General features: G+C 44.8%; 1 protein-coding gene across 1 annotated transcript; it reads left to right on the top strand.

Annotated features, from left to right (window-relative positions):
* The first annotated feature begins 154,048 nt into the window (after positions 1–154,048).
* VDR (vitamin D receptor) lies at positions 154,049–287,066 on the top strand. The gene is made up of 10 exons (XM_066584329.1): positions 154,049–154,137; positions 178,962–179,069; positions 214,579–214,729; positions 230,004–230,134; positions 256,140–256,324; positions 269,884–269,983; positions 278,827–278,992; positions 281,038–281,189; positions 282,475–282,591; positions 283,734–287,066. Exons 2-10 carry the CDS (start codon positions 179,057–179,059, stop codon positions 283,991–283,993), a joined length of 1,275 nt encoding a protein of 424 aa, XP_066440426.1. The 5' UTR covers positions 154,049–154,137; positions 178,962–179,056; the 3' UTR covers positions 283,994–287,066.
* The last annotated feature ends 1,292 nt before the right edge of the window (positions 287,067–288,358 follow it).

The following is a 288,358-nucleotide window of genomic DNA, read 5'->3' as shown; positions in this document are numbered from 1 at the left end:
TCCATTATAGGCCTAGCCATGTGTCCTTTAAGTAGATTAGGGCCACAAGGGGTATGGTTTAGAGATGAGCGAACGTACTCGGATAGGCACTACTCGTCCGAGTAATGTGCCTTATCCGAGTACCGCTCTACTCGTGCTGAAAGATTCGGGGCGCTCCGCTGCTGACAGGTGAGTTGCGGCGGGGAGCGGGGCAGAGCAAGCGGGAGAGAAGGAGAGAAAGATCTCCCCTCCGTTCCTCCCCGCTCTCCCCTGCAGCTCCCCGCTCCGCAGCGCGTCCCGAATCTTTCAGCACGAGCGGGGAGGTACTCGGATAAGGCACATTACTCGGACGAGTAGTGCCTATCCGAGTACGTTCGCTCATCTCTAGTATGGTTCTGAACACGGGACAAACAGGGGTATACATTTTGGGGTGAAAGTCTTTATTCCTATGTGTGCTGTACAAAAAAACAGTTTTTAAATTGATACAACTGCCAAAAAAATGAAAATTGTAATTTTTTTCCTACTGCTTTGCTTAGATTTATTCAAAAATTGTAGGGTAATAATACACAGCACACCCCTAGATAGTTTTCAAAATGGGATCATTTATGGGGGTTCTCTGTCGTTTTGGCCGCTCAAGGGCTCTACAAGAGGGCAATTGGGCCTAAATCACCTTCATGCTAAATTTCTGTTCTGAAAGCCACCGACTACTCCTTTCATTTTGGACCCCGTTGTGCATCCAGACAAAAGATTAGGGCCACAATGGGTATGTCTCTGAACACGGGAGAAACAGGGGTATCCACTTTGGGGTGCAAGTCTTCATTCATGTGTGTGCTGTACCAAAAAAGCAGTTTTTAAAACGACAGAATTGCCAAAAAAACGAAAATCACAATTTTTTCCTTTTGCTTTGCTTCAATTCATTAAAAAACTGTGGGGTCAAAATGGTCAGTACACCCCTACATAAATTCGTTAAGGGGTCTAGTTTTCAAAATGGGGTCACTTATGGGGGCTCTCTTTGATTTTGGCCGCTGAAGAGCTCTACAAATGTGCTATGGGGCCTAAAACGCCTTCAAGGAAAATCTATGTTCTTAAAGCCACCGACTACTCCTTTCGTTTTGGGCCCCATTGTGCATCCAGACATGAGATTAGGGCCACAATGGGTATGTTTCTGAACACGGGAGAAACGGGGGTATCCATTTTGGTGTGTAAATCCTCATTTTCATGGGCTCTATAGGAAAAAAATATGTCTTTAAAATGACATATTTGCAAAAATATGAAATTTTATTTTTTCTCCCCTAAATTGAACTAATTCCTGAAAAAAACTGGTGGGGTCAAAATACTCATGACCCCCCTCAGTGAATACACTAAGGGGTTTAGTTTTTAAAATGGGGTCATTTGTGGGTGTATCTATTATTCTGACACTTATGAGCCTTTGCAAACTTGGCTTGGTGCAGGAAAACAAAGTGCTCCTCAAAATGCTGAAGAGTAATGTTAAATTTGTACATCCTCTAAATGGTTAAAAAAAACACAAGTTTTTCAAGTGTGCATTCAGAATAAAGTAAACAGATGGAAATATATATCTTATCAAAAAAATTTACAGTATGTTTGGACATATTTGAGATATTACGGTTGAAAATGTGAAAAAATGACAATTTTTTTCAACATTTTTCCAATATTGGTACTTTTAATAAATATACACAAATTATATCGGTCTCTTTTTACAATCTAAATGAAGTACAACATGTGGCGAAAAAACAATGTCAGAATCACTGGGATATGTAAAGCCTTTACGGAGTTATGCCACGTTGAACGACGCATGTCAGATTTCCAAAATTTGGCTCCGTCACTAAGGCGCAAACAGGCTTCGTCACTAAGGGGTTAAAGAAAAGATTTCAGAACCTTGTCAACAAAAGTGAATGTATCATCAGAAAATGATCTATTATTTAAATGAAGGTTAGACTGGAGGGGCTCACTGACTCTTATGGGACAGTGTTTTGGGCATTATTGTGAATGGTGGATCCTGTGTTATATATCATATCTAGGGATGAGCAAGTATACTCGCTAAGGCACTACTCGCTCGAGTAATGTGCCTTAGCCGAGTATCTCCCTGCTCGTCCCTAAAGATTCGGGGGCCGCCGCAGCTGACAGGTGAGTTGCGGCGGGGAGCAGGGGAGAGCGGGCGGGAGAGAGGGAGAGAGAGATCTCCCCTCCGTTCCTGCCTGCTCTCCCCCGCAGCTCCCCGCCCCGCGCCAGCCCCCGAATCTTTAGGGACAAGCCGGGAGATACTCAGCTAAGGCACATTACTCGAGCGAGTAGTGCCTTAGCGAGTATATTCGCTCATCCCTAATCATATCCTATTGTCTCTCTCGTGTGTGTGTGTGTGTGTATGTATATGTGTGTGTATATATATATATATATATATATATATATATAATATATATATATATATATATATATACTGTATATATATATATAATCTCTTACCTTTCATTGTAATCCTGCCTATAGTCATAATGACATGGCTAATGACATGTTTTCTCTATGAAACAGGAAGTCTCAGCCTATTATTAGAGTTAGTGGCCAGAATGAAAACTGTAAGATTTTAGGATTTTTCTCTAAATATACATACCGTGTTTTCCCGAAAATAAGACAATGTCTTATATTAATTTTTGTTCAAAAAGGTTTGACTTTTTTACATGTATAGCTGCCTAGACACTGTTTAAATTGACTTTTTAAATTAACTGTTAGCAGGGCTTAATTTTGGAGTAGGGTTTATATTTCAAGCATCCTCAAAAAGCCTGAGAAATCATTTTGCATCCTCAAAGATTCTGGAAAATCATGATGTGTCTTATTTTCAGGGTATGTCTTATTTTTAGAGAAACAGGGTAGTGACATGGAAAATGTAAAAAATCATCAGATATTAAAATATGTTTAACATAAAAACTTGATTTAAACAATACAGAATTTTCTGAAGACATGTGCAACGTCAGAGGAGCAGGCCCACAGCCGAGGAGACAGTGGGGTAGAGAAAGGCCTTGTCATGGGGCCTTACCATCTCCTCCCCTGGGGTAGCTCTCCCTGACCTGACCTGTTGGGGGAGATCACAGGATTAGTAACCTGGGGTTACTTTAACTCAGATTGTCACTCGCGACGCCACTGTTCCGTCCTCTGTGGCGGATCTTCCACATGAAATAAAGTAGTCCACACACAGAGTAACTTTCTGAACAAGAACTAGGAACAGTCGGTTCCATCCGTTTACTGCAAACTCTTGAACATAAACTCCAGCAAACAGTCCTGGTTCAGTTACAACAAGCTAAAGTGGTGTCAGAGGGAGGATTCTCGGGGCATTAGAATATTCCACAGTCCAGGCAATCTGTGAAGCCCTTCTCCTGGCAAACTCTCTCTCTACCGGTCAACATTCACTCTCTCGTTCTCTTCTTCTCACTAAGGATTCCTAGGTTGATTAGGCCCAGGCTTAGCACAAAGAAGACGCTTGGCTTCCTCCCTTACTCTATACACCGACCAACTTCTCCGCTGTGTGTGTGTGTCAGGCTCTCCCAACTTCAACTCTCTTCCTTGCATTCTTGCAAACACACATATATACTACGATCACATGACTACACACCACACATACAAAACGTTACATTTTTCAGACCAGACAGAACATACCAGACATTAAAGGGGTTCTGACATCAAAAAAAAAAATTTGTACTCACCTTGCCTGGCCTGGCCCGATCGCCAGGCATGTCCCCTCCAGCCGGCATCTTCTTCTGTGCCTTTAAAGCAGAGCAGGAGAGGTCAAAAAGACCGCTTCCTGCTCTGGTCCGTCCGTCAGGCACTTCCGAGGTGAACGGACGGACCGCACAGTGCTTGCTGTGGGCGGCCCGTCCGTCCTGCTGAACTCCGGAGTGCTGCGCATGCGCAGTGGAGACGCAGCCCGTCCTGACTCCTGTCAGAGGGCACCTCTCCACTGCGCATGCGCGCGATCCCGGAGCGGCGTGGCTCGTGCAGACAGAAGAGGAGGAACAGCGCCTGCTGGGAGATGACCCCCCGATGTCAACAACAACAGAAGAACAGGTAAGTATTATCTTTTTATGCTTTAGCAGCCATTAAACCATGGGTTCCCTGGGTCCATTAGGCAGACCAGGGAACAATGGCTGCTAAAGCATAAAAACATTATTTGTGTCAGAACCCCTTTAACCCTCGCAATCCTGCAACCATGCAATCCACATAAATGAAATGCACTCCACAAACCAGACACTGACAAGAAAATGTCACGAGAAGCCTATAACATTATGGAGTGGCCATATTAACTCTGGGCCACTACACGTTTCCTTTCATTTGAGTCTATAATGCACCATATTGGCTTTGAAAAGTATATATTTTAGGTCTTAAAGTAGAGATTTGCACTGGGCTAGTCATAAATAACTTGTAGTTAAAGCGGTTGTCCTGCGCCGAAACGGTTTTTTTTTTTTTTTTTCAATAGCCCCCCCGTTCGGCGCGAGACAAACCCGATGCAGGGGTTTAAAAAAAACAAAACGGATAGTACTTACCCGAATCCCCGCGCTCCGGTGACTTCTTACTTACCTTGCGAAGATGGCCGCCGGGATCTTCACCCTCGGTGGACCGCAGGTCTTCTGTGCGGTCCATTGCCGATTCCAGCCTCCTGATTGGCTGGAATCGGCACACGTGACGGGGCGGAGCTACGAGGAGCAGCTCTCTGGCACGAGCGGCCCCATTCAGAAGGGAGAAGACCGGACTGCGCAAGCGCGTCTAATCGGGCGATTAGACGCTGAAAATTAGACGGCACCATGGAGACGAGGACGCTAGCAACGGAACAGGTAAGTGAATAACTTCTGTATGGCTCATAATTAATGCACAATGTACATTACAAAGTGCATTAATATGGCCATACAGAAGTGTATACCTCAACTTTGTTTCGCGGGACAACCCCTTTAAAGTAATGCCTTTTAGTGGCTAACTAGGTTGACAGATTTTAAAATATGCCCCGTTTCTTAGGCACGTATGGTATCACGCCTGATGTAAACTTGCATTTTCAATCTGGTCAGCCAATAAAGGTTTCTTCGCAAGTGACAGATTGAGGGTAGAAATTTTTGGGACTGAAAAATCTAATCCACCGATCTTAATGGATTGGTTTTTGCAACGTGGATTTCTGCCAACTGTATTTAAATGATTGGGACAGTCATAGAAATTTCTATAACAAATCTGCCGCAGTGGTAGCATATCTTAAAATGTATCACTTTAAATGAATTGTACCAGATTTACAAGTAATCCTCTATCCATAGGATAAGAGATAACTTGCTGATCGTCAATTGTTTCCCTGTTCTCCTCACCTGCAGTGATATTATATTGAATGGAACACTGGACAACCCTTTATGCTGCCTAATAGAGATGAGCGAGCACCCAAATGTTCGAGTCCGCATAATTCGAGTCGAGCTTTTTGTAAAATTCGAGAGCTCTACTCGAGTAACGAACCCCGTTGACTACAATGGGAGACTCGAGTATTGTTGTCTGTGGGACGCCGGGGCCGAGCTTTTTTTTTATCTCTATCTCTATCTCTCCCCCAAAAATTTGCAAAAGTCACGGCGGGGAGGAGCCAAAAACTGGGGCGGGGGCGAACACGGCTTGATGCTCGTCCGAGTAACGAGTACGCTAATACTTGAATGAGCATCAAGCTCGGCAGAGTATGTTCGCTCAACTCTACTGCCTAAGGCAAAGTGTGAAAAGGTGCTCCCCCCCCCCCCCCGGGGCAAAAAAGGAAAGAGAAAGGATTTTACAGGCATTAACCCCTTAACGACCAGCCCATAGCCTTTTTACGTCCTCCCGAAGTGGGCTTTATTCTCTGAGGACGTAAAAACATGTGTCCTGCAGAGAATAATGCCCCTCGGGCTGTGGACGTGACAGCTCCATGCTGTCGGTGTCCGCAGGTAGCTGACAGCATGGAGCTGTCATCCCGGGCTGTTCGGAGCCCCCCCCCCCGGCATTGCGATTGGCGCTATGCAATGGATAGCGCCGATCGCAAAAAAGTAAATAAAAGTGCAATAAAAGTTAAAGATTCAGCTGCTCTGATGGATCGGATCCATTGGAGCAGCTGAAATTACTCACCGAGGTCTGCCGCACGACTCCCCGCTGTCCCGATGCTCCGGGCGCCGTAGCCGTCCTTCTGCGCATGCGCGCCAGGCGGCATTACGTCAGCCGCATGCGCAGAAGGCTCGGTGGCGCGGGAGACTTAAAATCTCCTGGCTCCCGTAGGTAGCCAGGAGGCAGGAGATGTCAGCGGGGACCACGTTGAGCGGTCCCCGGTACCGCGATCGCCGTTATACAATGGATAACGACGATCGCGGAAAAGTGAAAAAAAGTGTAAAAGAAGAAAAGTTTCACCTACCCTCATGGATCGGATCCATGAGGGGAGGTGAAAATACTCAACTCAGGTCCGCCGATGTCCTCCGGCCGGTGTCGGGACCCCCCGCTGGCTTCTGCGATGTGCCGATGCGGCGCGCATGCGCAGAAGCCGGCGAGCCCGGCAAATTCAAAATCTCCCTGCACCCGGCTGTCACAGATAGCCGAGTGCAGGGAGATATGACTGGGGACCGCTGTATGTGGCTTCCAGTCATATGATCACCGTTATCCATCGGAAAACGGTGATCATATAAAGTTAAAAAGTAAAAAAAAAAAAAAAGTTAAAAGTAAAAAAAAGTTTAAAAAGTTAAAGTTTCATCTCCCCTTATGGATCGTATCCGTAAGGGGGGATGAAATTACGTACCCAAGGTCCCAGATTTGTTCCCTGGTGGGATGTTGATCCGCGGATCTTACCCCAGCTTCGGCGCATGCGCCCGTCAGCATGATGGCGGACGCATGCGCAAAAGTGAAATATTGCCCAGGAAATATAAAATCTCCCTGCTGCTGGCTACCAAAGGTAGCCAAGAAACCTGGAGATGTCACGGGGCGGTTACTGGTCACGTGATCGCCGTTATCCAATGCATAATGGCGATCACATAAAAGTTCTTTAAAAAGTGGCAGTTTCATTTCCCCTCACCGATGCGATCAGTTGGGGGAGATGAAACATCTTCTCGGAGGCTTCCGCATTTGAATCCAGATGCGATTATCCTCCATGGACCCTTCCGGCTGCTGCGCATGCGCCTGCCGGCAAAATGCCGGACACATTCGCAGGAGCCGGGAAGCCCAGGAAATTTTAAATCTCCTTGCTCCCAGCGACCAACGGTCGCTGAGTGCTTGGAGCAGTGACCGGCAGCCTCGCTGAGCGGTCCCCGGTCACGTGATAAAGTAGCGATCTAACATTAGGCCGGTCACACATGACCGGAGAGGAATTACGGGTTCTGCATGCGCTTGATCAGCAGTAATCCACAGATCAATCGCATGCATTGGATTACACAATTCCCCCCAATTAGCGGGTCGGAATTACGGAATCTACCCGCAGAAACAGAACACGGCATGCTATATTTTACCACGAATATCTGCGACCTAGAGCCCATTGTGCTCTATGACCGCGGATATACCCGCAGCCCATATGCAAACACATTGTGTACGGGCTGCGGGTACCCGGGTCATCTCTAAGCGACGGCGCGGGAAATGCAAACAAAAAACCGCCTGTGTGAGTAGGCAGTTATGCGCAGTACATTACGCGGCCGTACGCAGGGTCACAGCCGGGCTCACAGCTGGAATCCGCTGCTGGCCTTCGCAAGCAGATTCCGCCTACGGCTACGTGAGCACGGCGTTATTCAGACCGCTACCAGTAATCCGTAATTTACAAGAAGCCCCGGGAACGTTCGTCTTCCTGCAGTTCCAGGAGCAGCTTGTTGAGCGCCTTCTCTGTGAGAACGCTGCACCGCAGCAAGATTACAAAGCCTCACAGCGCCACTTTCTACACCCCATCCCCGCCGCTGAGGTTACGAAATACCCCCCAAAATACATGAGAGGAGGGGGGGGGATACCCGGTTTTCTTGCCCCATGTGCCCAACCCAACCAGCCTCCGTAATTACCCCTGTCTTCGGACATAAAACGCAGTTTATATTATTACCTTTATCTAATATTTAGGGAATGCCAAAAAATGGGGATGGCGGGTGGGGGGGGGGGGGTTATTTTTAGGAAGTCAAATTTTTTTTCCGTATAAGTGGGCAATGGGGCCTGGAATTTATACAGTTCTGCCCTGAAATCCAGCAGGCATTCCCTCCATTATGGGCCTAGCCATGTGTCCTGTAAGTAGATTAGGGCCACAATGGGTATGTTTCTGAACACGGGACAAACGGGGGTATCCATTTTGGGGTGAACGTCTTCATTCCTATGTACACTTTCCAAAAAAAACAGTTTTTAAATTGACACAATTGCCAAAAAAATGAAAATCATAATTTTTTCCTTCTGCTTGGCTTAGATTCATTCAAAAACTGTGAAGTCAAAAAAGTCATCATACCCCTAGATAAATTCGTTAGGGGGTCTACTTTTCAAAATAGGGTCACTTGTGGGGGTTCTCCATCGTTTTGGTCACTCAATGGCTCTACAAGTGGGCAATGGGGACTAAATCTCCTTCAAGCAAAATTTCTGTTCCGAAAGCCACCGGTTGCTCCTTTCATTTTGGGCCCCATTGTGCATATAGACGTAATACTAGGGCCACAATGGGTATGTTTCTGAGCACAGGACAAACAGGGGTATCCATTTTGGGGTGCAAGTCTTCATTCATATATGTGCTGTACAAAAAAACTGCTTTTAAAATGACAGAATTACCAAAAAAATGAAAATCGTAATTTTTTTCCTTCGGCTTGGCTTAGATTCATTCAAAAACTGTGAAGTCAAAAAAGTCATCGTACCCCTAGATAAATTCGTTAGGGGGTCTACTTTTCAAAATGGGGTCACTTGTGGGCGTTCTCCATAGTTTTGGTCACTCAATAGCTCTACAAGTGGGCAATGGGGCCTAAATCTCCTTCAAGCAAAATTTCTGTTCCGAAAGCCACTGGTGTCTCCTTTCATTTTGGGCCCCATTGTGCATCCAACGTAAGATTAGGGCCACAATGGGTAAGTTTCTGAGCAGGGGACAAACAGGGGTATCCATTCTGGGGTGCAAATCCTAATTTTCATGTGTACTATAGAAAAAAGTCCTGTCTTTAAAATGACATATTTGCAAAAATATGAATTTTTTTTTTTTCTCTTCTAAATTGCATTGACTCCTGAAAAAAAACTGTGGGGTTAAAATACTCATGACACCCCTCAGTGAATACGTTAAAGGGTGTAGTTTTTAAAATGGGGTCACTTGTGGGGGTATCTATCATTTTGACTCCTATGAGCCTTTCCAATCTTGAATTGGTGTAGGAAAACAAAGTGTTCCTCAAAATGCTGAAAAGTAATGTTACATTTGTACATCTCCTAAATGGTTAAAAAAAAACGAAAGTTTTTCCAATGTGCACCCAAAATAAAGTAAACGGATGGAAATATAAATCTTAGCAAAAATTTCTATATTATGTTTGCACATATTTGAGATATTGCAGTTGGAAATGTGAAAAAATGACGATTTTTTCAAAATTTTCCCAATTTTGGCGCTTTTAATAAATAAACACAAATTCTATCGGTCTTTTTTTTCCACCTAAATGAAGTACAATATGTGGCGAAAAAACAATGTCAGAATCGCTTGGATATGCAAAACCTTTCTGGTCTTTTTCCATGCTAAAGTGACACGTGTCAGATTTGCAAAATTTGGCCTGGTCATTAAGGCGCAAACAGGCTTGGTCACTAAGGGGTTAAAAGTGCCGATAAATAAGATTCCTAACACATAATTGAGAAATTGAGAGTTGTCTGGAATGACAGAGTAATAGTGCCCCTAGTGGTGGCCCCAATAGTAAGTGTCCCTCTTAGTGTCCACTGTAGTAATAGTTCCCACATTAGTGGCCCCAGTAGCAACAGTGGTCCCCATAGTGGTCCCAGTAGTATTAGTGATTCACATAATGACCCCCAGTAAGAATAGTGTCCCCCATAGTGGTCCAAATAGTAATCACCCCCATAGTGGTTCCAGTGGTAATAGTGACCCCAATAGAAATAGTGACTCCCGTTATGGACCTCCAGCTGGGCAGGAACCCAACAAGCATTCCACTGAAAAAGTTCTAGTAGAAATTCTTTCCAAAGGATGTAGACAAAAGTCAGATGTTAATGGGGTATTATGGCATATACTGTACCATACATAATTAATAGATGCGAGTTCCACCTCTGGGAACTACACCTGTCCCCTGACCCGCATGCTACCTGCCGGGACATTCAGCCATCGAGAAAATTCAGCGCTGACCTTGCATGTCCATTCTGTTGTATGGGAGTTATAGAAACAGCCAAAAGAAACATGTTCAGCTTCTTCCAAGACTTCCATAAAAGTGAGGCTGAACAGGGGTCTATCAGATCCAAGAGGTGGGACCCACACCTTTCACACCCTTATGGCAGAACCTGTGCGTATTCTATAAATGTCTAAAATGTGAATATCTCTTTAAATGAAATGTAAAGGTAGAGGATATAATCATGTAATTAGTTTTTTTCCTAAAGGACGTTGGGTAAGCTATCTCTATTTCTAAATCATGTAATTTGTGTTGGCAGCAAAATGTATAATTTACTAAGTTTAGGGTTTAGTATTTGTTCCAGAGGCTTCAGAAGAGCTAGTCATAAGATTTGTGGACATGATGTCCAAGATGAAGAACTGATGTTTAGAGATTAGTTTATTTAGTATCAGCCCACACTGTCAAGTCAATACACTGTAAATATGCCGTTATGTGAAGAAGTAAGGACACCTCGTAAACTTTTTTCGCATGTGAACAAATCAATACTTAGTCTTCATTCCAATAGTAAGTAAAGATAAAATTGATTTAAGTCAAAAAAAGCTGGAAAAACAAACTCTACAATAATAAGCACCAAAACAATTACCCTTGTGTCATTTCCTTAGAGAAACATGGCTACTTTCTTCCAGGAACAGCACCACATCTGTCCAGGTACTTGTATCTGGTATTGCACAGTAGATCAGCTCCATTAAAGCTAATGGGGCTGAGCTGCAATACCACAAACAAGCTTTGAACAGGTGTGGCGCTGTTTCTTTGAAAAAGACAGCCATGCTTTTTAATCCCATGCAAAACTTTTTAACTCCTTACTAACCAACCTAATTTGGTTCCTAATAACCAAGCATTTTTTTATTTTCATTTTTTATTGTCCTATTCTAAGTCCATAATTTTATTTAACTTTCCATTGACATAGCTGTATGAGGGCTTGTTTTTATGCATGATGAGTTGTGTGTTTCGTGCTACCACTTTTAGGGTACATACTAGTATAATGTCTTGTATAACTTGTACTAGTAATTATCAGGACATTATAGTAGCAGTGTTTCTGATGGCACACACACTCACAGTAGCTTGATTGCCACAAAAGACAAACAAAGCCTGGCTCCTCCCACAGCAGTGACATCACCGCAGATCCTTCAGGCCACTGGATCTCTGTGGTGGTGGTAGGTCAGTGTGTTCTGTCAGGACTGCTGAGTTGTGTAGGAAATTATAGTACCAGTGTTTCTGGTGGTGCAATGTGCCACACAGCTCTGCTACATGGTACATGCACACACATAGCTCTACTACACCTCACACATCACACACACAGCCTTGCTACGTGGTACATGCACACACATAGCTCTACTACACCCCACACATCACACACACAGCTTGACTTCTCCCACAGCAGTGACATCAACACAGGTGCTTTAGCCCACCGGATCTCTGTGGTGGTGGTAGGTTGTTGTCTTCTGTCAGGACTGCTGAGTTGCGTCTCCTGAGATAATAACGGCTTAGTTGTATTCTCAGTGTGTTATTTTTGTCCTCCCCTGTCAAAGAGCCCTAACTCTGTCGTTCTTCTGTCGGTCAGACTCTGTGTTTTTATATATATTGTAGGACCTTCAATGGCATCACCAGGGGTGGGGTGATGACGTTACCAGGGGCGGAGCATCGGAAGCACTCACTCACATACTATAGACAGGTGGTTGTTAGTAGTTTGATTAATTTTATATGATAGTGATGGGAATAATTCTAACAGTTCTGCTGACTACCTGCTGATATGTCGCGTTCTCACACTTATGGTGGTTTGTGCGAATTAGTAGAAGCCGGGCAAATATTTACATCAGTGTTTTCGAAAATCTGTAAAAATAAGTGTTTAATTATTTGTTCAATAGATTATTTTTGCCAAGTTTCAAGTTCATTGGTGCATTAGATATTGTTTTCTCATAAACTTTGACCCCTCTGCCTTTTCCCACCCTTAGGGGCTGCTTTGCAAAAAGTCATTTCTTGGTGGATCGCTATGTTCTACAAAGAAGCTACTGTCAAAATTTCATGTTTCTAACTTCAGTAGTTTCGGCTCTACGTTGATGAATCAGTCAGTCAGGACATTTTATTTTATATGTATCGATGTGTAATAAATCCAGGGTTCTAAATTGGTACGTAATGTTGGTGCAGTCTGAACAAAACATCGGATGTTTCACTCTGTACAACCTTGTGTCAACGGATAAGGCTGTTCATGTATGGTCATAGAAAGCAATGCTCAGACTGGCAGTAGCAATCGATTTGGAACACAAACATCATTTTTATGGTAGGAGTAATTATGTTGTTAATCTAACCAGTCTGTTCTTATTTTTGGCTTTTCCGTTTTGCTCAGAATATTTTAAGCCATTAACATCCACCAGTACAGTGTATAAAGCTCTCTTTTTTTCTATTCTGATTAGCAACATAATACACTCTTTGTCACAAAAATATCAAGCACATCAAAAAGGAGTTGTCGTTTTGCTGCAAAACTCAGCATGCAGTTACATCTCAGGCAGATATGCAAATGATTAGAGTTGTGATTAGATGAATGGTCTTGTCACCTGAGGTCCTAAAAGTGGTTCTACCCTTAGCCTATAAAAAGGCTCTGAGGCTCCTTGTGTGTAGTGGACCCCTTTTTCTGAATTTGTAGACCTTGTTGACCACTAGACATGACTATAATGCAATCAAAGAGATTTTGCACAGTTAACAGAGTTTGAGAGGGGCGCATTATTAGAATGAGAAAAGCTGGATGGTTGTATCAATAAATTGCCCACCATCTAAGTTGTTCTGAACTGACTGTTGGGACCAGTGGATGTGTGAGGGCACACACGGTGACTGGGTTCAGGACGCCCTCAACAGACCACCAGTAGAGAGGATTGTCTGATCATCCAACAAGCACAAGCCGCTCCAACTGTTTTGTTGTCAGCCATCCAGTGACAGGTGGCGCCATCGTTACAGACCCCTGTGTCTGTCCGAACCATTTCCAGGTGCTTGGCTGAAGGACATTTTGTTTCACAGCACCCATTACATGTACTGCCTTTGACATTCTCTCACTGTATCCTCTATTTACACTGGTGTCATGAATGATGAAATTGGACTGCTGCAAAGTGAAATTAGGTTGTCTTCAGCAACAAATCCAGGTTTAGTTTGGGCACTTTAATAATGGTCGTTGTAATGTCTTACCAGTGCTGGATAGGAGCCGCGAGTGTAGTAGCCGTGCGGGACCAGAGAATAGTCAGAAGGAAGCTGGAAGTCGTCAGCAGGTAGTCTAGTTTGAAGTACAAATGGAAGTGGAGGAAACCCTAGTCAGATGGAAGCCAGAAGTCATTATCAGGAAGTCTCATTTGCAGTACACATAGATGAGGCAGAAAGCATAGTAAGATGGAAGCCAGGAGTCATTATTGGGAAGTCTTGTGTGTAGTACAAATGAATGAGACAGAAAGCATAGTCGGGAGGTGAGCCAGGAGTCATCAGCAAGTAGTGACAGTTTGCAGGACAGTCCTATTCGTGTCTGGAGACCTAGGGGTGAGCACCTCAACCCTACCTTTGCTTTGGAGAGGCACACTGCACCCATTGCTGGTAAGATGATCTGGGGGCCATCGCATACAACAGTTGGACACCCCTAGTGGTAGGAGGGACAATGACAGCTCAGCAATATGTTCAGGACATCCTTCAGCCATGGCAGGGCTTCAAAGAGGCATTTTCCATCAGGATCATGCTCAGCTGTACACAGCAAGGATGTCACAGAAATGCCTCCACAACATTGTCACACTTCCATAGCCTGCCTGGTCATCAAATTGATCACCAATAGACTACGAATTTGCACAATCTAGAGGCTCAGTTACAGCAAATATGGACCGACATGCCATATGATACCATACAGAACCAGCATACCGCCATACCCATCTGTATTACGTCTTACATCCAAGCTAGAGGCGGCACAACAGGGTACTAGAGCCTCTATGCGCGCCCATATCACATATTGTATTCAAGCTAGAGGTGGCACAACAGGGTACTAGAGCCTCCCTTCAAGTCTTTAGTTTTCCGCTATAAATTATCCTTTTGCTCTGATATTGTAATCACTTACTTATATCAGTGTTACAATCACACTTATAACGTTTCTTTCATTTCCGATAACTTCTTCTAGGGGAGGGATTTTGTTTTTGACAAGGAGTGTAGTTCAAGAAACTTTACATGAAGCAGACAGAATGTACTAAAACTAATTCTGAATATCCAAATGATTTGATTGTATTGATCATAATAAACAATTTTGTCATAAAACACACAATTTATTATGTATATAATTGACTCACTGCTTTATTAACTGAGCCAGGTAAGATAAGCAGCACAACTCCCAAAGTTCAAAGATAATCTCTCTCCAATCCAAAGTCCCCCAATACTTTGAAAGGAAATAGTAGCAGCAGTAGTCACGGATGAAAAATGCAATGACTCTTTTCCCAACTATTTTCCAACATTCTGGCTTCAATCGAGGCCCATTCCCAGCACCCCATATCGGGGCTAAATCTGCTCAAAATGTTTCCTGTCTTCCTGTAAGTAGTTGAATTACTATATAATGGAAAGTTTAGTTATATACTCATCTAAGCACATTGTGTTTCAGTTTTTCACCATTTAACCGGTCATTGACCTTTCAACTTGTGCTTATGTGATAGCCAGTGTGATAACTAGCAAAAGTGTAAATCACTTTATTTACCTGATGTTTTTGTGTTGAAATACTACTCTAAAGCATAAGGTTACTAGGAATCTCTGTTGCTTCTAATTTCCTGTCCGCTGCTCTTGTCAAGAGCAATTTGTCTCATGCTGCCCATAAGTCAATAGAGAGGAGATGGAAGGAAACAACTGTTACAAAGTGATAGAGAAGCAGAGCGAATCGAAGATGTGCTGCTGCAGCTTCTAGTAAGTGATTACTGCTGCTCCATTTGTTTTAATGGGACTGCCAGAGATAGCTGACCACTTGAAGTTGCTTTCTCCGGTGCTCCAATCGAAATAAATGAAGCAGTATTGTGCATGTGTGACTGCGGCTCCATTCATGCAAGGACCATTGGGACCCCCTTTATCCGCTTGATGGAGTCTGAGCAGTCAGACCCTCTCAGATTAGGAATTTAGCACCTATCCCGTGCATAGGGGATAATTTTCTATCTTGGCAGAACTCCTTTAAGCTTTTTTTTATAGAAAACAGCAAAACTCCTTTGATGTCAAGTTGGGGAAGTTAACCTTGTAGATATTTTGGATTTTTTTGGCAACGGTTAGGGTGGTGGGTGATCATATAGCCCAAAGGGGCTATTCAGTAGTGAAGCATTAGCATTATATACATACCTAAAATTTGAAGCTGGCCATAAACATTAGATGATGGGCTGACAATCTAATGTGTATGGAGGCTTTTGATTATACCCTGATGAAAGATGTTTGGGGAAAGAAGAACATCAATTTCAACATCTGTTTCTGCTGAAGACAAGCCATACATTTAATTTAATTGTATCGCAGCACTGAAATTACGCAAAGCACAAACTTGGCGCAATCTTTGTCTCCATTTATTTATAAGAAGGTTTAATGTGGCAAATTCGCATTATAATAAACAGAGAAGACAAAGTTTAGTTCATAGCTATTCCTAGTCATAATCCATATATGGACCATCGCTCTGCATTTGCTTTTCATACAGTCTCTGACCATGCAGATACTATTTACACCCATCAGCTCTGTTGACTTTTACTTTACTCGCGTCCCAGCTGCATATCCAACAAGCAACTCTGTTGTATGCTTGGAAAGTGTTTATGATCACAAATCATTGTGCTTGGAGATAAGCCACAGCCAGATGGTTCTGGCAGCGGTTATTCCTCTCTCCCATTCAAATAAACATGCACTGTTTGCTGAGGTGAGTATGTATGTTTTAGGCTTGATTCATACATAGACGCTGCTGTGATTACGGCATCAACCAATAAATGTGAGTACAGCAGCACTGTGCATTTCCCTTTTGAAGAGAACTGGAGGTGATATGATAGTACATTTCTTTTTTAACCCCTTACTGCAGATGTGTGCTGGGTTTGTATGGAGTGGGCTCTAAGATAAATCCGATGTCAACTGTTAACCATTTAGATGCCAGTGTTAATATTGATATTAGCATTTAAATGGCCAAATAGAGGAAGATGGAAGCCTTCATCTCATTAACGGAGCTCCTGCAACAGGATCAGAAGCTGCCCTTCTTTTGTCATGGCAACCTAAAGCCAGTACTGTATGAGGTGACACGTTAGATAGGCTCCGACAGCAGAGGGGCTGGCAATATACAATAAGAGAACCCCGACGGATGTCTTCCAACATTGAAGCTGTACAGCCCTAAAGCATAATGTCTTCAGAGGTCAGACAGTGGATTGGAAAGGGTTAATACATTTTTTGCATCCAGCAGCACCACTGTGCGCCAACCAAAAGCTACGCCAGCTCTGAGCTGGCATAGATTTCAGCTACGATTTGCATCGGCTTCTACCATGAATTAAAGTAAATCTGAAGGGCCAGCAAAGCTACACCCATTTTGTATAGCCCTACCCACTTTTAGAAAAGTTTCAGAGGCTAGCTTAGAAAGGCAAAAAGTTACAAATTATGGCATGCTCCACATGATAGGGGCACAAATAAAATGTATAAAAAAGGATGGCGCCCTCGGATATAAGAAGAAAATAAATGTATAGGAATAGACTTACCTGGTGTAGTGGGGTCACCCCTGTGTGTGTGGGGTGCACCACAACACTTGACAGCCTTGGTAGTCTTTTGTATAAAGCTCAATGGGTGGCAGATGATCCTGGTCCAATGTGGACATCCACTAGTTGTAGCCATCTGATCCAATTCAGTCATCTGGAATAGCAGGTAAAATAGAAAAACAACAAGAGAAGGAAACCACGCTCAAGGACAGACCTCCATGGAATAAACTGATTAGTAGGTGAGAAGACTGAAAGCTAGACTTCTTACTTTACCAGGGAGGTGTGTAGGACTAGGAGGACCTCTGTCAACTCCCTGTGCTCGGAAGGGCAGTTTTCCAAGTAAGGTCGTTCAAAGAAGCAGCAACTGACAATTTCAAAGGCAAAATGCTTATAGTGTTTTTTTGGAGGTCGACCCAATAAAAACACAATCAATTAATAAAATAATGACAAAAAAAATCTAGAATAAAAAATACATAAATAAAAGATAGTTAAAGATAAACCCTCCCCCCTTTTTCAAGCAGTAACCATGAAGGTCCATGTAACAGGTGTGTATATATAGCAGATGCAGTATGGCCTTCATTGAAACATTTGGTGGGAAAAAAGACGCTAAATCTTACTGCTCACTCATACAAGGATAGAAGCATACATATACCACTGTCTCAGTACTGTTTACAGAGAATGGCCACTTTATTAGAAAGTCCTGTCCTTTCAGAATTGGAGCTTCCCTGCATGAAAATTAGACACGTAACCCTGGAGTGCAGCATAAAATCAAGTTTTCTGTGTATCAGTTTCAGTGTGAAATAATGGGAAAATCAAGCAATCTGGGTGAGACAGCAATCACGCTTTAAAAAAAAAAAAAAAATTTAACTGGAGATAAGCGAGCATACTCGCTAAGGAGGACAAATACTCGAGTGAGTATTGTCCTTTTCGAGTACCTGCCTGCTCGTGAGAAAAGATTCGGGTGCTGGCGGGGGTGAGCGGTGGGTTGCGGGAGTGAACAGGAGGGAGCGTGTGTGTGTGTGTGTGTGTGTGTGTGTGTGTGTGTGTGTGTGTGTGTGTGTGTGTGTGTGTGTGTGTGTGTGTGTATAGAAATACGCGCGCGGGGGGGGGGGGGGGGCGGGGCGTACAGGGGGCTTTAAATGCCGCATGTAAAGGGTTAATAGCGGCTATTCAGCCGATCGCGGCTATTGCCCGCGGGTCTCAGCTGTAGTAAACAGCTGATGCCCGCACTGTAAGCAGAGAGATCGCCCCGCGACCTCTCTGCATACATACCCCGACTCTCTAGGACGTAAATGTACGTCGTGGAGCGGGATGGGGTTAAAAGCATGAAAATGTATACTTTGACATTGTGATGGCCCAGAGTTTGGGGTCCCCCCCAGCAGTTTAGAATGCTTGTTTTATGTATATCTTTTGTCATTGTCATGAGTGTTGTATGAGTCAGTGTTATGTGTATTAAAACTTTCAGGGCATTACTGTTGTGGCTGCTGGTAGCAGTTTTGCACATCTTTTTTTTTTTAATATCGGGCGTGCAGGCTATAGCGTTCTCAGGCTGCAGTCTGTACTACATAGTATAGGGGCAGTATTGGTCAGGCAGACACAGTGCTAGTGTGGAATCCTGTCTACAAGAACCCCAACAGTCCTTCTAAGGGCTACCTGTGACCGTGTGCATTTAACTCCGTGGCTGCTGGAAGTTGTAGTACCTCACTATTGCACAGCTAGGCCTGCTTGCAGGCTTCTGTATAATTTTTTTTCTGGCTGCAGATTGCTTAACAAGACGCTAGTGGCTCTGCCTATACTGCTGCAACTGAAATGTTACTGGGCTCTGCCTATACTGCTGCTACGGAAATGTAACTTAGGGACTGTCTATACTGTTACTACTGAAATGTTACTGGGCTTTGCCTATACTGCTGCAACTGAAATGTTACTGGGGTCTGTCTATACTGTTACTACTGAAATGTTACGAATACTGGGCAATGCCTATACTGCTGCTACGGAAATGTAACTGGGGTCTGTCTATACTGTTACTACTGAAATGTTACTGGGCTTTGCCTATACTGCTGCAACTGAAATGTTACTGGGGTCTGTCTATACTGTTACTACTGAAATGTTACTAATACTGGGCAATGCCTATACTGCTGCTACGGAAATGTAACTGGGGTCTGTCTATACTGTTGCTACTGAAATGTTACTGGGCTCTGCCTATACTGCTGCAACTGAAATGTTACTGGGGTCTGTCAATACTGTTACTACTGAAATGCTGCTAATACTGGGCAATGCCTATACTGCTGCTACGGAAATGTTACTGGGGTCTGTCTATACTGTTACTACTGAAATGTTACTGGGCTCTGCCTATACTGCTGCAACTGAAATGTTACTGGGGTCTGTCTATACTGTTACTACTGAAATGTTACTAATACTGGGCAATGCCTATACTGCTGCTACAGAAATGTTACTGGGGTCTGTCTATACTGTTTCTACTGAAATGTTACTGGGCTCTGCCTATACTGCTGCAACTGAGATGTTACTGGGGTCTGTCTATACTGTTACTACTGAAATGTTACTAATACTGGTCTATGCCTATAGTGATGCAACTGAAATGTTACTGGGGTCTGCCTATACTGCTGCAACTGAAATGTTATTGGGGTCTGTCTATACTGTTACTACTGAAATGTTACTAATACTGGGCTATGCCTATACTGCTGCTACTGAAATGTTACTGGGGTCTGCCTATATTTCTGCAACTGAAATGTTACTGGGGTCTGTCAATACTGTTACTACTGAAAGGTTACGAATAATGGCCAATGCCTATACTCCTTCTACGGAAATGTTACTGGGGTCTGTCTATACTGTAACTACAGAAATGTTACTGGGGTCTCCCTAGACTTCTGCAACATAACTGTTAGTGGGGTCAGCTTATACCTTTACTACAGGAATATTACAGGGGTCTGTGCATAGTATGGGTGCACTAAGTTTTCCCATCGCGGTGTTCTACGTATCTGGCCCTAAAAAAAAACAAAAAACAGACTGACTAGGGCATGCAGTGTGGGCCGAAGCCAACCTGTATTTTATCTCACGTTACCTCAGCTATCCGGGGCACTGCGATAGGATTTATTTATGTACCGTCGGTGGCTTCCTGTGACCCATTCATGCTGTGGGTCCACACAGACTTCCTATAGCGGAGTTGTACCTGCCTGGCACTATGAAAAAAACCCAGACTGACTAGGGCATGCAGTGTGGGCCGAAGCCAACCTGTACTTTATCTCACGTTAGCTCAGCTATCCAGGGCACTGCAATGGGATTTATTTATGTACAGTCGGTGGGTTCTAGGGAGCCACTCATGCTGTGGGTACACACAGACTTCCCATAGCGGAGTTGTACCTGCCTGTGACTATGAAAAAAACCCAGACTGACTAGGGCATGCAGTGTGGGCCGAAGCCAACCTGTACTTTATCTCACGTTAGCTCAGCTATCCAGGGCACTGCAATGGGATTTATTTATGTACAGTCGGTGGGTTCTAGGGAGCCACTCATGCTGTGGGTACACACAGACTTCCCATAGCGGAGTTGTACCTGCCTGTGACTATGAAAAAACCCCAGCCTGACTAGGGCATGCAGTGTGAGCCGAAGCCAACCTGTATTTTATCTCACGTTACCTCAGCTATTCGGGGCACTGCATTGGGACAAACAAGAGGAGACGTTCACAGCTATGCTAGCATTGGAGTCCGCTCTAGGCTCGCGATTGCTGAGGGTTTGTGCTGAGGCCTATGTCCTGGGTGCAGTGAAAGTCCACTTCCTGCCTACGATTGCTGAAGCTGTTGTCCGAGGCCTATGTCCCGGGGGAAGTGCAAGTACACCAGGTTGGGGCTGTGGAGCTTTTTCCTGCTAATCCAGTCATTGGAGCGGTGAAAGGAAAGGTAACTAATTTATTGAGCCTGTCGCAGATGAACTAGCATCAAAGTCCGCTTCATGCCCGCGTTTGCAGAGGGTGTGGGCTGAGGCCTATGTCCCGGGGGAAGTGCAAGTACGCCAGGTTGGGGCTGTTGAGCTTTTTCCTGCTAATCCAGTCATTGGAGCGGTAAAAGGAAAGCTAACTGATTTAATGAGCCCGTCGCAGATGAACTAGCATCGAAGTCTGCTTCATGCCCGCGTTTGCTGAGGGTGTGGGCTGAGGCCTATGTCCCGGGGGAAGTGCAAGTACGCCAGGTTGGGGCTGTGGAACTTTTTCCTGCTAATCCAGTAATTGGAGCGGTGAAAGGAAAGGTAACTGATTTAATGAGCCCGTCGCAGATGAACTAGCATCGAAGTCCGCTTCATGCCTACAATTGCTGAAGCTGTGGGCTGAGGCCTATGTCATTGGCGCGGTGCAAATCTGCCATGTTTGGCCATTCTGATTTATGTATTGTTCATGTCTTGGGTTGCCAAGCACCCACCTATGCTGTTGGTGCACACTTAGTTCCCATTGCGGTGTTTGACCTGTCTGGCACAAAGACACTGACTGACTTGGGTAGGGGGCAGAGTGCAGATGGCTTTCCCCTTGCAGTGTCGATTGAGCTATGGGACACCTAGACAGAATGAATATTGTGTGGGTACATGGATTCCCCATAGCTATGTAACTCATGCCCACGTTTGCAGCTCTTGACGGAGGTGGCACAGGATTGGAATGAAGATCGAACGTCAATTTCTCATTGATTCTCTACATTGTGGGCTATCGCCTTCCCCCCTTTTAAAGAGGGTCGCTACCTGGCGCTGCCAACCCACTGTAGTGTGTGCCTCTGGTTCCTCCTCATGGCAGACGCACTTATAAATAGACATGAGGGTGGTGTGGCTTGAGGGCAGCTGAAGGCTGCGCAGGGACACTTTTGTGTGCGCTGCGGACGCAGGGTCGTGTGTGTGGGGGGGGGGGTTGGGCAGCATTTAACCCAGGAGAAAAGGCAGCAGTGTGTCCCGCAGGCAGTGCTTGTGCTTGGTTGGAGGTAGTGTGGTGCTTAGCTAAGGTGTGCCTTGCTAATGAGGGTTTGCCCGAAGTAAAAATTGTTAAGGGGGGTTACTCTTGCCGCTATTGTGGCTTAACAGTGGGACCTGGGAGCCTGAGATGCAGCCCAGCATGTTGCCCCTCGCCTGCCCTATCCGTTTCTGTGTCATTTCCATCCCTTTCTTGGGTTTTCCAGATTTTCACAAATGAAAACCTTAGCGGAGCATCGGTCATATACAAAAATGCTTGAGTCGCCAATTGACTTCAATGGGGTTCGTTACTCGAAAAGAACTCTCGAGCATTGCGGAAAGCTCGACTCGAGCAATGAGCACCTGAGCATTTTGGTGCTCGCTCATCTCTAATTTTAGAGCATCTTCAAAATGGCAGATCTTGTGGTATGTTACCAGTATGCATTGATTGGACTACTTTTTGATAGGAACTAAATGACCTGGCTCTAGAATTATAGGTACACGTCTCATTAATTCATGGTCTCAACAAACTGCACACCTTTTTTTTCTAGTTCTCTGTTAATTGTTAAAACTAATAAAAACTTATAGAAAAAAATAAATGTTGAGTAGCTGTTGGCTGCACAACTATTTCTCCCGACTTCCATATGCAGCAAAAATTTTACTGTTGCCTTGCATCTTGATTACTGAAATCCATTACCTACTGTACCATTGACCTTCTTCAGATTAGGTTATGTAATACTTGATCAGTTGGGATTTGCTGCTATGGACCCCGACCAATCAGCTGTTCAGGTGCTCGCTGTCAGGGCCATCGCGCACAGTGTGTAGAGCGGAAGTACATTGCTCCAACCTCTGCGTAATGGCCATGGTGAGTGCACCTGCAAATACCAGCACCAGCCACTAAACAGGGTCGGAGCTATGTGTTTCCGCTCCGTATACTATGTGTTTTTGCAGGGGCAGCTGATCGGTCGGGGTCCCGAATGATGGACCCCAGTCGATGACCTACCTGGGACAGATCATCAATAACACTGGACTGGAAAACCCCTTTAAATAGTAAGTGGGTCGTACTCAAATCAGTAGGTTTGGTTGACTTAATCTGTTTAGAGAGAACAGAAGTTAGTTTGTATGACTTAAATAAACTGAATTTACAAAAAACATTAAAGATGATTCACAGCGTTACTTTGCAACTTACCATGTTTTCTTGCATGGAGCTCTACTTTACTAATTTGAGTCTAAATGCTGAAGTGCCTCAAGAGGTTTCATGTATTCTGACTCCCATGCTGGCCCTCTCTAGGCTGTAGTACAAGTACAATAGATGAGCTCACTGATCCTACTTCATTTTTTTTCAATTCATTTAATAAAAATTAAAGGTGAGCATCTGATTAGGATCTCCAGAATCTCAGACGCTGATTAATGATGCAGCAGCTGCTTCACTGCTATGAGATGAGGAAAAATGAAGAAAAACGGAAATGTTTTTAAACCCAGAAGCAGCTTCTCATTAAGAAACAACAGTAGGTAGCAGATGTTCCCAGAGCTCACGCCAAAAATGCTGCAATCCTGTATTAAAATTAATAGCGCGTCTGAACGGCGTAAATTAGAATTCCTATTAGAATGCTTCCACACACCAGTTTGGGAGACAAAACACTGATTTTGTGGCAGTTCTTCATGCAGTTTTCCCAACCAAAGGCAAAAGTGGATTCATAAGGAATGGAAAATATAAAGGAAGGACTTGGGGCTTATTGAGATGACCGTATGCACAAAAACGCTCACAAATTTGTGCATGAACGAGGTTTTTAGCGATAGATTAGAGCGTATGTCTACGCATGTTACTGTGCCTTTTGAGCACGCATGTGTGTGCCACACACACTTTCTGTGGATTAAATGGCTAATTAGACTAATTAATTAAGACTTCCCCTTGCGTATTTGCGCACCTCCCGTAGACTTCTATGGGGGCCTTTGCTGCGTAAAACATAGAGCAGGTCCTACTTTTTTCCAAATTGTAATCATGGGAACGAACCGATTTGAAACAATGGGTTCTATTTTCTGTGTTTAGCGCATACAGACTTTTCGTGCAGAAATACCTGCACAAACACAGTTGTGGGAAGAAGCCTTTAGGCCTCATGTCCACGGGCAAAAGAAGAATTAAAATCCGCAGCGGATTTTAACTCTTCTCCCGCGTGCGGATCGGCACCCCATAGGGATGCATTGACCACCCGCGGGTAGATAAATACCCGCGGATGGTCAATAAAAGGGATTTAAAAAAAAATGGAGCATGAAAAAATCTGGACCATGCTCCATTTTCATGCGGTTCTCCCGCGGGGACGGCTCCCGTGGGCTTCTATTGAAGCCTATGGAAGCCGTCTGGATCAGCGGGAGACCTAAAATAGGAATTTAAAAGAATTTACCCATCCGGAGCGGACCGGGAAGGTCTTCTCTTCCTCACGGCCGGATCTTTCTTGCTTCGGCTTGACGAGTTCATCCGCCGGCCGAAAAAGAAGATCCGGCCGTGAGGAAGAGAAGACCTTCCCGGTCCGCTCCGGATGGGTAAATTCTTTTAAATTCCTATTTTCAGCGCTCATGTCCGCGGGGCAGGAGGGACCCGCTGCAGATTCTCCATGTAGAATCCGTAGCGGGCCTCATTTTCCCCGTGGACATGAGGCCTTAGGATGTATTTACGCGAATGAGTTTCACACTTCAGTTCCATCCGATTACAATATAGACAGAACTTGTGCATCTTAATAACACATTGATTTCAATTTGTTTATCCATATGAGTAAATTCTCTCTCACAGCAGTGCTGCGAGATTGAAAAATCGCTGTATGGGGATGTGGCCAGTGGCGCATGGAGGAAGAGGTGTAGTCCTTCACTGCCAGATCACGCTGCTCAAAATTGACACATACCGACATGTAACGAGTTTCACCAAAAATAAGCCCTACCCTAATTTTCAATGGGTGAGGGCTTGAAATATAAGCCCTCTCCAGAAAATTAGCCCTGGCTACACTAAATGAAAAAAAACAGCAATACTCACCTAGCCAGCGGTGTCTGAGTCCCTCGCGCTGGTCTCCAGCAGGCTGCTGTGTCCTCAGCTTTGACACAGCACTCTCTTTCTGGTGATGGGGCTCTGAATACCTTGCCTCCAGCAAGCGAACGCTTTGATTGGATTGAGCGCCAGTCAATCAGAGCCAGCTTTTGATCATTTACGGCCATTCAGTTCGAGTGCCGGCTCTGATTGGCTGAGCCAGCGGTGCTCGTGATCCAATCACAGCACTCGCTTGCTGGAGGCAGGGTATTCAAAGCACCATCACCAGAAAGAGACTGCTGTGTCAACGCTGAGGATATGACAGTGCCGGAGACCAGCTTGGGAGACACAGACGCCGTGGGCCAGGTGAGTATAAGACTCCCCCGAAAATAGGACACTGTGCCTCTTTTGGGTTGATATAAAAGACAGTGGAAGTTTATCTCAGCCAGTGAATCATCTCAAGATGGCACCGAGCAGCAGCAGGATCGGGCAGCCTCCTCCCCTGACGATTCCCATCAGAAGGGCTCGCAAAATGGCTAGCTGAAAAGTTCGCTAAAAGGCTCGCGTTCACTAAGAATGAGCGATGTGGCGCCGTTGCCCGCTGATATTGTGGTAAATATTTTGCAAGTATTATATGAATAACATTTAATTTAAATTTTCTAAGGTTCTTTTTAGCCTATGCTTTAAAGTTCAATGTTTTATCATTTCCTCGCTATTGTCCCCTATTGAGCCACAGTTAACCCCTTCCCGCTCCACGGCGTACATTTATGTCCTGCAGCGTTAAGATATGTATGAAGAGAGATCGCGGCGCGACCTCTCTTCATACAGCATGGGCGTCAGCTGTTTATTACAGCTGACATCTGTGGGCAATAGCTGCAATTGGCCGCGCGGCCGATTGCGGCTTTTAATCCCTTTAATTCTGATAGCGGCATTTCAGTCCCCTGAACGATGTTCTGGGGTCCCATATGGCCCCCCTACGATGAGATCACAGGAAGACGTGTGGGTGGCATGGCAGCCAGAGGTCTTCTGAAAGACCCCAGGGCTGCCTTAGCAAACTGCCTGTCAAGACCTCCTGTCAGATTGCAGTATGATATAATGCTATAGCATTACATCATACTGCAGGAGCGATCAAAGCATCGCTAGTTGTGGTCCCCTGGGGGAGGCTAAAAAATAAAGTAAAAGAAGATCAATGAAGTTGTACTAATTGTGAAAAAAATGTATTAAAAGTTTAGATAACTTTTGCCATATCTAGAATTTAAAAAAGGCAACTCCTAAAACAAAAATACATATTCGGTATCACCACATCCGTAAAAGTTCAGTCTATCAAAGTAGCGCATTATTTGCCCCGTACGCCAGAAATGCACTTTTTCAGTCACCATGTCTCTCAGAAAAAATGCAATAAAAAGTGATCAAAAAGTTGTACGTATTCCAAAAGGGTACCAACGCAAACTACAGGACGTCCCACAAAAAATGAGCCCTTCCACAACTATGTTGATGGAAAAATTGAAAAAAAGTTATTGCGCACAGAAGATGGCGGCAGAAAATAATTGTAAAAAATTAAATATAAAAGTAGTATAGCAAGAAAGAAACCTATACAACTTTGGTATTGTAGTAATCATACTGACCCATAGAATAAAGTTATCATGTCATTTTTGCTGCAGTTTGTACGCCACAGAAACAAGATGCACTGAAAGATGGCTGAATGTCATTTTTTAAAATTTTCTTTTTACTAAACTTAGAATTTTTGAAACGTTTTTCAGTACATTATATGGTACATTAAATAGCACCACTGAAAAATACAACTTGTCCTGCAAAAAACAAGCCTTCATACAGCGAGGTCGATGGATAAATAAAGGAGTTACGATTTTTTAAAAGCGGAAGGAAAAACTGAAAATTAAAAAAAAAGGGCCGCGTCATTAAGGGGTTAATTCAGGTCCCTTTTCTTGGCTGTGTTGGTGGGGGGAGCCTGTGTGGGTTTTGGGGTAAAGCAATTCTCCCCCAAGTTTCTCTCTAATGAACCTGGGGGAGAATTGTCCCACCATGGTATTTAGCATAGTATCGATTAATGCTAAGGACCTAAACTCGTCCTTTAACCCTTTGCAATCCAATTTTGGATTCAGGGTTTCCTAGGGGGGTTTCTCTTTCTGCCATTATACAATGGTGCAATCTGCTGGCTAGAGCCAATACTGTGATATGGGACATGCTGGAGAGGCCCCCAACAACAGAGCAGCCAGTAATATACAGTAAGAATACCCTCCCGGACGTCTTCCGACATCGGAGTTGTACAGCCTTCAATCAGAATGCCTTTAGACATCAGACAGTGGATTGGAAAGGGTTAAATGGTCAAGGATGTGAAAGGAGGCCTGCACAACAGATGTGGACACTGTAGGGATTCAAGAGACGCATTAAGGCCTCCTTCCCACGAGCGTGACGGGCTCCGCCGCGTAATATTACGCAGTGAAGCCCGTCACGGCGCCCCCCAGAGCCCCTATACTTACCTGCGGGAGATAGCGTGAAAACGCTTCCCCGCCCACCGCCGCCGCGTCACCGCCCACCGCCGCCGCGTCACCGGCCGTGTCACGTGCGCGGCCGGCCGTGTCACGTGACGCGGCCGGCCGCGTCATATGGCGTCATATGACGCGCGGCGGTGGGCGGGAAAGCGTTTTTTCACGCTATCTCCCGCTGGTTACAGCGGGAGATAGCGTGAACGGACGGCTTCCATTGACTGCAATGGAAGCCGTCAGCGCGTACAGCCCGTCCTCACCCGCAGAAAATAGAGCATGCTGCGGGTGAGGACGGGAGAAATCGCGGTGCGTAATTCCGCGGTGGAATTACGCATCGTGAGCATTGTGCTATTAGGTTCAATAGAACCTAATAGCAGGGTGCAACGCAGCTGATTTTTGCCGCGAATTTACGCGGCGTAAATCCGTTCGTGGGAAGGAGGCCTTAGGCAGGAAAAATACCTTTTTAGATTAGCACACAAGCAATCCCCCCATATTTTCTGCTCTCCTACAACGCACCAAAAATGTGGAGTTTCATATAGTTATGGAAGATTCTGTTTAGAGATGAGCGAACGTACTCGGTAAGGGCGATTTCGCAATCGAGCACCGCGATTTTCGAGTACTTCACTACTCGGGTGAAAAGTACTCGGGTGTGCTGTGGAGCGGGGGGTTGCAGAGTGGAGTGGGGGGTAGCAGCGGGGAACAGGGGGGAGCCCTCTCTCTCTCTCCCTCTCCCCCCCACTCCCCGCTGCAACCCCCCGCTCACCCACAGCGCACCCGAGTACTTTTCACCCAAGTAGTGAAGTACTCGAAAATCGCGGTGCTCGATTGCGAAATCGCCCTTACCGAGTACGTTCGCTCATCTCTAATTCTGTTTCCTTCTCTTTAGAGAAGGACATCATTGATGAAAATGGGTGATATGTCATTGTGATTTGCTTAATCAATAATGCCAAATTCACTATAGCTTCAGTGTATGCTCCCAATTCCAGACAGCACACATTTATCAAAAAGATTTTCAGAATTAGGACTCACACAGGCGTCTTGTCACCGTAGATTACGTAGGTGTATATCCTATGTGTAACATGCGGTGAATGGAGGCAATGAAAGTCAATGGACTTTCATTCTTCCATGCACACCTGCGTGCGCCCACTATGAAGGAGAAATAAATCGCAGCATTCTCTATTTCTCTGTGTATGGGCACGTAGGGTGGTTGCACGGTATATGGGGAAATTTCTTGCGATATCTTTTGGGGACCCTCCTAAAAGTTGGCAATTGGTAAGAAAATTAGGTTCCCAAAGTTTCAGATTAGTTGGATAACATTAACCCGTGCCTCATCAACCTTGGAGTTATGATTTTAGAGCATTTTTGTTAATTTCGTTTTCTTCTATTAAATGAAAAGTATTTGTCCTAGAAATCTGATCATGGTCTCATTTTATTGATAATGTTCTTGCTTACAAATATTACCACTTTTTGGGTGTGACTCATAGATTTGAAGATATTAGGCAATTTTCAGGGCCTTGCGTATTCCAGGTCTCCCAATGAATGATATGTTGAATGTGAGTTGAGGCCTTACTTTCCTTGTCACAGACTACTTGTTGTTCATAGGGAAGGGACCATTTCTAAAAGGACAAAGGGAACAACCCTACCAGATATCTTTGTTCTGCTCTTGGGGTGGGGACTTGTGTGGCGAATGGCAGAAAGCGCAGTCAATATTTGAATTTCAAGTGGTAAACTTTGTATTGTTTTTCAATTGTGAACCTTTATCTTCCAAATCAGCAGCTAGCATGAGTTTAAGGCATAAAGACAAGATTTTTCTGATCGGGTACGCATCTCATCAAATTACTGGTAGTAAGTTACCATCAAATTTTCAAGTTTTGCAAAGTTTGTTTTATCAAGCGCTTTATCAGCGCTAAGTCAAACTGAGCATCAAAGAAGCTTCAAGACTTAGTATCCAAGAAGTATTAATTTTCTCGGAGAAATCTAAGAATCCAACAAGACACTTAAAAGATTGTGTTGCAAAGCTTGAAAAACTTTATGATCAGTGGAGAAAACAATGCTGGCAGAACTTGAAGTGCAGCTCAAAATGAAAAGGTGGAAGCCTTCAAGTCAACCCTTGATGACCTTTTTGATATTGCTCATCAGGATGCACTCATCAAGACTACTGAATAGAGATGAGCGAGCATACTCGCTAAGGACAATTACTCGATCGAGCATTGTCCTTAGCGAGTACCTTCCTGCTTGGAAGAAAAGGTTCGGCTGCCGGCGCAGGTGACAGGTGAGTTGCGGCAGTGAGCAGGGGGGAACGGGGGGGGGGGGGGGAGAGAGGGAGATCTCCCCTCCGTTCCTCTCCACTCTCCCCCGCCGCTTCCCGCCCGCCGACGGCAGACGAATCTTTTCTTCCGAGCGGGCAGGTACTCGCTAAGGAGAATGCTTGATCGCGTAATTGCCCTTAGCAAGTATGCTCGCTCATCTCTACTACTGAAGTAGACAGGCCATTTTTGTTACTTCAGAGACAAAAGGGACATCCTGGCTGCATGAGACGAGTTGACTTGAAATTGTGCTAGCAGAAGAACGAAGAGAAGAGAGAAAATCAGGTCAGATCGCAAGATTGGAAAAATCACAACAAGTAGGTGTGTTTGCTCTCTTTTTAATATTTCCTTTCCACTTTTTTAATCTCTACTTTAAGTAGACTTAGACTTTCTTCTAAGCAGCTCATTAGAAGACGAGTCCATGATCAGGTTTCTAGAACAAGTAGTTTTCGTTTTATGGATGAAGAACTTTTTTTTTTTTTTAAACTCTCTAAAATGGTAAAAGTTGATGGGGCACGGGTTAACATTATCCAACTGACCTGAAATATTCAGAAACTAATTTTCTTACCATATGGCAACTTTTGCAAAGGTTGCCCATAAAAAAATTGAACATTGATTTTTTTTTGTGTGACCACGCTGTTCCTACGCATGAATTGTATATGGGTAGCATTTCAATACATGAGAAATAAAATTAAAAAAATCACACTGCGCATCTTGAGGACTGGAGTTGTAACCATCCTGTACTGTGATAACCGTGTCAATAAGAACTGTTTTTGGATTGCTTTTATCCATGACTTGTGTGTTTATTAAAAGGTATTCATAAATTCAGTTTTTTAATACATTTTTGGCCCAATTATGATTGATGTGTTAGTTTCCCCTCTTTTGTTTATTTAAAATGTGCACCACAGGTTCATTTACAGTGTGGAATTCTTTCGCAGTGTGTCGATGCGATTTCTCTAAATCTCTTATTTGTATTGTATTCTACGTATTTTATGCGTGCAAATCAGCAGCAGAAATGATGTAGTATACAGCGGGTCTGCAAAGTCTTCAGACAATTTCACTTTTTTTACATTTTATGTTGTGGCCTTTTACGAATTCAGGGAAAAAAATGTTTCCCCCCCAATATTTGTACTCTATGTCCTGTAATGATTAGGGATGAGCGAGTATACTTGCTAAGGCACTACTCGTCCGAGTAATGTGCCTTAGCCGGGTATCTCCCTGCTCGTCCCTAAAGATTCGGGGGCCGCCGCAGCTGACAGGTGAGTTGCGACGGGGAGCAGGGGAGAGCGGGCGGGAGAGAGGGAGAGAGAGATCTCCCCTCCGTTCCCTCCCGCCGGCCCCCGAATCTTTAGGGACGAGCAGGGAGATACTCGGCTAAGGCACATTACTCGAGCGAGTAGTGCCTTAGCGAGTATACTCGCTCATCCCTAGTAATGATTATTGCAAAATGTTAGTTTCATTATTTGTAAAGGAAAGGATTTCTAACATTCTGTTTTCACTTTGCCATTATGGGGTATTGAGTGTAGAATGATTGGGGAAAAATTTGATATCTTGATTCATAACAAAATGTAAAAAAGTGAAGGGGTCCGAAGACTTTCCAAACCCACTGTATATGCTCTATAAAAATCGCCAATTTGGAAACATTAGTCTACAGACTCTAACCTTTGACAATGATAAAGCTAACCCAGTATAGATACATGGCACTCTATGACATCATTCATATGTACGGACGTTATACTCCCAAAATGATTGGAGCAAGTCACACATCTAATGATATCTCATTATTTGTATTGTATATGGTCTCTGCTATGTGAATAAAATCACTGTTTCATTCAGAGAATACAGAGTGCTATTATTTATACAAGACTAGAGATTCACAATGTAGCTAGACCATTTAGACTGATATGTGCAAGGTCATATGGTTGTTGTTTACAAGAATACAATACGCAATAGTGCAAACATACAAGGACTGGAAAACATTACTTTCATTGTCATTTACTATTCTTGTCTCTAGACAGAGCTTCCTCTATCCAAAGACACTATATATGTGTGTGTGTGTGTATATATATGTGTGTATATATATATATATATATATATATATATATATATATATATATATATTTTCACACCAGAAAGTTAGAGAATTAGTGGTGAGTCAGTCAAGAGTTGAGCGAGGGCTTTTACCTTTTATATTATATGTGTATGTTTGTATATATATGTGTGTGTGTGTGTGTGTACATGTATGTGTGTGTGTATGTATGTATGTGTGTGTGTGTATGTATGTATGTATATATATATATATATATATATATATATATATATATAAATAAAGGTAAAAGCCCTCGCTCGACTGACTCGCCACTAATTCTCTAACTTTCTGGTGTCCTACAAGCATGAAATTTGGCACGACCATTCTTTAGGTCCTAAATAGGAAGAGTAAATGGGTCTCAACTCATTATTCAATGCTAAGTACGAAAGTAAGTGACCCCCTATGTAATGTATCAAATCTAATTCTCTAATTTCCCGGTTTTGTACAAACTTGAAATTTGGTATGACCATTCTTTAGGTCCTAAATAGGACAAGTAAAGGGATCGAAACTTGATTATTCAATACTAATTGCAAAAGTAAGTGACCCCCTATGTGATGTAACTAGTAACATACATCTGTACCGCACAAACGTGAAATTTGGCACGGCCAAAAGTACGTTGCCCCTTACGTAATTTAACTAATAACACACATCTGCATCACAACGTGGAATTTGGCACGGCCGTTCTTTAGGTCCTAAATAGAAAAAGTAAAAGGGTCACAACTTGATTGTTCAATTTTAAGCGCAAAAGTGAGCGCAACTTGATTATTTAATTCTAAAAGTGAAAGTACGTGACCCTCCTATGTAATGTAACTAATAATACACATTGCGGATTTTTACTAAGTTTTTCACACTTAGAATTGAATATTGAGATTGCGATCCCTTTACTTTTGCTATTTAAGATGTTAGAATGGAAAATTTCAAATTTGTGCTGTACAGATGTGCGTTATTAGTTACATTACATAAGGGGTCACGTACTTTCACTTTTAGAATTAAATAATCAAGTTGCGACCTCTTTACTTTTTCTGTTTACTACCTAATGAATGGTCATACCAAATTTCATGTATGTCCGCTACAGCTGTGTGTTATTAGTACACATATGTGTTTATACTGAGAAGAATCTAAATTACCTATCTGTCTATATACTGATTACTAGAGATGAGCGAACGTACTCGTCCGAGCTTGATACTCGTTCGAGTATTAGCGTGTTCGAGATGCTCGTTACTCGTGACGAGTACCACGCGATGTTCGAGTTACTTTCACTTGCATCTCTGAGACGTTACCGCGCTTTTTTGGCCAATTGAAAGACAGGGAAGGCATTACAACTTCCCCCTGCGACGTTCAAGCCCTATACCACCCCCCTGCAGTGAGTGGCTGGCGAGATCAGGTGTCACCCGAGTATAAAAATCGGCCCCTCCCGCGGCTCGCCTCAGATGCGTTGTGAGATAGCTGAGGGACAGTGCTATTGGTGCCGGAGCTGCTATAGGGAGAGTGTTAGAAGTTAGTGTAGGCTTCAAGAACCCCAATGGTCCTTCTTAGGGCCACATCTAACCGTGTGCAGTAGTGTGGAGGCTGCTTTTAGCAGTGTTGCACATTTTTTTTTTTTTTGGTATATCGGCCGTGCAGAGCATTGCGCCCTGCAGTAATACTACAGGGACAGAAGTGGTGGTTAGGCAGGGAGAGTGTTAGGAGTGATTGTAGGCTTCAAGAACCCCAACGGTCCTTCTTAGGGCCACATCTAACCGTGTGCAGTAGTGTGGAGGCTGCTTTTTGCAGTGTTGCAATTTTTTTTTTTTTTGGTATATCGGCCGTGCAGAGCATTGCGCCCTGCAGTAATACTCCAGGGATAGAATTGTGTAGGCAGGGCCAGAAGACATATATTATAGCTTGAATATACGCAGTGGTCCTTTAGAAAAAAATATTTGAAGAAAATCTATTTGGCCTGCCTGTCACTCTGCTCAGTGTTCTGGGTCTGTGTCTGCTGGGGGTAGTAGTTCTCCAAATAAATACGCAGCCAGCTAAGTGTTACAGCAGGCTTGCGCCAAATTATTTCCTGGCTCTGAAATCACCGGTCTGTTGCAGTTAATAACAGTGCAACACCGCAGTTCCGTGACACACACATCAGGGACAGAATTGTGTAGGCAGGGCCAGAAGACATATATAGATTGAATATACGCAGTGGTCCTTTGGAAAAAAATCTTGAAAAAAAATCTATTTGGCCTGCCTGTCACTGTGCTCAGTGTTCTGGGTCCGTGTGTGCTGGGGGTAGTAGTTCCCCAAATAAATACGCAGCCAGCTAAGTGTTACAGCAGGCTTGCGCAAAATTATTTCCTGGCGTTCCGTAAGCGAACTCGGCCTCCAACCACAGGCCAATAAGCGGCACATTTAATTACAGTGTTGTGTTTCTGCATTCCTGGTAATACAGCATGCTGAGGGGTAAGGGTAGGCCTAGAGGACGTGGGCGCGGCCGAGGACGCGGAGGCCCTAGTCCGGGTGTGGGCACAGGCCGAGCTCCTGATCCAGGTGTATCGCAGCCGACTGCTGCGGGATTAGGAGAGAGGCACGTTTCTGGCGTCCCCACATTCATAGCACATTTAATGGGTCCACGCGGTAGACCCTTATTAGAAAATGAGCAGTGTGAGCAGGTCCTGTCGTGGATGGCAGAAAGTGCTTCCAGCAACCTATCGTCCACCCAGAGTTCTGCGCCGTCCACTGCTGCAACTCAGAATCCTCTGGCTGCTGCTCCTCCTTCCTCCCAGCCTCCTCACTCCATGAAAATGAGACATTCTGAGGAGCGGGCAGACTCCCAGGAACTGTTCTCGGGCCCCTGCTCAGATTGGGCAGCAGTGGTTCCTCTCCCACCAGAGGTGTTTATCGTGACTGATGCCCAACCATTCGAAAGTTCCCGGGGTCCGGGGGATGAGGCTGGGGACTTCCGGCAACTGTCTCAAGACCTTTCAGTGGGTGAGGAGGCAGATGACGATGAGACACAGTTGTCTATCAGTGAGGTAGTAGTAAGGGCATTAAGTCCGAGGGAGGAGCGCACCGAGGATTCTGAGGAAGAGCAGCAGGACAATGAGGTGACTGACCCCACCTGGTTTGCTACTAAGGACAGGTCTTCAGAGGGGGAGGCAAGGGCAGCAGCAGGGCAGGTTGCAAGAGGCAGTGCGGTGTCCAGGGGTAGAGGCAGGGCCAGACCGAATAATCCACCAACTGTTTCCCAAAGCGCCCCCTCGCGCCATGCCACCCTGCAGAGGCCGAGGTGCTCAAAGGTCTGGAGGTTTTTCACTGAGAGTGCAGACGACCGACGAACAGTGGTGTGCAACCTTTGTCGCGCCAAGATCAGCCGGGGAGCCACCACCAGCAGCCTCACCACCACCAGCATGCGCGGACATATGATGGCCAAGCACCCCACAAGGTGGGACGAAGGCCGTTCACCGCCTCCGGTTTGCACCGCTGCCTCTCCCCCTGTGCCCCAACCTGCCACTGAGATCCAACCCCGCTCTGAGGACACAGGCACTACCGTCTCCTGGCCTGCACCCATACCCTCACCTCCGCTGTCCTCGGCCCCATCCAGCAATGTCTGTCAGCGCAGCGTCCAGCCGTCGCTAGCGCAAGTGTTTGAGCGCAAGCGCAAGTACGCCGCCACGCACCGGCACGCTCAAGCGTTAAACGTGCACATAGCCAAATTTATCAGCCTGGAGATGCTGCCGTATAGGGTTGTGGAAACGGAGTCCTTCAAAAGTATGATGGCGGCGGCGGCCCCGCGCTACTCAGTTCCAAGTCGCCACTACTTTTCCCAATGTGCCGTCCCAGCCCTGCACGGCCACGTCTCCTGCAACATTGTACGCGCCCTCACCAACGCGGTTACTGCCAAGGTCCACTTAACAACGGACACGTGGACAAGCACAGGCGGGCAGGGCCACTATATCTCCCTGACGGCACATTGGGTGAATTTAGTGGAGGCTGGGACAGAGTCAGAGCCTGGGACCGCTCACGTCCTACCAACCCCCAGAATTGCGGGCCACAGCTCGGTGGTGGTATCTGCGGCGGTGTATGCTTCCTCCACTAAACCACCCTCCTCCTCGAACGCAACCTCTGTCTCGCAATCAAGATGTGTCAGCAGCAGCACGTCGCCAGCAGTCGGTGTCGCGCGTCGTGGCAGGCGTCAGCAGGCCGTGCTGAAACTACTCAGCTTAGGAGATAGGAGGCACACGGCCCACGAACTGCTGCAGGGTCTGACAGAGCAGACCGACCGCTGGCTTGCGCCGCTGAGCCTCCAACCGGGCATGGTCGTGTGTGACAACGACCGTAACCTGGTGGCGGCTCTGCAGCTCGGCAGCCTCACGCACGTGCCATGCCTGGCCCACGTCTTTAATTTGGTGGTTCAGCGCTTTCTGAAAAGCTACCCACGCTTGTCAGACCTGCTCTGAAAGGTGCGCCGGCTCTGCGCACATTTCCGCAAGTCCCACACGGACGCTGCCACCCTGTGCACCCTGCAACATCGGTTTCATCTGCCAGTGCACCGACTGCTGTGCGACGTGCCCACACGGTGGAACTCTACGCTCCACATGTTGGCCAGGCTCTATGAGCAGCGTAGAGCTATAGTGGAATACCAACTCCAACATGGGCGGCGCAGTGGGAGTCAGCCTCCTCAATTCTTTTCAGAAGAGTGGGCCTGGTTGGCAGACATCTGCCAGGTCCTTCGAAACTTTGAGGAGTCTACCCAGGTGGTGAGCGGCGATGCTGCAATCATTAGCGTCACCATTCCTCTTTTATGCCTCTTGAGAAGTTCCCTGCAAAGCATAAAGGCAGACGCTTTGCACTCGGAAACAGAGCCGGGGGAAGACAGTATGTCGCTGGATAGTCAGAGCACCCTCCTGTCTATATCTCAGCGCAGTGAGGAGGAGGAGGAGGAGGAGGAAGATGAGGAGGAGGGGGAAGACACAGCTTGGCCCACTGGTGAGGGTACACATGCTGCTGGCCTGTCATCCTTTCAGCGTGTATGGCCTGAGGAGGAGGAGGAGGAGGAGGATCCTGAAAGTGATCTTCCTAGTGAGGACAGCCATGTGTTGCGTACAGGTACCCTGGCACACATGGCTGACTTCATGTTAGGATGCCTTTCTCGTGACCCTCGCGTTACACGCATTCTGGCCACTACGGATTACTGGGTGTACACACTGCTCGACCCACGGTTTAAGGAGAACCTTTCCACTCTCATACCCGAAGAGGAAAGGGGTTCGAGATTGGTGCTATACCACAGGACCCTGGCTGACAAACTGATGGTAAAATTCCCATACGACAGCGCTAGTGGCCGAAGGCGCAGTTCCGAGGGCCAGGTAGCAGGGGAGGCGCGGAGATCAGGCAGCATGTACAGCACAGGCAGGCCAACACTCTTTAAGGCCCTTGACAGCTTTATGGATCCCCAGCAAGACTGTGTCACCGCTCCCCAGTCACGGCTGAATCGGCGGGAGCACTGTAAAAGGATGGTGAGGGAGTACGTAGCCGATCGCACGACCGTTTTCCGTGACGCCTCTGCCCCCTACAACTACTGGGTGTCGAAGCTGGACACGTGGCCTGAACTCGCGCTGTATGCCCTGGAGGTGCTTGCTTGTCCTGCGGCTAGTGTCTTGTCAGAGAGGGTGTTTAGTGCAGCTGGGGGAATCATCACAGATAAGCGTACCCGCCTGTCAACCAACAGTGCCGACAGGCTAACACTCATCAAGATGAACAAAGCCTGGATTTCCCCAGACTTCTCTTCTCCACCAGCGGACAGCAGCGATACCTAAGCAATAGGTAGGCTGCACCCGCGGATGGAAGCATCGTTCTGTATCCCCATCAAAAACGGGGACCTTTTCGCTTCATCAATCTGTGTATAATATTCCTCCTCCTCCTCCTGCTCCTCCTCCTGAAACCTCACATAATCACGCCGAACGGGCAATTTTTCTTAGGCCCACAAGGCTCAGTCATATAATTTTTCTAAACAATTTTTATACGTTTCAATGCTCATTAAAGCGTTGAAACTTTCACCTCCACCAATTTTTATTTTAACTGGGCTGCCTCCTGGCCTAGTTAGCAATTAAGCCACATTAACCAAAGCGATTAATGGGTTTCACCTGCCCTCTTGGTTGGCCATGGCCAATTTTTCTGATGTACATTAGTACTGTTGATACAGCAATTTTTGTGGGCCCTCGCCTACAGTGTAATCAAATGAATTTTTAGCCCACCTGCATTACAGCTGACGTTACATCCGCTGTGTTGGGCAATGCAATGGGATATATTTATGTACCGCCGGTGGGTTCCAGGGAGCCACCCATGCTGTGGGTCCACAGGGAGTTGTAAATGCATCTGTTTCCACTTCTAAAGAACCCCAGTCTGACTGGGGCATGCAGTGTGGGCCGAAGCCCACCTGCATTTAACATGACATTACTACCTCAGCTGTGATGGGCACTGCAATGGGATATATTTATGTACCGCCGGTGGGTTCCAGGGAGCCACCCATGCTGTGGGTCCACAGGGAGTTGTAAATGCATCTGTTTCCACTTCTAAAGAACCCCAGTCTGACTGGGGCATGCAGTGTGGGCCGAAGCCCACCTGCATTAAACATGACATTACTACCTCAGCTGTGTTGGGCAATGCAATGGGATATATTTATGTACCGCCGGTGGCTTCCTGGCACCCACCCATGCTGTGGGTCCACAGGGAGTAGTAAATGCATCTGTTTCCACTTCTAAAGAACCCCAGTCTGACTGGGGCATGCAGTGTGGGCCGAAGCCCACCTGCATTAAACATGACATTACTACCTCAGCTGTGTTGGGCAATGCAATGGGATATATTTATGTACCGCCGGTGGCTTCCTGGCACCCACCCATGCTGTGGGTCCACAGGGAGTTGTAAATGCATCTGTTTCCACTTCTAAAGAACCCCAGTCTGACTGGGGCATGCAGTGTGGGCCGAAGCCCACCTGCATTAAGCACGACATTACCTCAGCTGTGATGGGCACTGCAATGGGATATATTTATGTACCGCCGGTGGCTTCCTGGCACCCACCCATGCTGTCGGTCCACACGGAGTTGTAACTGCATGTGTCCACTTCTAAAGAACCCCAGTCTGACTGGGGCATGCAGTGTGGGCCGAAGCCCACCTGCATTTAACATGACATTACTACCTCAGCTGTGATGGGCACTGCAATGGGATATTTTTATGCACCACCGGTGAGTTCCAGGGAGCCACCCATGCTGTGGGTGCACACGGAATTCCCATTGCGGAGTTGTACCTGCCTGTGACTATTTATAAAAAACCGCGGTCTGACTGGGGCCTGCAGAACCTTGACAGAATGAATAGTGTGTGGCACATAGGTTCCCCATTGCTATGCCCACGTGTGCAGCTCCAGATGGAGATGGCACAGGATTGGATTTCTCATTGCTTCTGTACAGCATTGTGGGCTATCGCCCTGCCCCTTTTAAAGAGGGTCGCTGCCTAGCCGTGCCAACCCTCTGCAGTGTGTGCCTGCGGTTCCTCCTCATGGCAGATGCACTTATAAATAGACATGAGTGTGGCGTGGCATGAGGGCAGCTGAAGGCTGGGCAGGGACAGTTTGGTGTGCGCTGTGGACACTGGGTCGTGGGGGGGGGGGGAATTGGCAGCATGTAACCCAGGAGAAGTGGCAGCGGAGTGTCATGCAGGCAGTGATTGTGCTTTGTTGGAGGTAGTGTGGTGCTTAGCTAAGGTATGCATTGCTAATGAGGGCTTTTCAGAAGTAAAAATTGTTGGGAGGGGGGCCCACTCTTGCCGCTATTGTGGCTTAATAGTGGGACCTGGGAACTTGAGATGCAGCCCAACATGTAGCCCCTCGCCTGCCCTATCCGTTGCTGTGTCGTTTCCATCACTTTCTTGAATTGCCCTGATTTTCACAAATGAAAACCTTAGCGAGCATCGGCGATATACAAAAATGCTCGAGTCGCCCATTGACTTCAATGGGGTTCGTTACTCGAAACGAACCCTCGAGCATCGCGAAGAATTCGTCTCGAGTAACGAGCACCCGAGCATTTTGGTGCTCGCTCATCTCTACTGATTACGTAAGGAATTGGTCATTGATTGCAGGGATGGTGCATGCCTTTAAGGCTGAAAAGGGGCTACGACCTCCACTCTGGGGTTAGTTTCAATAAAAAGGGACTTTACCTTTATGGGTAAAAAGTAAGGAGAGTAGAAGGGGTGGCAAATTCTGCAGAGGGACATCGCTACATGCAATCTGAGGAGAATCTAACGCTCCTCTATGTGTATACATATTTCATTCCTTGTTTCCTCGAAGTAACCACGACTTGATAAAATTTTCTTTGCGAACAACAGGTAAACACCTGTAACAAATTAACTCAGGCGAAGTCGGGTGTCAGGACTTGAACCGGGAACCTCTTGTAATGCGAGCACTGACCCTTCTTATTGAGCTACCCAGATTGTCTATCTCCTGCCTCCCATTCCTGAGCCCATCTCTTGCCTTGATTGCATCTCCTAAAAAAGCCTGGTTTTGCCACTGCCTCAGTGGGTGATTATTGTCTTCTACCACTTTAATCAAGCTCTTGTTCCTCCGCCTCCTCTCAAAGCATACCGATACCTCTTGCTGCTGACCTTTGGCTTCCATTGACTACGCTTCCGTCTCATCCATTTGTACCTCATACCGTGACTTCCCGATAACGACTCCCGGCTATTCTGTCTACTCTCCAGTGACCGGCTATTACACCTGCAGCACCAATCCAGCATCGGTAAGACGTGACACCGGGTATATCAGCTAGTTTTCTATGAATGAATCGTGGTGTCTCTTATTATAATTAGATCCACAGAAAGTCTGAACTATTCCAGTCTGGTGAGTGAGAAGATAATTCCAAATTTGTAATATCTTGTTTTGTTTTTTAAGTGTTTTTTTTAATTTCTGCATTGACGGTAAAGCACTGACTACCAAGATCTGACCATATTAAATATAACCCATGCTTCCTTATTTTCTGGGCAGATTGAGCAGGCTGTTTTCTTGGACACCATTAAAGGGACACACACAGAGAACACAACCATACATACAGATGAACTGTACACTTATTTCCAACGGTGGTAAATGTGCATGTCATTGGGGTAGGCAAGGCTAAAAACTTGTGATTAAATGGCTGTCCATTCAACAATTCTCATGCTAAACTTCAGAGACTGAGAGCAAAAGTGGGTGCCTAGTCTGTACCCCCTGTTTTGGATACCAAGAATGCTTGCCCTAACTCTGCCTCTTTCAACACAATATTCTCAATGCCAATGGTCAGTTGTCAGGGAAAATTTTGCGTACAGCACCAATCAGGCCCACCCCAATGCCCCGCTGCCGGCGGTAAAGAAGAGACACCACACACGGAGGTCTGGTATAGTTCCTCACACGGGGACATGACTGCGCACTTTATTACAGATTACATGGGATCTTATACCCTTTGGTCTCATCACTAGGAATGGGTGATGGGCTCATTGGCTCAAATTCACCGCATAACCATATATGTAAAGTGCGGATGTCCGGCCTGAGACAGTGAAAGTTATATACGTAGTTGAACAGTCGTTATCTTGATACGGCGCCTCTGGGAAAACAGCCAAGCACGCGGCCTTCGTGTTCGGCTCTGTATTATCTCTGAATTTCTGGACACATCTCTCTCTCAGCCTTGCAAACTTTTGGAATATCTGATGTAAGGCGACATATAAGTTTTTCTCATTTTAACTTTGAATAAAACTTGCATACAGGTATAAAAGCATAAAAAACATTTGGCAATATATATATACCCTCACACAGTGACTTTTCAAACAACTCGTGTTTATGTGATATCCAATGTGATAACAAGCAAAAGTGCACTTTATTTATCTAAAATTACATTTTTTGTGCTGGAAAGTCTCTCTAAGGTGCTGGCCACTAGAGGTCTCTCTTCATTCTAACTTGCTGCCCACTGCTTGCTTTTAGGTGAAGTCCATCTTTAGTAATAGAGCTAAAAAAAATAAAGTGTAGAAAGGTGATGACTCCTGCTGCCCATAGAAGCTTATGGAGAGAAGAGGGGAGCAAAAAAAAGGAGAGAGAGAGAGAGAGATTTACACATATACTACAGCAGATAACTAGTGCTAACTGTATCTGACAGCCACTTAAATCAAATTTACACTGTTCAGTAGTACTGTGTAGAGTACTGCATGATGGCATTTATTATGAGAATATGCTACAATGATAGAAAAGATCTTCTCTGTGCACAGTGACTGGAGATATCATAGTGGTAGTCTCCACCCCTTAGCTCAGGGACAAGTGTAATTAGACGGGAAGCCTGCAGAAGAGAAAAATGGTGGAGGCTCAATGAATGTAGATCAGCGGTTATCACTTTGCCTTGCATGAGTTGAATCTCGCTGAGGACATTATTTCCATTAACTTTGTAAAACTCCATGCAGAGGTTGCAGTCAGTCAGATTTGAACTTAGAACTCCAGTTATGGAAGGCAACAGTGCTAACCTGTGAGCCACCAAGCTTCTACTTTGCTCTTCCTCCTCGTCTGGAGGAGGAGAAAAAAAGAGACCTCTTCCTTCAACTCCTCCCCCTTCTTCCCCCTCTTTCTCTTCCTCCGGAGAAGGAAGAAGCATGGTGGCTCATTGGTTAGCACTGTTGCCTTGCAGTGCTGGGGTCCTAGATTCAAAATCTGACCAATATCTGCATGGGGTTTGTGTTTTTTCTCCTTCCACTTTTTTTTCCTACTCTGGAGGAAAAAAGTGAGGTGTGGATGCTCACAGATTAGCATGGTTGTCTTGCAGCAATGGAGTCCTACATTGAAAAACTGTTGTCCTCAGTCAGATTTCGAAGTGCATGCAGATGTTGCCCTTGGTGAGATTTGAATGAGGCAGCAGTGTTAACCACTGAGCCACATCCATTGACCTACCATCACCACCACCGTTTCAGGGCTATTAGAAAGTATTCTGTACTTTTGTTCTGTTTTTATAAACTTCCATCTCATTGGAAACGAACTGACTTATTTAGGTTCTTATTAGAGATGAGCGAACGTACTCGTCCAAGCTTGATACTCGTTCGAGTATTAGCGTGTTCGAGATGCTCGTTACTAGAGGCGAGCACCACGCGATGTTCGGGTTACTTTCACTTTCATCTCTGAGACGTTAGCGCGCTTTTCTGGCCAATTGAAAGACAGGCAAGGCATTACAACTTCCCCCTGCGACGTTCAAGCCCTATACCACCCCCCTGCAGTGAGTGGCTGGGGAGATCAGGTGTCACCCGAGTATAAAAATCGGCCCCTCCCGCGGCTCTCCACAGATGCATTCTGACACAGCTGAGGGAAAGTGCTATCGTGTTGGAGCTGCTATAGGGTGAGTGTTAGGAGTTATTGTAGGCTTCAAGAACCCCAACGGTCCTTCTTAGGGCCACATCTAACTGTGTGCAGTACTGTGGAGGCTGCTTTTTGCAGTGTTGCACTTTTTTTTTTTTGGTATATCGGCCGTGCAGAGCATTGCGCCCTGCAGTAATACTCCAGGGACAGAAGTGTGGAGGCAGGGACAGAAGACATATTATTGATTGAATATAGGCAGTGGGCCTTTTCTAAAAAATATTGGGCAAAAAATCTATTTGGCCTGCCTGTCACTGTCCTCAGTGTTCTGGGTCTGTGTGTGCTGGGGGTAGTAGTTCTACAAAATCATACGCAGCCAGCTAAGTGTTACAGCAGGCTTGCGCCAAATTATTTCCTAGCGTTCCGTAAGCGAAGTCAGCCTCCAACCACAGGCCAATAAGCGGCACATTTAATTACAGCGTTCTGTTTCTGCATTACTGGTAATACAGCATGCTGAGGGGTAGAGGTAGGCTTAGAGGACGTGGACGCGGCCGGAGGGACGCGGAGGCCCAAGTCAGGGTGTGGGCACAGGCCGAGCCAGTGCGGTGGCCAGGGGTAGAGGCAGGGCCAGACCGAATAATCCACCAACTGTTTCCCAAAGCGCCCCCTCGCGCCATGCCACCCTGCAGAGGTCAAGGTGCTCTACAGTGTGGCAGTTTTTCACAGAGACGCCTGACGACCGACGAACAGTGGTGTGCAACCTTTGTCGCGCCAAGATCAGCTGGGGAGGCACCACCACCAGCATGCGCAGGCATATGATGGCCAAGCACCCCACAAGGTGGGACGAAGGCCGGTTCACCGCCTCCGGTTTGCACCACTGCCTCTCCCCCTGTGCCCCAACCTGCCACTGACATCCAACCCCCCTCTCAGGGCACAGGCACTACCGTCTCCTGGCCTGCACCTACACCCTCACCTCCGCTGTCCTCGGCCCCATCCAGCAATGTCTCTCAGCGCAGCGTCCAGACGTCGCTAGCGCCACTGTTTGAGCGCGAGCGCAAGTACGCCGCCACGCACCCGCACGCTCAAGCGTTAAACGTGCACATTGCCAAATTGATCAGCCTGGAGATGCTGCCGTATAGGCTTGTGGAAATGGAAGCTTTTCAAAAGCATGATGGCGGCGGCGGCCCCGCGCTACTCGGTTCCCAGTTGCCACTACTTTTCCCGATGTGCCGTCCCAGGCCTGCACGACCACGTCTCCCGCAACATTGTACGTGCCCTCACCAACGCGGTTACTGCCAAGGTCCACTTAACAACCGACACGTGGACAAGCACAGGCGGGCAAGGCCACTATATCTCCCTGACGGCACATTGGGTGAATTTAGTGGAGGCTGGGACAGAGTCAGAGCCTGGGACCGCTCACGTCCTACCCACCCCCCGAATTGCGTGCCCCAGCTCGGTGGTGGTATCTGCGGCGGTGTATGCTTCCTCCACTAAACCACCACCCTCCTCCTCCTACGCAACCTCTGTCTCGCAATCAAGATGTGTCAGCAGCAGCACGTCGCCAGCAGTCGGTGTCACGCGGTGTGGCAGCACAGCGGTGGGCAAGCGTCAGCAGGCCGTGCTGAAACTACTCAGCTTAGGAGAGAAGAGTCAGACGGCCCCACGAACTGCTGCAGGGTCTGACAGAGCAGACCGACCGCTGGCTTGCGCCGCTGAGGGAGGAGGAGGAGGAGGAGGAGGAGGAGGAGGAGGAGGAGGAGGAGGAGGAGGGAGGAGGAGGAGGAGGAGGAGGAGGAGGAGGAGGAGGAGGAGGAGGAGGAGGAGGAGGAGGAGGAGGAGGAGGAGGAGGAGGAGGAGGAGGAGGAGGAGGAGGAGGAGGAGGAGAGGAGGAGGAGGAGGAGGAGGAGGAGGAGGAGGAGGAGGAGGAGGAGGAGGAGGAGGAGTGAGGAGGAGGAGGAGGAGGAGGAGGAGGAGGAGGAGGAGGAGGAGGAGGAGGAGGAGGAGGAGGAGGAGGAGGAGGAGGAGGAGGAGGAGGAGGAGGAGGAGGAGGAGGAGGAGGAGGAGGAGGAGGAGGAGGAGGAGGAGGAGGAGGAGGAGGAGGAGGAGGAGGAGGAGGAGGAGGAGGAGGAGGAGGAGGAGGAGGAGGAGGAGGAGGAGGAGGAGGAGGAGGAGGAGGAGGAGGAGGAGGAGGAGGAGGAGGAGGAGGAGGAGGAGGAGGAGGAGGAGGAGGAGGAGGAGGAGGAGGAGGAGGAGGAGGAGGAGGAGGAGGAGGAGGAGGAGGAGGAGGAGGAGGAGGAGGAGGAGGAGGAGGAGGAGGAGGAGGAGGAGGAGAGGAGGAGGAGGAGGAGGAGGAGGAGGAGGAGGAGGAGGAGGAGGGAGGAGGAGGAGGAGGAGGAGGAGGAGGGAGGAGGAGGAGGGAGGAGGAGGAGGAGGAGGAGGAGGAGGAGGAGGAGGAGGAGGAGGAGGAGGAGGAGGAGGAGGAGGAAGAGGAGGGTGGAGGAGGAGGAGGAGGAGGAGGAGGAGAGGAGGAGGAGGAGGAGGAGGAGGAGAGGGAGGAGGAGAGGAGGAGGAGGAGGAGGAGGAGGGAGGAGGAGGAGGAGGAGGAGGAGGAGGAGGAGGAGGAGGAGGGGTGGAGGAGGAGGAGGAGGAGGAGGAGGAGGAGGAGGAGGAGGAGGAGGAGGAGGAGGAGGAGGAGGAGGGAGGAGGAGGAGGTGGAGGAGGTGGAGGGAGGAGGAGGAGGAGGAGGAGGAGGAGGAGGAGGAGGTGGAGGAGGAGGAGGAGGAGGAGGAGGAGGAGGAGGAGGAGGAGGAGGAGGAGGAGGAGGAGGAGGTCCTCCGTGACGCCTCTGCCCCCTACAACTACTGGGTGTCGAAGCTGGACACGTGGCCTGAACTCGCGCTGTATGCCCTGGAGGTGCTTGCTTGTCCTGCGGCTAGCGTCTTGTCAGAGAGGGTGTTTAGTGTGGCTGGGGGAATCATCAAGGATAAGCGTACCCACCTGTCAACCGACAGTGCCGACAGGCTTACACTCATCAAGATGAACAAAGCCTGGATTTCCCCAGACTTCTCTTCTGCACCCGCGGATGGAAGCATCGTTCTCTATCACCATCCAAAACGGGGACCTTTTTGCTTCCTCTATCTGTGTATAATATTCCTCCTCCTCCTCCTGCTCCTCCTCCTGAAACCTGACATAATCACGCCGAACGGGCAATTTTTCTTAGGCCCACAAGGCTCAGTCATATATTATTTTTTCTAAACAATTTTTTATACGTTTCAATGCTCATTAAAGCGTTGAAACTTTCACCTCAACAATTTTTTATTTTTACTGGGCTGCCTCCTGGCCTAGTTACCAATTAAGCCACATTAACCAAAAGCGATTAATGGGTTTCACCTGCCCTCTTGGTTGGGCATGGGCAATTTTTCTCAGGTACATTAGTACTGTTGGTACACCCACTTTTTGGGGGCCCTCGCCTACAGTGTAATCCAATTAATTTTTTGCCCAGCCTGCATTACAGCTGACGTAACATCCGCTGTGTTGGGCACTGCAATGGGATATATTTATGTACCGCCGGTGGGTTCCAGGGAGCCACCCATGCTGTGGGTCCACAGGGAGTTGTAAATGCATCTGTCCACTTCTAAAGAACCCCGGTCTGACTGGGGCATGCAGTGTGGGCCGAAGCCCACCTGCATTAAACATGACATTATTACCTCAGCTGTGATGGGCAATGCAATGGGATATATTAATGTACCGCCGGTGGCTTCCTGGCACCCAATCATGCTGTCGGTCCACACGGAGTTGTAACTGCATGTGTCCACTTCTAAAGAACCCCAGTCTGACTGGGGCATGCAGTGTGGGCCGAAGCCCACCTGCATTTAATCGGACGTTACCTTAGCTGTGATGGGCACTGCAATGGGATACATTTATGTACAGCCGGTGGGTTCCAGGGAGCCACCCATGCTGTGGATGCACACGGAATTCCCATTGCGGAGTTGTACCTGCCTGTGACCATTTATAAAAAACCGCGGTCTGACTGGGGCATGCAGACACCTTGACAGAATGAATAGTGTGTGGCACATAGGTTCCCCATTGCTATGCCCACGTGTGCAGCTCCAGATGGAGGTGGCACAGGATTGGATTTCTCATTGCTTCTGTACAGCATTGTGGGCTATCGCCCCGCCCCTTTTAAAGAGGGTCGCTGCCTAGCCGTGCCAACCCTCTGCAGTGTGTGCCTGCGGTTCCTCCTCATGGCAGACGCACTTATAAATAGACATGAGTGTGGCGTGGCATGAGGGCAGCTGAAGGCTGGGCAGGGACAGTTTGGTGTGCGCTGTGGACACTGGGTCGTGGGGGGGGGTGGTTGGTCAGCATGTAACCCAGGAGAAGTGGCAGCGGAGTGTCATGCAGGCAGTGATTGTGCTTTGTTGGAGGTAGTGTGGTGCTTAGCAAAGTTATGCATTGCTAATGAGGGCTTTTCAGAAGTAAAAGTTGTTGGGAGGGGGGGGCCCACTCTTGCCGCTATTGTGGCTTAATAGTGGGACCTGGGAACTTGAGATGCAGCCCAACATGTAGCCCCTCGCCTGCCCTATCCGTTGCTGTGTCGTTCCCATCACTTTCTTGAATTGCCCAGATTTTCAGAAACAAAAACCTTAGCGAGCATCGGCGATATACAAAAATGCTCGGGTCGCCCATTGACTTCAATGGGGTTCTTTATTCGAAACGAACCCTCGAGCATCGCGAAAAGTTCGTCTCGAGTAACGAGCACCCGAGCATTTTGGTGCTCGCTCATCTCTAGTTCTTATCGAACCAATTTTTTGGGCAAAGTTCGACCCCAATTCGAGTTCTACAGATTTGGTTTGGTCATCTATAGTTGTAAACTACAGTTTCCTCATAATTTAGCTTCCATCTTTTAGTTTGAAGAGATACTAAAATAAGAACTTCAAAAATACAGATGGATTGATAGGTGACATTTAACCCTTTCCAATCCAATTTGTATCCTGCTTTTCGTAGGGGGCTTACTCTTTTTTTGCCATTATACAACGGCGCTATATGCTGGCTAAAGCCAGTACTGCATGAGGTGACACGTTGGATAGGCTCCAACAGCAGAGAGGCTGGCAATATACAGTAAGAGTACTCCGACGGATGTCTTCCAACATCGGAACTGTACAGCCCTTAATCATAATGTCTTTAGAGGTCAGATAGTGGATTGAAAGGGTTAAATATGCCCATGATTTAGCAGCATCAGCAATCTGCCAGCTATGAATCCCTAGAAGTTTGTGTACTATGTGAAGAAGAAAAATGCTTTATTTTAACGAGCTGACATTGTCTAAAAATGTCCACATATTTTTTTTTAGCCTGCAGGGTATTTAACACTTGACATAATAACAGCATGTACATCTCTCAATACCATCATAATGACACGTCCTACAAGCATACAGCTTTCAAAGAAAAAGTAGCACTGTATTGCTTTATAGAACACGAGCGTACGGCATGTAACATTCCATTCTTCGTACTGTACTGTAAATGCGTCAATGAAATGTAACAAGACAAATAATTGACTTCCCTTTGCAGCCCCTCCCTCGCTGATTTAGCACATCTATAACAGGGTGAACAGGTTTTGTATTGTCCAACCACGAAGTCTCTACACCTATGTTATTGCATCATATAAACTGATTACTTCATAGAATAAAGAAGACTGATGAATAAAATGCCGTCAGTCCTAGTATTTAATGCAATGGATTCCAACATGAATTTATCTGACTCAGATAAAAACTGAATAATATCTAACTGTCTCAGTTTCCTAGAATATGTAAAATATGTCAATGTGACAGATGACCCAATGAGGCAGATTTACTAAAGCTATTTTTACACGAACCAATAGTCGATCGAATAAACGCTCAAAGGAGCGATTATGGGCAACTGCCGGCCCATGTACTCATGGCCCCCAACTGGGCATTGAGCGAGAAGCCATCAAATAGTCTAAAACACATCATAAATGTGGTGAAAAGCAGGTAAGAGGTTTTTGGTGCAATTTATGCCAGAAAACTGGTGATTTTTTTTTATAGTAAATTTGCCCCAGTATGTGTATAGTGCTGTAAATGTTTGTACCAATTCAATTTTTTTAACCTAGAATCCTGACTCTTTAGCTTAGATGTTTGCCTCTTCTCTTTATTTTTAAGTGGCCGCAGAGCTCTTCTCCATTATTGGATCATGAAATACATTTTTGACTCTTTAACTCTACAAAAACAGTTATTTTTGTTAAGATTATTAGAATTCCAATGTCTTCAATGGGTAGGTTCTGACAAACATCTACCATATCTCATCTTCCTGCAGCATTGTAAGAGTTAGGGCTTATGCCCACGAGTGTTGATGTAAAACGCTGCATGTACTTCGTAGAAAATTACTACTCGATGAGCCGGCTATCGCTGCGTAGGGCAGTGATTGTGTTGTGCACATGATAGCGTATCTCACGCACAGTGTGACCAGTTTCCTTTTTTTTTATTTCCTGCTCTATCTCATAGCGGCATTATGTATGAAATGCCGTACATAGGCAATGCATTGCTTGTCTATAGCATTTAATAAGCTACCCATAGAGAACAATAGGGCTACAGCATGTAATACACGGTAAAATAGAGCATGCTGCGTTCCTTTTTACATGCATATTATATGCGATAAAAAACGCTAGTGTGGGGTGTGGCCTGGCTGCAGACCAAGACGGAAGCATCACATTGAGCTCCGCTCGGCATTAACCTTCAAAGCAATATTTTAGCAAGCCAGCATTAATTTACAAGCAGCTCTTGAGATGTAGAGGTCCCTCTTCCCCCTGGGTACATACCATGACAAAGAGAAGGAATTCCAGAGCTCCGCCGCAACCAGTGACAGAGTTCTTTGCAGTCTGCGATGCCTGCCGAGATCGGGCCGCAACTAACAGCAGGCCTTTTTCCCCTGCTGGCACATCAGCTAGTGAAGGATCAACAGCAGCTTCCCCGCGCTGCACTCCAATTATCACCAACACCCCTACTATTGTCACCGCAGGGACTAATTTTAGAAATTCAACTACAGGAATGGATGAGTGAAACTAGTGTGGGAACACACAGCAGCCCAAGTACAGCAGGCAAGATGGTGCCTGAGTACATATGCGAGAGACGCACAATTGCATCACCCTCTGCAAGGCCTGAGAAGCAGAAACCCAGGCTGTCCACTGCCCTCTCCTTGCAGACTGACACTGGTATAGCAGAAGACCCCATAGCAAGTATCCCCTCCACCAACCAGCCAGCATTGGAGGATCTTATCAAGAATATGGTGATGGGGCTCAATCCAAATCTAAAGTAACATCAACCATATGTCCTCAACATTTAATTCCAACTTGCAAGAGCTAGGAGACCGTACAGATCATGGAGAATAAGATGGAGGAATTAACCACCTCCCACACCAACCTAATTGATGCTCACTACGCCCTTGAAGAAGAAGTGAACTCCATTAGTAGTAAATTAGCAGACCTGGAGGACAGAAATAGGTGCAATAATATAAAATTCTGGGGAGACCCATAGGTCAAGCTAATTTAAAAGACTTCCTATCCAAGCATAATATCAATACTTCCAAATATCCTGAATCGTGACTGCCCAAATCTAAATTTCTCCCAGAAAAGACTCTTCGGGATGTAATGGAGAGGATTTACTTCCTTCATGTAAAGGAAGCTCTGATGTTCACAGCATGCAAAGCCTAGCCCTTATGCAGATATTCAGATGTTTGCAGATCTATTCCAGGCCACTATCCAGGCAAGAAGAGCCTTCTGATTGGTAATGATGGCACTTCGCTTGGCCAAAACCCAATATAAGTGGGGTTTCCCCACGAAATTGCTCATTTATAAAGAAAGCATCCTCCACACAATTTCATCCCCATGAGAAGGGGAAAAGCTCCTCTTATCCTGGGGTATACCAATCTTAGAAAAATTACAACCCTCAGATGCGGCAAGTTTGAAGAAAGCATCCAAGAACTGGTCCGGATCCTCACCATCATGAAAGCAGGCTTCCAGCTAACAATCACCGATTGAGCATTTGCCCCTTTGTCTGCTGGATCTCTCCATGTTGCTTTTATTAGAGAAGGTTAGTTACCATCAGGCAAATTCTTAATGGCTCTTTTTCCCCAAAATATGCAGGTAATAATTTCTGCTCCATTTCATGTTTATTCTATCTTTCCTCTTCCCAGATCCATATCTGCAGCTGCCAAGAGCTGTGTATCAGAAAGCTGAGTGGCAAAAGATCTGGATCATCCATTTTTATATATATGTTAATGTAAATTTGATGTTTTCCGTTTGCACAGCCATCCATCAAGTTCCAAAATTTACAGCATTGGCCCTAGACAACATGTCACTTAAATTCCTTTCTTAAAATGCTAGGGGATTAAACACATCCGCTTAACAGGGCATTGGTCTAGAGAGATATTGGCTTAGCTAAGTCTGATGTGATATGCCTGCAGGAGACATTTTTCGTCTGTCGCATGCCCAAAATTTTTCAACAAAAATTTTTCCCAGCCTGCACCCTAAGAAAACAAGTGGGAGTCTTGATAGAATTTAAGGCAGATCTTAATTTTGCGTTGAATGAACCGGAGGTAGATACTAGAGATGAGCGAGCACACTCGGTTAAGACAGATACTCTAGCAGATTTGGGGGAGAGGGGGGGGGGGGGGGGGAGTGAGACTAACCCCCGCCGCCCCCCCCAAATCTGCTCAGAAGAGTATGCAGTTACTCGAGAAGAGCGATGCTCACCTGAGTAACTGCCTTAACCGAGCGCGCTTGCTCATCTCTAGTAGATACCTCATCTTCACATGCACTTTAAGGATGGTAGAATTTGGCTGGCAGACTGACAGATCATCTTTCAAATTATAGAATTTATATTTAGAGAATTGATATATAATGTATAAAATCTACTCAAAAATCCTTGCCCTGAGACTACTCCAGGTCTTACCGAACATAATTCACAACCACCAAGTGGGATTTACTAGAAAAAAGGCAGGCTGTAGATGGTACTAGGAAGGTACTCAATCTGATGGCAGGTATGGGGTTGAATCAGGCGACTTCTCTCCTCCTTGCACTGGATGCAGAGAAGGGATTCGATGACTCCACTGTGGATTGGCCTTCGCTACCCTGCAAAAATTTGGGATTAGCGGTAACCTACTTAAGGGCAATCCGAGCTCTATATACTAATCCCTCTGCCAGAGTCCTATAAAATGGTGCGATATCTAAGTCTGTCCAAATAACTAATGGCACATGTCAGGGGTGCCTCCTTTCCCCGCTACTATTTATAATGGTCATGGAACCTATGGCGGAGTTAGTAAGAGCATCACAGGTGGTTAGAGGCCTCTCAATGGGGTTTAGACAGCAAAAAAATTGGGCTATTTGCTGATGATGTCCTCCTGACTTTAACAGACCCCTTGAGATCCCTGAGAGCAATGGCAGATATCTCAATATTCAGCAAGGCCTCATATTACAACTTAAATATTAATAAATCCCAAATCCTGGGCATAAATGTGAAGCCCCTCCCTGAGAAATGCGATCCTGGAGGAATTCTTCTAGTGGAAAGCCCCCATTCCCTATTTAAGTATAACGTTATGCTTTCCTCTATTTGATATCATCTCAACCAATCTAGATTCCCTGCCTATTTCTATCCAAAAAGATTTGGGATCTCTGGAAAAAAATGGAACTCTCCTGCTCTGGTAGGATGGTGTTATACAAGATGTTGGTACTATTCTATATTACTTCCGTACTCGATCCCTTCCAACAAATAAAGATGAAGCACTTTTAATCTATCAGATGTTGTGCTATTGGTACCCTAATGCGGCTCTTTCCTGGAACATTTTTTCAGGAGATATGGGAATAATAAAAGGAGTTCATTTGCTAAATTAGGAGCGCGATTTGGGGGAGAGCTTTTCCCCAACTCAATGGTTATCATTGTTTAAAAGGGCTAACAAATCCACCCTATGCGCAGACCTCCTTCAGACACACTTCAAATTATTAACTAGGTGGTACTACACACCCTTCAAGTTGGCGAGAAGTTTCCCTAAACTAGTGATAAATGTTGGAGAGAGTGTGAGCTAGAAGGAAATCTCTATCATCTATTTTGGAAGTGCCCACAGATATACGCCCTTTGGGAGTGTTAGGGAATTCAATGTTCCGTCAATATGCTGTGAGGCTCCAAATCAGAGGTGGTTATGGCGGCCGCCGTGAGAAAGCAATGAAACACAGAGATCAGGCCTGTGTCTAGAAGCAATCTGTGTTTATTCTGTACATTGTCATTTCTTATACAAAAAATAGAAGGCGTATCAGTAGGCATATCAGTGCAAAGGCTAGTGTTACAAAGTTCAATCTGTTATACTGAGGTCAAAGTACTAAGGTGGTGAATAATTGCGTTTTCTCAATAAACATGGCTTCTTTTGTTGGAATGTAGACTGTCTGTCTAGTACCTTGATTCTTTATCACAATCTAACTTTTAATCACATGCCCTAGACAGCAGTTAATGATCGAAGCATTCCATTATCCTTTGATCATTGTAACGAGATTAACAAGATCTTGGAGACATGATGGACATTTAAGATTACACCTCTACTTAATGTAATTAAGTACTAACCTAAATGTACAAGCATTTATCAGAGCTTTTCATAGGACACAGAATAGAGTGTACAATTTAGGCCTAAAGCCTCCGGAAACGTATATCAAAGATACATACATATATAAATTAATATGTTCATAACCCTCACAATCCCCCATTTGAAACAGTCCATCTTGAAAAGAGCCTTTGTTGTGGTACTATCAAGGGTGCTAAGCCACCCCTGCCGGTCTTTCTATCCTCTTCGCCGGATCCCCACTGTTGTTGCTCTTTTACTCTTTTGACTGTTTCAACGATATCGTAGAGGGAGCGATTCCAGATAATTTGCTTGTCTCCGTATCCCACAGAATGTCCATAAGTTGCAAACACTCAAAAGAATGAACAAAAGAAACAGTATTAGTAATGGGTGAAATATAAAATCCATCATCTTTCCTGCTGTAGGTGACCATCCAGTAAAAATACCATACCAGTTATATTCTGTGTCTATCTGGATCTTATTACCTATGCTGACCAACTTATCTCCTACCCATATAGTTTGTTTTTCTAATTTCATAAGGGAGAGGTTAGTAACATCCAAATGCTTTTGAAGGTGTTCAGTGTCTTTCATTAGTCTTACAATTCTACCCAAGGATATAGTCAGATTTGACATAGGGATAGCATCTGGGTGCCAGTAATACTTTATTGCAGCTTCAGCATCTGGCAAAAAGGTGTAAGTTTCTGTAAACCAATGCATCACCGATATGTTCTGTAAACATCCAGAAAATGGAGTGGTGAGATTATACATACTGGTGGTTTTAGTTTGGTTGGTAACAAAGCATATATATTGGGGGCCAACTTCTATCAGCATATGGAAAGACGCAGGTAGCACCGTCCAATCACATATGCTGACTGAAGGCTGCAGGAAACATGGCTCATATGCGGCTGTACTCCGTCCGCATACTAGGCCATCCAGTGTTTCTTCACAGTTCTCTATGCCATGGGTTTTATTTTCACTATCAATCATAGTACCTGTAAAATGTGTACCCCTGTCTGACTCGATTACCTCTGGTACCCCATACCTGCAGACTACCTCATTCATGAGCTTCTTTGCTGTTGCCTGAGCAGTTGCCTTGGTGATGGTGTAGGCCTCAACCCAACCTGAGAAGATATCAACAACAACAAGCACATATTCATATTTCCCCACACGTGGGAGCTGAATATAGTCAATTTGCAATCTCTGAAATGGGTAGAGTGGCCTAGGCAAGTGTTTTTGCGGGACCTTTACTTTCTGTCCTGGGTTGCTCACGGCACAGATCATACAAGATTGGACAAATGATGCAGCAGTTACAGAGAACCCAGGGGCCACCCATTCTCTCTCAAACGTCAGTAGCATAGCTGCCTTCGATAGGTGAGTCTTTCCATGGATCAGCTGGGCCATCATGGGGTACAGGGATCGTGGTAGGCAAGTTCTACTGACTGTTTGCCATACGCCACCCTGTTCTACTGCTCCCATATTAGTCCATTTATCTTTTTCTTCTTTGCTGGCTTGTGACTGTAATGTCTTTAGTACATCAATGTCCATATTTTTATCAAAGTCCAAATCATAGTCTCTGACTTGTGCGGTCAGTATCTTCTTTTCTTCTTTCTTCCATGGTTTGAGGGCCGCTGCCTTTGCTGTAAAGTCTGCGAGGGCGTTGCCTTTTGCTTCTGCAGTGTCGGCTTTAGTATGAGCTTTCACCTTTAGGATTGCTACTTTATCTGGTAGGAGTAGGGCTTTCATAAGGTTCTGTACTGCTGCACCATTCTTAATGGGTTGTCCTACAGAAGTTAAAAATTGTCTGGCCTTCCATATTGGGCCGTAATCATGAGCTATGCCAAATGCATACCTGGAATCAGTGTAAACGTTTGCTGTTTTACCTTCTGCCACTCTACACGCCTCAGTGAGGGCCTTCAATTCCGCTTCTTGTGCTGAGACATGCGGAGGCAGAGCTTCTGCTTTTAGGACATCATGTTGTGTGACTACTGCATACCCGGTATGGAATCGGCCATCCTCACCTTGGTACCGTGAACCATCTACAAAAAGCTCAAAATGTGCATTGTCAATAGGCGTTTCAGTAACTGATTCAAAACCTGCAGTTTCTTGCTGCATCAATTCTAGACAATCATGCTGGTGTTTTGAATCAAATAAATCAGAATCATGCTGTACAGAATTTAAAAATAACTGATCTGCAGTACCCAAATCCCCCACCCCCCTATTTGTATCGGGATACTCGATTGGAAGAAGAGTAGCCGGGTTCAAGGTAGTGCACCGTTGGAAGGAGATGTTAGGAGGCATGAGCAAGGCACATTGTAACCTTATTTGACGAGCTAGAGACAGGTGTTTAGGTTGTACTTGAGTGAGTATACTCTGGATGTCATGAGGGGTGAGAACCACTAGGGGATAGTCCAGGACCAACTCAGAAGATTTGTCAACCATTGCTTGTACTGCTGCTACCGCACGGACACAGGAGGGGGCTCCTCGGGCCACCGGATCCAATCTCATGGAGTAATACCCAAGTGGCCGTGGACGTCCTCCATGTTTTTGTGTCAACACTGCCGTCGCATGACCAGAAAGTTCAGTGCAGAAGAGAGTGAAAGGTAGAGTGTAATTAGGAATTCCCAGTGCTGGAGAACTGAGAATAGAGAGTTTTAGTGTATGGAAATCGTCAGTTGCTTCAGGAGTGAGAGAGAAAGGAACACTTGGAAGACAATCATAGAGTGGTTGCATCAGGGATGAGGCAGAACGGATCCAAGGACGGCAGTATGAGACAAGCCCCAAAAAGGTGCGGAGTTTGGCAGCAGAAGAAGGTACAGAAATGGCTTGAACTGCAGCTTTTCGTTCTTCTGTGAGATGTTTGGTTCCTTGAGCTAGGCAATGGCCTAGAAACACAACCTTTTGTTTACAAAGCTGTAATTTTTCCTTTGAAGCCTTGCAGCCATTTTCTGCTAAAAATTTTAGAAGAGAAATGGATGCAGATTGACATGTTTTCAGATCCTCAGCACAAAGCAGAAGGTCATCAACATATTGCAACAGCACAGTTATTAGTTTATCATATATGTTATTAAATACTGCAGACCAAAATAATCACATTTTATAACACGATATTCCCAGATTTGTCATGATCATCTTCATCAGTAGTTACGTATTTACCACGTCCCATTCCTAGATTTGTCACAACACTTTTTCACAAGTACATTATGCAATATATTCACATAATTTTAATAGTTTTCCCACAAAACAGAACCCAAATAGATATTGTATTAGTCCAACTCATGTAAATGAATTTGTACATTGTAATATCCCAGCACACAGTCATCAATTATGTGCATCTCACACTCACACTATCCCTGCCTTCAATCCATTCATTCAATATGCAGAGAAGTCTCCTACCTACATACAAGGAACCATCCATTTGCACCTTTGTATTACACACTGCATTTTCTCAGAAACCTGTTACCAGGATCCACAAACGTTTAACATATACAAACAATTAACATGTAGACAGACCACAGGCAAACATTAGACATTGAACAAGGGTTTTGCTGCAGCTAATGTGCACAATAAAGACAATTTGTTTTTCCAACACGTATGAGTTCTTCTGAACTCCATATGCAGTGGAGCTCCCAAAAATAAACAAAAAAAAACCTCCTCTGAATTTAGGCCTTTTTTGTTGTTTTTTACAAAAGCAAAAACTAGCACTATCTATTGTAAGGCGATATCAGATGTCAATGAATGACCAAGGTTATTCCTACAAACAAACAAATGGGTTGTTAGCATCCCATCCCCCAAACAGTCTTGAAGTCTACCCTGTAAAACAAAACATATTAGAAAAAGGAAAAACATTTTTTTTTTTTAAAGCCAAAGATCTCAGCCTGTAAGTCCTTGCAGGAATATCTCTCATCACCTGTTATCTTGAAGAAAAGGAAAAATAAAAGTATAGTGAGACAAAAAGCACATTAAACAAAAGATTATAATCATTATAATTCCACATTGGAGCATTTGGGGTTCTATCAGGTACGTTTTTCCCCAATTCTCCCCCGGGGTCATATAATCCCCTTTTCTTATACAGTTTCCACATCTCACCTGTATGGATCCCATCTATTTTCTCCCATGGGACCCCAGCTTTCAATAAAGCTATGAACATATCTCTCCTGTGCTGTATTGTGCTATCCATAACAGAGCTATGTCCTTTTTTGATTTTTAAATTTAGTTCAATGCCCTTGGCTGCTTGCACCAGGCCTGCTGCTTCATATTGTCTCCACTCAGGCTTGTTATCCATGAGTTTAGACCTCAAGGGTTCTCGCAACCCCTCTACAAAGGCCATGCTAAGTACATGGTCACCCAATTCTTGTATGCCCCTATACCCCAGATCTGACCAACGTTGTTGAAGGCGGGCATAAAATTGCTCTACACTTTCATCCTTCTCTTGTGTGACATTAGAAAGAGACAGGGAGGATTCTTTTAATTTTTCTTTTGCCCAACGTTCTAGACCAATTAAAAATATCTTACCACTTTTTAATTCTCTATGTTTAATTTTATCCCAATCTGTGCCACAATAGTCTTTCACATAATTTAAAATTATAGTTCCCACTGCCTCCCCTGTTTTTAACATAATCAAAGGACCCAGATCAGCTGATGTTGCAGAGTATGTGTCTTGTATTTGTGCTATCTGTCTAAAGAAAGGCATAGGTCTGGTCATGGGGTCTGGTAATTGCTGTATAAGTGACATATGCTCTTGAGGTGTCCATGGTCTATATTTAACTTTTTGTGAGGTCATATCATATTGGCTCCTTCTGCCTTCCCCCTGTGTTACATCAGCTCCTATACCACTCTCCGCTCCCTGCATCTCCTCCTTGTCCTCTTCTCCATGCTTCCACTCACTAGCCTTGGATCTAGTGAGCATAGGCATAACCGGTTTGTGCCGAGGAGCTCCGCAAGCAGGGCAGCTCTCTCTCCAATCCGGGTTTTGTTGTCCACAATGCCAGCAGGTCCATCCCTCCTGTCCAGTGTTTGACCTTGGAGTGGATGGCTTGGCATAGGGTGGGGGAGACTGTTGGAATTGAGATGAAGGAGGGGGTGGAGGTGGAAGAGGGAACTGACCTGGCAATGGGGGAGCATAATATATCTGTCCTTTGAATTCTTTTCTCTGGTATCCTGCATCTTCTATATCTCTACTTGCCTTTTTCCAACTATTCAACATTTCCTGTAATCCATTATCTTTTGCCCACCCAGCATGACTGTCTGAAAACCTTTCCCACGGCTGGAGATCTAATACTCCTGTCCCTTTATATCCTATGTGCTTAAACAATTTATCACATCCTCTACCAACTGCCGTTCTGCCTTCTCTTTCTTGTACAATTTCTTTAGCTGTCTTCCATACCTTATCCTCTTTACCAGCAGTATTGCCCATGGCTGGCGGCTTATGTACACCAAGAGGCTTATTATTTTATCCTTTCACACACACAAAACAATCCCCTGACCGTTGAAATATACAAACGGAACTGCAGGGGGCCCTGTCCAGAATCGTGGCCTTGTTAGGGACTCCTTTCAGCGTCACTGATCAGGTTCCTGTTAACACGGGACACAGAGATTTATATTTGCACCCCGGAGGTCAGGTTCCGTCGATCAGGTCCACTCATCAATCACTCACTCGTGCATAAACAGGCACACATAAAGACAAAAACATTTGAATGTCAGTTACTAGAGATGAGCGAACACCAAAATGCTCGGATGCTCGTTACTCGGCACGAAATTTTCGCAATGCTCGAGGGTTCGTTTCGAGTAACGAACCCCATTGAAGTCAATGGGCGACCGGAGCATTTTTGTATTTCGCCGATGCTCGCTAAGGTTTTCATGTGTGAAAATCTGGGCAATTCAAGAAAGTGATGGGAACGACACAGCAATGGACAGGGCAGGCGAGGGGCTACATGTTGGGCTGCATCTCAAGTTCACAGGTCCCACTATTAAGCCACAATAGCGGCAAGAGTGGCCCCCCCCCCCCCCCCGCACTGTCAGCGTAAAGATCGTTCTCCTCTGGCACAGCTGTAACAGCTGTAGCAGAGAAGAACGATGTTAGCCCATTGAATTCAATGGAACCAGCAATACAGCAGGTTCCACTGAATGCAATGGGCTGCCGGCGATCGCAGGATGAATGGTCGGGAAGGGGTTAAATATATAACCCCTTCCCTGCAATTCATCCAGAAATGTGATACACTAAAAATATATACCGGCGTATAAGGCGATGGGGAGTATAAGACAACCCCCCAACTGTCACCTTATACGCCGGCAATACAGTGGAGCAAAGAATAAAAAGCATTACTTACTTCTTCAGACGATCTGCGCCGCTCCTGCAGACTGTCACTCCTTCCTGGTCCACGGACTAAAGCTTTCTCTATGAAAGGCTTGAAATCCCCGCCTCCAGAAACACAGCCAATCACAGCAATTCAATGACATCACTGTCATTGGCTGTGATTGGCTGAAGGCACGTGTGTTTCTGGAGGCGTGGATTTAAAGCCTTTCGTAGAGAAAGCAATGCTCTGCCGGGAACCAGGAGGGAGCAAGAGCCTGCAGGAGCACCGCAGAACACCAGGAAGGAGTGACAGTCTGCAGGAGCGGCGCAGATCGTCTGAAGAAGTGAGTAATGCTTTTTATTCTTTGCTCCACTGTATTGCCGGCGTATAAGGTGACAGTTGGGGGGTCGTCTTATACGCCCCGTCGCCTTATACGCCGGTATATATTTTTAGTGTATCACATTTCTGGATGAATTGCAGGGAAGGGGTTATATATTTAACCCCTTCCCGACCATTCATCCTGCGATCGCCGGCAGCCCATTGCATTCAGTGGAACCTGCTGTATTGCTGGTTCCATTGAATTCAATGGGCAAACATCGTTCTTCTCTGCTACAGCTGTTACAGCTGTGGCAGAAAAGAAGGATTTGTCTTCTATATGTTCTCAATGGGGTCGGCGCTGCTGCCGCCGGCCCCACTGAGCGCATATAGAGACGATTTATGGCCTTTAGAAGGACCGTTGGGGTTCTTGAAGCCTACAATACACCTAACACTCTCCCTATAGCAGCTCCAACACGATACCACTTTCCCTGAACTAATGTCAGAATACATCCGTAGCGAGCCGCGGGAAGGGCAGATTTCAATACTCGGGTGACACCTTATCTCCCCAGCCACTCACAGCAGGGGGGTGGTATAGGGCTTAAACGTTGCAGGGGGAAGTTGTAATGCCTTCCCTGTCTTTCAATTGGCCAGAAAAGCGCGCTAACGTCTCAGAGAGGAAAGTGAAAGTAACCCGAACACCGCGTGGTGCTCGTTAAGAGTAACGAGCATCCCGAACACCCTAATATTCGCACGAATATCAAGCTCGGACGAGTACGTTCGCTCATCTCTATCAGTTACTACTTTTTTAAGTGTCAGTACTTCCTCACTTGTCTGTAAGTGTCGGTACCTCCCAACCCTGCTTATTTTTCCCCCGTCTCAACTACTTCTCTTATACCTATAAGAGGCTCCCATCAGGGATTTTATCCCCTGAAAATTTTAGGCTTCCCTGGTACAATTTATACCATGCCTTCCAGAGATCGGCAAGAGGGTTTCATATTCTGTACACTGACCATGCAAAGTAACAAATAAAGACAATAACAGTTAAAGAACACCTGCACAGCATATTCAGCCCACCATATGAATTCTTGAAAAACTTGAAGATTTATAAGAGGCATGCACTTCTTACCCCTCGGACAGGAAAGGAGCAGCCAAGAAGCACGGATAGATTGTGGCAAGATAAAGCCTTACCTTACTGCGCAGTTTTTGTAAATCCGTGGTTCCGAGTGGCTCCTTATCCCATCTGGGTCCGGGGGGGTTTGAGGTGCAGGTGGTCCTTTTGTTCCTTCAAGCCCCACGTTGGGCGCCAATTTCTGTTAGGGAATTCAATGTTCCGTCAATATGCTGTGAGGCTCCAAATCAGAGGTGGTTATGGCGGCCGCCGTGAGAAAGCAATGAAACACAGAGATCAGGCCTGTGTCTAGAAGCAATCTGTGTTTATTCTGTACATTGTCATTTCTTATACAAAAAATAGAAGGCGTATCAGTAGGCGTATCAGTAGGCGTATCAGTGCAAAGGCTAGTGTTACAAAGTTCAATCTGTTATACTGAGGTCAAAGTACTAAGGTGGTGAATAATTGCGTTTTCTCAATAAACATGGCTTCTTTTGTTGGAATGTAGACTGTCTGTCTAGTACCTTGATTCTTTATCACAATCTAACTTTTAATCACATGCCCTAGACAGCAGTTAATGATCGAAGCATTCCATTATCCTTTGATCATTGTAACGAGATTAACAAGATCTTGGAGACATGATGGACATTTAAGATTACACCTCTACTTAATGTAATTAAGTACTAACCTAAATGTACAAGCATTTATCAGAGCTTTTCATAGGACACAGAATAGAGTGTACAATTTAGGCCTAAAGCCTCCGGAAACGTATATCAAAGATACATACATATATAAATTAATATGTTCATAACCCTCACAGGAGAAAGTTTTTCAGGTCCTGTAAAGTGTAACCGGTATCATAATTCCTAAAAGCCCAAAACTAGCTCTACTGATGTTGGATTGCAATTGTAAACCCCTTCAATTTCAGAAATGGGTATGTCACTTCCTACTGGCTGCTAAATTAGTCCTGACTAGGAAGTGGAGATCTGTAATTCTCCCTAATGGCAAAGAATTACACAATATGATAGCAGAACACTGCATCTTTGAGAAAATATTTGCTCGAACCAATGATAACTTACCGAAGTTCAACTCAATATGGAGCCCTTGGATATGCTACACCTCAAAATATGGCAATTCTCTGATATATTGTCCTATGACTAGGTATAAAGAGCTACGGTTTGCTCTGTTTTCGGCACTTGCTGACCGCAAGAGGATTCCCTATAATCTTGGGTCCCAGTTTGAGGGGGGTCCTGGTGGGTGGGTAGCGCCGTCAGTGCTGTGATTGGATTAAGCACTGGCCAATCACAGCCAGCGCTCGATAAACCAATCACAGCCATTCAGTGATGTCATTCTGAATGACCGCGATTGGTTTATCAAGGTCCTGCTGTAATTGGCCAGTGCTCGATCCAATCACAGCACTTCCTCACACGGCACTGGCGGCGGGGATTTCAAAACCAAGCCGGGAAATGACAGCGGCAAGAAGACTGAAGCAGCTTGCCGCACTGCCGGGGATAGCATCGCGCTGGAGACACAGACACCGGCTGAGAGGTGAGTATTGCTTTTTTTTTACCCAGCATATACTCGAGCGTAGCTAGGTTTATACTCAAGTCAAAGGGTTTTACCAATTTTTTTGTGGTAAAACTTATTGACTCGGCTTATACTCGGGTCTGCTAATACTCGAGTATATACGCTATGTTAAACTAAGAAAAGATCCAACTAAAGAAATAACACTTAACCTGCATAAATTAATTGATGAAGGGATATACCACAATGGAAAAACCAAAACAGAAGGAAATATAGAAGTCTTATAGAACCTGAAATACCCTATCTGTATCATTTGCCAAAGATCCATAAAGACCAAGAAAACCCACTGGGAAGACCCATCCTTGCTGAAATAAACTCTATCGAAAGCAGGCTTTCCGAATATGTTGATAGGCAACTGCAAAAATATGTTGTAGGTCTACCTACACATTTGAATTCAAATAAATTTTATTGCACATCGACAGCTTGGTCACATTTGTATATCACTTCAACCTTATCAAGACAAGCAGTGAAATAAACTTGGTAAACTATTATAGATGTGTCTGCTTCAGAGACTTATTATGCGAGCAGAAAATTAGCAGAGAAGAGGAGACAAGAAACAGAGTATCATGGGGAATTAACGTTGCGCTTCCCCCAGTGATTCTGAGGCATCTTGTTTGCGTTGACTCCTTGTTGTGTATTGTCCCCTTCTCTCCTCTCTGTCTTGGTCTATGTTACAAGACTGGGTGCCCAGTCTCGTCCCGTCTTGTAGTTCTGATATGGACCTTTCCTTTGCCGTCGACATTAATTTTACTTACTCTATGACAAACATTGGGGGGGGGGGGGGAGGGGGTAGTGGGGTAGGGAAGGAGGGAGGCAGAAAGAAGGGGCCTGGGGAGGGGGAGAGGAGAGGTGTGTGGAGTTGGTAGTAGGTATGGCCGCGTGTGCTACGCCCAGGGGGTCTTTCTTACGATCTCACTGGTCTAAAGAGCCTTGCTCTATCCATTTTCTGAGATTATCCGTTCCCCTGAACGCCACCCACGGCTGCCATAGCTTGTAGTAGGCTTCCCATAGTTTGGGCTCGTCTGCCCCCAGCTCGTCCAATCTCATGAGAGTATGGAGTTCTTCCACCCACATGCCCCTGGTTGGGGCGGCGGCTGAGCGCCACAGTCTTGGAATGAGTCTTCTCATTGCTATTATAAAATGTTTTAATAGACTTACTTTCGCCTCCCTCACGGAGCCCGGGAACAGCGAGAGCAGGGCGAGCTTGGGCGTCATCGTAATGTCCGAGTGATTGACTTGGTTGTACAGGGTTGTCACTTCTTTCCAGAGCTCGGCTACCGGCTGACATTCCCACCAAATATGTATCATGTTGCCTCTGCTCCCGCTGCACCTCCAGCACTCCGAGGAAACCTGGGGAAAGATCCTCTGCAGTTGGTCAGGGGTCCTGTACCACCTTGAAACTATCTTATAATTAAGGTCTTGAATTCTCCCTGCCGTGGAAACCTTATGGGTCAGATTCCAGATCCTTCCCCAGTCCTCCTCTGTGAGGTTGTCCCCCAACTCCCGCTCCCAGGATCCCTTGTACCCCAGGGCCTCGTCCCCCGTCTCCCGGCTCAGCAGCATTTTATATAGCTTAGAGATCATGTGCCTCTGGGTTAGGCCTGAAAGACAGATTTGTTCGAACTCCGTAAGGGATGCTGTCAAATTCCCTTTCGGCATCAGCGAGCTCACAAAGCCCCTTAACTGTAGATATTGCAGCCAAAAGCCTGGCTGTGGTGGAGCCTGGTCTAGAATCTCTGTCAAAGATTTCAATCCTGACTCTGTCATTACGTCTCTTAGTCTGGGGGTTGGTGTAGCCGGGAGGGACAGGAGACCCGTCCTATTTTTGGTGGTTTCAAATAAGGGGTTTGCAATAAGCGGTGTTAACGGCCCGGGAACCGTGACCAAGCCCATGCGAGGCGCAAAGCCCGCCCATGTGGTAAACAATTGGAGACTGAAGGGGGAAATATTGGGAATATTTTTTATCCACCTGGTTGGTATCCAGGGGGCTCCGTATAGGCCATCCGTCTCCCCTGCATGCTCCACTTCCACCCATAGCCTTGAACTCCTGCTCCTGATAATATCAAGGGCACAGTTTGCTATGTTGGCTTTATGGTATAACGAGAAGTCTGGTAGGCCCAGGCCTCCCTTTTCTTTTTCCCTCGTCAGTATGGAGTGGCGCAGTCGTGGTTTGCACCCCTTCCATACGAAGTTAATAATCAGGGATCTAATTTTTTTGAAGAAAACTCTTGGTAGACCTATTGGAATGGTTTGGCAGATGTATAGAAATCTGGGCAGCACGTCCATTTTTACCGCATTAATTCGCCCATTCCATGAGATGTAGAGGGGGTTCCATTTGCCCAAATCCTTCTCCAGGCTTTCGACAAATGGGATAAAATTTAATTTATAGGCTGCTGCAGGCTCTGCTGAAATACTTATTCCCAAATATTTTAAGTGTGAGTCGACCCACCGAAAGGGGAGTACCGACTTCAGATGAGAGACCTCGGCCTGCGGGAGTGTTATGTTCAGGGCCTCTGATTTCTGTGTGTTGACTTTGTAGTTATTAATTCTCCCGAATTTCTCGAATTCCTTTAAGAGCACAGGCATGCCGATTCGGGGGTTAGACAGGTACAGCAGCAGATCATCGGCAAATAATGCCATTTTATGCTCTGAGGTGCCAACCCTGTAGCCCTTTATTGAGTCATTGCTGCGAACAGCGTTCGCTAGGGTCTCCATAGTAAGAATGTAGAGAAAGGGGGAGAGGGGGCACCCCTGCCTCGTCCCGTTGCCTACTCTGAGCGTATCGGACAGCGTCCCGTTCACTCTGATTCTCGCGGTCGGGTCCTGGTAAAGTGCCATGATCCACTGGAGCATCCGTGGGCCCAGACCGATTTTCTCTAGTGTGGCAGAGAGGAAGGTCCAACTCACCCTGTCGAAAGCCTTCTCTGCATCAATCGACAGGAGGCATAGGGGGGTGTTAGTCGATTTGGCTCTAGCTATTAGGGACATTGTTTTTATAGTGTTGTCCCTTGCCTCTCTGCCAGGGACAAAGCCAACCTGCTCCAAGTGAATCATCTTAGGGATTTGGTTTTGTAGTCTGTTTGCTATCAATTTAGCAAACATCTTGAGATCGACGTTTATCAGTGAGATTGGCCTGTAGCTCCCGCAGGCCGAGGGGTCCTTACCCGGTTTAAGTATAACTGTGATGTGGGCCTGTAGAGCCTGCTTGGGGAACGGGTGGCCTTTGTCTACCGCGTTAAATGCGTCCAAAACTACTGGGGCAAGTTCTTCCGCAAATAATTTATAAAATCTAGCTGTATATCCATCTGGACCCGGGCTCTTACTTACTTTCAGATTTTGGATTATATTGGTCAGTTCTGGGGGTGAGAAGTCCTGCTCCAAGGCCTCAGCCTCTGTTGGTGCCAGGCTCCTAGGTGCATATTCAGAGAGGTAAGTATCTATCTCGTTTTTAAGGGTCTGGTGTGGAGTATGTGTCTCTATCGGGATGTTGTAGAGTCTGTCGTAGAAGGATTTAAATTCCTCCAGTATATCCTTGGTGTTGTGTACTACTTGGCCTCTGGCGGATTGAATTTTAGGAATATATGTTTGAGGGGACCTGGGATGGAGGGTCCTAGCCAGGTGCGCCCCACATTTGTCCCCGTATTCAAAGGACCCTTTTCTGATTTTGTCCCTGAGAGCCAAGGAGCGCTGGTCTAGTATCTCTAAGATCTGTTGGCGGACCAGCGAGATTTCCGCCCGCAGTGTTTCGTTTTGCTGTCTTTTATTAGTGTTCTCCTTGGCCCTCAGGGTAGCAAGTAGCCCCGTCAAGGTGGCTGCTCTTTCTTTTTTAATCCTGGTTCCCTGGGAAATCAGCACGCCCCTTAGAATACACTTGAGGGCTTCCCATTTAATTGGTGCCGGGGTCTGATCTGCTTGGTGTGTCTCCTTAAAAGTTTCAATTTCTTTTCTAAGTATTGATACGCATAGGGGGTCTTTTAGGAGATTGTCGTTGAGTCTCCAGGACTGACATCTAGGTGTGGATCCCCAACCCACCAGACCCCCAAAAACCGGGGCATGGTCTGACCACAGCAGGTCCCCATGTGAGCATGAAGGGGAGCTATCTAAGAGGCTGTGTGAGATCATAAGATAATCGATCCTACTGTAGGAGTTGTGAGCCGCTGAGTGGAACGTGTAATCCCGGGTGTCTGGATGTAATGTTCTCCAGAGATCTATTAAGTGTAATGCATCTAGCTTTTTTTTGAGTGCCCTGGTTGCTGCCCGGGAGACGGAGGACTTACCCGATGAAGTGTCCACTTCGGGGTCCATTGCCACGTTAAGGTCTCCGCCCAGAATTATTCTCGATCCGTCCGCGAATTTGGCTAAGGCGGTCAGCACTCTCATCGCCGCAGGAACTTGGTTCTGGTTGGGGAGATAGATATTAGCAAAGGTGGTCACTGTACCCGTTATTTCAACCTTGAGAAAAATATATCTGCCCCCTGGGTCAATAAAGGAATCAACTGACTGGTATTGGAGCGTCCTATGTAGGGCAATGGAAACCCCTCCTGCCTTTCTCAGAGGGTCGGGACTATGGAGCCACTTGGGGTAATACGAGGAGGAGCAAGTTGGCACGCTCCCCTCCCTGAAATGGGTCTCCTGTAGCATGGCTACCATTATTCTTTTTCTATGGAGGTGATAGAGGAGCTGTCGTCTCTTCTGAGGGCTGTTTAGCCCCTTGGCATTGTGGGTGCAAAATGTTAAATTCGCCATTTAAGCCTAGAAACCGGGGTGGATGCGTATCTCCCATCTCTCCTCAGGTGGGTTAGGGGCGGGGAAGGGTAGAGGGGGGATGACACAAGAGGAAACGACACATCGGGGAAGACCAAATTGGGGATAAACACGTAACTTAAGAACAAATAACATCTGGTAGAGGGCCGCTGGCGGTCCCCTAGAACTAGTGATTCGCCTATACTAGGCAGAAAACAACAGCTTAAATTAGCTGTCAGCCCTATGTGGGAGTGTGGAGGCCAAGGAAGGGTGGGCTCCCCCCGCATCTCCACCCCGTCGAGAGTGAATCCCGTGTGTGGGAACCGGGATCGTTAAACATATGTGTGGGCGTACCCAGACCCGGCTACGTCGAATTCGTCCCCCCTGCTAGTAAGATCTTGTGGCATATTCCCCCTGTACAGGCGCATTTGGGGAAGGGGGGGAAAGGGGTTATAGGTATAGTAGTGATATATGCATGGAAAGCGGAGAAGCAAGACAGTATGAGGTTGTGGAATAAAAGTGGCTGCGTCCCTGTCACTCTGCCGCTCCGCTTCTGGCGTCTTCATTTCCCCCCTGGCGTTGGTCTCTACGTCGTCGTCTGGATCTCGGAGGTATCGATATCCACGTGTTTCTTGGGGGTGGCACCGGAAGGGAGCACGGTGTTGGCCAATCTGGTAATCGGACTGGGGGTAGTTCCAGAGTTCCCAAGAAATGTGGTAAATCCCCCAGGCCTCGGAATGTTGCTGCCTTGCCATTCTTGGAAGCATGTAGTTGGAAGGGGAAACCCCAGCGATAGGGAATCCCCCTATCCTGGAGGATGGTCAGCAGCGGTCTCAATGCTCTGCGCAGCTGTAGAGTTCGACGCGAAAGGTCCGGAAGAATCAGGATCTGGGTACCCTGGAAGGACAAATCTTTGATGGCTCGTATTTTTTGTAGAATTAAGTCCTTATCTTTGTAGAAATGTATTCGGCAGACCACGTCTCTGGGTCTGCTAGGATCTGAGGATTTCGGGCCGAGAGACCTGTGAATTCTATCTATTTCTAGTAAGGCGGACTCCGGTCGCTTTAAAATATTGTTAAAGAATGACTGGGCCCAGCCTTCAAGTTGTGATGGTTCAACTTCTTCAGTGAGACCTCTTATCCGTATATTATTTCTCCGATGACGGTTTTCTAGATCATCGAGGTGCGTGTAGAGATCCAGGATCTGCTGGGAGTGTAGGTGTAGCTCTTGATCATGCGCCTCAAGCGTTTCTGTGACCTTCTCCTGGGCCTCCTCTACTGCCTCTACTCTCTGGCCTATTTGTCGTAGCTCCTGCTGGAGAGACGCTACGTCCTTCTTACGTGCAGCCTCGAGTTGCTGGAAAAGGGTATCAATATGATTCTGTGTCGGTAGAGCCCTTAGATGACTTTTCCAGTCCCAGTCCTCTCCCACTTCTGATTCAAGGGTTTGGTTGTTGGGTTCGCTCTGGGCTAGGTGTCTGAAGTTCGATCGCCCTGTTCTGTTGCCGGTGTTGTCTGCGCTGCCTGTCCCCAGGTTCGGTATGCTGTCTTGCGGCTCGGGAGTCTTGGGTTTGGCTGCGCTTTGCACATCGGTCTGTGTGGTGTATCTTCTCTGTCCCGCGCTTCTTTGTGGTAGCGGGGCGCTGTGATATGGTTGTCCTGGTGGGCCATTCTCTGTCTCGGGCTGGTGGTATTCTGTGGGTTTTTTGAAAGGGGCTCTGAGTCCTAGAAGTTGCTCTGGCGAGCCGTGTGACAGCGGGAGACTGGACCGCGGGGGAGCCTGATCCGGTTGCAGCACAGGGGGTGTTGATGCAATCTTGGCCCAGTTACTGGACTCGTTCTGCATGTTTGGCCTCTGTGGTGGCTTAGTTGTGGTTGTGGCCTGCTCGTCGGCCAATCCGGTCTTTCTTTGTGATGCACTTTTGTGCGGCTGAGGAGAGCTCGGTCGTGGCTGGCTTGTGCCTGCGTCCGGCGTGCTTATGTGCGGGGTGTGCGTAGGGCCCTTAGGGGTGTCTCCTTGCCGGGAGGGCGGCTTTGGGGAGCTGGATATTGGTGGGGTACTGCTCTGCCTTGAGAGACTGTTTCCCGGAGGGGGGTGTTTGCCAGCCAGTCCTGCATCTTGCTGGGGGGGTTCGTCCTGCCTCGCTGGGTGCTGTAAGTCCCTTTGGTTTGGCTGTGCCCCCTTGCTGGGCTTGCCTGTGTGGGTCGCTGCCCTTTTCCCCTGCTCCACTAGGGGCTCTTCTGCTGGGGATGGTTGTCGGGCTCTCCCCTTTGCCTGGGCTGCTCTTCCTGGCCCCTTTTCCCCTGCTGGGTGCTGCAGGTCTGCCTGTGGGGGGGCTATCTGAGCCGCAGGTGGCTCTGTTACTGTGGTGGTGGGGTCTCCCCTTATCTCTGGGGCTGGCTCACTGATTCCCCTTGCCGCTCTCCCCTCCTCAGTTGCTGTAGCGCCCTCGGCGCTTGCCGCTCCTCCTCCCCCCTCCGTTATACTGCTGCTGCCGGCGGGTTCCGGCGGTCCGCCGTCCGCCGCCGGTATCGTGCCGTCACCTCCTCTCCGCTCTATGTGGTGATCGGGGTCCTCTGCTGGGCCGCCCAGGCTTCTGGTCTCTCTTCTGTTTCCAGCCGGCTGGTCGCTGTCCGCTGCAGGGCTGGGTTGCCGCTCCGGAAGTGGAGCGGGCGCCATCTTGGGAGCGCGCTCCCGGGACTCCGCTCCCGCTGTTCGTCTCAGCAGAGTCGCAATGCTTCTCCTGGAGTCGTCTGAGGAGGTTAGTGCGACTCCTCTCTTCTTCCCCTTCGCCATTGTTGCGGTTTGCCGGGTCTGGGTCCTCCACGTGTAGGCTAGATGGGGCTGGATGCGGGAGAAGAGCTGAGGTACGTCTCACTCCTCCATTAGCTGGCCACGCCCCCCACCTACACATTTGAAAGATACTGGGCGTCTGCTTGAATTGATCGAAGATCTGCACTGGAGGGAAAAAATTTCACCTGATGTATGTTGGACATTGAGGCACTTTATTCTATTATTCTGCATAGCAAGGGCATTTTAGCAGTTCAATCCTTTTGACCCACTCATGCCTTTTAATAAAAACTTATTTATCACAAAGTCCATTGAGTTTATATTAAAAAATTATTTTACATGCAACAAACAATTTTATTTGCAGACCCTTGCATCTGCGATGGGCAGTAAATTTGCACCGTCCTTTGCAAATCTGTGCATGGGGTATTTTGAGAAATCGTTATTCTCAGATCCCTGCATCATCTTTCACTGAAGATTCATAGATGACATTTTAATTATATGGGAGGGTTCAGAAGATGATCTTACATTATTTATTAGTACATTAAACATTAATGATATGAATTTACGTTTCACGGACACCATTGATAAACATTAAAGATGAGCGAACACCAAAATGTTCGGGTTCGCGTTATTCGAAACGAACTTCCCGCGATGTTCGGGTGTTCGTTTCGAATAACGAACCCCATTGAAGTCAATGGGCGACCGGAACATTTTTGTATTTCGCCGATGCTCGCTAAGGTTTTCATGTGTGAAAATCTTGGCAATTCAAGAAAATGATGGGAACGACACAGCAAGTTCTCCTCTGCCACAGCTGTAACAGCTGTGGCAGAGAAGAACGATGTTAGCCCATTGAATTCAATGGAGCCGTCAATACAGCCGACTCCACTGAATGCAATGGGCTGCCGGCGATCGCGGGATGAATTGTCGGAAAGGGGTTAAATATATAAGCCCTTTCCTGCAATTCATCCAGAAATGTGTAAAAATAAAAAATATATATATACTCACCTGGTGCCCGCAGACGGAGTTCAGCGCGGCAGGCTGCAGTTCTCCTGAACTGCTCTGAACAGCTGTGAGTAGTATTCAGCAGCCGGGGATTTAAAATCCCCGCCTGCTGAATGAGAGGCCTCTGATTGGTCACAGCCTGACCAATCAGAGGCCAGCCCTCACTCACACCCATTCATGAATTCATGAATGGGTGAGTGAGGGCTGCCTCTGATTGGCTCAGGGGCAGGAGAGCTGCCCCTGAGCCAATCAGAGGCAGCCCTCACTCACCCATTCATGAATTCATGAATGGGTGTGAGTGAGGGCTGGCCTCTGATTGGTCAGGCTGTGACCAATCAGAGGCCTCTCATTCAGCAGGCGGGGATTTTAAATCCCCGGCTGCTGAATACTACTCACAGCTGTTCAGAGCAGTTCAGGAGAACTGCAGCCTGCCGCGCTGAACTCCGTCTGCGGGCACCAGGTGAGTATATATATATTTTTTATTTTTACACATTTCTGGATGAATTGCAGGAAAGGGCTTATATATTTAACCCCTTTCCGACAATTCATCCCGCGATCGCCGGCAGCCCATTGCATTCAGTGGAGTCGGCTGTATTGCCGGTTCCATTGAATTCAATGGGCAAACATCGTTCTTCTCTGTCACAGCTGTTACAGCTGTGGCAGAGAAGAAGGATTTGTCTTCTATATGTTCTCAATGGGGTTGGCGCTGCTGCCGCCGGCCCCATTGAGCGCATATAGAAAAGATTTCTCAGGGAAGAAAGTTAAAGTAACCCGAACATCCGAACATCGTGTGGTGTTCGTTACGAATAACGAACATCCCGAACACCCTAATATTCGCCCGAGCATCAAGCTTGGACGAGTACGTTCGCTCATCTCTAATAAACATCAAATTAGTTTTTTAGATCTGGTTTTATCTGGCAGCGATAAAATAATCACCAAAACTCATTTTAAAAAAAGTTGACAAAAATAGCTACTTGGATTACTACAGCTGCCACGCTAAACAGTGGAAAAATAATATTCCCTACAGTCAACTGAAGAGAATAGGGAGGGACTGTACACTCAATTAAGATTATGAAGAACAGGATAATACTATTAAAGCCCGTTTTAAAGACAAACACTATCCGGTAAAACTGATTGAAAATGCATACACCAGATTGTCAAAAGAAGAAGGAGGAATAACTAGAAGTGAGGAATGGTTACGAAAAAGAAGAAAAGAAGATCCTTTGAAGCAAAATTCTACGGAAGAAAAATTCTCATTCATAACTAAATATATTAATAACAAAACTGATATTAATCAAATACTAAACAGAAATTGATCCTTATTAAAAATGATCCATATCTAGAAAAAGTAATGGGAGAACACTAGAGTTGAGCGAACGTACTCTGCTGAGCTTGATGCTCGTTCGAGTATTAGCGTACTCGATAGTGCTCGTTACTCGAACAAGCATCATGCTGTGTTCAACCCCGCCCCAGTTTTTGGCTCCTCCCCACTGTGATGTGCCTGTTTTGGCCCCTCCCTGCCACGACACAGCATGTGCGTCAATGGCTGGCAGGCAGGCAGGGGGAGAGAGAGAGTGAGAACACGAACCAAGAAAAAAAAAAAATCTCGGGACCCGGTTTCCCGCATACAAAAATGCTTGAGTCTCCCATTTTAGTCAATGGTGTTCGTTACTCGAGTAGAGCTCTCGGATTTCACGAAAAGCTCGACTCGAATAACGTGGACCCGAGCATTTGGGTGCTCGCTCATCTCTAGAGAACATCCTAGACTAATATTCAGGAGAAACAGAACCCTCCAAAATATATTGGCCCCTTCCAATCCTAGAAAGAATAAAAATAAAAAAGAAGAATCTAAAAAAATCAGACATAGGTTTCCCAGGAAATGTTGCTCCCTGATCATATAAATGCGGAAAGAAAAAATGTAGCTGTTGCCCATATATGATGCATAAAAGGGAAAAGATTGAAGTTGAAGTTGAAGATGAAGTGATTTATTTGAAGCAACACATAATATGTGAAACAGAGGGAGTCATATATTCAATGGAATGTCCTTGTGGAAAACAATTTGTCGTCAGGACTAAAAAAACACATTGAGAACACGTATAAATAGACATAGACGTAATATAAGAAAGAATTTTCAACAACATAGTGTTTCCCATTATTTTAGTGAAGAAAACAACTACAAGTATGTATAGACCTAACAGTTACTCACCTTGACAAGTGTCATCTAAATCCATAACTCATCTCCGCAGGAAGGAGATGTTCCAGATTTTCCATCTTAAAACTATAATACCGAACGGTTTAAGCGAGGTTCTAGAAAAAAATGTTATGTTATAGATCTGCTTTATTAATCATCTTGTACATGGTCATTTAATTTAATAATTCAACCCCTATGTTAGTGCGTGTTTATTTTTTGCTATTTATACATTTTGGACATACATATTTTAGTAAGAATGTTTATTCTCCTTATTTATTATGAGAATGGGTTTCCTTTATTAATTATTGATGGTTATTAGAGATGAGCGAGCACCAAAATGCTCGGGTGCTCGTTACTCGAGACGAACTTTTCGCGATGCTCGAGGGTTCGTTTCGAGTAACGAACCCCATTGAAGTCAATGGGCGACCCGAGCATTTTTGTATATCGCCGATGCTCGCTAAGGTTTCCATTTGTGAAAATCTGGGCAATTCAAGAAAGTGATGGGAACGACACAGCAACGGATAGGGCAGGCGAGGGGCTACATGTTGGGCTGCATCTCAAGCTCACAGGTCCCACTATTAAGCCACAATAGCGGCAAGAGTGGGCCCCCCTCCCAACAATTTTTACTTCTGAAAAACCCTCATTAGCAATGCATACCTTAGCTAAGCCCCACACTACCTCCAACAAAGCACAATCACTGCCTGCATGACACTCCGCTGCCACTTCTCCTGGTTAACATGCTGCCCAACCCCCCCCCCCCGCACGACCCAGTGTCCACAGCGCACACCAAAGTGTCCCTGCGCAGCGTTCAGCTGCACTCATGCCACACGCTGGCCTCATAGCCACACCACCCTCATGTCTATTTATAAGTGCATCTGCCATGAGGAGGAACCGCAGGCACACACTGCAGAGGGTTGGCACGGCCAAGCAGCGACCCTCTTTAAAAGGGGCGTGGCGATAGCCCACAATGCTGTACAGAAGCAATGAGAACTCCAATCCTGTGCCACCTCCGTCAGGAGCTGCAAACGTGGGCATAGCAATGGGGAATCCATGTGCCACACACTATTCATTCTGTCAAGGTGTCTGCATGCCCCAGTCAGACCGGGGTTTTTTATAAATAGTCACAGGCAGGTACAACTCCGCAATGGGAATTCCGTGTGCACCCACAGCATGGGTGGCTCCCTGGAACCCACCGGCTGTACATAAATGTATCCCATTGCAGTGCCCTGGACAGCAGAGCTAACGTCAGATTAAATGCAGGTGGGCTTCGGCCCACACTGCATGCCCCAGTCACACTGGGGTTTTTTATAAGTAGACACAGGCAGGTACAACTCCGTGTGGACCGACAGCATGGGTGGGTCCCAGGAAGCCACCGGCGGCACATAAATATATCCCATTGCATTGCCCATCACAGCTGAGGTAACGTCAGGTTTAATGCAGGTGGTCTTCGGCCCACACTGCATGCCCCAGTCAGACTGGGTTTTTTTATAAATAGTCACAGCCAGGTACAACTCCGCAATGGGAATTCCGTGTGCACCCACAGCATGGGTGGCTCCCTGGAACCCATCGGCGGAACATAAATGTATCCCATTGCAGTGCCCTGCTCAGCAGAGCTAACGTCACATACAATATAGGTGTGCTTCGGTCCACAGTGCATGCCCAAAAAATTGGTGTACCAACAGTACTAATGTACCTCAGAAAAATTGCCCATGCCCAACCAAGGGGGCAGGTGAAACCCATTAATCGCTTTGGTTAATGTGGCTTAATTTGTAACTAGGCCTGTAGGCAGCCCAGTTAAAATAAAAATTGGTTCAGGTGCAAGTTTCAACGCTTTAATGAGAATTGAAACGTATAAACATTGTTTACTAAAGTAATATGACTGAGCCTTGTGGGCCTAAGAAAAATTGCCCGTTCGGCGTGATTACATGAGGTTTCAGGAGGAGGAGCAGGAGGATGAGGATGAATATAATACACAGATTGATGAAGCTAAAAGGTCCCCGTTTTTGATGGTGATAGAGAACGATGCTTCCATCCGCGGGTGCAGCCTACGTATTGTTTAGGTACCGCTGCTGTCCGCTGGTGGAGAAGAGAAGTCTGGGGAAATCCAGGCTTTGTTCATCTTGATGAGTGTAAGCCTGTCGGCACTGTCGGTTGACAGGCGGGTACGCTTATCCGTGATGATTCCCCCAGCCGCACTAAACACCCTCTCTGACAAGACGCTAGCTGCAGGACAAGCAAGCACCTCCAGGGCATACAGCGCGAGTTCAGGCCACGTGTCCAGCTTTGACACCCAGTAGTTGTAGGGGGCAGAGGCGTCACGGAGGACGGTCGTGCGATCGGCTACGTACTCCCTCACTATCCTTTTACAGTGCTCCCGCCGACTCAGCCTTGACTGGGGAGCGGTGACACAGTCTTGCTGGGGAGCCATAAAGCTGGCAAAGGCCTTGGAGAGTGTTCCCCTGCCTGCGCTGTACATGCTGCCTGATCTCCGCACCTCCTCTGCTACCTGGCCCTTGGAACTGCGCCTTCGGCCACTAGCGCTGTCGGATGGGAATTTTACCATCAGTTTGTCCGCCAGGGTCCTGTGGTATAGCATCACTCTCGAACCCCTTTCCTCTTCAGCTATGAGAGTGGAAAGGTTCTCCTTATACGGTGGGTCGAGCAGTGTGTACACCCAGTAATCCGTAGTGGCCAGAATGCGTGTAACGCGAGGGTCACGAGCAAGGCATCCTAACATGAAGTCCGCCATGTGGGCCAGGGTACCTGTGCGCAACACATGGCTGTCCTCACTAGGAAGATCACTTTCAGGATCCTCCTCCTCCTCCGGCCATACACGCTGAAAGGATGACAGGCAAGCAGCATGGGTACCCTCAGCAGTGGTCCAAGCTGTCTCTTTCCCCTCCTCCTCATGCTCCTCCCCCTCCTCCTCCTCCTCAACGCGCTGAGATATAGACGTGAGGGTGCTCTGACTATCCAGCGACATACTGTCTTCCCCCGCCTCCGTTTTCGAGCGCAAAGCATCTGCCTTTATGCTTTGCAGGGAACTTCTCAAGAGGCATAGCAGAGGAATGGTGACGCTAATGGTTGCAGCATCGCCGCTCACCATCTGGGTAGACTCCTCAAAGTTTCCAAGGATCTGGCAGATGTCTGCCAACCAGGCCCACTGTTCTGTAAAGAATTGAGGAGGCTGACTCCCACTACGCCGCCCATGTTGGAGTTGGTATTCCACTATAGCTCTACGCTGCTCATAGAGCCTGGCCAACATGTGGAGCGTAGAGTTCCACCGTGTGGGCACGTCGCACAGCAGTCGGTGCACTGGCAGATTAAATCGATGTTGCAGGGTCTGCAGGGTGGCAGCGTCCGTCTTGGACTTGCGGAAATGTGCGCTGAGCCGGCGCACCTTTCCGAGCAGGTCTGATAAGTGTGGGTAGCTTTTCAGAAACCGCTGAACCACCAAATTAAAGACGTGGGCCAGGCATGGCACGTGCGTGAGGCTGCAGAGCCGCCACCAGGTTACGGCAGTTGTCACACACGATCATGCCCGGTTGGAGGCTGAGCGGCGCAAGCCAGCGGTCGGTCTGCTGTGTCAGACCCTGCAGCAGTTCATGGGCCGTGTGTCTCTTCTCTCCTAAGCTGAGTAGTTTCAGCACGGCCTGCTGGCGCTTGCCCACCACTGTGCTGCCACCCTGCGCGACACCGACTGGTGGCGACGTGCTGCTGCTGACACATTTTGATTGCGAGACAGAGGTTGCGTAGGAGGAGGAGGAGGAGGAGGGTGGTTTAGTGGAGGAAGCATACACCGCCGCAGATACCAGCACCGAGCTGGGGCCCGCAATTCTGGGGGTGGGTAGGACGTGAGTGGTCCCAGGCTCTGACTCGGTCCCAGCCTCCACTAAATTCACCCAATGTGCCGTCAGGGAGATGTAGTGGCCCTGCCCGCCTGTGCTTGTCCACGTGTCCGTTGTTAAGTGGACCTTGGCAGTAACCACGTTGGTGAGGGCGCGTACAATGTTGCGGGAGACGTGGTCGCGCAGGCCTGGGACGGCACATCGGGAAAAGTAGTGGCGACTGGGAACCGAGTAGCGCGGGGCACGTTTAACGCTTGAGCGTGCGGGTGCGTGGCGGCGTACTTGCGCTTGCGCTCAAACAGTTGCGCTAGCGACGGCTGGACGCTGCGCTGAGAGACATTGCTGGATGGGGCCGAGGACAGCGGAGGTGAGGGTGTGGGTGCAGGGTGAGGGTGGGTCGTGCCTGTGTCCTGAGAGGGGGGTTGGATCTCAGTGGCAGGTTGGGGCACAGGAGGAGAGGCAGTGGGGCAAACCGGAGGGGGTGAACGGCCTTCGTCCCACCTTGTGGGGTGCTTGGCCATCATATGCCTGCGCATGCTGGTGGTGGTGGCTCCCCGGCTGATCTTGGCGCGACAAACCTTGCACACCACTGTTCGTCGGTCGTCTGCACTCTCAGTGAAAAACTGCCAGACCTTTGAGCACCTCGGCCTCTGCAGGGTGGCATGGCGCGAGGGGGCGCTTTGGGAAACAGTTGGTGGATTATTCGGTCTGGCCCTGCCTCTACCCCTGGCCACCGCACTGCCTCTTCTAACCTGCCCTGCTGCTGCACTTGCCTCCCCCTCTGAAGACCTATCCTCAGTAGGCTTAGTAAACCAGGTGCGGTCATTCACCTCATCGTCCTGCTGCTCTTCCTCCGAATCCTCTGTGCGCTCCTCCCTCGGACTTACTGCATTTACAACTACCTGAGTGATAGACAACTGTGTCTCATCGTCATCGTCCTCCTCACCCACTGAAAGCTCTTGAGACAGTTGCCGGAAGTCCCCAGCCTCATCCCCCGGACCCCGGGAACTTTCCAAAGGTTGGGCATCGGTCACGACAAACTCCTCCGGTGGGACAGGAACCATTGCTGCCCATTCTGGGCAGGGGCCCGAGAACAGTTCCTGGGAGTCTGCCTGCTCCTCAGAATGTGTCATTGTAATGGAGTGAGGAGGCTGGGAGGAAGGAGGAGCAGCAGCCAGAGGATTCAGAGTTGCAGCAGTGGACGGCGTAGAAGTCTGGGTGGTCGATAGATTGGTGGATGCACTTTCTGCCATCTACGACAGGACCTGCTCACACTGCTCATTTTCTAATAAAGGTCTACCGCGTGGACCCATTAATTGTGAGATGAATCTGGGGACCCCTGAAACTTGCCTCTCTCCTAATCCCGCAGCAGTCGGCTGCGATACACCTGGATCAGGAGCTCGGCCTGTGCCCACACCCTGACTTGGGCCTCCGCGTCCTCGCCCGCGTCCACGTCCTCTAGGCCTACCCCTACCCCTCAGCATGGTGTATTATGAGTAGAGCAGAAACAGAACGCTGTAACTAAATGTGCCGCTTATTGGCCTGTGGTTGGAGGCTGACTTCACTTACGGAACGCACAGCAGAGCCAGGAAACTATTTTGCGCACGCCTGTAGTGAGACGTAGGTGCGTGGGACTGAGCTAGTGGAATTCACAGAGCAGAAGCAGTCAAGTTGCCAAAGGGCAGTGGTACGCCTTAAGTATTTGGCTTCCCTTTTTTTATATGGTGAGCTGAAACAGCAGACAGATACTGTATGCAGCGTATATTATGTTTACTGTTTCCCTCTGGCACTATGACGGCGGTGATGTAACCGGCAACGCAGAGCCAGGAAACAATTTTGCGCAAGCCTGCTGTAACGCTTAGCTGCGTATTAATTAGGACTACTACCCCCAGCAGACACGCAGTACACTGAAGACGGTCACAGGCAGCCCAAATATAGTATTTTCCCCCAATTTTTTTGAAAAAGCTCACTGCCTATATAGACAGTATATCTCTTTCACCTTTCCCACTGTCCCTGCCTCACCAGTACTGCCCCTATACTGAGTAAAATGACTGCAGACTGAGGACGCAATGGTCTGCACGCCCGATATACAAAAAAAAAAAAAATTGTGCAGCACTGCTAAAAGCAGCCTCAACAGTACTGCACACGGTCAGATGTGGCCCTAAGAAGGACCGTTGGGGTTCTTCAAGCCTAAAATAACACCTAACGCTCTCCCTATAGCAGCAGCATCAGCAGCACTTTCCCTGATCCTTTTCAGAATGCATGTGTGGCGAGCCGCGGGCGGGGCAGATTTTAATACTCGGGTGACATCTGATCTCCCAGCCACTCACTGCAGGGGGGTGGTATAGGGCTGGAACGTCACACGAGGAAGTTGTAATGCCTTCCATGTCTTTCTATTGGCCAGAAAAGCGCGCTAATGTCTCAGAGATGAAAGTGAAAGTAACTCGAACACCCTAATACTCGAACGAGCATCAAGCTCGGACGAGTACGCTCGCTCATCTCTAATGGTTATGTTAACTTTTCATATATACATATATGGACATTTATTTCTTTGGTGATTTATCGAGGAGCCTGTATGTGTTATTAATTGATTTGCCATGGGGGTCAAAGGTTTCCACAAATTCTTACACAGAGAATAATCATTTATTTCCTATTAATGATGATTCATTGTCTGCGATAGTTTCATATATTTAAAAACATGGTATGTTTTAGAAGGGAATTTTATGTGCATTTTATTTACCATAATTTCCCAAGTTCCCGATCCGTACTTTCATTTAAGAATAAATACTGTCAGATTGACAGAAATTGATAACGTTTCTTTAGAATTTGTAACGCGGGCTGCACTCCATGGAAGGATTCCGCAAGTCACATTCCCCACGTAGGGATTCCCCTCCCACAGATGTCGTCAGACAGACATGTACGGCGTCTCCTGCTAGTGAGTACACATAAGTATATATATAAACTGTTGTGATATATTGTTAATTGATTTTAAAGCTTGAAAAAGGCATGATGTTTTTGCCGAAACGCATTGCTATTGAACTGATCATTTACTAATAAACATTGCTATGGAACCATACGTTCAGTCCTTTTTCTGAACCGCATGAAACCTCGAGCTCACGGGAGCATGGAGTTTGCTTTCTTCGCAGTGAAAAACCTGTCTGTGGGCTCCACAAAACATTTTAACTTGATACTGTTGAGCCCCAGGGTTGGTGTACTCCACATGCTTCCCAAACTACACAAAGTTGGCAACCCAGGGAGGCCAAATATTGCAGGTATGAGAACTCTCACTGAAAAAATCTCGGGATGTGTTGAAGGTGTCCTCAAACCCCTGGTGAGAAATACAACCAGCTACTTTCAGGACACCACAAATTTACTGAACAAACTGTCAACTGTAGGTCCCCTCGCTGATGGCACCATCTTGGCCACCATGGATGTGGAATCCTTATACTCCAACATCACACACGAAGATGGACTGACTGCCTGCCATGCACACCTTGAGGCCAGTGGGGCTACCTCTGAATCAGTGTTACAACTCACAAGATTCATCCTCGCGCACAATTATTTCTCCTTTGGCAAAGAGATATTCCTGCAACTCACCAGAACCGCCATGGGCAGTAAAATGGCACTGCAATATGACAACCTTTTCATTGCAAAACTGGACTAACACAGAACAAGAACTAATAAAATTCCATAACAAATTCACTGCATTTCACCCCACCATCAACTTTTTGGACACCACCACAAAAATTTCAAACAACTCAATACAGACATCCCTATACCAAAGACGGATTGATCAGATTGGACAGTTTCCACCCTAAGCACGTCAAAAAGTTAATCATTTACAGCCAGGCCATCAGATACAACCGGATCTGCTTAAACCCAACAAACAGAGATGAACATTTTATACCATCTTAAAAAGACATTTATAAACCAAGGCTACCATCCAATCTCAATTGATGACCAAATCACCAGAGCCACTATGATACCCAGAAATCAACTACTCCAATACAAGGAGAAAGAAGAAAACAGTTGCATACCTCTTGTAGTGACCTAGAATTCACAGCTAGAGGTTCTAAGAAAAGCTGCAAAGAAACTCCATCATACCCTACACAAGGATGACCATCTGAAAACCATATTCCCGGCCCCTTCCCTCCCATGTTACAGGCAACCCCCAAATTTGAGGAACTTTATAATCAGGAGTGCATTCCCTCTGACACACAAAAAGGAACTTAGCCCTGTAATGTAAGGAGCTGTAAGACCTGCTCACATGTACTAACCCCTAAGGGCTCCCACACACTTGTGTTTGCGTTTTTTGTTAACGCGATTGTCAATGGGACTTTCTAATGTTAAAAACGCAACACAATGCACCAAAAATGGAAGTTGCGTTGCGTTTCTAAGATTAGAAAGTTACATTGACAATCGGGTTAACAAAAAAACGTAAGTGTGTGGGAGCCATAACACATATACAGAAACCATAAAATGTTCACATCCCTTATCAGCGGACAATTTATGTATTTTTTCCTCTACCCATCTTGTAATGGTATTATTTTAAGTGCAAATTAATCACTCCATATATGTGCTTTTTCATCCTGTTATGGCATAGATTTAAGTGCAAATTAATCACACCCGGTCTGTGCCTGTTCATATATATGTATAAATGCACGTTTCTTTAGATCTACCCGATAAACGTGAGGAAGAACCCTGTGTAGGTTTGAAAGCTCGCTATAACATCATGTATTCTTGTTGGCCATTACAAAGTATCATGTCTACAAAATGACTTGGTTTCTCTTGCTTAGAACAATCACATTTTGATTAATCCACAAAGAGTACAAATAAATGCTATAGCCTTGACTAAAAAGTAGGAAATGTTGCCCTCTTCCCCCCGGCTCCTAAGGCCTCATGTCCACGGGGAAAATCAGGCCCGCTACGGATTCTCCATGGAGAATCCGTAGCGGGTCCCTCCTGCCCCACGGACATGAGGGCTGAAAATAACAATTACTAACCCTCTCGCACGCTCCGGATCTTCCCTTCGTCGCGGCTTCATCTTCTCTCCGTCGCGGCCGTATCTTCTTTCTTTGGCCCGGTGGATGTGCACGGCACGTCGGTTGCGTGCCGCGCGCATGCGCCGGCCCGAACAAAAAAGATCCGGCCGCGACGGAGAAAAGATGAAGCCGCAAAGAAGGGAAGATCCGGAGCAGGTGAGTATATTCTGATTTTGGTCTCCCGCGGATCCGGACGGCTTCCATAGGCTTCAATAGAAGCCTGTGGGAGACCTGCACGAAAATGGAGCATTGTCCATTTTAAAAAAAAATCACTTTTATTGACCATCCACGGGTATTTATCTACCCGCGGGGGGTCAATACATCCCTATGGGATCCTAAATCAAATTTTGCCCGTGGACATGAGGCCTAACAGCTAAACAATCCATAACATGAGAACTAAGTGCTGTATTTATAATAATAATAATAATAATAATCTTTATTTGTATAGCGCCAACTTTATGATACTAAGAATTCAACTACTGATAACCTTTTTGAAAAATATTTGAGGAATCTTTGGCTTCTTTGTTTGAATGTGTTATGTTTATATCATTGTTCTAAATATCCTTGACTTGTGCTTAACTGAATTTTTATCTCCACTATGCTCATTGAGATTTGGAGACTGAAATCCACATCTACTTCAGCTACAAGACTGATCGTCCTTAAAATTTGTTGTTTTTGAAATATTTTACAATAAGGCTATGTATTGAAATAATCTGTAAAAATCCTAACATAGACGAATTGGATAAAAAAACAATGCACTACATGGTGGTAATTAGCCCCTAGGGTGACTTTACACTGAACAATAGAGATAAGCGAGTATACTCGCTAAGGCATATTACTCGAGCGAGTAGTGCCTTAGCTGCGTATCGTAGCTCGTCTCTAAAGATTTGGGGACCGGCGCGGGTGACAGGTGAGTTGCGTCGGGGAGCGGGGGGGGGGGGGGGGTAGAGAGAGATCTGTTATGTTATCTGATATGTTATATTAAACCCTTTCCAATCCACTGTCTGACGTCTGAAGACATTCTGATTGAAGGCTGTACAGCTCCGATGTCAGAAGATATTCAGCAGGGTATTCTTACTGAATATTGCTGGCCGCTCTGTTGTTGGGGGCCTCTCCAGTATGTCCTATACTGCATTACTGGCTCTAGCCAGCAGATGGCGCTATTGTATAATGGCAGAAAGAGGAAACCCTGAATCCAAATTTGGATTGCAAAGGGTTAAATTAACATACTGCAGAATTAAATCCCGCATAACATGTCAATATCCGCACGGGTTTGTGCAGTTTTTTTTCACAGCATGTGGATGAAATTTTCAAACTCTCATCTACTTTGCTGCTACAGCTATTGTAAATTCCACAGCAAATCCGCCACATGTAGTAATATGACTCCCTATATTGGTGCCCCCAGTAGCAATAGTGACCCTTATTGCGGCCTTAGTAGTAATAGTGACCCCCACAGTGGCCCCAGTAGTAATACGACCCCCACAGTGGCTTCAGTAGTAATAGCAACCCCCACAGTAGCCCGAGTAGTAATAGCGACCCCCACAGTGGCCCCAGTAGTAATAGCGACCCCCACAGTAGCTTCAGTTGTAATAGTGATCCCCACAGTGGTCTCAGTTGTAATAGTGATCCCCACAGTGGCCTTAGTAGTAATAGTGACCCCTCACACTGGCCTTAGTAGTAATAGTGACCGGCACAGTAGCCCCAGTAGTAATAGTTACCCCTCACAATGGACCCAGTGGAAATAGTGACCACAGTGGCTTTAGTAGTAATAATGGCCTCCCCACAGTGGCTCCAGTAATAATAATAACCCCCTCAGTAATATTAACCCCAAAGTAGCCACAGTAATATTAACCCCCTCAGTAATATTAACCCCACAGTAAAAATATTAACACCCTCAGTAATACAAACCCCACAGTAATATTAGAGTGGCGCATAGCAAGGAGGAGGTTGTGGTCGACATTGTCAAATGCCGCTGACAGATCAAGGAGGATTAGTAGGGGAGTAGTCACCTTTCAACTTGGCCATTATCAGGTTGTTAGACACTTTTGTGAGGCTGGTTTCGGTTAAGTGGAGAGAGTGGAAACCAGACTGGAGGGGGTTGAGGAGAGAGGTGTCAGAGAGAAAGCGAGTGAGGCGGGAATATACCAGGCATTCAAGTAGTTTGGAGATAAAGGGAGATTAGAGATAGGTTGGTGTTGTGGCAGTTCTGGGATTGCTGCCATGCTGATAGTCTGGTGCAGGTTTTGCAGGTGGTTCTCCATCTTCTGGCCCTGGTAGGTGTGATATTAGGTGAGACATGCTTAGCCACACCTGTGGGTAATTGTCATGCCTATTTAGTCTGGCCAATGCTGGACTGAATTGCCGTTGAATCTTCAGTCTAGTGCTGACTGTGTTCTCAGTCAGAGCTTTGTCCTGGATCTATCATTTGCCTGCTACATCTAAGCTAAATTTGTGTTTCTTAGGTTATTCCCCTGTTCCACGTAGGGTTAACTAAGGACCAAGGTAAGGGTCAAGAAGGCGAGTGCTGCAGCTTTTCTATCATCACTCGAGATGAGCTTCACTGTCATGTGATCAGGGGCGGAGCATGACGGTGACGTCATCACAGGTGCTTCATCTCCAGTGCTGTGCTGCTTCTGATCCCTGTTGTATAGGATGAACAAAGTATGTAGCAGTGCTGTGTGTGTATGATCTGCATGTAGCACAGCTGTGTTGTGCATTGTAACCACTAGAAACACTGGTACTATATAATATCCTAATAATTGCTAGTCTATATATATAGATTCGAAAGCCCTCACTCATTCACTCACTCATTGACTGACTCATCTCTAATTCTCTAACATTTAGCTCATAAGTAGAAAAAGTAAAGGGGTCTCAACTTGATTATTCAATTTGAAGCGTGAAAATTCACAGAAAAACCACGATTCAAAAGATAGTTATTTTCTCAAAAACCCTAAACCTAGGAAAATTATTTTTTGTAAACACACTACCCTCAGGTTGTGGAGGCGTACTTAGCAGGCCTTTTTGAGAAATTCATTGCCCAACCGTGATAATTTGCAATCAAAACGGGAATCTTGAAAATTATGTATGTAAAATTTAAATCTATTTCCCATTGAACGATTACATTTATTTCATCTAATTTCTAAACAAAGCATCTAGTGAACGTTTTACACGTCTAGTAGATTAGGAGTCTGGACTGATGATGGGAGAGGTGGCAATTACTTAACAGAAAAAGGTTGCAGGGTGGAGATGTTAAAACCTCGGACGTCTGGTTGTGCTTGCGAGTTGGTGGCAGCAGGAGAGATATTCCCTTTTTACTTTGAAGTGTATCACAATAATAACCATCTGTATCTTGCCTTTGGTCAACAATGGAGGCCTCTTAAAAGACTTCGATTTAGCGGTGATAATCTGAGCAGCGGTCACTTTGATGTTTATGAACAAGTTCTAGCCCTACCTCAAGCTGTCAAAGAACACACACAGTCATGTGCGTAAACCGTTGCGGGTCTCCCCGCAGTGTTTTATACATTTCCAGCCATATGCTGGAGAGCTGGCGGAGACAGCGTATGGGCTGCGTATGACACTGCACATGCCTGCGAATTACACGCTCAGGACATGCGCAGTGTGATTTTTTTTTTCTCCTGGCTCTGTTCAGAGTGGGGATGCATATGAGAACGCTTGCCATATGTATTGTGTATGAACACTGTATCATACAAGGGTGTAGGGCTCACAATGGGTACGTACGCAGAGAGTCCAGTGACTTTCATTGACTCCATTCACCATTTAAATGGTCGTGTGCATGAGCTCTAAGTGTGGCAACACCTAAGACACAAAGAAATGAGTTAAACATGAGAATAACGATGCATGGTCACCTGTACGTGGTGTTTCCTAGGTAACATGAGAAATCATTCAAAATGATGAAAATATTTTATTCCTCGGTTGCTCTGAAGTAATCATGACTTCATAAAATGGGTAAACACCTGCACTAAATCAACTTCGGAGAAGTCGGGTATGTCAGCTAATACGTCTGTGAGTGATAAGTGACTGTGTGAGTTACATGTGATGATGTCACTATCATGTGATCAGGGGCTCTGAGCTCAGCCCATGATCACATGACGGTGAAGTCATCACAGATCCTTCATCCCTGTGCATTCAATGAGGGATTATGGGCAGACTACATCCCCCACAAACCCCTGCGGCCTCAGTTGCTAGGGATACAGCAGTACTCAGTCTGGCAGTTTGTAGCTGGTTGTGAGACAGCTGGACACCTTGTCAGGGAAATTTCTGCGTACAGCACCAATCAGGCCCACCCCAATGCCCCGCTGCCGGCGGTAAAGAAGAGACACCACACACGGAGGTCTGGTATAGTTCCTCACACGGGGACATGACTGCGCTGCCTTTGCTGTGTGGTCTGTGATGGCGTTGCCTCTTGCTTCTCCGGTGTAGGAATTGCTGTGTGCTCTCCACTTTGTCAGGTAGAAGTAGGGCCTCCATGAGACTCTGCACCGCTGCATCATTCTTAATTGGCTATCCTGCTGAGGTAAAAAACTGTCTGGCTTCCATATTGGGCTGTAATCATGAGCTATGCCAAATGCATACCGGGAGTCAGTGTAAATGGTTGCCGTCTTACCTTCTGCCACTCTACTCGCCTCAGTGAGGGCCTTTAGTTCCGCTTCTTGTACTGAGACATGCGGAGGCATTCTGCTTTTAGGACATCTTGTTGTGTGACCACTGCCTATCCAGTGTGGAGTCGTCAATCACCCTGGTACCATCTATAAAAAACAACTCAAAATATGCATTGTTAACAAGGGCTTTCAGTAACTTTTTAAAACTTAAATTTTCTTGTTGCATCAATGCTAGACAATCATGCTGATATTCTATTTCAAAAAGATCAGAATCTTGTTGCAAAAAAAAAAATTTAAAAGTGGCTGATTTGCAATACCTAGATCATCTATGCCTTCTCCTCCCCCCCTTTGAACCAGGGTACTCAATTGTAAGAAGAGTAGCCGGGTTTAAGGTAGTACAACATTGTAGAAAGATTTGATGGATGCAGATAAGGCCTGTAAAATGTTAGCACTAGAGATGAGCGAGCATACTCGTCCGAGCTTGATGCTCGTTCGAGTATTAGGGTGCTCGAGATGCTCGTTACTCGAGACGAGCACCACGTGGTACTCGTTTCGATTAAACGAGCACTGACCATTGAATTCAATGGAGCCGGCAATACAGCCGGCTCCGTTGAAAGCAATGGCCTGCCGGCGAGCGCGGGATGAATTGTCGGGAAGGGCTTAAATATATAAGCCCTTCCCTGCAATTCATCCAGAAATGTGTAAAAAAAAAATAATATATATATATACTCACCTTGTCCCGGCAGAACGATGTTAGCCCATTGAATTCAATGGAGCCGGCAATACAGCCGGCTCCATTAAAGGCAATGGGCTGCCGGCGATCGCGGGATGAATTGTCGGGAAGGGGTTAAATATATAAGCCCTTCCCTGCAATTCATCCAGAAATGTGTAAAAATAAAAAATATATATATACTCACCTGGTCCCGGCAGATGGAGTTCAGCACGGCCAGCGGCAGTCCTCCTGAACTGCTCTGAACAGCTGTGAGTAGTATTCAGCAGCCGGGGATTTAAAATCCACGCCTGCTGAATGAGCTGCCTCTAATTGGTCACAGCCTGACCAGTCAGAGGCTGATTCCACTCACACACCCATTCATGAATTTATGAATGGGTGTGTGACTGCTGCCTCTGATTGGCTCAGCGGGACCAATCAGATGAGAGGCAGCAGTCACTCACCCATTCATAAATTCATGAATGGGTGTGTGAGTGGAATCTGCCTCTGATTGGTCAGGCTGTGACCAATTAGAGGCAGCTCATTCAGCAGGCGTGGATTTTAAATCCCCGGCTGCTGAATACTACTCACAGCTGTTCAGAGCAGTTCAGGAGGACTGCCACTGGCCGCGCTGAACTCCGTCTGCCGACACCAGGTGAGTATATATATATATATATATATATATATATATATATATTTTATTTTTACACATTTCTGGATGAATTGCAGGGAAGGGCTTATATATTTAACCCCTTCCCGACAATTCATCCCGCGATCGCCGGCAGCCCATTGCTTTCACTGGAGCCAGCTGTATTGCCGGCTCCATTGAATTCAAGGGGCTAACATCGTTCTGCCGGGACAAGGTGAGTATATATTTTTTTAATTTTTACACATTTCTGGATGAATTGCAGGGAAGGGCTTATATATTTAAGCCCTTCCCGACAATTCATCCCGCGATCGCCGGCAGCCCATTGCTTTCAATGGAGCCAGCTGTATTGCCGGCTCCATTGAATTCAATGGGCTAACATCGTTCTTCTCTGCCACAGCTGTTAGAGCTGTGGCAGAGGAGAACGATCTTTATGCTGACAGTGCGTGTGGGAGGGGGGGGGGGTCCCACTCTTGCCACTATTGTGGCTTAATAGTGGTACCTGGGAACTTGAGATGCAGCCCAACATGTAGCCCCTCGCCTGCCCTATCCGTTTCTGTGTCGTTCCCATCACTTTCTTGAATTTCCCAGGTTTTCACAAATGAAAACCTTAGCGAGCATCGGCAATATACAAAAATGCTCGAGTTGCCCATTGACTTCAATGGGGTTCGTTGCTCGAAACGAACTCTTGAGCATCACTGAAAGTTCGACTCGAGTAACGAGCACCCGAGCATTTTGGTGCTCGCTCATCTCTAGTTAGCACCAATAACAGAGACATGAGTTACATCGGGGCAGAATAATCTACAAACACCTATTAATATTTGAAATGTGATATCCTTTAAGCAAATTCATTATTAATCTGATCCTGCCTGCAATGTCTTATCAAATTTGAGAGAGAAAAAAAAACTAAAACTTTTACTAGCTGCTCAAGATCCTCACCCCCTCCCTTGTGGACAAGAGGGATGAAACATTACGTCCTTTACATCATCTAGCTCCACCCCCTCGATACTGGTCGCTTGCGTTTTTTTTCACACCTTCATTTAAGCTTAAAGGGGTTGTCCCGCGGCAGCAAGTGGGTCTATACACTTCTGTATGGCCATATTAATGCACTTTGTAATGTACATTGTGCATTAATTATGAGCCATACAGAAGTTATAAGAAGGTTTTCACTTACCTGCTCCGTTGCTAGCGTCCTCGTTTCCATGGAGCCGACTAATTTTCGCCGTCTAATGGCCAAATTAGCCGCGCTTGCGCAGTCCAGGTCTTCTTCTGTTCTCAATGGGGCCGCTCGTGCAGGATGCCGGCTCCGTGTAGCTCCGCCCCGTCACGTGCTGATTCCAGCCAATCAGGAGGCTGGAATCGGCAATGGACCGCACAGAAGCCCTGCGGTCCACCGAGGGAGAAGATCCCGGCGGCCATCTTCAACCGGTAAGTAAGAAGTCACCGGAGCTGGGATTCAGGTAAGCGCTGTGCGTTTTTTTTTTTTAAGTCCCTGCATCGGGGTTGTCTCGCGCCGAACGGGGGGGGGGGGGGGGGTTGAAAAAAAAAAAAAAACATTTCGGCGCGGGACAACCCCTTTAACAGTCTAAGCATCCACATCTCAAACAAGTAAAGTCTAATGCATGGGGGGGGGGGGACTATCAATATCTGCATCACACATTTTACATTCATCACAGCCTGAACACTGGGCATTAACTCTCATCCATCCATGCGCTCAAGTCTGCCCCGTCACCCCCCACATTGAAGGTGTACCAGTACATACAGATGCACAGATAAAAAGTTTGACAAGCAAACATACATCAGTTTAAAAAAAAAAACAAAAAAAAACATTGAGGTGAGTGCTATAATGTTATTAAGTACATGATTCTGTTGAGATGAAATTGTGAATGAGCGCTATTTTTGACAAATTATGTGAAAAAGGTTGAGTGACTGAGACATTCTATGTTTCTTATCTACTGAAGCTATTATATGCTGTATTAAACGCTAAAGTATTTTAGAATGCGTGGGTATCTTTCAGCCCCCCTGCCTTTTCCTTCTCGGTCTGTGACCCTGAACAAAAAGTGAAGTCTGAAAGCCCCCACCTTTGCAAAATAACTGTTATCTCTCTACGAATATGCATTCACCGGCTGAACAGAGTTGTTTTAGTTTAACTATTCCCTGCATTTGAACTCATAAATAACACATATGCTGGGACCTTCTGACAGTGCAACATGTTCTTCATTTTCAGCCCCTGTATTCTTAAAAGCCCCCACAGGATGTGAGTGGGGTATAACTTACACCTGTATGAAAGAGGCCAAGACGTGTCCATTTGTGACCTCAGAACCCAGTAAGAATATACCTTAGAAATTGCTATATTTCCTGCCTTCTCAAGACAGTATAAATTCATTCCATTACAGCAAGCAAGGCTACTTTCCAGGGTTAGTATTGCATTTTCTCTCGCTTTGTTATCGCTTGACCTTGAAAGCTAGACACAAGCTGCAGCTTCAAGTAAACAATCCTTCTCCTCTAAAAGCAAGCTCAGTTAACCATTTGCACACATATATATACATATATACACATACACATACATCTATATCTATCTAATATTATACACCTTTTCCTCTCTCTTTGCCAACAAATCACATGCTTTGTAACTTTCCTCTCGACTTTGCTTGTTTCCCATATTTCTCTCCCTACCTAACTGCCAATGTAACCTTCAATAGACACTCTCCCGACACCCTCTTGATCACTTACTGTACTTTCCAACATTTCACTTACGGATACTTTCTTAAATAATGTGTACATACTTAACTTTCTCTGACTGTCACTCTGCTTCTCACTTCAGCACTTTCTAGCAACCCTTGGTCTTTCAAGGCGCCCTTCTTGGTCCTAAAGACCTCCTTCCAGTCACCATGCTGTAATCTACCGTGCGGGTCCTTGTTACACATTTTCATAAGAGTTTTCTTACAGTTTACAAATTGGGACCCTTGTCTCTCCGCCATCAATTGATCCGCACGGCGGCAGCCCTTGAGGGGCTCTATCTTCTTTAATAAGGTCTTACGCATATTAGAACAACAATAATAATAATAACACGCTCCATAGAATGTATCCTCCTTAAACTAAATTGTCAGGCCCTTATATACTGGCAAAACAACCGAAGGTCTCTTCTCCTATGGAACCAGCCTCACAGAATGCATCTCTCTGAAATCAAATCGTTAGCCCCATATATAGAGCAAAACAACCGAGAGTCCCTTCTCCTATGAAGCCTGTCTCACAAAATGCATCCCTCTTAAATCAAATTGTTAGCCCCTTATATACGGCAAAACAACCGAAGGCATCTCCTTCTATGGAACCAGTCCCATAGAGTGCATCCCTCTCAGCTAAACCATCAACAACTAAAACAACCGAGGGTTCCTTCGTCTGTTAGACCAAATGAAAAGAAAAAGAGAAAAAAAAATTCTGCAGATACAACAAACAACCTTCACTATCGTTAAAACGCCACGGACTTCAAAGTACAAATAGACTACAGACTAGTTCCTGGGTGAGCGATTGGTGCGCATATCACGGTCAGTGGTCCGTGACGGCAAACCCGAAGCCCACGAGTTACCGTGTAGAACTCTTAACCCAACCCGTCCGGTCACAAAACACAGATAGTCCCTCCTGCTGCAAGACTCTCAGCGTAAAACACAACATAAATATATGCCGGTCTTACCTGGAGTTCTGTGAGTTGATCAGGCTCGGTTTGCAGCAGGACGGCTTCCCTGTGGCGTGGATCCGGCGCCCAAATGTGGGGCGGTAAAACCGGAGCCGTGCAGCGCAGTCATGTCCCCGTGTGAGGAACTATACCAGACCTCCGTGTGTGGTGTCTCTTCTTTACCGCCGGCAGTGGGGCATTGGGGTGGGCCTGATTGGTGTTGTACACAGAAATTTCCCTGACAACCTGAGTGGGGACTCCAATAAATGACACCTCCCAAATGTCCACATACATAGCTGGTGGTGCATATTTACCAACAACATTGAATTATAGTCCTTCACCATTATCTTCACATCTCCTGAATGTGATATCATATCATCTCAAGTGCTAATGCTGCCAACTCTAGTTCATCCTTCATCTAATCGTCAACCGTTGGCCAGTGTTGAAACTAACCATTGCTGTCATGCAAACTTGTCACCACAGAGGGTTCAATGCCGCCGTGAAGCTAATGCAGCTTATATGACAGTGACAAGCCACGATGTCACCTCAGCCACCAGCTGAAGTTTGTGAATCTTGCATGGAAATATCGTTTTTCAAATTCTTTATTTATTTTCAAAGTTAAGATACAATTACACATTGTCCAAAGGCAGCGTGAAGAACATGCTTCTGTGTTTCCGTATACTTATCTCTGTCAATTGACACAAGCTGATGCAGGTTATCTAATTAATGGTTGTGCAATTTGACAAAAATGTTAAACACATAAGCTAAATTAATATTTATCCTAAATATCCCATTAATCTTGGGAGTTGTCCACTGGCTTCCAGAAGTCGCGAGAGAAGGGAGTAGGTTATGACAGGAGGAAACTAGGGTTGTAATGAGGACAGATATGAGGGAGGGGAAAGGGCAGGGAACATGTAGGGAGAAGACAAAAAAAAGAGAAAAGAAAACTTCAATCCCAAACTACCCCCCAAAATTTCATTTTTGGGCACTAAGTAGAGGTTCTAATGAGCTTATTGAGCATACTGGTTCTTATATTCCTCTGAGTTTTGAAATTCAATCCAGTAGTACCATGTATTAGAAAATTTATCATGTCATCTTAAGTGCTAATGCTGCTAACACCAGTCCAGCCTTTATCTAATCGTCAACCGTTGTCGACTGTTGGCACAAACCGTCGCTGTCGTGCAAACATGTCACCACAGAGGGTTCAACACCGCCGTGAAGCTAATGCAGCTTACATGACACAGCGACCAGCCACTATTTCACCTTAGCCACCAGCTGAAGTTTGTAAATGTTGTGCAGCTGATATGCGAAACCTACAAGCGAACATGTCTCCTCAGTGAGCTGCTGAAGTTCATAAATCAGGTGCAGCTCATATGCGAAAGCAACGAGCAAACATGTCTCCCCAGCAAGCAGCTGTAGTTCATAAATCATGTGCAGCGCATGGAAACATTTTGACCAACCCCCATCCCTTTCACTATAATATATCAGTAAGTCGCACATTGTGCCACCAGAAACACTGGTAGCAGTATATATATATTGTAGACAGGTAAAGGGTAAAGTGCTGCACTGGGTGTATATCTTGCCCAGACGCTTAGCCTGAGAGAGATAGAAGTCCAGGCCAGGACTTCCTGGTGGATCCCAGTGAGCTCAGCTGAAATCACTGAGTTCATTACTGGGGCATAAGAAGACTGCAATACCCTGCAGTCATCATCAGAGCTGAGCAGTGAACACAACTCCAGTGTGGACTGCTGATCACCTTTGTTGAAAAGACTGCTACAAGTGGTTTTGTATCTCAGGAAGAGATTGTCTTGTCAACACCCGGAGTGGTGCATTTCTGCATGACATGGGTAGGTTAGAGTCTGACTGTTATGGCAATTCAACCCCACACATCAATTATCAGTAAAAAAGGACCAACACCATATTTGGATTAAATTGGCCACATATGGCATTTTATTAACATATTAACAATAAATAATACAATATTTAATCCATCCTAATGAATACGAGGGGAGGTCCTTGGTGCCCCACAATCTGGTGCTTATAAAATTACGAGTAAAAATAGAACCTTGCCCCAACCGTATTAACCGGTTCGAGGACACCACTAGCCACCTTAAGTCGCTAATATTACCATAAAATTGGCTGGGAAAGATTCCCCCATAGGCCGTTTCCCACAGCACCAGACGCTAACATAACAACAAGGAGGGAGTACTCAAGGTGAGACCGTCCCCATCAGCCTTCCCCCACCAACCAAATAGAACCGAATCCAAGGACCCTCCACCCTCCATGCTGCTATGACAAAATTCATTGCCAACCAATCCACCTTGCTCCAAGCATACAAAACATCCTAAGCACACTTCAAAACAGGAGGGTGGGCAGGACTTTTCTCTGCTTGTGTAACCTAAAATGGCTCCCTCTAACCAGTAAACGCCCCCTTTTATACTATCCCACCCTCCTTTCCATTTAAACCAGCCCCCCTAAACTCCTGCATCATACGTAACCCTCCAACTATTCCTCTAATAACTTAACCCCTTACTGTCCGTATCCCTAACCACCTTGTCATGCAGACCCTTCTCCTATGGCCCCTGTGGGGTCCGCTACGGCTTCCCCCTTGTTATAGGCTCAGGGGACTGTACTCTTATTTACATCTAGAACCTATGTTATGTGAATCTACAATAAAATTGAAGTATGTCTTATGGACTTGTTGCGCCAGTGTGTCATTGCCAACCCCACGCCCACCCGAACATTGCTACACTATATATATATATATATATATATATATATATATATATATACATGCACACCCTTTAAGCAGTAGTGCACAACATGTGGTCCAAAGGCCACATGCAGCCCACAATACCATTTTATGCTCCTCCAATCACCTGGAGCAGAGATTTCTATGTGTGCCTCCTCACATGTAGCTTCTATGTCAGGGTGAAGAGCAATGGCACATAGCAGGACAACAGGAACGGACAAGTACTAAAGGTGCCCTGTGTAGCCATGTCTGGGTCCCCTATATATTGGGAAAATAAAGTCTCTTAACCCGTTTGGCACTCCAGAAACGAGTATATGAGTTACAGGCATTATATATGCATGCAGTTCTCTTTATTGTAGTTTATAGCACTTATGAAATGTTAGGCTGTTACCTCTGCATCCATCATCTACAATGGAGAGAGCCACGTGCATTTCTCCTCTGCTCTCTGGGGTGCTGATTGGTGGTGGAGGTGACCCCATTCTCCCAATAGGTGGGAGTCCTGGAAGTGGAACTTACTTGGATTTTTTTCATGGCATATACTTAGGATATACTGTACCATTAATGCCTCAGGTGGTAATACCCTCGTAGCCCTTGAAAGTGGTTCGTTTTGGAAATGTGGCACTCTAAGCTAGAAAAAGTTGTACACCCCTGCCTTAAGGGGAATCCGCCAGCTGGAACATGCTCTCCAAACTGCAGGCATCATGTTACAGAGGTGGAGGAGCTGAGTACATACTGTATATGTATGTATGTATGTGTGTGTGTGTGTGTGTATATATATATATATATATATATATATATATATTTTTTTTTTTTTTTTAATTGTAGTAAGGTAGGGCCTGTAGAGGACTATAAACAGGCATTCTTGTACCTGAAATGAGAGAGAACATCTGTAGGTGTGACAGGAAGTGAGATAAGTGTTTCTGTCACACTCAGTTGCTGAAAGCCAGAGAGAGAGGTTGCATTAGGAACTGGGAGCCTGAGGTCCAGAGTGGACCAGTTTGGGGCCATTACAAGGTCTGACAGAGGAGAACACTCTCCAGACACCCCGGGAGCAGGATGTTAAATATTGTGATGTAAAATAAAGCTGGAGGAAGCCTAAGTTTAATGTCCTTTGGGTCTCCTGAGCCTTTATGCACGTGGTGCCAACCATCCAGAATGGAAAAGATGACGATCCTGTGAATAACCCCCAGGTTGCTACTATATACGTGTGTGTGTGTGTATGTATGTATATGTGTGTATATATATATATATATATATATATATATATATATATATATATATATATATATATATATAATACAAATGCATGTATGCACTTCTGTATAGCCATTACAAAGCACTTGGTAATATACTTTGTGCTTTGTAAATGAGCCATACAGAAGATATATACTTACCTACAGGAGTGCCCCCCCCCCCCCTGTGTTGACGATCCTGTCGTCCCTGGTTACAACAAATGCTTGCTTCAGTCTTCTCTTGTCGGGCCATGAACGCTTTTGTCAGCTCGGGAACACGCGGCAGATTCTTTGTGCATGCGCAGTTTGCACTGAAGCCGATCGAGACAGGAGCATCCATTGGTCCTGAAGGATAAGTATAACTACTGGGGCCAGTGTTGGAGAGGGCGGGTGTTGGGGGGGGGGGGGCACCATTACTACTGGGGGCAGTATGGGGGTGTCACCAACACTACTGGGGGAAGTGTGGGGTGTCACCATCACTACTAGGGTCAGTGTGTGTGTGGAAGGTGGTGTCACCACTACTACTGTGGGCATTGTGGGGCTGGGGGTGTCACCATTACGAATAGAGGCAGTGTGGGGCTAGGGGTGTCACCATTACTACTCGGGCAACTATTGGGGGTCCATATTACTGCTGGGGCAATTATTAGTGGTCACTATTACTGTTGGAGCAATTATTGGTGATCATTATTACTGCTGGGGCAATTATCGGGGGTCACTATCACTATTAACTTTTTAACATTTCTGTTTTTTTTTTTTTTATTAGTATATTTATGCTAAAATACAGTATGGGAACCGGTTCCTCATTTTGTTTCAGACATTTTAATATAACATCTATGGTTTTGGATTACAGAGTGCATATAGCGAAGGTTTTGGTTGGCGTCGGCTTTCGGTTATTTTCTTTCTTATGTATATATTGTTGTTTTATTCTGTAACTTTGTTTTACTTATGCATGTAATCATGTTTTTTTTTACTATCTATTTCCCCTATGAAGTCATATAAGACCTCTGGGGGACATTCACATTTTTTGGGGTTTTTTATTTAACATTTTTCTTTAGAACATTTTTATTTTGTTCAGGACAAATCAGAGAGAATACAAAATATTTCTGGTATGTAAAAGGCTTTTTGAAAGGTTGAAATGCAAGTTACATGGTAGATGCGGAATATTGCCCGGATCTCTCTCAATCTCCCCCCCACTCCACCCCTCTCCCCCCTGCCGCCCCCCGCCCCCTCGAATCTGCGCGGACCAGTATGCAGTTACTCGAGAAGAGCAATGCTCGCTCAAGTAACTGCCTTAACCGAGCGTGCTTGCTCATCTCTAGTCATATTTTAATGTCTGCGTCTTTTCTAATAGCCAAACAATGGAAAAAGGTGCAGCCTTCGGGAATAGAAGACCTCTGTGATTTACTGATCTCACATCCATCAGTGGAAAAATTGATGGCAACTCGTTTTAATAGTTTGCCGAAATATCAGAAAATGACCCAATAGTCGTATGAAGAGCAAATTTTAGTTATTAATGTTTATTTGTTGTCTGTGTAGTGTTGATCATTCTGTAATAAAAAGAAAAACCTTTTTCAGGACACAATTTGGGCAATATTCCGCATCTACCATGTAACTTGCATTTCAACCTTTCAAAAAGCCTTTTACATACCAGAAATATTTTGTATTCTCTCTGATTTGTTTGATCATCTTTCTAAGTAGGTCGTGTATCTCTTCCATGTGTAAAAGAAGAAGGGCGCTCTCAGTTCGTTTGGTGATATTAAGATTTGAAATATTTTTGATCGTAAGAAATATTTCTTTCCAGTAAGTGGTTAAGCATCGGCAGTCCCAACAAATGTAGAGCAGAGAACCCTTAGGACCGCAACCCTTCCAGCAATCGTCACCCTCGTATAGACCCCTATTTTTAAGAGACACCGGAGTTAAATATCATCTTGTAGCAATTTTAAAATAAACCTCAAGAATTCCGGAGCCTCTAGTTGCTCCTGTCGCAAGTTTAAACGCTGCTTCCCAAATTTCCTCATCAACTACTGCTTTCAAATCTTTTTCCCAGTTTAGGATATGGATTTCTTTTGTCCATTGAATAGTTGCCAGTCAGACAGTCAGACAGTGCTCCTATCTGGGATTTGTTTATTGGGAAGTCTTCTTTCAAAAACTTGGAGACTATTACAGGAATTTAGATTTTATGAATATTTGTTGAGAGGAGGAAAGGTCTGATCTGATAGTATCTCAACCATTTGCCTTCTGGAAAGTAGAACTTTTCCCTGTGAACCTCAAAGGGTATTATAGCCTCACTTTCTTTGATTTCATCTAGGTGGAGTACCCCTCTTGATTTCCAAGAACTTAAAACCAGATCTTTAATAAAAAACTCCAGTGTTTTTATGTGGATGATGGGTCTATTAGATTGAGGGGAGGGGGCAAGATTTTTAATCTTTCCAGGCATTCAGAGAGGGCTGTATTGTTGGGGACAAGTCTAAATATATAATATTGATAGTGGGGACTTTCCCACGAAGAGATAGAATATAAGCCCACAATAGCGCCCCTAAGGATCTCCCTTTGATAGATGCTTCCTCGATTACTAACTAGCCCATGTCTCTAACTGAGGACGACCAATGTCTCATCTTATTTATAATTAAAGCCTTTTGATACGCTTCTATTTTTTGTGGGTCCACTCCACCTTTACCCATTCTTAGAGCTAGAATATTTAGTGCTACTCTGGGTCTCTTTACCTCCCAGATAAAATTAGTAACTTGTCTCTGCAGTTTTTTAAGAGGTTTAATAGGCAGCACAACCTGGAGAGATCTAAAAATATACAGGAGCTTAGGGAGCATCATCATTTTATAGATTGCAATTTTGCTCAACCATGATAAGTACTGGGAGTTGTGTGAGTCTAGCTCTCGCCATAGAGAATCCACCAAACGATTGAAATTTCTTTCTACCATCAAATTTAAGGGGTGGGTCAAAATAACACCTAGATAGGGGGCGCTATCCACCTGCCACTTGAAGGGAAACTTTTTCCTTAAGGTCTCTCTGTGATTGGGTGAAATATTCATTCCCAGAATTTGAGACTTTGTGGCATTCAAGCTGTAGTGAGATACTTTACTATACAACTGTATGACCCTTCAGACTTCCCATAGGGACTGGAGAGGTTTGGTTAAAGTCAGGATGATATCATCTGCAAATAATCCTAGTTTATGATTTAGAGAGCCAGCAACAACTCCGAGATGAGCGAGCACCCAAATGCTCAGGTCCACGTTATTCGAGTTGAGCTTTTCGTAAAATTCGAGAGCTCTACTCGAGTAACGAACCACATTGACTACAATGGGAGACTCGAGCATTTTTGTATGTGGGACGCCGGGTGCCGAGCTTTTTCTTTTTCTAGGTTCGTTTCACTCTCTCTCTCTCTCTTTCTCTCTCTCTCTCTTTCTCTCTCTCTTTCTTTCTTTCTCTCTCTCTCTCTCTCTTTCTCTCTCTGTGTCGCCTGCCAGACAAAAAATTTGCCAATGACGCGACAGGGAGGGGCCAAAACACGCATGTCACAGTGGGGAGGAGCTAAAAACTGGGGCGGGGTCGAACACGGCTTGATGCTCATTCGAGTAACGAGCACCATCGAGTACGCTAATACTTGAACGAGCGTCTAGCTCGGCAGAGTATGTTCGCTCAACTCTATTAGTACAGATCAATTCAGCCAAAGGTTCAATAGCCATAGTAAAAAGCAGCGGGACAGCGGACAACCTTGTCTTACCCCGTTGGAAATATTAAAAGGTCTTTAAAGAATTCCATCAACCAGGACTCTAGCCATAGGGGCAGAATAGAGTGCTTTAATTTTGTTAATTGCGGGTCAGAAAAGCAAAGTCCCAATGGACCCTGTCAAAGGCCTTTTCAGCATCTAATGTTAGGAACACAGTAGGGGTGTAAGACTGTTCTGTTATGTGGATCAAGTTCATAACTTTATGTGCACTGTCTGGGGCTTGTCTGCCCTTTGTAAACCCTACTTGGTCAGAGTGTATAACTCTGGGGAGAATATTCAGAAGACGATTAGCCACTAATTTTGCATAAATTTTAGCATCTGACTTTAACAAGGAGATTGGGCGGAAATTACTCAGGGCAGTAGGCTCTTTTCACAGTTTTGGTAGGGTTACTACTGTGGCTTGCAGGCACTCCTCTGGAAGGGACCCTTCATCTGCAGCTAGATTTAATGTTTCTAGTAAAAATGGAGACAGGTGTTCTGTGAAGGTTTTAAAATATTCACTTGCAAACCCGTCTGGTCCAGGAGCTTTTAGGGGCTTCAAAGATTTTATTACCGAATCCAGTTATAATAAAGAGAAAGGGGCCTCCAATAGCTTATTGTCTTCTTTAGATATAGTCTATAAAGGGACCTGGCGGAAGAAATCCCCCAAATTTTCTGGTGTTGGATGTGGGATATTAAGGTCATTTTTTAAGTTGTACAGATTATTGTATTAGGCCCTAAAGGTGTCTGCGATATGTTCGGGTTGTGTAATCTTAAAACCTTGACTCCTGGGGTCCCACAAATAAGGAATTCTTGATTTGGGGTCTCTCTTCTTAACCTGTCTAGCTAAAGTTTTTGATGGTTTACCCACTGCTGTGTACATATTTGTCTTAAGCTTGGTTAATTCCTTGTCATATTCAGTAAAGAGGGATGGGCATAGTTTCTCTCTAAATTGGAAAAGTTGCTTATGTACTAGATCAAAGAGAGATCTCCTCAGGTCGTTCTCTGCTGTTCGGATCTTTTTTAATGAGATCATCTGCTTCCATTGACTTCTCTCTTTTAAATCTAGCCCCCAATTTAGTGAATATGCCTCTCATATCAGCCTTGTGTGCCAACCAGACCCATATAGGGCTTGATCCGGGGACAGCATTCCACCTGAAATAATTATTCATCTCCTCTAATATGATTTATTTATATTTCGGTATTTTCAACAAAAATGTATTCAACCTCCAGGATTTAGGGTGTGCATGATGAGGTCCCAAAGAGAGGGAGGCAATACAGGAGCGTGATCGGACCATGTGGCTGTTCCCAATTTGGATGCCAACACAGCTGGTAATAACGATCTATTAATCAGACACAAGTCTATCCTGGAAAAGGATCTGTGTCGGGCCGAGTAAAAAGAAAATTCACGGGAAGAGGCGTTCTTGCAACAGAAAGTGTCATACAGAGCAGATAAGGTCCCAGAGAGGGCATATGTCTATTGCTTGTGTCTGTGTTATCCAACTCTCTATCAGGGGTAATATTAAAATCTTGGCAAACAATCAAATCGCCCCTGGTAAGCCTCCGCACCCTCCTCTTTATTTTGTTCAAAAAATGAATTTGTTATTCGGGGCATAAATATTTTCTAATGTCACATGAACTGAATTGATGGTGGAGGCTAGGATAATATAGCGACTAGAGATGAGCGAGCACCAAAATGCTCGGGTGCTCATTACTCGAGCCGAGCTTTTCATAATGCTCGAGAGCTCGGTTCAAGTCAATGGGAGACTCGAGCACTTTTCAAGATGACCCATGCTCTGCATAGGGAAGGTTCTCTCTCTCTCTCTCCTCTGAAATGTACCCAAGTAACGAGTACTTTCGAGTATACTCATGCTCGATCGAGCATCAGGCTCCGACGAGCATGCTCGCTCATCTCTAATAGCGACCCCTAGGATCTAGAATTTGGTTTTCGACTGTGAAACTTAAAGGAGATGTCTCGAGGCAGGAGTGGATTTTTTTTTTATTGCCCAGTCCCCCTAATTAAGCATACATTACTAAGCCCCCCTGTAAATGACTTTTCTAGCTGGTTTGTACTTACCGTTCCAACGTTTCAGCAACTTATAAAAATTTTCCCAAGATGGCCGCCGGCTCTTTTCCCGTCGCTTGCTGTAGCCCGACGTGTGCGCTCCCGAGACGCTACCAGCTGTGTCTCCCAGACAACCAGACGCCCCGCAGCCGCCGACCGGACCCCTGGAGTGAACACGGCCGACCAGTCACCCACCGCCAGGCAGCAGGTAACTGGCGCAGCCCCCCCCCCCCCCCGGCACAGCGACAGCCCCCCCCATCGCAGCGACAGCCCCCCCCATCGCAGCGACAGCCCCCCCATCGCAGCGGCAGCCCCCCCCCATCGCAGCGACAGCCCCCCCATCGCAGCGGCAGCCCCCCCCATCACAGCGGCAGCCCCCTCCATCGCCCCATCGCAGCGGCAGCCCCCCCGGCACAGCGGCAGCCCCCCCATCGCAGCGACAGCCCCCCCCATCACAGCGGCAGCCCCCCCATCGCAGCGACAGCCCCCCCCATCGCCCCTGGCGCAGCGGCAGCCCCCCCCGGCGCAGCGGCAGCCCCCCCGGCCCATCACTTACCTGGGCGGCAGGACGGCGGGACAGCTGGGCGGCTTCTTGGGACAGCTGGGCGGCTCTGCACCTTCCTCTAACAGAGGATGGTACAGAATGGCCGCTCCAGCGCGCTCCCGAGCAGTGACAGCTCGTCTGCGCATGCGCAGAAGAGCTGTAGCGGGGAGCACACTGAAGCGGCTCGTGCTTAAAGGAGAAGAAAGGACTGCGCAAGCGCGTCTAAAAAAGCAAGCTGCCAGCGAATTTAGACGTAACCATGGAGACGAGGACGCTAGCAACGGAGCAGGTAAGTGAATAACTTCTGTATGGCTCATATTTAATGCACGATGTATATTACAAAGTGCATTAATATGGCCATACAGAAGTGTATAACCCCACTTGATTTCGTGAGACAACCCCTTTAAGGTATTTCTTATGGCAATGATTACTCCAGCCTTTTTCTTATCCGCATTGGCTGTAAATATAAAAAAAATTGCATATTTCATAGTAGGAGGTGAAGAGGATTTGAAATGCGACTCCTGTAAACACACTATGTTTTTGCTCCAAATTTTAACACCTCCCTCCAGATGGTACTTCTCCTAAAGGGTGAATCAAGGCCCCTTGCATTGATAGAGAAAATATTTATTGCAATTCACTTATTGGATATACTACAGTAAAATGTGGAGCAGGCATATTAGTCTCATTTAGAGCATAAAACAACATTGAACAATTAAACCAAAAACAGTTAAAACAATGCGAAGACATATTAGGCAATACGACCTGTCCTCAATCAGGGTGTGAGGGGGAGGCTCCTAAGTCTGGATCCATGGAGACGTCCCAAGTTTTGAGGACATCTTTTTCCTGATTCCAAATTATGGACAGTATGCATTTTGCCATCTTTATTATTAATTTTTTAGGGAAGCCCCATTTGTAAGCGATGCCAGTTTGCCTGAGGGCTGTTGTTAGAGGGTAAGAGAGATCTTCTGGCTTGCATGGTTGACTGGGAGAGATGCAAGAACAACTTAATGTTTGAGAAGAGATTCGGGAGCAGGGACATCTTTCGTGTTGTGGAAATTAAAGCCTGCTTAAGATGGTAGAAGTGTATACGGGCAATAGTGTCTCGGGGTGTTGCTTCCAGTAAAAATCTGGGCTTGGGGAGTCTATGGATTCAGTCGATGACAAGCTCTCCTGGGAGGGTGTCTGGGAGAATCTTTAGAATAAGACATTTGGCATAGTCTTTTAAATTTTCTAGAGTGACAGACTTTGGGATTCCCCCGAAATGCAACATTATTTCGCCTCCTCCGATCCTCAATGTCTGCTAGTTTTGCCTTTAATTGTTGCACCTCATCCTCCAGAGAATAATGGGAGTTGATTAGATCATTGTGAGATTTGGTGAGTTCTTGCATTTTATTCATCGGTATGATCTAATCTCTCTCCCAGGTCCTGAACAGATTTAGTAAGAGAACAACACATAGTTTTCATGTCTGCATGAATAGAGTCACTCAAAGAGAGAATGATGTTTTTAATGAAGTTCTCAGAAGCAGGTAGGTCAAAAGATGGGAATTTCGCAATATGCTCTTTTGACCTCTGAGCCTCCGAAGCAAGCAGAAGATTATCCTGAAAGTCACTTTGTCCTGTTGATGATAATATAGATTGAGACACTGCCTGGAGTAGTTATCTTGGTGTTGCTGCCAGGAGCAACTGTCTTAGCATGATTTGCAAACCTCATTAAATGATGAGTTTACTCTGATTGCTTAATATGAGGAGTATCCCCTTCTTCCTCCTCTTCTCTCTCATCTGCACAAAATCTGGTAGGTGATGGAGCCCCTCCAGAGGCAACATCTAACAATGGCTCAGTGTCCCTCAAAATAGCAGAGTCAGCTAGTATGGCTGTGGCTGCTACTGTATAGGACACCCATGACCTCGGAGAGGAGCGCCTGCTATCTGGGGACCTCAATCTCTTACCCCCTTCCTCTTCTTCACCAAGGGATTTGGCTGAAACAGGAGCCTCTCCAGAAGCACCTTCCGGCATCTCCCTCCCTCCCCAACACTGACGAGGGCCGTCGGGGGGAAGCCGCGGGTGCCGCTGAGCAAAGTAAAAGTGCTGCTATTGCCGTCTACTTGCTATTGGGCATCCCACCACCACCGTCTCTTCTGCTTTTCCTCTCCACTCCTTTTTGTGACAGAGGTGGGAGAGAGGTCCCCCCAGCTTTTGAGGACTCATCTGACCTGTGGGTAATTTTGGAGGCAGCGTTAGGACAGGATCGCAGGGAGCCGCTCTTGTTGTTCTCTTTTCCCTCTGCTCTGTGTAACCACGCAGCAGCCGGCCCCATCTTGGAGGGGATCTCTTTGGAGGAGAAGAAATCCTCCAGTTTCCTTGGATGGGCTTTGGCAGCCTTTGTTTTAGTAGCCATCTGGATCCAGAAGTCCTCGGAAGTGCAGTAGAATAAATTATCTTCCTTTTTTAAGCAGCACAGAGCTCTCCTTCACACGCCATCTTCCTCCGGCTCTTAAGCCATGGCTGTTATTTGACATTTTCCCACTGTAGCTGGGGCATCCATAGGAGCCCCAGTTACAGGGAAAACATCCTATGTAGTGACACTAGTCACTAGCAGAGCTGGTCAGGGTCTTCAACGACCTTGCAGCTCTGCTGTAGCAGGGTATCCTGGCGGTCACCTGTACACTTCCACTTTCCCTTTTTAGTACACAGCACTCATTGAGCGCTGTGTACAGGAGGAAGGAGAAAGGGTTAAAAACCCCTCTTGCCTCCTCCTCCAGGTTATTAGCTGCCACTAACAACTGACAACCCTTCCTGTCTCTGATTTATTACAGAAGCAGTAGCTTTAATCCCCGTTGTAATTTTATATACAGCTGGGCTTTAAGCTCGGGACCAAGCGCCATATTTACAGTGCTTGGTCCTTAATGGGTTATATGAATAAAATACAAGTTTTACTGAATCTTTCCACGTAAAACTCTACATCAGTCTGCTCAGCTTCTCCTGCTCTATAACATGATGCCTGCAGTTTGGACAGCATGTTCCAGCTGACAGATTCCCATTAAAAATATTGCTGTTTTGGAATGTACATGTTTATAGAACTTGAAAACGAAATAGAACAACTCAATCTTCCAACTGACTTTTGGAAACTGGAAATAACTTAGAATTTTGGATTTCTCAATGCCTGTATATAGAAAAAGTAGAAAAAAAGGAGGAAGACAGACGCCCAGTCTGGCAAGGGTCTAATTAATAAATTATCTCATAGAGGTGATAAAATCAATAACTTACATATGCAGGTCTGTCTATATGTCCTTGAGAAAAGCGATCCTGTTTACCCTGAAACTCTTCATTAATAAATACTTCCTATTCTCGGATTTTGCAGTGGCAAACCTTTCTGGATAATTTGTTGATTTGCCCCTGGATTGACTGGGTTCTATCACTTCCTTCCATTTCTGTTTTTCTTTTCTGTTTGCATTAAAAATTTCCCCTCTTGGCCCATAGATTTGGCAGAACATCAGGAATTGGTTTGGCTGCAAAAACTGGCTACTTGGCTCCCCTTATGTGAATTTACTAGCAATATGGCTTTATTGGATTTTGGCGTGATAGCATCGAGTACACCAAACTATCATATTCCTGAGGCACTGGCATTTTGGATGATTTTTAATTTATTGTATGTAAACTAGAGATGAGCGAACACCAAAATGTTCGGGTGTTCGTTATTCGGAACGAACTTCCCGTGATGCTCGAGGGTTCGTTTCGAACAACGAACCCCATTGAAGTCAATGGGCGACCAGAACATTTTTGTATTTCGCCGATGCTCGCTAAGGTTTTCATGTGTGAAAATCTGGGCAATTCAGGAAAGTGATGGGAATGACACAGTGACGGATAGGGCAGGCGAGGGGCTACATGGTGGGCTGCATCTCAAGTTCACAGGTCCCACTATTAAGCCACAATAGCGGCAAGAGTGCCCCCCCCCCCCCCCACTGTCAGCATAAAGATCGTTCTCCTCTGCCACAGCTGTAACAGCTGTAGCAGAGAAGAACGATGTTTGCCCATTGAATTCAATGGAGCCAGCAAAACAACAGGTTCCACTGAATGCAATGGGCTGCCCGCGATCGCAGGATGAATGGTCGGAAAGGGGTTAAATATATAACCCCTTTCCTGCAATTCATCCAGAAATGTGTTACACTAAAAATATATACCGGCGTATAAGGCGACCGGGCGTATAAGACGACCCCCCAACTGTCACCTTATACGCCGGTAATACAGTGGAGCAAAGAATAAAAAGCATTACTCACTTTTTCAGATGATCTGCGGCGCTCCTGCAGGCTGTCGCTCCTTCCTGGTTCCCGGCAGACTATTCCTTTCTCCACGAAAGGCTTTAAATCCCTGCCTCCAGAAACACGTGCCTTCAGCCAATCACAGCCAATGACAATGATGTCATTGAATGGCTGTGATTGGCTGTGTTTCTGGAGGCGGGGATTTCAAGCCAATCACAGCCATTCAATGACATCATTGTCATTGGCTGTGATTGGCTGTGTTTCTGGAGGCGGGGATTTCAAGCCTTTCGTGCAGAAAGGAATACTCTGCCGTGGATTAGGAGGGAGCGACAGCCTGCAGGAGCGCCGCAGATCATCTGAAAAAGTGAGTAATGCTTTTTATTCTTTGCTCCACTGTATTACCGGCGTATAAGGTGACAGTTGGGGGGTCGTCTTATACGCCCGGTCGCCTTATACGCCGGTATATATTTTTAGTGTAACACATTTCTGGATGAATTGCAGGAAAGGGGTTATATATTTAACCCCTTTCCGACCATTCATCCTGCGATCGCCGGCAGCCCATTGCATTCAGTGGAACATGCTGTATTGCTGGCTCCATTGAATTCAATGGGCAAACATCGTTCTTCTCTGCTACAGCTGTTACAGCTGTGCCAGAGAAGAAGGATTTCTCTTCTATATGTTCTCAATGGGGTCAGCGCTGCTGCCGCCGGCCCCATTGAGCGCATATAGAGAAGATTTATGGCCCTAAGAAGGACCGTTGGGGTTCTTGACACCTAAAATACTCCTAACACTCTCCCTATAGCAGCTCCAACACGATAGCGCTTTCCCTAAACTCATGTCAGAATGCATCCATAGCGAGCCGCGGGAGGGGCAGATTTCAATACTCGGGTGACACCTTATCTCCCCAGCCACTCACAGCAGGGGGGTGGTATAGGGCTTAAACGTTGCAGGGGGAAGTTGTAATGCCTTCCCTGTCTTTATATTGGCCAAAAAAAAGCGCTAACGTCTCAGGGAAGAAAGTTAAATTAACCAGAACACCGCATGGTGTTCGTTACGAATAACGAACATCCCGAACACCCTAATATTCGCACGAATATCAAGCTCGGACGAACGCGTTCGCTCATCTCTAATGTAAACCCTTTGATTGTATGACAATCTTGCATAATATCAGCATGTGTGTTTCCATTTCTAATGGAGAACCGTCCAGAGATTTTTTTGACTAGGGATTTGCTGCTTGACAAATGATGTGTTATTCCAAATTTCTGGAGGGTGCTGTATATACATTTTATATATATTTATATATATAAATTATATATATATTATATATATATATATAATTTTTTTTATATTTTTTATTTTATTTTATTTTTTTTTAATATATATATATATGTGTGTATCACCCCTTTAAGAATAAAATTAAGTCTATGCTACTTTTTGTTGTACCATTGCCTTTACATTATATGAATATTAGATTACATAATCTTATCCTTTATGAGAGGAAATTAATTAAACTTTATCCATTACTACTATCAATAATACATTATAGTGCATGGGCTGAAGGGAGCTATGGTATAGGGTACTGAAAAATTAAGTGACTTGTGAATCATGGTTGAGGCAATTTAATGACTGTGGATAAACCAGTAAAATACTTCTAATTTAGCTAAAAATACCCTTTTTTTATATTTTAGATAACTAATGGAAATTGCTAGCTCTTATTATAGTAAAGTACTTGTTGTTTTCTATTGAGCTAGTGTAATTAGCTCAGAAATGGTCTAAAGCATGTTCACATACAAAGTCATACTAATTAATAAAATACAGACTTAAGAGTCATTGACAGCTACAGTATTTACCACCGTACTTTAGATATTTTATGAAAGATAAGTAGGATGATAATCAGTGTGTCTATGTAAGAAAATATTATTGAGTCTGCTAAAGACCTTTTTTTCTCCTCAGCTAATGGCACTCTTATGCAGTAGGATGTGCAAACTTACATTGTTGGATAAGCCCACAAGGGGACAGATGGATCATCTTGTGGACTCCCTACAAACACATTAAGGTCTCTTTGAGACAGTGACGTAGGAAGGGTGGTGCGGCAGGGGCGGCCCACTCTTGGTGCTATTAGTAAGGGGGGGGGGTGACAGCTCAGCTGTGGTCTTGCATACCCCTATACTCCTACCCTCCTCACCGCAGCATCAGCAGCACTCGGCGACCACGGCAAGGAACCATCCCGAAGACTAGAGGAGGAGTGAGACACAGAGGAGTCTCCCTGGGAGGAGGTCCGATGCTGCCCCACTGCAGACAGAGGGGAGAGAAGAGGGGAGACTGACAGGAGAACGATGGCCGAGGGGAGAGATAGCCGTCTCTGATATCCTGTCATTTCTATTTCTCTGCTGAGGAGAGGAACATGACAGGAAAGAGACTGCAGAGAAAGACATGACAGGAGAGAAACAACTAAGAAATATAACATGAGAGAGACATGACATGAGAGAGGGGGACAGCAGAGGAGAGAGACTGTAAAGAGAGACATGACAGGAGAGGAGAGAGCCATAACAGGAAAGGGACAGCAGAGAAAGACAGTAAAGAAATTCAACAAGTGAGACAGATACAAAAAAAGAGACGTGACTGGAAAGAGAGAGCAGAGGAGAGATAGACATGACTGGAGTGAGAAAGGAGAGAGACATGGCAAAATGACAAAGCAGAAAAGAGAAACATGATTGGAATGAGACAGAGGCTAAAAAGATTGACATGCCCGAAATGAGAACAGAGAGACATCAGAGAAGAGAGAGCAGAGGAAAGAAATAGGAGAGTTGGGTATAGAGAGCAGGAAAGACAGCTATTATTGTATCTTGACACCACCGGAAGCTAGGGGTTTGACCGGAGGAATGCCCCTGTCACACCTCTAGATCTCGATTGGGTCAAGCCTTGAAGGTCTTAGCAGCAGCGTGTGCATTGTTTTTTTAAGGCTTTGTTTTCCACTTAGCCTGTGTGTAGCGTCCCACCCGCAGGCTGGCAGCTCCCTCATGGCCGGTCCCATTGGATGTAATAGTAACTCACTCGGGATGTAAGACCTGTGATTATGTCACCATCATGTGATCAGGAACAGAGCACGTAACTCACTCAGGATGAAAGACCTGTGATGACATCACTGCCATGTGATCTGGGGCGGAGCATGAAACTCACTCTAGAAGAAGGACCTGTGATGACATCACCGTCATGTGATCAGGGGGCGGAGCCTGACAATTACCTCATCACAGGGCCTTCATCACGAGTGCTGTACTGCTTGTGATCCCTGTTGTATGGGATGAAGAACGTATGTAGCAGAGCTGTGATGTACATGTAGCAGTACTGTTTGTGATGTCCATGTTGCAGAGCTGTGTGGCACATTGAGCCACCAGAAACACTGGCACTATAATTTCCTAATAATTACTAGTAATATAATATGGTGACTGCACAGTAGATGGACTGACATGAGACACTGAAAGCAGAATAGGAGGAATACAGAATGCCCTGAGTTTTAGATTGAAATAGAAGTATGAGGTCTTGTTTTTTGCGGAATGAGCTGAAGTTGAGTAAGCTGAGATTTCTTGCTACAGTTTGGGGGGAAAAAAAATCAGAATATGATTGTTACCACAGTTAATTTATTAGTTTTATGCCTCATTACAATTATCATAAATTATGTTATACACTTGTGCAGATTATTATGGTTGGGAGAATATGAAATATGTGATTATTATGTTGATTTAGGATTTGTAAGTAATACATTTTATTCATTATAAAATTCTGTTATTTTCCTGATATTATTCTAACTTTTTTTCTTTTTCATCTCAAAGAGTGATTTTTAATTGTAATGTTTATTTTTTTTACTGTACTATGCTGTCATATATCTATATATAGGCTTACTCTGAATGCCCTAACTACACGCAATATGGCAAGACAACCCTGGGGTCTTTCAGTCTCTTCCCTTGAATGCCACAATCGGAGTTCATCTCAGGAAACAAAAGGTTAAAAGGCAAAGGTCAAAGGTTTTTGTGTTGGCAACGGATTAAAAAAAGATAACAAAGGGTGTTTATGGTATTTGTGTTCTTCCTTCAGCAAATTCACCTAATTTTAAGTAATGTAGATAATAGTAATGTATGCTTTTAAAAGGGTTTTACTGAAATGCTAGTAATCATCATCCTGCTGCAGCCCATATGAGTGAATCCAGTACTAATCCAACTCAGTCAGAGACAGAATAAACAATGAAATTCCATTATTCACATGTAAGATCTTCTCTAAATGTTGTTTCCCTTTTCTTCTCCCTTTGACCCAAACCGCCATGACAGCTTCTCTCAGCCGCAGTTTGTCTCAGCAGAGTTTGTCATTCAGAAATCATCAACCCATATATTGACATAAATTCCAGCCATTTTCCAATAAGGAGCTGAAACATTGGTGTAAAAACCATGGGTGCTACTTTTTCTTCACTTTCCAATGACTTTGGTAAGGGTTAAAGAACAGGTGCCTTTAGCCAGTCTAGTGGTTGATGCTGTGGATAATGGCTGCCTGTGAATAGGATTTGTAAACATTGGAGAATGGTGAACACTAAATCCATAGGGCATAAGATGACAGAGGTCACATCATTTACCTATAGGAACTCTTCTTTGGCTTGCCCTTGTGTCCATTTCTGTGCAGACATTGAACAGCAGCTGAGTGCATTCAGTGTATGTGCAGATACAGGAGATAAGAATAGATTAGGACGCTGCCATACTACATCCTATATTAAACCATAAAGAGGCCACTCGGTCCTCCGCCACTTCCGTACCGATGGTGCTCAGTTTCCTGACACTTTTTTATTCCTGTTGCAGTAATAATGCCCCAACCGAAGGGCAGTGACTCCTGCAGCCAAGTGAGACTGTGTGACCACCCAGTGGTCTGTACTACTATTGTGCTGGGCATAGTCTTGTCTTTTTTCTTGTTTGTATGAACTTTACAAGATTGCTTTCTCTCAGGCAAATTTTAGATACTGTAGTTTAACCAAAGCCTGAGGTGGCCTATTTTTCTTGTTAAAAGAAAGTATGTTGGGCAGATGTGTGGTTTTCAGAAAATTTGTAGTGGCAAAATTTCAAACCTATGAGGCTCAGTACTGGCCAATGTTTTTTCACTCCTGACCAGTCCACAAATTCTACACATTATACACCAACATCTTGGCTTTGCCACGTTGACAGTCTTATTACTATTTCTGTGTGTCAGAGATCAGGCATCTCACAGGACAACGTTTAAACACCTATGAATTGCATCATGCAGTTTTTGTTTTTTACTTATGTAATAAAAAATATCAGGCTCATCGCTCATTCACGAATAAGAAAAATTCTGCAATAATTTAGTAATTCTACAATAGTCCACACTTTTTTTTTCCAGTTCAACTTTAGCAAGAATTGCAGACAATCAAATATTTTTTTGCAGACAAATTGGAGATCCAAGAATAAATCATAATGATTAAAGGTCATCCAGGTTATTAGGTCAGATACAAAAACAGACATATTTACTGCGAACAGTAAAATCATAACAATAACTGCAATCAGAATAAACGTCACTAGCTGCTTGTTAAAATTAATGACAGCGGGGATGGTTTATGTTAAAATGGTCATAAAAAGAAATGTGTAAGACATTTAGCCTTGTTTGGATTCCAAATTTACTGCAAGATTTCACATTGATCTTACCAGCAGCACCAAATGAACAAAAATTGTATCTAGGCTGTAGATTTTGTTAGGCTTTGTTTAAAGCTAGGATATGCTATGATATAAACAAGCTGCAGTGAGAAATCTGAAGGTGATACGGTGCTTTACTAGCTACTGTGTTTCCCCAAAAATAAGACATTTTTTTTATATGACATTTTGCTCCAAAAGAGGCACAGTGCCTTATTTTCAGGGTTGGGGGGGTGGCCTTATACTCACTTGGTCCGTGGTGTCTGGGTCCTTGCGCTGGTCTCCGACGCTGCAGCATGTTGCCATGTCAGCCGGACCGAGGATTGTCTTCTTTCTGGTAACAGGGTTTTGAATTACCCCATCTCCGGAAAGCGAGTGCAGTGATTGGATCGCGCACCAGCCAATCAGAGCCGGCGATCGATCCAACCAATCACAGCCATTCAGTGATGTCATTCACTGAATGACTGTGACTGATTGAGCGCCAGCTTTGATTGGTTGCTGCTCGATCCAATCATAGCACTCACTTGCTGGAGGCGGGATAATTCAACACCCTGTTACCAGAAAAAAGAGAATCCTTGGTCAGGCTGACTCACCAACCTGCCGCAGTGTCAGAGACCAGCGTGAGGACCCCGACGCTGGCGGCTACGTGAGTATTTTTTGTTTTTTAAAAGTAGTGTAGCTAAGGCTTATTTTCAGGGGAGGGCTTATATTTCAAGCCTCCCCCAAAAATCAGGGTAGGGCTTATTATCAGGGTAGGTCTTATTTTGGGCGGGAGGCGGTATGTGGTCTTTTCATAATAAGATAGCAATGGGTGCCCTAGGAATCAGATCTCCTCCAATCCGTGCTGTCCCAACAATAGACTGTATGATGAAGGCAGATCCGGAACAGACAAAGTTGAACAATCTATTCAATTAGAGTGGTTGTACCAGAATCACAACTTATCCCCTATCCACAGGCTAAGGAATAACTTACCAATTGGTGGGGTCTCACCACTGAGACCCCCGTCGATACCGAGAAGGGGTCCTGTGTCCCCTATCTTCCTCATTGCAAGCTTACTGTAACCCCTGCAGTGAGAAGGGGACTGAATGGAGCGCTCGTCGCACAAGCACAATGGCACACTATTCATTTTCAATGTGACTGCTGGAAACACCCGAGCAGCAGTCGTTGGGTGTTTCTGTCATTCCCATTGAAATACATGTAAGCTTGATGAGTATTAAGCAGAAAAGTGCCATGGGATCTGAGCCGTTAATGGTAAGTATAATATATATACTATCAGAAATTAGGGTTAGGAATCTCGCCTTTTGCTTGAGTTTATTTCAGGGTCAAATGAGATCATCCTTAGAAGATTCCTAATTATCTGCCCCAGTAACAGCTGGCTTGACAACAGTATCTGATTGGCCAGCACGAAAATGGAGTAAAGAAGAGGATCAGAATTGCTGGCCTAGTGACAAGGACTGATTGGCTGGCTGTAAAACAACAGGAAGGTGTTGAATCCTGGAGATCAGTGATAAAACAGTAGTTAAACATCCAAGATTAAGCTCCCTCGCCCTCTCTCCGCTTTGGTATGCCATTGCAGTATTCGATTAAGAGTGTGGTTTTGGTGGTATTAATTGATTGGTTGGTATGGGGGCTAGAGTTGGTAGGATGAGACCCTCATAAGTTATATGGTTACTTGTGTCATGGTGACCAAGTATTGGTTTGAAGTATTACTTGGTGATTGATTATATTGCCCTCACTGAGGCAGAGAAGTCTATTATGAACATATAGCCCTTCACAAAATAGATACCTTAAAACTCAATTTTATTCAAAATATTAAAATATAGGGCTTAGCACTGACAAATACAAATAACAAGGGGGTCCCTAGTCACCTGACCAAAAATCAAGTGATGAGAATCCTAGGGGTACCCTAATAGTGGGCAGACATGGAACAATTATGATAAACAACTGAAGATCCCTAGTTGATAGAATCCCCCAAAATAAGGTATGAAGTAGGGTCGATCAGGAACACGAGTGGCTAGCCAATATAGGCGCATGTAACCCTACTGGGGATTCAATCAACTAGGGATCTTCAGTTATCTGTCATAATTGTTCAATGCCTGTCAACTATTAGGCCTCATGTCCAAGGGAGGAGCGAATTCCACTTGTGGGAGCCTGCAGCCGAATCCCAAGCTGCCCGTGGCCGGGGACCTGCGTACCTGTGTGGGCAGGCGGCGGCATCCACACAGACCTCTCTTCTGCTAGGACATCTGTACTGTGGATGCACAGTAGTTTTTTTTTTTTTTTTTAATCCCCTGCTTTCCCTCGGGATCCATGGCCCGTCCTCAGTGTCAGCTGCAGGCGGGCCGCGGATCGGATGGCTTCCATTGATTTCAATGTGGCGTTATGGTGCTATTGAGTAAATGGGGAGATGGAACAATATCTCTGCAATACCACCTATTGGAAGGTAGCATTCCTGCAACTCACAGTCAGACTTTTTAAACACAGCTTGTTACAATGACTGGGAATTGTCAGCCAAAGCCAGAATAACCATGCACAGGCAGCTGTTTCGGGGTGTTTGCAGGTGTGCAGCAGGTTTCCGTCTTAGCTAGTGAGAGGCCTATAGACGTGGGTTAGGGACGGGTATTGTTTCTACTTAGGGAGAGCACCTAGAACATGTGAGGAGACTTATAAAGCCATCCATGCTCCTCTGGGATTATGCAAATGGGAAGATGGAAAAATACCTCTGCTGCGCCACCTATTGAGAGACACAGTATTTATTCCTCTCAGAGACTTCCTCTGACTCTGATTGCTGCTGCTTACTGCAGTATTCAATCAATTCTAGAACTGACTAGTTGCTCTGGTTCTTAGACCATAGCTGTGCCACTTACGCATTCTGTAGCAGACTTTGTACGTTGCCTCCCAAATCTTGTCCAGGCCAAATCCCTTTCTCTAGACACTGTTGTTCCAGTGTCCGGGGTCCGTCCACTGCTGCTCTAGCTTAAGTGCCAGCTTCCATAACTTACTATGATGAATTAACCGTTTTCAATCCACTGTCTGACATCTGAAGACATTATGATTTAAGGTTGTACAGCTCCGATGTTGGAAGACTTCTGCCAGGGTTCTTTTACTGTATATTGCCAGCCTCTCTGCTGTCGGAGCCCATCCAATGTGTCACCTCACGCAGTACTGGCTTTAGCCAGCAGATAGAGCTGTTGTATAATGGGAGAAAAAGAGTAAGCCCCCTAGGAAAACCAGGATACAAATTGGATTGCAAAGAGTTAACATAGTGTACATTTAGTATGTGTAAGAAGATTACCTAGCCTAGGAGCTATTAAATATCAACCCCCACTACAAAAAGCTTTGTTACGAATCAGGGAATTGAGAAAATAAAAAACAATTTCACAATATAAATGGATATGGATGTCAGCCAGCTATGCTATTGTTTTTAGGATATTTTTCCTAAGAAAAACAATAATAATTCAATTACTAACAACTATTGTAACTGAAGCCCACTCATCTTGTATCTATTTGGATTTCTGGTTCTCGATGAATTCCTAAGCATTACTGCAATGCACAAAGGGCAGGTACAATCTCGCTGCTATACGGAATGTGCAGAACTTCATAATAACCTTAGCAAGAGATTTGGCAGTTGCACATAAACCATGTGATCATCAGCATGATGTGTTTTTGAATAACTCTCATGTTTGAGGAGTTCTGTGCCCAAGCATATAAATTCCTTAGACCGGTGACTGATAAAACTGTTGTCAATGGAAATATACTTAGAGGGGAAGATTTACTGTTGAAAATCTGCCAAATTTCTAATTGCACCAGAAAACTCTTGTACATGCTCTGCACCATATTAATGATATGTTTTAGATTTTTTTTTGGTGCATTTGAAAAACTGGAGTGGCTTTATGAAAGGGGTGTGGCTTCATGGGAAAGGGGTGTAGCCTAAATGTGCTTTCTCCCCCCCCCCCCCCAGCAATATGCACCAAAATTTTGTTGCAAAATCTGTCAAAAAACGAGGCCAATGAATCAGTAGTATAAACTTAGAATGGGCAGTCTAAAGCCGGCTTCACACGCTTGAAAAAATTGCGCGATTTTATCGCGATGCAAGGATGAGTCAAAACGGATGATTATGAAACCAATTTTTTTCAATGGTTTCATTCTCATTTGTGATGTTTCTACTGCTGTCATTTTGCGTAAAAAAAAAGCAGCATCTCCTTTTTTTTGCAATATCGCCCATTGTCATCAATGGGGCCGGCGGGAGAAGATTGCAATCCCCTGCCGCAGCAATGACAGCTGCAGCAGGGGATTCCTTCAGCCCTGCAGGGATACGAGGCTGTCACATCCATATGCTCTCAATGGGACGGCGGCAGCATTGAAAACAATGGGAGAACAATGTGATCTACTGCCGCGGCGCAGATGAAGAGAACCCGCGCAGTGAGGTTAGGCTGTTTCCATGTGAAAGCGCTTCGAATTCAGGGGTTTTCAAAAGGATTGCAAGGGCAATATTGAGCCATGAATCACGGCCTGATATCGCCAGCGCCAGTGTGAAGGAGCCATAAAGATGCTCCAAATTTATCATTCAGCATGACCCTCTGTGATAAATCTGGGGCATTTTAACCCATTCCCGCTGCAGGGCGTAAGCTTACGTCCTGGCAGCAGGGTACTTCACGCAACAGGACGTAAACTTACGTCCTGGGGATAGCGCGGGATCACATATGATCCCGCAGCGGGAGCTGCAACAGCGGGGGGGGGGAGGCATCGGCATGCCCCCCCCCGCTGTTAACCCCTTCCCTGTTGCGATCTAAGTAGATCGCGGCAGGGAAAGGGTTCACAGAGGGAGCCCAGCCGGTTGCTATGGCAACAGGACGCCGGATACCGGCGTCCTGTACTGCCATAGCCTATGGTCGCTATAGTAAGCGATAAGGCATGGCAGGGAAGAAGCCCTGCCATGCATTATCGCAGCGATCTGAAGTGTAACAGTAAAAGTCCCTCAGAGGGACACAAGTGTTGTAAAAAAAAAGAGAAAAATTAAGTTCAAAAAATAAAAATGTAAAAAAAAGGTCCAAAAAAACTTTTTTTTATGCTTTTTCTCATATTAGCATAAAAAATGTAAAAAATTAAAAACCCCACATATTTGGTATCAACGTGTCTGTAATGACGTGTACAATACATTGAACATGCTTTTTATCCTGCACGGCAAAAAACGTTAAAAAAATGCTAAAAACTGAGGCAAAATGCTAAAAATTAGCATTTTGCCTCCCATAAAGCGCAATAAAAGTGATAAAAAAGAAACAGATGTACCCGAAAATGGTACCAGTAAAAAATACAGCTCGTCTTGGAAAAAATAAGCCCTCACAGAGCTCCGTACATGGAAAAATAAAAACGTTATAGCACTTTGCATGCAGTGAGTTTAAAAAAAATAAGAATTTCCAAAAAAAGGGTTTTTATTGTGGAAAAGTGAAAAAAACGTAAAAAAAATAATTATTTTGGTATCGTTGTAACCGTAACCGGTACCCCAAAATGGTACCAAAAAAATCTACAGTTCACCACGCAAAAAACAAGCCCTTATACGGTCCCATCGACGGAAAAATAAAAAAGTTATGGCTTTTGAAAAATGGAGATGGAAAAATACCAAAATAGGCCGTGTCATTAAGGGGTCAATTCTGTCTAAGTTTGCATTGTCTAATAGAGATGAGCGAATGTACTCGTCCGAGCTTGATACTCGTTCGAGTATTAGCGTGTTCGAGATGCTCGTTACTCGTGACGAGTACCACGCGATGTTCGAGTTACTTTCACTTTCATCTCTGAGACGTTAGCGTGCTTTTCTGGCCAATAGAAAGACAGGGAAGGCATTACACATTCCCCCTGCGACGTTCAAGCCCTATACCACCCCCTGCAGTGAGTGGCTGGGGAGACCAGGTGTCACCCGAGTATAAAAATCGGCCCCTCCCGCGGCTCGCCACAGATTTGTTCTGACATAGAGGAGGGAAAGTGCTGTTGGTGCCGGAGCTGCTATAGGGAGAGTGTTAGGAGTATTTTAGGCTTCAAGAACCCCAACGGTCCTTCTTAGGGCCACATCTAACCGTGTGCAGTACTGTGGAGGCTGCTTTTTGCATATCGGCCGTGCAGAGCATTGCGCCCTGCAGTAATTATTCATACTCCAGGGCCAGAAGTGGTGGTTAGGCAGGGACAGAAGACATATATTGTGAGGCAGGGACAGAAGACATATTTATTGAATATAGGCAGTGGGCCTTTCCAAAAACATTTGGGGAAAAAAATCTATTTGGGCTGCCTGTGACTGTCCTCAGTGTACTGGGTCTGTGCTGGGTGTAGTTGTCCTCCTAATTCATACGCAGCCAGCTAAGTGTTACAGCAGGCTTGCGCAAAATTATTTCCTGGCTCTGTGTTGGCTGTTAAATCACCGCTGTATTCCAGTCCACAGTGCAACAGAGTGCAGTTATTTGACATACTCCAGGGCCAGTAGTGGTGACGCAGAGAGAGAAGACATATACAGTGTATATAGGCAGTGGGCCTTTCCAAAAACATTTTGGGAAAAAAATCTATTTGGGCTGCCTGTGACTGTCCTCAGTGTACTGGGTCTGTGCTGGGTGTAGTTGTCCTCCTAATTCATACGCAGCCAGCTAAGTGTTACAGCAGGCTTGCGCAAAATTATTTCCTGGCGTTCCGTAAGCGAAGTCAGCCTCCAACCACAGGCCAATAAGTGGCACATTTAACTACAGCGTTCTGTTTCTGCATTACTGGTAATACAGCATGCAGAGGGGTAGGGGTAGGCCTAGAGGACGTGGACGCGGGCGAGGACGTGGAGGCCCAAGTCAGGGTGTGGGCACAGGCCGAGCTCCTGATCCAGGTGTATCGCAGCCGACTGCTGCGGGATTAGGAGAGAGGCACGTTTCTGGCATCCCCACATTCATCTCACAATTAATGGGTCCACGCGGTAGACCTTTATTAGAAAATGAGCAGTGTGAGCAGGTCCTGTCGTGGATGGCAGAAAGTGCATCCAGCAATCTATCGTCCACCCAGAGTTCTGCGCCGTCCACTGCTGCAACTCTCAATCCTCTGGCTGCTGCTCCTCCTTCCTCCCAGCCTCCTCACTCCATTACAATGACACATTCTGAGGAGCAGGCAGACTCCCAGGAACTGTTCTCGGGCCCCTGCTCAGATTGGGCAGCAATGGTTCCTCTCCCACCAGAGGAGTTTATCGTGACTGATGCCCAACCTTTGGAAAGTTCCCGGGGTCCGGTGGATGAGGCTGGGGACATCCGGCAACTGTCTCAAGACCTTTCAGTGGGTGAGGAGGACGATGACGATGAGACACAGTTGTCTATCAGTGAGGTAGTAGTAAGGGCAGTAAGTCCGAGGGAGGAGCGCACAGAGGATTCGGAGGAAGAGCAGCAGGACGATGAGGTGACTGACCCCACCTGGTTTGCTACGCCTACTGAGGACAGGTCTTCAGAGGGGGAGGCAAGGGCAGCAGCAGGGCAGGTTGCAAGAGGCAGTGCGGTGTCCAGGGGTAGAGGCAGGGCCAGACCGAATAATCCACCAACTGTTTCCCAAAGCGCCCCCTCGCGCCAAGCCACCCTGCAGAGGCCGAGGTGCTCAAAGGTCTGGCAGTTTTTCACTGAGAGTGCAGACGACCGATGAACAGTGGTGTGCAACCTTTGTCGCGCCAAGATCAGCCGGGGAGCCACCACCACCAGCCTCACCACCATCAGCATGTGCAGACATATGATGGCCAAGCACCCCACAAGGTGGGACGAAGGCCGTTCACCGCCTCCGGTTTGCACCGCTGCCTCTCCCCCTGTGCCCCAACCTGCCACTGAGATCCAACCCCCCTCTGAGGACACAGGCACTACCGTCTCCTGGCCTGCACCCACACCCTCACCTTGGCCCCATCCACCAATGTCTGTCAGCGCACTGTCCAGCCGTCGCTAGCGCAAGTGTTGGAGCGGAAGCGCAAGTATGCCGCCACGCACCCGCACGCTCAAGCGTTAAACGTGCACATAGCCAAATTTAACAGCCTGGAGATGCTGCCGTATAGGGTTGTGGAAACGGAGTCTTTCAAAAGTATGATGGTGGCAGCGGCCCCGCGCTACTCAGTTCCCAGTCGCCACTACTTTTCCCGATGTGCTGTCCCAGCCCTGCACGACCACGTCTCCCGCAACATTGTATGCGCCCTCACCAACGCGGTTACTGCCAAGGTCCACTTAACAACGGACACATGGACAAGCACAGGCGGGCAGGGCCACTATATCTCCTAACGGCACATTGGGTGAATTTACTGGAGGCTGGGACAGAGTCAGAGCCTGGGACCGCTCACGTCCTACCCACCCCCAGAATTGCGGGCCCCAGCTCGGTGGTGGTATCTGCGGCGGTGTATGCTTCCTCCACTAAACCACCCTCCTCCTCCTCCTCCTACGCAACCTCTGTCTCGCAATCAAGATGTGTCAGCAGCAGCAGCACGTCGCCAGCAGTCGGTGTCACGCAGCATGGCAGCACAGCGGTGGGCAAGCGTCAGCAGGCCGTGCTGAAACTACTCAGCTTAGCAGATAAGAGGCACACGGCCCACGAACTGCTGCAGGGTCTGACAGAGCAGACCGACCGCTGGCTTGCGCCGCTGAGCCTTCAACCGGGCATGGTCATGTGTGACAACGGCCGTAACCTGGTGGCGGCTCTGCAGCTCGGCAGCCTCACGCACGTGCCATGCCTGGCCCACGTCTTTAATTTGGTGGTTCAGCGCTTTCTGAAAAGCTACCCACGCTTGTCAGACCTGCTCGGAAAGGTGCGCCGGCTCTGCGCACATTTCCGCAAGTCCCACACGGACGCTGCCACCCTGCGCACCCTGCAACATCGGTTTCATCTGCCAGTGCACCGACTGCTGTGCGACGTGCCGACACGGTGGAACTCTACGCTCCACATGTTGGCCAGGCTCTATGAGCAGCGTAGAGCTATAGTGGAATACCAACTCCAACATGGGTGGCGCAGTGGGAGTCAGCCTCCTCAATTCTTTACAGAAGAGTGGGCCTGGTTGGCAGACATCTGCCAGGTCCTTGGAAACTTTGAGGAGTCTACCCAGATGGTGAGCGGCGATGCTGCAATCATTAGCGTCACCATTCCTCTGCTATGCCTCTTGAGAAGTTCCCTGCAAAGCATAAAGGCAGACGCTTTGCGCTCGGAAACAGAGGCGGGGGAAGACAGTATGTCGCTGGATAGTCAGAGCACCCTCCTGTCTATATCTCAGCGCATTGAGGAGGAGGAGGAGGAGGAGCATGAGGAGGATGAGGAGGAGGGGGAAGAGACAGCTTGGCCCACTGCTGAGGGTACACATGCTGCTTGCCTGTCATCCTTTCAGCGTGTATGGCCTGAGGAGGAGGAGGAGGAGGAGGAGGAGGAGGAGGAGGATCCTGAAAGTGATCTTCCTAGTGAGGACAGCCATGTGTTGCGTACAGGTACCCTGGCACACATGGCTGACTTCATGTTAGGATGCCTTTCTCGTGACCCTCGCGTTACACGCACTCTGGCCACTACGGATTACTGGGTGTACACACTGCTCGACCCACGGTATAAGGAGAACCTTTCCACTCTCATACCCGAAGAGGAAAGGGGTTCGAGAGTGATGCTATACCACAGGACCCTGGCGGACAAACTGATGGTAAAATTCCCATGCGACAGCGCTAGTGGCCGAAGGCGCAGTTCCGAGGGCCATGTAGCAGGGGAGGCGCAGAGATCAGGCAGCATGTACAGCACAGGCAGGGGAACACTCTCTAAGGCCTTTGACAGCTTTCTGGCTCCCCAGCAAGACTGTGTCACCGCTCCCCAGTCAAGGCTGAGTCGGCGGGAGCACTGTAAAAGGATGGTGAGGGAGTACGTAGCCGATCGCATGACCATCCTCCGTGACGCCTCTGCCCCCTACAACTACTGGGTGTCGAAGCTGGACACGTGGCCTGAACTCGCGCTGTATGCCCTGGAGGTGCTTGCTTGTCCTGCGGCTAGCGTCTTGTCAGAGAGGGTGTTTAGTGCGGCTGGGGGAATCATCACAGATAAGCGTACCCGCCTGTCAACCGACAGTGCCGACAGGCTTACACTCATCAAGATGAACAAAGCCTGGATTTCCCCAGACTTCTCTTCTCCACCAGCGGACAGCAGCGATACCTAAACAATACGTAGGCTGCACCCGCGGATGGAAGCATTGTTCTCTATCACCATCAAAAACGTGGACCTTTTAGCTTCATCAATCTGTGTATAATATTCATCCTCCTCCTCCTGCTCCTCCTCCTGAAACCTGACGTAATCACGCCAAACGGGCAATTTTTCTTAGGCCCACAAGGCTCAGTCATATAATTTTTGTAAACAATTTTTATAAGTTTCAATGCTCATTAAAGTGTTGAAACTTTCACCTCAACCAATTTTTATTTTAACTGGGCTGCCTCCAGGCCTAGTTACAAATTAAGCCACATTAACCAAAGCGATTAATGGGTTTCACCTGCCCTCTTGGTTGGGCATGGGCAATTTTTCTGACGTACATTAGTACTGTTGGTACACCAATTTTTTGGGGCCCTCGCCTACAGTGTAATCCAATTAATTTTTTGCCCACCTGCATTAAAGCTGATGTTACATCAGCTGTGTTGGGCACTGCAATGGGATATATTTATGTACAGCTGGTGGGTTCCAGGGAGCCACCCATGCCGTGGGTCCACACGGAGTTATAACTGCATGTGTCCACTTCTAAAGAACCCCAGTCTGACTGGGGCATGCAGTGTGGGCCGAAGCCCACCTGCAGTAAGCACGACATTACCTCAGCTGTGATGGGCAATGCAATGGGATATATTTATGTACCGCCGGTGGGTTCCAGGAAGCCACCCATGCTGTGGGTGCACATGGAATTCCCATTGCGGAGTTGTACCTGGCTGTGACTATTTATAAAAAACCGCGGTCTGACTGGGGCATGCAGACACCTTGACAGAATGAATAGTGTGTGGCACATAGGTTCCCCATTGCTATGCCCACGTGTGCAGCTCCTGATGGAGGTGGCACAGGATTGGATTTCTCATTGCTTCTGTACAGCATTGTGGGCTATCGCCCCGCCCCTTTTAAAGAGGGTCGCTGCCTAGCCGTGCCAACCCTCTGCAGTGTGTGCCTGCGGTTCCTCCTCATGGCAGACGCACTTATAAATAGACATGAGTGTGGCGTGGCATGAGGGCAGCTGAAGGCTGCGCAGGGACAGTTTGGTGTGCGCTGTGGACACTGGGTCGTGCGTGGGGGTGGGGTTGGGCAGCATGTAACCCATGAGAAGTGGCAGCGGAGTGTCATGCAGGCAGTGATTGTGCTTTGTTGGAGGTAGTGTGGTGCTTAGCTAAGGTATGCATTGCTAATGAGGGCTTTTCAGAAGTAAAAGTTGTTGGGAGGGGGGGGGCACTCTTGCCGCTATTGTGGCTTAATAGTGGGACCTGGGAACTTGAGATGCAGCCCAACATGTAGCCCCTCGCCTGCCCTATCCGTTGCTGTGTCGTTCCCATCACTTTCTTGAATTGCACCGATTTTCACAAATGAAAACCTTAGCGAGCATCGGCGAAATACAAAAATGCTCCGGTCGCCCATTGACTTCAATGGGGTTCGTTACTCAAAACGAACCCTCGAGCATCGCGATAATTTCGTACCGAGTAACGAGCACCCGAGCATTTTGGTGCTCGCTCATCTCTATTGTCTAACTATTAAGCAGTGTTAGTAAATCTGCCCTATTGCGCATTAGTTTGAAGATTTCTGTTATTAAAGAAAAATCTAGACAACCTGCGTATAGAGCAGCACTTGGTTTCTCTTGAGAGCTTGCTCTTAAACATCATTTCTTTTTTGTTAGCCATTAACTGAGAAAAATAATGCATTTTCAACTGGATAATATGGATTAATTTTTATAAAAAGGAATTTACATAGGGATAGAATGACATTAAAAAATACTTAAATGGGCACAACTTCTGCTCATCTAACTGCTTACGTGTTTATCATCAATACTCTAATATATTTACCTTAAAAATGTTTGTTTTTCCACTGAAAATCATGTTTGAAGTGCCTGCCACTAGACATTTGGCTGCTCTAGTAAAAGGGCCAGGGGGGCACTGCTAGTAACTACATGCAACAGAAGAGTACGCATTCAGATGCTGCCCTGCAGCTGATTGAATCAGGGCTACCCAAGGCAGCATGGAGACTATTGGAAAGGAAGTCCCGGCAAGCACAGAACTGGCAGAATGGCTAGTTTAGGCCTTGCCCAATCCGCCCCCCTCCTCCTTCTCCTCAGCCAATAACTGTATTGCAAACAGCAGGGCAGCAGAAAAATAGGAAAAACTACATGGAAAACCGAATTGATGGAGCTTAAACTAGGAGCAAACAGCAACAAAGCAGATGTCAATGAAGGCTCAGGTTGCTTTTGAAAATTTTTTTGAAAACTCCGGTAGAATTAGCAGGGCAGCCTGCATGACTTTGCAGCCAAAACCATTCTAACTCTGCCCTGTTTTTTTTTTTCATACTCCCCTCCCGTCGCATGGATAGACATTTCTAAGGTCTAGCTCCTGGTGCTGTCAGTATGTCAAGTGGGTGGTCTGCAATGCTTATTCTCAGTGGGTGATGTTGGACGGTCAATTAAGTCCACTAGGAGTGAGCGGTGGAAATGGCCAACTTGACAATTTGAGGTATGCTGGGAGCCGGACCTAAGAAAAGCCCATCAGGGTGAAGAAAGGTGAGTATTAGAAAGAAAAAGCAGGGATATTATCAGCGGGACCACAGCTGCAGAGCAAGGCACCCAGTTCTGCTGATTCTATCCAGCAACAGGTCTTCTTCAATGTCAAAGAGGGGGCTCACATTTTTTAATTAGAGCAGAGATATGTTGCAAAGTAATACTCATCTCCTGCAGTAGAAATGCAGTGTAGTGGGAGTCTTCTCCTGGTGACAGCAGCTGAATGTAGAGGGTTTAGGTCGTAGGTCCTCTGTGAACAGTTCACCACATTATATTGTGATGAGTTGTCCAAAATGGACATCCCCTTTAAGAACTAGCATAACTGGTGTCACCTACTGCATCTGTACCCCTTGCAAAATGAGAGGTTAAAGTTTAGCCTGAATTATTGGCCATGTTGCATATGATATAATTCTGAGCTTCATGCATAGTAAGTGAAACTATTAAAGGGGTGGTCTCGCGAAACCAAGTGGGGTTATACACTTCCGTATGGCCATATTAATGCACTTTGTAATGTACATTGTGCATTAAATATGAGCCATACAGAAGTTATTCACTTACCTGCTCCGTTGCTAGCGTCCTCGTCTCCATGGTTCCGTCTAAATTCGCTGGCAGCTTGCTTTTTTAGACGCGCTTGCGCAGTCCGGTCTTCTCCATTCAGCACGAGCCGCTTCAGTGTGCTCCCCGCTACAGCTCTTCTGCGCATGCGCAGACGAGCTGTCACTGCTCGGGAGCGCGCTGGAGCGGCCATTCTGCACCATCCTCTGTTAGAGGAAGGTGCAGAAACTGGAGCTGCCCAGCGGAGAAGCCCAGCCCAGCCCAGCAGCCCCGAGAAGCCTCCCAGGTAAGTGATGGGTCGGGGGGGGGCTGCCGCTGCGCCGGGCTGCGCCGGGGGGGCTGTCGCTGCGCCGGGGGGGGGCTGCCGCTGCGCCGGGCTGCGCCGGGGGGGGGGGCTGCCGCTGCGATGGGGGGGCTGTCGCTAGGCCGGGGGGGCTGTCGCTGCGATGGGGGGGCTGTCGCTAGGCCGGGGGGGGCTGCCGCTGCGATGGGGGGGCTGTCGCTAGGCCGGGGGGGCTGTCGCTGCGATGGGGGGGGCTGTCGCTAGGCCGGGGGGGGGCTGCCGCTGCGATGGGGGGGCTGTCGCTAGGCCGGGGGGGGGGCTGCCGCTAGGCCGGGGGGGGCTGCCGCTGCGATGGGGGGGCTGTCGCTAGGCCGGGGGGGGCTGCCGCTAGGCCGGGGGAGCTAGCGCTGGGCTCCGGAACCTAGCGCTGGGCTCCGGGGCCTTCACTTGGGCTGAGGGTCTAGCGCTGGGGAGCCGGGGGCTAGCGCCGGTTACCTGCTGCCTGGCGGTGGGCGTCTGGTCGGCGGCTGCGGGGCGTCTGGTCGGCGGCTGCGGGGCGTCCGGTTGCCATGGAGACACAGCTGGCGGCGTCTCGGGAGCGCGCACGTCGGGCTGCAGCGAGCGACGGGGAAAGAGCCGGCGGCCATCTTGAGGAAACTTTTATAAGTTGCTGAAACGCTGGAACGGTAAGTACGAACCAGCTAGAAATGTCATTTACAGGGGTAATTAGTAATGTATGTTTAATGGGGGGGACTGGGCAAAAAAAAAAATTAACTGCTTCCTCGAGACATCTCCTTTAAGTTAGCCATTAATGTTACAGTTGCACCTCTTCCTAAATGACTTGTTGAATGTTTTCAATGTCTCAGTTTACAGTTGCAGGACAAATGTTACATTTCAAGCTGATATCTAGTAGTCAACTGTATCTGCTCATTAGGCTACGTTCAGATTTAGCAAATATTTTCAGTTGTGAATTTTGTTGCAAATTTGTGGTAAATCCAGGGAATCTGCGGTGAATCCATTGAAAAATCTGCATGTCTCAGACAGCAGCAAAACTGATCAGTCTTTAAATTTAATTCCACAAATCCACCTTCTGAGGAACAGAGATTAGATAAAGTTCAACAAATCTCTAGGATTGACGAACTCACAAGTTGGGAAATGGAAGCACACGGCAAATATTTAACCCTCTGGAAATCCTGCAGAGATTTCCCAACTCCCTAGATCAGTAACAAACATTGCCTGGCATTCTTGTAAACCCCCTACATATGTACAGCATAATTCTCTTTACAAGGTATAACTGCAGATACACTATTTAAGCACTAATACTGTTAATGCCTTTATTCACGGTTTTCGTTTAGTAACTTGAACCCTTAGCTTATATTCTAAGGGTCCTTTTACATGAGGCAACCTGTTGGGAGCAGACGCCCAACAGGTCGCATGAGCGATAATAGCTCTTGTGCTTTTACACAGTAATCACTGCTCAGTAAAAAAAGGCAAAGCATGCCAGAGATCCTTCCAGCCTGCTTACCTCCCTTCACAGTAAACAGGCAGTCATTCATAAATGTACAACTGCCTGTTTACACGGGCCGATCGTTGTCCAGTCTGTGCATACATTTATTCTACATAAATCAGATTCTTGCTGGATCATGGGAATCCAAAAGATTACCCCGTGTAAAAGGGCCATAAGGCTACCTCATTTATGATAAGCAGACTATACACTATTCTAACACAAGTAATTGTACACCTGAGCAAAAAGCAGAAGTAGTATTTATATATGTTAATATTTAGTGGGACCTAATGACATCAAATACTCTCCATGGCATACTTTCTACTAACATCTGATATACTTCAACTGATTTTTCCCTCCATTCATCCTGTAAATGTCTGGGGAGTTCTTTCCATCTACAATGGTGCAAGGAGTACCGTCATTGGACAGTTGAGCAATAGAAGAACATTTTATTGAATGATGAATTACACAAATCAGATAGATGTACCTGGGTGTGGAGGAGCCTGGGGAACGCCTTTTGCCTGAGTGTGTTGTGCCAACAGTTAAGTATGGTTGAAGTACTGTTATTGTCTGGGGATGATTTACTGGAGTGGTCTTGGCCTTTTGGTTGCAGTGGTAAGAGCCATGAACACAGAAGTGGACCTCGACATACTAGACAATGTGCCGCTGACAATGTAGCAATACTCTGGGAATGGTCAGCAATACTTCCAACAAGGCAAGATAAGCTGTCATATCTGGGGTGATTAGGTTTTGGAAAAAAAACATCTTTGGTGCAATCAAAATACAATCTACAAATATTTGCATGGGCAAAACAGATTGCTATAATTAATGTTCTATGTCACATATGGACTTTTTATCCCAGAAGAGAAGTGAAAAGCTGGGTACTCTCATCTAATTATTCTTCTACACCAAACTTATTTTTACCATGGGCCTTAAGGTAGCCTTCAAAGGACCAATTGTAATTGCAAGACTGTACAGTAATAGTGACCATCTCCCCCATTATGCCTGCAGTAGTAATAGTGATCCCCATAGTGACCCCAGTAGTAATAGTGATATTCATAGTGGCTCCAGTAATAGGGTCCCCCATAGTGACCCCAGTAATAAGGACCCCATAGTGGGCCAAGTAATAATAGTGTCCTCCATATAATGGCCCCGGTAGTAGGAGTATTGTCCCCTGTTTTGACCCCTGTAGTAATAGTGACCCCCATAATGGCACCTGTAGTAATAGTGACCCCAGTAATAAGTGACCTTTATAGTGGCTCCAGTAATGACATGGTCCCCCATAGTTGCCCTAGTAATATAGTAACTCTAGTAATAATACAGATCTCCATAGCAGCTGCAGTAGTAATAGTGACCCCCATTGTGGCCTCAGTAGTAACAGTGACCACCCCATAGAGCCCCCAGTAGTAATAATAACACCCATTATAGCCCCAGTAGTAAGAATGGTCTCCATAGAGGCTCCAGTAGTGATAGTGCCCCAATGTATTGGTGCCAGCAGTAATAGTGACCACCCCCCTATCGGCCTCTCACAGGGCAGCATCCTGTTCACATAGCCTGCAGATCTGTTAGCCGTGTAACAACCCAGGAAGCCTTATTAAATAGTTTTTTCTCATCCTCATCGGCATGGGTTCACGAGGGGTCGATCATGTTACACCAATTCTATTAGCTTGTACAATGAAGTAAGTTCTAGGCTGGACCTGGGAGAGTCTATTGATCTCGTATATCTGGATTTTTCCAAAGCATTTCACACTGTGCCGCATTAGACAGCTCGGACTGGGTGAAAACATGTGTATCTGGGTAAAGAACTGGCTCAGAGATAGGAAGCAGAGGGTGGTAATAAATGGTCCGTACTCTGATTGGGCCATCATCGCTAGCGGGGTGCCACGGGGTTCAGTATTAGGCCCCATTCTGTTCAATATATTTATCAAGGACCTGATAGAGGGGCTGCACAGCAAAATATCAATATTTGCAGACAATATGAAATTATACAAGATAATTAATACAATGGAGGACAATGTACGGCTACAAAGACCTAGATAAGCTGGGGGTTTGGGCAGAAAAATGGCAAATGAAGTTCAATGTTGCTAAGTGTAAGGTTATGCACATGGGCAGGAGAAATGGATGTCACCCAATATACACTAAATAGGGTACTGCTAGGGAAAAGGGAGATGGAGAAATACCTGGGGGTACTAGTGGACTGTAGACTAAACTGGAGTAACCAATGCCAGTCAGCTGCTGCAAAGTCAAATAAAGTTTTGCGATGCATTAAAAGAGGTATAGGGGCGAGGGATGAGAACATTATCCTCCTACTATATAAGGCACTTGTCAGGCCTCACATGGAATACTGCGCACAGTTCTGGTCACTGATGCTCAGGAAAGATGTTGCAGTGCTGGAGGGGGTTCAAAGAAGGGCAACTAAACTAATACATGGAATGAAGGGACTGGAATACCCAGAGAGGCTATCCAAATTGGGATTATTTACCCTACAATAAAGACGGCTAAGGGGTGATCAAATAACTATGTACATGAGGGGACAATACAAGGATCTCTGCAATGATCTGTTTACACCCAGGACTACGACGGTAACAAGAGGGCATCCGCTACATCAAGAGGAAAGCAGGTTTCATTACCAACACAGAAGGGGGTTCTCTACTGTAAGAGCATTGAGACTGTGGAACTCTCTGCCTGAGGATGTGGTGATGGCAAAATCGAGAGAGGAGTTTAGGAGGGAACTAAATGTCTTTCTAGAGCCCAAGAATATTACAGGACATAGATATTAACCCCTTAGTGATGGAGCTTTTTTGCTTTTTTCCATTTTTGTGTTTTCCTCCTCCCTTTTAAAAAATCGTAGCTCCTTTATTTATCCATCAACGTCGTTGTATGAGGACTTGTTTTTTGCGGGATAAGTTGTATTTTTCAATGGTACTATTTATTGTACCATATAATGTACTGGAAAACTTTTTAAAAATTCTACGTGGAGAGAAATGGAAAAAAAAACGACATTCCACCATCTTTCGGTGCGTCCTGTTTCTACGGCGCACAAACTGCAACAAAAATGACCTGATAACTTTATTCTATGGGTCAGTACGATACCAAACTTTTATATTGTTTTTTTTTTGCTGTACTACTTGTATTTTTTTTAAGATATTTAATTTTTTTAAATTATTTTCTGTGTCCATTTTCTGCGCACAATAACTTTTTTATTTTTTTGTCGACATAGCTATGTGGGAGCTTATTTTGTGCGGTATGTCCTGTCGTTTCCGTTGGTACCATTTTAGCATACGATTGACTTTTTGCTTTTTATTACATTTTTTCTCGGAGATCGGGTGACCAAAAAAGTGCATTTCGGGCGTTCTTTTTTTTCGGACCGCGTTTTACAGATGCAGCGATACCAAACACATATTTTTGGTTTATTATTTTGATTGTTTAATTGCAAATATGGCAAAAGGTTTTTTTTTTAATAATTACTAAAACTTTATTGATCTTATTTTTACACTTTCTTTTAGTTTTAGACTACAACCAGCGATGCTTTGATCGCTCCTGCAGTATGACGTAATGCTATAGCATTACCACATACTGTTTTTTGACAGGCAGTCTATTAAGCCACCCCACGGGCATGGCTTGATAGGCAGTCTGCTAAGGCAGCCCTGGAGCCTTTCAGAAGGCCCCTGGCTGCCATGACACCTGCACAGCACCCCCGATCTCACCGCAGCATTTAAAGGGTTAATAGCCACGATCGGCTGATTGTGGCTATTGCCCGCGGGGGTCAGCTGTAACAAACAGCTGATGCCCACGCTGTATGGAGAGAGATAGCGGCACTATCTCCCTTCATACACGTTCTGCAACAGCAAGACGTAAAAACACTATTGGGCCGTCACTAAGGGGTTAAATAATCAGCGGTGTTGTTGATCCAGATTTTGAAGTCTGGTAGGAACTTTCAAATGTTGATCCAGGGATTATTCTGACTGCCATTATGGAGTCGGGAAGGATTTTTTTTCTCCAAAATGGGTTAAATTGGCTTCTGTCTCTTTTTTTTTTTGTCTTCCTCTGGACCAACAAGGGGAGGTAGAAACAGGCTTAACTGGATGGACATTGTCTCCCTTCAGCCTAACATAATATGTTACTATGAGGCATTCCACTCACCCAGCCTGCAGAGTCTGTGACCACTGACTTCTCCCCTCACCATCTGCGCTGCATACAGGATGGCGCACACAGATGCAGTGGGGGAGACGCCTGAGGATAGGTCATAAAAAAAGTTTGCTTGGAAAACCCCCTTTAAAGGTATATTCACTTGTTTTGGATCCGCAGCATATTTTGTTGTACGGATGTTGGTGCAGATCCACACCAAAAATGTCAAGATTTGCAGCATTTGATGCAGATTTTGCCACTTTTGTTTACCAAAAATCCACAACAGATTGTCCCGGTTTAATTGAGGGGATGAAGTCTTCTTCAGATCCGTGACAAAATCTGCATGAATGGTACGGATTTTGCCTCAATTATTGTCGCAGTATTTGATGCAGATTTTGGTGCGGAATTTTAAATCTAGTGAATTCACCGCGTTTCCTTCTTTTCTATTGTGTGTTACCCCTGCACTCTCAAAACCCATAAGTCTTTTACTTATCCATGGACGTAGCTGTCTGAGGGCTTGTTTTTAGGAGGGGGATTTGTATTTCTCAATGCTACAATTTAATGTACCATGTAATGTACTGAAAAACGTAAAAATCTCTAAGTAGAGTGAAAGGGAAAAAAAATTGCAATTCTATCATCTTTGGTGGGTTTTGTTGTTTTAATGCCGTACACACTGCAGCAAAATGACATGATAACTTTAATCTGTGGGGGATAGCAGATTTATATGTATAAATATATATATATAGTCTTTTTTTTTTTGCTGGAGCTGCATTATTTTTTGAAGAAATGAAATATCTTTGGAAAAAAAATATTTGCTGCTGCCATCTTCTGACAGCCATAACTTTTTTATGCTTTCGTCGAAAAATATTTGCGTGAGGGCTTGTCTGGCTGGGTTCACATGGGACGAAATTGCTGCGGAATTTCCATGGAGACTTTGCAAAAATTTTGTCCACATGCTGCATATAGTCCGTTGAGGCCAAGCTGTGCTGAAACCAACATGCCATGCGGAATTTAAAGCCGCGGCATGTCAATTGTATCACCGTTTCTGCTGAGGGCTCTCTATGGGGAGAGATAGCTGCAGTGGAATATTGGTGGACAAGCTGCTTCAAACCCGCACCGAATGGCGCGGGTTTGGAGGTAGCCTTTCTGCTGCGGAAATTTTGTGGAATTTCCATGCAGTCCCGCTGCGGACATTTTGCAAGGCTTACGCAGGATTTCTCTCCCGTGGGAATGCGGCCTTTTTGTGGGATATCTTGTAGTTTCTATAAGTACCGTTTTGAAGTTAATTCAACTTTTTGATCACTTTGTATTCAATTTTTTCTTGGAGACCAAAAAAAGCACAATTCCAGTGTTGTGTATTCTATTTTTTTTGAGGATGTTGGTTGTCCTGATAATTTTTATTTTGTCATGTCTATTTTCTGTATGTGTGCTGCACAGCTACAGCGTCTGAAGGGTTAACTCCCTTAAAATCATTGCCTGTGAGCTCTGCTGTATGTTGAATGTATCTATCTTACAGTGTCATGTGACGTGGTGTGGATGAATCTATAAGTATGAGTGATTGGGTTCCAGAAAAGGAGATCCATCTGGTCTGCTGAAGAGCACCCATCTACCATCTTAGGGTTTGCTACCACAGAGGCGCATGAGGGCACCATCAGCCCCTGTGTCGCTGAAGATGGAAGAAAAGGAAAGACTACCCAACTGTATGTGAAGCGCCTGGGGGTGAGTGAGCCTAAATGTTTCTTCCCCAAATGTCCTATCCCAAGAGAGCCATTGTAAGTAACTGCCTCTTCAAGTGACTATACGTTTTCTACGACCAGATCAGTGCAGAAGTCTACTGAGCCTCTGAAAATAATCTTAAGTCTATTTATGATTCCTATGCGGACGTCTGAAGTCGGATCACCGTATAGTGGTACACCTTTAACTGACACCCACGCGTGCTAAATCTATGAGAGCTGGGTGATAATTACTACCATTCTGTGGCCATTGACTTTCATGTCAAGTTTGCTGAATAACTAAATTGACTGCACTGTAAACTCTGCCTGCGGAAGTTTGTTGTATCGTGTTTTAAGTCACTAGTAAAGTTTTATAGGGGCCTTCACGGTTCCGGAGGACCCGAGGTACTGTACACTTGTCCAGTGTTATTTCTCCGCCGTGTATGAATGAGAATGTATGGAACAGTGGCGTCACGAACTGACAACTACAACCCCCCTCATACCTGTTATTCTACATAATGTGCCAAATAGGCTACTACACAATAGTATTGCATTATACCACATTCTGACAGGCAGTCTATCAAGACAACACTACAGACATGTCATGATAGGCAATCAGTCATGGCAGCTCTGGTGTCTTCAGAAAGCTCCAGGCTGCCTTGGCAACCGAATGGCACCTCACAATAACATCATGGGGGGCCTTCATAGCCCCTGAAACATCGATTGAGGCATTTAAAATGCCACTCTCAATTCTAACAGCAGCATTTAAAGCTTAACAACTGTGATCAGCATTCACACTGATTGCGGCTATTGTGGGTGGGTGTCGACTCTTGAAGACATCCGGCACCCATCATGAATGGAGTGAGATCTGCTTCCGATCCTGCTTCATACAAACCTTGCTCACCCATGACATAACTTTACACCCTGAGGCGGGAACAGGTTAAAGACTACTGTATGTACACCTTCGTACCCAATTTTTTAATTATCTCAATAAATCTAACATGACAAATGAATCAACTTTGCAATAGGTCTTAATTAAAATTTCCTGTAATTGTATTTGTAGAGTTCATATGCAGAATAAAGCCGGCTGCGCACGAACGGGTCGGATTCTGCATGCAGGAGCCTGCAGCGGAATCTGATCCTGTGCCCAGCCGGTGTCTGAACGTACCTGTCATTCTGTCTCTTCATCTGTACTGCAGATGGTCCATGCAGCTCACCATCAGACATGTGCAGTGCAGATTTTTCCAAATTTTCTTTTCCTGTGGCGTCACTAGGCAATGACGCGGGTACCCGCAACCTATCCGCAATGTCAATTATGGATGGGCCACGTGTCAGACGGCTTCCATTAACTTCAATGAAAGCCGTTCGTGTGGATTACGCTCAAAAATAGAACATGCTGCGATTTTTCATCCGCTCGCGGAAACTGCAATTGGTTTCTGCAAGTGTGCAGGAAAAATCACTTTTTCATAGCATGCTATGGAAAGTATTTGCTGCGGAATACGAGGGTGGTCACGGGCCATGGATTCCACAATGCAAATCCGGTCGTGTGCAGCCGGCCTTAGGCCTCATGTCCACGGGGAAATTCAGGCCCGCCGCGGATTCTTCATGCACAATCCCGCAGCGGGTCTCTCCTTTCCCACGGACATGAGGCTACAAAGTAAGCATTACTTACCTCTCCGGACGCTGCAGATCTTTCCTCTGTTGCGGCCGGATCTTCTTTCTTCGGCCCGGTGGATGTGCTCTGCACGCTGGCAGCATGCCGCGCGCATGGGCCGTGCACTCCTTTTTTTTCTTTTAACTCCTGCTCTCCCGCGCTGGAGAGCAGGAATTCAGCTGTGGGTGTGCCGCGGATCCGAACGGCTTCCATAGGCTGCAATAGAAGCCTGTGGGAGCCGTCCACATGGGAGACCCGCACTAAAATGGAGCATGCTGCGGGTGTTTTCCTGCACACGCAATCCGCGCCTTAAGGGAAAATGACATCCACAGGTATTTAATTACCTGCGGGTGTCCAATGCATCCCTATGGGGCGCGGATCACGCGTGCGGGTGACCCACTGCAGATCTGTCCCCGTGGACATGAGGCCTTAGTGTCTCCATGGTAAGTGCAACTAAAAATAAAAGTTAGTTTTTCCAACAAATAAATGTGAAGGTGCAGAAAAGCAATTGCTGTGAGAATACAGTAACAGAAACGTGTTTTACACATTTAATATCTGAATAAAATTGCACAACTGTTATATGTACTAACCACATAGGAATGCAAGGTTCTTTTGACCAATTATGTACTGAGGCCCTTGCATTTCTATGCAATTAATATTGTGAGGGATTAGCGTTTAGGATTGGTAGCAACCTGGGCATAAGCAGTCAGAGACAGTGACACATAGGATAAAGTCTTTAGTCCAGGCTTTGCCTGGGTTTATTTCCAAGCAAACAAAAGAAAAATACAGGCCTTAACATCAGGCAAACATAACATAAATACTGCTCGTCTGAGCACTTACTATACATGTAGCGTCCCTGTCTACACACTGGTTACAAATAGCTCCTGCACACAGCCAGCCAGGACTCTCAGACCTGCAAAAGTCTCAGCTCTCCTGCTGGCCCTGTAGGCCCAGGCTTTATATGGCCTGGTACCAGCCCCACCTGGTACGTGGGAGTGACCATCCCACCCTTCACTTTGGTCACTCCAGGAAAAGCCGGCCCGGATTATGTGGCTTGGAGCCACTTACATACTACAACGTGTTAGTGGCTTAATGCCACTAACAATAAACTGCCGGCTTCCTCCACCGAGCCCAGGCTGCTCGGTGGCACGCATCTGCCCAAGCGCTCCCCAAGGCAGCATAGGAGAGCATCCTCGGTGACACATACCTGCCCTCCAGCACCTTGCCGGTCACCGTCTCACATACCCCCCCCCCTCCCCCTCTGTTCGAGCCTGTGGGGTCGGACACCTTTCGCTGTCATGCAATGCGTCCTTGATAAGGCATCGGCATTGCCCTGTAGCTTTCCGGCCCTGTGCTCTACCGAAAAACTAAAGTTTTGAAGGGTCAGGAACCATCTAGTGACTCTGGCATTTCTTTCTTTTGCCTGTGACATCCAGGTTAAGGGGGAGTGGTCCGTGATCAGCCTGAAGTGCCGACCTAGCAGGTAGTATTTTAGGGATTCCAGGGCCCACGTGATGGCTAGGCACTCCCGTTCAACAATACTGTAATTTTTTTCCGGCGGCGTGAGCTTCCTGCTCAGATAAATTACGGGATGTTCCTCTCCTTCTATTTCCTGGGACAGAACTGCTCCCAGTCCCACATCGGACGCGTCTGTTTGGACAATAAATTCTTGTTTAAAATTGGGTGTGACTAACACTGGACATTTACAGAGGGCCCGTTTTAACTCTTGGAACGCCTTTTCTGCGTCAGGGTTCCACTTGACCATGACTGACTTACTGTTCTTGGTAAAGTCTGTTAGGGGCGCTGCTATGCTCGCAAAGTTTTGCACGAACCGCCTATAGTACCCTACAATGCCTAAAAAGGCTCTCACCTGCTTTTTAGTTGTGGGTTGTGGCCAGGCCTGAACGGCTTCAACTTTATTGACCTGGGGTTTTATAATACCCCTACCTATTATATACCCCAGGTATCGGGCTTCTTCAAGACCCAGGGCACACTTCTTTGGGTTTGCTATGAGCCCTGCTTTTCTAAGGGAGTTCAGTACTGCCTGTACCTTGGGTAGATGGCTGTCCCAGTCTTCGCTAAAGATGATGATATCATCTAAATATGCTGACGCATATTGACTATGGGGTTTGAGTATGATATCCATCAATCTTTGGAAGGTTGCTGGGGCTCCATGCAAACCGAAGGGTAGGCAGATGTACTGAAACAACCCTTCTGGTGTGGCAAACGTAGTCTTTTCTTTCGCGCTCTCTGTAAGGGGAACCTGCCAGTAGCCTTTAGTAAGGTCGAGAGTGGAAAAGTACCTGGCATGACCCAGTCTCTCAATTAACTCGTCCACTCTCGGCATCGGGTATGCGTCAAATTTTGACACGTCATTTAGCTTCCGGAAGTCGTTACAGAAGCGCAGAGAGGCATCAGGTTTTGGTATCAGCACGATAGGGCTGGACCATTCGCTTTTCGACTCCTCAGTTACTCCGAGGTCTAGCATTTTCTTGACCTCCTCTGAGATGGCTCGTCTGCGGGCTTCTGGAACCCTGTATGGTTTCAACTGAACCTTTACTCCCGGTTCAGTTATAATGTCGTGTTTTATGACACCAGTACGCCCTGGTATATCAGAGAACACATCTAAATTACGCTGTATAAATTCCCTCGACTCTTGTTGTTGGGATTTGGACAGGGACCCTGATACACACACCTCTGGGACCGCACCATGGGGGGTGCTCACTGCAGTCAGGGCTTCTCTGTCCTTCCATGGCTCAATTAGGTTTACATGGTACAATTGTTCTGGCTTCCGCCTACCCGGCTGGTACACCTTATAGTTTACCTCTCCCACTTTTTCGATTATTTCATAGGGCCCTTGCCATTTTGCTAGGAATTTACTTTCTAGGGTGGGCACCAACACTAGTACCCGATCCCCAGGGTTGAAGGTTCTCACCTTGGCGGACCGGTTATATACCCGGCTTTGGGCTTCTTGAGCCTGCTGTAAATGTTCTTTAACAATGGGCATGACCGCCGCAATTCGATCTTGCATGAGGGAGATGTGTTCAATAACACTCCTGTAGGGGGTGGACTCGTGCTCCCAGGTCTCCTTAGCTACATCAAGGAGCCCTCGGGGATGTCTACCATACACTAATTCAAAGGGAGAGAACCCAGTGGAGGATTGTGGGACTTCACGGATCGAGAACATCAAATATGGCAGCAGACAGTCCCAGTCCTTCCCATCCTTATTGACTACCCTTTTAAGCATGCTTTTCAGGGTCTTATTAAATCTCTCAACCAGACCATCCGTCTGTGGGTGGTACACCGACGTCCGTAAGTGCTTAATATTCAGCAACTTACACAATTCCTTCATGACCTTTGACATAAAGGGGGTTCCTTGGTCCGTCAGGATCTCTTTTGGTATGCCCGTGCGAGAGAACATGTGAAGTAGTTCCTTTGCAATACCCTTGGATGACGTATTGCGTAAAGGAACGGCTTCGGGGTAATGGGTGGCGTAGTCTACAACCACTAATATATGTTGGTGACCCCGGGCAGACTTTACCAAGGGCCCAACCAGGTCCATAGCGACCCGCTCAAACGGCACCTCTATGATGGGCAAGGGCACTAAGGGGCTCCGGTAATGGGGTATAGGAGCTGTTATCTGACACTCCGGGCACGACTCACAGTAACGTTTTACATCACCATGTACCCCCGGCCAGAAAAAACGCTGAAGGATGCGTTCCTTAGTCTTTTCGCTCCCGAGATGACCTCCCAGAACATGCTTGTGCGCCAGGTCTAAGACCATCCTACGATAGGACTGAGGTACCACCAGCTGTTCCACAACCTCCCCACGGACCTTGTCAACCTGATACAACAACTCTTGATTGACTGCCAGGTGTGGAAACACAGTATCGGCCCCCAGGAATTGAGGCTCCCCATTTAGTACTTTAACATTTTCCCTGGCCTTTACTAAGGTGGGGTCTCGGAGCTGCTCAGTTCCGAAATTGGCATGTGAGACCTCTAAGTCAGGCATAGCAACCATTTCGTCCTGTACCTCTGTCTCACCCGCCAGTACTGTTAAGGGAAAGTTATCCCCATCCTCTGGGGTCACCCCTACTGCTGGAACCGTACCCTCAGGGTCAAACAGTTCTGGACACACATCATGCACATTTGTATTATCATGAGCCTTATTTGCAGACGACCCTCGGTGTCGCCACAAGTCCCAAAATAGGGGAAAGTCTCTCCCGAGGATCACGGTGTGCATTAAGGATTTCACGATGCCCACCTCATGGGTGGCAAGTCCACACGGAGTATCAAGTCTTACAAGGGCAATAGGGTACTCCTTGGTGTCCCCATGCACACAAACAACCCCCATGCGACGGCCGGTGAAGGTTGTGGGATCGACCAGGCTGGAGTGCACCAGCGTAACCAAGCTCCCTGAGTCCAGTAGAGCTGTCACCGCAAAGTCATTCACCTTTAGGTGACATAATGGTCGATCAGTCTCTGACACACTCTCTGCCGAACATACTGGCTGTGCGAACATCGACCTCCGCCGGGCAGAGCCACAGTCAATGGGTTCCACGGTAAGTGGACAGTTGGCAGCAATATGCCCGGGCTCACGACAGCGCCAACATAGTATGGGGCCCCGGTCCCCTTGGGGTTCTACCCGGGACCGGACTGTCCAGTTGGGACTCCTCTTCTGTCCCACATGATCCCCCTCTGAGCCACCTCCCTTTGGGACATTTTTGACACCCCTTACATACGGAACAGTCTTACCCGGTGCTCCGGCCGACTTGCTGTTCCCGGGGTTGGAACGTCGAGGGGGCGCGGCTTGCAGTAAGTCCTCCGTGGCTTTATACCTCTCGACGAGGCTCACGAGTTGGTTCACGTCCTGGGGACCTCCTTGTCCTACCCAGCGCTGGATTGCGGGGGGCAGCGAGCGTATAAACTTATCCAGAACCACCTTCTGTACGATCTCTGCCGGGGACGACTCCTCCGGCTGCAGCCACTTTCTCACCAGGTGGAACAGGTCGTACATCTGGGAGCGAGCTGGCAGGTGGTCAGAAAAAGTCCAGGCATGTACGCGTCGGGCCCGCACATGGGTGTCCACGCCCAAGCGTGCCAGGATCTCACCTTTGAGCCTATTATTGTCCTTGGCATCCTGCTCCCTGAGGTCAAAGTAGGCCTTTTGGGGTTCTCCCATCAGGAAAGGCGCTACTACCTCAGCCCACTGAGGCGCCGGTAACTTCTCCCTCTCGGCCACTCTCTCAAAGACCGCGAGATAGGTCTCGATGTCATCGGTGGGTGTCATCTTTTGTAAGGCCGCCTGTACCGCGGTACGGGTGGTGGGGAGTGAACCAGCCGATCTCTGCACACTTTGCGCCACCGCCAGAAGTTGCTCTTTCAGCTGTTGGTTAACCCGCTGTTGCTCCTGCAGGGCTAAACGATTGGCTTCCACCAGTAGAGCATTAGTCTCGGCCTGAGCTCTCATGGCCTCCTCATGGACCTTTTGCTGGGTCGCCGTCATTAGCGTCAGCTGTTTCATCAGATCCTCCATCTTGGCCGTATCGGGGTGCTGCGCCGCAGCAGCTTTCACCCAGGAGATGGGGGTTACAGCACTCTCCAGTCAATCTCTCTTGGGCGGTTGCCCTTAGCAATGGTTCTCCAGCTGCTGCAGCACAATGTCCATTAATTGGTGTATGTCTCTTTAAGACCGCTGCCCGCATCCTCCACCATATGTGAGGGATTAGCGTTTAGGATCGGTAGCAACCTGGGCATAAGCAGTCAGAGACAGTGACACATAGGATAAAGTCTTTAGTCCAGGCTTTGCCTGGGTTTATTTCCAAGCAAACAAAAGCAAAATACAGGCCTTAACATCAGGCAAACATAACATAAATCCTGCTCGTCTGAGCACTTACTATACATGTAGCGTCCCTGTCTACACACTGGTAACAAATAGCTCCTGCACACAGCCAGCCAGGACTCTCAGACCTGCAAAGGTCTCAGCTCTCCTGCTGGCCCTGTAGGCCCAGGCTTTATATGGCCTGGTACCAGCCCCACCTGGTACGTGGGAGTGACCATCCCACCCTTCACTTTGGTCACTCCAGGAAAAGCCGGCCCGGATTATGTGGCTTGGAGCCACTTACATACTACAACGTGTTAGTGGCTTAATGCCACTAACACTAAACTGCCGGCTTCCTCCACCGAGCCCAGGCTGCTCGGTGGCACGCATCTGCCCAAGCGCTCGCCAAGGCAGCATAGGAGAGCATCCTCGGTGACACATACCTGCCCTCCAGCACCTTGCCGGTCACCGTCTCACAATATATATAAATTATAAACTTTTATTCACCTTTTAAATGCATATGAATGCTGAAGCAGGTGAACATCTCCATGGCAACACACAGCAAACACATTCTTTGTCTTATAGTCCATTAGTCTTTCACCTGTTCCTTTACTCTATGCTAATGTTCAGCTGTTAAATTTAGTTTAGAAATTGTATTCTACTTCTGACCCCAAAGATGAACTGTCTGCATAGAACGTACAGAACCTAATGGTAGGATGTTATGTAATGCACATCTACTGCAAAGTTGCTTTACTGTTTCATTTTCTATGCGATGAGAGAATAATAAAAACATGTGAACATTGACGTAGCCTTAATTTCATCTGTAACAGGATGCTTTTACAATAAATTGACAGGTATATAAAAAAATGACATTGTAACTTTAACTTTTTTATCGGAAAACCCCGCTTCAATAGGGCTGAAGGGGTTAAAATATTAAACTGAAACATACTTACCTCTCCGCGGCCGGCGGGATACAGCACAGTGATCCCAGTGATTGTTGTGATCGTTGATGTCGTAGGAACTCAGGTGATCGCTGCAACCAATGAAGAGGCTGAAGCATCACATTCCTGAACTCCTGCCATCAGGATGGGAGCGCCGATGCCAGGAGAACGAGCAGTGACGCTACAGCGGTCACCTGAGTTCCTGTGATGTCAGCGAGTGGTTGGTAAATTCCGCACCAAACTATACAGGCTACCTGCAGATTTTGAGACGGAAGTGAAAAATGGCTTAAATTCTCCCTGCAATTCCACTTCAAAATCCGCAGGTAGACCTCCGGATTTTGGTGTGGAATTCCGCAGCTGTGGATTTGACTGCGTCCTGAAGCATAATTCTGCCCTTTGTGAAAGGTCCCTTAAGGGACATGAGTTAATAGGGTGACCAGGCAGCAGGGTAAGCAAGCAGAATGCTCAGCTGCATAACTAGAGGTATAACCAGGAGAAAGAGGGAGATTGTGATCCCAAAGTATTGAGCTGTGGTGAGAACACATCTGGGATACAATGTTCGGTTCTAGAGACCTCATCAACAGAAAGACATTGATACAATAGAAGGTGAAAGGTCTTAGACTTACAAAACTTAAAAGGGTGATCCAAGATAAAAGTTTTGTGTAAAATTGGGTCCTAATGAAAAAAAAAGTAGTAATGAGCTTATATTCACCTTTCCCCACTCCCTACAGGTCTCTTGTCGGCAGCTCCAGGTCTCTGCTGTGATGTAGTGTTTGCAAGCTGCTTCAGCCGATGAAAGATTTCAGCAATCCCATGGAGGACCCAGTTTTACACAAAACTTTTATTTTGATCAACCCCTTTTAAGGCATACCTGAGTTTTCAAACAAAACTTCAAAAACAGCCCAGGTTTTTACTAGCTACTGTTTGCACCCAGTTTGAACTCTATGAATTTAGTCTTGCATGTAGATTTTTCTATTTTTTTCTGCCCTCCTGTACAGGTAGGGGATGTCCTAAGCCAACCATGTTATTTTGGAGATAAAAAGCAAAAAGAAAGCATTATAAATTATTTAATTGCAGTTTTGAGTATGATTCATCTATTAAAAATCTCCAACACTTCATGCTTTTACCTCATGCCACTTTCATCAAAATTGTGCGTGCACTATTGGATAAATGTGCGACAATTGTAGTGGGGGAAATACAGTATTACTGCAGTGCTGCAGGACTGGCCAACCAGCATATATGGGAGGTGTTTGCGGTGGGCTCAATTTCTGTCACAGAAATGAGATCCGCAGGTCTCTTACTGAGGTCAATAGTGTCTTGATGCAAGTTGCAAGTGGCTGCGACCGCAACCTGCAGATCGCATAAAATTGGTCGGAGTCAAAAGTCCCCATGTGGCCCTAGCCATGAAAGCAACTGTGCACAAGTTTTGTATAGATTATTTCCTCCAGTGGGTCCAAGGATCTCCAGGTTGATGCTGGATCCAATATGTCCTGTATTAACTTCAGGATTTAGAATAGTGGCACATATTCTAATAGGTGATATACCCAGGTGTTGCATGGCGATTTTATGAATAGCAGTCCTGGTGTGGTACAGGAAGTTATAAGCTATTGTTTCTCAGTTATTAGCCCGAAGGTTGAAGCATATTATACTGTTACTGTTTACTACATATGTATCTACCAAATGAAATGTAGCTACTGCATACTAGCTTTACCTTTTATTAACATCCCTTGGTATAAACATAGTTGACTAAAATATGTTTTTCTCTCTAACAAAAGTAGATACAGTCTGCTTTGTTATGTATATAATCCTCCTCTATGTGATACTAGTTGTAGCTGAGATACACTGTGTAACCAGATACCAGGAACCTGAGCAGCAGTTAGAATTCACCCACTAACCCCCTCTGTCCTCATGCTTTCTCCCTACCCCTCCCTTTCCTAAACTTCCTAAAGTGAAGCTTGCTAAAGTGAAAGTAAATATATTTCCGGGTTTTTGTGTGAAGATGAGCCAATAAGTGTTAGCTTTTAATAAGCCTGCTTACTCAATATGTAAAGCTCTGTATGTGATGTAATAAGCCACTCAGAGATTTGTAAGCATACAGTTCCCTCAGAGTAAATTGTGTCAACACAAATAAATCTTTGTCCACTTCCTACGTCCTGAGTATCGCATCAGATGTCACCTCGTACATCAAATGGGGTCTTGTCAGCTGGGATATCTGGTGGAGATAGCATTTTTGCATCCGCTCTTGCCTGAAAGCCAGGACAAAGAGGCTGCGGAGACCGGACCATGGGGGCCCCGCCCAATAGTTTTCTCTGGGAAAAATGGAAACCTCTCCAGAGCCTGCTGTATCCAAACTTTCAGATCAAGTGAAAAGAAGCCAAAAGGGACTATGGAGCTGAATGGTATATGGGGAAGTTTTGAAATCAGCTCAAAAGGTAAGAACCTGGGTTCTGAAATATATGCTGAAGTTGTGAAGTAATATGTTTTCTGATTGTGAGATGATATGCCCTGTCGAGTAGATGTTAGCGATTAGTCTGAGACAATCGCAGGTAAATGGCCTATCCGTAGGGGTAGAAGAGAATTTCTGATCAAAATTCTAGACAAATCCTTAGTACCTTCATCGGATCTTGGGAGGGAAGACGTTTTGTCGTTAAATATACTGTGGTACAGTCCAGCGAAAAAAAAACTGTAAAACTCGATTATTTTCAGCGCATAGGGAAAATAATACCAACCAAGTATGGGCAGTGTGATCTCACAATCACCACATGAATGCGTACTAAAAAAAACCAAAAACTTCAGTTAATTGTATTGTAAAGTTAGTAATGTAAAATTGGACAACAAAAGGTTAAAATATTTGTGAGAAATAGAATGGCTGAAGCTATTACCAACTTGGCCACTAGACGGCAGTTTTAATTTAATTTAAAAATGCTTGAAAAGCTGCAAAACATCATTGACAATGATGAGAGTTACTAGTATATGCGTCTGTATGTACAGTGTTGGATAACTGCTGTTAGAAACCAAAAGCCATGTATTAAGATGTTATATGCAAAGAAATGTTGCATAATGATGGTTAAGAATAGTGAATTTGGCTGCACCCAATGAAAGAGAAAAAAATATTCTAGACAAAGAGAAGAGAAAAACAGAAAAAAGGGGGACAGGATTTGTGTTGCCGCCAAGTGAAATTCTGTATAGAAAGGCAGGACCACCCACCCTTGTCACTGCCCCCTTAATAGATGTTTCACTCACCTCCTAGGTGTGTCCAGAGGTAGAACAAAGAAAGGGGGAGGACGAGGAGGAAGAATAGGAGGTCTAGAGACATAGATGCAGTGAAGGGGAGGTGTTTGGCTGTATTGCTGGGATTTGTGGTTCTATGAAGTTCCAGAAGAAAAAAAAGAACCACAAGTGGGAGATAATTGATCTGGTTGGGTATATCAGACCCTCTAACAAGAGGAAGCTTGTTTCCTTACACCCTGGTGTGTGCTCAAGCCATGGTGTCTGTGTGTATTTGTGTGAACAGTGATGTGTTCTAGGTGTCTGTGCAGGTGGCCGGACATTTAGTGTATGAAGAGCCCTGTCCTGTTTGTGATGGTGTGCGCTGTGTCTTGTCTGTCCTGCTAGGGACTGCTTACCGCCCAAGACTAGCTAGGTCCTTAGGTTCCAGCATGAGATCTTCCCTATTCAGATGATTGCCCTGCATGCAGGCAGGTTTCATGTGGAAGATGTGTTGCGAGTACCTGTAACCCCTTATACCAGTTCCAACCTTCTGAACTGGAAAATCAGCACTCCCTTATTCCCCGAAAAACTGCAGATAATGATGGTATTGTTGGAAAGTATTAGGAGCACTCACAAGCTCACTTAAGGGGATTGTCAACACCTTCTTCGTACTCTGTTTAGTATTGAAGAATGTCGCTGTATTGACACAAGTTTTGGAAGTACCTGACAGAGCATAATGTCACATGATATAGCAAAAATAGCTGCTCATATAGCTACCGTATATCCTGATGTTGACTCGAACTGGGATGCTATTAGTGACATTAGAAGAAAGTTACAGAAGCAGGAAGGTTTTGCTGGAATGCATGACGCACAATTGCTGAAGATGGCACAAAGAGTCTTTATGAATAGGGATAAAGTTAAGAGACAAACAACTGTCAAATGAAAAAGAGGGTGGACTTACTGGCTGCAGAAATCCAATTAAGACAGCCCCCCCCCCACACCCCCCCCATTGTACAATGCCCGAAACAACCCACCTCCTTCATATGTACAGAAGGGTGGACCTCAAGACTGCCCCCTTGATGGTGACCAATGCAGAAAGTGCAGGAAGCATGGTCACTGGAGTAGAGACTGTCCCCTCACTTCCTCTGCTCATACAGGAAAAGAAGGAGGAAGGGGCCAGGCCAAAAATGGCCACTACCATGGGCAAGCACATGGCAGAGCCACTCAGGCCTGCCCCCATAGCCTCCATCTTGTTTTGCTCCTATTGTTCCTCTGTATGAAAATAATGCTGAAATAGGATGACCAGCTTCCTATCTGCTGGGCCCTCAGGAACCTATGGTCAGAGTAAATGTACGGGGTCATTCTGTGAACTTTATGGTTGATACCGGAGCTGAACATTCAGTTATTACCCGACAACTAGCACCTCTTTCATGCAGGGGAGCCCAGATTGTGGGTGCTACTGGACAAGGTGGGAAGCATCACTTTATTGTACCACGGCAATGCACCTCAGGAGACAGAGAAGTCACTCATCAATTCCTGTATCTACCGGACTGTCTAATACCAATATTGGGACAGGACATGATGAAAAAATGACAGGCACAAGTGTCCTTTGAACCGGACAGACAGATGACTTTACAACTTGGAAAAGATTTTCCAACTCGTACATCACAAGATTTACCAGGCAAGAACCAGAAAATGTGTCATTTGCGCTAAAAATAATCTCAGATAAGGACCTCTAAAGACTCCAGGGATACCACCTTTGGCGCAGCTCCCTTCCAAGATGTACTAGTGGACTTTACTCAAATGCCTGCAGCTGACGAATGGAAGTATCTCCTGGTTTTTGTCTGCACTTACACAGGGTGGGTGGAGGCCTACCCCACTAGGACTGAGAAAATCAACCAAAGCGGCCAGAGCATTACTGAGAGACGTAATTCCAAGACACGGCCTACTGGTGCGGATTGGGTCACACAATGAACCAGCCTTTGCTGCAGAGGTTAAACAATAGCTAGCCAGCTGCCTCAAGATCAGATGCAAATTGTACGCTGTCTACAGATCTCAGAGCTCAGGAAAGGCTGAGCGCATTAACTGGACTTTAAAACTTGCCTGAGGGAAGCTCTGTCAGGAGACCCACCTAATGGCCACAAGTCCTACCCACTACTCTGCTCAGAATCAGATCTGCCCCCACAAAAAGAACTGGTTATTCTCCGATTGACATAATGTATGGTAGGCCCAGCCCAGTAGTTTTGTGGATTAGAGCAGACAAAATAGTGGGAGAGATGATAAAATCACCAACAGATGCTTGCCCTGGGTAAAAAAAATGGCAACCATCGCCAAAGGAGCAGGAGAAAGGTTACCTATTTGTTTGAATGCTGCTGTGCAAAAGTTACCTATACGTCTGGATACTGCTGTGTACTTCTTTTTTCTTCCAAGGGAAAGAGTCTGGGTGAAAGATTGGCAGCAGAAGCATCTCAAACCAAGATGGAAGAATCCATACACCGTTATCCTGTCTACCCCAACTGTTGTTAAAGTTGCTGAGATGGGACCTTGAATCCACCAGATCAGAGTCAAAGTGGCCTACTGTAGTGGCCCAGTACATGCTTTCCTGGCCCCCTCCATAATGTCCTGTGTTGATGCACTGTGCAAAATGTCTTGTCATTCTATTATGTGTATTGCACAGCTGCAGTGTGTAAAGGGTGAATATCTGCAAAGCATGGGTTGTCTGTCTGCAAATGTAACACATTCTATCCTGTCACGTGGTATGAGAGAGGGTATAAATGTGAGTGCTTGAGAAGGGAAAAAAGTCTTCCATCTGGCTTCCACCTAAAGTACACAGGCACATGGAGGTACCTTCAGCCCTCATGTGTTGAAGATGGAGGAAGAGGAGAGGTTTCTCGAGTGCAAGGATCTGCATGAATCGTAAGTGAGCCCCAAAGAAAGAGAGTGAGCAGAGAGCTAGGGCAGTCTTTCAAGGCCCAGTGCAGAGGTACTGTTCTGTTAGAGTGTCTGTGGAGTGACCCTACCACTATCCTTCTCTGGAGAGTACCCCGTCCAGGAGCGGTACCTGACAGATAACTTGGACTGCCGGACCGGTATTATCCTGAGTTTCCTCCCGGACCTCAAATCTTCAGTCTTACCTGCAATAGTGTGTTTTTTGAATTTGTGCCTTGTTTAATATTAAAGTAAAAGTTATTCCAGGCCCTGACCATTCCTAGGGACCTGAGGTACTATACTACTGTCTGTGGCTCGTTTATTTCCTCGCCAATGTTCATGCCGGTGGGTACCAGAATGGTGGCATCACCTGTGACAACTACAACCCATGTTCCCCAGTTTATTGGGCATCCCCATGCCTGGGATGTCTGGAAGAGGCCCAAAGCTGCCCTGGCCTTGGCTGCGTGCAACCCTCCGGGAAGCGTGGTATGTACTGCCGTGACAAGCCAGCATCTTGCCCTTCCAGCTCCTAAACGTATGCCATGTGTCTGGGGTCTCCCTACAGGAACACTGCAAGACACTGACCGTGCCTGCATACCACACTTGACAGATCCCCTGAAGCTCACCTTAAAAACCTCCAGAGGTGCCATGGACCAGAATGAAACATTGTCCCCTATGGGAAGCCTGGAAAGTGGGAATGCACCTGCTGACTGTTTTACTCCACAGAGATAGTGTTTTACTCCACAGAGATAGTGGTTTCTTCACAGAGACAGTGGTTTCTACACAGAGACAGTGTTTTTCCCTGAAGCACCTAGGAGAGGGGAGAGCTACCGCTGCAAGACAACATGAAGAATGAAGTACCTACTAAAGACTGTTGAGGGGGATTACGCTATACAGGAAATTTGGATTTATGCCAATAATTGTGATAAATGTTTACAAGAAGCGAGACCGGGTACAAGCATCACAAGAACATTAGTGTACCATACTTACTATGCGGGTAAGGGGAAACAAGTAGGGAAACAAGTAGGGGGTTGCACATACAATAGGACGTCTTACTACATTTGTGAACAAGGTTGATATGCTATAATCCAGTATATCCTCCCTCTAAAACATGGATAGACACTGATGGAGCATGGGATACACAGGCTATACTCAAGTCTATGGGGGTATAAACCCCTAAATTAGGATAATAAGCTATAAGCAAGTGATAGCTAACAAAGGTGGGAAAATGTGGTACGAGGACTTATAAGTTATTGTTTCTCAACAAAAGTAGATCCAGTCTGCATTGTTATGTATATAATCCTCCTCTATGTAATACTAGTTGTAGCTGATACAAGGAACTTGAACAGCAGTTGGAATACACCCACTAACCCCCTCTGCCCTCATGCTTTCTCACCTACAACCCCCCCCCCTTTCTTAAAGATGAGCCAATAAGTGTTAGCTTTTAATAAGCCTGCCTACTCAACATATAAAGCTCTGTATGTGATGTAATAAGCCACTCAGAGATTTGTAAACATACGGTTCCCTCAGAGTAAATTGTGGCAACATAAATAAATCTTTGTTCACTTCCTATATCCTGGGTATCACATCAGTTGTCCCCTCGTACATCACTGGAATATACAAAGATACAAAGTGGGCCACAAAAATGAGCCCAGCACCACACTGTTATGAAAGCTGTCCAAAGGAAAATCTGTGTTGCCCATAGCAACAAATCACAGTGCAGCTTTCATTTTACCTCAGCAGTATAAGAAATAGCAGCCAATCACAGTGTAGCTTTCATTTTTCCTAAGCAGTATAAGAAAGGAAAACTGAGCTGTGATTGGTTGCTATTGACAACAAAAATTACAGGGAAAGTCGGTGAGTCTTCAATTTTTAATTACACCAGTGTTCGTCGACTGGTGTCGAAGAACCCTCAAGCAAAATTTCACTCAAATCGGACCAAAACTATGGATTTGTATACAACACAAAAAAACAAATAGATTTTGCATTTTATATATTAGATTATGAGCTCAGTTAGACGGACAGTTTTTTGCGCATTTTTTGAGCAAAAACGTATGCGCACAAAAATTCCCGTGACGGAAGCAGGCATCACACTGAAAAAAAACGCACTTGGCTGTGTTCAAAATTCGCACATAAAGTGCGCCGCCCGCTATCCCCTGCTGTGGCTGTCACAGCTGCAGCAGGGGATTCCTTGCATGTGAAATCCCTGGATGCTATCACATCCTGCAGGGACCAGCGCGTACTCACCTGCTTCCGCGGCTCCGACTGTTTGATGTACGGACAAATCGCTAACGCAATCCTATGGCAGCTTCCACGGGCGGAAATTCCGCTGGAAATCCCTCTGCGGAATTTCCACCCGTCTGCAGGCGGCCTATGACTCATATAATAAAGGTAACACATTATTTAAAACACTGGTTAATCTTCATGCTTAAGGTACATTGAAAAGTTTGCTCTGCGGCCTGGTCTGTTCTAGTTAAAGGGGTTGTCCCGCGGCAGCAAGTGGGTCTATACACTTCTGTATGGCCATATTAATGCACTTTGTAATGTACATTGTGCATTAATTATGAGCCATACAGAAGTTATAAAAAGTTTTTCACTTACCTGCTCCGTTGCTGGCGTCCTCGTCTCCATGGTTGCCGTCTAATTTTCGCCGTCTAATGGCCAAATTAGACGCGCTTGCGCAGTCCGGGTCTTCTTATCTTCTCAATGGGGCTCCGTGTAGCTCCGTGTAGCTCCGCCCCGTCACGTGCTGATTCCAGCCAATCAGGAGGCTGGAATCGGCAATGGACCGCACAGAAGAGCTGCGGTCCATGGAGGAAGAAGATCCCGGCGGCCATCTTCAACCGGTAAGTAAGAAGTCACCGGAGCGCGGGGATTCAGGTAAGCGCTGTGCGGTGTTCTTTTTTAACCCCTGCATCGGGGTTGTCTCGCGCCGAACGGGGGGGGGGGGGGGTTGAAAAAAAAAAAAAAAACGTTTCGGCGCGGGACAACCCCTTTAAGCTCCAGGTTTCTCATGTTGTGAAGCATTGAAGAAATTACATATGTACAATCACATTAATAACAGCAATATAGCCGTACCCAACAATTGGCGCAATATCATCGGCTATTTGGTGTTTTTTTTTTTATTTGTGTATTAGACAATTTTTGGAAATATTCCCCCATCCACATGATGTGCTATATACTTGGGTCCAATCCCCCATCCACATGATGTGCTATATACTTGGGTCCAATCCCCCATCCACATGATGTGCTGTATACTTGGGTCCAATCCCCCATCCACATGATGTGCTATATACTTGGGTCCAATCCCCCATCCACATGATGTGCTGTATACTTGGGTCCAATCTCCCATCCACATGATGTGCTGCATACTTGGGTCCAATCCCCCATCCACATGATGTGCTGTATACTTGGGTCCAATCTCCCATCCACATGATGTGCTGCATACTTGGGTCCAATCCCCCATCCACATGATGTGCTGTATACTTGGGTCCAATCCCCCATCCACATGATGTGCTTTATACTTGGGTCCAATCCCCCATCCACATGATGTGCTATATACTTGGGTCCAATCCCCCATTCACATGATGTGCTGTGTACTTAGGTCCAATCCCCCATCCACATGATGTGCTGTATACTTGGGTCCAATCCCCCACCCTCATAATATGCTGTATACTTGGGTCCAATCCCCATCCACATGATGTGCTGTATACTTGGGTCCAATCCCCATCCACATGATGTGCTGTATACTTGGGTCCAATCCCCCACCCTCATAATATGCTGTATACTTGGGTCCAATCCCCATCCACATGATGTGCTGTATACTTGGGTCCAATCCCCCACCCTCATAATATGCTGTATACTTGGGTCCAATCCCCATCCACATGATGTGCTGTATACTTGAGTCCAATCCCCCATCCACATCATGTGCTGTATACTTGGGTCCAATCCCACATCCACATGATGTGCTGTATATTTGGGTCCAATTCCCGATTGCTCTCCATTTCTGATTGCAGCCAGACAGGGAAGAAATCATCAACACCAAGAATCATGTGACTGTTTCACCCAATCACGTTAGCTGATTTTGTCCCAGGAAATACCAAGTTAACGTTTTGAAAACTCGTTATTTATTTAAATCATTTAAAAGTCAGAGTCTACCAAATTTGATGCACACTTTTATGCAAAAAGTTTTGATCCAGGCTGAACTCAATTGATTGGAATCTGTCATGTTCCCCACAGAACCATAAACTAAAGTTATGGCGCTATTAGGCTAGGTTCACACAGGGCGGATTTGCTGCGATTTTGCCGCGGTTTTTCTGCTGCAGTTTTGCTGCAGAAGAACTGCTTCTGCGGCAAAACCGCTTCAAAGGTTAATTTTGGGTTGCGGATTTTCCTGCGGATTTTCTTGCGGAAAAATCCGCAAGCGTTTTTTTTCCGCAGCGCTTTTTTACTTTTTGCCGCGGATTTTGCTGCGTCCATAGAGGTCTATGGACAAAAAATTGCTGCGGAAAAGACAGAAGAATGGACATGCTGCATCTTTTAAAACCGCAGCAAATCCGCACTGTGTGAACCCAGCCTTAGGGGAGGTGAAAGGGAGCCAATTAATGTATGTTTTATGCTCACCCACTCGCTGGCTCCTGCAGTGCCCACCGCGTGCCGCACTGAACATCCGACTCTTCACAGTGCTGTGCGTGCCCTCCCATACAAGTCTATGGGAGAAAGAGCCAGCATAGCTCTGTGAGAAGAGTTGGATGTGATCATCTAGTGGCCCTAACCTATTTATCCCTGTCTGCCCACTTTGATGCCGGCTTTCATGCCCAGAACCACTTTATGCCAGGCTATATTCAAATGTGTTCGATGCGAGGCATCACTCTCCGTGTGTTAGCAGTGTGAGAAAAGTGTCCCAAGCTCATTTAACCCTTTGAAAACAAAGTTAGTTATTCAAATCGGTACAAATTTACAGTCTGCCCAATTCAATGCCAGCTTTCATGCTTAGAACCACTTTGGGACAGGCTATATGATGCCGGGCATCACTCTCTGTAGGCTGACAGGGTGAGATCTGTGGCTCAAATTATTTTAACCCTTCAAAATTACCACTTATTCAAATCAGTGAAAAGTGTCAGTCTGCCCACTTTGATGCCAGCTTTCATGTGCAGAACCACTTTGGACTGGGCGGAACTATATTTGATGAAGGGCATCACTCTCTGTGTGCTAACAGTGTGAGAAAAGTGGTCCAAGCTTATTTTAACTCTTTGAAAACAAAGTTAGTCAGATCGGTACAAATTTGCAGTCTGCCCACTTTGATGCCAGCTTTCATGCCCAGAACCACTTTGGGCCAGGCTATATTCAAAAGTATTTGATGCCGGGCATCACTCTCTGCAGGCTGACAGTGTTATATCAGTAGCCAAAACTCTTTTAACCCTTCAAAATCACCGGTAACCTATTCAAATCAGTAAAAAAGTGCCAGTCTGCCCATTTAGATGCCAGTTTTCATTCCCAGAACCACTTTGGGTCAGGCAGGGAACTCAACTATATTTGATTGTGGGCATCACCCTTTGTGCGCTGAAAGCGTTAGCACAGCAGCCCAAACTCATTTAACTCTTTGAGTCACACTTTTGGGTGCCAACATCAATGCCCAGTTTTGTACCCACTTCTTACCCCTGAGGTTGAGTCCCTGATTGATATATATATATATATATATATATATATATATATATATATATATATATATATATATATTATACATATATAGCAGGTGCCCCTCTGCTAGTCCCTACAAGCAACCAAGACACTGAGCCATATAATGCCTTGCCGGGGCTGCAGGGGTTAAGCGTCCGTCCCGCCCCGCACTGTGACACCGCAGGCCGAGAACGGGGCTCGGAGCGAGGGCGACGAATCCGGCTGGTCCCCGCTCTGCTCTCCTCCCTCTGCCGGGACGTTCTCCTCTCCGCCCCCGCCCGGCCGGGAAACTTGTCACGTCCTTCAGTGTGGTTTCCCCAGTCCTTCTGACTGGAAGCTGCGTGTTCGGACGGAGCAGTAGATACAAGGTAACTACCTGCTAGTGACAGGGGGGACAAGCGAGGGACCGGCTGCCGGAGGCTCCCTCACAGTGACCGGACCAGTGACAGGGGGGACAAGCAAGGGACCGGCTGCCGGAGGCTCCCTCACAGTGGCCGGACCAGTGACAGGGGGGACAACCGAGGCACCGGCTGCCCCCTCACACTGCCGCACTTCTACAGTGCTGCTCAGGTTACCAGGACGGACATTCAGTAACTTGGTCGTTTCCCCGTCACTTCTTCCTATGAGCAAAGGTTGTGGAAGCGGCCGGTGACATATCTGACATGTAATACACAGTGAGAGGGGCAGTGTGTGCCGGAGGATGCGGGATATACAGCTACCAGCTATGGAGGACAGGGATATAAGTATCCTCCATACTGGAATAGTTATATATTCATATCCTCCATACTGGAATAGTTATATATTCATATCCACCATACTGGAATAGTTATATATTCATATCCTCCATACTGGAATAGTTATATATTCATATCCACCATACTGGAATAGTTGTATATTCATATCCTCCATACTGTGGTAGTTGTATATTCATATCCTCCATACAGAAATAGTTGTATATTCATTTCCTCCATACTGGAATAGTTGTATATTCATATCCACCATACTGTGGTAGTTGTATATTCATATTCACCATACTGTGGTAGTTGTATATTCATATCCACCATACTGGAATAGTTGTGTATGCATATCCTCCATACTGGAATAGTTGTATATGCATGTCCTCCACACTGGAATAGTTGTATATTCATATCCACCATACTGGAATAGTTGTATATTCATATCCACCATACTGTGGTAGTTGTATATTCATATTCACCATACTGTGGTAGTTGTATATTCATATCCACCATACTGGAATAGTTGTGTATGCATATCCTCCATACTGGAATAGTTGTATATGCATGTCCTCCACACTGGAATAGTTGTATATTCATATCCACCATACTGGAATAGTTGTATATTCATATCCTCCATACTGGAATAGTTGTATATTCATATCCTCCATACTGGAATAGTTGTATATTCATATCCACCATACTCTGGTAGTTGTATATTCATATCCTCCATACAGAAATAGTTGTATATTCATTTCCTCCATACTGGAATAGTTGTATATTCATATCCACCATACTGTGGTAGTTGTATATTCATGTCCTCCATACTGGAATAGTTATATATTCATGTCCTCCATACTGTGGTAGTTGTATATTCATGTCCTCCATACTGGAAAAGTTGTGTATGCATATCCTCCATACTGGAATAGTTGTATATTCATGTCCTCCATACTGGAATAATTGTGTATGCATATCCTCCATACTGGAATAGTTGTGTATGCATATCCTCCATACTGGAATAGTTATGTATTCATGTCCTCCATACTGGAATAGTTGTATATTCATGTCCTCCATACTGGAATAGTTGTATATTCATATCCTCCATACTGGAATAGTTGTATATTCATATCCACCATACTGTGGTAGTTGTGTATTCATGTCCTCCATACTGGAATAGTTGTATATTCATGTCCTCCATACTGGAATAGTTGTATATTCATATCCTCCATACTGGAATAGTTGTATATTCATATCCTCCATACTGGAATAGTTGTATATTCATATCCTTCATACTAGAATAGTTGTGTATGCATATCCTCCATACTGGAATAGTTGTATATTCATGTCCTCCATACTGGAATAGTTGTATATTCATATCCTCCATACTGGAATAGTTGTATAGTCATGTCCTCCATACTGGAATAGTTGTGTATGCATAACCTCCATACTGGAATAGTTGTGTATGCATAACCTCCATACTGGAATAGTTGTATATTCATATCCACCATACTGGAATAGTTGTGTATGCATATCCTCCATACTGGAATAGTTGTGTATGCATATCCTCCATACTGGAATAGTTGTATATTCATGTCCTCCATACTGGAATAGTTGTATATTCATGTCCTCCATACTGGAATAGTTGTATATTCATGTCCTCCATACTGGAATAGTTGTATATTCATGTCCTCCATACTGGAATAGTTGTATATTCATGTCCTCCATACTGGAATAGTTGTATATTCATATCCTCCATACTGGAATTGTTGTGTATGCATATCCTCCACACTGGAATTGTTGTGTATGCATATCCTCCACACTGGAATTGTTGTATATGCATGTCCTCCACACTGGAATTGTTGTATATGCATGTCCTCCACACTGGAATAGTTGTATATGCATGTCCTCCACACTGGAATAGTTGTATATGCATGTCCTCCACACTGGAATAGTTGTATATGCATGTCCTCCATACTGGAATAGTTGTATATGCATGTCCTCCCTACTGGAATAGTTGTATATGCATGTCCTCCATACTGGAATAGTTGTATATTCATGTCCTCCATACTGGAATAGTTGTATATTCATGTCCTCCATACTGGAATAGTTGTGTATGCATATCCTCCATACTGGAATAGTTGTATATTCATGTCCTCCATACTGGAATAGTTGTATATGCATATCCTCCATACTTGAATAGTTGTATATGCATGTCCTCCATACTGGAATAGTTGTATATTGATGTCCTCCATACTGTAGTAGTTGTATATTCACCTGCTCCATACTGTCACCTATATCTGCACATATCCCATATCCTACAGTCTCCTCTGCCTTATATGTTCCGTACTGGAGGCCATTATTTCACTGACCGCTATTAATGCAGCCTTCAGCTTCCAGCATTTCTTTTTAATTAAAAATGTTGCTAAATATTTAATTGTAAGCTCCCCCCCTTCTTGTCTCTTGTGTCAGAATATAATATCTACACTACTGGCACATATGAATACGCGGCGCCATTTCTCCCCAGGAACGGTAATCTACACTGATGGAGGGGTACAGCGAGGGCTGAGTACAGATATCCATTAGATGTGGCATCCGATCAGCTTGTTATTCCGCTCTCAGGCTTCCCGCACTCGGACTTCTGTACTGTCTGATTTTCGTCCGCAGATGGCATCCCTTCCTTGGGGCGGGCCTGTGCACGTGGGCTTTATTTCACAAATAGTCCGAGTAAAAAATAAATCTTGTCCGATTTTTGGCCGCGAAGAGCAGATGTCAGTGGGCGGTCTCCGGCACATCAGGCAGCGCAGAGGCCAGGTGTCCAATGTTCTCCAATCCTGCGGGTACCCTTAGTTTATGAGTGATAGTAAAGTTTAAAAGATCGCTGCATGTCCTATTTTTGGGCGATTCTTGTTCCAGAATCGGACATTATTTTGTTTGGGAGAGTGAAAAAATGCATCGCGTACGCATGTCATGTGATGTAAGGGCTTATTCACACCTGCGTATATCAGCTGGCGGGGGGACACAGTCCTTCCCTCCCCGGCTTTCTACAAGGGAAGGAGGCGGGACGGGGCAGGAGCAAGTGTGCTGAGCTCTCGCCCCTTGCCGCTGTTTGCAATGGAAGGGGCATGGGAGGGGCTTAGCTCTGCCCTGCCCCTCCCATTGCAAACAGCGGAGAAGAGAAGGGGTTGGGAGTTTAGCAGTCACGCTGCTAAACTCCTTCCCACCTCCCTTCTCCTGCAGCTGTCATTGGCTCCCATAGGGGTCAATGCAGCCGCCGCCGACAATGTATAAGTGCCCAATCGGGCGCTTTTACGCTGTGGAGATTTTTATTTAAAAAATGCATCATACACGCAGTGACATCACAGGTGAAACAGTCAGTTTTTCACTGACTTGCATTGCACTCGCCCGTGTAAGCCTAAATGTGTCGACCCTCCTGGAATATCTAGAAAACTGAAAAAGGAGAGAACCCCTGGACCCAGGGGCGTAACTATAAAGGATGCAGGGGATGCGGTTGCACCTGGGCCCAGGAGCCTTAGGGGGCCCATAAGGCCTCTCTTCTCCATATAAGGAACCCAGTACTATGAGTAAAGCATTATAGTTGGGGGCCCTGTTACAAGTTTTGCATCGGGGCCCGGGACCTTCAAGTTACGCCTCTGCTGGATCCTTGGAAGGGTGGGCGAATCTCTTGGTTGTCTTCCATAGACACCATTCTGGTGCCAACCCGGGAGTGACAGTGAACTGGGAGAGGTGAGCATCTACAAAACTAGTCTCTGGACTCTATTTAGAAAGGGGGCTCTAAAAGTCTTTCTGTATTTTGGGGGTCTGTCTATGGAGGTGGTCTGGGTTCTGCATTTGCGTAGGGGTTCTCTATTAATTTTGTGATGTCAGGAAGGGGTCGCATGCAATATTTGGAATAGTTAACCTGTCAGATGATTACTTGTGCTGCTATTGCTCCAACTCAGAGCTGTGTAATACTAGTACATCATTATGGAGAGGGGGAAAGGAAGGACGGGTGGAGCAAACCCAAAAGCGTCAGAGGCTCAGGTGTATAACCAGGACTTGAGAAGGGTCGTAGATAATAGGTGGTGGAGCTGCTGCCAGCCATGCAGACCCACCAATGGTTGGCAGACTAGATATGCAAAAACAACTCTACCATTAAAGATGAGACAATAGGATGACATATCCAACTTCTCTTTCATCCTATTGTCTCATGACTATCATCGGAGAGTTGTGTCTGTCATCATTATGTCTGTCTTTTACGGCATGGCTATACGCGGCAGATCTGCTGACGATTAGAAAATCCCCAGCGGTATAAACTGCTCCAATCGGTGTAGACTTTGGAGCAGGGATGCTCTCAATTGGCCACAGATTTCACCCTTTGCATTGCAAAGAACAAGGACTCAGGGACCGGGAACAGGGGTTCAGTCAGTCCCTTAGTGAATGATGCAGAGGTTGTGATCGGTCATCAATACTGATGTCATTGAATGGCTGTGATTGGTTGACCCAGTGCCGGCTTTCATTGGCTGATTAGATTAACCAATTAGCTTGCTGGAGGCGGGGTAGAACTGCTCTGTCGCTGTGGAGGAGGACGCAGCAGCATGCAGCAGTGCCGTAAACGCCTGCGGTAGGTGAGTATTGATGTTTGGTTTTCTAACATGTAGTGTAGTTAGTTTGCCCATTGAAATGAACTGATTCCGGAACGCATTAATGGTCTTTCAATTCATTTCAATAGGGAACAGTGATTTGACATACGGGTGTTTTGGGTTAAGAGCTCCGTCACGGAACGAATTACACTCATACGCTAAGGCACTGCTGTATTTTTTAAATTTTTTTATATAGTGTAACTAGGGCTTATTTTTGGGGTAGGTCTTATTTTCAGGGAAACAGGGTATGCGCTGGCACGCGTGTAACAGCCTGGGTATTGCCATCTGCAAACCTTGTTCATGCGGAAATATGCTCCGTTACGGCGAGGATATGTGCGCATATGTTCGTCTGTCAAAGCCCTAGCCCCCCATGTACTGAGCGGGATTAGGTCTCTGGATGCAAACAAGCATGCTTCTATTCATTAACAGCGCAGAGATCCTGGAAATGCTGAGAGAATGTAAAGTATATTGGAAAGTTGCTGAACCTTTTGCCATTAACTACTTTAAAAGCTTCTGCGGATATTGTTGCTTTCCTGCCTGCTGCCCTTATTATACTTAAGGTGTATACTGTATATAATGAAAGGAATGTTCTCATGGTAGTGATAGAAATGTATGTGCGATCATTTCATGGGTATGATGCAGGAACTGAGAAAACTGAGAAAAAAAATAAAAATGTTTGAAAAATAAAAAGTTTCTGCCGCCAACTTCTGACAGCCATAACTTTTTCAGTCGACATAGCTGTGCGAGGGCTCGTTTTTTGCGAGACATCCTGCCATTTTTATTGGTACCATTTTTGAATGCATCCGACTTTTAGATTTTTTTTATATGACTTTGAGATCGCTGTTTGTTTTATTAAAGATATAGAAAAAGTTTTTTGTTTTTTTTTAAACTTTGTTACCTTTTATTTTTTCGATTAATTAATACAACTTTTATTCAACTATTTTTTTCCTTTTAGACCCATAGAGGACTTGGACTTGTGATTGTTTGATCACTCATTGAGTACAATGCAAGACTATGGTTCTGACAGGCATGCTTAATAGGCAATCAGCCATGGTAGCCCTGGGGGCCCTTTAGAAGGGCTGTTGAAGGGGGGGCATTCGGGACCCCAGCAAACTAATGGTAGCATTTAAATGCCGCTGTCAGAATTGAAAGTGATAATAAGGGGCTCCAGAATTGTTATAATAGTTGGAATACGAGTATGTAGTAAGGCAAACATGTCAGGAGAGCCGACGGTTCTTTTTAAAGACTTCCATGTTTAATGCTGCTTGTGCTTACTGTTTTAGGGCTCAGTCAGACGAGCAAATATTTGCACGTTTTTCCGCGTGACAAAAAAAAAAAAACGCACTGTGTTCGGGTAAAAATCTGCATGACCGCGTCAATTGCCACCCATATGCACCTATATCTTTTGTAGGTGCCAATTTTGTTTCCGCGAACAGTGTGTTTTTTTTTTTTTTCTGTGTGGAAAAAAAGCGCGAATATCCGCTCGTCTGACTGAGCCCTTAGGCTACCTATTCACCGGGGAGCGCCATATCAGACCAAGAAACTCATACTGTTATTGCGCTCGCCAACGTGCATTTTCACGGTGATTCTAGATGTTTTTCAGGCAAAAACTCCTCCCATCACTTTAGTAAAGTAGTGATCACCCGCGCAGCTTTCAGCCGCGTCAGAGGATCGGGAAGTGATCGGGAAATCTTGCAACGCTCTTGGAACATTTCACGCCGTGCGATATGTTTTACTGCCCCATTGAAAACAATGGGCGATGCGTTGCGAGGAACACAGAAAAATAGGACATCGCTCATGTATATGACTCTATTCAAAAGAATGGAATTCATAATCGTGCGAGATTTGTGCTTCTTGCAACGCACTCATCTCGCACGAGTTTCTCAGCCGTGTGGAAGCGGCCTTACTCTGTCACCTTGGTTATTTTTATTCCCGCTTAGAATCTTTTTTTCTCTGGATCTTTTTAACAAATCCAGGGACGAACGGCTCTCGCTGCTCCGGGAACTATCTGCGTTTGAGAACCCAAATATCAAAGCTCAGTAAACTGCAAACTTTATAATGTTGTCACGCGCCCATAGAACATTGAGTATACCAACATGCTAGAAAACTCTGCCACACTTTCTACTAACAATAGAGTCCACTGTGCGAAAAAATACAAGTTCTAGAAAACTGCTGTAGGTACGGTCAGATGTTGAGGGATTGGGGTGGATTTTCCATAGTGGAAAATTCGCACCAAAAATGTGCCAAAATCCAGCATTTTGGTCCACGGATTTTGGTGGAAAGTGCGCTATGTTTCTTTTTCATGATACATTACAATACCAAATGCATTTGCCGCAGGATAATCCTTCCAGAGCAAGAGATTCAGACCCCCTTCTGCATGTTGCCCAAAGAAAGATTTTTATAGTGTATTTTAGTGGTTTTAAATGTTTTCTGTTTTTTAATTTTGTGTTTCTCGGCACGCATCAAATTGGTCTTTGTACGCAATAATTTATGTAAAGGTTTTGTTGGAAATGGGCAGTAATTTTACTCACCCGTTTGAACTTTTATGTCCTCAAAGCAAACTTTTTTTTTTTCAAGGAGGGGACATATACTTTTCAAAGAAGTGAGTAATCACTAATATGAATAAGCTGCTGTGTGAACATGAGAAGCAGCAGTATTTCCAATCATTATAATCTGGCATATGGCATTTTTCACACATTTTCCCCTAGGCTCCATCACTAATTCTCAGTTTTCCCTGAGCTGGTGGGTGGAGACTAGGTGCTGCAATGTCTCCCATACACTGCACGTATAAGAGAGCAGGATACCTGCTTTCATTCTGTAACACACACTCGGCAGCATCCTGGCAGACATTGTACAGCACTGAGCACTATCGATGTAAATCCAGTAGCTGTAAGATGGTAAACACTTACTGCTTGCTACAGCAGTGTCTGTGTGAGTTTCTCTATGCGACTTTCTTCCTCTTTCCTCTCATAGACCTCTATGGGCAGCATGAAGTATCCTCCTCCTCCGCTATGTGTCTTATTTAGAATTAGAAAAAAAAATCAATCCTTACCTATTCCTCCCCCATCAGTCTTCTTACTGCATCTTCTTCTCACTGATCTTCTTCTGGCTCCTCCATTCCCCCGGGTCACCTCACCTCTAGCTGGCCAGATCCTCTTCTTCCTGTTTTGGAGCGTCCATTAGCAGCAGTTCACTTCCTGCAGGGCAGTGAACACTACAAGTGACGTAGCGTTCACTGCCTAGGAAGGAATTCTGAATCCTCGGCAGCCTGCTTTAGCGCGCATGCATGATATCTCACTGCTGGTGTTTCATACAGTATAAGAAACACTTGCCACAAGACATTGCGCATGCACAGTCGCGCTAAAGCAGTCTGCTGAGGATTCGACATATCTTGCTAGGCAGTAACCGCTACGTATACATCACTAGTGATGCAGAGTACGTTGCCCTGCCGGAAGCAGAATGCAATGTATGCTTCATAACAGGAAGAAGAGGATGCGGCCGGCTGGGGGTGACGTGACCCGGGGCATTGGAGAAGCCAGGAAAGATCGGGGAGGTAAAGATCTGATAAGGAGACTGCCTGGGGAGGAATAGGGGAGTATAGAATTTTTCTTTTTTAATAACAGAACCCCTTTAACAACAGGCAGTGGACAGCAATTAAGAAGGAAGTGAGACCCCTAGTGGCCAGCACTTTAGAGGGATTTTATCAGCACGAAAACATCATTTTAGGTAAAGTGATTTGCACTTTTGCTAGTTATCACATTGGCTATTACATTAGCACAAGTTTATTCAAAAGGCAATGCCTATGAAACGGATTACAGGGGATGACTTGAGGGACGGGGTTATTAAAAAGTTCACCTTTAGTTTGTAGTAAGTTATTCTCCAATAGTTTAATATGGCCAACTGAGTGGGTGTGGATTCTAGAGCAGGGTCTAGCAAATGTTGCGAGTTTTGTCTTCTAATTGACACTACTTGCATTTTATAAGTTTGTTCCATGTAACCTTTCAGACTGACAGGCTGAACTCTGAAGACCTTATTCTTCATGGACTGCCCAGAAGATGATGTAACTCATTATTGACCTTTCCATGTATCATATAGTAATAAAGAAGCATAGTGTTTGTGGTGATCCAAAACACTATTAATGTAGAAGGCCGAAGTCAGGGAATTCTGGAAGCAATATAAATAGTCATTTTGTAGCAACGCTCACAAAATACCAAAAACTAATTTTGAAACTAGTGTTGTACAGAGGGCATGGGAGAACTACTTGTGAGGCAGTTAAGGGGTCTTTTAACTTTTTTTTCCGATCACCTCAAGACATCATATCTCCAGCTTGGACCCCCAGAGTGACCTCAATGTGGCCATGTCTAGCCTGCTGAAGCCTCTGCGGCTGTCCCTGAGGGGATGATCATTTTCATGTGTCTAGATACCATCCCAATCCATACTAATATTATAAACGTGAAAGTAGCTCCGTCTGTTTGTTACCTTTTCATGGCTAAACCGCTAAAGCGATTGGGATGAAATTTGGCAGGGAGATAGCTTGCACCTTGAAGAAGGACATAGGCGCTGCACCATACAGCAAGGCGGAGGGGAAGGGGGTGCATATCATAAGCTATGCCTACACAGATGGGCAGAGACGTAAGGGCAGACGTCATTGCCGCACATATGCGATTATTAAGCTAGCAGGGGTACTGGCGTTACCCGGGATTAAAACTTGAATGAAAGACACATTAACATGGATGGAAATTTTAAAGAAAATCTGCATTGCCCATAGCAACCAATCACAGCGCAGCTTTTATTTTACCGCAGCAGTGTAGAAAATGGTTTCTTTTTGATAATTGTATTTCTTACTTTTGGTCTTCCTTTAATATGCCGGAGCTCTGCTAGAGCTTTATATCCTAGCACAAGATGACAAGACCAAAGCCGTTGCGTACAGAACTGTCTGACAGCAGATCGCAGTTACACTCCTTTCACTAGTTCAACTTGTTACATTTTAATATACAGCAAAACACAGATTACATAAAAAAAATGCTAATTCCTTGCGGACGGAGTCACGGGTAACAAGCTGGTTTTAAATAATTAGGATTTCCGGGATGGCTCATTCAGAAGGCTACAACCTGTGTTTGCAGATGACTCCCTTACTGGTTACTGTATAAAATGAGGGGGCAGCAGATAGTTTGACGAGAGTTACTTTTGTAGAGTCCTAAAACTACTATAAAACTTACTATGGGCCCCGAATCTTGTAATCTGGGGGACACTATTTCTGCCGAGCCAAGGAATACTGCATTACAGCTTAAAAGATTAGCATTTTCCTGGAAGGCATATCTTGATGATTTTAATTTACATTAAGGGTGGAGAAAGCAGAGTAACGGCAGGGGCTTTGGTTGCACTAGCTATAAATTCCTTCAGGGAGTAGATTTTGTTAAAGCCCAATGCACACAGGCATATATGCACTGCGGGATCTGAAGCGAGTGCTCAGCCCAGGATCCCGCAGCAGATACTGCCCATAGGCATGCTATGCAAAACGCTTCTCCATGCCCATGAGCAAATCGTGGGGGGAAAATTCTAGCATGTCCTATTCTAGTGTGGGTCTCGCACGGACGACTTTAGTCATCGCTGCGGATCCACGTCATCGCTGGCATGTCATTTTCTGCACTGCACATGTGCGGGGGCGAGACAGCCGACACATCCGCAGCACAGAAAAGAAGACATCGCACAGGTATGCGGGGCCACTGCCAATGCACAGGGTCTGATTCCGCTGTGAGATCTCGCAGTCGGAATCCGACCCGGCCGTGTGCATTCGGCCTAAAGGATGTGAGACTGTAATATAAAGAGTTGAATAAAGTGCCCCCAGCTGTCCAGTATAAATCAGCTGCCGCTCAGGGCACTAGGAAAGTTGCGCTGACATCCTTCCCCCTTACCAGGCTACAGGGATGGGCGTTGGAAGTGATCTAAAATGAGATCAACCACCATTGCTCACCTGATAATAGATAGATATTAGACAAGTAGATAGATACCAAAGAGATAGATATATATGAGATGGATAGATATATATTGTGATGTGGATGCTGTAGCCTGTCAGACATTCTGTGTGTGTCTCAGCGCCCATTGTTATGTTAGCCCATTCAGTATGATGCAACTACCTTAGACCCACATGGTTTTGCAACACTGCTGTGAAGCTTGTAAGTGGAAGAGTTAAATGCTTTTCAGCATATAGGAAAGCTGAGTGCTGAAATAGCTTTGAAGTAGACTTCAGCAAAGGCTGTCACATCCCTCCATAGGGAGTCTGTGATGTACCTCAGCCCTGTTAAACCAGAGCTAGAAAATGTTTACATTGGGAGATAAGAACAGCAATAAGCCCATCACATCCCAGTAAACTTCCCCGCCCCATTTTTTGGAGCTGGACAGGAGATCTGATAACTTTTGGCAGCAAATTTTAACAAAGAGATTTTGCTCTGAACAAAGAAAGAATGTAATTTGGAAATTATGCCTGATCAGTACGTCGCAGCCCACCGACAAGGATATTTTGCAAAATGTCACACCACCACGAATAAGATGCAGGGACTCCCACGTTTAAAGGATGCTCAGAACACCCAGAACCACATATCTGGGACAGAATATACCCGAGGATACTTGTGTGTAGACTCAAACCATACGTAAAATCATGAACGGAAACGGAAAAAATATTTTCTTTGCGGGTCCCACCCACACAGAGTTATGAAGGAAATATAGATTTCAGGGATTATGTGCTCCAATGTAAGCCGAACCCCCACTGGAACTGGAAGGAGCTCTGCTACTTTTTAGAATTAAACTTTAAATTAGTGAAGCTCGTCCGTGTCAACACAAAACCATATCTCTAAAGATATACCTACATTCGGGTCCAATGCCTGTGAACATTGGTGGTGCCAGCGTTTGATTGTATCTGCGTGGGCCTTGTAGAGCTCTGGAGTGCGTTAGAACGATCAGGCTGTGATTTGAGCTTTCGCTTTCCATGCGTGCAGAAGCCTGGAAAATCTGGGTGACAAATCAGCTTACAATCTCAGCTATATTGAGCACAGGGCTAGGTGGTTTGCTGTAGAGTTTTGGCAGAAGGTGATGGTCGCTTGTCCGGTTGGCATGCAGAGCCCTGGAAAGTTGGGTACCAGTCACTCGGCAATCTAAGCCTTCCCCATTATGCTGCTGTTGGATTCTCTTTTGCGATGTTTTCACTCCTTCAATGTTGTGTGAAAAAAAAAATCGCAACATGTCCTTTCTGTTTGCGATATCACCGGTTGTTCTCAATAGGGCCGGTGGCAAATCCGCCTTGTGTGGACATACCCCCGAGGGTGGAAGTTTGTGCAGTTTTCATCCCTTCATTTGAAGAGGTGGAATCCACAACAGAAACCTACAGCATAAATTGACATTCTGCCAGTTTAAAATGCGTACCCACATGTCCATGCTGCTCTAGGGTTGGCTCCTTTGGGTCAGAGCCATCAGTCTGCAGAAGCGATGTCTGATGGTGGCAGTGCCTAGTGATGCCAAAGAAGTGCTGAATCACTTGTAATTGATGGGTGAGGCCAAGACAGAACTACAGATCTTCAGAAACAATGTACCCAAGAAGTGGCAGCGGTGTAACTTGCTCAGCCTATACCTTCTTTCCCCTTAAATGTTGTGGCACTGCCTTTAGATGAGCATGATGGGACCAGAGGTCTAAGGAGCAAGAAGAATATCCAGGAGGTATGCAACTGTTGGGATCTCTAATAGAGATGAGCGAACGTACTCGGATAAGCACTACTCGTCCGAGTAATGTGCTTTATCCGAGTATCTCGCCGCTCGTCTTGAAAGATTCGGGGCGCTCCGCTGCTGACAGGTGAGTCGCAGCGGGAAGCGGGGCAGAGCGGGCGGGAGAGAAGGAGAGAAAGATCTCCCCTCCGTTCCTCCCCACTCTCCCCTGCAGCTCCCCGCTCCGCAGCGCTCCACGAATCTTTCAGGACGAGCGGGGAGGTACTCGGATAAAGCACATTACTCGGACGAGTAGTGCTTATCCGAGTACGTTCGCTCATCTCTAATCTCTAACCATTAACAAAGTCTGGGAACTCCGAAGGGGCGTTGCTTATTCTGTAGCCATGCATGACTAAATACTCAAATAATCGTGGTTAGATGGGATATGTGTGAATGACTCGTTAGGGGAACATATGATAGCAGTTGTTAATTGTAATCTGAATAGGCCACCAGAAGGTAAGTTTGACTTCATAATTAGATGGGAAAGAGATTTGCAAGTGGTTTTTCCAATGAAACATGGTATAGATTAAGGGAAAAACTAAATAGGGAGGATAGACAGATGTCACTTGTTGAGACAGCGGTGATAATTTTACATAGGACATATTTAACCCTTTCCTGTCCAATTTCCCTGCCACCCGCACTCTCTCCAGCTCTTTTGTATTTTGGATGGCAAAGTGTGTTGTGGATTCCTTGGAATTACTCAGCAGAAACACATAAAAATGACCCGTCATGATGATTTTATTAGCAATTTTTGGAAAATTAAACACGAGGAAGTGTTTAACTCTTTGCAATCCACTGTCTGACCTGTGAAGACATTACTATTTAAAGGGGTTGTCCCGCGAAAGCAAGTGGGGTTCAGCACTTCTATATGGCCATATTAATGCACTTTGTAATGTACATCGTGCATTAAATATGAGCCATACAGAAGTTATTCACTTACCTGTTCTGTTGCTAGCATCCTCGTCTCCATGGAGCCGTCTAATTTCAGCGTCTAATCTCCCGATTAGACGCGCTTGCGCAGTCCGGTCTTCTCCCTTCTGAATGGGGCCGCTCGTGCTGGAGAGCTGCTCCTCGTAGCTCCGCCCCATCACGTGTGCCGATTCCAGCCAATCAGGAGGCTGGAATCGGCAATGGAACGCACAGAGCCCACGGTGCACCATGGGAGAAGACCTGCAGTCCACCGTGGGTGAAGATCCCGGCGGCCATCTTCGCAAGGTAAGTAAGAAGTCACCGAAGCGCGGGGATTCGGGTAAGTACTATCCGATTTTTTTTTTTTTTAAACCCCTGCATCGGGTTTGTCTCGCGCCGAACGGGGGGGCTATTGAAAAAAAAAAAAAAAACCCGTTTCGGCGCGGGACAACCCCTTTAAGGCCGTACAGCTCCGATGTTGGATGACATCCGTCGGGGTTCTCTTACTGTATATTGCTAGCCTCTCTGCTGTCGGAGCCTATCCAACGTGTCACCTCATGCAGTACTGGCTTTAGCCAGCAGATAGCGCCGTTGTATAACGGCAGAAAAAGAGTAAGCCCCCTAGGAAAACTAGGATACGAATTGGACTGGAAAGGGTTAAAGGGAATCTGTCAGATTGAACAAGCTGCCCAAACTGCAGGCAGCATATTATAAAGCATTTTATGACTGGCGCAGAACCTAAAATACCCTCCACAGACTGACTAGGACTATCACTTTTATTGATTTCTATTAAAAAACACATATAGGGTCCCTAAGACAAACAGCTAAACATAAATAATGAGCTCTCACATAAATTATGTTGAGATCATCTGGAGATAACCACTCTTAAACATTAGTGGGATAAGTATATTGAGATATCCCCCACAATTTATATTGACATCAGCGGTCAGTCGATTGATCCATGTGGAGTAAAAGTACAAGCAGGGTAGCCTTAGTGGCATCGGGCTGACTGACCTCCGAATGATGTAGAATGCCAGTTTCTTGTCTTGTAGCACTCCCACAGAAAACATGTAGAGAGGCTCTACAAGAGTCTACAGCTGAATGAATTGTTAAATGCCCAGCAGAACCAGAATCTGAGATGGTATCAAAAGTTGGTGCTTGTCTTGAGTCAGACTACTCTACTGGAAATAAGACACTGGTTTGGTTGGGGAGAATACTTCTTTAGGTAAGCCTCCCTAGCAGGTCTAGGCAAGGGAGTTGCTCAACTTTTTGGGACAATTATGGACGTTATGGGGGAGCCCAGCATTAATGGGCCCAGCATTTCCAATGCCAGTTTTAGTATAATGTTCCCTGGCGCATGCCTCTTTATGTATTAGGCACATTGCAGCACCCCTGTGTACCTACCCAGAGATGTACGTCAGGTCCAACCTGGCATACATTTCTGACATAATTTACCCCAGACTCTGGTATGAATTATACATAAGTCTGTCATTCCTGGGGGCCACATTTTTGTCAACAAGCCTGTCCTCTTGTTAAAAAAAAAAAAAAAAAAAAAAAGCCCAAAATTTGCAAGTCTTTGCACAAATTTCCACTCATGCAAAAAATTGTGACCAGAAACTTTATAAATGTCTCCTGTGCTCCTTACTGGAACAGGACAGGAATTTTTTTTTTACTGACACGGGAGTTTCTTAGACCCAAACAATTTTAAGACGATCCACTTGCATTGGCCATCAGAAGATGCAATTCTAGGTGCTGAACAAGGAACTTGACAGGTATATTCCAAATCCCAAAGCCTTTCTTGGAAATAAATATACATTTTTCTCGACCGCCAGATTAACCCTTTCCTATCCACTGCCCGACCTCTGAAGACATTATGACTTAAGGCTGTACAGCTTCAATGTTAGAAGACGCCCGTCGGGCTTCTCTTACTGTATATTGCCAGCCTCTCTGCTGTCGGAGCCTATCCAACGTGTCACCTCATGCAGTACTGGCTTTAGCCAGCAGATAGCGCCGTTGTATAACTGCAGAAAAAGAGTAAGCCCCCTAGGAAAACCAGGATATAAATTGGATTGGAAAGGGTTAAATCATTCATGGAAGAATGCAAATCTTGACTACCTGTATTAACCTAAGTCCTTAGAAGTGAAGTTTTATAAATTGGATGTATTTCTGTTCTAACTGCACATAATTGGAATACTTCACTTGTATTCTTCATTTAAAATTCACTGTTAAGAAATCCTGTATATGGAGAGGAGGTACTTAGGGAAAAGTGTCTGACTTGCCAAACCATTGCTCTCATTTCATTAACAACTAATGGCAGCAAGCTGACTTAAGCTACATTATGAGGCATACTGAAAGTGCACAAATGTCATGTAGAACACTTATGTTTATGGAAGCTGTACTCTAAGTTTTTTTTGTTCGCTGAAGGCATTATTAGGACATATTCGCAATTCTGGGAACTATAAATAACATTACTTTAAAATTAGGTTCACAGGTGATCATATAAGTTAGACAGAAAGATCTACATTATGACCTAGAGTCCATATGTACATATAGTATACATAAAAAGTTGAGAGCTGTTTTACTGATACCGAGTTACAGCCGGCATTCTACTTCAAGAACTGCATTTGTGATTAAAGGGAATCTATTGTTGGTGACTTATTGTTTAACCCTTTGCAATCCCATTTTGGATTCAGAGTTTCTTAGGGGGCTTTCTCTTTTTGCCATTATACAATGGCGTCATCTGCTGGCTAGAGCCAGTACAGCAGTATGTGACATGCTGGAGAGGCCCCCGACAACACAGCGGCCAGTAATCTACAGTAAGAATACCCTGCCGGACGTCTACTGATGTACAGCCTTCAATCAGAATGTCTTTAGACGTCAGACAGTGGATTGGAAAGGGTTAAATCACATTTTCATGTTAGAGAAGCTGTCAGGGAACAGAATCAGTGGGGCTGGATGTATGGCGCTGCAGGGGCCCCCGATGACTCTATTCCTGCCCCCCTCCTTTTTCTTAAACTTTTCACACCACCTTCCTTCGTCTAGATGGGCTCTTCTAATGTCCGGCTCTTTCAGTGACTTTAGCATACGGTCCCCACTACTTACTCTTAAAGGGTGATGTCTGGCTTGATTGACAGCCCTATGTCACCCATTGAGAGTAAGTTGTGGGGACCACCCACTTGACATATTGGCAGCGCCAGGGGCTGGACCTTAGAACATCTCGTCTGAGTGAAGGAAGGAAAGTATGGGAAAAAATGGGGATAGAGTCAGTGGGGTGCAGCTGCAGAGCTATGCAGCTAGCCCCACGGAAGGAGAAGGTGACGGTAGGTGAAGGTAGAAGGTCCTCATATAGTGGTGGCAACAGGGTTACTGCAGATTTCAGGCTTTTCTGAAGAGGTGGTGTTCAGTTCTTTTTTAAGCGTTCTCAGGTGGTGAAGTGTCTGATATGTCGGAGTAGTGAGCTCCAGAGTATGGGTGACGCACAAGAGAAATCTTGGATACGATTATGTGAGAAATACACTAGAGGAGAGCCAAGGACAAGGTCTTGTGAGGCCTGGAGAATACGTATGGGGAGATATCAGGATACTATCGCTCAGAGATGGGTCCGGTTGTGGACAGCCTTGTATGATATTGATAATATCTTGAATTGGGTTCTCTGAGCAGTGGGCAGCTAGTGAGGGGAGAGGCAGAGGAGTAATGGGGAAGAGGTAGATTAGCCAGGCAGCAGAGTTGATGGAATTGGAGGGGTGCAAGAGGATTGGATGAGGGGCCACAGAGTTAGATGTTGCAGTAGTCTACATGGGAGATGATGAGGGCCTGCACTAGGATTTTTGTTCACTCTGGGTTGAGGAAAGATCATATTTGAGAGATGCATTTGAACTGGAGGTGGCAAGGACTTGTATCAGGCGTAACTATAGGGGATGCGGTTGCACCCGGGCCCAGGAACAATAGGGGGCCCATAAGGCCTCTCTTCTCCATATAGGGAGCCCAGTTCTTTGAATAAACCATTATAATTGGGGGCCCTGTTACAGGTTTGGCATTGGGGCCCAGAAGCTTCAAGTTGTGCCTCTGACTTGTATGTATGATTTGAAGGTGCTTAAAGAGTCAAATGTTGTTTAATTGGTGAAAGTATGGAGCCATCGTACAGTTAGCGAACTGACCACATAACGAACCACAAGGCCGTCTGCATACGACTGGGTCGGATTCCGCATGCTGAAGCCTGCAATATAATATATAAACCCTACCCTAAAAATAAGCCCTAGCTACACTGCATAGAAAAAAATGCAATACCTACCTAGCAGGCGCTTGCAGGCCTCCACAGCCGCCAGAACATCACTTCTGGGTAACGGGGTTCGTAAACCTCGCCTCCAGGAAGCGATGGCTCTGATTGGTTCTTGAGCGCCGCGGCTCAGCCAATGGCTGGGATTGGTTCATCGAGCGCTGCATTGATTGCCTGAGTTGCGGAGAACCAATTAGAGCCACCGCTTCTTGAAGGCGAGGTTTATGAACCCCTGTCGGCGACTGCAAGCAAGGTGGCGGAACTCCGCAGACCAGCGGGAGGGACCCGGACCATGCTAGGTAAGTAGCACGCAGACTTTTTACCGTGATTACCGCGGCATTTTGAACACTGCAGTAATCGTGGTGTAATGCTCCCATTGATTTCAATGGGAACGTCGCAGACTTGTTCTCGAACCCGATTTTCCAGCGCTATCTGTTCAGTTTTTTTGTGTTTAACGCACCTTATCAATGATGGGGTGTGCTAAAGATGCTGTCGGAGGCAGGAACGCGAAAGTGAAAGTAAAATTGCGGCAGAGCGTTGTCGTCCTATATGGCAGATAGTCCTTTATGGGGACCTGATGAAAGGCCCTGTTGACATGCAGCACAAAACTTCCAATGCAGAAATGGCCTCAAATTAGAAGAAATTCTGTATTTCTGGGGAAAATAATGGAAAATCTGTTGTGCTGCTGATTCCCTCCCCCCTTTCACTGTATACCATCCACCTATTGAGGGAAAAGTAGTGAGCAGCAAAACATCAACAATTTTGCACATTTTTGCAGAAAAAAAAGCCGTGAGCCAAACTTTGCTACATTTTTACACCATAAAATTGATGCAAATCACATAATGAATTCTCTTCTTCCCCGTGGTCTCAGTGGTGGAACCAAACCTTCAACTGTGGGCTTGATTCATTTGCTACACTTCCGTGGACGTGGGGTCTCACAGTCTCCTACATATTGGGGGTGAATGTTTTGTGCAATAATGAACTGGATGTTTACAATTACTTGTTTTTATTAATTTCCAGGTTCTAAATCATTAAAAAACATGTAGAAATAATCAACTTGTATTTACATATTTTAGTAACGTTACATAATATTGTGTGTGTGGAGGGAAGGGGGGGGGGGGGGAACGCGACTCTCAGAAATCTAGAATCTGTAAGATTCTACGCCCACAGTTAAAGGTTAAGAAAACATGGCAAAAGAAAAAAAAAACTACTATGGCCAAAAACACACAAAAAATCTGTCGGCAAACATCCGTCTGAAGAATGATGTGTGATTTTTGCCTAATATGTAGCTCTAGAAATTGTATAATATTCCATAATCCAGCACCTATCAGAACCCTTGTTCCTTGAGGAGCCATGGGAAAGAAGGACAGGGGCCCAAGAGAATGACCCCCGTTATATGCGGCATTCATGCAACGCAGACAGAGCCGTACTGGGATTCACATTGTCCAGCCGCTATAATGACTTTGTTTTCCTTTATGGCTATTTTCACTGTGGCACAGTCTTCCAATAACCTGAATGGCTCTTGCAGAAATGCGTGTGCTTCCCGCCAAAACAACCCCATTCAGCTAAATGGAACCTTTTTGTTTGCCAATGTAATAGATTGTATCACTAACTATCGTTAACATGAGGATGTCACTAATGTACGCCTCTCTCTACAGAGCAGCGGAATTAAACAAATTGCTTCATATTATCTAATCATATAGAGAAGACTTGTTTGCATGGAAACACTAATTGTAGAGCTTAGTACATGAGTGCAGATCAGAGTAAACACAGCCGAGAAACATGAGCGGACCCGAAGAATGTCCTAATAAAGGGCTACAACACAAGTGCAGTCGGGTTGTTTTGCTTTTGCAAACTGGGAACAGTGCGCTAACTAAAAAAAAAACATTGTCAGAATGCGGTCAGATGAGCGTTTTTTTTTCTGAAGCGCATGTATAGGCGTGCTACAAAATCGGCTTTATTAGAACCAATACTTTCCAATGAAAGCAGTCACATGTCCGATTTTTACAAGTGCGAAAAAATTCACACCCGTAAAAGATAGGAAAGCGTTTTTAAAAAGCGCACATGAAGGAATCCCCTGCCACAGCTGTGACAGCTGTTGCAGGGGTTTACTTCATCTCTGTGGTGAGTCCCCTTATCACTGAACACTGTGTCAGCAGTGTCAGTGTTCATTGATGAGGGGACTCCACGCGGGGATGATGTAATCCCTTACCACAGCTGTCACAGCTGTGGCAGAGGAGCGCGATGCTATCCCATAGCTTTCAATGGGGCTGGCGATGCTGCAGTCCCAGTGATGGCAGTGGAATAAAGGCAACTAGAGATGAGCGAGCCTACTCGGTAAGGCAGTTACTCGAACGAGCATCGCTGTTCTCAAGTAACTGCTTAGTGATCCGAGCAGGCTCAAGTGGGCTGCGGGGGGGGGGGGGGGGGGGGGGAGCGGTGCGGGGGGAAGAGAGAGATCTCTCTCACTCTTCCTTCTGCTCCGCTCCCCCCGCCCCACGCAGCCCACCCGAGCCTGCTCGGATCACTAAGCAGTTACTCGAGAAGAGCGATGCTCGCTCGAGTTACTGCCTTACCGAGTAGACTTGCTCATCTCTAAAGGCAACCCCTGCGGCAATGATTTTCGGGGAGAGGGCTTGAAATATAAGCCCTACCCCAAAAATCAACCCTAGCTGCAGAAAAAAAATAATACTAATACATCACCTTAGAACCGCTGTCATCTCCGACGTATCTTCTTCCAGGTCCCCGCACTGCTCTTCTTCTTTTCAATCTCTGGCCAGAAGAAACAAAGAAGAAGAGTGAAGGGGACCACGGAGAAAAGCCGGACAGCGCTTCTAGGTGATGTATGATTTTTTTTTCTGCAGCTGGGGCTGATTATCCAGTGCAACTTTTTTAGCGTCCAAGGGCCACTTTCATATGGGTGTAATATGGACACTTTTTTACCTGAACTGGTCATAGATTGTCAGAGATCCCTGTAGTGATCCACGGCACCCGGACTCGTTGGTCAAACAATATGCTGAATTCTGCCTGCTTCTACCAGTGGAGAAACACATTGTTTACTGTCACCGTTAAAGGGGTTGTCCAGGGAGGCAAAATCCTCACCCAGAGGTGTTGGAATCTCCACTTTCGACCTGTTCTCAACATCGGATCACATGGTAAGGGCCGTCTCCCACATCATCACCAGGTCCTGGCTCATCTTAACAACCAAGACATTCCTCTTCTCTGCATTGAGCGTGACAGGGAAGAGGGCCGGCTTAGGTATTAAGATGAGCAGCCAGCCCCCTGTGGTCATGTGACGGGCACATAGAGAATCCATATCATAGGATCTGATGTCGGAATGTGGAAAATGTCGTCATGGATTTTGCTCCTCTGGACAACCCTTTAATGTAAGTCTCATGTTTTTATTACTATCAAACAAAAACCGTCCAATGGAAATTAAAAAGGGGATTAATAAAAGCTGAACAAGGTCACTTGATACATGAGGGGTATTACAAAGACCTGATTATGTCCCCATCAGAATGATCTTCTTAAACCTTGTATCACATTGTGACTTTCATTTACTGGAGCACACGCCAAAGATCGGGTATCATGTAAGCCTTCAATCTGAAATAGTTCCTCTTTTTTATCTAGGTAATATTTCATTACAAGACAGATCAGGCGAACAGCCTTCTAGAACAAGAATATTTGGGAAATTGTTCAGTCCAGCCAGTAAGGATATAAATCCTTATGACAACTACCCCAATTCTTTCATTGATAGACGTTGGAATCGGTGCCGATCACTTTTTTGTTCCTGCAGCCTTTTTTGTGTTGGTACTTGTGTATTAAAGGGGTTGCCTCATTAAAACAACCCTTGATTGCCATGGATCTCTCTCCCGACACATTTGGCAAACACCTAATTTTGCCGGAAAGCACCACATCTACCTAGGCATATCCTCTGCAGTGTTCTCTATAGGGGAAATATGGTATTCAATTAATGACCACACATGTAATACAAGAATGGCTCCAGTCCACCAGTGTGGGAGCTGATCCTACAGAGCAATTCTCCATTATGGAATGAGCCAGGACCCCGTAACCCACTATGATGTTTGCATGTCCTAATTGGACATATGATCAACAGTTGTCTTCATGTGACCGCCCCTATAATGTACATGTCATTGTAAGGATCTTGTTTTCAGGGGAATGCTTTTCCTGTTGCCAAATATCGTTCTAGTTGGGAAACACTGAGCTAAACTATACAGACCCCCTCCTTAGATCCACACTTTATCAAACAAAATCAAGCACCTAGTAAGAGTTGTCATTCTGCTGCAAAGGGCACTTGGCATACATGTCGGAAAAACTTGCATCACAGATTGTGGATTTATCCGCACTACTACAATCTGTTGACGATAGACTTGGACGGCTCTATTTCATGCAAGTCTATAGAAGGTCCTAACAAATGCAGATATTGTAGCCAAAGCCATCAGTGGAAAGTATAAGGGCTCACTCAGACGGGCGAATGTCACCCGCGTATTACGTGCTGCTAAAAGCCCATTGATTTCTATTGGGCCACTCACACCTGCATGAAAAAAAATGCAGCATGCGTTATTTTGGTGCTTATTATACGTCAATACAGGCTATGGTGACATATACACATTTACTGTGCATTTTCCATGGGACATATATGGGGGTGTAAGCGAGATGTAAAAGAAAGATTACATTTTTTCTCATGCGTTTTTTTCCACACAATTTGCGAATGCTGTTGTCCGTCCACCGGGGACTAAGAGCGGTTCAGTAAATATGTCAGCCGAACATCCCGGAAACTAAGAATGGTTCATGTCACGTGGCTATGGCAGGCTTCTTCTAATCTAGACCATAAAAGTCGTCTGTGAGAATCTCTGTGTTTTAGGAGTACTAAGTTACAGTAATTGACTCTCGAGGCCAAAGTAGTTTTCGGCTGTTCCAAGTGCCAATGCCCTTTCACCATGGGAAAAGGTAGGGGTGCTCTATTCTGACCTAACTCTACGACCCATCGAAAGTTCAAAGAGGTGGAATTTACTTTAACCTGACAACCTTAAAAGCTGTTTTTGCGTTGGGGAAAGGCCAAGGTAATGTTCTTTTTCACTACAGTAATGATATTTGACCCTGGCAAATATTTCAGCTACTGTACATACACAGCTCTGAACACACAAAGCCTGTACTCCGGCTGACCGGTTTGTACTCTGCGGCTGCCGTGTCTATGTTTTAGTCAATGTGATAAATTCACACAATGTAGCAAAAGTACAAAATTCTTTACTTTTTTTTTAAATCTCTTAGGCCCAATGCCCACGGACGGAAATTCCGGAGCGAGATTCCGTGCGGAATTTCCACCGTTGCACGCTGCCATAGGATTGCATGCCTTCACGCAATCCTATGCAGACAGATGCGATTTTCATCACAGAAAATCCACGCAGTAACAAAATCGCGGTATGTCCTATTTCTGTGCGGCTCTGCTCTGGGCATGTGTGGCTGTGCGCCAGCCGGAACATCACAGAGCAGAGAGAGAAGACGCCGGATGGGTAAGCCGGAGGACACTGCAGGGGCACAGGGTCGCATCCCGGTGCAAGAATCGCGCAGTCGGAATCCGGCCCGGCTCTGTATTTTGCAGACCATAATACGGAACTAATATAAATCTATGTATCTATTCACTTGGCCGTATTTTCTGCGACCATTTATTTTCAAATGCAGCCTGACTATTTTTTCGTGTTTGCTATTATTTTCTATTAGGCAAATATGGAATTGTATTCGCCCAGTAGAAAATCAAAACCATAATGATGACATGTGGTTGTAAAGTCATCTGTAACACCTCTGTAAGGGCGGCCTCACAAGAACGTAAGCACATATAAGACCGCGGGACGTATATGTGCTATGCATGGCGCATTTTACTGTACTTTGTTGCGCTGCTGAGACCGCTCACAATAGCACTGTCCCAGTAGTGCCATGTTGGAGTAGGCCGGACCATCTATTTAGTAGGGGGGGCAGCCTGCTTGTAAGCAGATCAGCTGACTCAGTAGGCGGGTCTGCTGACTCGCTAGGCCCAAATGTATTCGATTCAATCAGTGAAATTGTGCAATTTCGGGCAGATGTCGGCCTTCTTTGTGTAATTGTGCAGAAAAATAGAGCATGTTGTGTGTTTTCCTCCTACATATGGTACTATAAGTTTATGGCAGACACGGTTGGTATGTCTATGTTTTTAAAAAAATGGTGCAAACATATAAATATTGCTACACGGTATTTTTGCTATCATTTTGCAGATACAGAAGCGTGCCATACTTTTAAAACTGCCTTCCAGTCAGGAGCTAAAAATGAATACGCAGGTCATTACATACAGGGGATTATTACCAACTATTTATGCTTGCTCCTTGGCTGCTATTAGCTCAGTTTTATTAGGACAGAGCTGTGATCTATGACTGAAGGTAGTTTACAGGGCCTAATCTGAAGTAGTCTGGGACACACCCCTGGATCATCATTAGTTCAGAATGCCTCCTCTGCCACTTCAACCAATGATGAGGCAGGGGGTGTGTCCCAGACTACTCCAGATTAGGCATTTTAGCTAAACTATAATAGAGCCGAGCTAAAAAGCAGCCAAGGCTTTGAGCCATTGAACATACCTTCTGTCACTAACGGTGGCGTCTTTCTGTATAATCAGGCATTTCCAAACTTTTCTCTAATTCAGACTTTAGTCCTAGGAAGGGTGAGTGTAGAGCTACTGAATGAGCTTTTACCCTTCTAATGCCGGATATAAACTATGGCTGGCAATGACATTGTGACCACGACTGACTGATGTAAGAGGGCGCTGTAACTGACATTACTTGGCACTGTGCTGATATTACATAAGCTTTAACAGGTATTTTTGTATCTAGGAGCGGAGTGGTGCAAGAGACGGCAGAAAGACTGTGGTCAGTGGTAAGAAACCACTACCAGAAGTTACAGAAACTCAACTTTTGCTGTTTGCTGAATGACTACAAATAGTGAGTATTTTTTTTTAAATTTAATTCACAAGATTTAACTCCTTTAGTGCTTGTTTCAATGTAATACTGGGTTCAGGAGGCACATAAAATAAGCAATATGTTTCATTTTGGCCACCGATGAGTCCAGGGTTCACCACTAGGGAGGCCCCATTTGTGAAGGCCTGATCTAGACTATAGCGGCCTCCACCCGTTGAGCGTCCAGCTGTTGCAAAACTACACTTCCCAGTATTTCTATAGGAATACCTCACACTGACCTCAGATATCATTTGTGAACAACTGCTTCCTGTATTCACCCTGTAACTATGAAATATTAAGTAATACCCTAATATGTTATACTTCCCAGTATGTGGGAAGGTGCAGTTTTGGATTAAGTTAGTTGCTATAACATAATTGCAAAACTTCTGCGCACGTCATCCTGTAACTTTCCTATTATTGTAGGCAGCGGCGTTACACATCTCACTGCCTCATATCCTCCACTTATTTATCAGCCCCTTATCTCGCCCTCTGCTCTAGTTCTGTCTTTATTGCTGCCATAATGATCAATTATATTATTTTGTACTCCAATCAGTTTTCCACAGACTGTGATAGATAAGCCACAACAAGTCTTTTAGTAACTGCGCTAGATGACTACTGTAAATGCCGCTAATGATAAACCCTGGAGGAGCGAGGATAGCCACAAAAATATACCTCTTTGGGTGCAGGTGATTGATTGGACGTGACATACCCGTATTAGCAAACTTAACATGCCTGTAACATAGTATTTAGTTAGGCTGAAGGCAGACCATGTCCATCTAGTTCAGCCAGTTTCCACCCCCCTTGTTGTGACAAGATAACTTGTTGCAGAAGGTTAACTTAAGCCGTAAGGGCTCCTTCACACGAACATATTGTTACAGCACTTAGCACGCACAGCTTTTGCACGCGTAATACAATGTATCACTCTCCCATGTTGCCACTCACACATATCGCATGAAATACATGCGCAATAAAGATGTTCTATCTTGGTGCATATCCACGTCAAGATGGCACATGGCGATCGGCGGCACACAGTAAGTACGCAGTGTCATTGCGTACTTGCTGCGCAACTGTTTGATGTGGGTGGCTCGCAGCGGGTTACGCTTGTGTGAAGCCGCCTTTAGGGTAAGTTCACATGTGGCTGATTGGCTGTGGATTTGCAATTGAAAAGGTGAACTCTGCAACAGATCCGCACCAAAATCCAGCACAAAATCCACAGCCAATCAGCCAATATGTGTGAACATACCCTTAAAAAGCTATTGTTATCTTAACCCAACAAAAGCCATTGTAAAGCAATTGAAAGGGTAAATAAACAGGGGCACAGAAAATTCAAACGCCCGCATTAAGGGCTTATTCAGACACGTATTTACCCGCGTAAAAAAAAAAGTAAGAAACAAACGCGACCGTGCTAATCATTGGATTCCAACGAGTTCATTCAGATGAATGATTTTTTGACGTGTAAAATAATCGCACCAGGAATAAAAGCGCACGCGGGACCGTTTTGGGTTGCCGGTTTTATACACCGCGTGGAATATAGGTCTTATATGCAGCAAGCTCCCATAGACTTCCATGGAAGCTGGAAAAAAAAAAGAGGGGGAGGGAGTTACCCAGCGTACAACACTGGGAAAAGAAGGCAGCTGACTCGATTTACGCATTAGCAGTCATTCCGAGGATTTCTGCTTTCCAATGCTTCAGAGTATTTTTTGCCTTACGCAGCAGCTCCCCGTGTGAATTGCATGAAATGTGCAAATAAGGTCGAGTGAAGGAAGCCTAAGAGTCATATTAAACTTGGCTACATTGGTACAAATAAGGATATTCATTTGGCAGGACAGTTTGAAACTTTTTGCTGAATGTGCGCGCAGATACATACATCTGTAATTCTATAAAGTTGCGGATATCATCTTTTGACTCCCATTAAAAAACATTGCATGCAAATAATATGCAGTAGTTGTATTGCAGTGCATTGTAAGCTTCTCAGTGCTGATTGGACAGGATTGACTGGAGTTGAACATGACAATTCAGATCTTGTGAAAACTGCAGACTCAAAAATTAAAGGGGACCTGTGACATCCCACGAAGCCATAAACTACATTATGATGCTGTTGGGGGATGTGACAGGGATCTGAGTGAGGTATTTTTTATACTCACTTGCTCCCTGGTTCCTGTGGTGCCCGCCACTGAAGATCGCGCATGGTCCCAAAAATCTGACTCTTTTTAGTGTCAGTCATGCACTTTCCCATACAAGTCTATGGGCTAGCATGAACATGGCACTATGAAAAGAGTTGGATTTTCAGTGCTGTGCGCGATGTGTTTATATCAGTATTCTGGATTGTAGTAGACATATATAATGTATCATCTGTATGGTTCATTATGGTTTTGCAACCATACAGATGATACATTCAAAAATCTGAACTGCCTGTGATTTTTGGGTAAGTTGTCCAGAAAAATAAAAAAAATTTGGTTGGCAATCTTGTTCCCCTCTCACAGCATAAGCTGTGGCAAAGAATCATTTGAGTTAAAGGGAACCTGTCATCACCTTGGAGCCCCATAAACTTTTTTATGGGGCTTAAAGGTAAGGGAATGGGGAGTCTGGGAATCTGTGTTTGATACTCACCGGGTTCCATCACTGTGCCCCTGCAAAGTTGGCATGCACACACAGCATTGCACTTTTTAGCCGTCTCTCCCATAGAAATAAATGGGAAATGGCTAAGTGGTCACCTTGTATGTGCGTACCAACTTAGCTCAGCACTGGAACAGGGTACCCGGTGAGTATCAAACACAGCTTCCCAGATTCCCCAACCCTTCACTATTGAGCTTCATAACATAGTTTATGGGACTCAAAGTTAATGGCAGGTTCCCTTTAAAAATCCACATAAAAAGTTGGTCAGCTTTGTCATCACTTTCTTTTACTTTTCTTGTATTGGTTTTGAGGTTTATGGCTTTTGCTTTTTTTTCAAAATTTGCCATCCAAATTGAAAAATTCTATTTGACAAATTCCTTCCAGCCCACTCTTAAAATACGTAAGCAGTGAGCAGCATTGTACTGATAGTTATGTGATCTCAACATTCAGCTTATAGTCTGCAAATGTCACCTAGATTCCTGAAATAGCTGATTACTGCTAACAGGAAAACCACACAATTACCTTTTCTGCGTGGCACATTATAGCATTATTTAAGCAGAAGATTAGTAAAGAAAACTGTTCACAATATATTCAAGTGTCAATTTAGGTGGAAACTGTAGAGAACCTGTCTAATAAAAAGAGATTGCCCAAAACAGACAATTGGGTGACCCATAGAGATATGGCAAAAAGGAAAGTGGCAGCTATACAGCCAGAACCCTTCCCAGTGTGTTACATCTGCCAATAGGAATGTTAGGGGAAAGTTGTAGCTTTAAAGGGGTTGTCCCGCGCCGAAACGGGTTTTTTTTTTTTCAACCCCCCCCCCCCCCCCCCCGTTCGGCGCGAGACAACCCCGATGCAGGGACCTAAAGAAAGCTTACCGGAGCGCTTACCTTAATCCCCGCGCTCCGGTGACTTCTATACTTACCGGTGAAGATGGCCACCGGGATCCTCTTCCTCCGTGGACCGCAGCTCTTCTGTGCGGTCCATTGCCGATTCCAGCCTCCTGATTGGCTGGAATCGGCACGTGACGGGGCGGAGCTACACGGAGCCGGCATTCTGCACGAGCGGCTCCATTGAAGAGAGCAGAAGACCCGGACTGCGCAAGCGCGGCTAATTTGGCCATCGGAGGGCGAAAATTAGTCGGCTCCATGGGAACGAGGACGCCAGCAACGGAGCAGGTAAGTATAAAACTTTTTATAACTTCTGTATGGCTCATAATTAATGCACAATGTATATTACAAAGTGCATTAATATGGCCATACAGAAGTGTATAGACCCACTTGCTGCCGCGGGACAACCCCTTTAAGTTCCAACTGCAAGATGGGGCTCAAAACTGATGGATATTATGAGAAATGGCACTTAAGATTTCCAATTCCACGATCTACAGCATTAATATTAACAATCTGCTTTCACAAAACAACCGCTATACTTTCCAACATTAAGTATCAACAACGGCATTTATCTACACATTTGTGCTGTTCGTACAGAAATACCTCCAAATATAGGAAAATAGTCAAAATTATGACACAAATACTTGTCAGTCAGTCCTTAAGGCAGTGTTTCTCAACTCCAGTCCTCATGGACCCCCAACAGGTCATGTTTTCAGGATCTCCTATAGTAAGAACACCTGTGGCAATGTGTGAGGCGCTGACAATAATTACATCACCTGTGCAATACTGAGGAAATCCTGAAAACCTGACCTGTTGGGGGGTCCTGAGGACTGGAGTTGAGAAACACTGCCTTAAGGACTGGACAGAACACTTCTTCGTCCTCTGTGCTTGGACAGCCTTGCCATTTGCTTCCACGACTTGAAGCAACAGTTGTTTTTCTTCTTTGTCATTAGTAAAAAGTCTGAAGATTCATGGTCTTTAAGCAGAACCTTGTCGTAGACATAAGATCCTGAAACTGCGCCCCAAAGAAAGGTTTGCTAAAAGTAAACAAGTTAGAGGGTGTTTTGCTATGTAGTTAAAAAGTTGAGTTTTTTGGGCCACCCTAGCGGAAAGCCCTCTTATGGAACAAACCTGCTTATTTCATGTATAAGGTGAGATATGGATAGTTGTCAAGCTCCATAAGGGCCGGTTCACATCTCTATTTGGCACTACGTTTGGCATATACACTGAATATGTCCATAGATTCCTATTACCTCGACATAAGCAAAAAATGTCCTTTTGATGTATGGCTGGATGCATTACGATATGGAATAGCGTGTTAGACTATGCTTCCATACAAAAACATGGCTTTAAAAGGTATTCCGGTTACAACATGCCCCCTTTAGTGCCTACTGTGGTAAAATTAAAGGAGCCGTACTTACCTGTTCCCTGCTACCGTGATCCAGCACTGAAGCCCCGCCATGGTCCTGGTGTTTGTTGCCTCTACTTTATGTCACTGGAAGTCAGTTGACGCTGAGCGCCATAATGGCAGGAGTTCAGATCAGGATCACGGTTTTCATGGAACAGGTAAGTACTGCTGGTTTTCTTATTTTAGTACAGTGGGCACTAAAAGAGAAACCTTGTCTGGTAACCCGACAACCCCTTTAAATTGTATACCTCTGATGGAATGGGTCCACATCTTGTTTATGGACTCCGTTCACCATGTGAGTCATGGGGATACCAAAAAAGTATACTTTGTAGCATACACATTTTTTTAGTGGATACCATTATCTCAAATGTAATGTAGTTTACTACGCCGTTCCATACATTTTTGTGATATACTGGTTAAACAGAGGTTAAAAGGACTGTCTTTTGGCCTGCGTCCATCTGGTTAATGTAACCTTATGGACACGCTTAATGCACATCACAAACATGATGTGAAGCCAACCTTAGCTGCAGCTGTATTTGTAGAACTGACATGGAGAGAACAGTATCATCCTTGGAAAAATAACAGCTCCCGAGGATAATACGAAAGCAGAGCCGCTATGTTGTGAGTCTGTGGGGACAGCCATAGTGGCAGTGCAGCCTCCAGGACCTCCACCAGGCAGCGCATGGAAGGGGAGTGTTGCTCCTATGAGAAACGCGTTTCCTATTTTGTATGAGCTGTTCTGCTCTACTAGCAAACCATACGTCCATTAATCAAGCAGTCATTAAGCATTAAAGTCACTAGTGTGCCGAAGCTAGCCAAAACTTTCTGTTGCACAGTGTCCGGATCCCGCACGCTTTGTGGGATTCCATAGTAATAATGTGGACTATCTTGTCAGGTCCATTACATAAAATCTAGATAAAAATCTGCTTTAATTCTAGGTTGTAATACACCAATACAACACCAGGGGTAGCGAATACTTTTGCAAGGCAATGTAGCTGCATTGCCATTTACGGCTGCGTACTGTATGCGGACAATGTATAGGACTCTCCAACTATTGTGTTAATTTGTTAGCAAAAATTTAATTTTTAATCTTATGTATGTCTGTGTACATATATAATATAAAATATGTGGATAGCTTATGTTTAAAAACAGGCACCCCATCATAGGAAATAAACTAGCTTATAAGCACCTCTCTCAACTCCCTGCATCTTCCACGCCGCGGCTCCGTCCTTCGTGCTCAGTCTTTGTTTGCAGACTGCAGTCAGCATTTGTACGGGAAGTCACAACCTGCTGCAGCCAATCACAGAGCTCAGCACTCAAGTGCAGGGCTCTTTATTGGCTGTAGCAGCGTGTTAGGTCCAGGACACAGGCTGCTGCAGCCTGTAAATATTACATCACAGGGTAGACCCAAAACGCCATTGTGGGAGATGTGGGGAGCCAGGAGAGGGAAGTGTAAGCTTGTTTGTCATTTTATAGAATAGGGAACCTGTTTTTATAGAAAAACAATTAGGTCGGACAACCCTTAAAACGGGTTGTTCGGTTACAGGACAACTTCGCCCCTATACCACCAACTGTGTTACAATACCAAAAACAGCTGTACGTACCCCTCCTATACCACAGGGATCCAGCGCCGTAGCCCTACTGTCCTCCTGAAAGTCAACTGACCACTACAGCCAATCACTGTTATGAACTCCTGGAATAATGGCGCCAAGGATGTGAGCGCTGATGCCAGAAGAACAGATGGTGATGTTGCAGCTTCTGATTGGTTGCAGTCAGTTGCCTTCCCGTGACAACATCTCTACAACAAACACCGGGAGGAAAGCAGGGCTACAGTGCTGGATCCCCACATCAGAGAAGGGGTAAGCACTGCTCTTTGTTATTTTAGTTGGTGGTATAGAGGCAATGTTGTCCGGTAACCAGACAACCCCTTTAAATATATTCAATATGTAACTCACTAATTGATTATGTCTGATATTGCAACACACAATATTGAAAAACGTTTAATTGGATATGCATTTGCCTAGAATCTGCCCTTCTCCTGCCACAGTGCCAGTTCCTTATATGCCCTTCTTGGAGTTATGAACTAAATGTATATCCTTACAAACACCTCTTGGATATAGAAGAATCACAGTACACTGCAAAGGCTTCCTAAAACAAAATATATTAACATGCTCACTTCCCACCTTTACGCTTCTCACCTCAACCGTGTTACCTACTAGAGATGACTGAGCGTACTCGTTAAATCAAATTACTCAAGCGAGTATCCCCATTTTCGAGTACATTCCTGCTTGTCCAAAAAGATTCGGGGGCTGGCGGGGGTGAGCAGTGAGTTGCGGGAGTGAACAGAGGGGTGCGGGAGGGAGAACAAGAGAGAGATCCTCCCCCCAGCCGCCTCCCGCTGGCCCTAGCAGGCATGTACTCGAAAATGGCGATACTCGCTCGAGTAATTTCCCTTAACGAGTACGCTCGCTCACCTCTATTACCTACCTAAAAAAGTAACACAGTAAGAGTTGCCATATCAACCTTCCATAACAGAAAAAAAAAAAAATAGGCCAACAATAATCCTTCCTTCATCTCTTCCTTTGATTCGGTTTTGTGTCATATTGCAACACAAATTGAGAAATATGTAAAAAAAAATCATTTCTTGTGTCCCAGGAGATGAGCCACCTCTTTTCTTTCTTCTCACAATTCTCTATAAGACAACTACCTGCAGCAGGAGCCTCCCCCCTTCCCCCCACCGTCTCTTTGTACCGTATGGCACAAAGATAGTTAAAGGGGTTGCTGCTTTACTGTTGATAACCTATCCTGAGAATGCAGCACTAATAGTTTAAAACTGGACGGCCCCTTTAAGGCCCCCTTTGCTAAGCTCCTCCTCAGCGGTTCACCAGACAAAACGGAAGAGATCAGCAGGAGATTATCCTCGGTTTTTGCTGCGGTTTGTTTCACTGTTTGTCAGTCTGTCGGATTATCTGCATCCTGAAGCAAACAGTCAAGTTTATCACCTGCTTACTTTTATTATTCATTTCCCGGTTTAGTGTTCCTTTACCGTAAATAAAACCCGTCCATACTTTGCAGGTGACAGTGCGCTTGTAAAGTGGAGAACAGTTAAATCACTTTTCCTCATACCGCTCTATCTACTTATATTGCTGACATTAATCAGCAGCGAAGGGAGTGGTTCCCATTTTGCAATATGTGAACTTATGATTCATTTTGATGGTGTTAGCCTTGGTAGTTCTTCTTTTGGTAGCACTATAATTCCTTGCAGCACTGAGTGACATTTAGATATTTTTGAGTTTTTTGCCCACCATACTTCAAGGACATGCTATTTATGTAAGATGGTTCAATGTTTGTTCTTGGTATCAACTCTGCGCCGCAATGTACATCTGGGTAAGAGTTGTTCATCTTTCATGATTGGGCATCATTCATTGAAACGTATTCTGAAGCCGGCATCTCTCGCATATTCATTTAGAATTCAAGGATACTCAGCTAAAAATAACTAAAGTGTTCAGAGTAGCCGAATAATGTTGATTATTCTCAGAGATGTAGCTTGCAAAAAGGTTTATCTGGTAACAGACAGTAGAATAGAACCTGTATTTGTCTATAAAGTTGGCGTTTTTTTAAATATATATATATATATATATATATATATATATGCGGTTATATATTTTTTATGTGTAATCTGTATTTTTGAAGTTTTTACCAGAATAATGGTATGAGTCATGCAGGAACTGGTATAACAGAAAAGATCCATACAGGAAAACATTGAGATAAAAAACAGAAACAGTCCTAGGAAATGGTCACTATTTATCTTACATCTCTACCAAATAATGTGAGTAGCACAGATATCAAAAGTAATACAGCCGAGAGCAAAACGTCATACCGAGGCTCTACCCAACTTACGAAATAGAAGGATATATCTAAGAGAGGTGATATGGCGACTTAGGTTAGAAAGAAGGAGCCATACAGAGAGAAATGGGAAAAGAAAGAGATGAGAATGGGGCAGAGAGAAGAGAAAAGAAGAAAAAAAAAGGTGAAGGTGGGAGGAGGGAGGAGGGGGTGGGAAAAAGGCTACGGAGAGATAGGGAGGGATGGAAAGGGGTGATAGTAACATATTCCAGTGGATACTAAATGGTAATGTGTGCTGTTGTGTTGTCGAGGGGATCCAGGCATTGCTAGCAGCATGAAAGGAATCATTGTCAGAGGAGAGCTCTATAATCTTGAGTACTTGTTAAATCTATCCAAAGTTGACCTATTTTTAAAAACTTGTCAGCATCTTGAAAGTGTTCCTCCTTAATTCATCCCCTGTTACCACTCCCTGATAAGAGCGCCAATGCTGTGGGATCCAAATCCAAATAAAGAAATGTCTTGAGGATAGTTATCTGAAAAACTCAACCAGCGAACTGTGATGATCCATGACAAGAGTGCCATATCTGGGGCTACGTTGTCAATATAATTCAGCCTTTATTCACAATTGCATTAATTAAGTCAGAATAGTGTAACTTGCTCCATTTTTCTGCCCATTAAAGATTGTCTGAGGGTTAAGCCAAAAGGAGAACGAATCATGGAAGATTCTAATGGATCTATTATATTTGTCATCTTGTAAAAGGGAAACAACAATAACAATATAATATGAGCCTAACAGGGCTACAATAAAATTGTGAAATCATGAGTTACTAATGAGTTGAAGAACTTTGCACACATTTAGTGCTCAGTTATATGAGTTTTATTTGTGTTACCCTGCACAGAAATAAGGTTAGGCTGCCAGAATACCCAAAAATCCTCCTGCGGGTTCAGATTTTGACTAGGGTTGTTGGTAGGCCGCCAGTCTAGCTCTTATTAGCAGTGGAAGGTCAGTGCCAGTAAAAACATTTTTCTTGTTTTTCCATAAGACAGTACGTTCACAGTCAGATTACATTCTCTTTGGCTTGGTTGTGCCTTCTTTGCCAGGCCTGTCCAGCCCTAGGAATGTTTTCAGTCTCAGAACTAGGTCAAATGTGGGATTGGAGCCGATGGGAAATTGTAGTTTACAAGGTGGCTTGGAAATGGAGACACTGAAATTGAGGTGGCAACCATGATTCTGAAACCTTCGTGAGCCAGATGACAACTCTAACGGCTGCTAATTTAGACTCTAACATTTTCTGCTAGAGATAACTTTTTTTAGAGTTGATTTATCCCATTAATCTCTCAGCGAACAAGTTTTGGCAATTGAAATTCAACATCTCTGATCCTTCTTTTCCCGTGCAATATTTTCTCGCCCGCGTGAAGCCGGCCTTAGGGAAGTAAACGGCAACCAGACGGCTGTGGCGGCTAATCTCTCAGCGAACAAAAGTTTTGGCCATTGAAATTCAACATCTCTGATCCTTCTTTTCCCGTAAATTATCTGTTGGGGGAAAGTTGAGCCAACCTCATCCGCATTAGTGAGTCATCTGGCTCCACCATTATCAACAGGCTCTGTTCGAATGACTAAACTCTAATGTGTACCGGGGCTTTCACAAAATGTGGTAGAGAATGCATAGTGTGCAATATATGTTCCGAATCTATCCTACTCCATACATTATACACAGCTGTGTTACTCCGCACAATAGGCTACTGGTACAATTTGTAAGACGCCTATTAAGACTTACTTATTATGACCCACGGATTCCAAGGGGCATTTGCTCTATTGAAATCAAAACTCGAAGATGTCTCTCATAGAGGTCGACGAAGTGCCCGATACCGGCACAAAATATGTTGTCTGCCGGCTTGTTTGACGTGTTTCCTGTCTTACCGACTTGTCTCTGAAGTGAACAAAAGAAAGGTTATACGCTTACTGTCAAACACGAGTCTGCGCTGCCTGATTCACTCCTCTAATGTAATGTGTATGTCTGAGATGTCAAGAACTAGAGTGGTTATTACTAAAGAGCTTGTAAATAACAACCCTCATCCCACTTCCATAGACAAAGAACAGAAAAACTACACTGATGGAAATGGTGCCCTCTGGACTGCTCTTCCTCAACTAAGCATAAAGAGAGCCTTATTGTGCTAGTTTAGACCTTCAACTTCCAAGGACGTATTTAATTCACTGTATGACTAAAGCCACTTACTGTGCACAGGTTATAAAGGCTAGAGCTTCGTTCTTGGTATCTTTTTAAGCTGAAAATCTTAGCAAATGACATTGGGAACTAAGCTGCGAGCGCAGTACTAGACGGGCAGCATTCTTTTGACGAGGGAGTTGTATAAAAAAATGTGTAGTAGTGGAGTTGAAAGTCGGGAACTGCAAGTGACAGCAGGGAGTAATAACAGAATCTGATACCGTCATTTCCCGCTGTGCAGCTCGCCAGTGAATCCAGACTTGTGATGCATGAGCCTTTGTCTATGTCAATGTTTTTTGCTTTACGGGTGTTTTTTCCTTATTTTTTACTAAAGGCAGGAAAAGAGAAGCAGTTGCGGATCTAATCAGCCTCTAATACACTAATTAGCCACTTGTGGCTGAAATGTTTACAGTCATCTCAATCACAGACATTTTTTGGACTCTTCAGCTATGATGATCTTTTGAAGATATGTACTTGTAGACGTAGACATACAGTAAGTGGCCTTTCTGAATTCTGCACAACTTGAACATTTATTGATCGGATAGGATGTTGTGCATCTGCAGACTTTTTATAAAATAGAACTTTACACTTTGGTATAAAGTTGCATGAAGGTGCCAGTGATTGCAGAGTGACATTTTTGTGTAAGCTGTTAACTTTCAAAAGATAAATGGGAATATACAGTAGTTTTTTTTTGTTTGTTTGTTTTTTAAGATCCTTCTTTTTTGTTTAGAAAGAATCCAGTTTTCATTTGAGTATGTCATACAGTAAGTGTGAACTTTGTTCTGAATCCCCGGCCAGCAGCCACTATGCAAATAAATCATATATTGTTCTTTTGAAGGCGAATAACAAAGTTGTCCTGACGCAAGATTACCTAACGTCCTCTATTACAACTGTCTTTAATGTTTGTACTGTATAAGTGTGTCTGATTGTGTGAGATACTAATTTTCTAGGAACATAAAGGTAACTTGTCAGCAGAGTCATGCTGCCCTACCCAACTGTTTTGTGCTAAGAGTTGCTGAGAAGCGAGTGCTGGGCGGTTCTCGGCTTGATTGACAGGTCTCTCATTCTCTGAATGTTCCTGAAGCAGGCTTTAGCGTTTTTCACATGGTGTTCTTTTTTGGTACTTTAAAATGCATGAAAATACACATTTTATGACGGCAGTGTTTTTGTCTTTTAACCCCTTAATGACGCGGCCCCTTTTTTCCCCCCATTCGTTTTTTCCTCCCCCTTTTAAAAAAAATCATAACTCCTTTATTTATCCATCGACGTCGCTGTATAGGCTTGTTTTTTGCGGGACGAGTTGTAGTTTTCAATGGTGCTATTTAAATTAGCATATAATGTACTGAAAAACATTAAAAAAAATTTTAAGTGCAGTAAAATGAAAAAAAACCCCCGACATTCCGCCATCTTTCAGTGCATTTTATTTCTACGGCACACCAACTGCAACAAAAGCGACATGAAAACTTTATTCTCTGGGTGAGTACGATTGCTACGATACCAAACTTGTGTAGTTTTTTTTTTTACTGTACAATTTTTTTTTCTTCAAAGACTTTTAATTTTTTTAAATTGTTTTCTGGGGTCATTTTGTGCACACAATAACTTTTTTATTTTTCCGTCGACGTAGTTCAGGAAGGGCTCATTTTTTGCGGGATATCCTATAGTTTCCGTTAGTACCAATTTGGAATACATACGACTTTTTGATCGCTTTTTATTGCGTTTTTTCTGGGAGACAGGGTGACTGATAAAGGGCATTTCTGGCGTTTCCTTTTTTTTTTTCAGACAACGTTCATCGTGCAGGGTAAATAATGTGCTACTTTGATTGAGCGGACTTTTACGGACGCGGCTATACCAAATATGTATTTTTATTTTATGATTTAGATTTTTAAATTATAGATATGGCAAAAGGGGGGTGATTTAAACTTTTATTACTTTTTTTTTTATTAAAAAAACTTTATTGTTTTACTTTTTTTTTACTTACTTTTAAGCCCCCCTGGGGGACTACAATATGCAATGCTTTGATCCAGAGGCGTAACTTGAAGCTTCTGGGCCCCATGGCAAAATCTGTAACAGGACCCCCAACTATAATGCTTTATTCATAGTACTAGGCTTCCTATATGGAGAAGAGAAACTTTATGGGCACCCTAAGGCTCCTGGACCCGGGTGCAACCGCATCCCCTGCCTCCTCTATAGTTACGCCCATGCTTTGATCGCTCCTGCAGTATGACGTAATGCTACAGCAATACATAATAATGCTTTTTGACAGGTAGTCTATCAAGCCACCCCACTGGGATGGCTTGATAGGCAGTCTCCCAAGCCAGCCCTGGGGCCCTTCAGAAGGCCCCCGGCTGCCATGACACCTGCACAGCTTCCCCGATCTCACCGCAGGGGGGACATACGGGAACCCCGAACATCTTTTTGGGCATTTAAAGGGTTAATAGCTGCAATCGACCGCACAGCTGATGCCCACGCTTTATGCAGAGAAGTTGCCCCTCGACCTCTCTTCATACATACCCCAACGCTCCAGGACATAAATGTTCGTCCTGGAGTGGGAAGGGGTTAAATGTAGCATGAGTTATCACTATTTTTTTAAATTTATTGTCATTTTGTACATGCTTTTTTTTCTAGTATTTTTCAAGTCATAGAGAGTCGCCTATGGGAAAAAGTCAGAAAAAAACACCATATCCAGAACGTGTTGTGAAAAAACACCACTTAGGCCGGATTCACTTGGGTGAACGCAATATTGGTCTGGGAAATCCGGTCCGATATCCTGCTTGCCACATAGATGCAAGGCATTTTTCATTCAAAAATGCCTTGCATCACTTCTGCAAAATTTTTATCCTAAGACGCATTTCAGGCGCACCAGAGGATTGTAAGTGTTTCTCATTGCCATGTGATGTCTTTTAAGGTCCCATTGAAAACAATGGGTGAGGCGTTCCAAAAGGGGAATTAAAAAAAAAAGAGCATGCTCATGTGAATAAGTCCAATAAAGAGAATAGAGTCCATATTCATGCCAGTCTTGTGAATGTAGGCCAACCCACAGAGTGCCACAAACACATGGGAGGTAGTGCAGTTTATATTTTAACATATACTTTAAACATAAAGTACAAAAAAAATGTGTTAAAAGCGTCCTGGAAAACATGTCAAAAAGTGGTCTGCAAAAACACCTCCTGTAAAGCAACCGTTTAGCGTTTAGAAGATCCATCTTATGAGGCAGATCCCGGTTTGTGAGCCTCAAAACATTTTCCGTCTGCTTCTATGAGGATGTTTTTAATGATGCTATAATAAAAGTTTTGTTTGTAAAGTTAGATGAGGGCTGGAAGAAATCTTGTGTTTTGGAATAAGACCAATCTGCGGCTCAAGCAACTTCTTTCCCTGCACCGCGCTACTTAGATTGCAGATTAGTGTCCGGCGTGGGTGAGACGATTTCTCTTTTTCTATCGATCATATCCACTCAATGACAGGGCCGGCAAACAATCCGCACCTCAAGCCAACTGGTAATCTTTGGTGGAAGGTTAAAGAAAAATGAGTCAATGACAACACTTCATCCTGTACAGCTGATCTGCCAAGTGCTCTTCAAGAAAGTTAAACTCAAAGACTTCAAACTCTTAAAAAAGCTCAAGGAGGAACAACAAAGTATCAACTGGGATTTTTTATTTTATGAATGTCATAAAATGTCATGAATGTTGAGGAAAGTGGAAGTTAAAAAGAAGAGGGGCCGACCAAGGGCAAGATGGATGGATAATATCCTTCTGGTGACGGGATGGACCTTGGTGGAGCTGGGGGTGGCGACAGCCGATGGGAAGCTCTGGCCTGGGCTGGTCCACGAGGTCATGAAGAGTCGGAAGAAACAACAACATGAATGTTTTTTCCATTATTTTTCCTGGAAAAACATGCCATTAATTACAGTAATTATTAGTTTTTTATTGGAGACATGTTTTTTTATGAAGCCAGTATGTTCAGCTATTAATCACTGTTTTGATTAGCAGTGGACACCTCCTGCGTGCGGTGATTCCATTATGTTTGACAGTTGCTATAGTAACCATTTAATATTACTAGAAAGACATGGTTTATAATTCCAAGCAGTGACCCCCAAGTGATAATTTGTAAGGTGTTGGCTCTAGGGAGTACATAAAAAAATGCTGAAATCTCCACCTACAGGAGTTCACTGAGGTTCATCCTTCAATTGATGTAAATATTAATATGAACACACTATTATTATCATGGGTGGTGTATTAATGCCGCATGCCAAAGCAACAGTAATAATGATGTAATCAAGGGAGAGTAGTTAATATATGTCTAGATAGCATGCAATTGCAAAAAAAATGGATCCCTTGGAATTGGCTGGATCTTTGCATTGATTGCTGATAAAATGTGGTCTGATTGGTAATCCAAGTCAGACCACATCTTATCCCTCCACATACAATGGAACCAATTAACATTGGATGTTGAAAATATTGGGGCATATGTACTATTGAGAATGCACAATGTGTGCCAAAACACTCTTGCACACGCTGTATCACATTTATGATGTGTTTTAGATACTTTTTATTCACTAAGTCTGAAAAAAGGGATTGTGGGCTTCAAAGGAAAGAGGCATGGCTTCGTGGGGGAAACGGGCATGGCCCAAATATAGCTTTTCCTACCAAAAAAACAACACAATTTTGACATAAATCTGTCATAAAGCTATGCCAAGTAATAGGTGGTATAAACTTTACCTAGACAGTGTAAAGATATGCCAGATTTATGGAGCCACTGGGATAAATCCAATACATTTCAAGGCTAAGTATGAAGTATCTAATTATAAGACCATATTTGTGAATCTGCCCCATTGTATTTGTGGAAACCATAACTCTATGGAAAACTGGTAATTGGCACCAACGCTGCAAAAGGTCAACCAAAAGTAATACAAAAAAAAGGTGCAAATCACTTTCTATGTAGAGACCTGGAACTTCCTCATGATCCTGTATAGAACACAAAGTGTAAACTAAGATGGAGCTGCCCTCTTGGCACAGTTGGACCTAGTGGCTCACTAGTATGAGAAAAAACTTGTCCTTGTGTCCACAAAAAACAAAAGTTTTTTTCATACATGTGCAAATCCGTGTGCCGTCAATATGCACTCCATGTATCCGCTTTTTCGTGTACGCAAAAGATATCTGAAACAGGCCCCGTTGTTCTTTCTGTATTTCTTAGCTGTGGATTGTGGAAAAACAAACAGCACACGGACGGCATCCAAGTGCTCTCCATTTTTTTTTTGTATCCCTATTGACTTAAGTGGACAAGTCTCACCTGCAATTTGGATCAGAAGAACGTACGCCATAATTTCTTTTTTTCCTGATCCATGTGTCTGTGTGAAAAAAAAAACTAAAAACTTGTGCCTTACCACATTGCCTACTATAGGTCATGTGCAAGTCAGTCAAAAAGTCAGTTGAGGCCCTTACCAAAGCTGTAAATAGATATTGTAAGGGTGCTTTCACATCTACGCTCGAGGATCCGCTTTCCTGCTCCCAGAACGGGGCAGGAAATGCGGAATCCCCGTGGCTGAATGGCTCCATCTCTGGAAGCAACTGAACTGCACCTGACGGACCCCATTGACTATAATGGGGTCTGTCTGCTTTCTGCCCAGTTGATCATTCCACTTTTGGGCAGAAGCCGAAGCGCTGCATGCAGTGCCTTTTCTTTTAGTATTTTGAGCCGAACGGAGGTTCCGATGCAGATGTAAAACTGGCCTAAATGACCCGGTAAACAGTCTTTGCCTTCCAGAAGGGCCTCATCTGATGTTGTAACTGACTATACGTAGTTTTTTTTATTCAGACAGTTGAATCTGGCTTCAAGTAAAAATGTCCTGAGAAAGTATATTGAAAATATAGTACCCTGAGGCCATTGTATTGATAATAGGAGAGGTGACTCTCCAGTATAATATGACGGATCTGCCTTGACTTTACAACTGCAATACCTGCAGCTCCTCTACTCAGTACTCCCATAGACAATGCTTCCTTTCCTTCTGGAATAGGAGTATAGTCATAGAGATTCAAATCCCTATTATATGGTATATGCCAATGTTGCCATGTGCAGCCTTTGCCCTTACTGGCCGCGCCACAAGTACATAAACTATGATTTTTATGGCCATGCACAAACAAGAGCAGTGATACATTTTACGGGTTTATCGCTGATCTTTTGCATTTACACCGAGCTAATTGTGATGAGAATTGCCTGTTGGAAGGAGATTATATGATGTATCTACTTTCCAAGCTGGTTATCACACTTGCACTTTTGTACAAATTTTCCAACTTTTCCTTACTGGTTCCTATTTCTGGTATACATTGCAAGATTCTTATCTCGGGTCAATGACTCAGCAGATCTCCGGTTTCACTGCAGACTTTTAGTATGATCTTTGTAATATATTTATATTACCTACTTGGAAGCGAACCTGTCAGGAGTGGAAAAAAACATTAGCGGTGACGAAGTCACGGGGCTGAAACGTTGCCCTCATATTACACAGTTAGGGCATCTGTATATTAGTTACTGCGTACTGGTCCCTGCACCTGCTGGATGCACTGGTTGCTACATTTTATACATATTCATGAAGGTTTCAGACTATATTAGAGAGGTTCTAAAGGTGGAGATAAACAGCACTGGGTATAGCGTGTTGTGCAGCTTTTCTTCATTATGTCCTTTCCCCTTTTAGATAGTACTTGCTGCCAACCTATGGTATTTAAATCACAAATATTTCATATCAACCCCCTTCAGCACACCCCAAAATGAGTACAGAGTGCAAACCAGACCTCCTAAATAAAGTTATAGATCCCAGCTCAAGCCATTCTAGAGCTCCCAGTCCTTTATACAGAAACTAGACTAGACACCCCTCCCTCCTTCCCTGTATCTAGACCACAGGTGAGTCCCAACTTGTAGGTAGACCCCAGACTAGAACCCACCGATTTTCGCAATAAAAAAAAAACATATTCAACAGTACTGGCTGTAAATATGCTGCTTATAGGATTGTATCATAGGCTTTACAGAGATATTTATGGTTTTCCCTTAGGCCTTAGTCAGGCGGGCGATTTTTTGCGCGATTTGCGGATCGCATGACAGATGCGCATCCGCAAATCGCGTGACCTGTGCGCGCAAGTCGCCCGCAAATCGCCCGAAAATCTGCTCCTAGCCGCGTTTCATTAGAAACGGGCCGGAGCTGTCCAGCGCATTGCATTCAATGGAGACGGCAATACAGCCGTCTCCATTGAAAGCAGTGCGCTGCGGGCGAGTGTGGGATGAATTGTCGGTAAGGGCTTAAATATATAAGCCCTTCTCTGCAATCCATCCTAAAATGTGTTAAAATAAAAAAAATTGTATACTCACCTTCTGCCGGCAGCCGGAGCTCCGTGCGGCCGTCCTGCAGTGGGTGTGAAGGGGGTGTGAGTCAGACCTGCCCCCATGAATTCATGAATGGGTGTGTGTGTTTTCAGCCTCTGATTGGTCAGGGCTGTGACCAATCAGAGGCAGATCATTCAGCAGGCGGGGATTTTAAAGCCCCGCCGGCTGAATAGTGCCAAGAAGCAGTTCAGGAGAACTGACAGCGGCCGCGGCTGGACTCCGGCTGCAGCGGAAAGGTGAGTATACAATTTTTTTTTATTTTAACACATTTTAGAATGAATTGCAGGGAAGGGTTTATATATTTAACCCCTTCCCGACAATTCACCCCGCGCACGCCGGCAGCCCATTGCTTTCAATGGAGCGGCTGTATTGCCGCTCCATTGAATTCAATGGGCAAACATCGTTCTTCTCTGTCACAGCTGTTACAGCTGTGGCAGAGAAGAATGATTTGTCTTCTATATGTTCTCAATGGGGTCGGCGCTGCTGCCGCCGGCCCCATTGAGCGCATATAGAGAAGAGAACCGGAATCGCAGATCGCAGATAGGTGCGATCTGCGATTTTTTTTGTTCTATAATTTATCGGCCGAGCGCATAAAAAGCGCTCATGTGTCCGATACCATTGCAAAGCAATGGTTTTATAAAATCGCCGGACGCATGCGCATGCGCAATTCGCGCGAAAAATCGCCCCTCTGACTAAGGCCTTAAAGAGGATCTGTCACCAGGTTCAACCGCCGTCACACCTCGGGTAGCATAAATTATGTGTAGGCAACCACATTGCAGCTATGTATGTGTTTCAGAAGAAATATATATGTGTGTGTGTGTGTATAATATATATATTACATGTGTATATATAGGCGATGCGGACCTGTTTCCAGCTGATTTTCAGGTTATGCATTTTCTAAAACCCTGCAGCGTTTCCAAGTAAAATGTATATGGCTGCAGTATGGTTACCTGCATCAACTTCCTTCCCTCTGTGGTTCCGACTAGAGATGAGCGAGCATACTCGCTAAGGACAATTATTTGAGCGAGTATTGTCCTTAGTGAGTATCTCCCCGCTCGGAAGGAAAGGTTCGGCTGCCGGGCGGGTGAGAGGTGAGTTGCGGGAGTGAGCAGGGGGGAGCGGAAGGGGGGGGGGAGAGGGAGAGAGAGATCTCCCCTCCGTTCCTCCTGCTCTTCCCCGCCACTCCCCGCCGGCACCCGAATCTTTTCTTCCGAGCGGACAGGTACTCGCTAAGGACAATACTCGCTCGAGTAATTGTCCTTAGCAAGTATGCTTGCTCATCTATAGTTCCGACACCACGGACCCACTCACAGGTTCCATTTAAACCTCTCACGACTGGCCCATACATTGTGGAAGGAACAGGTTGAAATTGCATGTATGGAATACCTTTTCAGCCTTTACTCAACCAATTTTTTAACCACTTTTTTAAAACTTATGATGAACTAAGACGACCTCCCTATACATAGTTTGTATTTACGATTATGGCGCTCGGGTACAGGAGATTGCCATATTTATCAATCTCCGCTCTATTTTTTTCTGACAGAATTTCTTTTTCAAATTTCAGAGAAGTGTGAAGTGACCATCAATTCATACAATGTGATATATATTTTCCTTAATTACCATATATTCGCTCTATAAGACGCTCCTGATGATAAGACCAAGGTTTTAGAGGAGGAAAGTAGGAAAAAATATTTTAAACCCGCCATGGGACTTTCCTTTCTCTCCTACAGCAGGAGCTCTGTAACATCAACACTTGTCGTTCAGCAGAAGGAAGGGAGTAAGCTGATTGGTGGAGGGGGGAGCAGCAGGAGTTACCACCGGAGCACACCACCAATCAGCGGTACGTACGGGCGGCAGGGAGGAGTAGAAGGAGAACTGCTTTCCTCCCCTGCTATGGATCAGCCGTGTTGCAATGTGAACATGCGAATGTGCCGGACATCTTGAATTTCGGTATGTTCGCTTTATAAGACGCACTGACTTTTACCTACATTTTGGTGCCAAAAAAGCGCGTCTTATAGAGTGAAAAATACAGTAATTTTTTTTTTAACCAAAGAATTTGACCTCAGAAATGTGTAAATGAGGTATGTCCGATACAACCTGGCTTTGCTTGGTAGCTATAACATACATTTGTTGTGTGCTGTGTTGACTGCATTACAATTCCATGCTGGCAGTATCAGTCAATATGTCGAATACCGCCAGTCCTGATCATAAAGCAAGTGATTTACTAAATGGCTTACATATTCCAAATCTTGCCCTGATGTTCTTGGGGCTCGTTCACATCTGGCAACAAGTTTCAGACAAAATAGTGCACTATTTCATCCAGTAAGATGCTGGTCGGAATGCTGGAAGCAGGATGGACCCCATTATAGTAAGTGGGGTCTATTTGGCGCTGTTCTGCGCCTCCATAAGCTGGATATGGCAGGCCTAGGTCTTAAGGACCCATAGCCACATCTGTCAATAATGTACCCTTATGTTACTGCTCCAACCACTTTATATTGATTGCCCGACTCAATACAGAATGTACTACAAGTACAATAAACCTCAACTGAAGGAGTGACAGACGAGCACGGAGGGAGAGCGGACCCTGCCGGAGAAGGCTTACCATTTAGAAGGGAAGAGGACAATGGGCGAGAGGAGAAGGTGCTCATACGGCAAGGCAATGTCAGCACGGTTTTCTGGCAGAAGTTGTAGGCTTTTGTGAAGAAGTGGGTTATCGAGTTTCTTTGGAAGGTTTTGAAGGTGGAGGAGAGTTTGATGGGTTGGTGTAATGAGTTCCAGAGTATGGGGGGTGCGCAGGATAAAGTAAAGACACAATACATCCGAGAATTCCTAGCCTTGTGTTTCTGTCTGTTGGGAAATAGAGACAGTATGAATGTGATTGCCCTTGGCTGGCCTTCCACACCCATGAGTCATATTTTATGTTGTGTTTTATCTTCTTTGTAACCTTGAAAAGGTATTTCAGGGAACTGTAACGTTATTACTTTGTTTTTGACTAGCTACTTGAAAGAAAAGGTCACTTGTGGAGTTGGATTTACGAAAAAGATAACTATTAAAGACTGGAAGTGTGAATGGAAACAGTTAGCCGGTTACACATCTGAGTTGGAACCTCCGACCGGAGGTTCAAAGGCAGATCCGGCTCAAAATACCGGAAGAAAAAGACGCTGCGTGCAACGTCCAAAAGCCGGGCAAGTGGGTGGATAGCAGACGGACCCCAATATAGTCAATGGAGTCTGTCCAGTCACCAGGATTCCCCATTCCCGCTCCCCGAATGGAGCAGGAAAGCGGAACCCCAAATGCAGGTGTGAAACTGCCCTTATGTAATGAAAGAAGTAATATATATATATATAATGTGCTGTATAATATACTCTCAACTCTGGAAATGTGAATGAAGAGAGGTCAGTATGTAAGCCGGACACTGGCGTGCGATATTGCGGACACATGATGAGCTCCTCCATGCTCATCCACGGGTATTTAAATCTGTAATTTACATAAATTACAGTTCTATGTTACTGTACTACTAATTAAATTGCTATAATTGACTATACTCACATTAAATAGCAGGTTTACAACGCTATACATTACCATACTGTCATTATCAGCAATTAGGTAAAAGTGCAATTATAACAACGTTAAAGGACCATTCCCACCTCAGGCATTTATGGCACGTCCACAGGACTTCTCGCTGAGTGTAAGGGGTAATTCAGGTGAACGTATTTGCGCAAGTATTTACGCTCGTTAAAAAGTCGCACGTATAACACAACCAAACGATGCATTGGTTTTTAATTGCTTTACTCAGGCGAGCGGGTGTTTTCTATGCAAAATACTTTTGTAAGAAGTAATAAGACCTGCTCTATTTTTCTCGGACGTTTTTTTTCTTTATGGGTCGTGGAAAGACCGGTCTTTTCACCGCGTTACGCAGAAAGCTCCCATAGACTTCTATGGCAGCAGAAAACAGGGAGGGGAGGGAGCTATCCTGTGTACAACGCTGGGAAGAAAAGACAGCTTGCACTAATTAGGCATTTTATTGCCATTCTTTTGATCGTTGCTTGCCATCACTTCAGCGTGTTTTCTTACATTCGCGCTGCAGCGCCCGTGTGAATGGCGTTAAAAACGCCAATTATGATTGGAAGACAAGCTTGTTGAAAAATTAATTCATGCGAATATACATTCTACATAGGCAAATGCCCGTGTGAAGGAGGCCTGATTCTGTGGCAAAATCCTATAAAACGCTGTTGATTTTCCAATTCTTAGGCTGGATTCACACAGGGCGCCTGCGGCCGCTAATCTCGGGATTAGCCAGCCATGTGGACGAGGTTTCTCAGAAACCTCGTCCACACGGGACGGCTAATCCGCTGCGGTACATCCGGTTGAAACCGCGGCTGCGGCCGCCGCAGCCGCGGTTTCAAAAGAAGCAGCATGTCTGTTTACAGTCGGTTTTTTGTTTATTTATGTTACGGCTGCGCTCTCCTCTATGGGAGAGCCGGCCGCAACGGAAAATCATGCGGCCGGACTGCTTCAAAGCCGCCGCGGCTTAAACCGCGACGGTTCTCCCGGCGGAAATCTCGCGTTTTTTGCTGTGTGTGAACCCTGCCTTAAAGTGCGCACAAAATCCGCCATGTGTAAACGCAGAATTGATTTTGACACTCTCTGTATAAGGCTACAACTACTATTACATAGTGCTGCCAAACTGTGATAATGGCACGTTCTTTATGGTTTAGTGGCAACACATAGGGGGAAAATTGTCAACTGAAATTGGGTGTAAAAAATTTTGAGATTTTTTGATATCTATCCCGCTTTAGGCCTCGTTTCCATAAGTGTGTGTTCGCACTTACATAGGTGCGCACAAAACTTTGCATCCACGTACGTGCAAAAACATGCGTGAATGAAGCTATGTGCACCATTGCTTTCAATGGGGCCACCGCTGCTCTAATGATTTTCAGGGAAGGGCTTGAATTCAATGAATGACCGAGCGCTGCCTGTGATTGGCTGCGCTCAGCTCCCATTCAATGAATGGCTGAGCTCTCAGCCAATCAGACACAGCCCTTTCAGCCGGCTGAAAGAGCTTCAGAGCAGTGCAGGGAGAACAAGTGGCGGCTAAATGCGCCTGAGCCCCGGCAGACAAGTGAGTATATATTTTTTATTTTTTACTACAGCTAGGGATGATCTTCAGGGAAGGGCTTATATTTAAAGCCCTTCCCCAAAAATCACTGCAGGGGTTGCTGGCAGGCCATTGCTTTCAATGGAGCCGTCGGCAGCAGTAGGGCTCCCATTGAGAGCAATGCTGCACGGAGCTTCATTCACGCATGCTTTGGCACGTGTGTGGACGCGCAGATTTGTGCGTACCTACGCGCGTGCAAATGCATGCTCATGTAGACGAGGCCAGGACCTCATGCACACAGGTGGAAGACAAGGACTACAGGAGGCTTTTTGCAGTGCATATTTTTTAGTTTCAAGGGGTTCTTATAAAGTTTTTCAGATGCAAAAACAGAATTTAAGACAACGTATCTATTTTCAGTGCAGATTTGTAAATGTTGCCATTGTTTTCTTGCATAGAAATTAGTATGACATACTTGCAAACAAGGCCAAACTTCAGAATTTGCCTAAGCAAAAAGGCTGCAAAAACTAATTATGATTACCATTGTGAGCACAGACCAGATCAGCCAGTATGCATTAAGGGATTGATACCGATGGGTTTACAACCCTGCATGTTCTGCCTGTACCACCATTTAGTATGTTGTATTGTGAGCTCCCGAAAGCTGATCTGTCATGGACTTTGTTAGCTCTCTAAACGCTCAAGTGACTTGTTGCTGGATGGAAGGATGGAGTGTTTGCTGACGCTGTGGAATTGCTGAGGAAAGAGCACAGTTCATGTATGAAGATAAAGCAAGGCCATTTTTCCAAGGCTCAAGGTAAACGTGAGCCTTTGAATTTTTCCCCTCTATCAGAAGAGCAGGATAATGTTTAGCGGTTTGGAAGTCACTGCAAATATTTGCATTTTTTTATACTGCTTTAAACCACTGATAACACATTTTTTTTGTGTAAAACTAAATAAACTTACAAAAATAGTTGACTACATTTGTACAATTTTATGGCCTTTTTTTTGCAAAATATCTATATGTAAATGTCCCCCCCCCCCCCTCCTTCCACCCTATTTAAGAGGCATATTACGAATCCAGTTGAATTCTGGAACAAAACAACATATTTACTGAAGCCAAAAAGCCAGTTACGTAGGAAACCAAAAAGAAAAAAATGTTGCAAGTTAAATATGTTTGTGGAGGTTTTATATATTCTTACACACACCTAATTGCAGAGTATTTGTCCCAGAAACCTCAGCTAGCCCCATGTTATTAATAGGAGCCACACTGCAGTTACCTGCACAAAACAGTGACGCTCGATGTAGTGCTACACCATTGCTAAAAGCTCTTCGTTCTCAGGATTAGAGTCCCAGAAGTCCGAACCAATTGACTATAAAGTGATAGCATAACCCAGTGATATGTAATCCCTTTATAAGGACTTAAACATATGGGCGTGATTTAGTCCTGTTTTGCAGCCATGAAAATCATAGTCGGGACAAAACAAAGCCATTTATTTCAATGGCTTAGTTTTCACTATCAGGATTCTCGGGAGTAATAGCAACGTGCGGGAAAGTTAGGGCAGGACCTATCTTCTAGCTTTTTTAAACAAACGCATATGCTATAGACCCGGTTTATGCTCTAATACGCCCCATAGTGGTGAGCGTATTAGCGCATGCACCCATGTGTTTTTGCCCTAAGATGGGAATACTCCCTTAAACACTGTGTCTGAATCAGACCTAACTAGGCCGGCTTCACACTGATGAGAGCGATATCGGGATGTGATTTATGGCCCAATATCGCCCTCGTAATCTATGTGAAACCACTGGATGCGAGGCTTTTTTATGTGAAAACAGCCTTGCATCACAACGGGGAATCCCTTCATCACTGTGGGGAATCCCTTCATGCCCACAGGAGTCCCCGCAGGCTGAAAGGATTCCCCGCGGGGCTGAAGGAATCCCCCGGCGCAGCTGTCACAGCTGCTGCAGGGGATCACAATGTTCTGCTGATGTGCTGATTTTGGTATGACCAGCTTACGAACCTATGTGGGGTGACCAAAAGCGGTTTTCCAAAGGCAAATGATGGAGGAGGAAGGGGAGGGGGGGGGAGGCTGTGGATTTTGTGGGCACAAATAATCACAATTTGCAATACGTGTCGATATACCTTTTTGGGATGGTTTCCTGGTTTTGGCCAGGAGCATAAAAAATCCCAAAACTGAGCTGTGTGCACAAGGCCAATAACATGAAATGAGCCCCTTCTGTTGTGCGGGCTCCTGAATGCCTGCATTGGATGTGGTGTGAACAGCGGCATTACTTGGCTTCTGGGTTGGAAGGTTGCCTGTGATGTGATTAGCATACGCTATTGGCCATTACTATTAGCGATGTGGAAAGGACAAGTTTGTTTTCTTTGAGGCAGTTATTTATTTATAGTGGAAATCACATTTGGACACTGACAGGACTATGAAGTAGAACGCTGCGCAGAATTAATAGCGCTGGGATAATAAAAAAGGAGGAATTTTAACCGAGAATAAAACAGGATTTACTCTGTTTGGCTCATTGGTTTACTCTGTGATAGCTAGTTATGTACTGTGAATGGGCCATGTACCAAATGGCATGGATGCGTCATTTCCATATACACTTTTTACATCTTTTCCTTCAAAATAGGTTCCCAAGTATATCCTGTAGGAATACACTAGTTAACTAGCTTACAGATTGGATGTATTTCTTCTTCTGTGGCCACATACAGGGCAGGTTGTTTGGGAGGTCTAGAACCAATAGTTTAGTATAGAATTAAAGCAATATTCTTTACATATTTCTCTACTGCATATATCATTTGCCTTATACATCCCCCTTGCGCTGGTTGTAGTCCCCCAGGGGGACTTTAAAGTGAAGTAAAAAAAAATCAATAAAGTTTTATTAATTGTTAAAAAAAAAGTTATAAAAGTTTAAATCAGCCCCCTTTTGCCATATCTATTATTAAAAAAATCTAAATCATAAAATAAAAATATGTATTTGGTATCACTGCGTCCGTAAATAAAGTAACTTTCTCGTGAAAGTTGTTGATTGGTCAAAAAGTGATGCTCATTGTGCTGAGGATTGTGGAAAAAGTGGAACACGGGTTCTAAATTTAACAAAAATGGCACCAGGGTACACAGTCAGAAAAGTTGCCCATAATATGCTCCGATGGAGCGCTCATTTACTACATTTGTATGTTGCAATTACCATGGATTTTCATATGAACAGTTGTTGATGTGATCATTTGTTCTTTCCCCACTCTCATACTGTTTACAAAAGAGGATGATGTATTGCACATCGATGAGGGGCAATCACCCCAAAACAGCTGTCTGTGTATGGCTATTGTGGCTTTGGCTCACAATTCCCAGTCATTGCTATAAGGCTTGTTTAAAAAGTCTGACAATGACTTGCAGTAATGTTGCCTTCCAATAGGTGGCGTTGTAGAGGTATTGTTCCATCTTCCCATTTGGATTTTTAAAATAATACATCACTGCCATTAAGGACTTATTTAGATGGGTGTATAATAAGTCCATGTGCTGTCCTTATAATTCAAGGACCGTGCACAGACCCAATATAGCCAGTTGGGCTATTTACACCAGTAATTTTTCACATGGCCCAATGGTCGGTGTGCGAAAAAAAAAATCGCAGCATGTCGTATTTTTGTATATATCACAGATGAGAATAGGACATGCAGTGTCCGCTGTCTGATGCATGTTCTGCCTGAGATTCTTGGGCGCAACATGCATATGGCCATGTGAATCCAGCCTAACTTTCACAGTGGCTAATATTTCTTCTACATCAGTGCCTTGGGTTTGGCATTTGTTTTGATGTTTTTCATTCTCTATAGAACGTGAAAAACTCCAGAAAAGAATGCATTAAAATGTAGCAAAATAATAAAACTTCACCAAAAAATTCTTGGTTTTTATATTTTTTAAGCAAAAAAAAAAACAAAACATGAAAAGAAAGTGTGAAGGAGGGCTTAAAGGGTTCTGTCATCAGGCCAATCTGTCTGAACCATGGGCAGCAGGAGCTTGGGACAGGGAAGCCTGCGGTTCCCGTGGGTGTTTTATTCTGAAACGCTGTGGTCTTTCAGATCAAATACACTTTGAAGTTTGACTCAGAGCTCAGCTTGTGCGGCCCACCCCTGTGACTCAGAGCTTAGTTCAGAGTCCTTGGGGCGGACCTTGCTAGCTTCTCCCCCACCACAGTACATAGGAAGAGAGCTGCCAGTCTTCATACAGCGGGTGGAGAGAGGCCGGTGCTGCCCACCCCTGTGACTCAGAGCTTAGTTCAGAGTCCTTGGGGCGGACCTTGCTAGCTTCTCCCCCACCACAGTACATAGGAAGAGAGCTGCCAGTCTTCATACAGCGGGTGGAGAGAGGCCGGTGCTGCCCACCCCTGTGACTCAGAGCTTAGTTCAGAGTCCTTGGGGCGGACCTTGCTAGCTTCTCCCCCACCACAGTACATAGGAAGAGAGCTGCCAGTCTTCATACAGCGGGTGGAGAGAGGCCGGTGCTGCCCACCCCTGTGACTCAGAGCTTAGTTCAGAGTCCTTGGGGCGGACCTTGCTAGCTTCTCCCCCACCACAGTACATAGGAAGAGAGCTGCCAGTCTTCATACAGCGGGTGGAGAGAGGCCGGTGCTGCCCACCCCTGTGACTCAGAGCTTAGTTCAGAGTCCTTGGGGCGGACCTTGCTAGCTTCTCCCCCACCACAGTACATAGGAAGAGAGCTGCCAGTCTTCATACAGCGGGTGGAGACAGGCCGGTGCTGCCCACCCCTGTGACTCGGTGCTAGGCTCAGAGTCAAACTTCAAAGTATATTTATTCTGAAACGCCACAGCATTTCAGAATAAAACACCCAAAGGGGCAACAGGCATCCATATCCTGGGTTTGCGATGCCGTTATTTGGGCAGCATGAACCCGATGACAGAATCTCTTTAAAAAGTTTCTTTTCTAAATCCTGGTCCAGCAGTCAGCCATGCCATCCACCATTGTGGTGTAAAATGCACAAGACAACGGGTGCAGACACATTGATAAATATGTTCTGGGGTCTCCTACCCATATTAATTATTCAAATACTTTCTGTACACCAAGTTACAGTTATTACACAGCTCTGTACGCGGATTCGTTTTCTACCTCCACTGATGCAGACAAGTTTACACACTACAGTCAATGTCATGGAGAAGCTAAACAAGCCGTTTTTTTCCCCAAAACACAGCATGCTTTAGGTATGGTATTTTTGAAGACCTTTACTTTCAAGCCTCTATGTAGAAAAAAACCCCCAAAAACTAGACCTTCAGATATGACTATCGTAGCTTTTGGAGCTTTTTGTGCCTTTTTTTTTTAGTTAGTTTTTATATAGTAGAAAATTAGATCCTCAACTACTTAAAAACAAGCTAAAAGATTTTCCTTATTACAATAATATTTGTTGGTTCTGGCCGTCCATGCTTTTCTATGATTTTGGTGTTAAAATTCTTTAGTCTCCAAACTGAGAAAACGCAATAACTTCCAGACAGAATCAACACACCTTATAATGAGTGTTCAGTGCTTTCTATAGCCGAACCTGATGAAACCGCTGTGTTTCCAGCACTCTGCATGGCGTGTCCATGAGGAGAAACGCTTCCAGTGGGAAATATATTGTGTCCAAACATGTCATAAGTCCTTATTGTCATAGATCTGTGAAATAAAACCTCCATGTGCCTCCAAAGCGGGCTACAGGCCATGTGCTTCGTGCATTGGCTCAACCCATATATCCAATAGCATGCAGTTCCCATCACAAACTATGGCTGCCACCTCGGCATCTTATGTAGCAAGGTTTAGGGCACATGACATGCCACAAACCATTCAACTGCTGGGGTGTCTAAATACTTTTCATAGGGTAGTGTATTCAAGATCCATCTAATTTGAGTCCTATGTGTTGCCATGTGCATGAGGTTAAAATCCACCTGTCACCAAGTTTATGCTGCCTAATACATGGGCAGCATGACCCAGGAGAGATTTACCCATTTGGCCCATGTATGTTGTATTCTGAAACGCTACAGCGTTTCAGATAAAGCATACTTAGAAGTTTGACTCCAGGCTCAACTCTTGAGTTGAAAGGTTGGGGCGCACCAGGCTCTCCCCTTCTGCGCCATCAATACAGAGCGCTCTCTTTCTGCCTGTTTAAAGGGAGAGAGTTGTCAACGCGGGTGGGGAGAGCTGGCACGGCCCGCCTAGTTGACTCAGAGCTCTATACCAGCTGAGCTCCGAGTCAAACCTCAAAGCATGTATTTTCGGAAGTGTAGCAGCATTTCAGAGTAAAACATGCAAGAGCCGAATGGGCATATCTGTCCCAAGTTCAAGCTGCCCGTAGTTCGTGCAATATGAACCTAGCGACAGGTTCCCTTTAATTCGTGCAGTTCGTTATAATTGAATCTGAAGGTGCCCATGGATGCGGACCACAGCAAATTGCCGAGCGGCACCTAGACTGGTCAGTGGAAAGAGTAGCAGGTCCAAGTGCTACCCAACAAGGAGAGGGATCTGCATGCCGTTACTGCAGATCATATGAGGGCACCCTAAATGTGTTGCCTCATTAATGTGGATTGCATCTGTTTGTGTGTACATAATATTGGAGCATTGCCTTCTATTCCAGTTCTGGCCACATTGTATGATAAAAGTCTTGTCAGATCTGTTTACACAGCACAATATAAAGTAATGGCAAGGCAAAAGTGAATTGATTCATGATTGAAGTAATGAAAAGTCAAATCAGAAAGTACTCTGTGTAATTGGTAGTGCTAAGCTTCTTCAACTCGATCCCTTGTCATCGCTATCCATGTTATGAGCAGTAAATCCCAAAACTATCCTTAGATGTTAGCGCTGATATACTTTCTGAGGCCTTAGTCAGACGGGCGTTTTTTCGCGCGATTTGCGGATCGCATGACGGATGCGCATCCGCAAATCGCGTGACCGGTGCGCGCAAGTGGCCCGCAAATCGCCCGAAAATCTGCTCCTAGCCGCGTTTCATTAGAAACGGGCCGGAGCTGTCCAGCGCATTGCATTCAATGGAGACGGCAATAGAGCCCGCTCCATTTAAAGCAATGCGCTGCGGGCGAGCCCGGGATGAATTGTCGGGAAGGGCTTAAATATATAAGCCCTTTCCTGCAATGCATCCTAAAATGTGTAAAAATGAAAAAATATATATCTACTTACCTGCTCCCGGCAGCCGGAGTCCTGCTGTGGGTGTGAAGGGGGTGTGAGTCAGACCTGCCCCCTGATTGGCTCAGCGCTGAGCCAATCAGAGGCATGTCTCACTCACACCCATTCATGAATTCATGAATGGATGTGAGTCAGACCTGCCCCTGATTGGCTCAGCGCTGAGAGGCAGCAGTCACTCACCCATTCATGAATTCATGAATGGGTGTGTGAGTGAAACCTGCCTCCGATTGGTCAGGGCTGTGACCAATCAGAGGCAGATCATTCAGCAGGCGGGGATTTTAAAGCCCCGCCGGCTGATAGTGCCGAGAAGCAGTTCAGGAGAACTGACAGCGGCCGCGGCTGGACTCCGGCTGCAGCGGAAAGGTGAGTATACAATTTTTTTTTATTTTAACACATTTTAGGATGAATTGCAGGGAAGGGCTTATATATTTAAGCCCTTCCCGATAATTAACCCCGCGCATGCTGGCAGCCGATTGCTTTCAATGGAGCGGCTGTATTGCCGGCTCCATTGAATTCAATGGGCAAACATCGTTCTTCTCTGTCACAGCTGTTACAGCTGTGGCAGAGAAGAATGATTTGTCTTCTATATGTTCTCAATGGGGTCGGCGCTGCTGCCGCCGGCCCCATTGAGCGCATATAGAGAAGAGAACAGGAATCGCAGATCGCAGATAGGTGCAATCTGCGATTTTTTTTTTTTTGTTCTATAATTTATCTGACGAGCGCATAAAAAGCGCTCATGTGTCCGATACCATTGCAAAGCAATGGTTTTATAAAATCGCCGGACGCATGCGCATGCGCAAATCGCGCGAAAAAACGCCCGTCTGACTAAGGCCTTAGAAGTAGGTTTTTCCACTTGACCATTTTTTTCGATTGTGTAATCTTATTTTTCAGTTTCTAGGTCGCACTCCTAAGTACGAAAAGCACAAATCTCCTCACCCATATCAGAAGCTTTAGCCATTGACGTATACTAGATTGTATGGAGTTTAACTTTCTTTAATCCTTTCTATTATTCAGCTAACTTTCATGCAATTCTGGTAACTGCATTCAACTCTTGTCCTTGATATTTAGATTCATGTATCTCAAATCATTTGTGTTCGTTCCGTATTTCAGAAATTATTGACTAATAGCTGCTAAAATGATATTTGGTATACACTGGGACAGATTTACTATTGAAAATGTGTCAGTTTTAGGGCTGTGTCACACAGGCATTTGTACGCGCGTGTGACAGCTGCATTTGCGATTCGCATCTATATAGACCCAATGCTTTGCAATGGGAGTGGTCACATGTGCAACTTTTTCATGCGCACAAATGCCTGCGGTGAAAATTATAGGACACAAGATTCGCAGAACGCATGTAACTGTGTTCTGCGGCAAATCGTTGTGTTCTGTGTATGTGCGCTCAATGTGGCCGGCGGCACATACACAGATCATTCTCCTCTGCCACAGCTGTCACAGCTGTGGCAGAGGAGAACGATGTTCTCCCATTGAATTCAATGGTACCAGAAATACAGCTGGCTCCACTGAAAGCAATGGGCTGCCGGCAAGCGCTGTATTAATGTTCGGGGAAGGGCTTCAAATATAAGCCCTACCCTGAAAACCATCCTAAAAAAATGTAAAAAAAAAAAAAAAAATCTATACTCACCTCTCTGCAGCTGCCGGAGCTCAGCCACCTCTTCTCCTGAACTCCTCTTAGTAGTATTCAGCAGGTGGGGATTTAAAATCTAGAATCTGTTGAGGGATAGAATCTAGAATCTGTTGAGGGATAGATAGCGGTGACCTGAAAAGGCTTCATTAGCATATATCTTGGCAGCTATATTCTGATCCACGCTAACAATGATCTGCTGGAGAACTGTGATGGGATGTGTTGTGGCACAGGGGCGTAACTATAGGGGATGCGGTTGCACCCGGGCCCAGGAGCCTTAGGGGGCCCATAAGGCCTCTCTTCTCCCTAGAGGGAGCCCAGTACTATGAATAAAGCATTATAGTTGGGGGCCCTGTTACAGGTTTTGCATCGGGGCCCGGGAGCTTCAAGTTATGTCTCTGGTTGTGGGGATACATTAGGTTGAGGCTTCTTTTTCTAACTTGGGATATTCTGTTAGTAATTACTATACTGCTAATTATACTAAAGGGCTTCTTCGTTCTTTTTCCAACAAATAAATAAAAACAGCTGCAAATGCTATAAAATAAAATACTAAAAAATGACTCCCCTTTTCAAACCCTCGCCAATCCAGTGCAGATACCGTGGGGATTGAACAAATGACTGTCTTAGAGCTTTTGTTTTTTCCTCTGTTAGCATTTGCTGCTGGTTCCAACAACTATGCTATATGGCTTATCTACTGGCAGAGGCGTAACTTGAAGCTCCTGGGCCCCAATGCAAAACCTGGAATGGGGCCCCCAACTATAATGCTTTATTCATAGTACTGAGCCTTATGGGCCCCTCAGGGCTGCTGGGCCCGGGTGCAACCGCATCCCCTGCATCCTCTATAGTTACACCCCTGTCTACTGGATAGGTTTGAATGGTTTGAAGTCTGAACTCTATGTGAGATTTGGAAATAGCTGAACCCTAGTGTTCGGTTATTTGTTTATCTCCCTTAGACTATAATAGAGTGATTTCCTCCAGGGAAAGAGATTGGATACCCCCAATTCTCTGGCTCTGTGGGGTCCCAGTGGTTGGGGCATATATAGTAAAAATCAGTCATTGGGAAACTCAATAGAAAAAGTGATTAAATATTTTACCAGTTCAGAGTGTTGTTTTGCTCGTGCGGTCATGACAAAGAGCAAGTCTAAAAATATTCAATTATTCATCAAAGAGTTCTCTAGAACTGCATAGCTGTTATTAAAAGTGACATTTCAAGACAAGAAGTAGCTTCATGGTTACAAAAGCTGGGTCATGTGGTTAAAACCACATAAGAGATTTCAGCTGTATAGAATCGTAAAGGAAACCCACTGCAACAATTGTGAAATTAACTGCGTATTAGAAAAACGAACCACGTCATATATATTGTCAGGATTAACACTATGACTTAATCACCCAAATGTAATTAATAGTTGTTGGAAGCTACCCCTACTGAAATTTGAGAAAATGACTTCTAGCATGACTGAGCCTGCATGTGCCTATAAAGGGGGGAGGAATATAAGATTCTTCTGATAGCAGCTTATCTCCATTAAGAAGAAGGTTTGCTCAGCAAAAGACTTGCTGCAATCCAATATGGTGGATCCTTATTTCAACTGACATCTACCATAGGCCTTTTGGCATTCTCCAAGGTCTTCACCACTTACGGCCACACTTGCACCTTGGGTTTGATCCACCTACTTTTCTCTGCGCCTATCTGCCACAGGGCCGCCCCCGTGCATAGTAGAATTAGCCGATCCCAGCTAAAACGGTGGGTTCATCCAGCTTTCATGGGCACCTTATAGGGAATATGTCTGAGGCAAACTGCAAAATATAATAGTAATTACACCAATTTAGATATTAGACTCATCTTAGCATAATATACATCTTTTTGCCCAGTTACATGACTATATCTGCAATGCTCTACTTTTTATATTGTACTGCAGCTACTTTTTGTCCACAAGCTAGTTATACAACTGTATTCCAAAACTAGATGGACTCATAGGTAAAAGGTAAAGTCCCCTGGTGCAAGCACCGAGTCATGACTGTCTCCTTGGGTGACATCACGACGTGACGTTGTCTTGGCAGATTTTTTTGTGGGGTGGTTTGCCATTGCCTTCCCCAGTCATCTTTTTACCCCCAGTCAGCTGGGTACTAATTTTACCGACCTCGGAAGGTTGAGTAAACCTTGAGCCAGCTACCTGAACCAAGCGGGGATTGAACCTGCAACCTTCAGGTTGTGAATCTTGAGGTTGTTACTGGAAGATGCAGTCAGTCAGTATCCTACAAATATTCTTGAGAGTTTGGTTAGAAAAAGCACAGAATCTCAATTCAATAAATGGTTAAAGATTGTACATGCAGTTTTGAAGCATTTTACAATTTTTTTTCTATGTGAAGGGGGGCAGTGGTGCCCTCACGGAGCAGCGGCATAGGTTGTCTTGCAGAGGGCTATAATGTAGCACTGTCGAAGAATTATTTTCCATCTGCATTTTTCCTACTTCAATCCTATCCTTCAAGAATTTGCTCCGTCATAAATAGTCAATCTCTAAATTATAGTCCTGTAGTGACCAAAAATAATACCGCAATACGCCAGTGATCACATAGTACCCGATCAATTATTACCAGCATATAGGGACTGAATAATGCCACCACTTGGTAACTAATTAGTACTGTACTTCAGACTAGTGCATATAGTATCTATCAGGCACAGTCAGAGGCAGAATCCTTGTAGTTACCAATCTTCTTCATCTTACCCTGAACAACATGAAGCCTCTGCCCCTTATAGTCACAGTTGCCCCTGCATATCCACCAGCGATTTCCCCCCCCCCCCCCCCCTCCCCACCGGGCTCAATACTGCCCTCTTGTGTCGTTTTACAACTATTTTTATCTGTCTGCCCTCTAGACATATAGCTAACTGTATGCAACAAGTATATGCAACTTTAGGTGGAACACTTGGTGACATCTGCCTAAATGAAACATGCGCACCTAAGGGATATTCTCTTTTTTTCCCCAAGGAAAACTATAATATACTTTTGGCTTGTATATCATCTTTCTGAGTCTGACAAAGAGGGCTGACGTGATATGTAAACTCATCACCTGTACCAGTAACGTCCGCGTGGACTGATGTGTTGGTGGCCCGTCAAAATGACTGATCATAAAGTTTCCAAAGTTTGGACCCCCACCGACTGTTCATTTGATACTGATGGTTTTGTTTCACTGCAGTGACCTGTGACTTCTGTTTCTTTTAGCCATGGATTACATGCAAGCCAGTACATCCTTCCCTGATATTGACATGGAATTCGATAAGAACGTACCTCGGATATGTGGAGTCTGTGGGGATAAAGCTACTGGCTTCCACTTTAATGCCATGACTTGTGAGGGCTGCAAAGGTTTTTTCAGGTAAATTATGGATTTCTTTTCAACGTGATGCAATTCTACATGTTCTCCATTTATTATGCACATACATTATTAGTTGCTTCATTCCCTTGAATATCACCTGATAGTCTACATAATGATTATGATATATAATCCACAAAATTGGTTTTCTCTTAAAGCCATGTTTTATTTAAACGGATATGTTAAACTGTGAAGTGTTAGCAAAGAACAAAATAAATAGCGTTAAAGGGGGTTTACCACCGCAGAAATGTATCCCTATTTACAGGATAGGGAATAAAAGCTTGATTGTTAGGGGTTTAACTCATAAGTGGCGCCCAAATACACCATGTAAATGGAGCGGCTGGGCTCCATTCACTGATGGAGTGAGATTGCCGAGCGCATCGCTTTCCGCCTGTCCCATTGAAGTGAATGGAGCACTGGTCAAGCATGTTCACCAGCACTCTATTCACATGGGGCATTCGGGAATGCCGTTCTCAGCATTGGTGAGGGTGGTCCAAGATATCTATCCCCTGTCCTGTAGATCAGGGATAAATGTCTATTGGTGGTAAAAGCCCTTTAATGTTTATAATCTTGTACAAATGAATAGCAGCCTTAAATGTACTGTTCCACAGAGGGTTCTGAAAGAAATAGTATGGAGGAACAATTTGGGATGTAGAAGTAAATACATGCAGAACTGTACTTAAATCTATTTCCAGACAAAATGGATTAAATGTACTGTATTTTTATCTGTATGATTCCTGTAAATGAGGTGAAACAAGGGATATTGGCACACTAAAGCCTCGGACTGCTTTCAGTACTACCTAATAATAACACTGATATCACTTGTTTCGAGCAGGAATGTTATATTTCAACATTAGCAAAATTTAGCATTGCCTACTTAGTATGGATGGTAAGTGGACATTCTACACTGAATAGCCACCTTTTTAAAGACCCGTATTGAGTAGCATGTTGGGTCTCCTTTGGCCTTCCGAACCACAGCATTTTGTTTTGGTGTCCATCGGCAGTCATTAGAGGTCCGAAAGTGTACCAAAAAAAACCTTCCCCACACTGTTTCCATCCTGTTTGCACCAAATTCTGCGCCTTCCATCAGCTCGATACAACAAAAATCTGGATTCATCTGACCAAGCAATGTTTTTCCAGTGACCAGTAACTTAGTTTCTGCGCTCTTTTGTCCACTTTGTCTTGTTTTTCTGTTTCGTCTGTGTTATAGCCCATCCATGATAAGGAATGACGAGTTGTGCATTCAGAAGCAGCGTTGTATCTGGCTGCAGCTTGCTTGACTGTGAACTGCCTGTTCATCACAACAATTCTTGACCCTTTTCTTTGACATGTTGTTTCTGTTACGGGATCCCCTTTCCCTGGATGATTTCCTCAAGACCACCATTTTCTGTATACTCTTGGTTGGCAACTATTGAAATTCTGGCCCCGGCTAGTCTAGTACCAATGAGTCACTGAGATCACTTGAGGCCTCTTGCCCACGGCCGGGTCGGATTCCGACTGCGAAATCTTGCAGCAGAAGCAGACCTGGTGCCTCGACAGTGACCGCCAGAGACCCATACTCACCTGTCTGGATCCGCCGCGAACGTCTCGGCCGGCGAGCTAGCGTGCATGTGCAATGCAGGGCATGACACGCCGGCGCTCGGCTATGATGCGGATTCCCGTGATACTTCTGCAATGCTCACTGCAGAAGTGCCGCGGGACACACTGTTTCCATTGACTGCAATGGAAACCGTCCGTCCGATTTTCCGCACCAAATAGAGCATGCTGTGTTTCTCCCCCGTGAGTGGAAAATCACAGATGATTTCCGTTCTTGGGCAGGGGAGAATCTTCTAACACAGCAAGTCTATGGACGGACATTGCTGCGGAATTCGCAGCGGGTGTCTGGCCGCAAATTCTGCAGCGAAAATCCATCTGTGGACATTGGGCCTCATTTTCCCATTCTAATGTGTATTCACTCTGAAAATGGTCTGTGGAAAACGTGCTTGCTGGATTTTACACTGCACCCCAGGGTCACGGGTCTAATTTTCATATAAGCTCCAATTTTCAATCAAAACTTCAAAAACAAGAGATTTATTTAGCATTTTATACAACAAAAAATAGATTCAGTCCCCAGTTCCTACAAATATAATAAACGCCCAGCTGCATGTGACCATAGCTGCAACAAATACAGTGGCAAAAAACATGTGCTGCATCATGCTACGCAATTTCTGAATACAATTGCACAACTGCTTTATATATACTAACTGCATAAAAATGCAAGTTTCTTGGCATATCTTTTGATCAAAAAGAAAAAAGTTTGGTACTGTGTTAGTCAGTAGAGAAAAATGTGATTGTTCTTAGCAAGAGAAACCAATTAATCTTGTAGCTATGATACCTTTTAATGGCTAACAAAAATACATGATGTTATAGCGAGCTTTCGAACCTGCTTTAGAGTTCTTCCTCAGGCAGCCTGAAGAAAGAACCCTACGAAGGTTTGAAAGCTTACTATAATGTCCTGTATTTTTGTTAGCCATTAAAAGGTATCATATCTACAAGATCATTTTGATCAAAGCATGTGTGCCCATATGCCACATCCAGGCAACCGTTTTATACCTAAATCTAACAGACATCTCTCTTTGGACCCAAGCTTCCAAATGGATTCAGGGAAGGTAAGATAAGCTATCAGGCTATATACTCTAATTGAAGGGCTTGGGAAAGATAGGTAAACAGGTTGCATGATCAACGTAAAGGTAGCCACTCCTTCAAAAAAATACATACAAAAATAGATTGAATCGGCACTACCTAAAAATAAATTAAATGTGTAGTTGTGTATGAGGTGTGAGCCATGCCTCTGCCCCCCCCCACACCCCCCGTCTTGCTATAGCAGCTCAGCCGCTCAAGTCATTCTATCTGCTGCCACTGAGCCACACCTTCCTTGACTGGGATGGCGCCTGGGTGGAAGAGAGAGGACAGAGCGTTTGTGACATCAGCGGTGACTATCAAGTCACCATTGTGGAGACATATCAACACCGCAAGATAGTGAATGGGCCCGCCTCTAGCTTTGAACATTCGAGAACTTTCCAGGCACCATATAAAAAAAGTTTTGAGCTATGCCACAGCTTAGAGCAGTGTGAGTGGTGCAGAGCAGTCAGTTTTAAAGTGGCAGAGGCTTTATTACAGGGCAGCAGTACAGCGTCAGTCTCTCCATGCTGGGGAGCTGCCAGAAGAGAGTCCACCAGAGGCCAAGCTGCTAAAGGCCCAGTGAGACACTGAAGGGTCTGCACAGATGAAGGAACGGTCATAGAGAAGCAGTCATTGATAGAAGTGCAACTAGACCACCCTACACGCATAGAAGGATAGTCTCTCTCGGCAGAAACACGTTGAGCATTACCTGAGCTATGAGTTATCTAGTAGAACAAAAGGGGTTTTCCCACTACCAAAAATTGCCTCACAACCAATAGAGTTAGAGAATCATTGTCTGTGGAGCGTGGGATTGATAACCACGAAACTCCTCTTGAAGCACACTCCACGGTTAACAAGACTCTAGTTAGAGCAATTTTCATTTGTGTGTCTGTCCTAGAGCTTTATATTTTAATAAGAATAAAAGTTATATTTTATAGGAATTTTTCAGTGATAAAGCCCCAAAACTCTTATTCCTCTGCCGCAGTGAAATATATAGTTCTGGTTAAATAAAGTTTATTTTTGATAAAAACTGTCCAACTCTGTCTCCATCCGTCATTGCCACGCTATCATATATCACTACCCGTGACAGGTGCACATAAGCATATATGCCATGCAACCTATTCACCCATCCGTCCCAAGCCTTTTAATTGGAGTATATAGCTTGGTATCCTAATTTCCTTGAATCCATTTGGAGTCTTAGGCCGAAAGAGAGGTGTCTATCTATCAGAGCTAGGTAACCATCTGAAAGCAGTGGTCGTCTGTATGTGGCGGATGGGCCCACATGGTTTGATCAAAATATGAGCTAAGAAACTTGCATTTTTATGCAGATAGTATATAGAATAGTTATGATTTTTTGCTGTAATGCTGAAGCGCATGTTTACTGTTCCTCATTTTTATGCCAGTTTTGCATGAGTCTATTATGACTGCATTTATGCGCCGGTAATATACATGTGTGTCCCGGTGCAAGCACACGCTTTACTGACTCAAACTGTCAGCATACACGTCCATACTGTGGATTCAGAAATGCAGTCATAATATATTCCTGTGAAACTGGCCTTGGAGAGAGGTCATTTTTTTATCCATGGGGTCAGCAGTGTGTGGCACAACTGGTATAGCTCACATGGCACAACTGGTATAGCTCACGTGGCACAACTGGTATAGCTCATGTGGCACAACTGGTATAGCTCATGTGGCACAACTGGTATAGCTCATGTGGCCCAACTGGTATAAAGCTCATGTGGCCCAACTGGTATAAAGCTCATGTGGCACAACTGGTATAAAGCTCACATGGCATGACTGGTATAAAGCTTGTGTGGCCCAACTGGTATAAAGCTCACGTGGCACAACTGGTATAAAGCTCACGTGACCCAACTGGTATATAGCTCATGTGGCCCAACTGGTATATAGCTCATGTGGCCCAACTGGTATATAGCGCATGTGGCCCAACTGGTATAAAGCTCATGTGGCACAACTGGTATAAAGCTCATGTGGCACAACTGGTATAAAGCTCATGTGGCACAACTGGTATATAGCTCATGTGGCCCAACTGGTATATAGCTCATGTGGCCCAACTGGTATAAAGCTCATGTGGCCCAACTGGTATAAAGCTCATGTGGCACAACTAGTATAAAGCTCATGTGGCACAACTGGTATAAAGCTCATGTGGCCCAACTGGTATAAAGTTCACGTGGCACAGCTGGTATAAAGCTCACATGGCCCAACTGGTATAAAGCTCACATGGCACAACTGGTATAAAGCTCACATGGCACAACTGGTACATAGCACAGATGCAGTTTATATATTTATTCTCTGTTCCGGGCTTATATGAATTCAAACTATCCCGAAGTGAAAAATAAATTCTGTATTTTTGTGGGATTTGTGCTCAAAGTGGTGACCTGAAGATACTATTTGTTTTTAGTGCTTTTTCACAGTATATCAATGGAAACCCTTTGGGCTCACTTCCCCTTGCCGGTTAATTTGGCACATTAAAGTAGTAATCAATGTAGAAAATGCATGATTGGGTAATGGCTCACCATCCCAAAGGTCTTTGTAGACTGAGCATGGTAAACATTATTTACCTGGAAATTCTGGGTGAGTGCACAATTCCTCCAAAAGGTCGTTTCTATGTGACAACGGTTATTTATAGAGCGCCTAATCTATCATTGGGTTTGTTTACAACAAATGGCTGTCTGTCCATGTTCAACATGATTGTTCAGGAACATTTCAGGCTGTTATGCTGGTGCGGGCGTACAACGTCAAGGTCAATTAGTTATTCCTTTAGAATGATGAAAAAGGCAAAGGGGAAAAAAAAACAATAGTTTCTATATTAAAGGGGTTATCCAAACTTCTAATAGCCTCAGGATAGGCCATTAATGGCTGATCGGTGGGGATCAGCCACTTGGGAGCCCTCGCGGATGAGCTGATTGATCCACTTGCATACAAATGTAGCAACATGGACTTCAGTGCTTCGTATATGCTGCAGCATGCACCATGGTAAGATGAAGTCTGTTTATTCCTGATGCTGACACAAGAACCCCCTTATTTAATGTTTTTAGTAGGGCGGTATAATACGGTATAATAGTACAAGACTTGCGTTTGAGACAAAATAACTTGGCGAATAACTGCAAATTTGAATAGTTGTATCCTTAAATAGTACAGCGCGATTAATGTAATTCTGGGAAGTTGTTTTGTAAGAGTTAATATACAGAAACTCTTACTTCTGGAATGGGTAGTTTTAATTTGAAGATTACATTAGATATCAACGATACCCTCCCTGACTCACGTCACAGGTCTCTCACTAGCCAAGCCAGAAACCTACTGCACACTGATTAGGGGCAATTACCCCGAAACAGCTGTCTGTGTATGGATTCTGGCTTTGGCGTACAATTCCCAATTTATTGTTACAAGACCTGTTTTAAGGAGTCTAGCACTGACTTGCAGGAATGCTGCCGTCCAGTAGGTGGCGCTGCAGAGTTATTGTTCCATCTTCCCTATTGTATATTTCCGTTGGATGGCCTTATAAGTTTCCTCTCACACTGTCTAGGTGCTCTCCTTAAGTAGAAATGATACCCCTCCTGATTAGATATCTGAAATTGATAAACTGATCAAAGACATTGATGATTCCCCAGGGATTGGCGGCAAGATAACAGAGAACTATTGCGGCAGAATCAGCATCATTATGACTTTTTTTTAGAGTTTGGGAACGGGAAATGTCAGGCACGACTACGGAAAGAAAATATATTACAGTAAGCTTTTGAGGCTACTTAGGCCTTTTCATCTGGTCATTATACTAGGCCTGATCAAGAGACCTACCTAGCCAAGAAAGCTTACGGTTAAATACTTTTTGTTAGCCATTAAAAGATATAATATCTACAAGATTATTTTGTTTCTCTTATTAAAGGGGTTTTCCTGCAAGCTAAATTGCCTCACAGCTACTCTGTACTTCCTGGTAGCTCCTGATCAGGACATGTGACTGCTACAGCCAATCACTGGTTACTGCTGTGGCTAGTGATTGGCTGCAGCAGTCACATGTCCTGGTCAGCAGCTACCAGGAAGTACAGAGTAGCTGTGAGGCAATTTGTGGTAGTGGGAAAACCCCTTTTGTTCTCCTAGATAACATGGTAAAAACTTTTTTCTTTCATTTCTCTCTTAGGCTAGATCTAGGCTTATCCCAGACTTGAATTAATATATTGTCCAACCCGTCTGCTGGGCGTTTTTTCCAAGTATCTACTACTCTTTCAGTTACATAATATTTTCTATTGCTGACAACTGTGAAGTGGTTCTTGTTTTACATACACTTACAAAGTTGAAACCCATTAACTTCAGTCAGGTAACCTGCTCAGTAGTGAGGTCTCACATTTGGCGGTAATAGAGACATTGAGACTGTAAGTACACTTCAAAACTTTTTAACTTAATAACCTTACAGAGCAATTTGCTGCAAGTTGTTCCTGTAAAATGTCGAAACAAGTCACAAATTAGTAAAAGAAAGTCTAGAGAAATTGCAGATAAATATCACTCTCATCAGCTCAAATTAGATGACACATAACAGAGAATAGCGCAAACATAAGCCCTAACACAAAGCTAAAAGAACATGCTTGTGTTCGAGCTTGTATACAGTTAATTCTTCATATTGTGTATGCCTTCCTTTTGTATCGATGACAGCTTGCAGTCTTTAGTGACAGTTTCAGCGAGGCGGTTTATTTTGACGTGATAAAGTCCATTCCTTTAAGCAAAACTCCTCTACCGCCTGTACGCTCTTTGGTTGTCTAGCATGAAATACTACAAACATGTCAACTACAAGGGCCCGCCTCCTCATTTTATGTGGCCTGCCGGCCTTGCAGCGTTCTACTCACCCAGTCTGCAGGTCTGGTTTGACAGTGGCAGGGGAGTCTGACTGCCGACCTCTTTCACCCCCCCCCCCCCATCATCTGGGTGTGCTGACCTGTACGCAGCACAGACACCGAGGAGAGAGGTGAGCGGTCGCAGAGTGGAATGCTTGTAGGGATGTTGCCCAGCCCAAGGAAAATCGGGAGGTCACTATTACTACTGGGAATAATATAGGGGTCACTCATTATTACTGGGGCCAATATAGTGGAAACTATTACTACTGAAACCACTATGGGGTACACTATTAGTGCTGGGGCCACTGTGGTGGTCACTATTACTACTGGGGCCACCTGTATAGGGGACAATTACTACTTGGGCCACTATGGGGATCAATATTACGGTACTACTGGGACCACTATGGTGGAGCCTATTACTACTGGGGCCACTAATACTACCATGGACACTATGACGGACACTTCTAGGGCTTTTTCACACGGGAGTAAGTGCATTTCAGTTTCACAAATATGCCGCGTATTTGCACAACCTTAAATCGTTTACTCCTGCTTTGTCTTGTCTTTATGTGTCCAAATACACTGCGTATTTGCACACACAAAAGAGAACACAGATGGGCCAAACAATTGCACACGTAATACGCTGGTCAAATACACTTGTGTGAAGAAGCCCTTACTATACAGTATTACAATCAGCCCTTTGCAGGCAGCCATAAGGCTGACATGGCTCTCAGTGAAAATGAGTTTGACCCCCCTGTGCTACAAGTATCTTACAAGCCGCCACTAAGGGCCATGTGCATCTATGCAAGTAGTTAAAGATCCCGATGCTTACCCTTTATCTCAACTGTTTAATACGGTTGGTATTTTATTTATATATAGTAATAGTGTTCTTTCAGATGACTACTGATGACTTATTTGGGGTTGTACCACCATCTGTAATATCTGACCCTTCAGAGAAGCCTACAAGACTATTGTTAAATTGACAGTGGGTAACTTTTTACTGAATTGATTGAATCAGAAATAATTAACAAAAGTGTTAAATGTATAGTACAGTATGGCCGAAAATGTAGTCGTTATTACATGAACTCATTACATGTACACTCATATTCATTTCAATAGTCTAAAATGTGATTGTTCTCAGCAAGAGAAACCACGTAGTCTTGTAGATATGATACCTTTTAATGGCTAACAAAAATACATGATGTAATAATAGCGAGCTTCCGAACCAACGCAGGGTTCTTCTTCAGGCTTATGGATTGGATCTGAAGAGGCATGGATATTTATGCATACTTATAACATACATACTTATGACAAGGCACAGATATGGATGTGATTGGTTCGCACTTAAAAGGAATTCTGCAACAGCAAACAAACTTTTTTTGTCTAGGCACCGATAGAGGAGTGAAAGTTTTATGGTCCCTAAATTACTGTTGGAGAGGGGGAGAGGTCAGCAGGCTAGAATTGCTACAAGAGATACACAAACATTTTTAGCTAAACGCTGATAAGGGAGTGAAAGTTAATGGTCCCTGAATTACTGTTGATGGGGGGTCTTATCTGTATAATAAATGTCTCACACTTCCCATTCACGCATAAATCCTGGGGAATAATTTAACCCAGTATTCAGCGTGTCAAAGGTTGTTATCAATTTATATTCCCAAATTCTTCTGTGGTTTTGTGACTTGAAACCACCCTTCAATATCAAAACTCTCATATCTCCTATGTCATGTCCATGGTTAGAGAAGTGTTCGGCCACAGGTAATTCTCTTTTTCTGTGTTCAATCGTGTGGCGATGGGATCTCATCCTGGCTTTCAGTTTCTGTCCTGTTTCTCCAACATAAAGCCCCCCAACAGGACATTTACTGCACATGATCAGGTACACCACATTGGACGAGGAACATGTGAATGTCCCCTGGATCTTATAGTCCTGCTGTGTGTTGGGGATCCGTATCCTGTCCGCAGTCAGTATATGTGAGCAGGTCTTACAGCTCCTTACATTACAGGGATAAGTTCCTTTTTGTGTGTCAGAGGGTAATGCACTCCTGATTATAAAGTTCCTCAAGTTAGGAGGTTGCCTGTAACACAGAAGCGGAGGGTCCGGGAATATGGTTTTCAGACGGTCATCCTTGTGCAGGGTATGGTGGAGTTTTCTTGCGGTTTTCCTTAGTATCTCTAGTTGCGGATTGTAGGTCACTACTAGAGGCACACGATTGTTTCTTTCCTTCTCCTTGTATTGGAGTAGTTGATTTCTGGGTATCCTGGTGGCTCTGGTGATTTGGTCATCAATTGAGGTGGGATGGTAGCCCTGATTTATAAATGTTCTTTTAAGATGGTACAAATGTTCCTCTCTGTCTGTTGGGTTGGAGCAGATCCGGTTGTATCTGATGGCCTGGCTGTAGACAATGGACTTTTTGATGTGTTTAGGATGGAAACTGTCCCATCTGAGGTATGTGGGCCGATCAATCGGTTTTCGGTATAGGGATGTCTGTATTGGGTTGTTTGAAATCAGTTGATTTCTGTATGCGAGTAGCGTAATGTCAGTTTTATGGTGGGGTGGAATGCATTGAATCTTTCATGGAATTTTATTAATTCTTGTTCGGTGTTGGTCCAGATGATCATGATGTCATCAATGTAGCGGAAGTAGGCCAATGGTTTGCTGGGGCAAGAAGCCAGAAAGTCACTCTCCAGTTTTGCCATAAAAAGGTTGGCATATTGCGGTGCCATTTTACATAAGTATGTATGTTATAAGTATATATAAATATGCATGCCTCTTCAGATCCAATCCATAAGCCTGAAGAAGAACCCTTCGTTGGTTCGGAAGCTCGCTATTATTACATCATGTATTTTTGTTAGCAATTAAAAGGTATCATATCTACAAGATTACGTCGTTTCTCTTGCTGAGAACAATCACATTTTGCTCTACTGGCTAACACGGTACCAGATCTTTGTTTTCATTATTTCAATAGTCTAACACATCACTGCCCTTTAGGTCGTTCTTTTATGTTAGGAAACAATGAGTACTACAAAACTGTTATGTGAAAACAAAGTTCTCAATTTTTGGAGTCACGGGACTCTTCCAGTGGCAAGTTAGCACTAATTTCGATATTGGTATCATTTTACACATTGACAAGATTTTGAATTGCAGAGAGAATAACGGTGATCCAAAAAATAACAGGAATCAGAAACTGAATCCCAAAAGGGTTCTATTATTAACACTTCTGAAGAATAGTCCTCTGCAACCACAACTTCTCTAAAAGGTTAATGGCAGATTCACGTGGATAAAGTGCACATGATTGGGTTTGAGATGTATGGAAATTATTTTCATTGCTGACTCAAATGAAAGTCTGTATCTTTAAATGTTAGGCTTATTTAAGAATTCATTTTCAAGTAGTCTTCTTAAAGGGGTTGTATGGCCATTTTTTCATTAATGAGCTATCTCTTGATAGGCCATCAGTGGTTGGTGGACAACAGTCTACCGCTCAAGACCCCCATCCATCAGCTGATTGTTTGGCCTGCGGAGGGGACTGGATGTTGTCATAAGGGCGGAGGTGCAAGCGCAGGCTTCACTATCATTGAAATCAGGGGTAACCACAACCAGCTGCCAGGTCACTGTAGGGGAAATGTAGTATTTCATGATGGCCGTTCTGTAATATAACGACAGCTTAAAGTCTGTCAGAACTTGTGTCTCATAAAGGGGCATTGAAACACTTTAATAAGGCCATCATTGAATCTCCTCTTACTGACCTATCTCTAAGGTGAACATAAACATAAGTGTAAACCATACCTGAGTTTTCAACAAGTTTTCTAAAAATATGATAGGTTCTCCTTACCCTCTAATTTGCATCTATTTGCACCCTGTTTTACATTTGTAAGTTCTAATTTTCAGGTGGTCTTCCCTGTTTAGCTGTCCTGCTGTTTGCAATCCACTTTCAGACTGGGGGACATATAGCAAGTCTAGCATTCTGCCAGTAGTTCACTGTCCTGTACTTTCTTGCTTTTACTTTTCATGCTGTTCCATTGCAATGCTTACTTCCTTTGCTCTGTTACTCGGGTCCAATCAGCTTGGGGGCAGTATCTAAATGCCCACCCCTCTGCTTTCCCAGAACCGCTGTAGGAGCTGGACATTCAGAGACATTATGGTCAAATGTTTAGTAAACCCAATTTAAGGTACACACACATTCGCTGTAACAGTAGGAGAGCTCCTTTCAAATTGATCAAAACAGATTATCTCAATCAAAAATATAATTTCCCATGTGGAATTTAACAAAGAATTATCATTTTTGCTCACCGATAATCCTTTGGAAAAAAACAAGGCCATATTTAAAAATTTCTTTCAATAGTCGCTAGTTTCTCAATGTATGTGATGCAGTCAGCCATTGCACAAATGATCATTTCATGAAAGAATGTTCCGCCGTCAAAGATCATTCAGCCAATGAAAGATCATCCGGCCATTACCCAGTGTCATAGAACATGGTGTGGCCAGTTTGAACAGCTGTAATGACCATCATCCATTAAGATGTATACGACTGTGTCGATGAAACGATCATTCACAAGACAAAAGCTGCCATACACTTTAGAAGTAGGTTGAAGGTTGAACAACTTTTGAACAATCAATCATCTGGTGAACAATTGATTCATTGACACGGCCATACATATTTTAGTCCCTATTCGCAATTAGTTGTTTTAATTGGTCATACTTATTAAATGACCTCATATGAGGGACAACAGATGTTTTAGAAGAACCCAAGATCTTGTATCTGAGTAGTGGATGAGAATTTCGAATGTGGCCAACTTCTTTTCTGACAATCTATGATGGTTTGGCTAAAACGATTGTTCTAAAATTTTACTTGCTAAACAATTGTTTTAGTAGAAATCTTCTATTTTCTCTAACTTTAGTCTAATCTGTATGGGCACCTTCAGGCCACTCTCACACAGGCCCTCGGAAAAACGCTGCAATTTCACTTTCGTTTTCCTTTTCATTTCTGCGTCCGACAGCAGGTTTTAGCGCACCCCATCATTGTGATGGGTGATGAGGTGTGCTAAACGCAGCAAAATAGAGCAGACGGCGCATGTCTGCGGGGCCCTATTGAAATCAATGGGCGCGTTATACCGCGATTGTTCAAAACTCTGCGGTAAAAAGCGCGCGTGTGAGAGTGGCCTGAGTCTAAACAACTGACAAACTAGTTGTAGAAAGCAGGAGATATCTCCGTTAAAGCATTACACCAATGATTCCCAACCTAATAGCACTGACTGACTGTGCCTGCAGTACCAGGATCAGCCACAACTGTTTGTACAGCACTGTATCTTTGTATACAAACAAGGAGATGTGGTGCTCAATGGATCGCCATGGCCCATTCATTCAGCTGTTCATAAGGGATGAGAATAGTGGCGCATGATAAGGGTTGTGGCACATCCTAGAATAACTATCCATATAATAAGTAAATTCTTATATATTGAATATTTCCATTTGTACCATCATTACTTTATTTTGGTATTCCTTTTTTTGCCTTCTCAGTTCCTTTAATTTTTCTTGGAATACTGTAAGTCAGTGTAGATGGTAACATACAATTTACACTGCACTTATTTATAATCTTGTGGTTCAACACACACATAAAAAAGAGGTTGTACTGTAACGCCAGAGTGGAAAATGCAACAGCATTTGCTCTAAATAACCCATATTTTCCCTCCTCGTTGCGGTCCGTCTTCTCTCCAAGTACACTCGTGGTTATTATGAATAACATGATTTCCAGCGCTGAGGCATTTTTAGACATTCATGTGGCACCTTCATAGCCGTTCGTAAAACCAACCCTGGTTCTCTCATTGGTTCAAAGTGCTTTTTGTCAAAATTTATGGTCTATGTCCCATTTTGTTTGTTATGCTCTTAAATAGACGCTAACCAGCCTGCCATACGCGTGTTTGTCTGTGGGCACCGCTTCCTGTTTTGTTATTTGCCGTATATTATTATTGATTTTATTTTTAACAAGGGGAACATTTTGTATCCCTCCACTTATGATCAAGTGTTACATTGTACTTTTGCGTAACACAGCAAATGCATTTGCTACAGACTTTCGGTTTACTATATATAGGATTTCCATCTCAGCCTTTTCTTCTTGTTTTTTTTTAGGCTAAATGTAGGTGTAAAAGGACTTTTAAAATGTAATTCTGAAGCAGAGCACTTGGATGACCCGCCGTGCCCCTCGCGGGTCCATTCACTCCGGCAGTCATTCAGTTAGAGGGCTTGTTTCTTCACTAAAGTGTACAAATGAAACAGATTATTTGTTGCGCGGCGAGAAATTCATATTCCTGCTTATTTCCTCTTGCAGTAAACAGGTTATATTGCGGACAGAAGACTTCTTCCATATTTATAAGGGTTGATCACATTGCTGATGTCGCTTTGGGTTCGAGTTCAGCAAAATAACATAAAAGTGTTAATTATTGGAAATATATAAATGATATTTGCAGCGTGAGATTTGGATGCTTATCAGGGCACCAATGGATCATCTAGTGGCCCCCCCAGACTCCGACACAGTAATGGGCCAGCAGAAGACAACACTATTTGATATAGATTTACATTTATGCTTGCATATCGTGTGAGTACAGCGGAAGTATCACCAACCACTGCCGGATGCGTCATCCCCCAATGCCAGCGCGTCATGCGCTGTACTGCGTATGTGCCCCGGCTCAGCGGGCGGGATTCAAGCTGTGGATCCGGAGAGAGGTGAGTATGGGGTCTTTGGGGGGTGCTGTGGTGGACTCCGCTGCGATATTTCGCTGGCGGAGTCTGTCACGGCTGTGGGCATGAGGCCTGAGTTGACAACTGGATGTTACTAGTTGATGGGAGTGTCTCTGCACACTGTGATATGGTCCAGCTAGTACTAATGGTACCGCTGACAGTATTGGACAGTGTAGGGACACACCCCACTGACACTATAAGGCCTCATTCACACAATTTCATGCCGGGCGCATTGAAGAATAGCCACGATCAAGTGCCAAGATTAATTAGCGTTTTCCCGTCAATTCATACGGTTGTACCGTAGGAAAAAAAACGCTGCAGCACAGAATTCTGTCGGTCGGCAGAAAGCTTCGTAATGACTTCTAATGCTTAAATAGAGCTAGCTGTCGTCTTTCCCGAGCACCAGCCGCAGGTAAACTCCCTCCCTTTTTTTTCAACCCCAATAGAAGTCTATGGGAGCCTCCAGTGTTTTTCGTCAAAAGATAGGTCAAGACCTATGTTTTGACGTGTGAAAAATCAGTGACTGAAGACGGTCCGTGATTTGACAATTTAACAGTGCTGTTTTTTATTTTTCACTCACTCGAAAATCGTTCATGTCAATGAATTGCATTGGAATCCAATGCTTCACATGGTAGCGATTTGCGGCGGCAGTGATGACTCCATCAGTCATCTATCAAATACAAGGGGTTTATCCTTCATTTAAGGCTAGGGAGAACTATAACTGTTTTCAACTGTATGCAGAAATGATGGTGTATATAGAACTGCTATCAATAATAACTTCAGAGTAATCCCAGCTTTTTCACATGCGTTTGCCTTCATCGATGCAAGAAATGGAAACTAGAGCCATCAGCCGGTTTGTATTCTTGCAATTTTATCTTAATATTCAGCGAATTGTTGCTTTTCATTTTCCAGTAATGTCCTTTATAGCACCATAACCTATATACAAAGCTGATAAGACATATCAACGATGCATTAGGACTCTTTACACACAGATTGTCTCTATGGTTTCCCATTGATTTACGGTTTTGTGATCTGTTTACTTTCTTAGGAGAAGCATGAAGAGGAAGGCGGTTTTCACTTGTCCTTTTAACGGTGACTGCAGAATAACCAAAGATAACAGACGGCATTGCCAGTCCTGTCGGCTGAAGCGTTGTGTTGATATAGGCATGATGAAGGAATGTAAGTAGATACAAAACAGTATAGAATGTTACCATTTTAAAGAGAGGACTCCTAATATTGGGGCTGGTTGCAGTGAAAAGCTGACATTTTTCGTATGGCTGACTGGCATTGGTTCCTATAGTTGTTTCAAAGACTATAGAGAGTGTAAGGTAGGGTTTGCCAACTGTTTTAGCACCGGGAGAACCATTGAAAACAAATTCTCAGGGAACACCTAGTAATTAATTAGTATTATGCAAGACACCAAACCTGAAATTAATTCAGACCCCAGATGTTAGACCTCAAAACTAATTTGCCCCATTCTGCAAAGTTAGTTTAGATCCCAGACTCCAAAATTAGTTCAGACTTTATGCAGTAAGATGAATTCTATAGTTATAGCTGAGTTTAGAGAGCGTTTCTGTGTGCGCCCAGAACGCTGTCTTTTCTCCTTAGGGAGACTTATAAGGCCGTGCATGCTCCTCTGGGTAATATATGCAAATAAGGGAGATGTGTGCGCCCAGCATATCCATCCTGAGGTTCCGACTGTATGGGCAAAAAGACCACGCAGGCAGAAACTTGGACGGAACTCTAGTCTTTCATTACGGAAACAGCGACCAACGCTGCATGGTCTATTACATGATACCATCTGGCACAAATGTTGCAAGCTAATGCAAATCTCCTGAAACTGAAGCTAAAGCTTTACAGTTTTGGTCTCAGTTTTAGTAATAAAAGGGTATGGTTCCGTCTGCATGGTGTTTTCAACAATCCAGATGGATCCCAAATGCTTTGTGAACCCAGCTCCATTCATACCCCAGAAATCAGACTCCAGTACCCAAGTCTTTAGGTCCCAGGTCTAAATTCTTTCTGGAGTACTTCCTCAATGTGTCAGACCTCCTTCCTCACACAGCAGCCCCGTTTCTGGGCTTAAAGGAAAGGTGTCATCAGAAAATGACCCACTGTCTAAACTAGATTTTTGTTAGGCTGCTTTCTCACAAGCGTACTTTTGCTCCATATTAGTTCTTTGTTGGAGGAACGGAAATACGGAGCTATGTTATATCTAAAGGGCTAATCACAGCATGATCCATTCTTTTGTATTTGCTTCCTCGTTTGTATGATAAAAATACAGAGGGAAATACAGATGAAAATGTGAAAACATACGGGAGCGCAGTGATGTCATTATCGCTCAAAGTTCATTCAAACAAATGGAATAGAATGTGGAACGCCGAGGGAGAAGCCCGTAATCCAGCAGTGAGCTCTGCCTGTATGAGTGCTAACGGTGACATCAGCACTTGTGCAGGCGTTGAGAAGAATGTCATCCCGTCTAAATGGAACGTAACACGGATCCGTAGTGCGGATACGTATTTATACGCTCGTCTGAAACTGACCTAAAACACATCCTTACAGAATTCTTCTCAATTTTTTTTTAGTTTTCAATGTCAAGATGGATATTTAAAAAAAAACCAAAAAAACCCCAGAACATTTAAAATTTTTCATACTGACAACTAATAGTAATCTGACACTTCCTGTTCTGTAGAGAGAACATTTTCATAGTCCTCTCATTATTGTCATAGGCAGGATTACAATGAAAGATAACACCTATATGTAGATATCCATTCACAATTTGTGATGTCACAGCTCACCTATTCCCCCTCCCTGCATAATGACCTCTGCAAGGTCATAGAGCATTCCTAGAACAAGCTCCCATAAAAGTCAACGGGTCCCCTCCCATCCATTATGTGAATAGCCTATGAGGCTGCTGTAAAGCATATTTCTGCAGCTCAATAGTCATGTGCAGACAACATAATAAAAAAGTCTACAATCAGAAGAAATTAACAGATCAGAAAAATGTAATATGTTTCACTATCTGGTTTAAATTACTAAAAAATTAGGTGATACATTCTCTTTGAGTGTGGTCTGGGGCACTGAGTGGATGAAGGGCCGGGGCAATAGGACTCCAAGGAAAGGAAGAACAGCAGGACTGCAAAGTGTGTTGCGAGTCAGAACGGACTGATTCAGTCTTTTTTGCACTGCATGTGTCACCAAATGGAGTAGTCACAATGTGCTTTGCTGACTGGCATAAAACCAGTCTAGGACCACCGACAGTGTCACTACTAAGAAGTAGAGTGATGGTCCTTGAATATTTGCCCCAAGCAACATGTGAAAAGCATTAATGGTCCAGTTTCAAGTATTGATGGCCTCTCCTCAGAGTAAGCCATCAATACTACATCGACAGGGTCCATTGCCTGGGACCCCTGCCAGTCAACTGTCTGCTTGGTCAGTGCACTTGTGCACTGATCTGATTACTGCAGGAAGCAGACAGCTCCATTCCCGCTGCTGTGGCCAGGCTTAGCATTGCAGGCAAACTCTATTCATGAAGTTCAATGAGAACTTTGCGTGTAATACCAAGCCTCCTTACTGCAGTGGGAATGGAACCATCTGCTCTCTACACAAGTGCACCGACCCAGCAAAGAGCTACTCAGTGAGGGTCCCGAGTGGCAAATGCTTGTTAATGTATTATTGGTGGCCTATTTTAAGGATAGGCCATCAATAGTTTAAAGCTGGACAACCCCTTTAATAATACAAACATTCAGACTGAGAGAGAACAGATAAAGTCAAAGCAAGTTTGTCATTTGATACAACTTTCCGTGTGTTCACTATAGAGTACAACAATGATTAGAGTAATTGAGGTTTTAGTATCAAAGTGCAAGGTATCCTGTCCTACAATGTTAAGTAAACTAATGTTAACAAGTAATTTGCTTCATTAGTATACCAGTCAGCTGCACTGACCATATTAAAAACACATCCACGTCCTTATCATAGTCTTCAGCTACTTGGACATGTTCCCTCAAGTTAATTAGTAAACATGGTTATAGACCACTAATTTATTAAAGCACAGTAATCCGGACAGATAAAAATAGAAACTGACATGGAATGTTTGATAAGAAGTCACGTTTTGAAGGTTTTTAATTATTGACATTGGTTTTGGTTACCTAGATTACATTAAAAGCGCTTTTAAGGGTGTGTACAGAAGAGAGAATTTGACACAGATTTTTCTGCATGGATTCCACCTGTTGCCCCCCGCCCTACTTACTGCAGGCTTATTGCACCCCCCACAAGTGAGGAGGAGATTGAATGGAGCGACGCATCTTCTCCCTGGCTCCCCGGCACTCTATTGTAGCATTTCTTCTGGCTGGGGATTTAAAAAATCCTCGCCCTCTGAAAGCGCTACCTCTGATTGGCTGAGTGCTATGACCAATCAGAGGCAGTGCTCAGCTATCATTATTGAATGGCTGAGAGCTGCCTCTGATTGGTCATAGCGCTCAGTCAATCAGAGTCAGTGCTTTCAGGGGGCGGGGATTTTTAAATTCCCGTCAGAAGAAATGCTACGGAAGAGTGCCAGGGAGAAGACACGCCGGAGCTCTAAAAGCACTGCTAGGTGGTATTTCAAGCCCTTTCCTGAATATTCCTGTGGAGGTTGCCTTTATCCCATTGCAGCGCTGGCCCCATTGAAAGCAGTGGTATAGCATCGTGGTCTTCTGCCAATGCACGGAGCTTCGCTCACGCGCATTTGGCAGATCCGTGGAGCGTATTTTTTTGGTGTACATAGGTGCACACAATAATTGCTCGTCTGACTTCGGCCTAGAGCAGCAAAAATAAGTGTAGCTTTAGGTATGAATGGATTAGGTAAAAAATATAATCATAAACACTTTGTACATGAAAAACCTCCTATTGGATTGACATTAGGCTCGCTGCTCTGTTTTTTCCCCTTTATCCCCTAAGGGACCTGGCACTTTTCAGCGATTTTATCCTTGTATTCGTTTTATGGCCTTATATATTTTTTTCCTGGCTTCTCAAAATTATTTTTGCTGCATTTGTTTTCTCATCAAGTATAGTAGGACTACTTTAATACCTTTTTTTCCACTGATTTTTTTTCTATTCATTTATTTTATTAGGAGTAATGTGTAGAAAAAGTTTAAAAAATTTTTTTTTAAATTTATGTTTCTTTATTTTAACATCAGTATAATTATTTTAACAATAAAGTACAGGAATAGGTTTGCTATTTTGCTTCACACATTTTGATATATAATTCGTATAATATTGGATCACAGGGCAGATATGGCGACTGTTTAGGTTGGCGTTAGAGATGAGCGAACGTACTCTTTTCGGGTGTTTTTGCACTTAAGAATCGCTTTTTCCGAGTAACGGACTACTCGGACGAAAAGATTCGGGGGGCGCAGGGGGTGAGCGGGGGGTTGCAGAGGGGAGTGGGGAGAGAGACAGAGCTCCCCCCTGTTCCCCACTGCTACCCCCGCTCCACCACGCCGCCCCCGGCGCCCCCTGAATCTTTTCGTCCGAGTAGTCAGTTACAATAACACCCGAAACGAGTACGTTCGCTCATCTCTAGTTGGCGTCTGCCAGGAGTAGTTTTCTTTTTTATGTATATTTTTGTTTTATTCTATAATTGTTGTAACTTTTTTTTCACATGTATGTCCCCTATGATGTCTTATAAAACCTCTGGGCGACAAACAATTTTTAAAAATTCTTTTACTTCACACTTTACCAGTGTAACAGGAGCATCCATAGGAGCTCCAGTTACAGGAAAAAAACACCCCCCTAGTGTGACAGTAGTCACTGTCAATGCTTTGCTGGGGTCTGCTAGGACCCTGCAGCTCTGGCATGTCAGGGGTCACCGGCGATCACGTGATCGCCAAGTCCTATGCAGGAAGCAGCACTACTCATTGAGTGCTATGTAGCCTGTATAACAGCTTGTCTTCTCCTCTGGGTCTTTGGTTGTTAGATTGCAGGATCAGGAGCTTGCATTTTTACTATCAACCAGGATTAAAGCCCAGGACCAAGTGCCATATACTTAGGACGCTTAAAGAGACTGTCATCTAAATTTGTACCTAATATAAGACCAGCATATTACAGACACGGATCTGTGCTCTAAAAAGATATATTCTGCCAGTTGGCACAGTTCATGATGTGTTTTCCTCCTAAGTATTTTGTAGTATTCCTTCATCGCTCCTATCATTCGCACAGCCGAATTATTTGTGTTCCCTTATGGCTGATAGGAGTGCAGACTTGTATCTTTCAGACAGATCCCCTTTGAAGACAATCTACCATCACATTTATACTGCAGTCTCAGAGGGCAGCATAAGGTACTGACCGGCATGCTGACTGCAACACTATGTCTCTCTTATGTATCTGTGCAGCAGTTTATCTGTAGCAGCTACACATTGAAGACTGCAGGAAGTAGTCCTTAAAGGGGTTGTCCCGCGGCAGCAAGTGGGTCTATACACTTCTGTATGGCCATATTAATGCACTTTGTAATGTACATTGTGCATTAATTATGAGCCATACAGAAGTTATAAGAAGTTTTTCACTTACCTGCTCTGTTGCTAGCGTCCTCGTTCCCATGGAGCCGACTAATTTTCGGCGTCTAATGGCCAAATTAGCCACGCTTGCGCAGTCTGGTCTTCTTCTTTTATCAATGGAGCCTCTCGTGCAGGATGCCGGCTCCGTGTAGCTCCGCCCCGTGCCGATTCCAGCCAATCAGGAGGCTGGAATCGGCAATGGACCGCACAGAAGCCCTGCGGTCCACCGAGTGAGAAGATCCCCGCGGCCATCTTCAGCCGGTAAGTAAGAAGTCACCGGAGCGCGGGGATTCAGGTAAGCGCTCTCCGGTGTTCTTTTTTAACCCCTGCTTCGGGGTTGTCTCGCGCCGAACGGGGGGGGATGTTGAAAAAAAAAAAAAACGTTTCGGCGCGGGACAACCCCTTTAATATTCATAAGCTCCACCCACTCCACCCTCTAGTCACTAATTGACAGCTCGCTGCCTATATCTGTGCAGATGGCTGGCAGTCAGTAGTCGGAGGGTGCAGCTCACGAATATTGAGGACTGTTTCCTATAGTCCTCTGTGTGTGTGCAACTGCTACTGAAAAACTCATTCTCAGATACAGAAGACAAACCTGTTGCTGCAATCCCTTATGCTGTTCTCAGAGGAAGCATTACATTACATTGACTTATGATCACGTCATAATTTCTGTAACACAACTGGATAACTTCCGTTCTGTGTGTAATATCCCCTCCGTCTTATTAGTGCAAAAGTGGGATGTAAAATGTGTGCATTATAGCGCTATAATGTATGGGTTTACAACGTGAATAATGCAACGTGTAGACTAAAACATTCTGATTGTATTATAAAGGAATGATGCAATATCCTTTATCTCTCCTATTAGTTTCCAATGTATCAACAGGTTGCAGCGTTGTCAGACTCAAGGAGTATCTTCTAGGGACTCCTCAGAAATGACAGAACATTTGATTCAACAGAACTTTTTAATTTTGTTCCTTCATGCAATTATACTGAATCTCTGAAGTACACTAACATATCTAATTATATTTCTTTTTAATCCACCCTTGCAACAATTAGCCTTTTAAGCTCTAAGTACAAATATAAGTCTTTCCTTGTCTTTTAGAAAAAATAAAAACTTCCCCAAGGCTGAAGGCATGAGTGTATCCTGATTCATTAGGTCTGCTTTCACTTATGTGTTTCTTAAGGGGGTTTTCCCATTTTAATTGTCTTTGGAATAAAATAGCAAAATAGACAATACTCGCCTCTCTTCCGCCCTCCTGAGCGGTTCCAGCGTCCCTCTTGGTATGTATCTCCAGCGGAAGTAAGGTGACAGCCGCAGCCAATCAGAGGCTACAGTGTCATCGGTTGTTCTGCACTCACATCCTGGGACGGTGACGCTCTGATGGGGCATGGCTCTGCCTGCCTGTTCCCCCATACATAGACCCACATAATTGCTATAGTAGACTGTGAGTAGCACCATAACCGTAACAACCAAAGCAGTGGGTTGCAAAATGCAAGGCAAAGCTATATTCTGAGAACATAGTGAAGAAAGGGCCCGGAGGGATGTGAGTGGTTACCTCAAAAATGTCAGTATTAATCCTATTAACAATTCTTCTTGAACATAAGTTTTCTTTGCTGATAATTTACCAAACTTCATAAGCCATCCAAACCACATTTAACAGGCACGGATATGTTGCCTTTCTTCTGTCTTGGAGATCACAGTTGCACGGTTCCTCCCACGGGAGGGGAAGGATCTCTCCTTTTTATTTGATTCGTTTTCAGAGCGAAGTATGAGTGCTTCCTTTCTTTGATATACAAGGAGTACTTTTCGATGTTATCATGTAGTATCTTTTCCTTTGTTGGGAACTCTGGATCAGAGGCAAATGTTTTGGCCCTATCTATTGCTTCTGAAGGAAGTTTTGTATTTTTGTCATGTGTAATCCTCTCCTCATCCAGGAGTAGTTTAATCAATCTGAGGGAACTTTCAGTTGCCTCTCTTTCCCATTTTATAAGAAAATCGGGGTTACGACACCATGCTGGCCCCTCGGGACTATTTTATACTCCAGATATTTTTGATATGGGTGTATTCCCTGTAGACCGTCGTTAGATGTTTGAAACAAGTTTTAATTGAGGTACCGTGTGACTGAGGACAGAATTCTTTGTCTGAAAAAACAGAATGAGCTTCTGCTAACCATAGACTAGTATCTATATTTGAGGATACAAATCCTGCCATTTACACAGTTAATTCAGAGCTCACAGTTGCAGGGGAGTAGAAAAATTTTTAGACCGCTATCACTGACAAACTCCTTTAAACATAACCTTTATTAAAGTCTTTATAAAAACTGAGGGGGAGCGGCTTAAATACATAGACAACACAAACAATTATTGCGCAGAGACAGGCAATCTGCGCAATGTGTGGATCAATAATTGGTTATGTTTTCTTGTACAACTGAGGTACTACCAATCATTAAAGTGAACTTAGAACGATGATGGTCTTTGGACGCATATGGAGGGAACTCCCAAAATTTGGATTCCCTGACCACTAGAGTACTGCCTGTTCGCCCATGATTGAAATAAAATAGGCCCGTCCACAAACGTAAGGAATAGCAAAGTTAAGAAAAGGGTGAAAGCAGAACCAAGGCTATAGGATGATTTTTTAAAACCCAAAGTGGTTTTTATTTCTAGAAAACCCTTAAGTACAGAAGTCTGATTCACCATCCACCAGATAAATGATGGTAGGTATTGCGTGAAGGACAAATCAGACCCAAGGCCCCAAAATAATTTGTAGTCCTAGTACGGTTTTACTTTTTAGATACTCCTTCAATAAAACTGTCCGATGCACCAGCAGACAAATATGTAGTGTCTCAAATGCACCAAGAAGCAGATATATAGTGGCTCGAAAAGCAGGTATATAGTGGCTCGACGCGTTTCTGTCGTCGTCACGACTCATCAGGAGCCTCAATAGATAGAATGTTATTATAGGGTTAAGGTAATACTGATGTCCAGAACTACCTGAGAGTAAATCCTAAAGGTGAGGACAGTGCCTAATAGAAAATTATAATGCCTGGTAAGGACACAGGCTACCAAATCCTAGAAATGGTCCTATGAAAAAATGAGGGCAATACCCTATACTGCTAGGAGCAGCGGTTCCCAATTGAGGTGCGTATCCACTTGCCGGACGCAGGTATTACTAAACGGGTATAGATAGACCCAGCAAAATCTGCTTGTGATATAAAATTGGATAACAAACAACCCCCCTCCTAAGATTCCCAAGCACAGAAAACACTGCAAGGAACTAAGAAGGAGCACCAATTTTTTAGCCAAGTATTGCCTCTGTCATTGAACGTAAGAAATTGTATAGGTAAGGGAACCTAAAATAATAAAGACAAAGCCTAGCAGCATCTCCAGCCCTGAAGGTAGACTGGAGGCATATGCAGCAGGGTGGAACAAATGCTGTCTTATAGGGCCAGACCGGGCCCTGCCTCTTGGGGGTAAGTATCCCTTCCACCAATCAAATGAATAGTCCCCGCCCTGGTTGTCAATTAGTAACCTGATAATGTAGAAGACTATAGTATTTACATCCAAGGAAAGGTTCATGTCTCAACTAGACAATAGGTATCATTATACCTTCCATCCGATTTACCCCTAGTGTTTACCGATGTGCAGGAGAGTAAATCATTGTAGCATTAACCTGCCGAGAAAATGCGTTCATGTGACGTGCGTCATCATAAGGTATTGCCCATTGATGGTGTGACGCGCAGTGTCATAGAGTACCGCCCATCACGTGACGCGCAGCATCATAGGGTACCGCCCATTGGCCCAATGATGTGACCTGTGTCATAAACTGTAACGGATGGTGCGGTCATGTGATGCGTAGCGTCATGGGGTGCCGCCCACAGGTCCGATCATGTGACTTACGTTGTCACAGAACGAAGGACCCTCCCATGCAGTCATGTGGTACACAAGGGGCTGGTTCCAAAATAGGTTACAAAGCCTCCCACTGTAGTAGGCGGAGAGGGGCGTGTTGTTTACAGACCAGCCCTTAGTACTCCTTAGCGCTGTGCCGCTCACGTCATCCCATAAGCCTACAATCAGCCTATATGATAAGGGATGGCAATCCCATAGTATAGGGAAAGAATATGAACAAAATCAGCATTCTGTTAATCAGGTCAATAGTGCCAGGTCATATGATCTTGTAGCTGACCAAAATGACAGATGCTTAAGTATATAGGAAGCATTGAATGACACCTGGTAGTCGCAGAAATCTGATGATTTGGCAAAACGAGACACAACAAGGTGCCCACCAAGAACCGTTGCAGTATCGGATGACGATAGGATGTAATGAATGGTCAATATACACATAATTGATAGAGGATGGTGTTACAATACGTCAGGTTACCAATAGTACAATAGTGTTTTAATACGTAGGACCAAACTGGAATTTGGCCAATCCAATACAGGTGACCAAAAGACTACCTGACGGTCTGGACAAGTAGAAAGGCCAAAAGTCTAGGGCATAATATGCATAAATAAAGAGATGTAACCCTAGATGCTAGTGGGTTACCAAGTAAGGGATGTATGAATAATACGTTTAGAGAGGGAAGGGAGGACGCAGTGCGTCACTGGGATTGATTTAGGGTGTATATATAGCTCAATCCTAAATGACAAAGAACTCAGTCATGAAAATCTTAATGAAAGTGTTTCATTTATGCCTTGTGATTGTTGACCATCTTTGTGGAAAATCCATTAGGCTTCCTTTTGAAGCAGTCGCTTATTGATGCTACCTCTTCAACCACAAGACCGAATGGACTCAATGCCCTGGAATTTAAGTTTTTGCAGGTCTCCATCGTGGACGTCGCGCATATGGCAAGCCAACGGCGTCACTTCTCCTCTTCTGATGTTACCCACATGGCCCAAGATGCGGCGTCTAAACTGTTGGATTGTCTTGCCCACGTAGTTACGTGGGCAAGGACACGAGGCCATGTAGACGAGATTAGAGGATTTGCAATTGAACAGCTATCTAATCTTAAATATTTTGCCCGCCGAAGCACTTCGAAAAGAGTCCCCTCTCAAGATAAATTGGCATGCCTGGCAGTCACTACATGGAAAAGTTCCAAGTGGTCTGAATGCCCCTAACCAAGTCTGCTGGGAAAGTGCTGCAAGGTGGCTTTTAACAACCCTGTCCTTGACATTTCTACCCCTCCTAAAAGTTATAAGTGGGGTATCTGGAAGGATATCCTTTAGATCACTATCAGATTTCAAAATGTGCCAATATTTGCCAAGTAATTTTCTGATCGCAGGTACCCCCTCATCGAACGTCCCGATAATTCTGGTGGTATGATCTAGCAATTTTGCGCGAGAAACCAGTAGCTCATGCCTTTTTTGTTGTTGGGCAAATTGAAATGCTTCATCAACTACCCCAGCTGGGTAACCCATTTGGAGAAATCTATTGCGGAGTTTATTGCCCTCCACCCTGAAATCTTGTTCCGAGGAGCAGTTTCTACGAATACGCAGGAACTGCCCCTTTGGAATGTTCCTACGTAGGGGCAGTGGGTGTGCACTGTGCCAAGATAGAAGGCTATTGGTCGCTGTCTATTAACGATGAAGGGTAGTCCTTAGTGTACCGTGAGGGGATTTAGAGATTTTGATGTCCAAGAAAGAGATGGTAGCTTCCTGGATTTCTGAAGTTCTTTTCAGATTGATCTCATTTGTGTTCAGAATTCGGACAAATTGGAAGAAGGAGTCAGCGGTTCCATTCCATAGCAATAGGACATCGTCAATATACCGAATCCACAATAGGATTTGACAGGTCCATGAGGCGTTGGTATCAGAGAAGACTATCTGTTCCTCCCACCAGCCCTGGAGCAAGTTGGCATAGGATGGGGCACAGGAACTCCCCATCACGGTGCCGCTGAGCTGGTGGAGGAATCTGCAGTTGAATAAGAAATAGTTGTGTGTGAGTATGAAGGAGAGCATATGATTAATGAAAATGTTGTGTCTGGAAAAAGAAACTCTTCTTTGTTTGACATAGTGATCCACTGCTCTCAAGCCTGGGTCATGGGGGATTGAACTGTATAAGGAGTCTATGTCCATACTTGCTAAAAGTACATTAGGTTCAAGTGTAATTCCCTCCAATTGGCGCAGGACGTCAGTGGTGTCTTGTACAAAAGAGGGTAATGCTTCTACGAAGGGACGTAAGATTTTATCAATATAGATTCCACTTGGTTAGGTAAGGCTACCCACCCCCGAAATTATGGGTCTCCCCTTAAGTGGATCTAGCCCCTTATGGACTTTCGTAAGCGTGTAGAAGGTAGCCGTTCTTGGGTGGGATGGCAATAGAAAGTTATACTCTGCTTCATCAATGAGCTTATGTTCTTTGGCTTCATTGAGTAGTGATTTTAGAGTCCTCCAAAAAATGTCCGTGGGATCACTGTGTAAAACTCTGTAAGTAGATTTATCCCCTAACAGATCATTACACATTTTAATGTACCCCTCGCGTGACATGACCACTACATTCCCACCTTTATCCGACTCCTTGATAAGAATATCGATATCTTTTTCCAGTGCATTTAATGCCTGTAGTTCATCTGATCTCAGATTACTTCTACTACTTACCCTATCTGGCATATCTTTAATTTATTGTAATATAATGTTTTCAAAGATACCGATATACGGCGATTGCCCTTGTGGGGGTAGTTTGGTACTCTTAGGTTTTAATTCAGTGAATGGACCTTGTCCTAATGTACATAATCCTTCCTGTTCTAACTCTTCCAGAGTCCTAAGTCCCCCTAGATCACCAGGATCCAGTCCGAGATTGGTTAGTGTAGTGCGATCTTGTACGGTGAATATCTTTTTCCATCTGATTTTGCGTAAGAAGAGGGCCATGTCCTTTGTCCAACCGAACCTGTTCGGACAGCTCAGTGGGACAAAGGACAGGCCCCTCTCCAAAGCGCTCTGTTCCCCGGCAGATAGTGTTCTAGATGAAAGATTAACAATTCTCATCTTATCAAAGTCTTCAACCTGTGTGTTAGTTGAATCTAGCAAAGTGGTTTGTGGCTGATGAGATTGCTCAATCGGTCTACAAGGAATAGGATCTAGATGGGTCCCGTCGTTCCCTTAGGAAATACTGTCCGATGGGTTGTTCTAAAAAAAACCCTGATAGTTTGGGATCTTCCTCTGCCACGTCCCCTAAAAGGATTTCTGTTACGGTTCCTCCTACCGGAGGGGAAGGATCTCTCCTTTTTATTTGGTTAGTTTTCAGAGAAATCCCCTTCCGACGAGCTTAGATTAGAACCTGATCTTCCATCCGTAACTTTATAAGCCTTGTTGTCCTTGAAATCCTGAAGATCTCTAGCGAAGTATGAGTGCTTCCTTTCTTTGATATACAAGGAGTACTTTTCGATGTTATCATGTAGTATCTTTTCCTTTGTTGGGAACTCTGGATCAGAGGCAAATGTTTTGGCCCTATCTATTGCTTCTGAAGGAAGTTTTGTATTTTTGTCATGTGTAATCCTCTCCTCATCCAGGAGTAGTTTAATCAATCTGAGGGAACTTTCAGTTGCCTCTCTTTCCCATTTTATAAGAAAATCGGGGTTACGACACCGTGCTGGCGGGAGTAAAGGGGAACGTAAGCCCCTCGGGACTATTTTATACTCCAGATATTTTTGTAGTCCCTGAAGCTTCCACCAACTCTGGGTGTATTCCCTGTAGACCGTCGTTAGATGTTTGAAACAAGTTTTAATTGAGGTACCGTGTGACTGAGGACAGAATTCTTTGTCTGAAAAAACAGAATTAGCTTCTGCTAACCATAGACTAGTATCTATATTTGAGGATACAAAATCCTGCCATTTACACAGTTAATTCAGAGCTCACAGTTGCAGGGGAGTAGAAAAATTTTTAGACCGCTATCACTGACAAACTCCTTTAAACATAACCTTTATTAAAGTCTTTATAAAAACTGAGGGGGAGCGGCTTAAATACATAGACAACACAAACAATTATTGCGCAGAGACAGGCACTCTGCGCAATGTGTGGATCAATAATTGGTTATGTTTTTTTGTACAACTGAGGTACTACCAATCATTAAAGTGAACTTAGAACGATGGTGGTCTTTGGACGCATATGGAGGGAACTCCCAAAATTTGGATTCCCTGACCACTAGAGTACTGCCTGTTCGCCCATGATTGAAATAAAATAGGCCCGTCCACAAACGTAAGAAATAGCAAAGTTAAGAAAAGGGTGAAAGCAGAACCAAGGCTATAGGATGATTTTTTAAAACCCAAAGTGGTTTTGATTTTTTAGAAAGCCCTTAAGTACAGAAGTCTGATTCACCATCCACCAGATAAATGATGGTAGGTATTGCGTGAAGGACAAATCAGACCCAAGGCCCCAAAATAATTTGTAGTCCTAGGAGGGTTTTACTTTCTAGATACTCCTTCAATAAAACTATCCGATGCACCAGCAGACAAATATGTAGTGTCTCAAATGCACCAAGAAGCAGATATATAGTGGCTCGAAAAGCAGGTATATAGTTGCTCGACGCGTTTCTGTCGTCGTCACGACTCATCAGGAGCCTCAATAGATAGAATGTTATTATAGGGTTAAGGTAATACTGATGTCCAGAACTACCTGAGAGCAAATCTTAAAGGTGAGGTCAGTGCCTAATAGAAAATTATAATGCCTGGTAAGGACACAGGCTACCAAATCCTAGAAATGGTCCTATGAAAAAATGAGGGCAATACCCTATACTGCTAGGAGCAGCGGTTCCCAATTGAGGTGCGTATCCACTTGCCGGACGCAAGTATTACCAAACGGGTATAGATAGACCCAGCAAAATCTGCTGGTGATATAAAATTGGATAACAAACAACCCCCCTCCTAAGATTCCCAAGCACAGAAAACACTGCAAGGAACTAAAAAGGAGCACCAATTTTTTAGCCAAGTATTGCCTCTGTCATTGAACGTAAGAAATTGTATAGGTAAAGGAACCTAAAATAATAAAGACAAAGCCTAGCAGCATCTCCAGCCCTGAAGGTAGACTGGAGGCATATGCAGCAGGGTGGAACAAATGCTGTCTTATAGGGCCAGACCGGGCCCTGCCTCTTGGGGGTAAGTATCCCTTCCACCAATCAAATGAATAGTCCCCGCCCTAGTTGTCAATTAGTAACCTGATAATGTAGAAGACTATAGTATTTACATCCAAGGAAAGGTTCATGTCTCAACTAGACGATAGGTATCATTATACCTTCCATCCGATTTACCGCTAGTGTTTACCGATGTGCAGGAGAGTAAATCATTGTAGCATTAACCTGCCGAGAAAATGCGGTCATGTGACGCGCATCGTCATAAGGTACCGCCCATTGATGGTGTGACGCGCAGTGTCATAGAGTACCGCCCATCACGTGACGCGCAGTGTCATAGGGTACCGCCCATTGGCCCAATGATGTGACCTGTGTCATAAACTGTAACGGATGGTGCGGTCATGTGATGCGTAGCGTCATGGGGTGCCGCCCACAGGTCCGATCATGTGACTTACGTTGTCACAGAACGAAGGACCCTCCCATGCAGTCATGTGGTACACAAGGGGCTGGTTCCAAAATAGGTTACGAAGCCTCCCACTGTAGTAGGCGGAGAGGGGCGTGTTGTTTACAGACCAGCCCTTAGTACTCCTTAGCGCTGTGCCGCTCACGTCATCCCATAAGCCTACAATCAGCCTATATGATAAGGGATGGCAATCCCATAGTATAGGGAAAGAATATGAACAAAATTAGCATTCTGTTAATCAGGTCAATAGTGCCAGGTCATATGATCTTGTAGCTGACCAAAATGACAGATGCTTAAGTATATAGGAAGCATTGAATGACACCTGGTAGTCGCAGAAATCTGATGATTTGGCAAAACGAGACACAACAAGGTGCCCACCAAGAACCGTTGCAGTATCGGATGACGATAGGATGTAATGAATGGTCAATATACACATAATTGATAGAGGATGGTGTTACAATACGTCAGGTTACCAATAGTACAATAGTGTTTTAATACGTAGGACCAAACTGGAATTTGGCCAATCCAATACAGGTGACCAAAAGACTACCTGACGGTCTGGACAAGTAGAAAGGCCAAAAGTCTAGGGCATAATATGCATAAATAAAGAGATGTAACCCTAGATGCTAGTGGGTTACCAAGTAAGGGATGTATGAATAATACGTTTAGAGAGGGAAGGGAGGACGCAGTGCGTCACTGGGATTGATTTAGGGTGTATATATAGCTCAATCCTAAATGACAAAGAACTCAGTCATGAAAATCTTAATGAAAGTGTTTCATTTATGCCTTGTGATTGTTGACCATCTTTGTGGAAAATCCATTAGGCTTCCTTTTGAAGCAGTCGCTTATTGATGCTACCTCTTCAACCACAAGACCGAATGGACTCAATGCCCTGGAATTTAAGTTTTTGCAGGTCTCCATCGTGGACGTCGCGCATATGGCAAGCCAACGGCGTCACTTCTCCTCTTCTGATGTTACCCACATGGCCCAAGATGCGGCGTCTAAACTGTTGGATTGTCTTGCCCACGTAGTTACGTGGGCAAGGACACGAGGCCATGTAGACGAGATTAGAGGATTTGCAATTGAACAGCTATCTAATCTTAAATATTTTGCCCGCCGAAGCACTTCGAAAAGAGTCCCCTCTCAAGATAAATTGGCATGCCTGGCAGTCACTACATGGAAAAGTTCCAAGTGGTCTGAATGCCCCTAACCAAGTCTGCTGGGAAAGTGCTGCAAGGTGGCTTTTAACAACCCTGTCCTTGACATTTCTACCCCTCCTAAAAGTTATAAGTGGGGTATCTGGAAGGATATCCTTTAGATCACTATCAGATTTCAAAATGTGCCAATATTTGCCAAGTAATTTTCTGATCGCAGGTACCCCCTCATCGAACGTCCCGATAATTCTGGTGGTATGATCAGGCAATTTTGCGCGAGAAACCAGTAGCTCATGCCTTTTTTGTTGTTGGGCAAATTGAAATGCTTCATCAACTACCCCAGCTGGGTAACCCATTTGGAGAAATCTATTGCGGAGTTTATTGCCCTCCACCCTGAAATCTTGTTCCGAGGAGCAGTTTCTACGAATACGCAGGAACTGCCCCTTTGGAATGTTCCTACGTAGGGGCAGTGGGTGTGCACTGTGCCAAGATAGAAGGCTATTGGTCGCTGTCTATTAACGATGAAGGGTAGTCCTTAGTGTACCGTGAGGGGATTTAGAGATTTTGATGTCCAAGAAAGAGATGGTAGCTTCCTGGATTTCTGAAGTTCTTTTCAGATTGATCTCATTTGTGTTCAGAATTCGGACAAATTGGAAGAAGGAGTCAGCGGTTCCATTCCATAGCAATAGGACATCGTCAATATACCGAATCCACAATAGGATTTGACAGGTCCATGAGGCGTTGGTATCAGAGAAGACTATCTGTTCCTCCCACCAGCCCTGGAGCAAGTTGGCATAGGATGGGGCACAGGAACTCCCCATCACGGTGCCGCTAAGCTGGTGGAGGAATCTGCAGTTGAATAAGAAATAGTTGTGTGTGAGTATGAAGGAGAGCATATGATTAATGAAAATGTTGTGTCTGGAAAAAGAAACTCTTCTTTGTTTGACATAGTGATCCACTGCTCTCAAGCCTGGGTCATGGGGGATTGAACTGTATAAGGAGTCTATGTCCATACTTGCTAAAAGTACATTAGGTTCAAGTGTAATTCCCTCCAATTGGCGCAGGACGTCAGTGGTGTCTTGTACAAAAGAGGGTAATGCTTCTACGAAGGGACGTAAGATTTTATCAATATAGATTCCACTTGGTTAGGTAAGGCTACCCACCCCCGAAATTATGGGTCTCCCCTTAAGTGGATCTAGCCCCTTATGGACTTTCGTAAGCGTGTAGAAGGTAGCCGTTCTTGGGTGGGATGGCAATAGAAAGTTATACTCTGCTTCATCAATGAGCTTATGTTCTTTGGCTTCATTGAGTAGTGATTTTAGAGTCCTCCACAAAATGTCCGTGGGATCACTGTGTAAAACTCTGTAAGTAGATTTATCCCCTAACAGATCATTACACATTTTAATGTACCCCTCGCGTGACATGACCACTACATTCCCACCTTTATCCGACTCCTTGATAAGAATATCGATATCTTTTTCCAGTGCATTTAATGCCTGTAGTTCATCTGATCGCAGAATACTTCTACTACTTACCCTATCTGGCATATCTTTAATTTCTTGTAATATAATGTTTTCAAAGATAACGATATACGGCGATTGCCCTTGTGGGGGTAGTTTGGTACTCTTAAATTTTAATTCAGTGAATGGACCTTGTCCTAATGTACGTAATCCTTCCAGTTCTAACTCTTCCAGAGTCCTAAGTCCCCCTAGATCACCAGGATCTAGTCTGAGATTGGTTAGTGTAGTGCGATCTTGTACGGCGAAAAGCTTTTTCCATCTGATTTTGCGTAAGAAGAGGGCCATGTCCTTTGTCCAACCGAACCTGTTCGGACAGCTCAGTGGGACAAAGGACAGGCCCCTCTCCAAAGCGCTCTGTTCCCCGGCAGATAGTGTTCTAGATGAAAGATTAACAATTCTCATCTTATCAAAGTCTTCAACCTGTGTGTTAGTTGAATCTAGTAAAGTGGCTTGTGGCTGATGAGATTGCTCAATCGGTCTACAAGGAATAGGATCTAGATGGGGCCCGTCGTTCCCTTAGGAAATACTGTCCGATGGGTTGTTCTAAAAAAAACCCTGATAGTTTGGGATCTTCCTCTGCCACGTCCCCTAAAAGGATTTCTGTTACGGTTCCTCCCACGGGAGGGGAAGGATCTCTCGTTTTTATTTGATTAGTTTTCAGAGAAATCCCCTTCCGACGAGCTTAGATCAGAACCTGATCTTCCATCCGTAACTTTATAAGCCTTGTTGTCCTTGAAATCCTGAAGATCTGTAGCGAAGTATGAGTGCTTCCTTTCTTTGATATACAAGGTGTACTTTTCGATGTTATCATGTAGTATCTTTTCCTTTGTTGGGAACTCTGGATCAGAGGCAAATGTTTTGGCCCTATCTATTGCTTCTGAAGGAAGTTTTGTATTTTTGTCATGTGTAATCCTCTCCTCATCCAGGAGTAGTTTAATCAATCTGAGGGAACTTTCAGTTGCCTCTCTTTCCCATTTTATAAGAAAATCGGGGTTACGACACCGTGCTGGCGGGAGTAAAGGGGAACGTAAGCCCCTCGGGACTATTTTATACTCCAGATATTTTTGTAGTCCCTGAAGCTTCCACCAACTCTGGGTGTATTCCCTGTAGACCGTCGTTAGATGTTTGAAACAAGTTTTAATTGAGGTACCGTGTGACTGAGGACAGAATTCTTTGTCTGAAAAAACAGAATTAGCTTCTGCTAACCATAGACTAGTATCTATATTTGAGGATACAAAATCCTGCCATTTACACAGTTAATTCAGAGCTCACAGTTGCAGGGGAGTAGAAAAATTTTTAGACCGCTATCACTGACAAACTCCTTTAAACATAACCTTAATTAAAGTCTTTATAAAAACTGAGGGGGAGCGGCTTAAATACATAGACAACACAAACAATTATTGCGCAGAGACAGGCAATCTGCTCAATGTGTGGATCAATAATTGGTTATGTTTTCTTGTACAACTGATGTACTACCAATCATTAAAGTGAACTTAGAACGATGGTGGTCTTTGGACGCATATGGAGGGAACTCCCAAAATTTGGATTCCCTGACCACTAGAGTACTGCCTGTTCGCCCATGATTGAAATAAAATAGGCCCGTCCACAAACGTAAGGAATAGCAAAGTTAAGAAAAGGGTGAAAGCAGAACCAAGGCTATAGGATGATTTTTTAAAACCCAAAGTGGTTTTGATTTCTAGAAAGCCCTTAAGTACAGAAGTCTGATTCACCATCCACCAGATAAATGATGGTAGGTATTGTGTGAAGGACAAATCAGACCCAAGGCCCCAAAATAATTTGTAGTCCTAGGAGGGTTTTACTTTCTAGATACTCCTTCAATAAAACTATCCGATGCACCAGCAGACAAATATGTAGTGTCTCAAATGCACCAAGAAGCAGATATATAGTGGCTCGAAAAGCAGGTATATAGTGGCTCGCCGCGTTTCTGTCGTCGTCACGACTCATCAGGAGCCTCAATAGATAGAATGTTATTATAGGGTTAAGGTAATACTGATGTCCAGAACTACCTGAGAGTAAATCTTAAAGGTGAGGACAGTGCCTAATAGAAAATTATAATGCCTGGTAAGGACACAGGCTACCAAATCCTAGAAATGGTCCTATGAAAAAATGAGGGCTATACCCTATACTGCTAGGAGCAGCGGTTCCCAATTGAGGTGCGTATCCACTTGCCGGACGCAAGTATTACCAAACGGGTATAGATAGACCCAGCAAAATCTGCTGGTGATATAAAATTGGATAACAAACAACCCCCCTCCTAAGATTCCCAAGCACAGAAAACACTGCAAGGAACTAAAAAGGAGCACCAATTTTTTAGCCAAGTATTGCCTCTGTCATTGAACGTAAGAAATTGTATAGGTAAAGGAACCTAAAATAATAAAGACAAAGCCTAGCAGCATCTCCAGCCCTGAAGGTAGGCTGGAGGCATATGCAGCAGGGTGGAACAAATGCTGTCCTATAGAGCCAGACCGGGCCCTGCCTCTTGGGGGTAAGTATCCCTTCCACCAATCAAATGAATAGTCCCCGCCCTAGTTGTCAATTGGTAACCTGATAATGTAGAAGACTATAGTATTTACATCCAAGGAAAGGTTCATGTCTCAACTAGACGATAGGTATCATTATACCTTCCATCCGATTTACCGCTAGTGTTTACCGATGTGCAGGAGAGTAAATCATTGTAGCACTAAGCTGCCGAGAAAATGCGGTCATGTGACGCGCGTCGTCATAAGGTACCGCCCATCGATGGTGTGACGCGCAGTGTCATAGAGTGCCGCCCATCACGTGACGCGCAGTGTCATAGGGTACCGCCCATTGGCCCAATGATGTGACCTGTGTCATAAAGTGTAACGGATGGCGCGGTCATGTGATGCGTAGCGTCATGGGGTGCCGCCCAAAGGTCCGATCATGTGACTTACGTTGTCACAGAACGAAGGACCCTCCCATGCAGTCATGTGGTACACAAGGGGCTGGTTCCAAAATAGGTTACAAAGCCTCCCACTGTAGTAGGCGGAGAGGGGCGTGTTGTTTACAGACCAGCCCTTAGTACTCCTTAGCGCTGTGCCGCTCACGTCATCCCATAAGCCTACAATCAGCCTATATGATAAGGGATGGCAATCCCATAGTATAGGGAAAGAATATGAACAAAATTAGCATTCTGTTAATCAGGTCAATAGTGCCAGGTCATATGATCTTGTAGCTGACCAAAATGACAGATGCTTAAGTATATAGGAAGCATTGAATGACACCTGGTAGTCGCAGAAATCTGATGATTTGGCAAAACGAGACACACCAAGGTGCCCACCAAGAACCGTTGCAATATCGGATGACGATAGAATGTAATGAATGGTCAATATACGCATAATTGATAGAGGATGGTGTTACAATACGTTAGGTTACCAATAGTACAATAGTGTTTTAATACGTAGGACCAAACTGGAATTTGGCCAATCCAATACAGGTGACCGAAAGACTACCTGACGGTCTGGACAGGTAGAAAGGCCAAAGGTCTAGGGCATAATATGCATAAATAAAGAGATGTAACCCTAGATGCTAGTGGGTTACCAAGTAAGGGATGTATGAATAATACGTTTAGAGAGGGAAGGGAGGACGCCATACGTCACTGGGATTGATTTAGGGTGCATGAATAGCTCAATCCTAAATGACAAAGAACTCAGTCACGAAAATCACAGGAAACAAGTGAATGAAAGTGTTTCATTTATGCCTTGTGGTTCTTGACAATTTATGCAGAAAATCCATTTGGCTTCCTTTTGACGCAGTCGCTTATTGATGTCACCTCTTCGAACACAAGACCGAATGGACTCAATGCCCTGGAATTTAAGTCTTTGCAGGTAGCCATCGTGGACGTCGCGCATATGACAAGCTAACGGCATCACTTCTCCTCTTCTGATGTTACCCACATGGCCCAAGATGCGGCGTCTAAACTGTTGGATTGTCTTGCCCACGTAGTTACGTGGGCAAGTACACGAGGCCATGTAGACAAGATTAGAGGATTTGCAACTGAATAGCTATCTGATCTTAAATATTTTGCCCGCCGAAGCACTTCGAAAAGAGTCCCCTCTCAAGATAAATTGGCATGCCTGGCAGTCACTACATGGAAAAGTTCCAAGTGGTCTGAATGCCCCTAACCAAGTCTGCTGGGAAAGTGCTGCAAGGTGGCTTTTAACAACCCTGTCCTTGACATTTCTACCCCTCCTAAAAGTTATAAGTGGGGTATCTGGAAGGATATCCTTTAGATCACTATCAGATTTTAAAATGTGCCAATATTTGCCAAGTAATTTTCTGATCGTAGGTACCCCCTCATCGAACATCCCGATAATTCTGGTGGTATGATCAGGCGATTTTGCGCGAGAAACCAATAGTTCATGCCTTTTTTGTTGTTGGGCAAATTGAAATGCTTCATCAACTACCCCAGCTGGGTAACCCCTTTGGAGAAATCTATTGCAGAGTTTATTGCCCTCCACCCTGAAATCTTGTTCCGAGGAGCAGTTTCTACGAATACGCAGGAACTGCCCCTTTGGAATGCCCCAACGTAGGGGCAGTGGGTGTGCACTGTGCCAAGATAGAAGGCTATTGGTTGCTGTCTCTTTTCGATGAAGGGTAGTCCTTAGTGTACCGTGAGGGAATTTAGAGATTTTGATGTCCAAGAAAGATGGTAGCTTCCTGGATTTCTGAAGTTATTTTCAGATTGATATATTTGTGTTCAAAATTCGGACAAATTGGAAGAAGGAGTCAGCGGTTCCGTTCCATAGCAATAGGACATCGTCAATATACCGAATCCACAATAGGATTTGACAGGTCCATGAGGCGTTGGTATCAGAGAAGACTATCTGTTCCTCCCACCAGCTCAGGAGCAAGTTGGCATAGGATGGGTCACAGGGACTCCCCATCGCGGTGCCCCTGAGCTGGTGGAGGAATCTGCCGTTGAATAAGAAATAGTTGTGTGTGAGTATGAAGGAGAGCATATGATTAATGAAAATGTTGTGTCTGGAAAAAGAGACTCCTCTTTGTTTGACATAGTGATCCACTGCTCTCAAGCCTGGGTCATGGGGGATTGAACTGTATAAGGATTCTATGTCCATACCTGCTAAAAGTACATTAGGTTCAAGTGTAATTCCCTCCAATTGGCACAGGACGTCAGTGGGTAATGCTTCTACGAAGGGACGTAAGATTTTATCAATATAGATTCCACTTGGTTGGGTAAGGCTACCCACCCCGTGGGAGGAACCGTAACAGAAATCCTTTTAGGGGACGTGGCAGAAGAAGATCCCAAACTATCAGAGGTTTTTTTTTTTTAGAACAACCCATCGGCCAGTACTTCCTAAGGGAACGATGGGGCCCCATCTAGATCCTATTCCTCGTAGACCGAGCAATCTCATCAGCCACAAACCAGTTTACTAGATTCAACTAACACACAGGTTGAAGACTTTGATAAGATGAGAATTGTTAATCTTTCATCTAGAACACTATCTGCCGGGGAACAGAGCATTTTGGAGAGGGGCCTGTCCTTTGTCCCACTGAGCCGTCCCAACGGGTTCGGTTGGACAAAGGACATGGCCCTCTTCTTACGCAAAATCAGATGGAAAAAGTTTTTTGCCGTACAAGATCGCACTACACTAACCAATCTCGGACTGGATCCTGGCGATCTAGGGGGACTTAGGACTCTGGAAGAGTTAGAACGGGGAGGATTACGTACATTAGGACAAGGTCCATTCACGGGATTAAAACCTAAGAGTACCAAACTACCCCCACAAGGGCAATCGTCGTATATCGATATCTTTGAAAAAATTATATTACAAGAAATTAAAGATATGCCAGATAGGGTAAGTAGTAGAAGTAATCTGAGATCAGATGAACTACAGGCATTAAATGCACTGGAAAAAGATACCGATATTATTATCAAGGAGTCGGATAAAGGTGGGAATGTAGTGGTCATGTCACGCGAGGGGTACATTAAAACGTGTAATGACCTGTTAGGGGATAAATCTACTTACAGAGTTTTACACAGTGATCCCACGGACATTTTTCGGAGGACTCTAAAATCACTACTCGATGAAGCCAAATAACATAAGCTGATCGATGAAGCAGAGTATAACTTTCTATTGCCATCCCACCCAAGAACGGCTACCTTCTACGCGCTTACGAAAGTCCATAAGGGGCTAGATCCACTTAAGGGAATTTCAGTTTTTATAAAGACTTTAATAAAGGTTATGTTTTAGCGAGTTTGTCAGTGAGAGCTTTCTTCTGTCTTGGGCTTGAAGTCTTTAATTAAAAGAAAAAACCCACCCATTTCCATTTATCTGCAGCCAGACTATATGGCCTGTGTGTTTACGTAACCATTCTCAAGTTCTAAAAAAAATCAATTTTTTCTATCTTATAGAGGAAATTACAAGGCTGTGCTTATGTGAATCCTAACATTGTCCCCAGCCTCTAATAGATAATGGAGAGGCAACATATAATTATAATGTTAATCTTTTGCCAGTTTGCTGAGCAAATTTAGAAAAAAAAACACAGATTTAGATTAGAGATCGCCGACAGGAAAAGCAAATGTACAAACCGTCTGACCCCGCTTAAGCAAACAGTTCAGAACGGAGGATCGTCTGCAGGTGAACTGCTGGAATAAAGTGGAGAAAAGTTGGATCACAATTAACTATACGTTATATCAGTTTGCATCAGGGGCCGGTATACTTGCCAAATCCAGGGAATTTTGGTAATTTTAATTAGCTAAATAATTGAGGTTTTGTGCAAAGACTAGTTTTACATGAAATCGGAATCTGGGATGCCATCACTTCAGGTCCGTAGGGCTGCGGTTGGGCCGTGACATTCGGCCATAGTCCTGGCATAGTAATTCTTCCATAATCTATAGGTGAAAGCTACCTAACGCACGCATTGTTGGGTATATCCAAATCTCTTGGTCTCCCATGCTTTATTTAAAAAATGTAATTCCCCATATTTTATCACTGTTTTCTGTATTTCTTCTTCAATTTCGATGAATAGAGAGTCAAGGATTGCATTGTCCTCTCCCAGCATGCATGTGGGCTGCAGTGAGGGCATTCTACCCTCAGGGTGTTAGTCCCTGTTTCTTGTATACTAATAGAACCCAAGGCATAGGACTGTGAGTTTGGTCAATAGGTATAGAGGCAAAATAATGATATTTGCTGGTTTCGAACTAATAAAAGAGAAGTCCGGTTTATCCTTATGTTCTTCAAGACTGTTGCGCCATTTACCAGTATTTTGCACCCTTTTCTTGCATTAAGTATCCTGCCCGCTCCAGTTTTGAGGCACGTATCGGGTCGGCAGCACCTTTGCCCTCGCTCTTCTACCTATCACTGCCTTCGATCATACAAGCCATTGTTTCTCTTAATACATTTTCTCAGGGAAGCTTCACCTCATTCTTCTAGAGGCAAGTGACTCACCAAAACTTTGTTTTAGGAACTTCTGTGTTACCAAGGATAGTTTTCCGTTACTGCCAAAATGGCTCAAAACACGGAGAGTGATAGTCAGGGCTAACGGTCGGAGGTATAAATGTCTGATAGATGTGAGTTCCTCCTCTGCAACACAAACGGAGGTCCCTGACCCATTTCACCTGGCGCTATGGCCGACACATCCTCGCTGCAATTGAATGCAGAGGTGGCCAGATTATGGAAGCAGCGGTTCTCCCTGCGCTACACAGTTTGTATAACTTGGTCGTTGATCACATACTGTATGTATGCAGTACACTTATTCAACACAATACATTCACAGGAGGGATAACGTCCGAGAGGACCCAAAACTCTGTGTGTGTATATAATATATAGTTGATATAATCCCATTGGAAGGGAAAACCTGTTGCTGGGTCCCTACAGTGTGCAACTTTTTGGCCCTAAGCAGCGGGATACTCCGTGATGAACTACTTGTTGTGTGGCCTCTCCAACAAAGAGCTTGTGTATTGGTCTATTAGGGCTGCCACAATGCTTTCATTACTTTATACCGTGAATCCCAATGCTGGTGTTGGTGAGGCTGGGATCTAGGATGGGACTGACATGATACCAACAAGGGATGCATCATTATTAATGTTTTACTCAGTCAATAGCTAGATTTCAATAGGCTGACGGATTACAAGGTATATCCGCACTTGTCTCTGTGGCGCTACAGATAGGTCGCATGTGTTTCCTATTGAAATGACTGATGTGACGATCCTGTGACTCGCCATCCGCTGCAGAGCCATGATATTTTACATATGGAAGCTTTGTCGGGTGGCATCACAGTGGCATAGCCCTACGGGTCCCATTCAATGGCTCCATGAAATGAATTCTAACATGTAGCGGGTCCTCCACTTGTTCATATATAACTTCAGAACTGGACGAGTTAAATATCAACCCCCAATACTCTGATAACTGCAGATGATGACTCCTCTATAAACGTGATATTTGTTGTTGTCCTAGTTATCCTCACAGACGCAGAGGTCCAGAGAAAGCGGGAGATGATCACGAAACGGAAGGAGGAGGAAGCGCAGCGAGAATCACAAAGACCCAAAGTATCAGAGGAACAACAAAAAATGATTGATACTCTTTTGGAAGCGCATCGCAAGACTTACGATGAAACTTATTCCGATTTTTCTCAGTTCCGGGTGAGTTTTTTTATATTATTACACTTGATTTTGATCGGTAGCATAAATAGGATTTTATTCTTCATATTCTCAGCTCCTCTCTATGAAGGTTTTTCTTGACAACAGAACATTAATATGTAATAATGGTAATATATACAGGGGGCGGACAAAAATATGGAAACAGCGTGCGAAATGCATGCCTTAAGCTAGATGGGATTATAAATCATATTTCAATAAGACATGTAGAGACTGATTTTAAGTGGAGGTAATATGACACCGATGCTACTGGGAAGAGAGCAGCAAGGTTTCATTGGTCAGGGGATTTGAGCCACTTGGTGGCTGTTACCGTTTGGCTCCCCAAACCACCCAGAGCAGGGCAAGAGGTGAAATAAACACAAATTTGGTAGAAAAGCTCGCAGCCAAGCAGGGATCAAAAGGGCAGCTCAGTGCTAATGATTAAAATCCTATGCATTTCGTACAGTGTTTCCATATTTTTGTCCACCCCCTGTAATAATACATGTAAGGCTGCATTCACACGGGGCAGTTCAGTTGCAGTAAAAACCGCACCAAAAAATGCATTTGCAAAACTGCGTGCGTTTTTTTTTTTGCCACATTTTACTATAAACTTAATAAAAACACACATTGTTTCACCAATGCACTTTTTGGTGCGGTTTTTATCGCCCCGTGTGAATAAAGCCTAATATATAAGAATTTGCTGTTGCATCGTAAGAATTCTGTGAGAGCGCATGCAATACGGACATGCGGACGGCTCACACAACAGTATTTAAATTGCATATACCTGCGCATAATACGCTGAGAATGGCGTTAATGAAGGTACATTGTTTTTCATTCATTCATTCACACTTGCGTAAATTTATTGTGTGTGATACAAACGTAAAAAAGAACGCAACGTGCAGCCATAGTGTTTTCTATGGGAACGCAGTACATATGCAATTATGTTTCGTATGTGCGGTGTTTTTTACACATGCTGCTAGGAAAAGAAGAAGAAAATTTTTAAAAAACACCAAGCGGGTGCAGGATAGCGTGCGTAAAATACGCTGCTGCTGCGCGGATATACGTGTGCAAAAATGCGACAAGATGCAGGGATACGCAGGTCCCTGTGCCGGTAAATGCTACGATTTTTACGCAGAGTATTACCGTACGGTCCGTGAGCCCGGCCTTGTAAAGAACTACTGAAGGAAAGGATACTGTTTCCATCTCATCCCTGATCGCTATTATTTTCTGTGACTCATACCCATTTCCCAGCATACGGTAGGTAGGGCTACTAATGACTCATGGACCTTCACATGCCTGCAGTTGGGTTTTGTTATTTTTTTGCATTTATTATTTTTTTGGAACCAAAAAAGAATAACACAGGAAGTGGTGTACTTCAATATATTTTTGTTCAAACAGTAGATTTTCAGCATAACCTTGATACGTTTGTAAAATGAAAATACATTGAAACTAGTTGTTGATGAGATGTGCAGTAATTACATGGCGGACCTGTAGAGATGGCGCTTACAACAAAGGTTATCGTTCTCTTAACACAACAAAGGCATTGTAGAACTATTGAGAGGGGAAACAAACGGTTCCACAGAGAGTTACTGTGTTAGGGGGGTCTTAATTGCAGAATCCGAGATTGCCACCCACGGGGAAAATCCAAGGTAAAACGCTGGCATTGAAAGGCATGTATTTTCAATTTTTCGTTTGTACTCCCAGGTACAAATTTTTTATTTTGTGAGCAGAGGAAAAATCGCAGCATGCTCTATTTTAGCTCGGATTCCATGCGGACGGCCCCCATTGAAGTCAATGGGTGCGAGTGTTCCGTCGCCCATACCCAATTAACATTGCTTATGAGTGAAAGGAAAATAGATAGAAAAGCCGGAATGCCAGCTAGTGGGGAGGGAGATCTTTATTCCGCACGGATGATACGCTGTGAATAGTGTACATCAGAGCAGAAAAACTCTCACATCCACAATCATTCGTAAATGCTTTCCATGATTGATCGCAGGTCTTCTGCTGCAGAAATACGCATTCAGAATCTGATCCGTTCGGGTAATTCCGGCCTTAGGTCTCACATTAAACTTTGTACCATCTGTAATATAAGTATACACATAAGGCAGATAGAACCATACCTCTGCAGCGCCACCTATTGGAGGGCAGCATTCCTGCAAGTCAACGTTAGACTCTTTATACAAGCCTTGTAACAATGACTGGGAAATGGAAGCCAAGCCAGAATCCATACAAGGACTGTGCGTCTGTACATGGATTCTGGCTTGTCTATCAATTCCCAGTTATTGTTACAAGGTTTCTATAAAGAGTCTAACATTGACTTGCAGGAATACTGCCTTCCAATAGGTGGCGCTGCAGAGGTATTGCTCCATCTCCATTATTTGCATATTACCCAGAGAAGCATGAATGGCTTATAGGTTCCTCACTCACTCACCTTCTGGGTGCTCTCCCCAATGATAAAAGATAGCGTTCCTGACACTAATATAAGTATGACGTTGAAGGTGCGGCACCTGTTACGGATTTTGCATTGGGACGCAGGAGCTTCAAATTTCGCCTCTGCTTACATGCAAAACAATACTTTTATTTATTATGAAAAGTATTGAAAGTTTTGCATTGCCCCGACACTAACAACACTTCATAGGCTACTTTCACATCATGATCAGGTTAAATCGAACATGTTTGCTTCCAGCAGTCACCAGTAGAGGGAGTTTATCACTGAGTTCAATGTATAACGGTACGTAGCAGTATAGCAGCCTTTGCAGTGGCTGCTGCAGTTAGACAATACATTATGTTTTTAATGTATGTCTATGTAGGGGATTTGCAGGTTTGTATAAAAAACAGCGAGCCCCCAACTATTTTAAAGTAAATATATTAAGAAATTATTGAACACAGATTTAAAATCCTATTTACATAAAAAAAATATTCTAAGGTAGATGATCACTTTAACCTGCTAGACAGATGGCATAGTGGCTGCGAATAAGTCTGATTCATGACCCCGGCACGTTCATGCTTGATGCTTGCATAAGGTGTTGGTGGTGATAAATTGTGTTTGGATTTCTGCACATTGGTCTTACCAGGCCAAAGAGTTCCCGAATCTTGTGGTTTGTGCAGATGCAAATTTGCATCTAACTAAGCTAACATGTGCCTCCATATTTGTTTTCTGCCGTGTACGTTTTACGTGTGGGGAGAGTTCCCAGTGTAGTATATGTAAAACTATCTACAGGTCCCTATTCACCTGACACATGCCAAAGGAGTGTCTGATTCGCCTCCATCGGGCTGTTCTACTTCTTTAGGCCTTTTTAAAAAATCTTTTTGCTATATATTCTTGCATAGTCAACTACACTGTTTACTACAGAAGCGTCTGATGATGCATGCTTAGTGTCATTTCGGCGCTGAACACCCACGCGGACACTTCTCTGCTGGTTTATGCACTGATTGGCTGTCTGGGAAATGGGCATCCCAGGCAGCCAATCAGCCCTAGTTTATATATATTTATGCTGGCTTGTTGAAAAACACTGGTTATAGTCTGTCTGAAGTTGTTTCTGGTCCTGTCGGCGGCTCGTGGTCCTGACCTGTGTCTAAGTTAAGATAAGTTTGCTGGTGATTAACTTGTTAATCCTGATGTTTGAACATCTTTATTCTCTGTACAGTCGTAGTTTCTTTTACATTCAGTGTCAGCTAAACTTTGCCACTATTACCTGTCACCATCTAGTGAAAAGCAGGGTTGGCCCACGTTCCAGACGTGGGGTTGCCCTTATCAGGGCGAGCACTCCGCTGGTAGGTAGTGTCTTCGGTTATCCTAGGGTTTTGGGGTAGTTTCATCGGCATCCCTGTTTTGTGTTTCCTTTTTACATTTTTTTGTTTTATCTGCATTTATATTGTGTTTGTATATATATTCACCATTTTAGCACACAAACTATTCCATGTAGGCCAAACGTAACAATGTTCATGTAGATACACCAGAATGTTCAGCTTTTATATAGGTAGCCATGCTTCTTGATACTTACCTGGCTTCTAATTACTCTCTTAAGGCTAGAGCTGCACAATGACTTTGTGCATGACACATGTCCCATTGCTAAAGATCGCACTGTCACCCTGACTGCATCAGAAGGGTGACAGTGGAAGGAAGGAAAGTAAATGTGTTCATCTTGTGACCTTCAAGTTATTGCCACTGTGGCATGACAATTGCGAGAAATCCAGCAGGGTTAACTTTCTTGCCACTGTAATGTTGTGGCAACTTGGGAGTTGCAAAGTGACCGCATTGTTTGTCCATACTCGTGATGCAGGCAGAGCAACAATGCCGCCGTTGGATGTGGGACGTTCGCTGTGTAGTCCTAGCATTATTGTAAAAGTAGGAAGGGTGTAGTAATTCTTTTCCACCTGTTTTCTGAATGTCGCTTAAAGGGTTTCCGGTTACTGAACAACATTTCCACAGTAGCTCTAACTGCCTTAATATAATAGAGAATCCTCTGTGGCACTTCCACTTTCTCCATTCACTACACAGCGCTCATGGAGCACTATGTAGCCTGCAAGAGAGAAGGCAGAAGCAGTTAAATATCTCTTCTGCCTTCTCCTCCGAGTCCTCGGCCGTGGCTAACAGCTGAGGGAGGAATCAACCTGCTCCTGCTACATTGCAAAGGCAGGAGCTTTAATCCTGCACAATATTTTTTACTCTAGTGTGGGGTTATTATAGTCAATGGGGTCCGTTCAGTGCTGTTTGGTTCTGTCTTCAGACGGAGCCTTTTGGCCATGGCAATTCTCCTTCTCTGCTCCCTGAATGGAATAGAAAAGCGGTACCCCGAGCGCAGGTATGACACCACCCTAACATAGTATGTTGGGCTGAAAAAAGACATATGTCCATCTAGCTTAGCTGATTGGCCCCCAACGTTGATCGAGAGGAAGGCAAAAAACCCAGTGAACTAGAAGCCAATTTTCCTAATTTAAGGAAGGAAAATTCCATCCCAACTCAAGTCTGGCAATCAGGTTAATCACCAGATCATCAACCCTTCAAATTTTGGAGAACTTCTCATTTTAGTTTACACATAATTACCAAAATAATGCCATCAGAATGAAGCCTTACTTTTTGGAAAATATTGAAATCTATTGTGTCTCAAGGTTGTTTCTTTATTTAATCCCGGACAACTAAAAAGAGAGAATTGATGGAGGGGAGGGCGTTACTTGTTCCCATGACAGTACTTGCGCAGACCAGACAGAGTTTGCAGAGTGAATCAATGGTGTGTTCAAGAAGGAGGCTGAATTGGCAAGACTTGTAAAAAGAGTTAAAGAAAATCACAAGACACAACTTACTATGCTTATTGGCTTGCAGATCTTGTGATTTACTGTATTGCTGTGGGTGGGCACTACACTGGATTGCATCAGAGACTGTTCCGGAGAATTATTATGCTGCGTGCCGCTGCATTTACAGGTGCTGTGATGTTGGCTGATATTTGTAATTCCAACGAAACAACGTCACTGTGCATAGTGGTACTTTTTACGGAACAACCAGCATATTTAATTTCCTTAACTCTTGCCTGTCCCGTAACCACAAACCTCTTCTTTCAGTAGCTGTAAATCATATCCGTAAGCAGCAGCCCAAATATTTGGATGACGCAGAGTTCCAGTGAAACGATTACAGCGTGGGAAGAAAGATTTATGCAAGACACATTTTAGAAGGCAGATAATTATCTTAAAGGGATTATCCCACCTTTAAAAAGTATATCTCAGTAGCAATATTATGGCCAAATGAGACACTTAACTGATATACTGTATGTCTTTTAGCAAAGATACTCAGGAGCGCCTCGCTGATTTTCAGTCGTGTGACCTCCTGGCGCCGTTTACATCCAGGGGCTGTGACGTTTTGCATTCTGGTCCCATGTTTCTCTCCTCCCTCTGTATTTCCACGAGATATGAAATGTCACTGCTAATATATGTACTGCCCTCTGCACAGTAATGGCCCTCAAATGAGTCATCATAGATGATGTGATGATTGCTCCAACAATTGTCATGCCCCCTCTCCACCTCTCTCCCACCCAAAGCCTTCATACTTGGAGAATTGTTGGGCTCCAATCGCTGTATGCTGAGTGGAAAGCTGTGGGAGGCATCAGGGACATCCACCACAATAGAGGCAGCGATAGAGTGTGTCTCCAGAGTCTAGTGTATTTGTTCCCTCGCATTACATTCTTATCTGATTTTTTTCCTCTGCCCTCATCACAGAATTTTTTTTCTGTTTTCAGGATCATCCTTTTTTTTGCCATTTCTCCCTCAAAGGATTGTTCTACTGTGCTTTCTTTTCTTTCTCCATCCATAATAGTCCTCCTGTGCTTTGTCCTCCTCCCACAATAGTCTCCCTTTGCTTTGTCCTCCTCCCACGATAGTCCTTCTGTGCTTTGTCCTCCTCCCACAAAAGTCCTTTTCTGCTTTGTACTCCTCCCATGATAGTCCTTCTCTGCTTTGTCCCCCTCCCACAATAGTCCTCCTGTGCTTTGTTCTCCTCTTACGATAGTCCTCCTGTGCTTTGTCCTCCTCTTACGATAGTCCTCCTGTGCTTTGTCCTCCTCCCACGATAGTCCTCCTGTGCTTTGTCCTCCTCCCACGATAGTTCCCTTGTGCTTTGTCCCCCTCCCACGATAGTCCTCCTGTGCTTTGTCCTCCTCCCACGATAGTTCCCTTGTGCTTTGTCCCCCTCCCATGATAGTCCTCCTGTGCTTTTTACACCTCTTACGATAGTCGTCCTGTGCTCTGTTCCCCTCCCACGATAGTCCTCCTGTGCTTTGTCCTCCTCCCACGATAGTCCTCCTGTGCTTTGTCCTCCTCCCACGATAGTCCTCCTGTGCTTTGTCCTCCTCTTACGATAGTCCTCCTGTGCTTTGTCCTCCTCTTACGATAGTCCTCCTGTGCTTTCTTCCCCTCCCACGATAGTCCTCCTGTTCTTTGTCCTCCTCTTACAATAGTCCTTCTGTGCTTTGTCCTCCTCCCACTATAGTCCTTCTGTGCTTAGTCCTCCTCCCACGATAGTCCTTCTGTGCTTTGTCATCCTCCCACGATAGTCCTTCTGTGCTTTATCCTCCTCCCACCATAGTCCTTCTGTGCTTTATCCTCCTTCCACGATAGTCCTTATGTGTTTTGTCCTCCTCTTGCGATAGTCCTCCTGTGCTTTGTCCTCCTCCCACGATAGTCATTGTGTGCTTTATCCTCCGCTTACGATAGTCCTCCTGTGCTTTGTCCTCCTTTTACAATAGTCCTCCTGTGCTTTGTCCTCCTCCCACGATAGTCCTCTTGTGCTTTGTCCCCCTCCCATGATAGTCCTTCTGTGCTTTGTCCGCCTCTTACGATAGTCCTCCTGTGCTTTGTTCCCCTCCCACGATAGTCCTCCTGTGCTTTGTCCTCCTCTTACGATAGTCCTCCTGTGCTTTGTCCTCCTCTTACGATAGTCCTCCTGTTCTTTGTCCTCCTCTTACGATAGTCCTTCTGTGCTTTGTCCGTCTCCCACGATAGTCCTTCTGTGCTTTGTCCTCCTCCCATGATAGTCCTCCTGTTCTTTGTCCTCCTCTTATGATAGTCCTTCTGCGCTTTGTCCATCTCCCATGATAGACCTTCTGTGCTTAGTCCTCCTCCCATGATAGTCCTTCTGTGCTTTGTCCTCCTCCCACGATAGTCCTTCTGTGCTTTATCCTCCTTCCACGATAGTCCTTCTGTGCTTTATCCTCCTTCCATGATAGTCATTATGTGCTTTGTCCTCCTCTTACGGTAGTCCTCCTGTGCTTTGTCCTCCTCCCACGATAGTCATTGTGTGCTTTATCCTCCTCTTACGATAGTCCTCCTGTGCTTTGTCCTCCTCCCATGACAGTCCTCCTGTTCTTTGTCCTCCTCCCATGATAGTCCTCTTGTGCTTTGTCCTCCTCCCACGATAGTCTTTGTGTGCTTTATCCTCCTCTTACGATAGTCCTCCTGTGCTTTGTCCTCCTCCCATGACAGTCCTCCTGTTCTTTGTCCTCCTCCCATGATAGTCCTCTTGTGCTTTGTCCCCCTCCCACGATAGTCTTTCTGTGCTTTGTCCACCTCTTACGATAGTCCTCCTGTGCTTTGTTGCCCTCCTACGATATTCCTTCTGTGCTTTGTCCTCCTCCCACGATAGTCCTCCTGTGCTTTGTCCTCCTTTTACAATAGTCCTCCTGTGCTTTGTCCTCCTCCCATGATAGTCCTCCTGTGCTCTGTCCTCCTCCCACGATATTCCTTCTGTGCTTTGTCATCCTCCCACGATAGTCCTTCTGTGCTTTATCCTCCTCCCACGATAGTCCTCCTGTGCTTTGTCCTCCTCCCACGATATTCCTTCTGTACTTTGTCCTCCTCCCACGATAGTCCTCCTGTGCTTTGTCCTCCTCCCACGATATTCCTTCTGTACTTTGTCCTCCTCCCACGATAGTCCTCCTGTGCTTTGTCCTCCTCCCACGATATTCCTTCTGTACTTTGTCCTCCTCTTACGATAGTCCTCCTGTGCTTTGTCCTGCTCTTATAATAGTCCTCCTGTGCTGTATTTACCTGTCTCTACATTCCCACCACCCACAAATTATTCAGGAACGTCAGTAAAATACTGAGGATAGACTGATGGAGGACTTTGGGGGGTTGACTTGATAGGGGGCTCTGATGGGAGATACAGTTTCCATTCTTCCTTGAGACTACTAACACAGGTAAAGAAGAAAAACTTTAAAAGAATCACACAAGGGCCTTCAGTAAGTGATTTTATTGTACCTACTGTTATTTTATTTTTTTTCCGGATAGACCCTTTAACGGAGTTGTTTGCCTTTCAAATTTACAAGTATTAGCACAATGATGTGGAGATATAGATAAATATATATGTTTTATCATAAGTCATTTCCTTTTTATACATGAATTAGTAGTAAGCCCATCCCTGTACGACAACTTAAATCTATATGTATAAATACCCATATTCAGGAAAATAATTCATTGGAATTTGGAATAATAGTTATAATGGAAGGCGTCCGCTATTTTGAATACACAAAATACTCATTGTAAGCCAATGTGGAGGTCCCTTTGCGTGTTGCTTGCTTTAGAATTTTTCCAAAGCCTCCGAAAGGCATTTCTGGCCTATTTAAACTACTTCCCGGTAAACAATATCCAATGAAGTTTGTTATACGGGATGGGCAACAGAATTTTATCCTGGCACACTCTGATGAAAGCTTTCTAAAAGAAAATCTTTGTTGTCCATAGCAACCAATCACAGCACAGCTTTCATTTTTCCTCTGCAGCATAATACGTGAAAGCTGTGTTGTGATTGGTTGTCATGGGCAGATTTTAAGAGTATGGTGCCGGGCTACTTTTCCGTGGCCCACCCTGTAGATGATGAGTGAGTGAGTGAGAGGCGTAGTGTGTACTTACATAATATATATATTTGAGGGTATAGTTGTTTTGATAACAAACCACACCAAATCATACGAAATTGTGTATATACAGTATTACATCAGCATGACTAAAAATATAGAGAAATGTGTATGGTGTATGGAACTTGGATTCAACCTACATATGCATACAACTGCAAGAGATTCACTGCAATGGTACAGTAGAGGGGAGAGTAGATTCCTAAAGTTTTGGGTCCCCGCAGTAGCATTTTCTTGAGCATATTCATCAATTTAATATGTGATGTTTTCCGACAAGAATCTCATTAATCATATATTGAATTCAATTAGACTTCAGCCTTGCAGACAATAAAGTAAAATGTCCTACGGCCAGGTTCATATCACCTGCAACCACTTCTAACGTGCTCATAGACCTCAAAATGAGGAGACATGATCAAAACCTTCAAATGAAGTAAGAAACTAAAGACTTGAACAAAAGGCTCCTTTGGAGATTACTTGTGGGGGGGGATCAGAAATGTCCAAAAACATAATTTCGCTGAAAGAGTAATTAGCAGCGGGTGAAGCTGAAAAATCAATAGTAAATAAATGTAATAAATCTATATCTATCCTAGGAGAAAAATAATATGAGGGCAGACTAGATGGAGCAGGTGGTCTTTTTCTGCGTCGCCCTTCTACTAAATCCAAAGGAGTGCTTTTAGCATTCATTTGGCAGGCCTGCATTGATTGGCTTACAATTTCCTCAAGTGTATTAAATAGTGCAGTCCATTAAATTTGTCAATAAAGGCCTATTAAAAATATAAAATCATTCTGCAACAAATGAATCATTCTTTTTATGGAAGTCTATGGCAGGTGTACAGAGGCAGATTTCTGTGACATACGGGAAGGTTCCTCTTGTGTAATTGCGTAAAAGTTATAGAAATATGAAAAATACATTTATTGAAAAAGCGACAATAAAATAAGCTAGCCCAATTACCACCATTGCCATTGGCAGGCCCCTTCTTTCCTGCCACATTGGCACAGGATTATTTATAAATAGTGTCCAGAAACACCCAATATAATGAGAGTGGGTCTATTAGGCTTCGCTGCTTTTTCTAAGTGGAGAGATCAGCTCTCCTATTGGTCAGGATGGCACAAAAACTATATTGGAATTTGGCAAATAGCACTCAAAGAATACATGGGGCTCATAGTTACTGTATGAACTCTTTCTGCACGGATTCTACCTACGTCCTCCATGCCAAGCCGCTTACCAACTTAAGCGCCTATAATAATTAACAACATAAAACAAAGATCAATGGATACATGGGAGCGGACACAACTTTAACAAATATTTTTTTTACAACAAAACACATGCCCTCGGGCGTGAGTAACCTTAAAGGGGTTGTCCCGTGCCGAAACTGGTTTTTGTTTTTTTTCAACAGCCCCCCCCGTTCGGCGCGAGACAACCCCGATGCAGGGACTTTAAAAAAAATGCACAGCGCTTACCTTAATCCCTGCGCTCCGGTGACTTCTTACTTACCGGTTGAAGATGGCCGCCGGGATCTTCTCCCTCGGTGGACCGCAGGGCTTCTGTGCGGTCCATTGCCGATTCCAGCCTCCTGATTGGCTGGAATCGGCACGTGACGGGGCGGAGCTACACGGAGCTGATCTCCGGCACGAGCGGCCCCATTGAGAAAAGAAGAAGACCGGACTGCGCAAGCGCGTCTAATCCGGCGATTAGACGCTGAAAATTAGACGGCTCCATGGAAACGAGGACGCTAGCAACGGAGCAGGTAAGTGAAAAACGTCTTATAACTTCTGTATGGCTCATAATTAATGCACAATGTACATTACAAAGTGCATTAATATGGCCATACAGAAGTGTATAGACCCACTTGCTTTCGCGGGACAACCCCTTTAACATAGACCTTAAACCAAACCTCCTGAAATGCTAACTGCTGCCCAGGTGCAGCGCACATGTAGAGTATCAAGCACCTTCTGGGCCCAACCGCCAGCTGTAACCTCTGCAAAACTGGAGAAAAACCAATAGCATCCAAATCATTGACATTGCAAAGCTTATACCATTAGTAACTGCAGGGGCATAAAAACGTAGGAGCGGGGAGAGAGCATCTACCATATTCTGCTCCTAGGGTAAGAGTGGGTAGAAAACTCCCACTCCCGCTGATTCGACTCCCTAAGCCCCCCTGTTCCATCAAACCAGCCAATCCTACAACTGTGTACTTTATATCACAGAGGCAGCAACCAGCAGCAACCCCTGCAGTCCCTGCCACCCTCCCTATGAGGTATGGTGGTTCTCGGTTGACGGCTGGCTGCTGTGTATCTGTATCGATCATTGTCAGGAGGGCAGGAGAGTACATGGAAAGGAAGAGTGAGTGCTCTTCTCACGGTTACATTGTAGTCACAACAATAAGCCTGCCTGATTATTTTTTTTTAATCATTTTGGCTGATAGAATAAGGGACCTGTCCCTTTACGGGATAGTCTGATGACATACCCGCTTTACTAGTAGTCATCAGAAATTTCTTACATTCTTTATCAAGAAAGAAAATTGGATGGGCATAATTATAGAGTAAAAACTGTGCATAAGAACTGTAACGGGCTAATATGTTTCCAGCTGAGTTCTTAAAGGGACTTGCTGCCATGCTGTTGAACAGGAGCAAGTATCGTTGGCTTATAGCGGGGTGGCTGGAGGAGATTTGACTCCCTGCTCTACCCCGCCCTTCTTCATTCACTTAACATAGCGGCCATTCAGTACTGAACAGCAGAATTTTATGCAGCCTAAATGATGAGCGATGATCCTAAACGATGAGTGTTAAGTGTAAATAGTGAACGTCCGCTATGTTAAGTAAATGGAGAGGGATGGGGGAGCACGATGAGTGAAATCTCCTCCAGCCGCCCCGCTGGGAGCGAGTAGATGCGGGGACGAGTGTCGGGCATCGTTTGATCAACATTCTTCCTGTGTAAATGGGGCTTTACCTCTCAGTGTAATCCTGTCTGTGACGTTAGTGGGATGACTTCTGCAAAACTTTCTCTACATATCAGGAAGTGACTGACTAGTATTAAGCTCTGTGGTCAGTGTGAAAAATGCAGTATTTAGGATTTTTACGAAAATACAGCTTGACCAAAAATGTCAGACAGCCAGTGATACTCATTACTGTGCAGCAGCACAGGAGCGAGTACATGCGGGGACGAGTGTCGGGCATCATTTGCCCGACATTCGTCCCGTGTAAATGGGGCTTTACACCTATATGTAGATGACCCAGAATCCATCATTTACAATGGCTATAAGCGCTGACTATCTACTCCCCCTCCCTGCAAAATGAGCTCTGTGCAGGTCACAGAGCATGCCTAAAACAGTCTCTCATGTAAGTCAATGGGTCCCCTACTGTCCATTGTGTGAATGGCCCATGAAGCTGCTGTAAAGCAGGTATCTTAATGCTGTTAAATGAAGCCCACAAAAAATGAGCACCCCCATAGTCATGTATAGAAAACAGAATTAAAAAATTCTACAATTCGAAAATCAAAACAGATTAGCAAAATATAATACAGTTCTCTATCTGGTTTTAATCCATAAAAAATTGGTGAGACAGTTCCTTTAATCATGGATTATACATTCGTAATGGTGTGTAGAAAGTCCATAATATACACTTGGCATCCCCATGTAAACTCTCATCCACCACTTGTCAGATTACCAAATTACATGAATACGATTTCTTGAAATCTTAAATGCACTTTATAAACTTTCGAATGATTTAAAAGATGCTAAATGATTTAACCTAAATGATGTGTTCAGCCTTAGGCCTCCTGCACACGGCTGGATTTCCCGCAGAATTTCCGCCCGTGGCCGCTGCCATAGGGTTGCATTACTAAGTTCAATCCTAGGCAGACGGCCGCACTTAGTAAAACAAATCGCGGCATGCTCTATTTCTGTGTGGGTCTCGCAGAGGCCCCCACAGAAATGTCAGTGAAGAGCCGCCGGTGCCTGTCTGCGCATGTGCTGGCTGGCCAGCAGCCGGCACACAGCGCAGAGAAGAAGATGCCGGGAGTGGATAAGCCGCAGGCCTCTGCAGGGGCCGCATCCCACTGCGAGAATTGGTTGTATCATGGGTATATTTGGAATTATAACCAGCAGTATACATTGGGCTTTTTGGGGGGGTTAATATATTTTTACACATTGAGATCTGTTTTGTTTTCCACAGCCGCCAGTCAGAGAAAAGCCAACTAAAAGAATTACAAGATCCTCCTCTGTGCAGACACAGAACTATTCCTCCGACTCAGACACATTTCAATCCTCTCCAGGTACAGTTATTACTATGAAACTATTGGAAACTAGCCACTTTTAACCCTGTTTGCTTTCCTGACATGCATGCTTAGTAAATGCACACATTCACCATAAAATAACAATTCTGTAAGCCTGACTATTCTCAGAAGACCATTTTGTGCTTTTCCTCTGTTATTTTTCCTTAAAGGAGATGTCCCGAGGCAGCAAGTGGGGTTATACACTTCTGTATGGCCATAATAATGCACTTTGTAATATACATTGTGCATTAATTATGAGCCATACAGAAGTTATAAAAAGTTTTATACTTACCTGCTCCGTTGCTGGCGTCCTCGTCTCCATGGTGCCGACTAATTTTCGCCCTCCGATGGCCAAATTAGCCGCGCTTGCGCAGTCCGGGTCTTCTCCTCTTCTCTATGGGGCTCCGTGTAGCTCCGTGTAGCTCCGCCCCGTCACGTGCCGATTCCAGCCAATCAGGAGGCTGGAATCGGCAGTGGACCGCACAGAAGAGCTGCGGTCCACGAAGGCAGAGGATCCCGGCGGCCATCTTCAGCAGGTGAGTATGAAGACGCCGGACCGCCGGGATTCAGGTAAGCGCTGTGCGGGTGGGTTTTTTAACCCCTGCATCGGGGTTGTCTCGCGCCGAACGGGGGGGGGGGTTTAAAAAAAAAAAAACCCGTTTCGGCGCGGGACATCTCCTTTAATTTCCTACTGACTTTCAATATGCCTTTTTACTGACCTCACTATTAGGCTTTAAACTTGCACATACAACTGCGGGGGCTTGGCTGACTACTGACAGCCAGGCTCCTGCTCTGACTGCCCGGAGCAGAGAAACCTCGAATCCTGGCAGTTTAACCCCTTACATGCCACAATCAATAGCAACTGCAGCATGTAAGCAGGTGACAGGGGAGGAGGTTGCAAGGTACCAGTGGGTTCCTGTGGCAGCCGAATGCCTGACAAAGGCTTCTATATATGTCCTGTAACTCAACCTATTAGACTCTGCTTCTGGGAGGATCTAATAGGCTTCTATGAAAGGCTCAGTAGAATGCACTACATGTGTAATCCTAGTGATTGAACGATCGTATCAAGTCCCCTTGAGGGGCTAAAAAATAATGTAATAAAAGTTCAATAAAGTGTAATTTAAAGAGGTTCTACCAGACACACAAGTTATGCCCTAACCAGAGGTCAGGGGATAACTTGTTAACTGATTTCAATGGGAGTGATGAATATACCTGAGCGGGTATGCCGTTCGGGTACTCGGCAGTCCAATTAAAAGTGAATGGAGCGCTGAGTGCACATGCTCGGTCGGCACTGCATTCAGAGAAGCAACTCTCACAGTGACAGGAGAACGGGACATGGGAGTCCCGATCTCTGGATCAGCAAGTTATCCCCTACCCTGTGGATAGGGGTTAACTTGTTTTTCTTGTAAAACATCTTTAAAGAAATAAATGCACATTTTTCCCCATATAAACTATATAAACTTGTTTTAAATGGATAAAATACCAAGAAAATTTTAAAAAAAGCACCACATTACAACAAGTAGGTTTTACCGCGTTCTTAAAAACTCAGACAATGAAAATATCTTGTTATTTCTCTCTGATGGTGAGCATGATAAAAATTATTTAAAAAGTAATGCTAGAATTTCTAGTTATCTTTTGGTTTTACTCTCAAAAAAAATAATGGAAAGAAATCCAATGGTCATATGTACTTCAAAATGGTACAAATAAAAACGACAACTCTTCCCGCAGAAAACAAGACCTCACATAGTTCCATTGCCAGAAAAATAAAAATGTTATCATTTGGAGCAGGATTCTAGAGGTGAACAACTGACTATGCCAATGGTGCCATCAGCAAGGAATCGCATTTCTAGACCGTGGAGTGAATTAAGGCCCTTTTACGCGGGTCAACAGTCTTTTAAGTGACTGCATGAGCACTGATGTCACCACTAAGGTCGTCAGCGTTAGTGCAGAGCATTTAGACTGAAAGATTTGCTGCTGTCTTGCAAGCTTCTCATCCGCTTCTCTCCCAGCGCTTCACCTTCTATGGGAAGCGCTGAGCGGGGAGCATTTACACCGGACGAGAAGCCAGCAAGTCAACGAGGTTTTGTAAGCTGCTGAAAAGTCAGCTTAAACAACTGCCAGCAACATGTATGTGATATTTTTCGCATTCACACTGAACAATTATTGCTTAAATTTGTTTGTTTGAACGAATTTTGAGCGACAATCGTTACATGTAAATGGGTCTTTAGTAGAGATGAGCGAGCGTACTCGGAAAAGCACTACTCGCTCGAGTAATTTGCTTTATCCGAGTATCGTTGTGCTCGCCCTGAAGATTCGGGTGCCGGCACGGAGCGGGGAGCTGCAGGGGAGAGCGGGGAGGAACGGAGGGGAGATCTTTCTCTCCCTCTCTCCCGCCTGCTCTCTCCTGCTCCCCGCTGCGACTCACCTGTCAGCCGCAGCGGCACCCGAATCTTCAGACCCGAGCACAGCGATACTCGGATAAAGCAAATTACTCGAGCGAGTAGTGCTTTTCCGAGTACGCTCGCTCATCCATAGTCTTTAGCTATATGCTGGACTGCTTGCTAGAGACGGGTTGCACCTTACAAAGACAGGAAAGCATATATTTGGCAGGCGCCTTACTTAACTCATGAGGAGAGCTTTAAACTAGAACAATATGGGGAGGGAAGTGAAAGGCCAGGCAAAAATATACAGCTAATTAATACAATTGATAACCTTGCTATCTTGCTAGGTGGAAAGAAAGAACAAAGACAAACATTTTTGAAGGAAAGTAGAGGTCTATTTAGACACAACGATTATCGCTCAAAATTTTCTCAAAAGCGGGATAGCGCTGATAGCATTCTTTCAGCTGCAGTCCCGATCGAGAACAAAGCAACTGAATGCAGATAACAGACCTCCAGCTGTTATCTGCATTTAGCGAAAGGCTTAATTTGCCCGCTAATAAGCTACTAAGTAGCTACTTAGTAGTTTATGCAAAATGATCGCTCAAAGCTGTCACTCAAACTATCGTTTGAGCAATTTTTGAGCAATCATTGTTGCGTCTAAATGGGCCTTAAGAAACAGATCTAATAATAAGGGAGGAGGTGTTGCATTGTATGTTAAGAAAGCATACATCTTCACAGAGATTCAAGCTTCAGAGCATGGGCGTTCTGTAGAAACTGTTTGGGTGAGAATACATGGAGAGAAAAACCAGAAAGGACACCATTGTAGGCATTTACTGTAGGCCACTTAGTCAAGCAGAAGATATGGATAAACTCTTTCTACATCAGATGGTCTCAAAAAGTATGACAGAGTGATCATAGGCTATTTTAACTAGTAATTTGTAATGGGTCCAACAAATTCTTTTCCGCTCTTGCTGACAACTTTATCTACCAAAGGGTAGAAGAGAAAACAAGGGGATCTGCTATCTTGGACCTAATTATTACCAACAAGGAGGGAATGGTTGAGGAAGTAAGGGTGGCTGGGACCTTAGGAGGCAGTGATCATGATATCCTTGAATTTTGAATAACAAGGGAAGGAAGACCTGAGAAAACTCAGACCTCAAGGTTGGATTTCAGAAAGGCAGTTTTGTTAGGGTTCTGCATCTGGGACCTGTGGTTCTACAGGTTTCCTTGTGCACACCTTCACAGGTAGGGATTAATTAAGCTGCTGGGTGTGGTATTCTCTAGCAGCCAATCCCCCTGGTCTGTGGCAGATAAATACCAGCAAACTCTTGTGGAGAGATTGCTGGTCATTTTAGTGCTTTATTGTATCTCTGTGTAAATCTCACTCAGAGCTGGTGTTTGCATGCTTTGTCTGAAGTGTCTCTCTCCTTCCCTAAAGACAGTCTGGGCATGTGCTGTCCCTCCCCTCCTTGCATTCTGGGGTGCGTGCATTGAGTAGTGTGTGGTATGGTGACTGCACAGGTGCACACGTCCGCAGGTTTCTCCTTATCCCTGCTCTCCAGAGGTCCGCGTGATTCCCATAGTCCTCGGAGCTCATACAACATCACTTTCTGGTGATGGGATTGCTAAATCCCTCCTCCAGAAAGCAATGGCTGTGATTGGTTTTTCGAGTGATGGCTGTGTGGCGCTTAGCCAGTCACAGCCATCGCTTCCTGCATTTGCTGTATAAATTGGCTGAGTGATAGTAAGCAATGGCCGTGGCTCAGCCAATTCAAAAATCCCTCCCCCACACAGCGATGGCTGTGATTGGCTGAGCAGCCGCTGTGTGGGGGAGGGATTTTTAAATTGGCTGAGCTGCAGCCATCGCTCACTACTACTCAGCCAATTCTAAATCAGACATTCCCTTAAAATAAGCCCTAGCGCATCTTTTGGAGCTAAAATTAAAATAAGACACTGTCTTGTTTTTGGGGAAGCAGGATAATCGATCACAGACTGAACATGAGTCAACAGTGCGATGCAGCAGTAAAATAGGCAAACACAATTCTGGGATGTATTAAGAGAAGCATAGAGTCTAGATCACGTGAGGTAATTATCCCCCTCTACTCTTCCTTGGTCAGACCTCATCTGGAATACTGTGTCCAGTTCTGGGCACCCCACTTTAAAAAGGACATAGACAAACTGGAGCAAGTTCAGAGAAGAGTTACCAGGATGGTGAGCGGTCTGCAAATCATGTGCAATGAAGAACGGTTAAAGAATCTGGGAATGCTTAGCTTGCAAAAAAGAAGGCTGAGAGGAGACTTAATAGCTGTTTACAAATATCTGAAGGACTGTCACACTGCAGAGGGATCAGCCCTATTCTCATTTGTACAAGGAAAGACTAGAAGCAATGGGATGAAACTGAAAGGGAGGAGACACATTTTAGATATTAGACAGTGAGGGTGATCAATGAGTGGACCAGGTTGCCACTGGAGGTGGTGAGTCCTCCTTCAATGCAAGTGTTCAAACAAAGGCTGGACAAATATCTGTCTGGGATGATATAGTGAATCCTGCATTGAGCAGGGGGTTGGACCTGATGACCCTGGAGGTAACTTCCAATTTTAAGATCCTCTATATCGAGTTCTAAAAGAAAAAAAAATCGTTCCAGAATTACGTAAAGGAAAATGCAAGTATTTATGGAAACAGATTTATCAGGGAACGTGGCAGGTCCTAATTAAATCATACAAGAATGGGGTCTTTATATGCAAATCCTCTATCTTCATAATTACCAAGAAAGAAGGATGAAAGCGTAGAGAAATAAGAACATGAACTGTGTATATTCTGACAGTCTAACCTGTGCAGTCTTCTCACTGAGCCCTTCAGCGATGGAAAAGGCACAATTCAGGAAAAAACATAGCATGCAATATTTCTGCATGCCAGGATTCTCAAATACAAGTTTTGGATTGCTAGGCACACTTGAGGTTACTCAGTTCATATACTACATAGCTAAAAATAATTGGACCACCCTTCTAAATTAATGGGTTTTGAAATTTCAGCTACACCCACTACATCAATTGAAGCATAGAGACATAATTCTCTATAGGCAAAAAAGTAACATTTAGAATTGGTTTTACTGAACAGTTCAGTGACTTTCAATGGCTGCTCCATGATACCTTTCTGAGGGCTCCTTAACACTGGCGATCGCGATATCGCCGCAAGAAAATCCTGGCAAAATTACAACTTTGCTTCTGAGATGTCTGAGCATCAGCGATACTTTTTCTGGCAAAAACATTGCTGCTGCTTGTGATTTTCTTGCGCCTTTTTCTCAGGATAGACAATAGGAGTTTCTAATATTAAAAACTCATTGCATCGCGACTTTGTTCTTCGCGGTGCAATAAGTTTGTTCTTCGCGATGCAATAAGTTTGTTCTTCGCGATACAATAAGTTTGTTCTTCGCGATGCAATAAGTTTGTTCTTCGCGATGCAATAAGTTTGTTCTTCGCGATACACTGTACAACATTATTTGTCATGAAGGAAGCCACTATTTTCTGCACTTACCAAAATAAAGATTGATAGTATTCTAACAATACCGTATATAGTAATTCGCCTCCTGCAAAAAACAAGTTTGGACCTAAAAAAAAATTCCGACCCCAGGAACGCACAGAAAAAAAAATTCTTCTCTTAAAAAGGCCACTCTGGGGAAGTTTTTTATCATTTTCCCTGGGTGCATTTGCCATAGAGCATATTTGGGCAGTTGGCATATTTGCTGTCTGCTATGTTGCTGATGTTTCAGCTCCACTCCTTCCCCCACAGCATAGTAAAGTTTATTCCAACCTTTTAACCCCTTTAGTGGCACGCCCAGAAAATCTCTGGGGCTTGCTGCACTGACCATGCTGTTAAACCCCGGAAAATTTCCGTGGACAGCTCTAATGCTGAAATGCTGGTCAGGACACACAGTTATTGTGCCACTGTACATGTTTGCAACTTCGAAATACCTAAGGAAAACCTCCGGGCTTGCTGTGCTGACATGGTAATAATAAACCTGTCACTAAAGGGGTTAATGGCTTACAGTATATTTCCTGAACTCAGGAACTTGATATATGGCATGATCTCTACTATCAAGAGTAGACTTGTTATTATGATTGCAGCTTTTAAGGAACAGTAAAGGTGCAGCTTGTGGTTTTCCCACACTGTAAATTATGATAATTACTATAGCAATGTATATTATGTGAGACATAAAATAAGAATGTATGCCTGTAATCCTCTAAATCTATATGTGAGAGGGGATAGCTTTATGATCGGTGGAGGTACCACCACTGGGACCCCTACTGATCCCGAGAATGGGGTCCTGATGGTCCTGACATGAATAAAGCAGCGGTCATTGCAATGATTGTGCTGGAAATTGGCAAGTAAGCTTCATTCATGTAGCAATTATTGGGACCCCTGTATTTGGGATTGGTAGAGGCCCAAGCATTCAACCCCCATGGATCATAAGGTTATCCCCTATCCTGTAGATAGCGGATAACTTTATATTTTGACACAAGAATAAACTGCATTGGTGTTAAGTGCATTTTGACTATAAATCCTGACCATCTTCTGGTCTTGCTGTATATCGTTTGGTGAATTATCATTTCATAGTTGTACCGTTTCCCCAAAAAATAAGACAGGGTCTTATATTAATTTTTGGTCCAAAAGCTTTCACTTTTTTAAATGTATAGCTGCCTGGACATTGTTTAAAGTGACTTTTTTATTAACTGTAACTTGGGTGTATTTATGGAGTAGGCATATATTTCACGCATCCTCAAAAATCCAGAAAAATCATGCCAGGGCTTATTTTTGGGGTAGATCTTATTCTCAGGGAAACGGGGTATTTATACATGTTTTAGTCCATATTAACCATTAGGGCTCATGTCCACGGGGAAAATATGATTTAGGATCCGCAGCGGATTACCTGCACGCGGATCCGCACCCCATAGGGATGCATTGACCACCCGCGGGTACATAAATACCCGCGGATCGTCAATAAAAGGGATTTTAAAAAAAATGGAGCATGAAAAAATCTGGACCATGCTCCATTTTCGTGCGGGTCTCCCGTGGGGACGGCTCCCGCGGGCTTCTATTGAAGCCTATGGAAGCCGTCCGGATCCGCGGGAGACCTAAAATAGGAATTAAAAGCATTTACTCACCCGCAGCGGGCGGCGAAGCTCTTCTCTTCCTCACGGCCGCATCTCCCTTGCTTCGGCTCGGCGGATGTGCCCGGCGCATGCGTGCCGCCGGCGTCAGGAATTCATCCGCCGGCCGAAAAAGAAGATCCGGCCGTGAGGAAGAGCAGAGCTTCACCGCCCGCTACGGATAGGTAAATTCTTATTTATTCGTATTTTCAGCGCTCATGTCCGCGGGGCAGGAGGGACCCGCTGCAGATTCTACATGTAGAATCCGTAGCGGGCCCGATTTTCCCCGTGGACATGAGGCCTAACAGTCTTTCAAGGTGGCCATAGATGTTAGTTGACATTGAATAAAGAATGAATGACCGTTCTAGAAATGTTCAAGGAAAGATACATTTCAAACACGGCCGACTACTTTCCAGATGATGACGATCTATCATTAGTCAGCAATACCAATTGTTCAGTGTTAAATTTCACTCAACGAAAATTCATTATGGTTGAAAACATTCAGTTTCATCAACCATAGACCAGAGGCGCATAGGCGTACTGTGAGCTTCGCCCAATAAACACAGGCACAACTGGCATTGGATGGACACTTGTCTATGTGCTGTTCAATCTACACCAACAATGAATAGGGCACAGAAGTGAATAGCATCTTAGTCTATAATGATGCTGTGTGCTGTGCGTGGAATACATGGATTTGAAAGTACAATCATGCACCTTTGGTCTTAGGCCCAATGTCCACAGACGGGTCAGATTCCGTGCAGGAGAATCCGCCCGTGCCCGCAGCCAATGAGCCCTATTTACCTGTTCTCCCTGGTGGCGGCAGCCGCGTGGATCCCTCCACTTCTGGGTTCACTGTACTGCGCCTGGTCCTCACGGCTCGCCGTCTGACATGCTCCGTACAGTTTTTGTTTTAAATCTCCTGCTTTCCCGCGGGATCCTCGGCACGTCCGCAGTGCCGCGGATCAGACGGCTTCCCTTGACTTCAATGGAAGCCGTCCCAATGGAGCATGCTATGATTTGTTTTCCAGAACAAAAGGTCTGCAGAAACAAATCTACATGCTTAAATCAATTTGCGGACGCCCATGCTTCCCTACGGGCGCTTGATTTTCGGATCTCCCGCGCGGGTTCTGCAAATCAAATCCGCACATGGACATTGGGCCTTAGTTTGTGCATGGGTACCCTGAGATTTCACGTAACTTCCTTAAATTTCTACAGGGTGAGGATATGTCATTTACACCTGAATATTAGCTTTTTGGTCCACGCACAATGTATATTTTTCTTTTCTGTGCTGAGTAGATATTTTGTATCATTGCAGATGTTTCTGAAAGCAGCTTTTTCTCCAGCGCCCTGTTCGGTGGGCTCAATGGTGGCAGTTCACCTGAAGCTTCCGCCGATCTCACCATGCTACCCCACCTTGCGGATTTGGTCAGCTATAGTATACAGAAAGTTATTGGATTTGCAAAAATGATACCTGGATTCCGGTAAGAATTTGTTTCCTTTTACCAAAAAAGCTAACAACAATATAAATAGTGAGTGTTACCTGTTCTTACCCCCCTCTGTGCCTTTTTAAGCGTTTAAAAGCTAAACCATTTTAATTTTCTATTATGGACTCTTTCAGAGACGTTAAAGGGTTCCTTCTATCCCCTAAAGTGATAGTATCAGTTTTTGATTGTTGGGGTCTGACCTCTGATAATGCTACTAGTCGTGAGATTGAAGGGCTGTAGATCTGATTTAGCATTGTGACCCTTCACTGCACATAGCCAGGAGTGCTGGTGTGCAAAACAAACTTTGATGGGGACACAACACTGAACCAGCACTGGGACCCCTGAATTTTGAGGATTGTGGGGGCCCCAGAATTCTTACCTCCAACAATCACTGGGTAATTGCATGTTCTAGTGATATGCCTTCACTTTATCAGATGGGAATAATCCTTGTAAGGCATAATTTGTTTGACCCCCGGGTTTGCTGTGCGGGCGCTTGAATGTGTTCAGGGTACTGCTTAGCAATAGACTTCAAAACTTAATCAGTGGGCATCTTTAAAAGCAAACCCTGGCAATCCAAGCTTTTCCTACAGATTAATTATCTTCCAAGTCAGAGCTATGAAGTTTCAAAAAGTTTTCTTCCCAATCAGGTCTTACATTTTCACGTTATTACGATCACTTAGTATGGTGATTAGTGCTAATTTGGCATCCAGATTTTGTTTATTATAATTCATTTCTTGTTATGTGAAATTAGCTGTGTGTACTACTAACACAAATTTGGAAATAATTAAGCCAATCTGTGAAATCACTTACTTTTCACCTAAAAGTGTAAGTATGTAAGGAGTCTTATATAGGACATGCGATCCTCCGTGGGAAAAGCCATGCAAGTAAGGCATTATTCACACAGGCACTGAAATTTTTCATCCGCCCGCGTCGTGGCCGCATCACGACCGAAAATCGCATTCAGAATTCGGAATACCATTGGGTGGGGGAAGAGAGTTTAGCTAAGCTCCCTCCCCCTCTGCGGCTGCCGGCAAAGGGAAGCCGTGGGACGGGGCGGGAGTGAGTGTGGGAGAGAGTCGGCGCTCGATTATTCACAGGCATTCAGTGAATGACCTTACTGAATGGCTGTGATTGGCTCATCGAGCACCGGCTCTGATTGGCTGAGTCACGGCGCTCATGAGCCAATCACAGCACTCGCTTGCTGGAGGCGGGATATTCAAAGCCCCGTCACCAGAAGGAAAGTTCTGTTTGAATGTTGAGGACACTGCAGTTTGCCGCATCGCCGCCAGAGATTAGCAGTGCCAGGGACCCAGACGCTGCAGACCAGGTGAGTATAAGCCCACCCCCACCCTCCGAAAATAAAACACCGTGCCTCTTTTGGGGCAAAAATTAATATAAGACAGTGTCTTATTTTCGGGGAAACACAGTAGATGTAATTTGACAGGGTCCCCGCAGTCACGCCAGGCTTGATGAGTAGCCAAAGAGCCTGTAAATATACGTATTTGCTGCATAGTTAGCAAATCGAGACACTGTTGCCAAGATGGAAATGATAACCCCCAGTCGTCAATATATTGATACATTTGAGTTTACTCTGTGATTTGTGCTAAAGAATAAATGAATGCATGAACGTCCACTCATGTTGAATTCATATATAGCAATTTTCACACCCAGACCGCTGGTTTGACTAATTGTCCTGAGCAGCTGATGGTCACACTTCTGCTGTTACTTTCTAATGAAAGTTCAATCCTAGCGGCATATTCAGTGTAAATATAAATATACCGCCACCACAAGCAATGATTTGTATGCACGGCCAATCCGTTTTGATCAATAATATATGACAGGTTTATCTTTTGTCCATGCGGACTTTGCAATTATTGTAGGATCCCTCTAAAACAAATGGGTCCTAACAATTATTGTTTTGAAGCCCTAATTGAAACCAGAAGAATCAGTTTGTTCTACAATGAAGATGTTTGACTCTGATACATAAAGGAAGGCTGTCAATGAAAAAGCCTGACGTTAGTGATTTTTCTATTGCCCACTAGGGACCTTACTGCCGAAGACCAAATCGCCTTGTTGAAGTCATCAGTCATTGAAGTTATAATGCTCCGATCCAACCAGTCATTCACCATGGATGACATGTCCTGGACTTGTGGCAGCGAGGACTTCAAGTACAAAGTAGATGATGTAACTCAAGGTAATGCCCCTATACTGTTGTTGGAAATAACCCAAAAGCTTTACAATGTCACTGGATGTGTAATTGCTTCTCTGTGCTGTTGTAACATCAAATATGCAGCAAATAAGCCTAAGGGCGCTTGCGTAATTAAATGGGTTACTGTTGTACTTAGTTGTCTGCCCTGAAGATATATTACGGCACACAGTCTACTGATAACCGAAGGGAACGGATCCTGTCACTCACCTCTTGTTCTCAGGTTAACAGCTTCCGTTGTATATATTACCTATTTAGTGTTTACATTAAAGGGGTTGTCTCGCGAAAGCAAGTGGGGTTATACACTTCTGTATGGCCATATTAATGCACTTTGTAATATACATCGTGCATTAAATATGAGCCATACAGAAGTTATTCACTTACCTTCCCTGCGCTGGCGTCCCCGTCTCCATGGCTCCGTCTAACGTCAGCGTCTAATCCCCCGATTAGACGCGCTTGCGCAGAAGGGTCTTCTGCCTTCGGCTCGGCAGCAGCGGTGTTCTGGCTCCGCCCCCTTCTAAGCGTCATCGCTTAGCTCCGCCCCGTCACGCGTGCCGATTTCAGCCAATCAGGAGGCTGGAATCGGCACATGTGACGGGGCGGAGCTACGCGATGATGCGTAGAAGGGGGCGGGGCCAGAATGCCGCTGCTGCCGGACAGACCCGAAGGCAGAAGACCCTTCTGCGCAAGCGCGTCTAATCGGGCGATTAGATGCTGAAGTTAGACGGAGCCATGGAGACGGGGACGCCAGCGCAGGGAAGGTAAGTGAATAACTTCTGTATGGCTCATATTTAATGCACGATGTATATTACAAAGTGCATTAATATGGCCATACAGAAGTGCTTAACCCCAATTGCTTTCGCGAGACAACCCCTTTAAGACAGACTTTAACAGTGACCTACTGGACTCATCACCATTTTCATGACAATACTATATTTACAGAATTTTTCATGTTTTACTATTTTTAAAAACTTAAAAACACTTATTTAGAAAAAAAAATCATTTTCGCCATGATACAACGGCTATTAGTACTTTGCCCCATTTATTAGTAACTGATGCCATTTCTTTAATCTATATATGTGATATTTGGGGCACTCGGACATGAGCGGCGTCTTATTTCACCTAGTTTAGTGGTATAATTAGAAGTGCGTGCGTATGTACCATCCTCACGTTGGGCTCAGAGAATAGGGACTGTGCGATGATTTGGGTATATAAATTGTTGATCTAAGTAAAATACGGCTAATCGATTAACTCTATATGTTGTCATCTGCAGCTGGTCATAGTATGGATCTTCTGGAGCCATTGGTGAAATTCCAGGTGGGACTGAAGAAGCTAAATCTTCATGACGAAGAGCATGTGCTATTAATGGCGATCTGTATTCTTTCACCAGGTCAGTGCTGAAAAGTGGATATTTCATGTTTGTTAAAGCAATGTCTTATGAAGACATCACTTGTTCATATGAGGTAGGGCGTATGGATATCATAGAGGGGTGTATACTGCTTGGGTGTCCTCTTAATGATAGAGCAGAAAGCCACAAAATAGGAGTGTTTGCACTCTGATGGACACAACTTCATCATGGGTGGCTTGGTTGTCCATTAACTTGAATGTCCATCGCTTATGTGATACTACATTTCTGATTTCTGCTTGTTTCGGGAACTTGAACCAATGTTTTTGGAGAAGCCTAAGGTGCAATTGGATCTAGTTGAGACAACCCCTTTTAAATATTGTAAAGATGTAGCATAACTTGTCACAATATTCTAAGAGTTCTTTACCATCCTCAATCGTCATCGTCCAATTGCAATGTTCTGTTGCTGAGCAATGTTCGGCTTGCACCAGAATCTGACCATCAGCATGGCACGACAGAAATCTGTATTCATCTGACCAAGACATGTTATTTTTTAGAATTTTTGTGCCTTTTTGCCCACTGGAGTCTGTTTCTCTTAGATAACAATGCAACCCAATCAATTGATAATTTGCTGTTATAGCCCTTCTGTGCTAAGGAACGAAGAGTTGTGTGTTCAGAAACTGCAATGTATTTGACTGCAGTTTGCTTGACTGTGCACCACCCATTCGGTAAGGCAATTCTTGACACCCTCCTCTGACCCCTTTCATTGACGAGTTCTTTAATTCTACAGGATCCCTCTTGCTGTATATTTTCCCTCCATCACTCTATTCTCATCATACTCTTGACACAGTTGCACAAGAAGAACCCACAAGGTTTTAACATTTTTAAAAACCCTGGCCCCAGGTAGTCTAGTACCGATGACCAGGCATTATTTGAAGTCCCTCAAATTGCTTGATTTTCACGTTCTAACGTGGATTTACACTGAAACTGATCTATGGAAAACTTGCTCACTTGATTTTATGCTGCACTCCGAGGTCACATTTCCAAACAGGGAATTGTGAAAGGGTCGGGGCTCTAAAAAAGGAGCTGAATTTAGTGTATATATGGGAAGAGCTCCGATAACCTTTTGTAACCCTTGCTAAGCTGATGCAATATTTACTCAGTTTCTCTTTATGTGTCATTCCTAGATCGTCCGGGGGTTCAAGACAAAGCACTTGTCGAAACAATCCAGGAGCGTCTGGCTTCTACTCTGCAAGCCTATATCCTCTGCAAACATCCACCCCCGGGGAGTCGTCTCTTGTACCCGAAGATGATCCAGAAACTGGCCGACCTACGAAGCTTGAACGAAGAGCATTCCAGACAATATCGGTTCCTCTCATTCCAGCCGGAGCACAGCATGCTGCTCACCCCACTTGTGTTGGAGGTGTTTGGCAATGAGATTTCTTAAGATGACTTTCATTTAAGATGAAGTGTGAATGAATCAAAGTGTAAAAAAAAAGTAGTAAGTTGGGTCTGAATTATCTTTTTTTGCTATGGGAAATGACTGAGAGTCTTTACTCAGGAGCTAATTAGCTGCGGTTGTATATAGGGCGTACTATTTAAGACCCATCTGGAGAGGATCCAATGAACGGTTACCCTGCTTTCTGTAATTCTGCTACACAATGGGGCAAGAATCCCATGCGATGCTTTTGATGTAATGTTCCAGTATAGGAAGCTTTGCCATGTTGTGTGCCTTTTCGATAGCAAACGTCAACTTTGATCATACTTGGCCTTTCTATAGGCGTTTTTGTGTACAAAAGCCATGGTTTGCGAAATCGGAAACTTGACAATCGCACGTGCCAAATTCTGAAGGACTGTATAAGCCGTCAAGTCTATAAATAATATTTGATAGTGTAAATATGTTAAGGAAGTAATTAACCAAAGTACAGTATGTTCCCATATGTGTGTGATGTAACCAGACAGAGATCTACCTACGATCCTTGTCCTCATCTGGGCAGAGTTACTTGTTTGGTACTGAAGCTTGGCCAACTTAACGGAGGAAGATATGTTGACGGTTTCTTTCCTCATAGGGTAACGTTCACATGCCGCAGAAATCCCTTCACCAGAATTGGATTCCTTTCTGTACGTGTGTATGGTATTACTTCTGCCGCATGTACGTGCCTGATTTCAGAGCTATGGAACATTGGCAGTCATTTCTACAACCAAGTGTAGGCAACTATTATGTAGAGACTTAGGCCGAATGCACACAACCGGGTCGGATCCCGCAGCGGAATCCAACTCGGTGCCCCGCCAGTGAGCCCTGCGTGCCTGTCCGGATGCTTTTTCCTCTGTACTACGGATGTGCCAGTCAGCGGGCATGCGCAGTATAGATGTGACTGTGCCATCGCTAGGCGATGACGCGGATCCTACGGCCTTTCCACAATGATTATTGCGGAAGGGCCACAGGATGGATAGCTTCCGTTGACTTAAATGGAAGCCATCTGCATGGAATCCAGCTCAAAATAGAGCATGCTGCGATTTTTTTCCCCCGCGAGCGTAAAATCACAATAGAGTTCTGCTCATGGACATTGAAACCCGCATTCCCATTGCATGCTATGGCAGGTACTTGGTGCGGAATCCGGAGGCGGACGCCCGCTCCAAATTCTGCAATGCAAACCCGGCCGTGGGCCTTAGTGTAAGTCATTAAAAGTGCAGCCTACCTGGAAAGAAATGCTTCAGGTCTTATCAAGTCCTGAAGATTGTGATGTTTTTAGATATTAGGATCCGTTATTGGTATATTTTATTGGGTGTTAAAGTAAATGAGAGTAAATGTATATTTTCGAATTGCAGATAATTCTATTTTAATATATATATATATGCTTTTTGAAGAAAAGAAAAAGACATGCCCGTATTTTTGCTATGAAATAGTCGAATGCTGCTGTCCACATAACACTTGAGCTTGACCTATTGACTAGATATTGAGAGTCCAGCCTGCATGTACCAGTATCTACACGCAAAAACACAATCACGATGGTAATCCGTTTTTTTTTTGTTTTTTTTTTAAGAATTGGAATTCTGTATAAAAGAATATTTTTAACAGTAATCAGCTAAGTTGGTGCTTTTCCGTATGGCCTAGGTAGGGTATGCCCACATGTGGCAGAGCTATACGTGTAAATGGGGTTCGAAAAAATGCATGTACAGCCCCATTCACACAGAAGAATTGCATTTTCAGTTGCAGACATATTGTCACTTGTGAGCGTACCCTAATGAACAAGATTGTATTTTATGCAAATGGTATACTAGTAAGGGTGGTTTCAGAAGAACGTATGCGCAAATACGTTCGCCACTACGGAACGTATTTGCGCCTGCACGAGGTTAAGAGATGGCAAGAAACAGGCTGATACGTCCGTGCCGACAGTTAGTTAAGTTATTTTTACCAATTAAATGCCAGTTCACACGCGTGTTACACCCTCCCCGTAGAGTAGAACGGCAATTAAATGCCTAATTACGGCCAGCTGTCTTCTTTTCCCTCTGTTGAACGCAGGGTAACTCCCTCCCTTTTATTTAGGCTGCCATAGACTTCTACGGCAGCTTTCTGTGTAACACGGATAAAGATAAAGCAGGTCCTATTTTTTCTCATACAAAGATTTTGCGCGGCAGTAATACATTCGTCTGAACTAATCTATTTAAATCAAAGGCTTCGCTTCATCGCCGTGAGATTTTTACGTACGGAAATACCTCCACAAATACGTTAGTCTGAAACCGCCCTAAGACTCCAGCCCAATGCAAGCAGCACATCACTGTACAGGCTGTACGGACTGCTGCATAGCGGGGCAGAATGTCATGTGCCATTGTGCAACGCCCGTACATCGCTTCTAGCGGATGGAGCCTTGTATGAAACCTGACCTAAAATAGTTGTGTGTGTGCCCATATATTTGTATGGGTCCCGTATTATGCTTCTGTATAACTTGGATATTGTACAGAGCCTTAGCATGGCTATATATCTAAGCCTTTAGGGTGTATTCACCTGATTGCATGGTTTCTACTGTGACTTTGCACAAGCTGTACCAAAAAAAGAGGCAAAACTGCCATCTGTGAATGCACCCTTAAGTTGGTGGACCACAAGCTAAGAACTGGTATAGAATAGAAAGTGGCATAGAACGGAAAATAATTTTCTTTATGATGTGCCAATATTTGGCATATATATATATATTCCTCGTATATATTTGACACTTTCTGTCACTACAGAATCAGGCTTGTAGGTTCCCACATCACCATATTCCATCAGTTGCTGTGCGGCTCCAGCACCACAATCCAGCAGTAGACTGTTCGGAAGGATCTTTGTAAAGGCAATACTCTAACTAGTTTGGTGGTCTGTACTCTGCAATAGCCGTTATCATGACAAGGAGCGCTGAAGAGATCGCTGTACTTGTGTAATAACAGTATTACCGGCAGGATGATTCTCTTATAGCTTTTTAATAGAGATGAGCGAGTATACTCGCTAAGGCACATTACTCGAGCGAGTATTGCCCTAGACGAGTATCTCCCCGCTCATCTCTTAAGATTCGGGGGCCGGCGGGGGAGAGCGGGGAGGAACGGAGGGGAGATCTCTCTCTCCCTCTTTCCCCCCGCTCCCCGCCGCAACTCACCTGTCACCGGTGCCGGCCCCTGTATCTTTAGAGATGAGCGGGGAGATACTCGGTTAAGGCACTACTCGCTCGAGTAATGTGCCTTAGCGAGTATACTCGCTCATCTCTACTATTTAACTTTTTGAAATGAACTTTTTTGGGATGAGGGATTTATTTAGTTCTCTTTAACATACTTTGATCTCATTGCAGATGAGTGATAACTTGAAATGAAGCACTAAGTGGGGCATTGCTCCATGTATTTGGGACAGCTGTAAACATAGTGGCCTTCGTTACATATAGAGTACCTATATCCAAAGCCGGAATCGTGAAACACAGCAGATATTTGCACTAAATCTAAGTTATTATTGAATCTTTTGTCCTAGCCATCAGTTGAGTCTAAAGCCGCATTTACACACAACAGTTATTGTTTGAACGACTTCTTTGCACAGAAATGCTGAGCCGTATGCGCAGTACAGATAACGCCGCGCCATTGCTAGGTAAAGATGCCGATCCCATGACCTTTCCGCAATGATGATTGCAGAAGGGCTGTGGGTCAGACAGCTTCCATTGACTTCAATGGAAGCCGTCCGCACAGAATCTGCCTAAGAATAGAGTATGCTGTGATTTTTTTTCAACCATGAGTAGAAAATCGCAATTGATTTCTGCTCATGGGCAGGAAAAATCGGTTTTCCATAGCATGCTATGGCAGGTATTTGCTGCGGAATCCGGAGGTGGACGCCTGCTCCAGATAACGCAATGTAAATCCAGCCACATGCAGGTGGCCCTAGTGGGAAGATAAGACATTGTCTTCTGCTGGCATCAGTAAACAAGTAGCCATTGTGTTTATGCAAGCCAAACACTCACCCCTCCCCTCAAGTTGTTCAGTCTTTCAAAGACTGACAAATACCATTTAAGCTAAGTGAAAAGCAAACGAACTAATGACCATTTTTATGCAGGCTGAAACTCAGTGATAAACGACAAATGAACGAATAGTGCTTCGCATTTCCATGTAACGGTTATTGCGCAAATGTGTTCATTTGAACGAATTTTGAGCAATAATCATTGCGTGTAAATGGGCCTTAGGCAGCATCCGAAGTCTCTGCTCCTGAATTCCATTTTAATCCTGGACAAAATAGTGCAATATGCTATTTCGTTCGAGAACTGGCTGAACAAGAACCAAACGGACCCTTTATAGTCAATGGGGT

This window comes from Eleutherodactylus coqui, chromosome 1 (assembly GCF_035609145.1).
Source record: "Eleutherodactylus coqui strain aEleCoq1 chromosome 1, aEleCoq1.hap1, whole genome shotgun sequence".
NCBI classification, from domain to species: Eukaryota; Metazoa; Chordata; class Amphibia; order Anura; family Eleutherodactylidae; genus Eleutherodactylus; species Eleutherodactylus coqui.
The sequence above is the reverse complement of the archived record's forward strand: the minus strand, read 5'-3'. Positions and strand labels throughout refer to the sequence as shown.

Coding starts and splice junctions, on each gene's coding strand:
- VDR (XM_066584329.1), top strand. Junction 214,730..230,003: donor GGCTGCAAAGGTTTTTTCAG/GTAAATTATGGA, acceptor TTACTTTCTTAG/GAGAAGCATGAAGAGGAAGG. Junction 269,984..278,826: donor CACATTTCAATCCTCTCCAG/GTACAGTTATTA, acceptor GTATCATTGCAG/ATGTTTCTGAAAGCAGCTTT.